Source organism: Eschrichtius robustus, chromosome 1, assembly GCF_028021215.1.
Source record: "Eschrichtius robustus isolate mEscRob2 chromosome 1, mEscRob2.pri, whole genome shotgun sequence".
NCBI classification, from domain to species: domain Eukaryota; kingdom Metazoa; phylum Chordata; class Mammalia; order Artiodactyla; family Eschrichtiidae; genus Eschrichtius; species Eschrichtius robustus.
The window spans coordinates 82,774,420-83,047,510 of record NC_090824.1 but is presented as its reverse complement, the minus strand read 5'-3'; the positions used below and the strand labels follow the sequence as shown (position 1 = coordinate 83,047,510).

Sequence of the window (273,091 nt, the reverse complement as noted above, 5' to 3'; positions counted from 1 at the left end):
ACTGTACTGAATTATAATCCAATACTGCTGTTGTCCTTGAACATTAAACATACAAACATTCATTGGAAATATTTCAGTTTTGTGGGTCATTCATCCAATAATTGTTGGTCACGTGCAAGATACTACTTTAGCTACTGCCTTGAAGTAGCTTACATTGATAAGGCAAATAAAATTAGTATGTGAATAATTATGATGCAAAAGAGAAGGAGTTAAATGACAGAATTGTTTAAGCAACATTGTCTATTCCCAAATTTCCAAGAAGATAAAGAGAACCACAGAAATACGAAAAGTTTGTCCAAGATAGTCTATTATTGAATTGCAGATCTGGGAATTTGCTTCCCAAGGAACTCAGTTCTCAGTAGTATTATACTTGCTCCTGAAGGTGGTGTACCATTTGCATAGCTAATTAAAGCAGGAAACATATTGAAATGTCTTAATAAAATGTTGCCCATCAGTAAGGAAAGGCAGCTACTGCCAATAAAGTGATTTTGTGAACAGGAAGTAATTCTCGCCACAGAGTCCTGACAGCATGGCTTCATTTACTGCTTGCAGTCACTCTTTCTATACTGGCTTTTCAAGTCAGAAACTGGTAGAAATTCAGTGTAAGGATTACCATCAAAGTGTAATTGCAGAGGAAAATGCAAGCAGCCAAACAATAATGAAGTGTATCCATTCCAAACCAAGGAAACCAGTATTAATTGTGATATACAGTATGAAAACAACAGCATCTGAGACAGTGTACAGTTTAGTATAGAAGTTGAAAGCACCAACTTGGGGATTGGACGGACAGGGTGTTAATTCTGCCTCTTCCATTTGTTAGCTGCATGGCCAAAGATTTCCCTTTCTCATCTGTATTAACATCACAATAAAAAACGGTAGTGGTTTCTGTTTTCCTTCATTTTCCCCCTTTATGACTCCTAAAACAGAGAACAACCATTTATTTAAAAACATGAGTACTTATCATACTTTGTCTTATATTATATAGGTTGCTGTAGGCTCATCTGTTGCCCTGCTTGCTTGTAAACTATTTGGGGGTAAGGATCTCTTGAATTCTCTTAGTGCCTAAACAGTACCATACACATAAGAGGCACTGAAAAATTTATGGAAGATGACAATGTAAGGCTATGTGAACAGTCCATAAATCCTTAATAACCATTCCAGTTTGACTGGTATCACTGTGGATTAAGAGTAGCATTCAACCCATAAGTAGTTTTCTAATCTCAAGAGTTTTCTACCAATAACAAAAATAACAATAATAGCTATCATTTATTGAGAGTCAATTATAAATTTGGTGTTTTCCCATACATTAGCTCACATAGTCTTCACAGTCACTTTCCATAGAAGATATTTTAATCCCCTTTTTAATATAATCAAAATAAGACTTAGAAGGACGTTAACTAGGTGGTCCAAGGTCACACAACTTGACAGTAGAAAAAAAAAAACAGATTTTTACTTAAGTCTAACCCTAAAGGCCAGTGTTTTTTCTTACATTTCTTTATATTGATATTTGCAACATTATGAGTCTTAGATTGAAGACTAATTTCCTAATTGTATTTTATTGAAAGTATGATATCCACTAGTGAAATTTACAGGTGAGTATAATTTTTATCCTGCTTACAAGTAGCATTTTATTCAAATGTCCCTAAGACTTTCTTAACCACTTAACTATTCATTTGAGAATTCTCAGGTCCAGTGCCCTCAACGGCTCACCAGATGATACAACTTGGGTGAAGCACTTATTATTTACCCATCAGTTTTGTCCACTGTGAACTTCAAATAGTGTTTATTAACAGAATATATTCAGTGTGTCATGGAAAGCAGTATGTAAGAATCCAGGTCTTGAAGATATTGAGTAACTAAATGACTTCCAGATCATATTATTTAATTAAAGCAGCTATTCCTATTACTGATTATTTATCTAAACTCATCAAATTGCACCAGCTTATAGGTAGTGATGGTCTACAGAAAGAACATCAAAATCCTGGGTAGATGACCATTATAATACATGTATAGGGGCTTCCCTGGTGGTGCAGTGGTTGAGAATCTGCCTGCCAATGCAGGGGACACGGGTTCGAGCCCTGGTCTGGGAGGATCCCACATGCCGCGGAGCAACTAGGCCCGTGACCCACAATTACTGAGTCTGCATGTCTGGAGCCTGTGCTCCGCAACAAGAGAGGCCGCGATAATGAGAGGCCTGTGCACCGCGATGAAGAGTGGCCCCCACTTGCCGCAACTAGAGAAAGCCCTTGCACAGAAACGAAGACCCAACACAGCCATAAATAAATAAATAAATAAATTAATTAATTAAAAGAAAATAATAATAATACATATATAATACATATAAATAGTAAATACCTCAATATCAACAACACAAAGTTTTCTAGCCTATGATTACAATAAGGCAAATTCCTTTAAGAGATTCCATGGCCCATCATTATTACTTTTTTAACTATCCAAAATTGCTCCTATTTGAAAAATTTCACCAAAATCCAACTTGAAATTTCTTACTTTTTGACCACTTACATTGACCTATAAGTCAACTTTATAAAATGAAATGATTAGTTTTCCATGAATAGTGTAATGCTGATTTAATATGTCAGATATGTGATGTCTCATATTTATACATATAATGAGACTAAGAATATAAAACCTAAACCAAAAAACCTTCACGGTTCTATATAAATAGTAGATTAGAAAGCACTTAGTTTTTAATCTAATCACACATTAAAATCAGCATATGTGGGTGTTATTTCAGTAAACTATTAGTCACAGGGGGTTTTCTGGTTATTTCTTTTTTCACTAAGAAAATATTCATAACACAAATTAAATTTTGAAGGCACAGTCAGTAATTTCTAAGTTGAATATCTTGCAACAGCAGTATATTTTCCTACAACTCAGACAGCAAATCCCCCACGGTGAGTACAGCACACTGTGGGAAAGAATCATGCTGTAAGCACTGACCTTGGTACATGAGAATTCAAGTATTTAAGAAATAATTCTTTATTTTAAAAAAGCTAAAATCTTATCAGTGTTTTACAAATTTGAAGTTTTAAAACATTGTATATTCTGGGACATACACACACTCAACATTGAATTTTGGATAAAAGTCTGTGGAACTGTCTTGCAGTCAGGCTCTCTCTGTTCTCTGGAACCAATTCAAATTAGGCAAAAGAAAAACTTCTCTTATCATGGTTCTAATATTCTTATTGCACCCTTTCTGCCAATGATTGACACTGGCACACACATTGAGGTGTCTTAGACCAGACCCTTAGATGAAAATTTGTATGCAAGTGATCTATGAGGGAAGCACAGACAGGAAACAGAAGGAAGGCTGGCATAGTGCAGCCTCAGGGGAACTCTGGAGTACACATTATGCCACAGAGTTGTCCCAACCGAGGCAAGGGAAGTAGACATCCCTACCCCTGGACTACACAGTCTCTGATACTTGTGGGCCAAGTGGCTCTAGCAACCCAAGAGGATGTGGCTATTACACCAAAGGGTGAGTGCACAGAAACAAAAACAGTAAAAGGGTTTCTGGGCAGAGCATTGACATTGCAACAGGTTGTACCCCAGATACCAGACATGGAAATAGAACCCAACTTAAGATCTATGTTTTCCTTGATGTCCATTAAGAGTATTTTGACTTCAGGATATAGAAATGAATAGATCTCACTCCAGATGTAGCTTGATCCTATATTCACACAATATCATCAGGTTCCATCTCTTAACTCTACTTTCTCTGGGTTTACTCCATCCTGATGGGATCTCCTAGCAGCTCCTATCTCTCTCCTCATTGCCGTTGCAGTTCCAAGCTTTATATCTCCATACACGAAGCACAGGTAGAAATGAGGGAATGCATATCTCTTTTTCACATCAAAAATACTGGATTACTTGCATTGATCCAGTGTAGATCACATGTTCAATTCTATTCCAATTGATAAGGCCATAGAAATGTAATGGATTCATGGGCTTAAGCCAATGTTACATGCCCATTCCTAAATTTAGCTTCAGTTCATTAGTTGAGTCAATATTATTCAAATGTCATAGTTTGGAGGTTCAGAATAATATTAGAAAGGAAGAAGAGGAAAGTACCTGCTAGGAAAGAAAGTAATAAATAGCCACTGGTCTCTTGTTTTTACTGTAAATTTGAATTCGCTGTGATCTGAGCCTAAGTAATTTCAAGCTATAGACATGACAGTGTTTCAGCCAAGTTGTGAACCCAGTTGGAATTAGCAGAATTGGGTTGAGTGGAAGGAGAGACAGAAAATTCCCAGAAGTTAGGCTATGGTATGTGAAGCATGGGATATACCACCTCTATGATCACTACCACCACCATCACCTCATCACCCTACCCCTGCAAACAAGAAAACAAGCCTTCCTACCATATTTACTCAGTTGGAATAGAGGTTTGCAATTAAATACAGCTTTTGAAATGGATATCCCTGGAATTTCCTATAGGCCCAGTCTGGGCCAAGACAGAAGAATGAGGCTTAGTCAATTAGACATATGACCATCTCTTAACTGTTCCATCATTTATTCACTCAATAAATATTAAACACCTATTATGCACGAAGTACTATTCTGGATACTAGAAGTATAGTGGTGAACAAAACATAGTAGGTACCTACTGTCAGCAGGGGGTTACAGACAATTACAAATAGGCAATAAGATATCTTTAGAGAGTGATAAATACTATGAAGAAAATAAAAGGGAATGAATTTGAGGTCAGGTAAGTGGAGCATTTATCTGAAAAGGTGATATTTGAGCTGAGACTTGATTGATAAGAAGAAGCCAACCATGCAAAGATCTCTAAGAGCATTAAAGGCAGTGGAAATAGCACAAAGGCAAGAAGTAGGAATAAATTTGGTGTTATTAGAAAACAGGGGAAAAAACAGTGCCTGGAACATGGTGAGTGATGTGGGGAGAGGTGGGTGCAGTTAGGGTGGACCTATGGCCAGACCCACGCATGAGTCCTCTGTGTCTGTCTCTAAGGGCAGTTGGTGTTCAGCTGGAGATGAACTTCAAATTCCAATGGTCTTCATTCTTCAACTCTGCTCCCAAGTCACTTGAGTATTCCACAAAACCCTAATGAAATCATAATTGTTCATTTTAGCCAATGTCTTTATCTTTTATTGATTTTGTACTAAAATATCTTTACTTTTTAAATTTTAGAACCTGTAGAAGCTTTTAAAATCCAGGAATTTAAACAAAAAATTTTTAACAACAAAAAGAACTTACCTTGTGCATACATACCATTTTATACCTTACACCACCCACACACTTAATGAGATACCATGGGCACTATCTCATATCTTTACATACACCACCCCTTTCATTCTTTTTCATGGTTGCATGATATTTCATTGATGAGTGTATGATAATTTATTTCACCAATTGTCTGTTGATGGACATCTAGGTTATTTACAGTTCTTTTCTATTGTAAACACTTCTGCAGTTGAACACTCTTGAACAAATGTCTGTACATTCTTGTACAACTATTTAAGTAGGATAAATTCCCCATAATGAAATTGCTGAGTGAAAGTACAAGAATCAAAGCAAATATTGCCAGACTGCCTATGAAGATGTTGTACCATACTCTTCCCACACTTGGCCAATACTGGAACCTATCAATACGTTTCGTATTTGCAAATCTGATAGAAGGAAAATGTTGCAGAAGTTCTTATTTTATTTATTTTTATTTTTTTATTGAAGTATAGTTGATTTACAACATTGCATTAGTTTCAGGTGTACAGCATAGTGATTCAGGTGTTTTTTTGCAGATTATATTCCACTATAGGTTATTATAAGATATTGGGTATAATTCCCTGTGCTATACAGTAAATCCTTGTTGCTTATCTATTTTATGTATAATAGTTTGTATCTGTTAATCCCATAATCCTAATTTGTTCCTCTCCTCTCCCCTCTTCCCTTTGGTAACCATAAGTTTGTTTCCTATGTCTGTGAGTCTGTTTCTGTTTTGTATATAGGTTCATTTGTATTATTTTTTAGATTCCACATATAAGTGGTATCATATAGTATTTGTCTTTCCCTAACTTATTTCACTAAGCGAAACATCCATTTTACTGCACATGGCAATATTTCATTCTTTATTATGGCTGGGCAATATTCCATTGTATATATTATATATATAAACCACATCTTCTTAGGTCAGTCATCTGTTGATGGGCACTTGGGTTGCTTCCATGTCTTGGCTATTGGAAATAGTGCTGCTATGAACATTGAGGTGCACGTATCTTTTCAAGTGAGAGTTTTCACTTTTTCCAGATATAGACACAGGAGTGGGATTGCTGGATCATATGGTAGCTCTATTTTTAGTTCTTTAAGGAACCTCCATACTGTTTTCCATAGTGGCTGCACCAATTTACATTCCTGCCAACAGGGTATGAGGGTTCCCTTTACTTCACACCCTCTTCAGCGTTTATTATTTATAGGCATTTGATGATAGCCATTCTGACCAGTGTGTGGTGATACCTCATTGTGGTTTTGATTTGCATTTCTCTAATAATTAGCGATGTTGAGCATCTTTTCATGTGCCTGTTGGCCATCTGTATGTCTTCTTTGGAAAGATGTCTATTTAGGTCTTCTGCCCATTTTTTGATTGGGTTGTTTGTTTTTTTGGTATTGAGTTGTATCTGCTGTTTGTATATTTTGGATATTAACCCCTTATTTGTTGCATCATTTACAAACATTTTCTCCCATTCAGTAGGTTCTCCTTTCATTTTGTTGATGTGCTCCTTTGCTGTGCAAAAACATTTAAGTTTGATTAGGTCCCATATGTTTATTTTTGCTTTTATTTCTTTTGCCTTGGGAGACTGGTCTGAGAAAATATTGCTATGATTTGGATCAAAGAATATTTCACCTATGTTCTCTTCTAGGAGTTTTATGGTGTCATGTCAAACATTTAGGCCTTTAAACCATTTTGAGTTTATTTTATGTGTGTATATGGTGTGTGTTTATTTTATGTGTATGTATATGGTGTGAGGGCATGTTCTAATTTCATTGATTTACATGTAACTCTCCAACTTTCCCAACACCACTTGTTGAAGAGACTGTCTTTTCTCCATTGTATGTTCCTGCCTCCTTTGTCATAGATTAATTGACCATTGGTGCATGGGTTTATTTCTGGGCTTTCTATTATGTTCCACTGATCTATACAGAAGTTCTTATTTTAGTCATCTACAGACCCTCAGATTATTTCCCCTCATTCCTTACATATTTTGACTCCAGTTTCTCTGTCAAGTCTTGGTGACTACAATATCCTTCCAAGGTAGACAAGATAGTCCTTCCAGTACCTACCTGCTCTTCTTCATTGACAGACACTAAATCTCATGGTTATGCACTGAGCCTTGTCATTTTACCAAAAACAGCAAACCCTCCATAGTCTCATTTCAAGCATCTAACACTCTGATTGCCCCCTCCTCTCTTTCCAGTTCACTACCTGTAGTATTCTAATCCACTACCTGTAGGATTCTAATCCACTGTAGGACTTATAATCATTAAGCCTACATCTCTTAATTCTTCTCAGTCCCTCCTTGTCCTTCCTTCATAGCTCCCTGCTGTCCTTCCTTTGTTTCCCTGGATAGATGTAATGGCCCATCTTTGTGATCACTCCGTGCACTTACCCCCATCTTCCTTGTGCTTTCCCCACCCCCATTACACTCACCTGACAAATCCCAGCCCTGGTGTAATCCAGTTCACTGCCCACTCTTTACCTGCCCCTGGGCATCTATAAACATAGCTAAAGAAAAACCACAGTCATGCTGACTGGTATACTTTAAATCTGTGAGCATTTACCATTACTGAGCACTTTCTGCTAACCCAGAAATCTTACTGTATTCTCTAATCCATTCACTCTCTGTCAACTCCTTGATGACTAGTTCACAATTTCTCCTCTCATCCCAGACCTCCAACAATTTCTTCATCCTCTTGACTCTTTGATGATGATCTTAATTCACAGAGATAATGGAAGCAATCAGAGGAAAATTCCCACACCCTCCTGCTCCACATTTAATATTCTATTTATATCTGACTTCCTCCTGTTACTGCAGATGAACTGTCTGTGCACATATCTAAGGCCAATTTTGAGACAAGGAAACTTGAAGTCATAAATAGGAATACTAACAATGGAGTAAATTAATCTTTGTATATGGAATAGTTAAGGTACAGAGTGCTAGATTTGTTGTTCAGCTCTTTCTGTACATTGACATCATAGTGAACATACTCTAATGATTCATGTCTCCATGGAAATGTACAAGACCCCATAAGTCAGTTGGCTACCCCTTCATTTTACAAGTTGAGACCTAAAGAAGTAAAATGACTTTCCCAAGGGTATAGCTTTTTTTAATGGACCACAAGAGGAAAAATGGCAAGCAACATAAGAGTAGTTTCACAAAATTTGTTTCTGTAGAACTTACCAAAAATTAACAAAAGAAGCAAAAACAAAAATTTGTATGACCAGCGCTATAACTAGGGAAGGATAAAAATGCATGATCCAAATACGGAACAATTTAAGTCAAATTAGAATAAGATCTTTCTACACAGAGTTCCTCTTCTAGAGAGTAGTGTAATGAGGAGATAATATGAGAATAAAATTGTTTTTAGAAAACTCACTGATACCCTTCCAATTTTATCCTAAATTTAGAGGGATAGAAATTAGGGGTAAAAATAGGGCAAATAAAAATATGTTGACTATTCCCTTTAGGAGTACCAGTCCCTTATTATTTCAATAAAATAAGCTGGAACCCTGACTTGAAGAGCCACTGAGTTTGGTCATTTCTGTTCTCGGTCTGAAGGAGAGAAGGAGTGAAATGGGGAATAATCTCTACGGAGCAGTTGGCTTGGTCAAGACCAGCAAACAGCAGCCAACAAAGTCAGGGAGGCAGTGGAAAAAAATGTGTTGTTCAACCATACAGACCACACAGGAAAATATCTAAATTACATAGGAAAACAAAGTGAAGCCCATAGTATTTACCCACCTCCAAACTCCACTAATGTATAAGGAGAAAGAAGGAAAGGCTATCAAAAACAGAATTCCCTCACTCTTCCTCCCATCCCCTCTGATATCTGAGACACAAAACAAATAATACTGAACATTGGTATGTGGCCACTGCATATATGCTAACAAAGAATTTACCGAGCACCTAGGCATTCAAAAAAGAAAAAGCTTGGGGAATACAACCACACTATTCTGGAATGAGAGAGGGTTGGATAAAATGGCCCACTCAGAAATGAGAGCTATCAAATAAATTTTACTCCCACCAAAAAGAAAAAAAAAGGAAGCAATGAATTACAACATATAAAATTCAGATAGAGATGATAGTTTGGAAGAAAATGCAGTTCAAAAATAGTATAAAAATCTTGCAACTGCTTTGCACACTCAAGAAAATTGAGAACTTGGACTTTATGAAGTAATAGATCAAATATGGGATAAGACAAGGAATAAGGTGAAAAAGAAGGTCATAGAACAAAAGAAAGAAATTGGGAGGAAAGTGACAACACAAGAAAAAAAAATTAATGTATTTAAAAAAGCAAAGAGACTCAGCAATGTAGAAAACCCAGACAGGATTGAGGACAGGACGGTGAAAAGTCACACAAAAATAAGAAGTCATAACGAGTCAAGCACTCAAAAATACCAAAGTATCAATAGATATGAAGAAAAGTGGAAAGCTAACATGTGGTTATTATATGCTGGGGGGACAGAATAAATGAAACCCTCAAAAATATAAAGAAAAGTCTCCATGAGTGAAAAAAAAAATACCTTGAAACTATAGATCAAAAAGGTTCAATTTGTTTTAGAAAATGCTTATAAAGAATGGCCAATATCAAGACATATTTTAAGTTATTAAACTGCAAGGATAAAAAATGCATTTAGAAGATCACTTAAAAGGGGGATGGAGACTTAGGGACTCAGATTTTTTCAAATTACAAATGTGAAGATGCTGGAACATTGTCTATAGAATTTTCAGGTTAAAACTATGACTGTCAGCCAAATGGATATATTTGAGGAAAAATTATATTCTCAAACGTGTAATGACTTAGTAAATGTGTCACCCATGTCTGATTTCTCACAATCGTACTTAAAACATAACCCAGACTTCCATTTCTGGCAATATGATGGATTAAATTCTAGAGCTGCCAGATATAGCAAAAAAAAAAAAAAAAAACAAAACAAAACAAAACAGAATGCCCAGTCAAATTTAAATTTCAGATAAACAAGGAATACTCTTAGTATAAGTATGGCTCATGTGCTATTTGGGATACACTTATACTAAACGAGTATTCCTTATTTATCTGAAATCCGCACTTTGTATATCCTGAGTTTCTTGCAACCCTAGGTAGTCTGAAAAATATCCCAAAACATACAACTAAAAATAGTGGATTTTTTTTTTAAAAAACAGACAAAAATATCCCTTAAATTCTGTGACTGATCTCATAAGAAAGTAAAATAAATCTCTAAGGGAACAAATGGAAAAGAAATTGGTAAGCTGAACCTGAAATGATGAGAATTATTTGCTAAGCATAGTGACCAAAATGCTTGTGTTTGAATGGCCATTTAGGACAGAAAATGGTGCTTTGGAGCTGCATAAAATGAAGAGTAGGATCTGAGGCCTCTCTGTAAACCAGCATCCTTGGAGGGCTGTAATTTCTGAAAGGATGATCTGAGAAAATATGCTCACCAGAAAAAGGAGACAACAGGAAACTTGTGTGTCTTGGCTTAGGCTCTAAGTAGAAAACAAAATACATTCCCCTGCGAATTCAAACACACAGGTGTTCCCTGAAACGAATTTGGACTTGAAATTGCATGATCAGTGAGGTCCTGGAGACCCCAAGCAGATAAATTAGTTTCAAGTAGTCCCAAGTTAGTAAACTGGTAATGTGGAGCAACTGGCAGAATCAGACAGAAATTCCTCTGAAGAAATGCACACTGAACCCAGGCTTTGCAGGCAATGCACAGATAAAGCCATGCCAAACATTAGTTCACCATCCAAAACAACAGAATGCATCAAAAAACAGACTACTACAGAGAAGAGTCATCAAGAGTCATCAGGACAAAAAATGAACAAACAAAAAATAAATACAAAAAAAAAAGATAACAACAGAATTAGAACCCTAGGAGCTTTTTTGGATACATTATTGTTGGATACATAATATGAAGTATTCGGAAAAAACAAGAGACTACTAAAAGTGGGCGAATGTTTGAAAGAAAAAAAAAACTGAACATTTAGAAATAAAAACTATAATCATTAAAATTTAAAATTCTGGGAATGAATTAAGCAGAAGATTAGACACAGCTGAAAGAGAGACAGAGTAAATTGAATATAGAGCTGAAGCAGTTATCCCATATGCAGCACAGCAAGACATAGTAATGGATAATATGAGGCAGGGGTTAAAAACATGAAAGATAGAAAGAGGGGTCTAACATGTCCAATTATGCTCTGGAAAAAGAGAATAGCGGAAATAAGGTAAAATCAGTACTCAAAGAGATCATGAGTGAGGAGGTTTCAGAATTGAGGAAAGACTTCTGATGCAGGACAAGTAAGAAATCCTCACTTAACCATATGGTGTTTTAAACTCAGAAACAAAGATAGCAAGAAGATTTTAAGAGAATATTCTCCTGATGAGAGTGTACATTTATCACCCTTTTCGAAGGACAGTTTAACAATATTTATCCATGATTAAAGTGTTCATATCTTTTTACCTTGTGATCCTCCTCCTAGAAGTTTATCCTAAGGTTATACTCTGACAACAAGGATGTTGATCTCCATATATTTTATAACAACAATACTTTGGGTACAATTTAAATATCCAGCAATAGGAAAGCTAATAAATGAATTATAGCATAATAGTTCCCTGGGATATTATACAGCATTAGAATGGCTGGTATATGTGTATATCTACATTTATTGATAAGGACAGATCTCCATCCTTATCAATAAATAAAGCAGCAGAAGAGCAAATATCATGTGGTCCCACTCACATAAGGTTACATATACATTTATGTTTATATTTAAGTTGTCTTGGTGTATTGCCCAATGTGGGTGTATATAAATAAAAAAGGTCTAAATGGACATTGGAATGGTCTAAAAGATTGAAAGTGGTTATCTCTGAGTAGTGGGATTTCAGGGAATTTGAGTTTTCCTTCATATATATTTCTTCAGTGTTTAATTTTTTTTCTTAGGAAGCATGGTTAAACATACATACATCTACACAGGGAATATTCCACATTTCTTAATTCCCAGTATAGTTTTCTTTCCTCAAAACACAAGACCATTTTGATGATATACCATTTGACTGGTATGGATAGGGCTATCCATACAACTATAATTATGCTACACTTTCCTGTATGTTTTTTAATGTATTGATATATAGGAATCATCCTCCATTACCACTCCCAAATGTCAGGTAACTAGTAAATGAATTCATTTTGGTTACCTTATGTAGGTAAAGACTAAGGAAATGTATTCAGAAGTTTAAGAAGAGAAGTACATGGGTCTTCCCTGGTGGTGCAGTGGTTAAGAATCCGCCTGCCAATGCAGAGGACATGGGTTCGAGCCCTGGTCTGGGAAGATCCAACATGCCGTCAACAGCTAAGCCCGTGCACCACAACTACTGAGCCTGCGCTCTAGAGCCCGCGAGCCACAACTACTGAAACCTGTGTGCCTAGAGCCAATGCTCCACAACAAGAGAAGCCACCGCAATGAGAAGCCCACGCACCGCAATGAAGAATAGCCCCCACTCACGACAACTACAGAAAGTCCACACGCAGCAATGAAGACCCAATGCAGCCAAAATTTAATTAATTATTTATTTTAAAAAAGAAGTACAGATAATTACACCAAAGGACCATAGTGTTTTTTTAGCTAAAAAAACAAAACAATGACTACAACACTACACTAATAAAACTGAATGGATATATGAGCATTTACAACTATTTCTGATGTTTCTGTCATTTTTTTAATAAATTATTTTTATAAAGGTCCAAATAGGGCTGAGTAAAATCACAAATAAAAATATTATTGAAGGTAGTATAGTTTTTTCTAAGACATTGGATAAAATGGAACAATTAATGGTAGTTTTTTTCTTCTCTCAAATGTTTAAGAAAAGTTGAATTTTCAAAGAGTACTTCTTCATGTCACATTCTTAGTGATTATCAAGTTTAAAAAAATCATTCTGGTAGCACTGCCATGGCAGTGAGCGCACTGGCATCTGGATCTTGCTTTCTAAATACCACTCCCAAATAAGAAGAACCAGGACTCCTTGAAGAAATGGCTGACTCTATAGCTGAAACAGGGAGGATACAAGATGAGCCTGGAGAGTCTTATAGTGTCAGAAAGTAAGGAAGTGCTCAAAAAAACAACAGGATGGAGACATATCAGGTAGATGGGGAGCCATCCCGAACAAGCCTCCAATGATCAAAGCTGGAAAAAAAATTTAGTAACAAAGTCCAAAGTATAAAAATAAATATACATGAGTCCATACTGATATAAATAATTCCCAACCCTCAAGTATGCACTGGTCTTAGTAACTCCCTTCCAAAGAACAGAGTATGAAAAGGGAGGAATAGTGACTTTACAGTGAAGAAATCTGGCAAACACTACCTTAATCAAAAGATCAAGGAATATCACCACTGATAAGTTATGTTCATTGCATGTACCCCGTTGTATGATGTAATGAGAAGGACAGTTCACCTGTGTGGTATTCTTCCTCAAAACTCATAACTTCAGTCTAATCCCAGGTAAACATCAGTTAAACCCAAATTGAGAGGAATTGCGCAAAATGACCCATACTCCTCAGAGCTGTCAAGGTTATAGAAAACTAAGAAAGACTGAGAAACTATCACAGACTAGAGGAGATTAAGGAGATATGATGAACTGAATGCAATCCTGTATGAATCTTGCAACAAAAGGGTGACACTGATGGAAAGACTGATAAAATCTGAATAAAGTCTGGAGTTTACTTGCTATCAGTGTATCAGTGTTGGTATCTTCATTTTGATGAGTGTACCTGGTAATTTAAGGTGTTAACATTGGGAAAGACTGGGTGAGGTATATACAGGAAGTCTCTGTATTATCTTTGCAACTTTTCTCTAAATATAAAATTATTCCAAGATAAAAATTTGCTTTAAAAATAAATTAAATCCACTTCACAACTATCAGAATAACTAAATCCAAAACACCAACACCAAATGCTCGTGCAGATGTGGAACAACAGGAATTCTCATTTATTATTAATGGGAATGCAAAATGGTACAGCCACTTCAGAAAATAGTTTGGCAGTTTCTTAAAAAATTAAATGTACTCTTACCATATAATCCAGCAATCATGCTCCTTAGCATTTACCCAAATGAGTTGAAAATTTACATCCACACAGAAACCTTCACATGGATGTTTATAGCCACGTCATTCGTCATTGCTAAAAATTAGAAGCCACCAAAATGTCCTTAGGTGAATATTTTTCAGCACTAAAAAGAAACGAGGGCTTCCCTGGTGGTGCAGTGGTTAAGAATCCGCCTGCCAATGCAGGGGACACGGGTTCGGGCGGGAAGATCCCACATGCCGCGGAGCAACTAAGCCCGTGCACCACAACTACTGAGCCTGCGCTCTGGAGCCCACGAGCCACAACTACTGAGCCCGCACGCCACAACTACTGAAGCCCGCCCACCTAGAGCCCATGCTCTGCAACAAGAGAAGCCACCTCAGTGAGAAGCCCACACACCGCAACGAAGAGTAGCCTCTGCTCGCCGCAACTAGAGAAAGCCCGCACGCAGCAATGAAGACCCAATTCAGCCAAACATAAATAAAATAAAAACTAAAAAAAAGAAATGAGCTATCAAGCCACGGAAAGACATTGATCAACTTTAAATGCGTATTACTAAGTGAAAAAAACCAATCTGAAAAGGCTACATACTGTGTGATTCCAACTATATGACAGTCTGGAAAAGGCAAAACCTCAAAGTAAAAAGATCAGTGGTTTCCAGGAGTTCCTAGGGAGGAAGAGATGAATAGGTGGAGCACAGGGGATTTTTAGGGCAGTGAAACTACTCTGTAAGATACTGTAATGGTGGGTACATGTCATTTTACATTTGTCAAAACCCATAGAATGTGCACCACCAAGAGTGAACACTAAACTATAGACATTGGTTAATAATAATATATCAATATTGGTTCATCAATTGTAACAAGTGTAACACACTAATCCAAAATGTTAATAGTGGAAACTAAGGAGGAGGGCTTGAGGGGGAGATGTGGGAACTGTGCACTTTCTGCACAATTCTTTTGTAAATCTACAACTGCCTCCCAGAAATAAAGTCTATTTTTAAAAAAATACAAGCAGTCAATCTAAAAGAAAAACAATTGGTGGTAGACGGAAAGATATGTGATACAGCAGGTGTAGTGAAATGCTAATAGTGGTGATGTATATGGATGTTCACTATATAACTCTTTCTACTTTGCGCTGTTTGGCATTTTTCATAATAAATATGGGGGAAAAGTCATTGTGGTTAATATTAGGAGAAAGCTTAGCATAGAAAGGTCAAAATAAGCCTGTGGGATTTAATTTAACTCCATCATGGATTTCTCATATGTTTCTGTACAGAATAGGTAACTTGATTTAATGACCTGAATTACTCATCTAAATTTTGAATCCCAGTCGGCCCTGTCTTCAAAGACCAGAGTCTAGATTAAACTGCCTTATTGTTTGAGAAATACAACTAGATATTAACTAGTTAATATTGTTTGAGGAGTACAGCTAGTTAATATTGTCTGCGAAATACAACTCGTTAATACATTTTGAGAAATACAACTAGATGTTAACTGTATGTCATCTCATCAGTAGAGAAAAATGAGCAGTGCTTTGTAGTTTTTGAAACAGTACTGATGACATGGTAGTGTAATCTGCACGACTACTGTGCTGGACTTTGTCAGTGTCCTTGTTATGATTTAGCACTATTTTATTTACTATCCCAAGACATACATTTTTATTACTCGCTACAATATGACAATAACAACAGTTTTGAATGGTACATATTTCTCACTATGAATCTAAATACACAGAATGTTTGCTCTATTCTGAGTCACTACACTGTGTAAAACTAGTGTATTAAAAATAGTATGACATATTTGCATATTTATCTGTATTAAAACCCCCATGAAACAGTTATTGCAGAAAAACAGCTGTTGCTTTTTAAGTATCTTTTAAAGGAACCATATTTCCTCTCCTATATAAATTATATGCATTTTCAAATATATCATCTGAGCCAAAGGAGTTTCAAAGCTTTAAACAGGAAAACATGCTCTCAGAGGAGAAGAATGTTAAAGGAGAGGAATTGTAAATTTTTAGTCATTGTGGCCAAATGATAGATTTTTAACCTACAATGATGAACTTGTCCCTTTGCCAAGTCAGATATTATACATTGTAAACAGATAGTAATTCTGGATGCTTCTACAAATTATGGCCATATTTCAGCACGGAGACTGTTTACCTAGTCTACAGAGCACATAAAGAGATGCTGCTTTATATCGATCAAATTACGGAAGAGGAGTCTCCACTTTGTGACTTAAAAGTGGCAAATTCTGTTGTAATGTAAAGAACTTTTTCTTTTAATAGCATTCCCATATCTTCATAAAAGCCAATAGTAGCATTTTTCTTTTTAATTAAAAAGGAAACTATGCCCCTGGAATGCTAGCTACTGCTACTATCATCATGTAGTTCCCAGAAAAAGAGTCCCAAACTGAAAAATGATTCTATCAAATTTCATTATTTTCTTTATAATTTTAATATGTACCAAAAGGTTTTAGGAAAACATGTATATTCTTTCAACTCTGACCATATTCAGTTGATTAATATATAATTCAGATACACATGAGAAGTTCTCATTTTAGTATCTGAATTACAGTTTGTTTTAAGGCTTTTAAACATAAATAGTTGAATCAAAGATGTCACATTTCATAGTTCAGTTTCACCGTGTTAGCTAAATAAGGGGGGTATTAAAGGAAAGGATTTTCATATATTAAATTAAAAGTTTGTCACTTTGCAGCTCTAAGCCTGTTGAAAAAAAAGATAATTTCTGTCCAATTTAATCAGCAAGAGGTCTTTATTGCCTTAAGTATTAATTGATCAGGTTCTCATTAAGGTCAAAAGTACACTTAGCTGCCCAGAGATGGCCAATTAGCACATTGTCAACCGCGCTTATTTATATTGACTGAACGTAATGGTAGTTATTTGACTGTCAAGTCAGAAGGTCACTGAATCTTTTGTACACTTTGCCCTCCAAAAGGGCAACAGTCATTTAGACACAAGAAAACATTCATAACAAAGATTTAGTTTATTACTTATTGACTTAAATCACTCTTAGAAACAGGTGTTCTATTCTCTTTGGACAAATGATATATCATTTCTTTGTGAAATGCTTGCGGTCCAGTTGAAATCCTGTGGTTGATTGTGTCTGAAGATTTTTGTTCAGCAAGCAGCTTGCACTTGAATCTCTAAATAGCTTTTTTAAAGACCAAACCAGTTCAATGATTATAATCCTTTGCGATATAGACTTCTCTCCTGCTAAGTGACTGCAGCAAGTTGAAACAAGTTGGACACAGGTGCTGAAATGCCTCTGGGGCACCAGTCTCAAAGTTGAAGGTTAGAACCACATTTGAGTCTCACCTTAATGAGGACATTGGTATGCTTTTTAAATGCACTGGTGCTGCCATAGATATTGGATATTTGCTACAGAACAAAAGAGAAATAAAAATTCAAGGTTATTCATGAACCAGTAATCTAAAATTTCTACCTATAGTCCCAGTGATTTTTATCGTCGTAAATCATTACACCTAATTTATATAGTGATGATATAACTAGTTGCATTTGCTAGCACTTTATTTTTTCTATTTATCCTCTTCCACTTAAATTTAACATCATTCTCCCTTACATTGTTCTATTATTGAATGAAATATCACTGATGATTCCATGAGTTAGATTTTAAGGAGAAAGTATTTTTGTTTAGCACATCACTTTTACAACTTATCAAATTAGAAACCCATGAGTCAGCCTAGATTCCCCCCTTTACACTCTGCCCTCTCCAAATATGTGTCTCATCAAGCATCACATTCCATCAGTTCTAGTTACTGAATAGCATCAATAGATATAAGTACTTCAACCCACTGCCACTGCCTCAACTTGTTGTCTCTTTATTAAATTGCTGTGATGCATTTTGATGGGTCTTCCCAGTGATTCAGTGACCCTCTAGTGGTCTTCTCACTAGACTGGGACTCCTTCAGAGTAGGGTGATATATTTTTATTGTATCCCCAACCAACAGTTAGTGCCTGGCACATACAGGCATTCAGTAAAAATATACTGAATAAATAAATGAATGACCACAATTAGCTTTATGCTACATATAAATGTAAACCTTGATAGAATTTGCTATGATTTAAGAACTCATTAAATCAAACTTTTTCACTAGTATTAAATTATTAATACTTTCTCAGACTATTATAGGAAGCAATAAATTCATCCATATGGGTAAACCAACAGCATTGACTATGAAGACAGAGTGAGAGCCCAAGTCAAAGGAAAAAGTTACTACCATAATTCTTGAGTAATTAAGCTACCAAGTATATATAGAAAACAAATCCATATACTATCAAAACATGTGCTTTGTCTGTGGTATCATATTAAATAACAGTTACTATTTATATATTGTGCACTTCTTATACATTAGCTATCGTCCTCTCAAGGACCATGTAATGTAGATATCATAATTGTCATTTTACAGATAAGAAAACTGGTTTCACAGGGTAACTTATCCAAAGGCACATAACCCAGGTCTTGCTTGCTCCAAAGCCCAAGTTCTATCTACCACACTAAAGTTTGCATCCTTCTTTAGAACTTTGGACAACCTATTTCACATTATTCAAAAACTTTACTAAATGTTGTATAGAAATGTTTCATATCCATTGTTGGGTTGGGTTGGGTTGGGTTGGGGAGTGTGGGGGAGATAATCAGAGTCAAAGATGAGAAAAATTACAGTGGAAATGAAAGGTAATATGACTTAGTAGTTAAGACTGCATGGGCTTTGACATCATACAGCGCTACACTTGAGTCCCAGGTCTGCCTTGTACTACCTGCATGACCTTGAGTGAGTGACTTGACCTCCAAGTTTCAGTGCACTAATCTCTAAAAGAGAGATAATAACAGTAACTGCCAATTAATTTGTGAAGATCAAATGAGCTTATGCAGATAAAATGCTTAGCACGGTTTTTACTTAAAACAGTTCTTACTGTGTTATTTCTTTTAGTTATATAAAAGACAGGCAAATAAAGCAGATATTTTATTGCTCTTTCCTCATTTAATGACAGGTTATTGGAGGCTCTATAGTTAAGCAGAAAAAGAAGAAACAAGGTGAATTCACCATACTGAAAGTATGTTGACTTGTGCGTTGTCTACTAATTAATAAGCATTTATGGAATACCTGCTGTGCTAGATGTTGGGGATAATATACCTGATTCTGCAGAACTCATTTTCAGTCAGATTTAAGTAGAAATGCAACACTGATTTATACTCTTACTTAAGAGAAAATTTCAAAATTTTTAAATACAATTCAGCCATTAATATCAGGTTAATCTCTTGTTAGGATATCTTTGGAATGACCACAGTTTGCATTTAATATTTGGTATGCAATCTTAAAGGAATGAAATTTTTAGATTTTACTATTTTTAGCATGCCTAGCTCAGTCCTTTACTGCATCCTATTAGATAGTTATTCTAAACTTTTTTCTCATCAACCATTTCTTATTCTATAATAACAACTATGGTTGCTTCCCTAGTTGTTACCTATTTTCTCTATGCTCATCTAAAATAAAGCATGACAGTATGGATTGCCTTTTTTCTTAATCTTTTGGTTTATTTTAAACTAAGGCATTGTATACATTGACTGGAAAAAGAAGGATATTCCTTATTCTTTTTTCGGTTTTTACAGTGTTTCCCATGACTTTCAGTATATGTTCTTGGCTAAACCCCTTCCTTATCATTCATTGTGTTGCTTCTGAAATGGATTCTTTCAGCAAATATTTATTGAACACTCAGTATGTGCTGGGTTCTATGCTGCTGCTCTCATGGAACTTGCATGCTAATAGAGGGGAGACAAAAAATAAACAAGATAAGGGAGATTGAGAATGGAGATAATGATGTAGAGGGAGAAGGAAGTTACAATTAAATAGGGTCATCACGGATGGGCTCATTGAGAAGTGTCTTTTGAGCAGAGACCTGAAGGAAGTGAAGGATTTAGCCAAGCACATTGCTGGAATATGGCAATCCAGGCAGAAGAAACAGCCAGTGGAAATGTGATAAAGCAGAAGTGCTCAAGGTTTGAGGCTTGTTTGAGAAATAGCCAGGAGACTAATGTGGCTAAAGCAAAGTGAAGTTACAAGAGAATGATAGGCAATGCCATAGAGGTAAGAGGAGAGGGTCGGATTTTGCTGGGCCTTACAAACGGGGAGGCGGGGTAGGGGGGAGATTTGGGTTTCACTCTGAGTACTGTGGGGAGCCAAGAGGGTTTCGAGCAGAAGACTGACCTGATGTGATTTACATGTTAAGAGTGTCACTGAGGCACTGGCTTGAGCATGGGTCCTACCAAGAGTAGAAGCCAGTGGACCAGTTAAGTTATTTCATTAATGCACATGAAAAATGATAGTGACTTGGATCAAGAAAGTAACATTGAACTTAGTGAGAAGTGGCTGGATTCTGGATATATTTTGAAGGTACAACTGACAGGATTTCTTGGCAGATAGAAAGTGAGGAGTAAAAAAATAAAAAGAAAGAAAGGATTCAAGGATGATTCCAAGGTTTGGGGCCTGAGCAACAGAAGAACATAAAAAGGGTGAAAATCCTACACACTCTGTGCTCCTAATGATTCTATATGTCAACTTTATTTTTTCTTTTTTTTTTTTTAATTAATTAATTTATTTATTGGCTGTGTTGGGTCATCGTTTCTGCGCGAGGGCTTTCTCTAGTTGCAGCAAGCGGGGGCCACTCTTCATCGCGGTGCGCGGGCCTCTCACTATCGCGGCCTCTCTTGTTGCAGAGCACAGGCTCCAGACGCGCAGGCTCAGTAGTTGTGCCTCACGGGCTTAGTTGCTCCGCGGCATGTGGGATCTTCCCAGACCAGGGCACGAACCCGTGTCCCCTGCATCGGCAGGCAGATTCTCAACCACTGCGCCACCAGGGAAGCCCCATGTCATCTTTATTTATAAAACAATTTTAGCTTCTATTTTACCCTCTGATATGTAGACAGTAGAAATCCAGCCAACTCAAAAGTTCTAACAGCACTTTGAATGCTCTTGGTAAATCTGAAGTACCTATACGTAAATCAGTACACTAGCTGTCACTTCTGAGGACACCACCACCTCTAGTATTTACTGGACAACATAACATCAACATGAGGATACTTGGAACACACAGAAGAATTAGATGACATGGCCCCTGTCTTCTTTAAGTTTATTGTCTATCTATCTCACCATCTAGGTAAACAGAACTCCAGCTCTCTGCCTGGGTTTGGATCTTAGGCACAGGGCCTGGATGTAGGGGTAGGTGCTTTCAGTTGGTCTCTGTGTGATGTAAAGGGTGGTCCAGGTGAGAAGTTCCAGGTGAGAAGTTCCAGGTGAGATGGCTTTAGGGAAGTGGGAACCCCTGTAAATATTAAGTCCCAAATCAAGGGGTCAGGCTAACCCTAAAAACCAATCAGCAAGAAAAGACCTGCCCCAGGACACTGTGTATATTTGTCCAGTTACCTCAGAAGGCATTCTATCTCTTTTTTTCTAAATATTTAGGAAAAGCCTTGCTGTAGCCTTCAAACACTAACAGCAAGTTTACTGGGAGGTGGGGGAAAGGTGAATACATAGAAAGAGAAATATGAATAGATGTCAATAAGCATAAAATGTGTGGTATCACAAAATTCTTATCTACAGTGAATTGTCTTTATTATGCTTCCTCCTTTTTTATTGTATGGACTTACTTTACTGTCACTTTAGGCAACAACTATTAACAGCATCTCTTTTGATAATTTCAAATTTGTTGATATCTTTTTTTCTAAATTTAGTTGAATGCAAAGAAAACCTTTGAAATGCAAATAATTAATCATTTCTCGGGTCTCTAAGAAGGTTTGGGACATGGCAAACCTTGAATCAGTCTTGGAAAGAACCATCTAATTCCAGTAAAGTTTAGGAATCCCAAGTCTAATCCTCAGACAGATAAGGGCTAGCTGGACATGAAATACAAACTGTGGCCAAGTTTAATTTTCCCAAATCAGATTTTCATGAAACATTTTCATTTCTTTGAGTGAGACAAATGAATTTTTCTAATATTTTATAATCCATTGTTAAAATTCAAGTAAAAACAAGTCTACAGTCAAATATAAATTACTTTGTTATGTTTAATTTTAGATAATCCTCTTCTCCTTTCTTTGGCATTAGAACAAATTGCAGTTACTGAAGCCCGAAGATTATAAAGCACTATTTAAGCATTCATGTTTGATATCAAGATTAAAGGAGAATACAAAGACTAGCATTAGAGGATAAAGTTTCTGAGACCAGATGGGGCAAGTTTAAAAAGGTTTTAGGGAGAAAATACAATAATCAATTTTAGAAGGAAAGGAGGGGAGATAACATATTTTAGCAGTAACTTAGGCTTTTAGTACAAAGGATATTATTTGGTCTTTGTAATTGAATATAATAAAACACTTTGCCCTTTAACATAAAATCATATTTCCCATATGTATATGAGTACACTTCTCTGAGACTAAGCAAACTGTTTGTAAAACAGGAATTGAATTGAAGAGGGATCATATTCTTTTAAATAACTTTCCTCAGCCCTTTCATCAGAGAGTATGAGTCAGCCTAGGGCACTCAGCACCAGGACAGACCCTACCTGCTTGTATTTCTTTTGCTGCAGAGCACAGGCCCATAATCCTGATTAAACATTTATACGTCTCATTCGTCCATCTACTCAAGTTGACCTCTAACAGAATTCTGGCTGTTTTTCTCTCCATTTCGGAAGAGAATTTTCATTTTAAACTCTTCCAATTTAACAGAGGGAAAAGGTTAAAAAGAAAGTCAACCTACACCCCCCATTCAAAAAAAAAAAAATCATCCACAGTTTCCCACTGAATTGGAGCCAAAACCTCTGCCAATTTTGCTCTCATATCTCCAAGTTGTACCCTGACCCTTCATATGACCAGTGGGGCTTGTTACAAAAGCTCTCTCTGGGCGCCTTTCTAAAAGTGCTATCTTCGTCCATATTTCAAAACACTCACAGATATTTTATCATTAATTAGTATTCATATTATGTCTCAAACAATCTGTTCACGAACAGGGGAAGTGAACTAGTTGAACAGCTCTTCTGTTTGTCTAGTGATTAACATGGATGATGTATGTAGTGCCGAAGACCTTTTAAGGCAGGAAGCAGTCAAATGTTGGGTAGGTAACTCTTGGAACATTTAGAAGCTTACCTGTTTTGGAGGCTGGACCTCTCCAGAGAAACCAGACTTGGCAAACAGGATGGGGAGACACAGGCCCCTTTAAAAATAGACCCATGCCTCTTTGATTCACAGCATCCTGGATTTGCTTTTCATCATGTTAACATGCCACTTGGGAGCTGGCTGGACTCCCTTGTTCAGTGACATATATTTCATAGTGTTTTTTTTTTTTTTTTTAAAACCCATTTGTTCTTTCAACCACAACATGCTTTGCATTTCTCTTTCAAATTTGAGGGTGTATATATAGATTGATCAAAACAATATTTTTAACATTCCAAACAATTTAGAAAGCTGGTGGATGGGTGTCAGTTAATCTATTATGTTCATCTTTTCCTCCTCCCCCTCTTCAGCTGCTAATCTTAGAACTTGTGTGCCAAATTGTGTAAGATATTCTTCCAATAGCTACATGTGTGACTCTTTTGTGAGCTCAACAGACAGTTATGAGGACAGATTTGGAGTTGCATATGGGACTGTCACATGGTTTGATTGCCTTGTCTTCCAGGCACTGAGATTTCTTTTCACTGAGCTTTAATATTGAGGAATTTTTAGTTATGATAAAAGTTCAGCAAAGTCTCTATTAAATTGTTTATACACCTCAAGAATGGAGAAGAAAAAAAAAGTTTTTACTCACCACCACTCTGTATTTGGCATCTATATATACTTAACAGTTCCTATGTTTACTTTTTACAGTAGTGAAAAAAATTCACAGAATTTTTATGAAAATCAGAGCGCTAAGAGCCTTTATTATCCTCCTTGCTCTTTTGGAGCAAGATCTAGTAGATGTCTCGACAGAAAAGAAAGCAGATGCTTTGTAAAATGGTCTCATATAATTCATGTCCAATTATAGAGGATGATTTGTAGGAAAATGTGATCTATCAATTGTTAGGAGCCAAAAATCCTATGTCTTTAGTCTCTGAAATGGTAAGGTGCAGATAACTTTATGCACACATATTGAAAACCCTCTTTCAGGACCCAAACACCACAGCCCTTCATCCCATTGAACCATAGTGCCACCCTCGAGGGACACACAGCCTTACAACAAGGTCTTTCTCCTAATCTTATTTCAAATACTTTTCAAGAATGAACAATGTCCTAGTGATAGCTGCATCCAATGAATGAAGACATATAATATTAGAAAAGCATTAATCACATATACTTGTATTAATTTCACCCTGTAAAACAAATACAATGGTTAATTATTCAGAGCTGCGCCTTTATTTGCTTCAGTCTTAATTCAGAAATATTAATGATGGCTACCATATATTGATTTGCCTCTGTGAGACTAAACTCTATAAAACAGATGTTTTACATACATTACTCCTAATCCTCAGAATAACACACCAAAGTAGGTGTTATTATTATCTCCTTCTTCCCAGTTAAGTTAGAACTCAGAAACAGCTTGAATGAGGATAGAAGTATATTTTCTTTTTTCACACTTTAATTTCCTTTTCCTGTTTTAGGTTGGAGAAGTCATGTACCCTGCTGGGCAAATTGCACTAGTACCTAGCACAATGAAACTTGTGAGTGGCAGAATACAAACAGAAGCTTCCATGTCCTTGAGCCACACCCTGAAAATTCTGGAAGCTCTGCATAGAGGCACTGGACTTCACCACATTCTCATGGCTCACTGTTAACATAACAGGCAGCAAGTTCATTGCGACTGCTCTGGATACCTGGCAGAAGAACTTACGGACACGTAAAGAGGTACCTAGAGTACCTATTTTATTTCTAGTCTACAGAAGAGCAATTTATGAAGAGGTTTCCTCCAGACAATATCAAGTCTTTCTCAGTGTATTTCATAAGGGTTTGAACTAAATCCATAATAAGGTTTGATTGAGCTGTTACGTTCTGCCTCGTAAGTGGCAGTGCACAACTGAGAAAGAAAATTGCTTAATAGAAAGTTATAGTCATCACTGACTTTATCTTAATTCTCCAAAGCAATAAGTTAAGAGTTCTATAAGAGCAGCTTAGAGCTCTTAGAAAATGTTGAAAAATACTCTGTTTAGAAACATTTCTGCTCATATGTCACACTGTACTTTCTGGGGATGGGCATTTATTTTTCTGATACTTTGCTCACTTAGGGTAAGTTTTATTGTGTGTCTCCAAGGACGTTTTAAAAGGGCCTTATCTATCCATTCTTCTAAAGTATTTAACAGAAATTCTATTTTTCAGCATGAGATCTGTACCCTGGTTTGGGGTTGTAACTCCTAGTTATCCCACAGACATCAAAAGCCATTTCTGAAATATACTGAATTTAGATCAAAGCATTATTTATACAGTTGTGTCATCAGAAAGTAATGGGCTGTTTAAATGAAAAATTGATTAAGCTGATGACTGGAATTTATTCTAGGAAGAACTTACAAGAATCTGTTCTTTCTTAACGTTAAAAGTTATACTGACAATGCAATCATTATTTGCAGGTGACATTGTCTACCTAGTAAATGCATGAGACATGAGAACCAGTAAAACTAGTAAGAGTTTTAGTAAGTTTAGAATTTAGTAAGATTGCTAGGTATGAGGAAAATTCTAAAAATCTTTTACTTTCTAAATATCAGCAATTACCAATTTAAAAAGATAATGGGAGAAAAAGACACAATGTACAGTAGCATCAAAACCTATAAGAAATTTCAGGACCTCAATAAAGAAAACCATAAATCTTTATGGCAAGATGAAGCTTTAAAAAATTGGAAAGGTATACCATATTTATGAATGGAAATGATTTAAAGATACCTGTTTTTTTATATTTTTATTTTAAAAGTAAATTTAATTTCATTAAAATCAAGTCTCATAGGGAATGTATTTAACATAATGATTCTGAAATAGATATGGAGAAATAAAGCAGGCAAAAATAGACTGGAAATTTTTACCAAAAGAAGAAACTGAAAGGGAAAGAGGAGTACAGAGGAAGAGGAAGAATAAGAAAACCTGACACTGCCAGATGTTAAAATATAATGTAAAGATCCAATTAAAATCATGTAGCATTGGTACAGTAACAGATAATAATCAGTGTCTCAAACTGGAAATTTCTCTTAAAATTATGTGCTTTCATATTTGTAGAGGTGGGAGTGTTTCTTTAGCTCCAGCAGGAACACAGAGGTCATGTTGCCTGTTGCTGATTTGGCAAAGCTTGGTTTGGCGATGCCTCGTTTTCCATGAATGAGCCTGCTCATTGCCGCCTCTACTAACACGGTGGAGTTTGCTAGCCGTCCCCACGAGCTGCCTCTTACTTTGGTTATGACTTGGAGTTTCTCCGAATCCAGTAGGGTCTAAGGCTTGCATATCTGAGAGCCTTTCCTCTCCCCATGACTCATGGGGTCTGTAGAATTCTTATGAAAGTTGCTTTCTTTGTGCTTTATTTAATTTTTGCTGTGGCTGACATATGTGAATTTGAGCTATTGCACAGATTCCCTCCCGCCTCCGCCCTCAGTGGCTTCATTTGGTATTCAATGCCAGTTAAAAATAAGACAATATAAACTTCTATATTATTTAAGCTAAACTTAAGTTTTGATATAGAGTGAACACATTTATTAATAACGTATTTCTTCTTACGTATCCACAGATGTGGGTTCCAATTTGGAAAGAGTTTCACTAAGGAAAGTTTGTAGAATATTTTCATTGTGGCTAAGGGGCAAAAAATACTGGTCATCTTTATAGATTTTGAAAACTAAAGTAATTCCTAGGCAAGCCAACCATACCCACCTTACAACTAAATGTAATGCAAATTACCATATCAAACAGAAAATTTGAGTGTTCCAGTTAGTGGTATTTAGTTTCCTGCTTATTAATGTCAATTTAGGTGCTGCTTAGAGTAATTTGCTACAGAATCATTGTATGTCATTATTTTGCTGTTGGAAGAGATTACATTTTTAGCTAAGAAGGAAATGAGTTTGGGAAAGATCATTTTGCCAAGTTGAAATTTATGGCCAGGACTGTAAGGTATGATGAATATATCTAGTTTTGCTTTAACAATGACTTGCTATCAGAAGTTAAGTGATCATTTTATAATTTTCTATAAAGTGAAAGAAAGGTGTTTTTAATTTAATTACCCATGCCTGAAAGGATATCTGAGTATATTCTTATTGGAGTAATTAGTAATTTGAACATACCATAATAAGCTATTATATTCTTTCCAGAAATTTTTTAGTTCTTTGGTTTTCTTTGAAGGTGCTAGGAGAGTATACAGACTGCCATAATATTATTCAACATACTGATACTTCTTAGGATCGTAATGTTGGTTGTTAAAACTTTACTAAATTGACTTGACAGTTTCAAATTAAGTATCATCTTGTGTTTTTCCTTTCTACATATCTTTTTAATGACAGTGTCGTATAATATGATGGTTTTATGAGTGGTTTTGGTATCTCATTCATCAGAGTAATCAATGGGGAAAGGAGCCATATGGGTTGTAGTTCATTTGTATTGGATAGGACAGATGGCATTATTGATAGATGGAAATATTCCAAATATTTATTGTATAATGATATCACAAGGACTCTGACTTCTGAATTTTACTGCTTTAATTTCTACAGTAACTGGCAAAGTGAGTAATTTATTCAGTTGCCACGTATCCATTTAATGATATCAATGTGTGAATTGTAGCATTAATTACCTTTCAGTTAATACTGCATTTTATATGATGGGTATTTCTTTTTCTAAGCCTTTTGTGTTTACTTATCTGATTTCTGACCAAGCTATCAGTTTGGTCTTGAGGATTTTAAAGTTGAAAGCAATATTTGGAGCAGACAGTATGTAAATATAGGATGCAGAAGTGAGCAAAGTGAAGATTCAGTAATGGTTCTCTCCCAGTATCACCTCTGTCCTGTGGGAGGCCAAAGGGAAAAGGTACCCTTAAAGAATCTTTACATTTGCCTCTTGCATAAGTTTTTACTCTCAATAGATTTCTTAAAATTATGTTCTAATATAACCATAGACAAAAGGGCATAAGGATATAATTCAGGATCTACTTATATTTTATTACCTCAGTTTGAAATTGAGTTATTCCAGGAAGGGTTACTGCTGGATGGTTAATACGCCATCCTCTCAAATGTTTGACACCATTCCAGAATCACATTTGCACTACTAGAAATAAATGAAATCCAGTGAAAAAGAGGTCTTCACTTTTTACTTTTGTATTTTATATTTTTGTATTCTTTAAATGCATACTGAATGCATATAGTCATGCCTTACTTTTGCAATTGCTAAGTTAAAAATGATAGTTTGAGTCATTCTAAAACTTCTGTTGCCATTGTTTTATTTTTAAAATACTATCAACCCCTAGTACTGAAGACCTACTATGTATTTAAACACTGCTGGGAGCTCTCTGATATTACCTCCAGGTTACTTACTATTTTACTTAGGAAGTAATATAAATTCCTTGAGTAGTGACCTTTTTTTTCCAAACTGAAAATTAGGACACATTGTCCAACAGTGTTTTGTTTTTTCAATTTGTGAATTTGTTACTGTGAAAAAAATTACAATGGTATTAAGAACTAAAGATTATTTACATTTAAGTTATAAATTTATCAAGTTACCTCCAATACTGACTGACACCACTAAATTCCCAGTATCCAGCTCACTGCCTTGCACATGTCAAATTCAATGTTTGTTGATTGCATAGTGATAAACAAGGTAGGATAGTTTACATCCATAAAGATGATTGGAAATAGAGTTTAATTATATGCTTTCAAAATGATAGTGTGATCCCACTAACGAAATAGAAGCTTTATACTAAATTTTGATAAGATCAATCTTTTTAAAAAGTTCTTATAGAAATAGACAGTGTAATTATATTGGAAGAGTAAGTTGACCAAGCTTTATTTAGTCAAAATATGTAATAGTGTGCAGTGGGTCAAGAGGACAAAACAACTTAGACCTATCCAGAGACATCCCATTCAAACAGACTGTCTATGTATGATTTAGGGCAAAAACTTCTTGCATTCTTACTGCCCTGGCAAGTACAAATGGACCAAATACATCCTGATGATCCCAGATTTCTCCAACACTCTAGGACAATTTCAGAAGCATTGATGAAAATGGCATAGATAATATTCTGATAGAAATCTCAGGACCAATAATAAACCAAGAAAAAGGCTGGCACTAACTGAAGTGATATGGAATTTTAAATATTCTACATATATTTACTGTTCCTTTAAAAAAAGTCAAAGTCTCAGTAAAATAAAATGCATGAATATTTTGTTGTCACTAAAGCCTTCTATTTCCTTTATTTATGGAATAAAATATATGAGTGCTTTCCAGTAAAATTTGGGAATAATTTTTAATCTGAACTTTGTATCATATTTGCAGCCTTGAACCTTTGCTGATCTTTTCTCACTTTTCTCATTATCAGTGTTTGTTTCTCTCCCTCTCTCCTTTCTCCCTTTATACTCTTTTAGGCATTGAGAGACAGAATTAAAAACTGACAGACAAATCAGCTATTACTTTGAATCTCCAAACAGGAAAACTTCCTCTCAGTCAACACTGCAAAGTATAGTCATATTGTTATGTGATTATTGTTATTTTAGGAAGATTTTATTTTTCTCTTCTTATTTTAAATTTTATATATTTGGAGAAATTTTGTTATATCTTTCCATTGATGGAAAGTCTAATTACATTTATAGTGAATGAATGACTCTCTTCACTGTATTTTGCTAGAGATTTTTCTCATAAAAGTTCTTATCCACTTTTGGGTATGACCCATCCTCCCCCACCCCCCCAAAAAAAGATTATACATTCCTAAAAGTAAGACATGCAGAGTAAACCTCAGAATTTAATTTGTGTTCCTGTAATTTCATATGACCCCAAGTTATTTAGAGACAAACAAAAGATACTACAATTATGTTTTAAATAAGCAAGGCCTGTGTGGAAGCAAATTTTTTTAATAATGTTTTAAGAGCACCAGAATATTTATCCAGCTAATCTTCTTTAAAGATGTAATGCTCTTACAGAGGAAATAAAATAAAGGTGCTCAATAATAAATTTCTAAATTTAGTCCTGAGCATTCGGCCTTTGATTTAATCAAATTTATCAGAAAAAAATAATTTTCCAGGCAACTCACTTAATTTCTGAAGACAGGATAATAGTAACTGATCATGCTAGTGAATAAAGAAATAAATGTGGGCATACTAAGGCAATATATAAGCTGAAGTTCTTGAACAAAAGCAGCCTGTCAACTACAGTACGCTTAAGTACAGGAACGATTGATGTTTGCCAAATGTCAAATCAGAGAGAAGAAAAATGTTTTCAAGCTTCGGAGATTGCCAACAATGAAAGGGAAAATAAATAAAAATTTAGATGTACAATATTGTTTTACCTTGTCAAGGAAATGTTAATTGAAATCAGGCCTCCTTTTTGAAAAACATAATGTAAAATTTCCACCAAAAGACTACTCAGGAGTCTGACAATTAATGCAAAAGTAGAATTTTAAAAGACACAAAGTGATGGCTGACATTGACAAAAACCGTGCTGTTAGATTATCAAAAAGCTATGCCCTAGATTTCATTGTCAATGATCTCCTACAGAATAATTAATATAATCGGTTATGTTTTAAAAGAAAACGAGGAGTTCTGAAAAATGTCGACATGAACCATGTGAGGCTTCATCATGAATTCAATAGTTAAAATACACAGGTTTCTGTTTATTTCTTCTGCGTTATCAGGTTTATGACATTTATTTGGTAGCTAGATATTGTTTTGAATGTGCAATGATTTATTAAAAGACAGCTCGCTTATGATCCATGTTAAGAACATGCAGTGCATTCAAATAACTAGGTAACGTTAGGCCTTTCACCTCCGAGCATATGTTTCATTTTCCTAAGGTTGGGATTAAATTGAGATTTTGTATTCATTTGAAGTATAATTGTAATGAGAACATTTAACATGGGTCAAATGGAGAATAGTGGCACCCTGGAAGTGCTCAGAAATCATTTGCCTTTTTTATACATTGTTCCACAGTAGGATTGAAAAAGATTACCACTCCTTGTTTAACGATGTTATATTGCTCTATCTGTGAATCTAATGAAATCTTTGGCAGAAAAGAGCACAAATTTCTCAAATGGATTTTAGAAAATAAGAAGGCATCTGAATCAAATAATTATACATTTGAAATACATGAGATACTGCTAACAATCTTTATCTACAGAAAGTCAGAGATATGTATGTATATATATATATATATATATATATATATATATATATATATATATATATATATATATATATATATATTTTTTTTTTTTTAACTCTTAATGTTTCCTTTTTATTCCCATAATGGAAAGTGGGGGGAAATTGTATTTTATTTGCCCACAGACATGGGAAAGAATTACCCAGCAAAGCTATGTACCCAAACAGATTTTTCCAGACTCCTTTTTTACCCTGAAGCAGTCTTTTTATTTGAGCACCATAAGTGATTTTCCATCTTTCTCACTGAAGTGCTCAGATATATTAGCACCACTCTCCCTCTCAGGACCTTGACTTTGTTAAAGCCAAGAGGAAATAAATTATTTTTTTGTGCTGCTTGTCTGTGAGTGCTAAACTGGATCAGCCTGTGAGCAAAAACTGGCCTGTCACTGAATGACCAGCTACTGAAAACCATGTAAAAATTATATTAGATTGGATAGTATCACAGATCTTAAAGAATGTTTCTTTATGAAACAATGCAAATGTCAATAAAATTCATTAAGCTCTACATGGTATTCAGCAACTGTTTTATTGCTAAAATATACCAGTGATTGCTTAGGGCTAGATTATGCTGTCTCAAAAGAAAATGATAAGTTAGGTCACTGTAACAAGCTAAAATAATACAGTATTTTCTTAGAGAGTTACAGCCTTTTCCCCTAAGTGGAAATGTATTTTTGTTGAGCACATTCTAGGATGGAAGCTTGTTTGAAGGTCCCAATAAATCCAGTCACTACTTCAGGACACAAAGAAGTATTGCTTACCCAAGAATTATTAAAGAAGGGAAAGTGTTCCATTCGGTAAACTCCCTAAGGTAACATGAAAGTTCTGCTGTATGACCACCATCCTTGGTCTTCCCAATACCACTGGAAATAAATATATTAATACAGTTACTATTCATTGTTTATGCTTGATGAAAGCCTTTCAAATGTGCCTAGAAAACAGCCACTATATTGTGCATAGTAGAGACAATCCTCATCAAAATCTGGAACAAGGCAAAGATGCCTAGCATAGCACTATAATTTAAAATTATTCTGGAAGTTCTAGACAATTCAGTAATGTAATGAAATGATACAAGATTTATTAGAAAAAAGGAGAGCAAATTTTCATTTTCATGAAATATATAATCACATACAATATAATTTACATCAAACATACCTAAAATTGCCCAGGGCTTATTCATCCTGTTTCAGAAGAATGTGATAAATTGGGATAATGGGAATGGGCTGACATAATATGCCTTTTCTAATACATTTTCAGACTCCTACCTTAAGTAAACATATATTTATGTTGCTCACATTATAACATGGAGAAACCCAAGTGAATCAACTGGAAAACTACTTGAACTAAAAAGAGAATTAATTAAGATGGCAAGATACAAAATAAATAATATACTTAAAAAATGCCTATCCATCAATAGTATCTTGATTTTGGGGTAAGGAAAAGGGAAAATAAACTCATGGTAACAATCACAATTATAAAATATCTGGTAATATCCTTAATACAAATTGCACAGAAGACCCCTATCTGGAAAGAATTACAAAACTTTCCTGAGCAACATATACAAAGACAAATAAATGTAAAGAATTATGCTTCTGAATGGGAATATTGTAAAGATAGCAATTAATGTATAGGTGTAACGTTAGCACATCAATCAAAATCCTAGTGGGATTATTTTAGGAGCATGAAGAAATTATTCTAAAATGGTTAGGATTCAGAATAGCAAAGGTGAAGTATATATTAAATATATTAATATCATATATTAAATATGAAAATATTTTCTAACACCATATTTTAAGTGGCATGATATGACAACAGGCAGAATCTACACTTATATTAGTAAAATGGAACAGATAAGCATGAAATTAACCCTAGCATTTCTGTGAATCAAATATGACAGAAGCTCCTAATAATGTAGGTAGGATAGGTTATTCAGTGAAGGATAGTAAGAGATTTGGCCAGAATTTGGGGAGGAAAAAAAAAAGAGTGATACAATGGAATTCAGACACTATATATAAGTTTTGAAGAATTTTAGTTACATAGAAATGTTCATAAAATAGAGAAAATATGAAAATATTTATACAATATGAGCTGTCTGGTAAAATACACACACATATATATATATATATATATATATATATATATATATATATATAGGAAAACGGGGGGGAGCTGTTGGTATGACTGCAGGTGATTTTAGTTTTCTTCTTTATACTTTTTTGTTATTTCCAACTTTTTCCTTCAATTATAATATATTACATAATCAGAAAGATAAAAATTTTTGCCTTTGTTATTTAAAGCAGCCTTCATGTTATCTAAGCACAGTTATCCCTTGGTATCCATGGGTTATTGGTTCCAGGACCTTTTGCAGATGACAAAATCCTAGGATGCTCAAGTCCCTTATATAAAATGTCAGAGAGTTCGCTCATAACCTATGTACATCTGCCTGTATACAGGTGATCCTTGAACAACATGGGTTTGAATTGCATGGGTCCACTTATATGTGAATTTTTTTTCAATAAATATAGAGTCAGCTCTCCGCATCGCAGATTCAACAAACTGCAGGTCAAAATTTCCATCCGTGGTTGGTTGAATCTGTGGATGTGAAACCCGCGGATATGGAGGGTTCACTGTACTCATTGTACTACACCATTTTATATAAGGGACTTGAGCGTCCGTGGTTTTTGTTACCTGCAGAAGGTCCTGGAATCAATCCCTGGTGGGGATTAATCATCTCTAGATTACTTAATACCTAATAGAATGTAAATGCTATGTAAATAGTTGTAAATAAAATGCAAATGCTATGTAAATAGTTGCTGTCCAGGCAAATTCAAGCTTTGCTTTTTGGAACTTTCTGGAATTTTAGGGGGAGATATTTTTGATTTGCAGTTGGTTGAATCCATGGATGCTGCACCCGCAAATATGGAGGGCCAATTGTACATAATAAATATTATATATTTTCTAGCATAAAATACAGACTTTCTTCAGGAAGATACTGTTTTGTTGTTGTTTTAGTCTCTAAAATCAGCAGACTTTTATTTTCTTTTCCTTTTGCAATGATGTACAGTTAGAATAAGATCTATAAGCAGGGAACATACAGCAACGCTTACCTTTATATTTCCAACACCTAGCATAATGGCTGACACATAGAGGGCATGCAATAAGTATTTGACTAAAGAAATAACTAATCAATACAAAACTCACCTATTTCCAGAAAGTATTAATGAATTAGCTCTTTCAGATAATCTTTTTTATGTTGTCATTTGTTAGGATACAGTCTAATCAAGAAATGCCAATCATTTGATTATCTAGTATCTAACTTGGACTAGTTAAAAATTTTTCCTGTTTTTATTTAATCTATTTAGATGTGGTTTAGTACACAAGGCAAGAACTGAGATGACCAAAGAAACATCTTACCACCTTACATTTTGACATGCTAACCCTAGAATTTGGTAATCTTCCTGGGGATCTAACATTTCTTTTGGATAGGCCAAGACCTCTCTTGTGGGAAAAGAGAAACCACTCAACTGCACCTCTTCTTTAAAGAGCTCAATTTTTAATTCTTAGAGAACCATTTTGCATTAAAACAACTCCCTGGAATATACATTATAATGACATCACAATACTGGACCCTTACCTTTCTCCCAGTCCTGGTGCCCTCATCTTGAGAGACATTTTTTTTCTCTTTCTTCTATTATATACCCACTCTCCTTTTGCCTTCCACTGAGCATTGTCTTGTTCTGCTCCGAGAGGCTCTTCTTCCTCCAGAGTCATTTATATTCAGCTATTTTGCTGAATTATATTAAGCCATTGTGTTGTAATTGAATTACTGCATCCTTTTTTATGACACAAGGACTCTCCAAATAAAAGCTTGATAATGTCATCCTTGATTTACATTAAAAAAAATAATGACATGAAAAAGAATTGGTTTAGAAGTCAAGAAATTTGGAGTCTAGTCTTTATTGTTTTTCTCTGAGTCACAAGTTAAATAAATGGCAGTTAAATCAACTGTGGCTTCAACTTTCTTAAAAAAAAAATCTTAACATTGCCTTCTATCGCTAACAGTCTTTGACCATTTCATTGATTTATTTTTTCAACCAATGCCATTTATTGAATTCTTGCTAATTCCTCAGCACTGTGCCAGGTATTTATTTGCGACACAGAAATGATTAAGAGATAATTCTCACCTCCATGATACAGTTACATTGCTTCCTTTATGAAACTGTGAGGGAGATGATTATTCTATAATTGAGATGTTGAATCTTGATTTCTGATTGAGCTTCCTAGGCAAGGACTTTTGAAATGAGAGCATTAAATTTTGTGATACCATTCTATCAAGAGGACAATACATTATTTTTAAAATAATTTCTGTATTTAAAAGTATTTGGAATGTTATTTTATAAGAATGCATTTATATCTTTATAATCACTTCTCGGTTGTACTTAGAGTAGTGTACTACCAATATTCAACTTCTAAAAATTATTGAGCTGGCAACTTTCTTGCATGATGACTTTTCAGATAAATACTTCTGATCCTGTTATGCTTGCTATTACTATCCCTCAAGAAAAACTTAACACATTTCATTTTTGTTCACCTGAGGAAATTGCTTTTAAAAGAAAATGCCCAGATAGCTTTTCAAGACGAATAGTGCTTCCTGATTTTCACTTGACTCAAAGGGTAGAATAAATGAATAATTCTGTATGCAAGTTTCTTGGTTTGCTTACAACTTTCTGCTAAGACTCCAGAGACCTTTAAGCAAAGGATTCCACCAATTACATTTGTTGTATGTGTATGTGTGTGTACATTTTTTTCAGAAAGCATATGTTAGTAGGGCTATTAAGCAATTAGCTTCATGCATATAGATAGTTCGTTTTGCACCAAACCATATGATGTGATTGGAATTTATAGAAAACCATCTTTCTTGCCAGGAATTGAGGCGAGTTAATTCTCTAGTTTGGAGAAGTGTGGTCTTATGGCTGCAATCTGTACCCTTAAAAATTAGGAACCTAGAATTCTATATTCAATAGCTTAGAAAGGCACATAAAATGTAAAAGTTTTGTCTTTAATAAATACAGAAATTGGAAAGAGAAGACCCAAGTAGAGTACCTGAGTCATGTTGCATGCTCACTACATGTTTGTTAACTTACAATGAAATGAAACCAGCAAGGGTTGAGATTAGGGTTTTTTAAATATAAAATGTGTGCCATGAGGTCTTATGTCCTTGCCAGATTTGGCTCTGAGCTTTCTAGCAGTCTATGCAAAAAGGGAAATGCCATCAGCGAAGGAATCTGTAATGTCAATGAGATAAAAACAAACTGGCTGCTCAGGAGAAGCCCAGCTATTTCAGATATTTAATAACTATTTCCAGAATGAATGAATGATGCTGACAGCTGAGAAAAATTTCTCCCATTTGCATTTTTAGGAGGTCACTTGGCTCTTCACCATTTTTCCAGCAAATAGCCGAGAACTTCACGTGGCTATTTTTCAGATCAGTGCCTAAGAGTTGTTCAGGAAAACTGCTATTATGGACGTGAAACAGAGTCACAGCCTGATAATATGCCTTAATTCAAACAATATTCTGAAATACCTAGAAATCCGGAAGCAGAGGTAGATCGATTGCATATACTTCAGGCACGTATATATTTTCCATGTGTTAAGTAAGATTCATGGCCACCTTTTGAAGCTCTAGTTGCACTTTACAAAAGGAGTGTGTTACCATCTTGTCTCATTGTTATAGCATTCATAGCCCTGGCCACAGCGTTAATCATTTTTTTTTTCTTTTGGGGGTGGTGGAGATTATACTAAAACTCCATGGAATGTCTACTACAAGATGTAAAATTCTACATGATTGGCCTTTTGTAAATATTAAGCAAAACCAGTAAATCAAAATGATCAGATTAACATATTTTAGCAGAAGCATCCATATGAAAGGAAATGTTGACATTCTTTATGAAAGCTGTTTTTTCCCTTTACTGCTGCCATTTTTTATTGTGGATTTCCCTGTTCAGCACTTAGTTCCAATTTTTTAAATGATCCATTTCAACACTAGACAGCAATATTCTTCCAGTCATATGAGTTTTTGGTTGCGTTTTATTACGTTAAAGATTGCAGAGCTCTACTGTGAATTACAGTATTGACATTCCCTATATTTTAGAGGACTGGGCTCACAAGCATTATGACTGGGTCCAGGAATTCTTTGTTTGGGCCTTTGAAGAGAAAAGTCCAATGCAATTTAATCTTTAGTAGTAACTAGGTTATGGATTTATTGTATTTACAATTACAAAAAATTTGAAAGTACCAAAAACAATGGATAATTCATTCAAGAATCCCAAAGAAATGTTTGATTTAAAGGAGGTACCCAGTTGAAAATGGTAAAATATTCAAGTAATAAACAATTCACCTAAATATAGATTCTCAGGACTTTGCTTATAACTTAACTGGTTTAGCTCAAAATGCAGTTTTCTTAGAAACAATGCTAAAAATTCAGGTCCATCCTAAATGGATACTTCATTGCCAGTGCTATCTCTACCCTTAAGAACTTGCTTGCTGGTGGTGTGGAAAAAATAAGGCAAGGACACAAATAACTCAGCAAACCTCTTTTCAACACATTGTCAAGTGCCTTATAAAGCAAGCTCAAACATGGCAGAAAGCCACCACTGAATTTCAGAGTAGAAGAATGCATAAACTGTTACAAGCGTATTCTATAGATCAACTACCCAGAATTTGGGAGGTTTGTGCTAGTACCTTACTCTCAACCCCCCTTGTCATTTCTTCTTCTCCCAGCATAAGTAACTCACTGCCCACCTACTCCCCCAAAACGAAGGGACAGGTATAAACCTGTTCCAGCTAATATTCCAGCTGATATGATCATTGGACCTTTACTGGATTTCAGAACTTTACTCTTTTTATTAACCTTGGAATCTCTACCAAGGACTCTGCTATTGCTTAAGTAAATGATTAATATTGATCCAAAAAATGACAAATTGACAAAGCTTTAGAGATTTTTATCTCTTCACTACAAGTGGCAGAGTTTCTGAACCATAATCGATTTTCACTTGTGATAATTTTATGATCTATACACTTGTTAATATTTTGAGAATTGTTTATACTGTTTTACCTTAAATTTTTTTTTTAATTGAAGTATAGTTGATGTATATATTATATGTTACAGGTGTACAATATAGTGATTCACAATTTTTAAAGGTTATACTCCATTTATAGTTATGTGTACCCATGTTGTACAATATATTCTTATAGCTTATATTATTTTATATCTAATAGTTTGTACCTCTTAATCCCTTAATCCCTTACCCCTATCTTACCCTTCCCACTCCTCTCTCCCCACTGGTAACCACTAGTTTGTTCTCTATATCTGTGAGTCCGCTTCTTTTCTGTTATATTCACTAGCTTGTTGTATTTTTTAGATTCCGCACATAAGTGATATACAGTATTTGTCTTCTCGGTCTGACTTATTTCACTTAGCATAATGCCCTCCAAGTCCATTCATGCTGCTGCAAATGGCAAAATTTCATTCTTTTTTATGTCTGAGTAGTATTCTATTGTGTGTATATATATACAACATCTTCTTTATCCATTCATCCGTTGATGGACACTTAGGTTGCTCCCATTCCTGGAAATTGTAAATAATGCTGCTATGAACATTGGGTTGCATGTATCTTTTCCAATCAGTGTTTTTGTTTTTGGTTTTTTGGGTATATACCCAGCAGTGGTACCTTAAATTTCGTGTTTGCATTTGGAGACCAGTTTTTCTTTTTCCTGTAGATCCCATTTAAATGTGATTGAGAACCCTATTCTATTAAATGGAGAATACCTCATTTTATCGATACTTGCATTTTTCTCCTGGTCTCCCAATCAGAGATGATATCTTAAGTATTTACATCTACAATAGTACCCACCCCAACCCACCAGCCAGCCCAGACTTCCAGATTCTTCTGCCTCTCCCTGGCTTCCTCAAATTCCTATGGAGACTGAAGTTGCTACAGCTACAAGGACAGGACAAGGGCCAGCCAGCCTGTGGGGATCCCCGTGGGAGCCACTGTCAGTAACCAGGAGGCAAGGCTTTGAGAGACTGGCTCAGCATCGATTAGTCAGAGTAGGTTTCTGGAACCTGGTTAACTGGGCATATTAACTCATTAGTTGTTATATCAAGAGTATCCTGGATGAGAAGCCAGTGTGGCCAGGGCACTTTTACCAACCTGTAGGGGATGTTTAAAATATTTTAATAATCTGTATAATCAGTGGAGATTTACCTATAAATATTGGCTGAGTATCAGACCTACTCAGAACCCATCATAAGAAATTGAATCTCCAAACTTAAGGCAGTGAGGATAAACAGGCATTTTAGCCGCCTATCTAAATGTTTCCTTGTCTTCCATACTTGAATCACACCTTCTGCTTTGAATGTGGGTTTAATGCCTGCAAGACTCTTGATACCTGTTTACCCAAACTTTTGACTTTTTCCTTCTAAGCCTCAGTTTCCTTTTCTGTAAAACAGTTAAATTAATAACATTTCAACGTACTGTTACTGTGAGGTTTAAATGAAACAATGCAAGGGAAATTCTTAGTACAATACCTGGAATACAGTTAGTGTTAGCTATTATCTACTTTTCACAGGATCTTCAATTAATGAATTTTATAATCCTATATGCAGGTTCACAGCAAATCGGTATATTTGGTTACATGAACACATGCTGTGGATTGTGTTAGAACAAAAATATGACCAGAAAAATAGGTTATTATTGGGTATGAGAGGTTTTCATGCTTTCAGACACTATAGGGCTATTATTGTATACTCTGATGACTTGAAGAAGCCAAGGGTTGCAGGGACTGATGTCAGTTTGTGGCTTCTGGGCTTTTATTCCTAATGAGGAAGAGCTCTTCTCTCTCTAGAAAGAGGGGGATCCTTTGTCAAGCTTCGGGTCTCCCTGTACTCATATATTATCTTTTCCTTTGACTTTTGCTCAAAACTGGGGAACAGAGCATATCTTAAAAGCACCAGTGTCAGGAAACCCCAGGCTCTTTTGTTTCTGGGCAACATGAATAAGAAGACTGTCATAAAAGATATGGAACCTTAGGAGGAAATAAATAAAAATGAATCCTAGAGGGCAGCATAAAGAAGTGTATAGAAAAACTCTGTTAACAAGTAAATGAGTCTTTTTAACAAGGTTTTCTTGTCATCCTCTTAGACTGGCATTGAGTCTTCATTTGAACCATGTCACATTAGGTGCTCTGAGCAAAAGTCAATTATATTCTAGAGACCTGATGAAGACTAAACATCAAAATAAGAGTTGGAAGGAAGCACTGTGGCATGCCATTTGCTGAGAGCTTCTTTGAACCATGTCTGTTTGCTTCCTCTTCCCCCCTTGGTCATATTCACAATATGGGGTTTTTGCTTTCGGACTTCCCTTCTCGAAAGTCTCGTTCACAAGTGTGTGTCATTGTCCCAATCACATATTGGTTTAGCATTGACTAATTAACTTTTCTTGATGTTTTCTTCATCATCCACGAGGTGGAAAAATTCCTCAGATGCCTTTCAAAAACTCCCAGCTAATTCTCTAGTGATTTCTAAACCAAAACTGTTTGCATTATTCTAACTCTAAAATTTCTTAGTCTGAAAAATATGTATATGATGATGGTCCTTCTTTGAAGCAGTCTTATTTAAACCACTTTCCTCCTGTTCTTTCCATGCAGCTATCTTCATTACTGCCAAGGAACAACTGCCATGACCATCTAGATTAATAAGTGAAAGCCAAAAATAAAAGAAAGAAAAAAGTAAAGCTGGACTTATATATGAGAAATTATTAAACCATAATTGCAGATGTTAAAGAGTATCCAAATATTATTGATTCATCTTAGGTTTGCATGTCTGTTGATATGATTTTCTTTAACTGAAAAATCCCTGTCTTTTTTGTAAAGTTGGGATCATTTAGCAAATTCAGATTTAGTGAATGTCCCAATTTCTCTGTCTTTGCATTGTTGTTAGAAAGAGGAGAGATGTGAAACCCCCCTTTTTGTTTTAATCGTACAAGTTTATTTCTTTTTAACATCTTTATTGGAGTATAATTGCTTTACAATGTTGTGTTAGTTCCTGCTGTATAACAAAGTGAATCAGCTATATGTATACATACACCCCCATATACCCTCCCTCTTGTGTCTCCCTCCCATCCTCCCTATCCCACCCCTCTAGGTGGTCACAAAGCACCGAGCTGATCTCCCTGTGCTATGCAGCTGCTTCCCACTATCTGTTTTACATTTGGTAGTGTATATATGTCAGTGCCACCCTCTCACTCCGTCCCAGCTTACCCTTCCCCGTCCCCGTGTCCTCAAGTCCATTCTCTACGTCTGTGTCTTTATTCCTGTCCTGCCCCTAGGTTCTTCAGAACCATTTTTTTAAAAATTCCATATATATGTGTTAGCATACGGTATTTGTTTTTCTCTTTCTGACTTACTTCACTCTGTATGACAGCCCGTAGGTCCATCCACCTCACTACAAATAACTCAATTTCATTTCTTTGTATGGCTGAGTAATATTCCATTGTATATACGTGTCACATCTTCTTTATCCATTCATCTGTCGATGGACACTTAGGTTGCTTCCATGTCCTGGCTATTGTAAATAGTGCTGCAATGAACATTGTGGTACTTATCTCTTTTTAAATTATGGTTTTCTCAGGGTATATGCCCAGTAGTGGGATTGCTGGGTCGTATGGTAATTCTATTTTTAGCTTTTTAAGGAACCTCCATACTGTTGTCCATAGTGACTGTATCAATTTACATTCCCACCAACAGTGCAAGAGGGTTCCCTTTTCTCCACACCCTCTCCAGCATTTGTTGTTTGTAGATTTTTTTGATGATGGCCATTCTGACCAATGTGAGGTGATACCCTCATTATGGTATTGATTTGTATTTCTCTAATGATTAGTGATGCTGAGCACCTTTTCATGTGTTTGAGGGAAATCTGTATGTCTACTTTGGAGAAATGTCTATTTAGGTCTTCTGCCCATTTTTGGATTGGGTTGTTTGTTTTTTTTATATTGAGCTGCATGAGCTGCTTGTAAATTTTGGAGATTAATCCTTTGTCAGTTGCTTCGTTTGCAAATATTTTCTCCCATTCTGAGGGTTGTCTTTTCACCTTGTTTATAGTTTCCTTTGCTGTACAAAAGCTTTTAAGTTTCATTAGGTCCCATTTGTTTATTTTTGTTTTTATTTCCATTACTCTCGGAGGTGGGTCAAAAGGATCTTGCTGTGATTTATGTCATAGAGTGTTCTGGCTATGTTTTCCTCTAAGAGTTTTATAGTGTCTGGCCTTACATTTAGGTCTTTAATCCATTTTTACTTTATTTTTGTGTATGGTGTTAGGGAGTGTTCTAATTTCATTCTTTTACATGTAGCTGTCCAGTTTTCCCAGCACCACTTATTGAAGAGGCTGTCTTTTCTCCACTGTATATGCTTGCCTCCTTTATCAAAGATAAGGTGACCATATGTGCGTGGGTTTATCTCTGGGCTTTCTATCCTGTTCCATTGATCTATATTTCTGTTTGTGGGCCAGTACCATACTGTCTTGATTACCGTACCTTTGTAGTATAGTCTGAAGTCAGGGAGCCTGATTCCTCCAGCTCCATTTTTCTTTCTCAACATTGTTTTGGCTAATCGGGGTTTTTTGTGTTTCCATACAAATTGTAAAATTTTAATTTTTTTGTTCTAGTTCTGTGAAACATGCCATTGGTAGTTTGAAAGGGATTGCATTGAATCTGTAGATTGCTTTGGGTAGTATAGTCGTTTTCACAGTGTTGATTCTTCCAGTCCAAGAACATGGTATATCTCTCCATCTGTTTGTATTGTCTTTAATTTCCTTCATCAGTGTCTTACACGTTTCTGCGTACAGGTCCTTTGTCTCCTTAGGTAGGTTTATTCTTAGGTATTTTATTCTTTTTGTTGCGATGGTAAAAGGGAATGTTTCCTTAATTTCTCTTTCAGATTTTTCATTGTTAGTGTATAGGAATACAACACATTTCTGTGCATTAATTTTGTATCCTGCTACTTTACCAAATTCACTGATGAGCTCTAGTAGTTTTCTGGTAGCATCTTTAGGATTCTCTATGTATCATGTCATCTGCAAACAGTGACACTTTTACTTCTTCTTTTCCAACTTGGATTCCTTTTATTTCTTTTTCTTCCCTGATTGCAGTGGCTAAAACTTCCAAAATTATGTTGAATGATAGTGGTGAGAGTGGGCAACCTTGGCTTGTTCCTGATCTTAGAGGAAATGGTTTCAGTTTTTCACCATTGAGAATGATGTTGGCTGAGGGTTTGTCATATATGGCCTTCATTATGTTGAGGTAGGTTCCCTCTATGCCTACTTTCTGGAGAGTTATTATCATAAATGGGTGCTGAATTTTGTTGAAAGCTTTTTCTGCTTCTATTGAGATTATCATATGGTTTTTATCCTTCAGTTTGTTAATATGGTGTGTCACAGTGGTTGATTTGCATATTTTGAAGAATCCTTGCATTCCTGGGATAAACCCCACTTGTTCATGGTGTATGATCTTTTTTATGTGCTGTTGGATTCTGTTTGCTAGTATTTTGTTGAGGATTTTTGCATCTATGTTCATCAGTGGTATTGGCCTGTAGTTTTCTTTTTTTGTGACGTATTTGTCTGGTTTTGGTATCAGGGAGATGGTGGCCTCATAGAATGAGTTTGGGAGTGCTCCTCCCTCTGCTATATTTTGGAAGAGTTTGAGAAGGATGGGTGTTAGCTCTTCTCTAAATGTTTGATAGAATTCATCTGTGAAGCCATCTGTTCCTGGGCTTTTGTTCGTTGGAAGATTTTTAATCGCAGTTTAAATTTCAGTGCTTGTGATTGGTCTCTTCATATTTTCTGTTTCTTCCTGGTTCAGTCTTAGAAGGTTGTGCTTTCCTAAGGATTTGTCGATTTCTTCCAGGTTGTCCATTTTATTGGCGGATAGTTGCTTGTAGTAATCTCTCATGATCCTTTGTATTTCTGCAGTGTCAGTTGTTACTTCTCCTTTTTCGTTTCTAATTCTGTTGATTTGAGTCTTCTCCCTTTTTTTCTTGATGAGTCTGGCTAATGCTTTATCTATTTTGTTTATCTTCTCAAAGAACCAGCTTTTAGTTTTATTGATCTTTGCTATTGTTGCCTTCATTTCTTTTTCATTTATTTCTGATCTGATCTTTATGATTTCTTTCCTTCTGCTAGCTTTGGGGTTCTTTTTGTTCTTCTTCCTCTAATTGCTTTAGGTGTAAGGTTAGGTTGTTTATTTGAGATGTTTCTTGTTTCTTGAGGTAGGATTGTATTGCTATAAACTTCCCTGTTAGAACTGCTTTTGCTGCATCCCATAGATTTTGGGTCATCGTGTTTTCAATGTCATTTGTTTCTAGGTATTTTTTTATTTCCTCTTTGATTTCTTCAGTGATCTCTTGGTTATTTTGTAGCGTATTGTTTAGCCTCCGTGTGTTTGTAATTTTTACAGTTGTGTTTTTCCTGTAATTGACATCTAGTCTCATAGCATTGTGGTCAGAAAAGATACTTGATATGATTTCAATTTTCTTAGATTTACCGAGGCTTGATTTGTGACCCAAGATGTGATCTATCCTGCAGAATGTTCCATGAGCACTTGAGAACAAAGTGTATTCTGTTGTTTTTGGCCGGAATGTCCTATAAATATCAATTAAGTCCATCTTGTGTAATGTGTCATTTAAAGCTTGTGTTTCCTTATTTATTGTCATTTTGGATGATCTCTCCATTGGTGAAAGTGGGTTGTTAAAGTCCCCTACTATTATTGTGTTACTGTCAATTTCCCCTTTTATGGCTGTTAGCATTTGCCTTATGTATTGAGGTGCTCCTATATTGGGTGCATACATATTTACAATTGTTATATTTCTTCTTGGATTGATCCCTTGATCGTTACATAGTGTCCTTCTTTGTCTCTTGGAATAGTCTTTATTTTAAAGTCTATTTTGTCTGATATGAGTACTGCTACTCCAGCTTTCTTTTCATTTCCATTTGCATGGAATATCTTTTTCCGTCCCCTCACTTTCAGTCTGTATGTATCCGTAGGTCTGAAATGGGTCTCTTGTAGACAGCATATATATGGGTCTTGTTTTTGTATCCATTCAGCCAGTCTGTGTCTTTTGGTTGAAGCATTTATTCAACTTGTATTTAAGGTAATTATCGATATGTATATTCCTATTACCATTTCCTTAATTGTTTTGGGTTTGTTTTTGTAGGTCTTTTCCTTCTCTTATGTTTCCTGCCTAGAGAAGTTCCTTTAGCAATTGTTGTAAAGCTGGTTTGGTGGTGCTGAATTTTCTTAGCTTTTGCTTCTCTATAAAGGTTTTCAATTTCTCTGTCAACTCTGAATGAGATCCTGGCTGGGTAGTTACCTTGGTCATAGGTTTTCCCCTTTCTTCACTTTAAATATGTCCTGCCACTCCATTCTGGCTTACAGAGTTTCTGCTGAAAGATCAGCTGTTAACCTAATGGGGATTCCCTTGTATGTTATTTGTTGCTTTTCCCTTGCTGCTTTTAATATTTTTTTCTTTGTATTTAATTTTTGATCATTTGATTAATATGTGTCCTGGTGTGTTTCTCCTTGGGTTTATCCTGTATGGGACTCTCTGTGCTTCCTGGACTTGATTGACTATTTCCTTTCCCATGTTAGGGAAGTTTTCAACTATAATCTCTTCAAATATTTTCTCAGACCCTTTCTTTTTCTCTTCTTCTTCTGGGACCCCTATTATTTGAATGTTGGTGCATTTAATGTTGTCCCAGAGGTCTCTGAGACTGTCCTCAGTTCTTTTCATTCTTTTTTCTTTATTCTGCTCTGTGGTAGTTATTTCCACTATTTTATCTTCCAGGTCACTTATCTGCTCTTCTGCCCCAGTTATTCTGCTATTGAGTCCTTCTAGAGAATTTTTAATTTCATTTATTGTGTTGTTCATCATTGTTTGTTTGCTCTTTAGTTTTCTAGGTCCTTGTTAAACGTTTCTTGTATTTTCTCCATTCTGTTTCCAAGATTTTGGATCATCTTTCCTGCCATTACTCTGAATTCTTTTCCAGGTAGACTGTCTATTTCCTCTTCATTTGTTTGGTCTGGTGGGTTTTTACCTTGCTCCTTCATCTGCTGCATATTTTTCAGTCCTCTCATTCTGTTTTTATCTTACTGTGTTTGGGGTCTCCTTTTCACAGGCTGCAGGTTCATAGTTCCTGTTGTTTTTGGTGTCTGCCCCCAGTGGCTGAGGTTGGTTCAGTGGCTTGTGTAGGGTTTCTGGTGGAGGGGACTGGTGCCTATGTTCTGGTGGGTGGGGCTGGGTCTTGTCCTTCTGGTGGGTAGGTCCGCGTCCGGTGGTGTGTTTTGGGGTGTCTGTGATCTTAGTATGATTTTAGGTAGACTCTCTGCTAATGGGTGGGGTTGTGTTCCTGTCTTGCTGGTTGTTTGGCATGGGGCATCCAGCACTGGACCTTGCTGGCTGTTGGGTGGAGCTGAGTCTTAATGTTGAGAGGGAGATCTCTGGGAGAGCTCTTGCCAATTGGTATTACATGGGGCTGGGAGGTCCCTGGTAGTCCAATGTCCTGGACTCGGCTCTCCCACCTCAGAGGCTCAGGCCTGACACCCAGCCGGTGCACCAAGACCCTGCCAACCACATGGCTCGGAAGAAAAGGAAGAAAAAAAAACAAAAAACAAACAGATAGAAAACCTCATACCAAATGGGAAGAGCAAAACTAAACAGACAAAATCACACAAAGAAACATACACACACACACTCACATAAAGAAAACAAACAAACAAAAACAAAACCAAAAAAACCAAACAGAACTCTAGGACAAATGGTATAAGCAAACATAAACAGGCAAAATCACACAAATAAACATACACATACACACTCACAAAACAAAAAGAGAAAAAAGGAAAAAAAATTTTTTAATTAAAAATAATAATAAAAAAATAATTTTTTAAAAAAGAGAGCAACCAGACCAATAAACAAATCCACCAATGATAACAAGCACGAAAATCTAAACTAAGATAAACATAAAAACCAGAGACAAATCAGATGCAGAAAGCAAACCCCAAGTCTACAGTTGCTCCCAAAATCCACCGCCTCAATTTTGGGAACATTCGTTTTCTATTCAGGTATTCCACAGGGGCAGGGTTCATCAAGTTGATCGTGGAGATTTAATCCACTGCTCCTGAGGCTGCATGGAGAAATTTCCCTTTCTCCTCTTTGTTTGCACAGTTCCTGGGTTTCAGCTTTGGTTTTGGCCCCGCCTCTGCGGGTAGGCCACCCTCAGGCATCTGGTCCCTGCCCAAACAGGAAGGGGTTAAAGCAGCAGCTGATTAGGGCTCTCTTGCTCACTCAGGCCCAGGGAGAGGGAGGGGTACGGTAGTCACAATTGGAATGTGGGGCAAGCCTGTGGCAGCAGAGGCCAACATGACATTGCAACAGCCTGAGGGTGTGCCATGTGTTCTCCTGGGGAAGTTTTTCCTGGATCTTGGGACCCTGGCAGTGGCGGGCTGCACAGGCTCCTGGGGGGGTGTGGATAGTGACCTGTGTTTGCACACAGGATTCTTGGTGGCAGCGGCAGCAGCATTAGCGTTTCATGCCCATCTCTGGGTTCCGAGCTGACAGCTGCAGCTCACGCCCAACTCTGGTGCTTGTTTAGGCGGTGCTCTGCCTTCTGTGGGCACATGGAGCAGGAATCCCCTCTCCTTGCGCACCCCGAAACAATGGTCTCTTGCCTCTTAGGCAGTTCCAGACTTTTTCCCGACTCCCTCCAGCTAGCTGTGGTGCAGTAGCCCCCTTCAGGCTGTGTTCACGCAGCCAACCCCAGTCCTCTCCCTGGGGTCTGACCCCCGAAGCCCGAGCCTCAGCTCCCAGCGCCCACCTGCCCCGGCGGGTGAGCAGACAAGCATATCAGGTTGGTGAGTGCTGGTCGGCACTGATGCTCTGTGTGAGAATCTCTCCGCTGCACCCCTCTTGCTGCGCTCTCCTCTGTGGCTCCGAAGTTTCCCCCCCTCCCACCCCTGCTCGTCCCCACCAGTGAAGGGGCTCCTAGTGTGTGGCAACTTTTCCTCCTTCACAGCTCCCTCCCAGAGGTGCAGGTCCCATCCCTATTCTTTTGTCTCTGTTTTTCCTTTTTTCTTCTGCCCTACTCAGGTACATGGGAATTTTCTTGCCTTTTGGGAAGTCTGAGGTCTTCTGCCAGCGTTCAGTAGGTGTTCTGTAGGAGTTGTTCCACACGCAGATGTATTTTTGATATATTTCTGGGGAGGAAGGTGATCTCCACGTCTTACTGCTCTGCCATCTTGAAGGTCTCCCCCAGTAATACAAATCTATGTAAATATTTTACTATTTGGAAATTAATCATAGATATTATGTTTACTTTCTTAACACTTACATTATATTTGCTACTGGTATTTGTTACTGGTGTTGAGATGGAAGGTAAGCATTTAGTGCTACAAACGTGTGAAACACTCTTTTATCTATTAGAACTGTTCATATAATTCAATATAGCACATCATTTTGAGTTACAGTATTAACTTATATCTCTGTTTCATCACCCTCCCCTTCAAGGTTGGTGGTTTCTGGATAGAAATACCTTGCCGGCCTTATGTTCATTCCTTATCATCATACAGGTTCTTGTCATGGTGCCTGGCAAATAGTCGGTGCTCGATAAATGCTGTCATTAAATAAATGAATGATGTTGGTGTTATAGAGGCATAAAAATTGTGTAGAGTTGCTATAAATGTTCAAATTCAATAGTCTTATAAAAACTGTCAATTAATTATCCGTATCTTAGTGTACATCAAGAAGCAGCAAAGAACCCTGTAAAGACCAATACTCAAACTTAATCCGAAGCAGGTTATATGGCTCTATCCTATGTAGCGAGAAAGATGTGGTCACTAAAGACCTTCCCTAAAGTTTGGAGTGAGACTTCCAGCTGTTGACACTTGTCGGGAAATAATGATTAAACTTAAAGTAATTGTTGATAGGGAAAAATAGAGCTAGTCTGCTTTCAAATTGGACCACCCCTTAGAGGGAGGCAAGTCATGGTCAAAGGACAGGGTAGAATGAAGAGAGAACTAGTATGTATGATCTACTTTGTACCAGCAACTAAGCCAGGAGCTTTACATGTTACTTCCTATAGTTCTCACAACAGCAATAGGAGTTAGATAGTATTACTCCCTTTTATTAATGAGGAAACAGATTCCTCACAGCTACCAAGTAGGAGTCCTGGAATCTAAACTGTAAAATCTAGAACTCTTTTTTTTTTTTCACCATAGCAGAGTACATGATTGTGTTTCACTCCTGTCTTAAATCCTTTCTAGAATAAGGCAGGGCACAAATCAATTATACAAATTATTCCGACCAGCTTTATTAGAAGTTACATCCATCTTAGCAGTGGGAAGAGTGAGTGTCAAGGAGGGTCTTCACAGTGGAAGAGCACAGACTTTGACTTGAAATGGACTTTGATCTGTATCCCTGTTCTGCCTCTTTCTTGAGCAAGTTAGTTAACCACACTAATCTTTGATTATATCATTTATGAAATGAAGATGTTCATAGAATTTCCAAATGGACAAGTACAATGCCTGAAGCAGAGAAGGCCTTCAAAACTGGTGGTTGTTTCAATCACTATTTAAGCAAAATAGTAATTCATTCTTCTTTCTGGGGATGCTACTTAAAGAAGGACTTTCCATTAGAGCAGCACAGAAAAAGAAAACGGCTATCTCTAGGGAGGGCTTAGCTGGTTTTATGACAAAGGGATATACCTCAAGGTATGGGTCAGCTTGATGTAAAATGCCTTTGACACACAGTGAAATATGGCTTATTATATGGAATTTATATTTTTCCTTGTCATTTGCTTCATTAAAAAGTGATTGATAGGACTTCCCTGGTGGCACAGTCGTTAAAAATCCACCTGCCAATGCAGGAGACACGGGTTCAAGCCCTGGTCCGGGAAGATCCCACATGCTGTGGAACAGCTAAGCCCACGAGCCACAACTACTGAGCCTGCACTGTACAGCCCGTGAGTCACAACTACTGAGCCCGCACACCACAACTACTGAAGCCCGCGCACCTAGAGCCCGTGCTCCGCAACAAGAGAAGCCACTGCAATGAGAAGCCTGTGCTTGCCACAACTAGAGAAAGCCTGCGCGCAACAACAAAGACCCAACACAGCCAAATATAAATAAATAAATAATTTTTTTAAAAAAAGTGATTGATAATACATCTTAAAATTCATCAAAATTTTGAACAAACTATTTTTGAGAAAAATATTACACAGGTACCTCAAGGAATTTGCAAATATAATATACTGTAAATTATAATCAGTGCCATAATAAATGCAATGGAGAAGTCAAAACAGGGAAAGATAATTCCAAGTTTAGAAGATAATTCTAGATTTGGGGTTTTCTGGGTCTTAAATCGTTGGAGTGGACTCTCAGAAGCTAAAGGAATATGAGAAAAATAGAGAAAGGGACACCAAGGCAGTTACCTTCCTATGTGGTACAAACATAAGAATAGTGACAGAAAAACTAAAGTGTAGTATAAACTAAAGCTGGTGACAATGCTAAAATTTAATCATGACAAGTCATTTAAATGCAACTTTTAGAGTGAGAATTAAAACAAAGAAGTGATCATCTCACTGGTTGGGAAGCATACCGTAAAGTTAAAAGTTGAAAGAAAACGTCATCATCATTCACTTCCTATTCTGTTTCTGTCATCTCCAACCCATGATGATCTTCAAATTGGAAAAGCAGAGCAATAACAACACTAATAACAATAGTACTTTGTTATTGACACCATGCTTTTAATGCTTCTTCAAATCCCAGAGCAATTTTTCTGAAATCATAGTGGACGGAAATCATGAATTCTAATTCTAACTGGTGAAAAGTAGAACTGTGCCCTTGACACTCCCTTAAATTAAATGACTTTGTATGACTACTTTTTAAATCGTAAAATATAATAAATCAATAATAATAAAAAAGTAGACCCAAGAAGCAGTAGGACATAAGTAATTATAGACCACCTCCCCAAAAAACAGCTAGACACAAACACGTAACACTAATGAAATTTAAACCATTGCATCTGTCAGCTGTTCCCCAACTTATAAATGGACCACTAGGCAATTCTGTCCAGTTCGTCTTCAGCAGTTAATATCAATGCTTTCAGCTATTGACAGTGCATTTACAACTTAACGTGGCTAAATCATTCAGACTGGAATCCCACTCAAAATTACACCGTGATGAAAACAGTGTCTTGTAGTGGAAAGGCTCAGGCTTTAAAGACAGATGTGGGCTTGTATGCAGGCTTTCCAAATTATTAGCTGTGTAATTATAAAATAAGGATAATAGTACCTCCTTGTCAGTTATCATGGAAAATCAATGCAATAATATTTTTAAGGAAACTGATATTTACTGAGCACCTCCCATGAGTCAGGTAGCCTACTATTTAATCTTCTAGGCAACTTAATGAGGCAGATATTAGAGTCAGGCTTTGAACACAAATCTCAGTTCAAATTTCATGTGCCTTCCACACCTTGTAATAAGATGCCTGTCGTGTACAATGTTGTACACACCAGATGTCTAGGATTTTTTCATTTTGCATGACTAACACTTTATACCCGTTGAACAACAACTCCTCCAGCCTCTGGCAACCACCATTCTACTTTCTGCTTCCATTAGTTTGACTACTTTAGATACCTCATATAAGTGAAATCATGCAGTATTTGTCCTTCTGTGAATGGCTTATTTCACTTCTCATGATGTCCCCAAGGTTCATCCATATTGTAGCATATGACAGAATTTTCTTCTTTTCTATAAGTGAATAATATTCCATTGTATGTATATACCATGTTTTCTTTATCCATTAATCCCTTGATGGACACTTAGGTTGTTCTTACCTCTTGGCTATTGTGAAAATGATGCAATGAAAACGAAAATGCAGTATCTCTTTGAGATTCTGATTTCAGTTCTTTTGGATAAATACCCAAAAGTGGGATTTCTGGATCATATGGTATTTCTCTTTAACTTTTTGAGGAACCTTCGTACGGTTCTCCATAGCAGCTGCACCATTTTACATTCCCACCAACAGTGAAAAGGAGTTCCAGTTTCACTATATCCTCACCAACACTTACAACGTTATTAATAACAGCCCACTTTTGTAAAGGCTATCCAAAATATTTAACTTAATTTTTATAGAAACAACTCTGCTTTGTTTTACATTCATATTCCAGAGGGATATGTAATACTTAAGAGAAAGTACAAAATGCCAATAACAATTGCAAGTAGCATATTCAAATTCGGAATAAAGACAACTGATCATTTGTAAATGAGCAACTCAGCCGGTAGGGACAGAGTGGTGGGAATCTAGAGAAGAGCCAGAAGCCTAAATAATTCATCCTTCCATGAGTATCAATGAAGTGTTTATAAAGAGAGTGGAAAGGATTACTCTTGTGAAGGTGAGTTAAGAGAGAGCCTACTCCTTGAAATGAAAGGGTTGGACAAGATGACCTCCGAGGGTCCTTCAAGGTCAAAATAAGCCTTTGTGGTAGACTAAAAATGATAGAACTGGATTAGAATTTCAAAGCTATCATTAGGGTCATATATTTAATAAGCCCTTGAAGGTTTTAATTGAGTATACAGATGTCATACCTTGCAAACTGACCCCTCCCCAGATTTTCTTTGAAGATAAAAAGGAATTGTACAGGCATTCTTCTAGTTTAAGAGGTTACACCTCTATTTGAAAGCTGATGTGTCTAAAATGCACTCTGAGTAGGGTTTATGGCTAGATCAAGCATACAGAGATGTGGCTTCAAGTGCTAACTCTGCTTCTGACTGGTGAGCAAGGCAGGTTTTTCTGCAGTTCTGTTTCCCTTACAAAATGAGAAGGTTTAAGAGATGATGACTATGGCTTTGTCCAATCCTACAGTTTAGTAATTCTATGATTTTTAATACTTTCTGCACTCAGAAATTTTGATGTGAAAATTGTCACGTATTTGGTAGCAGCTACCACCTGAAAGGTTTATCACTTTTTGTAACTCTGTCTTCTAGGCAATAATCAGCCTGAAGTTGTTTTTTTTTTTTTTTTTTTTACTGAAGATCAACAACTCCATTCCTTGTAGCTACATACCAGGCTGCTCTGTCACCAGTGTCATAGTCATCTACAGTGAAAACCAGATTGCTCTAGTTTCTGCTTCAATAGTTATTTAGAGCATTTCTCTGCCCTCTCTGTTTGGCAATGTCACACTTTAGAACGCTATACTCCAGTTCCTTGAGTATCCTGCTGTTGTCTCCTCCTCATACAAGGCCAATCAGCAGAACTGTGTTTCAATGAGCATCCCTTTAGTCCTGGTGGTCAGGCAGCTTTCAAGGACTTTGTAGTTATTACTCTTTTCTTGTCATTTGATTTTCAGGTGGGATGAAATTATTTCAAAAGGTAGATATAATGTCAGCAGTTGTTCATGTTTACATACCTGTTGAATATCAGACAGCACTGGTTGTTTTTGTATGTGATTTGCTGTGGATTGGGTTTCTCTGCCACATTACAGCTGTATTTTCTGTCAATTTTTCTACATATGTATCTCTTTCAATTCAATTCCATTACCCTTAGTCAATATCTAATGAAACCTTAAGGCAGAAATCCCTGGAAGTTTTCAATTTCATACCTCCAGTGGAGAACCTTAAACTGCCCACACGATCTATGCTGGGGATGGCTAAAGGAGCTGAGTTGTGTTTAGAGCTACTGAAACTGCACACCAAAATGCTAATACCACAAAGTGACCTATTGTCTGAGTACCCTTTAAGGACACACAAGTCCTAGGTGACTGTTACCACAACTTCAAATGTTACCTACAACCTATTGAGTTTGAAGAATAACCCACATTCCCAAAGGCGTGATCTAACTGATATAAACTCAGAGGACCCAGTTGTATCTGAAGATACACAAAAATGTTTGTATTAAAGAAGAAGTGTCAGGAAACCCAATTTCTCTCCTTTTCCAATGGAAAATGGGTCAAGCAATTCAGAGCAGTCAATCAAACTTAGTACATAGGTGACTTTTTTTTTTAGGTCAACTTTTCATACTACAGTGATCCTCATGACCTTGCCATTTTAATTTCCGTGAAATGGGGCAAGTTTAATTAACCTTGCTTGTAGGCTTAGATCTGCTCCAGGCTTTGATGCCAGTCCTGTTACTTTGCAGAAGAAGGATTATGAATTTATTTTCGTAGCCTAGAAGATTCAGAATATGGGTTCCACTCTCCCAGGCATTGCACTTCTTAGTTTCTTTTTCTTTCTTTGAAAGATTTAGAGTAGCTTTCCTAGAACACTGTTAATGTCATTCTTCTAAAAGCATCTTGTCTATCAGATGTGGCTGAATGAATCCATTGCAAAAACTAAACCTACACAAAAACAGCAAACAAACATAGAGCATCAGCTTTGAGAGTAATTTACAGAATTGTAAGAATATACAGATAAATTTATCAATTGTTAAATTTATATCTGTCGCAGTTTGATTTGTTGGAAATTACATCAGTTGGATTCTACAGCATGTGTTTATTTTGCTGAACAAATTGTGTCCCAACAGTCTATCCTGGATATCCAGAACCTAGCAGGTGAATTTATGCTGATGGTTTGTCTCTCCAACAGTGTTTTGGCACATCTAAGTACTACTTTTAGCCCCAGGAAAGGATTCTAATCTCTAGAAAAGATTTTTAAATAAAGCCTTGCTAATATTCACCTCTGTAGGCACCTCAATTTGGCTGATATTTCTGTTTCCTAAAAGATGGTTCTATTTTAATGTTGCACATGAAGGAAGAAATCCTAGTTTAATAATTTGAGATTATGTTTTATCTGACAGAATTCATTTGCTTTTAGTTTATATCATAATCAGTGTATTTATTGCTTCGGTCCTTACACAGTTATCTTTTACCAGTTGTGTAAAACATTATACTGAATGTTAGATATTGCATGATATTTCAAGGAAATTTAACTTGAGCAATTATGGATTTCATCCAGAGTCTGGTGCCTCTTTTTGTCAAGAAGTTAATGTTTTTTTAAAGATAAAATGACTTTATAATCTATAATTATTTTCTTATCAATTACAATTTTATAATCTCCTGATTAGCTGGCACTTGGTACTTAACTTTACATTTTAGCTCTGCAGGGTCCTTTTAGACGTTATTATTGCAAAGAAAAATCAAAAATCAGAGTGAATTCTTAGTATTATACTTGAAGCAATAAGGTGCAATTGCTGAAACAGCAGCCAAGCATTGTGCTATAGAACTAACTCACAGCTTGGTGCCCAGTCCCTGCTGAGAAGGAAATGTAGGGGAACTGGCAGAGTTTTACTACACCTGCTCCCTGCTGCTAATGAGCTTTAACCTGTTTCATTGTTGTTATGCTTACTGTTTAGATATTTTGCTTGCAAAATTAATTCTTTAGCTGAGAGAACACATGAAAGAGAATATGATTTATAAAGTAGGACTGTTTAAAAATTAAAAGGTATCAGCAAGGGAGACTGGAGGCCATAATGAGTGATATGGTTACTTAATATCAATTCAAGGGCAGAAGCTCAGGTGGTAACACTGGAATTGTTTCTCAGTTTCTGTAATGTGGGCTCCAGCTTCAGGAGGTGTAGTCTTCGTTTTGCATTGTGCATCTATACCAATATGCTTTACATTTATCAAAGAGATTTAACAGTATTTTTTTGCTTTGAAAGCTTCCTTGGTCCTCTAAAAAGTGCCAGAGTTTTAGTGATGTGTAGCCTCTGCAAACAATCAGGTTTCAGCAATAGTATTTTATTATAGTCAAGAACTAATGAACTACCTATGCCCAACTCTTGTAACCTATGCCTGATCACCCAAACAAAAGCAACAAGAACTCAGAGAGTAAACGGGCCCTGAGATTATTGTTAATGAAATAATAATGTCATTTTTATAGCTACAGACTCTTGCTATTTTAACTTTCGCACATTCCTTTGCTCCTCACCTTAACTTTCTAAAGCAATCATATAGGTATTGTTCATTTTATAGATGTAGAACTGGAAACTTGAAAACGCATCTTATTTATCGTAAGTGGATGAAAATTCTCAATGGGTCTGTATAAATCAGCACACATCCTATCGATGGGGAGTAGGATGGTCATCTTTAGATTTGCAGAATCATCCTCACCACTCTCATTATTGTCTTTGTCAATAATCATCCACAAAGCTATCCTACTTCTTGAATAGAAGCCAAATGTATTAGCTTTTCAGCCAAAACTGCACGTTATTTTTGGCAGTAACACGGTTTGAAACATTCTGCAAAGAGAAGCAGGTTACTCTACTACAGCATTTCTCAAACTTTTTACTCTTGAAAGTAATAAAAAATTCTTGCAGATGTCCAGTTGTGGCCTGTATTCTTTTTATTATAGTGTTACTTGTACATGTAACACTATAAAACTAGCTATGAACTCCTTTACCTGTAGCTTTTTATCAGCTATACAATGAAAAAAGCATAAAGGGTAAATAAAAATAAACCTACAAAACCAGTACAACTATAATTAAGGCATCGCTTTATTGTGACACATGCTGTAGTTAATTTTAAAATTATATAATTTACACAAATGTACACATCTTTATTTAGAACAATTATTTTAATAATCCTAACTGATTAAGAAAGAAATATCATTAAACAGATATCCTATTATATATTTATTTCTACACACTGCTAATGAACTACTGCGAATTAATACTTAAAAAGTAGGACTCGTAATATATCTCCTAACCAAATAAGTGCTGACTCCTATGGTTTGACTTCTTTTCTGGCTGGTTTAGCTATACTGCAATGTGACAGGTAAGGACTCATCTCTCATTTCACTATTTCCATGTGAACCACTATAAAACCTTCTTTTGAGCAGAATGTCATGATATCATTTGGCCTCTACTTGGCACTAGGGCATCGTTTATGTGTTAAGTCCACCTAAGTTCTCTTCCTGTTAGCGTAAGACCCAGTAGTACATTACTGTACTGCAATATTAATATCTTGATGTCAAGTCATAATCTCAACTCACTAAATTTTAGGAAGCTTAAGGTTTATTCTATTAAAACATTTTTAATGGTGAAATTTTACTACAAAGCAGAGTTTTGTCCTTATAATTGACCAAAGACTCTGAGAGCAATGATAGTGAACAAGAATGACTACAATAGTCAGTGCCCATGTGTGTATATGTTAGTGGCAAATGAGCACTTTAACCGTTGGTACCTTTTTGTTTTTTTTTTTTTTTTTAAATTTACTGAGTGCAAACATTCGTTGGGTGCTCAAGCCTCTGTTTGCTGTCAGGGATATGAAAGGAGAGAAGACACAAACATCTCTTTCAAAGGGTGGAGTCTAGTAGGGTAGATAGACATGTAACCAGACAATGGTAGGGCAATGCCAGCAAGCTATAATAGAGATAGGAAGGAAGTGATGCCCAGAATCCCAGAGCAATGGACACTGTCTGGGGGGAATACCGACTGGAGCAGGGGTTCTGAAAGCAGCATGTAACTGTTGGTACTTTAACTGTTCACTGGCGTCAACACAAATGTCAACATGGTCATAAATATATGCGGCAGTATCCAAATATAAGGTGATCACGTAGACGAATCTAAAAATGCTTCTATTAGTCTCATAATGATGCTGAGATGGGAATTGGTGTTATCCCCATTTTACAGGTGAGGAAATTGAGAAGGTAAGTAACTGTCCTAAGATCACACAGCCAGTAAGCGGTGGAGCCAGGATTCAAGCCCCAGTTGTCTGGTGAGTATCGATGTCCGTAGGCATTGGAGCTGACAGCTGGAAGAACAGTAATGTCAGCACAACGGCACTCGTTCGTTTGTTAACTGCACGTGCTTATTTTGCTATGTTCCCTTTTTTAATGGAAAATACATAGAAATAGGATTTTTAAAATTACCTTCGACCGTGGGCACAAGTAATATATTATTATTTTTTTACTAAAGTAAGACCCAACTTTTGCTGTTTTCAAGAAAATAAAGTAAGCAAACTTATTATTTGACTAATCAGGCTTTGTAGAACTCGTTGGGCAAAAATACACGTGTGTGTGTATAGTCTAAAATCAAGTGTCTTATTTCAAAAGGCAACCCAAAACTGAAAAGAGGCTCTGGGGTTTCTTATATTGATTGTAAATAGAGCAATTTCCATTTGAGAGTATACTTCAGAGTCTTTCTCAGAACCACCACTTTTTTTAATAAATTTATTTATTAGTAAATTTATTTATTTATGTATTTATCTATCTTTGGCTGCGTTGGGTCTTCATTGCTGCGCGTGGGCTTTCTCTAGTTGCAGCGAGCGGGGGCTACTCTTCTTCGTTGTGGTGCGCGGGCTTCTCGTTGTGGTGTCTTCTCTCGTTGCGGAGCACGGGCTCTAGGCACAGGGACTTCAGTAGTTATGGTACGCAGGCGTAGTAATTGTGGCTCGCTGGCTTAGTTGCCCCGAGGCATGTGGGATCTTCCCAGACCAGAGCTCAAACCCGTGTCCCCTGCATTGGCAGGCGGATTCTTAACCACTGCGCCACCAGGGAAGTCCACAACTACCACGTTTTAAAGTCATTCATTCATTGACTTGTTTACTTATTCATTCGACATTTAAAAAAAAAAAAAAAACATTTTTTCTGATTATAATAGAAATGCACATTCATTACAGAAATTTGGAAAATCCATTAAAGTACAAAGAAGGAAATGAAAATCCCCTTCTTATTTCTATACCCGCAGCTAATGACTGTCTCATATTTTGGTGCCTTTTCCTTCATAAAGATATCCCCAATGTGGGCGGGCCCCCCAGGCAGCCTTGCTTCTTGCCCCTCAGCAGGACTCAGCACCTGGTCACCACCCCTCAAAGAAAATCTACCTTTACAAAGTATAAGAGAAAAATAAAGTTTTGCTGAAGTTTTCAGGAGGAGGCAGAGGAGAAGGACACAATATGTACTGCACAGAAAAACTCAATAGAGAATCTGCATCAGGCCTCTGGGTTCTTTGCCATGCCCCTAATTCCTATTAACTGCCGACTGCCATAGATCCCTGCCCATATTTAGTCCTGCTGCACAGAGCCGGGCTTGTCCTCAGCTCCAGCCTCTCTTCTCTCTGCATCCTCACACAGATCTCTCCACTCAGTAAATAAGGACTCATCCCAACACCTTCTATCTTTATAAGCCAGCAGGGCTTTGCAAGAAACATGCATTTGTTGGCTTGGTCTTTTTTCCTTATAACAGATAATTTTTTTCTGTCTCATTCAGATATGTATGCATGTATATATGCACACACATATTGTGTATGCATTTTTAAAAATTGTACCTGCTATTCTTTGAACTGCTTTTTCTCCCGCACAATATATTTCATTTTCCCTTATAATTAAATTTTCTTTGCAAACATGGTTTTTAATAGGTTATCCATAAAAAGATTTCACTATCTGATATACTATCATCTATTTGACCAGTACTCCACTGTTGGATATTTTGGTTGTTAACCATTTTTGCTATTATACATAACATTGCAGTAAACATCCTATATATCTCTATTTCCTTTGTGCACATCTCTATTTTATTAAATTTCTAAACTTGGAATTTGAGTCAAATTGAATGAGCATTGGGAAATTCGATATAAATTGCCTCCCAGAAAAGTGTTAGCGTGAAACATTCGTTGAGGACTTACTGAGTACCAGGCACCATGCTACCTGCTGAGGATTCATACATATGTAAGAGGTATTCTCTGTTAATGAAGAGCTTGTAGTTGACTATTTGTTTTAATTAGATGTTAGGCCTCTGCTACTTTCTCTAAAAAGTCTATCCGAATTTCCACTCAGCGAAATGGTTGAGAAGCTGCTGGCCCTGGTCCTAAATTTATTGCTTAAATCTATATATCAAAAAAACCCCACTCTAATTCTTGAAGCCAAATAAACTTTCATATGCAATGTTTGCCAGCATCTAAAACTGTGGGCATATAAAATAGCTCTCACCTTATCCCCCAAATTATGTTTTTTTAAAAAAATGTATTACTGCTTATTTATGGATTGAAAATTATTTTAATTTGATCTTAAAAGGAAACCATTGTTTTGTTCATGTAAATATTATATATGAAAACTACCATTTTAAAACTTGGTTACAAATGAATGGGCATCTGTTAAACCCATGGACTTTGAAGTTTCAGCAGAAATGTACTTAATACTTGTTTTCTCAAGTCTGGACACAGTAAACCTTTACAGGCCACTTTGGGGATTACCAGAATGCAAGGGATATAAGGAGGGGTGGACAGAAATGCATTAACCTTCTGGGAAAGGCTGAATAACAGTGATTTCCGAGATTAGTAAATAGTAATGTAAATTGGCAAATATAATTACATTTAACCCTATGAATAGAACTTTAAGCCAAACAGTCCTTATTGCCAACATTTTCAGGCAGAATCGTGTTATATGTTGTCTCTAATTGTCTCTTACAAATGCAGAGGGACAGTAGTCACATTTACATTTCACATGTCATCTGAAAAACATGATGGTCTGAATTTGGTAGTTAAAATAGACTATTCTGTGCAATTAAGGTTGCTAAATAATCTAAATCACAATAGACTCCTTTAAAGACCTTAAAATGATTGAATGATGGTGTGCTGAAGAAATTCGAAAGGCTAGGAAAGAAGATAAACAATGGCAAAGGTAGGCCTAGCAATAGCCATTCTTTTAGATGCCCCTCTCCTTCCTTTTTTTCCATTTTAGATGACTAAATGGTCCTTATTTTTCTAAGTGTGACAGCACTCTTCTTAGGCCTGAATTGGAGATAGTTATTTTAAGAGGACCTAAAAAATATAGTAGTAAGAGTAAGGATAAAGGCAGTTTTAATTTAAACAGCTCTACCACAATGATATACACAATACCTTACCTTTTAAAAGGGCTTACCATACTCAAAAGGAGAAAAAAAGAAAAGAAAAGAAGTATGTGGGTGTTGTGTGTACAGTGGCTTAGACAGAATGATTATCATTTGCTCTCTGGAAATGAACTCCATCTTGGCCTTAAATTCTTATATTTCTTCCCAGAGTTGAAATGCCAGTTGAAGGCGTTCAGAAATTTAAAGTGACTGATTTAACAACCTTGGACAAAGAGAACATGTCTGAAAGTTTGTCTCAATGTTTGGCTTGACCTAGGAGAGTTTCTCTGAGACTTATTTTCTGAACAGTACCCTAGCACCTTGGGCCAGCAAAATGGCCTTTAAGCTTGAATGAACACGGTATTTCTTTTCCTGTAGTGCAAAGCCTCACTATTTCATCTTTTCAAACTCTTTTACTGCACTCAGTGTGGAATTATATTGACAAGGGTAGAATTTATCTCCTAGAGGAGAATGCTGTGCTTCTGTTAAGTGCTAATATAACATTTATGTGTTGGTACCTTAATAACAGCCCCAGCTTACCTAATGAAAGTTGAAAGCAAACAGTACTCTCTGAGATTTTATTATGACTGAAGTGACTGCAGTTTGAGGCAAATTATCCCTATTTTTGTTCCCATATCAAAAAACAGAGATGCTAAAGCAATTGCTACATGTTTGGTGTGGAATTAGGTACCACTCTCATTAATCTACAAGGAAGAGCATTTTTCATGTAAACAGCTCACGAGGGTCAGAGAGAAGAACTGTTTCTGTGAAAAATGCTCGTCAATTACTTTGCGAGTGAATTTTGAAATAAAGTGCCTGTAACCTGTCATTATTCCTTCCTCTCAAAGTCGAGAGTGAGTGGCTGAAAATTGAGCCTGTGAATTGAAAGCAGGGTGAGTGTTATGGCCTTATCGACTTCAGGTAAAATGACTGTTTTAACTTGTTATTATTTTTCCATTCAGAGGTCAGGCAATGTACAGTATTACCAGCATAGACTGCAGTGTAAGCAAATTGGTATACAAAAAGGCTAGTTCCCACACTCACAAAGCAGAGGAAAGTGTAAGTCACTAACATCAAGTGGACTCGTGATCTCTACAAAAACGAAATAACCAACAGTGCTTTGAAAAAGAATGGCGAAGGTATGTAAGTGTGAAGCATCTTGGAGGCAGGAAATATAAACCTGTTTAAACAAAAAGGCATATGTTTAGAAGGCAGTGACCATTTTTTAAAATCACATATTAATCTTACTTGTTTTGCTAAGGAATTACGGGACCTGAATACTGAGTGTTAAGCACCCCAAGTCTGTGTCACCTTAAAATTTTTTCCTGCCTCAGATCATCTTAAAAGTAATTAGCTGCTGAATTTTTCAAGTCCATCTGATATATTCTTATCAAAAGCAAAATATTGCTGTGGTTTTCCTTTTCACCTAGGAAAAACAGATCTCAATGAGGCTTCAAAACACCAAAAACCCTTTCCTTGTCTTCTAGATTTTTATTTCTAATTCTGAAGAACAGCTTAAGAATTTAGCATGGCTATTGTAGGTTTGCAAGAAAAACATCTTTTCTCCAAGTAATCTCAGGCCCATGGAAAGTGTACATTTAATACTATTGTTCAAAGGGTTTAATTTTTCTATTTCAGAAGACCGTCTAGTGTTTTTGTCTTTGATACTGATTTTTCCATTATAGACTCTGTTGGTCAGAAAATGAGCAGATTGACCTAGAAATTAAAAGAGGTTATAGAAGGACTCAATGACTGAAACCAAGTTTAGGGGGAAAAAGTATTACATTTAATTGTGGAGACATGTTCATATGCCTATTCGGCAGATTTCCCCAAATAATGTCAAAGGTTTGGGTTCTTTTACTTCTAAACAAGTTTTCCCTGGCTTCAAAATCATTTTAATGACCTAAGATAAAAGAAATATATTGCTTTGCATTTTCCCAGTTTATTCATTTCTTTAAACAAATGTTTAGTAGTTGGACATTGTGCCAATCATGGTAATACAGTAACCTCAGGAGAGTCCTTGCCTTCATCTAGTGAGGAAGAGAGTCAGGGAAACAGTGAGATAAGTTGCCATGAAGTTACTAGAAGAATGCAAGCTCCATGGAGGCAATGGTCTTTGTCTGTTTCTGTTCAGCAACATATCCTAACCACCTAAACCAGTACCTGGCACACAGCAGACACCGGACAGATACTTGCTGAGCGCTGAATGGATGTGACTGGAGCATGCACAGTGTGCTTAAGAGGCTATGAGAGGGTCAGGGAAGACATTCCCAGGGAAACATAGGTCGAACATCCAGGAATACTGACATGATTAAACTAGACAAAGTTGGAGCAGGGCCTTCTGTATCAAGGGAGCAAAGAATTCCAAAACTGAAGTTAGCAGAGAGTGGACGAACTGCTGTTAATTCTACATGGCTCCAGCAATGCGTGAGGGGTGGGACAGACAGAGCTGGTTGAAGTACATGGGGGCCAGACCTGAAAGGCCTTGGAAACCATGCTAAGGAGTTTGAAGTTAGGTCAAAAGTCATTGAATGATGGTAAGCATGCAGGGCCTTTTTTTAGAAAAGGCAGATATATCTTAGAAAAAGATTATTCTGGCTGAAGTGTAGCAAATGGACTGAAGAAGATTGGAATTGAGGAGACCAGTTAGGAGGCTTCACAGAAATCCAAGCAACATATAAATGACAGTGACCTATATTAAAATAAAAGTAAGGGGACAGAAATGAATAGGCATATTTTAAGTGATTTAAGGAGTTAAAAATGACAAGATTTGCGGCTACTTCGAATGAAGTAGGGAGAAGTTACTAAGGAAGACAGAAGAGACAAGGACAAGACTCTGCTCTCCAGCCTTGGACAATGGAGTGGATAGATGACATTTCCCAAGGCGAAGAAAATGTATTTGGTAGAGAAGGTGGCAAGTTTATTCTTAGATATGCTGAGATATTTAAAGCATCAAGTTGTTGCATCCCAGGTTTCTATACCGGTTCTCTTTTTTCCTACACTCCCAATCTAGAGTTGCAAAAATCCATTGCAAATGGATGAAATAAACCTAAGGACCTATCATAGTAGTTACGAGCATACTTTTCTTACATACAACACAAATTGCATTTCTCAATATAAAAATATTCTTCTTTCCTCATAAGTCTTTTTCAAATGCAAAGGAATACAAAGAGTAAACTATTTCTAACAGTTAATTATTCTAGCTATCCTCAATTGTGACTAGTCAATGAAAAACATGACAGCAGAAACTAAGGCACCACAAATGAGGTACTGTTCCCTTAAGGAGTTAATTTTGAGTGTATCTGTATAGGTAAAAATACTTCAATATTTTTGCATTTATAGTTGTATGACATGCAGGGACTAAAGTTATAAATTGAGTTGAATGTCTATGCCCACATATATATTTGAATATAATATGATTTTTAAGCTTTTCTCTCTCTTGGTTCTCTCAAAGACATGAAAAGAAAGATTCAAAATGCAAACATATATAATAGGACTCCTAGTTCATATTGGTAATTATGGGCAATAATTATTAATTAATTAATTAAGAGCTAGTAAACCAAAATACTTTATACAGCTCCTGTATTTAAGCTGTTTCCATTTATTACATAATTATTTAATTGACTAAATTCTTACTCAAGTGTGTATATGTAAACCTAATAGGGTTTCTGAATTATAGCAGATCCATTCTGACATCAACGTCCTGATTATTTCCTTTTATTTCCAGGAGGAACACGAGTGTCATGGCAATGCCAAGGACACGGGTGGCATCCTGGTGGTAGTGGTACTTCCCCATCTCCCCAGAGATGCTGCTATTGGGTGGCACGTCACTGCAGTGGCAGATAAGCCACCTAGAAGGAAGCATTTTGCTTTGTAGAAAATATCTGAGGCTTTTCAAGTTGAATGTGAAGCTGTGACTTCCAGTTCCGTGTCCAGTGCATCTGTCTATCTCCATTTCTTTAAGATGGACGTCGCCATCTATGTCCTCACCTGATTTAAACGGGACTCTAGAAGACCTGATGACTGTGTCTGGGCAAGCAAGGAGAAGACTCTCCAAAGACAACCAAGGTGCACCACTGTGTTTAGAATATTCTACGAAAAAGACAGCATTAGTGCCCAGGTACTGCAAGCAGGTACGAGAACTATCAGAGAGGTGAAAGTACAGACTGTGGCATCACATCATATATGCTTGTCACAGAGAGAGTTTGAGAGAGAGAGGGAAAGAATAACATAAGTAGTGTGGGAGACATTTGTTCCCAGTCCAGTTAGAGAGAGTGAGTGTGAGGCAGGAGATGTGAATCCACTGCCTCCTTTGTTGATCTCCACTCTCTTGTGCCTTTTGTGTGAACCTCTCACTGCCCTATGAATGATTCTAGTGTTTAAAGATATTTTTCCTGCTATATAACCCTCTTTATTATATTCCAAACCGTATCGTACACATTAAACATTTGTACATACATATCAGAGAAGAGGTTTGTGGACACAGTACCTTGAATATACTATCCTTTAGAGATGACTCATGGGATTTAGACCAACCCCGTGTAAATCTGACTCCATGACACACGCACAAAGCGAGCCAGAGTGTCATCCCCAAAATCAGGTCTGACTCAAAGCAGAGCCCCGCTATTCATGTTCCAAAGGCGTTTTACTAATACGGCTTTGAGTCATCCTTCTAAGAGACAGAAACAACCAACGTGCACTTGGCATATTTCACCATGTGGCTGGCTATTAAAACAAGAGGTCTGAACCAAAAGACACACTTCATTCTCATTAAGTGAGTCACGGTCAAGAGTCAGAACTCATAACCTACCAACTGGTGAATTTCCAACTTGAATAGCAGTGGGAAGTTCTCACTCTTCCCAGGCCCGTGGAAGTTTTGGTTTTCATTGGACCGGTGTAATGTAAACAAGACTTAACTGAACAATCAATCCAAATTTGATATACTATTCCTTTATCGTATTAGCCTAAATTGTGTGCAAAGTCCCTCAGTGGGTTTTCAAATGCAGTTGTACCTCAGGCCTTGCTACAGGTGAATTTGAATTCAATATTTGCAAATTGAATTGTGTTTTGAACATTGTATGGAAGTTAGCTTTTAAAATGCATTATTTCTTATATTAGATATTTCGTAAGTAAGGTGAATAACTCCCTGCTCATTTTGTTTAAATACAGATTTTAATGTGTAGAAGCTGTCTAAAGCAAGAACCTTTCTGTAGCTTCTCTTTAGTCTTTTGGTGACTGTTTCTTTGCAGACTAAACAGAATAATAACAGTTGCGTCACACCAATCCTGTGGTATTATTATCTTTATAATATGGGGGACGAGAGTAAGTCCCAGGTGGTTCTGATCACCACCCCAAGATTGGTCACCTGGCTCCTTAGAGGATGGTAAGGTACAGAATCCTCGTTATCTGTGTTCTGAGTCCATGTCCTTTTCACTACTCCAGGGTCTGCTACAAGAAAAAAAGGGGAAATAGGCGTATGGAAATTAAAGAAGTAGCTGCTTCCACGTGTCATTAGAAAGCCTATCAGTGGCTTTGAAATTGGCTCATAAAGGGAAAAACAGAGACTATACTAATAACCTCAGTGCCTGAATCTAAATCATTTTGCAGCCTTGGGATTTTCGTAGTTTAATCCTTTGTGGAATAAAATACACCATAATGGCCATCACAAACCACCTTGGGACAACTTTAGTTTTGGAGAAATACTTACTACATATATCTTCATAAAAAATAATCCTGGACATATCTCTTTGTACCTGTAAGCTAGCATTTAAGGGCAGGGTCTATACGTTCACATTTTAATGAATATGAATATGATATGGAATATTAATCTGTGTTAATTTAATCATGTAAAAGGTGGTGCTCCAAAGCCCCAGTATCCTATTTTTCCCTATGTAACCTGAAGCAATATTAGAAGGAAATTCAACTTGACATTCTTTAATATATTTAAAAAGGTAAAGCAATGAAAATGTAGCAAAGAAAAATCTCCTCTCGTTCAGGAAGGAAGGAGTAAACATAGAGCCTGACGGAATCGGAATCTGGTGGTTGTTCTATGAGGACTAGTTTTAGGGGGAAAAAAAAAAAAAAAAAAATCAACCAGGTTAAATGTATTTCCTTTCTGCAGCATGCCTACTTACTTGCTGACAATCCACAATCTCATTTCTGAACAAATTATACTCATTTTGTTTGAAAAAGAAATTTAACACATACTTAAATAGAGCAGTTTTGTGGGGGAGAAGAAGTGTGCTGAGCTATGCGTTATACTAATGGCATAGGGTGCAGAATGAGTCATCGTGGTTTTTATTTATTCATTCATCCTTAGCTCCTTTAAAAAGTCTCCAAGGCCCTAATGACCATCATCATTATCATCAGTAAAATCTGCTTTCTGGTGAAAAGGCAATAGGCATTAAATTTAGAGGCAGCATTAAATTGTCAGTAAAGAGGACTTGAAATAGTACTACACGCATATTCCAGGACACAATATACTGAAAGTTTATACAGCACCAGTCAGGCGCTCTTCTTTATAAAGTCTGAGACTAAGATGTTCTCTTCTCCTTTACAAGGCAATGCCATTTAGCGCAGGAGAAAATTAAGTATAGGCCGGTTTCCTATGCTCCAGAGTCAAACATTGGAAGTTAAAGGTATGTCATAAGAATGTTCTTAATTATAAATAAAATTTTAAGAATTATCAGTATCAAAACTTTATTTCGAGCATTTCCCCTACCCACTATAGTTCTCTGCATGTATTAAGTAAACACTATCCAGTGAGTGAAAAAATCAGTGAGAAGTGTTTTGAACTAAACCTTGGTAAGTCCTTTCTGTCTCAGAGGTATTTTAGATATTCCATTGTCATTCGGCAAACATAATAGAGGCTTTACTACTTCTCTGTGTGATCTCCAGCAAAAGAATGAGAACTAGATTCAAAGGGTCAAATTCCACTCATTTGGGTATGAACTTAGTGTGTCATCTGAAAACAGGGAAAGTTAATACCTTGTGATCAATCCAGAGGGTCTTGATGCTTGTCAGTCCCCACCTCCTTCCCTTACCCACAGTTCCATCACAATGTGGGCAGTTGATGCAGTTCAGAAAGTTACCATGAAAAGAGCAGACCAGAGAAGATGACTTCATTGCTTTGTGGAAACCTTGTAGGTGAGTGCAAAGTGTTCCGAATTTGGAGCAAGACTGTTAGAGATCATTCTCTGCTGTATATGATCCAGTCCCTTTAACTCCCTAAACTTAGGGGTTGCCAGATTTCTGATTTGGAAGCAGATGGTCAGGGATTTGAACTTTCTGCTTTGTAAAAACAAAACCAAGACATAAAGCCCCATTATGAAACAAAAGAAGTACCTTATAATGTAAAATGTAACTTTTAGTACCAGCTACTGTTGATAAATTTTCCATCTCTATGAATGTGGTTCTTTTTTAATTTGATCAAACATTTTTTTAATCAAGAGTGACAGGTATCTTTTTGAAAGCAACTGGCAATTTCTTCAAAGCCTCAATGTCCTTTTCCATAAAATGGAAATGCTAACTTAACCTTGTGCACACTCAGGGTGCTAACAGTGATCAATTGAGGCAATGGGCGTAAAAGTGTTCTTGTTCATTGTTGTACCAGTGTAAATTGTTGCTTGTTGTGTTTGTGGCTACTCTTCTGAGATTCCTAGTGGCTTTAAAAAGAGTATAATTGGGGTTTCACTCTGTATCACATTCTTTAATAAATAGGCTTTCGTTTGCCTCCATATTTAAAAGCATAGTTTAAAGATACATTTAGTTTTATTGTTGATCTTTATAAATTTTCCTAATCCAGGCATATACGGAAATAGAGGTTCTCAAAGGGAATTCACTTCCATTCATGCTCCTAATTCTTCTGGCTCCTTAGTACTTCTAAAAAATGGAAAATATTTCCTTCCTTGATCAGGACCTTTCTATAGAAGTCCTCTTAATGGTGTTTTGACAGTAATTGGATTATTTTTGTTACTATAAGACCCAGAGTTGTTTGAGATGAGATGTATGATAGTTAGACTTTGTAGACATATAGAATTTTACTGAACTCTGGGAGTTTCTGAACAATTCAAAACCTTCTAAATCTTATATACTCTACAGACCTCTGAAGTGAAGTTGCAGTTCTGCAATTTAGGTTGTTCAGAATTCTAGACTAAATTACCTGGCTAGGTAGACTTGGGACTTCGAATTACTGATCACAGTGACTTAACTAAACAGGGTTAAGCTAATTAAAGGTTTTAAAGCTATGTTTGCAGTTAAAATAACTTCTGAGCTCAGCATTTGTTTTATTTTTACCATACTAGGGGCATGGTAAAATAATCCTCAAAATAGGTTAAGTTGATGCTGGCAAATTCAATTTAATACAGAATCTACAAGTATATTTATATAGAACTGAAATTAATTTGTAGAACAATTTGAGTTTCAATACCTGTAGTTATAAAACTTGAAACTGTAAAAAGCAGAGAGCATTTATTGTTCTCGATATACTTGAAGGCTTCCGCATTGATCCTACCCTCTTCGGCAAATTCTTAGATGGTTTTAAAAAAAAATTCTTCTCTTCAAAATTAATTTTAGTTTCCTAGAGATAAATCAAAGGGTGTTTCCTGCCAGAGTGAACCATATAAGATGAGGTATTGTTTCAACCGCACAGAGCTCAAAATTCAACTTGAGAAACATTTACTGGGGTACAGAGATTAATAGCCCCTGCCCACTTGCAATTTGAGTCTTAGAATAAAGCAGGGATATGCGATGAAGGTGTTAGGCTGAGGGCTCAGTCTATGTGGCTACTGTATGCGGGTAAGCCTAGTAGTCCTAAATACCAGTCTGGAAGATGGCCTAGAAGGCATTTCTTTACCACCCACTCTTTTACTCATGATGAAATAAAATTCCTATCGCAAGGCGGAAGAAGAAAAGTTTAAACACAAAGTCTTTCTCTTTCCCCGTTTGAGGCTCCTTCCTCCCCTCAAGCGTGCATTGTTGTAGAGTCAAGCCACTCAAGTTGGCTGTTCCCTTGCTCCCTGTGCATCCCCTGCTCAGCCAGGCCCTGCTTCACTCACATGATTATCCAATCCTCTTAATCGTAGGGCTTAATTAGTAACTGCCTATGTGCTTGCCCCCCCCCCCCCCCCCCCCCCCCGGCTGCTGGTTTCCCTGGTAACTAATGAGCCAACCTGAAGACAATTCCCCCCTTTAAAAGGTAGCCGCCTCCTCCTCCTCCCCAGGGTGGTGGGGGTTGTCGCCGTGTCCTGTCTGCTTTCCGCCGCACCCAGTGGGATGGCGCTCCAGGACCTTTGCCTCTGGCGTGTAAGACTCCTGTCCAATAAGCCCGTGATGTCTCCGTTGCTGTCTCCGGACTCTTTCTTCAGTCGTGAGGCTGAGCAGCTACAGGGCTGGCAGGCCTGCGGGGTGCAGCCCGAAAATTAGCAAGCCAGCTATGAGGCCAAGGAGACTCCCCCCGTGAGTGCCAAGATGTCAGGAAATGAGGATGGGAGACAGAAAGTTGGGGGCTAATCCCGAGGTGGCTGACCGCTAGCATGCGGGGGGCCAGTGGCAGCTGACTACCATGAGAGATGTCTTTCTCTTCCCTTATAATGATGATATCCTGTTAGTCTCAGAATCTCTTTCCAGTTTAAAAGTAGCAGCCCCACGCTCGTGGCTCATCTGACTGCTCGGGGATGACTGGTGAACACAGACAAAACACAAGGACCTGGATTATCTGTCAAATAACTTGAGTGTTATCTGGCTGAGTGAGACTCGTATACTCCTGGCCCACCACCCCTGAACAATTACAGACACAGGCTTTAGGGATATGAACTCAGGGACAGGCTTGTGAATTGGGCGTGGCCAGTTACTCGCAAGGTGTTGCCTGGGGCCTGTGATAACAGCAAAATAGTAAGAGTATCCTTGCGTTTCTGGCCCCAGCTATGGAAGGGGGTGGAGCAACGATACAGTGTGATGGAACAACAGCCGTATGCTTCGACAATGCGTTACAACAGGTGGGAGACCTTACAAAAGACCCACCTGAGTCATGGAGCAACGTAAAAAACACGTGCGACGTACGGGACCCCCACCCCGCCCATGGACATCAGTAGCAACAAAGGAACCCACTTTACTGGCTGTGAAGTTCAGGAATGGGCCGATACAAATAACAAACACTGACCTTTCCACCTGCCTTGCAAACCCCACTGCTGCTGGGCTAATGGAAAGGATGAATGGACTACTTAGCAACAACTGAGATGGAAACCCGTTCCCTCCTCTGTGGACCAGAGGCTAACTCAAGCCATCTGAACTATAACTGAACATCCCAGGAGCAACTGTCCTAGTGCCTACGTCATGTTCACCAGAGGCAACTGATCAACACCATCCAAGTTCAACTGCTGACCGCCGAAGAACTGTTGCCACCCATCCGTCAGGACAATAACTCCCTTCTGGCCCTGCCTCCGGATCTACACCCAGGGGAACACACTATAAAATGGCCCTGTGACTGGCAGGTAAGTCCCTGGTGGTTTGGGTTTGCCACCCCACGAGGAGGAATAGGATTAGAAAATGACTTAGAGACCTCACCTGTCTTCTACCAGGCCCCACCTAAGACTACTAAGGTAATTAATCAGGGCCCCTACTGGAGAAAGGCGCCATTATGTTAACCCTGTGGTCTGTTGTTACCCCACCTCTCCAGTATTTGGCCCCGGCTGAGGAGACTGAGGGTGGACAGGCGGTATGGTACCTGAATGGTCATGATCTTCCTATATCGTGCCTGTTAAACGTCTTACATATTGTCCGTTGTCTGAGCCAAGGGAATCTGTTCACGGAGTGGGCGACAATGGTGGCCTCACTGAGAAATCAGTCTGACTGCTGGGTCTACGGTGAGATGCCATGGTCATACTCCTCTGGACTTCCATGAAAAATTGACCCGATAAGCGCCTGGCTTACTCTTTTTTTTTAATTTTTATTGGAGTATAGTTGCTTTACAATGTTGTGTTAGTTTCTGCTGTACCGCAAAGTGAATCAGCTATACGTATACATATATCCCCTCTTTTTTGGATTTCCTTCCCATATAGGTCACCACAGAGCACTGAGTGCCCTGTGCTATACAGTAAGTAGTTCTCACTAGTTATCTATTTTATACATAGTAGTGTATATATGTCAACCCCAATCATCCAGTTCATCCCACCCACCCACCCCGCTTCCCCCCTTGGTGTCCATACATTTGTCCTCTCTGTTTGCGTCTCGATTTCTGCTTTGCAAATAGGTTTTTACTCTTGTTACTCTCTAGCTGCTGGTGTCTGTAGTGCATGTGCGGTATCGGGTTGCAATGCACCTCTACATGCCTGACCCCAGGGGTATCACAGAAAGGGGCAGACCAAGATTGTAAGGGCTGTGCAGGGTAAGTAGGGAGGCCTTCAACGTGGCTGTTCTCTTGGTCTCTACGTCTCCTGCTCGACCAGGCTCTGCTTCACTCACATGACTACGCAATCCTCTTAATCATAGGGCTTAATTAGTAACTGCCTACGTGCTTGCCCCCTGCCCCCGCTGCTGGTTTCCCTGGTAACTAACGAGCCAACCTGAGGTCATTTACCCCTGTAAATGGTAGCCTTCTTCTCCCCCAAGTAGCGAAGATTGCTGCCACATCCTGCCTGCTCTGTGCAGTACACCATGGGGTGTCTCTCCAAGACCTTTGCCTCTGACGTGGATAGGAAATCTTACAATAAACCACTGACGTCTCCGTTGCTGTCTCCACTGATGTCTCTATTGCTGTCTCTGGGCTCTTTCTTGGTTTTGAGGCTGGGCAACTACAAGGCTTGCAGGCCTGCAGGGTGCAGCCCAACAGTTGTGCAGCATTAACCAGACCTCACCAATGGCAGAAACACCTGCTCAACCATAAAGATCAGTTTCTTTTTCTGGCACTAGCCACTTACCTCCATAGAAGATAACATTCTTTTCCCAGTCCTGTAAGGGGTCACAGTGACATACCACTCACCTTTTTACATGCAGAACTTTATGTACAACACCAATGCATCATCTGCTGTAAAGATAGTCATTGGTGTGGAACAGACCAGGTCAGATAACCTGGAGAAATATTGGGCTGCACCTAATGGAAGTTCTTAGCTTAAATACTCACTTATGACCTTACTAATATTACTAGCTGATTACTGTATCCTGCCTATTTTACAAGATTATTGTTTCTTGCATTACCAAATGTATGGCCTCTGATAAAAATAATGATGACTAGCAACTTGAAACGATTGACCAAATAACACAGTTCTATAAGATCAATGATTGTAAGAGTGTAAATCTAGATATGGGAAGAAGCAACAAGAGGGAACCATTTCCTGGACCATAACAGACTAGTAAGACAGGCGGTCCAGAGGCTACTGTTAACAGGGCCTAGTCCAGTAATAGAACATTGAGTGGCCCGTCAACGAAATCCTCCCCTGATCTGGGAATGAGCATTCCTAGTGCTGTGAGACCAATTGGTCATGAAATGCCTCCCAAATCTTGGTCAAAATTATGTCCAAAAGGGGAGGGGATTGTAAAGTTAAGAATGTTGCCCACCATCCTGTTCTATACGAATCAAGTCATTGGCCAGTGCAGTTGCTGACCTCCAATACACCCTGAAAGGAATTCAGGGTGAAGATGGGTATGAGGCTTCTGTGCTCTGGGAAAACTGGCAGAACTGGCCCGTAGTAGTTAGATATTTTCAGGAGAAAATTTTATGAACCCAGTTTCTTGTATCTTCCCATACATAGTGAAGCACTAAAAACCATTAACTAAGATACCTGTCCCTCGTGAATAGCAGTAACCTCCTACCAAGATGTGTGCTTAATTGCACGTACCCCTTCACCAAAATCTCATATATACTGCCCTCCCCACTTACCTCTTCAGAATAGTCCTCGGAGCTTTCTAAAAGACTCTCCTGGATTATAATCCTCAGGTTGGCTTCATCAACCCTCACAATTGGGATAGGCCTCACTTAAGAGAAAATGTTACATATGTAAACTTAGCAAACAGGTAATTTTGGAGGGGGAGAAGAGGTAGACTTATTCCTTTATAAAGTAGGGGGGGGTCAAGCTCTTTTCTAAAAAAATGTATTGTTAAGGTCATTTAAGTAGCAAACGTCTGTGGTGACAATAGCACAGAAACAATTTTGCAAAAATTCAACTTAATTCAATTTTCCAAAGGTGACAGCCCATAAGACCAAAGCCTAGGATGGTGATGGTTATAGAGTGAACATTTTGTATTAAGAGGACATCTTTCAAAAGTTGACATATTTGGTTGGTATTATTAACTCTTAAACTGACAATATACCTGATCACCTCAGCTAAAGCCAAAGGATAGCTATAAGGCACGGGGTGAAAATATGGCATGTGACCCTTCTACAGTTTGCCTTTTCTCCCCACCCACAAAAAAATACTATGTTATGATTGAAAACAATATGGGCAATGAACCTTTTTTTTTTTTTTTTTTATACCAAACTGTTAATTTAAGATGAATGCATTTAAAATAAAAAACTGGAAAACTGTTGCTGATTGCATAGAGGAGGAAATTTCACAGCTGATTCTTAGTTTTTTAAGAAAGCAATGATTTTGCCAAGTTTCATAGTTCCGGCATCAGAACTCTGCTGCTGTTCCAAAAAATAAAAATAAATAATAACTAGTTAAACTAGTGTTTGGGGAAATGGATTAGAGTGTAATGTATGCAAGCAATTAAGCAACATAGACTTGATTCACTGTGATGTCTAAAATGGCATTTAAAAAAATGAAAGTAGCTAAATTTGGCCCTGATAAAATATATAGCAGCAATGGGTTAGGCATTTTGCAGTTTTGCCCAAAGAGTCCAATCAAACAACCCATATATTAGGTAGCTGTTAACATGCAGCTGAATTCAGCTGGCAGCTGAATTTTTTACATCAGTTTCCAAGGTTGCACAGTAATTACATCTACTGTGAGTCATTTTTGCAGCATATTTTATAAAACTTTTACAGGTTTGCTGGGAAGGAGTTATTCAAAGTCACCTTTTATAGATTCTGCCATGAATATTAGTTCTTTGAAAATGTTAGTGTTTACCACTTTTATTGCTTCTGGGTTAAGCCTCGTTGGCATTTGAGGGTTTAGTATGGTATATGAGTGGAGCTTCCTTTTCTGCGTAGACCTGCTGTTCCCTAGCACTGCTAGTTTATGTTCCCACTGAGCTGCCACCAGAATAAAATAAATCCAGTTGCCTTTTGCTGCTCAAGGCCAACCTAGCAACCATGGAAAGAATTAGTTGCTCTGAGCACTTGTCCTAGGATGTCATTGGAAGGTGGTGATGTGCAGTTTCGTGGTCAATACAGTCCACAAAGGGTTTGCTCATTTGAACGGCTGACTAATTTAGATTTAATATTTTGGTACTTGTTCTTTATTCTTATTCACAGTTATATCCAGTCAGTGCCCAGAGATGTACTGAAGACTGTGATTGGATAAATTACTTAGCATAACATTTAGATCCACTGCTTATTAAGTCAAATGTGCTTTAGTTTATTCTATTTGCATTAGTACATTTTCACATCTCAGTGAAAAGTCCTGGTTGTTTCTTCAAGTCAGTATTTTAAACTTACTGTTTTATTTCGTGGATGGCATTGTATTCACTTTAGAATATAAAAGCCTGGTAAGAAATATGAAGTTACATTTTGGAGATGGTGCGTGATCTTACTGGGAGGTGATGATCAGTATTGGAATTTAGGATGGAGGAAGATAAATGGCAGGAAAGCTGGGGCTCTATGGAAAGCTAAAAGGCAAGCGGGAAGGAAGCAAACTGGTCTTCTCTGCTGGAGTCATTAGCAGCCTCAACAGAATCTTCAGTAAAGCTCAAACGAGGTGTAACAACTCTAGTTCAAAAGATGTGGGGGTGAGAAATTGCGGTTGCACAGTAGAACCAACCTCTTTCACTCTGCTGCTCACTCAAGGATCCAAAAAGCACATGTGATGTTGTTTTCTATACTTACTTTCTCACGTTTTCTGTGAGCATGGTTGTAAAGCTCTGCTGATACCTCTACCTTTGCCACTCTGAATCTTCTTGTCTCACAAAGAACTAGTCCTGGCTACTGTGCCATTTGTGTTTTCTTTCTTCTCATTCAAAGAACACATTTTTGAAAACAGGTTTCAAACCTTAAAATTCTTAATTAGCAATGTCAGTATCTTTGGAAACACATTTGAGAACTTCATTCATTCATTCAACACATCTGTTGAATGTCTGCTATGTACTGGGTGCTCTTCTAGGCATTGGGGATTCAGTGATAAACGAGACAAAGATCTTGCCCTCATGGAGCCTGACCTTGGTGAAGAGAAAGTTGATAAAGATATTATTATAAGTGCAATGGAGATAAGTAGAGCAGAGAAAGGGAGAGAGAGAGACAGGGGAGTGTCTATTTTAGATTCAACGCTCAAGAGAAACTTTTGTGAAAGGTGCCATTTGAACAGAGACCTAAAAGAAGTGAGGGCATGAGCGCTGCAAAGCTCTGGGAGGAGAGCGAGTCAGAAGGAATGAAGAGCTCCCGCAAGGGTCCCAAGGCAGGAACAAGACTGGCATATTTAGAAGCAGCAAATGTAGCAAGAGCTAAGCAAATAAACAAAAAATTAGAGGGAAATAAGGATGGAGAGACAAACAGTCGTCAGATTATGGAGGACCTTCGAGGTCACACTTAGGTATGATTTTAAAATCCAACAGGTAGGTTGGATTTCATTCTGAACATCCTAAGATACCACAGAAGTTTTCAGGCAGAAGTAACACTTTCTGATTCTTCCTTTCTAAAAAATACCTCTGCCTGCTGTGTGGAGAATATTGGGTTGGTTTGGGGGATGGAGATATGAAAGAGTGGAAGCAGAAGAGCTGCTAGGAGACTTTGCAATAGTTTATGGTAAAGATGTAAGCATCTTGGGCTAGGCTGGTAGCAGTTGAGGTGGTAAGAAATGGTCAAGATTCAGGATATGTTTTGAAGGAAGACCTGATAGGATTTGTTGGTGAATTTGGATGAGGAATGTGTGGTGGCGGGCAAAGAGTCAAGGATGCCTCCTGGCTCTCTGGCCTAAGCAAGTGGATACATACTGGTGCTGCTTATCAAAATGGGATAGCCTGGGGAGGAGCAGGTTGGAAGGCAAAGGGAAATGTGTTTATCAGCACAGACTTCCATAACAGGATACTATATACTGAGCTTAAACAACAGAAAACTATTTCTCATGCTTCTAGAGGCTGGAAAGTCTGAGATCAAGGTGCTGGCCACTTTGGTTTCTGGGAAGAGCTCTCTTCCTGGCTGATAGATGGCCACTTTCTCATTGTGTTCTCACATGGTAGAGAGAGAAAGTGCAAGCTGTCTCATGTCTCTTCTTATAAGGGCACTAATCCCATCATGACGAGCCTCATGACTTCATTTAACCTTAATTACCTCCAAAAAGCCCATCTCCAAACACCATCATCTTGGGGTTTAGGGCTTTGACATACTAATTTGGGTGAAAATTCAGTCCTTAACTGGGAGATATCGTTTTGGCCATTTTCCTGCTTTGCTTTACTTCAGATGCTGACATACCTATCAACCATTTAAGTAAAAATGAGTAGGCAGGTACATGAGTATGAAACTTAGGGAGACTATGAGGCTGGAAATATAAATAAGGAAGGCATCAGCATTTAGATTTTAAACCACAAAAGGGATGAAACATCTAGGGAGTTGAAAGCAAAGGAAAAATGTTAAGAACTAGGGCTCCTTTTGGAGGTGAAGGAGTTGTAGGATTCAGCAAAGGAGACTAAAAAGGAGAGGTCTCTCTGAGGTAACAGGAATGCCAGCAATGCGTGGTATCTCAGAAACCAAAGAAGGAAGAATGTGTTTCAAGAGAGACAGCTTAACTGTGTCAAATTCTGTTGATAAGTCCAGTAAGATGAGAACTAAGAACTGACCATTGAATTTAGCTAGAAGGAGAATGCTGGGGACCCTGATAAGAATGGTTTCTGTGAAGCAGCGGAGGGAAAAAGGCTGAATGGAGTGGGTTGAGGAGAAAAGGAAGTGGAGCGATGGATGTGGAGAGTACAGGCACAGAAGCCTTTCGAAGATTTTACTGCAAGGGAAAGCGAAGAAATGGGACAATATTTAGAGGCGATGTGAGGCCTAAAGAGAAGTACTTTTTCTTAGCGGGAGCTATTACCGCCTGTACTTATGCTGATCAGGAATAATCCAGTAGAAAAGCAGAAATTTAGGATACAAGAGAAAGGTAGGATAATTGTAGGAGTGAGGTCCTAGAATGGTCCAGAGGGAATGTGATCCTTGTACAAATGGAGGGGTCGGCCTTACATAGGAACATGGTTCCCCGGTGTAAAGGAAGAAAAGGCGGGGTATATGGAGGCAGATTTGATAGTGAGAAGATGAAGTAATTCTCTTATTTCTCAATTTTGAATTGAAATAACTGGTAAGATCACTAGCTGAGAGTGAGGAGGAGAGACAAGTGTGAGAGGCTGGAGGAAAAAGGAAAGAGTGTGGGTGTGAAACTTAGTTTAGAAAATAGAAGAATAAATTGACCAGGTAAATGTAATAGGATTGTTGAAGGCCCATTTAAAACCAGTGAATGTAAATCTAAGATGAGACCAATGAGAATTTCTCTATTTAAAATAAGGTTACCTGTGTTTTTTCCTAACCACCTTTGCTGTTTGGTGCAGGCAGGAGTAGGTGGTAGAACGTTGGGTTTTAAGAGAATTAAGGTTTTGCCAGGCGGGTAAGATAGAAGAGAGAATGGATTTTTAAAAATCATTTCTAGTTGTCTTTTGCTAAAACCAATTTCCCTAACTAAAACCCACTGTGTATGCTGGTATGTAGGCGTTCAATTTTTTTTCTTAGTCATGCCATTACTAAAAAACTGAAAAACAGCTTTCCCAACATAAGCACTATAGTTTTTTCTATCTCTCGCTTATTTAATTCAAGTTGAGGACTCTATTTTTTAAATTCTTTTTACCAGTTTTTCTTACATAATACATAACAGCGTAAGCTGTAGAGAAATAATTATGGATGTTATTAACATTGGTACTTTTGAGTTTCAAAACAACTTGTTATAAGAATGTTCAGAAAAATATGCTATTCATACAAGGAGGTTTATTTAACATTATTCAGATTACACTAAGTGAATGCATGTAACTCCATAATTCCATGAAAACCATAAGTGAATTTAGTTTCATTGAGCACCACGATGAAGGTAGCATTTCACAACTGATCAGGCAACTTCTGGGGGTGGCAGGGGAGATGGCTATGTAGCCTAACCAAGATATAAAAGCAGAGATCTTTGTTCATTTGAAATGTAGCCTTTTGGTCTCACCTCTTTTTTTTTTTTTTTTTTTTTTTCCATTTCTGCCCTTCCATCCCCTCTAGAGAGGGGCCAGGAATGCACACTGGGCACATGTAAACAAATTGGACACTAAAGAAATACAAAAGACAGGAAGTTGTCACAATTGGAGCCCAGGCAATGGCGGATATTTCCTCCCCTTCCTGCCTGGTTGGAATATGGTGGTATTTTAGTATTATCTAGAGATCCTAAGAAAGTGAAGTTTTTTTTAATAGGAAAAGCCAAAGAGATTATAAATCTAGCATACTTGATAAAGAGTTTTTTGTTGGATAGATTTTCGGTCCTGTTAGTAAGTGCCTTTGACTTCCGATTGCTATAGCTTCATGTCCAGGCCTAAAATTCAGGAAACCGGCTTGCTCTAGGCTCTTAGCTTAAGAAGGAGAGAGTGAAGAAGAAAACTTCAATTCCTTTCTTCGTTGTCCAACTAATTTATCAAAAGCAGGAATGACAGTTACAATTCAGGTGGATACCTTATTCAGAATTAAAAAGTGGGCATCCGATAGAAGCAGCCATTCTATATGTCTCTCATTATTAACTTGATTATGCCTGCATAGGAGCATAAGACCAAGAATGAACCTCAACACTAGGCATAGTGGAGACGATTGAAAGAAGAGCCAGGAAATAAGGGAAAGGAGTATTTAAACAGTCTCTAAGAACTTCTGTTTTAATAGTCTCAGGTAAACTCGTCTGCTTATTTATTATCAGTGGTTCTTAACTTCTGGGGGGTAGGAGTGGTGGTGGATTCCTTTGAGAATCTAATAAAGGCTATAGTCCAAACACATATGCAACCCCAAAATTGTATACATATACATAAAGCTTAGAAAACAATGTCAAAGGTTCATGAACCCAAGAGTAGGGATACCTGCATTACACGATCTTAAAAATGCAAGCAGCAAGTAAGTTACTTATGATGTGATGTTCTGAACTTGATGTGTGGGTGTAATGATATCTTGGGTACATGTTTTTTGTGAATCACTTTTATTTTCTTCGTTAATTTGAAAGATGATATGCTGAAACAGAAAAGTCAGCACAACCACTAACTGAAACATTTATAGAATGTAAAAGAAATACCATCAGAAACATTCCCGGATATTCTTCAGGCCTAACAATCTGTATTCACCCTTCTCAGCCTCAGTTCCATCTCATGCTATAGAAACTGCTTTTCTGAAATAGATTGGATCTTGATTACCAGAATTATTATACAATCGACAAACTCAAAATTATAGCAGTGTTGTCAAGTGCTTCAGAAGGTAATGTTTTTTAAATCTCCAAAATATAGTTAAAAGAAGCATTTTCTCCAGTGGGATGTACCTATTCAGGTTCTGTAAACTGGCTATAATTTCTAAGCTGTGGTGCTCAGAAAGTTCTCTGTGATGGACATCTCCCTCATAAATGTGTAGGTTAACACCTACTTTCAACATAGAGTACCTGCAAACTGTATTTCTCTATTCATGGCCCAATGGGGCTTTCCTGTGCATCAGACTTCAAATAGCAATAGGATTGCTGGGGCAAAGGGAGAAGTGAATAATCAGACGAAGGCAGGTAATCCATGTCTCCAAATCAAAACAAAAGTAAAAACAGCTTTTCTCAAATAGCTTGAGTGAATTTGCATTCCCTGGTCTTTCTGGCCACATTTTGGTCCCCATTCCCTCCTGTACCCCTTCCTCCAGAGCCTCACACACATGCGTGTAGAAAGTTCAGTAATGCTGTTTTAAAAGTTAAACTAAAAAGAAGGTATTATTACCATGCTTTTCTCACATATCATACTACTTCAAATAAGAGGATTTAAATGTTAACATTCCAGATGTTTAAAAAAGGAAATTTAGTTTATGAATTCCAAATCAATTTGGGTTTTTAATTGTCAAAAAATCTTGATATAGGCCATGTATTTCATATTTAATATGAGAAAAAAACGTAATGATTTCCTTAAATCTGGGCTGGGTTTCTGTAAGAGAATCCAAGAGTCATTAAGTATTCAGGATTCCCTTAACTTCTCAAATGTGAATCTCAATAGAGATGAAGGAAGATAAAGTCATTTAAGTGTTATCTGTGGAGGGGACCTTGGTCAGACACCAAGTTTGCTCCAGATCTTTAGAAAAGATAGTTGATTCTGTAATATAATAATTTTCAAGGTCAGCTTTATTTAAAATACTTCAAACTATGCCCAGAAAATATAAACATTTAAAAATTGGTACACGTTTATTTTCAGTGAAACAAATATATGATTCAAAGTAACAATAGTAGCATCTCATAAAATAGTGCCCTAATCATGGAAGAACACATGATTCAAACAAGATTAAACTTCATCTGTGGTTACCTTTTTCATAAACGTGACCCAGTCTCCCTCAAGCTGAGTGTCACTTTTACATGCACATTCAAACGTGTTAAATGTCATCTTGGCATGTGTTTCACATAAGGATGGCCAAGCCCTTGGCTAACACAATGCAGGCCTGGAGATGTGTAGTCTCCCTTTGCCCTTTGCCCTGGGGATTCATGGACCAAGACAGGGAAATGTGGTAGGAAGATCAGTGGACACGGAGTTGAAAGACCCCATCCCATCTCGGCACTTTCTAACCATGGGAAAGTAGATGAAACCCTTAATTTCTCAGTTTCAATGTGCTTCTCTATAAAATGGAGGGCAGTTACGCCTGCCTGCCTCATAGAGTTGTTACGAGAATCAAATGAGATAATGTAAGTGAACATACTTCAAAAACCACACGACACACAACAAGGTAAAGGAAAATCTGGATTCAAACTTTTATAGTTCTCTGGCTCTTATTTGAGTTATGAGGAGTTTCGTAAGTCCAGTCTTTTTTATGGTTAGCTCTAACATTTTATAGTGATGCAAAAAAGGGTTGAGAATGTGTGCTACAGTCAGGCAGGAGAAGAGCTGGTACTTCTTTTCCATCTCAATTAACCTCTGCTGAAGGTCACAGACAGACCAGAGCTAAAGGTCCATTTTCCTTTTTGATCTTGTCATGCCTTCAAATGTAAAGGGAAGAAGTAGCTGTTGTAGGATATTCAGTTTTCTGAAATACTCTGAGGAGAAAGGAACATTTTCCTTACGTGGCTCCTTTATTCACATTTTTCTTAAATGAATAGATTTTTTTCTGCTATCTTCTTTGCCTCTTTGTCTCAATCAAACTTGTGAGTGCCTGATTATAGTCATCAATGGTCTGTGATATTTCTGAGTAATATCTTACAGCAGTGGAGGGCCAATGTGTCTCCAGGGCCTCATAGGTTTGATAATATTAAGGCTACTGTAAGAAAAAGGAACTTACCATTATAATAATCCTAATTTCATAACAGTTCAGGCAATTTGTCTTACTGGTATTCCTTTAAGTCATAATCAAAATGTAAAAGCGCAGCACTTTTTAAAAGGTATACATTATTTCACAGTGCGTTAACATTTGTCATGGAGAGAGAACTTTTCTATTTATATGCAACAGATACTGTTTGAACACCTACTATGTGCTCGACAGTATGCTGAGAACAATGAAATAAGAGTAATGGTAACAATATTAAGCATTAGTTGAGACCCTGCTATGTGCCAGATATAGGGCTACAAGCTTTATATGAATGATCTCATTTAAGCCTCACAAGTTAAGTATTCTTGGCCCCATTTACCAGTTGAAGAAACGAGACTTATCAAACTTAAGAAACTTGTGCAAGCTCACCATTCAACAGACATTGACTGATTGTGCAAGCCAGATATCAGCTGTGCTTTCCTTCCTCTGGAGATATAGGTGAGACTGTCTTGAACCACTCAATTATGCAGCTTTTGAATCCCAGTGTCTTCCCAAACTTCCTGCTAATTCCCCTGTCTCCCTTTGTCTCTTGGGTTCTAGCTATGCCTCACCCCCATTAGGAAACTCCATCCTTCGCAGCTTTTCACAACAAATCCCCTGCCAAGCATTCGTGTCATTTGCTGACTTTTGGTAGGTTTTGAGGACCCTTCTCAAGGGCTCACGTTACTCATAATCTTCCATTCATTCATTCATTCATTCATTCATTCTCTCTCTTCCGTCTTTTCCTCCAGGACTGCCCAAATTCTTCTTACTTTCTGTCTTTCTTTCAGAGAGCTCTTTCAGTCTCCACAATTCCTGGGTCAAACTTACATTCTAAACCCACTATAATGCTCTGCAGAACCAGAGGTCTTCCATTTCACAAGCTCTATACTTCTTCAGAAAGATGTAATAACACAAACAATGTGGATTCCTGACATAAATTCCTATTGGGTATTAGCCATGAGAAATAGTTACATACGAATACCTGTTATACATTTATTTTTTTAGTTCAACAACATTACTAAATAAGACAGGGCCCAATTCTACTGATTCTCAGATAATAAACTTTTTAAATTTAAAAATTGGGAGGAAGGGGCAGAATAATATATCAAAAGGCCATGTACCCTCTACCCTTTCCTCGTTTTAAATGTATGTCCTTCAGGCCCATTATGGCAGTAGTTGGCCCATTATTTTCCTGTAAAGGGACAAATAGTAAACATTTTTTTACTTTCAGGCCATAGTCTCAGTTGCAACGACTTACCCTTCTTTCCTACAAAGGCAGCAGCCATAGACAACACATTAACAGATGGACAGGCTTGTGTGTGGATAAAACTTTACTTATGAACACTGAAATTTGAATGTCACGTAATCTTCGCATGCCATTAAATATCCTTCTTTTGGTTTTCTCCAACCATGTGAAACATCAATTTTTTTAATATAAAATTTACTTATATTTATATTTAAATGTAAAATTTAAATAAAAAGCCATTTTAGCTTCATACCAAAAAATGACCATGAGGACTATAGCTTGCCAACCCCTATCTCATATCTTTTATAGTTGTGAAAAGAGCATACTAACCTTAATTAGTAAGAGCTTAATTAGTATGCTCTCAATTTAGTAAGAGCATACTAAATTGTTACATTTTTTTCTGCCCTGCCCTAGCTACATCTCAGAAGAGTTAATATACATTCTAGAAAAAAATGATACTCTTCCCACTAAGTACAATAAGCCCATCATTTCTTACCCCTTCCTCTCATCTCAAAAATGCAATGTAATAATTTTTCTCAAGAAATAGATTTTGGAGGAATGAGTTAAGATGGGTGTACTCTTCTTTGGGCTAGTATTTCCTAAAGTGTATATCATAGAACTCAAACTCCCCTAGATTTTAATGTGTTAGAAAAAAAAGAGTGGATAGGGAGATGCTATGGTATTTACCATTTAAGTTAAGTAAATGCTCACAGGAGTAAAGCTAAACATGTTTTCTTTTTACAGACCCTTAAGTTTTTCAGAGCTTTTAATATTAATATTAATTGTAACTAATGTCAATTATGACTCATCAAGAGGATGATATAGTCAGTGATTCCTGTCTACTAGCCATAGAACTCTTCTTTCTTGAAGCATTTCAAGGAACTAATAGTCTCAGATCTAGAGGTCTGCTACTCAAAATGTAGTCCATGAACCAGCAGCACCAGGTGTACCTGGGAACTTGTGTTAAAAATACTCTCAGGCCACACCCCAGATCAGACTCTTCTGAATCAGAATCTTCATTTTAATGTAACACACAGGTGTTTTGAATGTACATTAAATTTTTTAAACAATGCTATAGACCATAGTTTTGTAAACAATACTTTAAGCTAAAATAATAGCATAGATCCAGAAGCTAAAATAAATTACAACAAGAATTACTAGAAATTTTGGCTACTTGATTTTGAACATAAAATACACTTCCATGGGTTAAAGTTCAGTACCTCGGACTTGTTGCTTACATTTTTTACTTCTTCCTTTCTCATCATATTCTGATGTTTGCTTTTATTTCCCTTTTGTTTTTGTGGGGTTGGGAGAGCAGGAGAGAGACAAGGCAATTGAAAAATACAACTTAACAAAAGATACAATAATTGACTCCATGTTCTGAATGTCTTCAAAGCCTTAAGCAAAAATCATCATCGTGGAGCTAGAAATGTAAAATAGAAATAAGCCTCTATTTTTGTTTCTGATTCTTAATAGAAACACTAATCATCATCATCTTTCAATAGATCCACAGTTCTCTCCAGGAGCATCTGAATCTTTATTATTTCTATTACTTTGAGTGAATACAATGATTTTCCAGGTAAAAGTCCTAACACATGTTCTTCACCACGAGCCTGCGTATGTAGGTAGGAGTAACAACTAAATCTGACTGATGTTTACTGCAAGTAGATTTCTAATGGCCTTGTATAAAATTTACAGCGCAAACTCTGCCTTCCAGACATATATCTGTTTAAAACCCCCGTGATCCATGGGCAAATAGTTTTCTTATATTTGTTAAGTGCTTGTTATGAATAAGAGCTGTGAAGTTGTTCTGTACTTCACTATTGGCAGATACTGTTTGGAAATCAAATGAGGCTCTTAAATGGGTTCATATAAATTTTCATTGTGTACCACTAGTTCAGATAGCTAAGGAACTTCTCTATTGCTATTCTCAAGCCCCCCTTTTGTTGTTACTGTTATTAAATTGTACCATATGATAAGAAATGTGTTCCTGATTTTATTCTCCAGTTACAGCTCTGGATCTGTCATTCTCTCTCTCTCTCTCTCTCTCTCTCTCTCTCTCTCTCTCTGACACCTCAGAAAGAGTAATCTGATTTTAAAAGGTGGAAATGAGGCACAATTGAAAATAACATTCACATTGTCTCTATTTGCAAAAATCTTTCCAGTTTCCAATTTGTTGGTCCCTTTTGTAAAATGATTCAGCATATAAGATTAAAAAGTCGTAAGACTCCCAGAGGACTGGATCCTCACTGTCCTCAGAGAAAGCCATTGAGAGTATTCTGCATTAAAGAGATTCGTGGGCCATGTAGCAGAACAAGCATCTGGATCACATATGTAGCTAACAAGGATGGATATATGTAATAAAAATATTTCTGCACTCACCGTGCAGTAGTGGCACCGAAAAGACCCTAACTCCAGCAATAATTCTTCAACACAACTCTAATGCAATGATAGCCTGTGAACAGTTGACCCTAGCTGTGCTCTCCTGCAGGATACTAAAGCGAGGCTTGTTCTTGTGTACATTCCTTGATGTTTAAGGCTTTCAGTTGTTATAAAACTCATGTGCTCAAATGTATCAGCCTAAGATTCCTGTAAAACTGAAGCCTTTGGATCATATTTGATGATTGCAAAATAGTCAATAACTAGTTATTCAAGTATTAGGTAACAAACTTGAATTAGACCGCAAGTTCTTAAAGGGCTAACATGTGACCCATGTTGACTTTTTAATTCAGTTTATTTAAACTAAAACAAGAACAGTTCACCCAGTTCGCCCACCCTCCATCCCCCACCTCTGGCAACCGCCAGTCTGTTCTCTGTATCTATGACCTTGATCTGTATAAATACATATTTTAGATTCCACGTGTAAGGGAGATCATATAGCATTTGTCTTTTTCTGCCTGACTTATTTCACTTAGCATAATGCTCTAAAGGTCCATACATGTTGTCACAAATGCAAGATTTTATTCTTTTTATGGCTGAGTAATATTCCATTGTGTGTATATACCACAATTTCTTTATTCACTTATCCATCTTTGGACACTGAAGTTCCTTCCATATATTGGCTATTGTAAATTATGCTGCAGTGAACATAGGAGTGCATATATCTTTTCAAGTTAGTGCTTTTGTTTTCTTCAAATAAGTACTGAGACGTGGAAATACTGGATCATATGGTAGTTTTATTCTTTATTTTTTGAGTAACCTCCATACTGTTTTGGATAGAACCTCCACCAATTTACATTCCCACCAACACCGCACAAGTGTTCGCCTTTCTCCATATCCTCACCAACACTTGTAATGGCTAGTATTTTTGATAATAGCCATTCTAACGGGTGTGAGATGATATCTCATTGCAGTTTTGATTTGCATTTCCCTGATGATTAATGATGTAGAGCATCTTTTCATGTACCTCTTGGCCATCTGTACATCTTCTTTGGAAAAATGTCTATTCAGATCTTCTGCCCATTTTTTAATGGGATTGTTTTTTTTGCTTTTGAGTTGTATTAATTCTTTACATATTTTGGATATTAGCCCCTTATCAGCTATATGATTTGAAAATATTTTCTCCCATTCAGTAGGTTGCCTTTTCATTTTATTGATGGTTTCCTCTGCTGTGTAGAAGCTTTTTAGTTTGATGTAGTCCCACTCATCTAATTTGATATTGTTGCTTTTGCTTTTGGTGTCAGATTAAAATAAATCATTGCCAAAACCTATGTCAAGGAGCTTACCACCTGTGTTTTCTTCTCAGAGTTTTGTGACTTCAGGTCTTAATCAATTTGAAGTTAATTTTTGTGTATGGTGTAAGACAGTGGTCCAGTTTGATTTTTGCATGTGGCTGTCCAATTTTCCCAGCATCATTTATTGAAGAGACTGTCCTTGCCCTTGTATATTCTTGCCTCCTTTGTCATAAAGCGACCATTTTTGTGTGGGTTTATTTCTGGGCTCTCTATTCTGTTCCATTGATCTATGTGTCTGTTTTTATGCCAATACCATACTGTTTTCATTACTGTAGCTTTGAAATATAGTTTGAAATCAGGGCATGTGATGCCTTCACCTTTGCTCTTCTTTCTCAAGATTGCTTTGGTTATTTGGGGTGTTTTATGGTTCCATACAAATTTTAGGATTTTGTTCTATTTATGTGAAAAATACCATTGGAATTTTGATAGGAATTGCATTGACTCTAGATTATTTGCGGTAGTATGGCCATTTTAACAATATGGATTATTCCAATCCATGAGCAGTGAATACCTTTCCGTTTATTTGTGTCTTCTTCAATACCTTTCATTAATCTTATAGTTTTCAATATACAGGTATCTTACCTTCTTGGTTAAATTTATCCTTAGGTATTTTATTCTTTTTTGTTACAATTGTAAATGGGATTTTTCCTGAATTTCTCTTTCTGATAGTTCATTATAAGTGTATAGAAACACAACAGATTTTTGTGTATTGATTTTTTGTATCCTGCACCTTTAGTGAATTCATTTATTCTAACAGTTTTTTGATGGAGTCTTTAGGGTTTTCTGTATATAATATCATGTCATATGTAAGTAGTGGCAGTTTTGTTTTTTTTTTTTTTTCTCTTTCCAATTTGGATGCCTTTTATTACTTTTCTTGCCTGGTTGCTCTAGCTAGGACTTCCAGTACTATGTTGAAGAAGAGTGGTGAGAATATTCACCCCTTTCTTGTTCCTGATCTTAGTGGAAAAGCCTTCAGCTTTTCACCATTGAGTATGATGTTAACTGTGGCTTTGTCATATATGACCTTTATTATGTTGAAGTACATTCCCTCTATACTTTCTTTGTTGGGATTTTAAATCATAAATGGATGTCGAATTTTGTCAAGTGCTTTTTATACATGTGTTGAGGTGACTGTGTAATTTTTATCTTTCATTTTGTCAATGTGGTGTATCACATTGACTGATTTGTGTATGATGAACCATTCTTGCATCTCTGGAGTAAATCCCACTTGATCGTGGTTTATGATCCTTTTTTAATGCTTATTATTGAATTCAGTTTGCTTAATACTTTGTTGAGGTTTTTTGTATCTATGTTCATCAGGGATATTGGCTTGTAATTTTCTTTCCTTGTGGCATCCTTGTCTGGTTTTGGTAATCAGGGTAATTTTGGCTTTGTAAAAAAAGTGTGGAAGACTTCTCTCATTTTCTGTTTCTTTGTAAGAGTTTGAGAAGATTGGTATTATTCTTTCTTGAATGTTTGGTAGAATTCACCAGTGAAGCCGTCTGGTTCTAGACTTTTGTTTGTGAGAGATTTTTGATTACTAATTCAATTTCCTTGCTAACAATTGGTCTGTTCAGATTTTCTGTTGCATCATGATTCAGTCTTGGTAAGTTGCATGTTTCTAGCAATGTATCCATTTCTTCTAGGTTGTCCAATTTGTTAGCATATAGGTGTTCATAGTAGTCTCTTATGACCCTTTGTATTTCAGTAGTATCAGTTGTAATGTCTCCTTTTTCATTTCTGATTTCATTTACTTGAGTCCTCTCTCTTCTTTTCTTGGTGATTCTAGCTACAGGTTGTAAATTTGTTTATCTTTTCAAAGAACCAGCTCTTAGTTTCATTGATCTTTTCTATTGTCTTTTTAGTCTCTATTTCACTTATTTCTGCTCTAATCTTTGTTGTTTCACTTCCTTCTAACTTTGGGCTTTGATTTTCTTCTTTTTCTAGTTCCTTGAGGTGTAAAGTTAGGTTGTTTATTTGAGACTTTTCTTGTTTCTTGAGGTAGGCATGTATCGCTATGAACTTCCCTCTTAAGAACTAGTTTTGCTGCATCTCATATATTTTGGTATGTTGCATTTCCATTTTTATTTGTCTCAAGTTTTTTTAATTTCTTTTTGATTTCATCTTTGACACACTGGTGTTCAGATACATGTTATTTAATCTCCACATATTTGTAAATTTTCCAGTTTTTTTCATGTAATTAATTTCTATTTTCATACTATTGTGGTCAGAAAAGGTGCTCAATATGATTTCAGTGCTCTTAAATTTATGAAGATCTGTTTTGTGGCCTAACATATGATCTACCTTGGAAAATGTTTCATGTGCACTTCAGAAGAAAGTGTATTCTGTTGCTTTTGGATGGAATGTTCAGTAAATATCTGTTAAGTCCCTCTGGTCTAATGTGTAGCTTCAGGCCCACGTTCCCTTATTGATTTTCTTTCTGGATGATCTATCCATTGATGTAAGTGGGTTATTAGAGTCCCTTCCTATTATTGTATTGCTATTTCTCCCTTTAGGCCTGTTAAAATTTGCTCTATATATTTAGATGCATCTATGTTGGGTACATAAATATTTACAAATAAAACTTCTTGCTGAACTGACCCCTTTATCATTATGTAATGCCCTTATTTGTCTTTTATGACGGCCCTTGTTTTAAAGTCTATTTTGTCTGATATAAGTATCAGCTTTTTTTGGTTTCCATTTGCATGGAATATCTTTTTCCATCTCTTCACTTTCCGTCTGTGCGTGTCCTTACATCTAAAGTGAGTCTGTATATGTATGCTGTAGGAGCATAAAGATAGGTCTTGTTTTTTATCCATTCAGCCTATCTGCCTTTTGACTGAAGAATTTAGTCCATTTACATTTAAAGTAATTATTGATAGGTATGTGCTTATTGCCATATTATAAATTGTTTTCTGGCTGTTTTTATAGTTCCTCTCTGTTTCTTCTTCACTTGCTCTTTGTGGTTTGACTTTCTCTAGTGGTATACTTATATTACTTTCCGTTTATTTTTCGTGTATCTGCTGTAGGTTTTTGCTTTGTGGTTACCATGAGGCTTACATATAACAACTTTTATCTATAACAGCCTATTTTAAATTGATGACAACTGAAGTTTGATCCCGTTGTAAAGCTCAACATCATTACTCTCCCCCACAACATTTATGTTTTTGATGTCACATTTTACATCTTTTTATATTGTGTATCCCTTAACTAATTGTCATCATAGTTATTTTTTACTACTTTTGTCTCTTAACCTTTATAATAGCCTTATAAGTGATTAATCCACTACCTTTACTATATATTTACCTTTCCAATGAGATTTGTTATTGTGTTCTTGTTACTAATTAGTGCCCTTTCTTTTCAGTTTAAAGAAGTCCCTTTATAACACTTCTTGTAATGCTAGTTTATCGGTGATGAACTCAGTTAGCTTTTGCTTGTCTAGAAAACTTTATCTCTCTTTTACTTCTAATGATAACTTTGCCAGGTAGGATATTCTTGGTTGGAAGATTTTTTTTTCTTTAAGCATTTTGAATATATCATGCTACTCCCTTCTGGCCTGCAAAGTTTCCTCTGAAAAATCTGCTGATAGACTCTGTGGGGGTTCCCTTGTGTGTAATAAGTTGTTTTTCTCTTGCTGCTTTTAAGATTCTCACATCATCTTTAAATTTTGACATTTTAATTATAATGTACCATGGCTTGGGTCTCTTTTGGTTCCTCTTATTTGCACCCTCTGGACTTCCTGGATCTGTATATCAGTTTCCTTTCCCAGGTTAGGGAAGTTTTCAGCCACTATTTCTTCAAATAAGATTTATGCCCCTTTCTCTCTGTCTTCTCTTTCTGGGAGCCCTATTATGCGAATGTGAAACCATTTGATGTTATCCCATAAGTCCCTCAAGCTATCTTCATTTGTTTTTTCATTCTTTTTTCTTTTTACTGCTCTGATTGGGTGAGTTCCACCGCCTTGTCTTCAAGTTGACTGATCGTTCCTCTGCTTCATCTCGTCTGCTCTTGCACACATGTAGTGTATTTTTTAGTTCAGTGTTTGTATTCTTCAGCTCTGTGACTTCTATTCGATACTTTCTTATATTTTCCATCTCTTTGTTGAAGTTCTCACTGTGTCCATCCATTCTTGTCCCCAGTTCATTGAGCGTCTTTATGACCATTTCTTTAAATTCTTCATCAGGTAAATTATCTCCATTTCATTAAGGTTTTTTCTTAGCTTGTTCTTTTATTTGGAACATATTCCTCTGTTGCTTCATTTCGCTTGACGCTCTGTGTTGATTTCTATATAGTAGATGAAACAACCACCTCTCCCAGTCTTAAAGGAATGGCCTTGTGTAGGAGTTGAAGCTTGACATTGAGTCCTGCCTCAGGTCTTGGTTGTCTCTCAAACATTTGTCTTTGTCCAAGCAGCCTACTTACTACATGTTCAATAACTCCCAGTAGTTGAGGATGTGCCAGTACCTGTTGGTGCCCCAAAGGGGAGGACCTCAGCACCTAGATTCAGGCTGACTAAAAGCCAGACCCTTAGACATCATATTTTATTTATTTATTTATTTTAATATCTTTATTGGAGTATAATTGCTTTACAATGTTGTGTTAGTTTCTGCTGTACAACAAAGTGAATCAGCTATATGTATACATATATCCCCTCCCTCTTGAGCCTCCCTCCCGCTCTCCCTATCCCACCCCTCTGGGTCATCAGAAAGCATTGAGCTGACCTCCCTGTGCTATGCAACAGCTTCCCACTAGCCATCCATTTTACATTTCGTAGTATATATGTGTCAATGCTACTTTCTCACTTTGTCCCAGCTTCACCTTCCCCCTCCCCTGTGACCTCAAGTCCGTTCTCTACATCTGCCTCTTTATTCCTGCCCTGCCACTAGGTTCATCAGTACCACTTTTTTAGATTCCATACATGTGCATTAGCATATGGTATTTGTTTTTCTCTTTCTGACTTACTTCACTCTGTATGACAGACTCTAGGTCCATCCACCTCACTACAAATAACTCAATTTCATTCCTTTTTATGGCTGAATAATATTCCATTGTATATATGTGTCACATCTTCTTTATCCATTCATCTGTCGATGGACACTTAGGTTGCTTCCATGTCCTGGCTGTTGTAAATAGTGCTGCAATGAATACCGTGGTGCATGTCTCTTTTGGAATTATGGTTTTCTCAGGGTATATGCCCAGTACTGGGAATTGCTGGGTCATATGGTAGTTCTATTTTTAGTTTTTTAAGGAACCTCCATACGGTTCTCCATAGTGGTTGTATCAATTTACATTCCCGCCATCAGTGGAGGAGGGTTCCCTTTTCTCCACACCTCTCCAGAATTTATTGTTTCTAGATTTTTCTGAGGATGGCCATTCTGACAGGTGTGAGGTGATACCTCATTGTGGTTTTGATTTCCGTTTCTCTAATGATTAGTGATGTTGAGCATCCTTTCACGTGTTTGTTGGCAATCTGTACGTTTACTTCAAGAAATGTCTATTTAGGTCTTTCACCCATTTTTGGATTGGGTTTTTTTTTTTTTTTTTGATATTGAGCTGCATGAGCTGCTTGTAAATTTTGGAGATTAATCCTTTGTCAGTTGCTTCGTTCGCAAATGTTTTCTCCCATTCTGAGGGTTGTCTTTTCGTCTTGTTTATGGTTTCCTTTTCTGTGCAAAAGCTTTTAAGTTTCATTAGGTCCCATTTGTTTATTTTTGTTTTTATTTCCATTACTCTCGGAGGTGGGTCAAAAAGGATCTTGCTGTGATTTATGTCATAGAGTGTTCTGCCTACGTTTTCCTCTAAGAGTTTTATAGTATCTGGCCTTACATTTAGGTCTTTAATCCATTTTGAGTTTATTTTTGTGTGTGGTGTTAGGAAGTGTTCTAATTTCATTCTTTTACATGTAGCTGCCTAGTTTTCCCAGCACCACTTATTGAAGAGACTGTCTTTTCTCCATTGTATATTCTTGCCTCCTTTGTCAAAGATAAGGTGACCATATGTGAGTGGGTTTATCTCTGGGCTTTCTATCCTGTTCCATTGATCTATATTTCTGTTTGTGTGCCAGCACCATACTGTCTTGATTACTGTACCTTTGTAGTATAGTGTGAAGTCAGGGAGCCTGATTCTTCCAGCTCCATTTTTCTTACTCAAGATTGCTTTGGCTATTCGGGGTCTTTTGTGTTTCTTTTGTGAAATTTTTTGTTCTAGTTCTGTGAAACATGCCATTGGTAGTTTGATAGGGATTGCATTGAATCTGTAGATTGCTTTGGGTAGTAGAGTCATTTTCACAATGTTGATTCTTCCAATCCAAGAACATGGTATATCTTTCCATCTGTTTGTATTGTCTTTGATTTCTTTCATCAGTGTCTTATGGTTTTCTGCGTACAGGTCTTTTGCCTCCTTAGGTACATTTATTCTTAGGTATGTTATTCTTTTGTTGCAATGGTAAATGGGAGTGTTTCCTTAATTTCTTTCTGGTTTTCGTTGTTAGAGTATAGGAATGCAAGAGATTTCTGTGCATTAATTTTGTATCCTGCTATTTTACCAGAGTCATTGATTGGCTCTAGTAGTTTTCTGGTGGCATCTTTAGGATTTTCTATGTATAGTGTCATGTCATCTGCAAGCAATGACACTTCTACCTCTTCTGTTCCAATTTATATTCCTTTTATTACTTTTTCTTCTCTGATTGCCATGGCTAAAACTTCCACAACAATGTTGAATAATAGTGGTGAGAGTGGGCACCCTTGTCTTGTTCCTGATCTTAGAGGAAATGTTTTCAGTTTTTCACCATTAAGAATGATGTTGGCTGTGGGTGTCATAAATGGCTTTTATTATGTTGAGGTAGGTTCCCTCTGTGCCCACTTTCTGGAGAGTTTTTATCATAAATCGGTGTTGAATTTTGTCAAAAGCTTTTTCTGCATCTTTTGAGATTATCACATGGTTCTTATCCTTCAGTTTGTTAAATGGTGTATCACACTGATTGATTTGCGTATATTGAAGGATCCTTGCATCCCTGGGATAAAACCCACTTGATCATGGTGTATGATCCTTTCAATGTACTGTTGGATTCTGTTTGCTAGTATTTTGTTGAGGATTTTTGCGTCTATGTTCATCAGTGATATTGGCCTGTAATTTCCTTTATTTTGTGACATCTTTGTCTGGTTTTGGTATCAGGGTGATGGTAGCTTTATAGAATGAGTTTGGGAGTGCTCCTCCCTCTGCTATATTTTGGAAGAGTTTGAGAAGGATAGGTGTTAGCTCTTCTCTAAATGTTTGATAGAATTCACCTGTGAAGCCATCTGGTCCTGGACTTTTGTTTGTTGGAAGATTTTTAATCACAGTTTCAATTTCAGTGCTTGTGATTGGTCTGTTCATGTTTTCTATTTCTTCCTGGTTCAGTCTTGGAAGCTTGTACTTTTCTAAGAATCTGTCCATTTCTTCCAGGTTGTCCATTTTATTGGCATATAGTTGCTTGTAGTAATCTCTCATGATCCTCTGTATTTCTGCAGTGTCAGTTGTTACTTTTCCTTTTTCATTTCTAATTCTGTTGATTTGAGTCTTCTCCCTTTTTTTCCTGATGAATATGGCTAATGGTTTATTAGTTTTGTTTAGTTTATCTTCTCAAAGAACCAGCTTTTAGTTTTATTGATATTTGCTATTGTTTCCTTCATTTATTTTTCATTTATTTCTGATGTGATCTTTATGATTTCTTTCCTTCTGCTAACTTTGGGGTTTTTATTTGTTCTTTCTCTAATTGCTTTAGGTGTAAGGTTAAGTTGTTTATTTGAGATGTTTCTTGTTTCTTGAGGTAGAATTGTATTGCTATAAACTTCCCTGTTAGAACTGCTTTTGCTGCATGCCATAGGTTTTGGGTCGTTGTGTTTTCATTGTCATTTGTTTCTAGGTATTTTTTGATTTCCTCAGTGATCTCTTGGTTGTTTAGCAGCATATTGTTTAGCCTCCATGTGTTTGTATTTTTTACACAGTTTTTTTTTCTTGTAATTGATATCTAGTCTCATAGTGTTGTGGTCGGAAAAGATACTTGATACGATTTCAATTTTCTTAAATTTACCGAGGCTTGATTTGTGACCCAAGATGTGATCTATCCTGGAGAATGTTCTGTGTGCACTTGAGAAGGAAGTGTATTCTGTTGTTTTGTATGGAATGTCCTATAAATATCAGTTAAGTCCATCTGGTCTAATGTGTCATTTAAAGCTTGTTTCCTCATTTATTTTCATTTTGGGTGATCTGTCCATTGGTGTAGGTGGCATGTTAAAGTCGCCTACTATTATTGTGTTACTGTCGATTTTCCCTTTTATGCCTATAGCATTTGCCTTATGTATTGAGGTGCTCCTATGTTGGGTGCATAGATATTTACAATTGTTATATATCCTTCTTGGATTGATCCCTTGATCATTATGTAGTTTCCTTCCTTGTTTTTGTAGGTCTCTTCCTTCTCTTGTGTTTCCTGCCTAGAGAAGTTCCTTTAGCATTTATTGTAAAGCTGGTTTGGTGGTACTGAATTCTCTTAACTTATGCTTGTTTGTAAAGCTTTTGATTTCTCCGTCGAATCTGAATGAGATCCTTGCTGGGTAGAGTAATCTTGGTTGTAGGTTTTTCCCTTTCATCACTTTAAATATATCTTGCCACTCCCTTCTGGCCTGTAGAGTTTCTGCTGAAAGATCAGCTGTTAACCTCATGGGGATTCCCTTGTATGTTATTTGTTGCTTTTCCCTTGCTGCTTTTAATATTTTTTCTTTGTGTTAAATCTTTGTTAGTTTGATTAATATGTGTCTTGGCATGTTTCTCCTTGGATTTATCCTGTATGGGACTCTCTGCACTTCCTGGACTTGGTTGACTATTTCCTTTCCTGTGTTGGGGAAGTTTTCGACTATAATCTCTTCAAATATTTTCTCAGACCCTTTCTTATTTCTTCTTCTTCTGGGACGCCTGTAATTCGAATGCTGATGTGCTTCTTGTTGTCCCAGAAGTCTCTGAGACTGTCCTCCATTCTTTTCCTTCTTTTTTCTTTATTCTGCTCTGTGACAGTTATTTCCACCATTCTATCTTCCAGCTCACTTATCTGTTCTTCTGCCTCAGTTATTCTGCTTTTGATTCCTTCTAGAGTATTTTTAATTTCAGTTATTGTGTTGTTCATTACTGTTTGTTTGCTGTTTAGTTCTTCTAGGTCCTTGTTAAACGTTTCTTGTATTTTCTCTATTTCCAAGATTTTGGATCATCTTTACTACCATTACTCTGAATTCTTTTTCAGGTAGTTTGCCTATTTCCTCTTCATTTATTTGGTCTTGTGGGTTTTTATCTTGCTCCTTTGCCTGTAAGATATTTCTCTGTCTTCTCATTTTGTCTAATTTACCGTATTTGAGGTTTCCTTTCCCCAGGCTGCAGCATCATAGTTCCTCTTGCTTCTGTTCTCTGCCCCCAGCGGTGAGATTGGTCCAGTGCCTTGCATAGCTTTCCTGATGGGAGGGACTGTTGCCTGCATTCTGGTGCGTGGAGCTCTTTTCCCTCTGATGAGCAGGGCCTTGTTAGGTGGTGTGTTTTGGTGTGTCTTTGAGCTTAGTATGACTTTAGGTAGTGTGTGTGCTGATGGGTTGGTTTGTGTTCCTGTCTTGTTTGTTGTTTGGTGTGAGGCGTCCAGCACTGGGAGCTGCTGGCAGTTGGGTGGAGCCAGGACTTGGATTCAGATAGAGGCCCCCATGAAACTTCTCAGCAATTGATCTTCCCTGGGGCCAGGAATTCTCTAGTGGTCCAGCATCCTGGAGTCGGTGCTCCCACCCCAGAGCCTCAGGCCGGACTTCTGGTCGAGGGACCAAGACTCCACAAGTCGCTCATCCTGGCAATGAAGGGGATTAAAAAAAAAAAAGACTAATAAAACCCCAGACAAATGGTAAAAAGTAAAATCAAACAGACAGAAACAGAAACAAGGAAACACGCACACACACAAAAGAAACAAAAACAGAACCAAATAAATCAAAAAGCAAGAGAACAACCAGATAAACAAAAGAACTCAAGAACGAAATCAAACAATTAAAAAGAAAGCTGACAAAAACCCAAAACCCAAAAACAAAACCAAGGCAGAGTGCCAACTGAAGAATGAAGCAAAGAAACAAAACAAACCGACAAAAATGATTTAAAAAAAAAGAGAATCAGAGAAAGGGGATAGAAGACAGAATAACAGAAAAACAACATAGAAATAGAAAAAGAAAATGAAAACAAATAGAAAATATATTAAAAAAAAGACAAACAAAACCCCAGAGAAATGGTAAAAAACAAAATCAAATAAAAACAGAAACAAGGAAATGCAAACACATGTAAAAGAAACAAAAATAGAGCCAAATAAAAGAAAAAGTAAGAGATCAACCAGACAAATAGAAGAAGTCAAAAACGAAATCAGACAATTAGGATTAAGACTAACAAAAACACATAACCTAAAAACAAAACCAATACAGTGTGCCAACTGAAGAATAAAGCAAGGAAACAGAACAAACTGGTAAAAATGATTTAAAAAATAATAAAATAAAATGGGACAAACACAGGACAACAGAAACACAAAGTAGAAATGGAAATATTTTTTTAAAAAAAATATATATTAAAGAAAAAAGAAGAAAAAAAGGGAAAGAACATAGAACAGAAAAGCAAAAATAGAAATGTATAAAAAAATTAAAATAAAAAATATGTTATAAAACATGGAGATCCCAAAAGACTAAATTAAAAAAAATTAAAACAAACAAGAAAGAAAAAGAAACCAAAAAAAAAAAAAAAAAAAAAAAACCAGCCAGAACCAACAACAGAATGAATCAAAACATAATAAAAATAATAGTACTAATGGTGTTTTCCTGGCATCTCAGCTGTCAGTGTCCTTGCACATGCTGTGAGCCACAGCTCACCTCCTCCTTCCCAACAGGCTCTCCTCTGCCTCTGGGCTGGTCTCTGGACCTGCTGTGAGCCCTTTGGGGACCGCTCAGACTCTGATTGGGCCCAATTCCTGTGTGTGCTTGCCCTCAACGTCGACAGCTGCCAGAGCTAGACCGTTTTCATTTGTGGGAACACTCATTATCTACTCAGATATTCTATAGACACAGGGTCTGCCCAGGTGATCGTGGGGGTTTAATCTGCAGCTTGTACAGCTGATGGAAAGATTTTCCATCTTCTTCCTTAGTCACCCCATCCCTGGGGTTCAGCTTTGGTTTTATCCCCACCTCTGCATGTGGTCCACCCATAGGAGTCTGGTCCTGAGGCTGCCTTGGAGCTCTTGGGTCTGCCCCTGTGAGGGCCAGGCGCAGAGGTGGTCTGACTGCTTGGATCTCGGGAGCCCCAGTGGTGCCAAATGCACAGGGAAACCAGTGGCCATGGGCGCAAGAGATATGGCCCTAGTGAGGGCCTTTTCTGGCGCCTGGCAGCAGGCGCACGAGGGCCAGCCCTGAGGGGGCTTTTTTAATTGTCATTGGCAGGCACCAGCGTGCAGGGAAGGAGAAGCTACAATAGTGGCTCCTCCCCCTGTGTGTGACTCAGCAGTAGCGCCCTGCTTCCATGGCAGTTCAGTCTTCCTCCATAGGCATTCCCTGCTGTGGATTTCTTCCCTCCCATCCCCTCAGTCCATCTCCCCACAGCCAACAGCAGTTCTTGCTCTCGGCCTGTTCTACCATCTCCATGCACCAGCTCCCAGCCCCCTTGCACACCTGTGAACACACATCCCAGTCCAGGGCACCTAGGGCCGAGGTATGGACCATCTGTGTATTTCTCACTCTGTCCCATCTGCCACAGATTGGCCGCTTCACCCTCTTCTGACACCTTCAAATGCTTCCCTTCTGTCCCAATCGATTTCCCTGTCAGAGAGGGGGTGTCCCCAAATTCGGGAATCTCTCCTCTGCTTCAGCTCCCCCACCCCGGGGTGCAGGTCCCATCCCGCTTCCTCGCCTCCTCCTTCTCCCTTCTTCTTTCCATCCTACCCAGTTATGCAGGGATCTTTATAGTCCTTTCTGGTGTCCAAGGTCTTCTCCTAGTTTTCAGCCGGTGTTCTGTGAGAATTGTTGCATCTGTAGATGTATTCCTGATGCGTCCGTGGAGAGAGGTGAACTCCACATCCACCTGCTCCTCTGCCATCTTGAATCTCGACATCAGATTTTAATAGTATGCAAATATATACAGACCTGTAGGACTGCAGGTTTTGTAAGTCCTACTGGCCACCAGAGCCAGGCAATCTGGAGGTGTCCATTGGGCAGTAGTCATAGTAATAAGGTCTTCAAACAAATGTAGAAGCTCTTTCCTGGGTGATACCATGAGCTGCAGAAATGTAAAGGGAGAGCCAAGATGGTACTGCTCTTGGGAGCACCAACATGATGTCCATAGCCCTCACTCCTTGAGAGCAGCTCTGTAGGCCACTACATATGTGCCAGATCTGAAGCCTGCCCCTCAAGATGAATCTCCAAGATAAGCAAAGAGGCCGTCTTCACAGACGAGGACTATACCTTAGTCTGCTGTCTGTGCAGTGCCCTGGTGGTGATAGCCAGCCAATAATTGTCTGTCTCTCTGACTGCCATAGTCCAATGGGACCCAGGAATGTAAGCCTCTTCAGCCACCAGAGCCAGGCCATCAAAGGGTGTCCCTTGGGCAGCAGCGCAAAAACTAGGGCACCAGGCATAAAAGCCAAGGCACCAGACACATGAAAAGCTCCCTTCCAAGAGACACTGGTGCTCAAGAGCATGGCAGAGGATGAACACGAAGATAGAACTGCCTTCTGAGGTCTCTGGAGAGTATTACAGTGGGCCTCAAGATGCAAGTTTAATTAGAAGCCCGCCCCTCAGGCCACAATCATGATTAGCTAATAGGCCTCCTTCACAGAAAAACTAAGCTCTCAGGTGTGTTGCCTCTTGCTATGTCCTGGGGGGTGTTAGCTGTTTAAGAACTCTTTCTCCTTTGGTTACAGTCCTGTGGGTCCCACAGTTGAAAGCCCCACTGGCCACCAGAGCCAGGTGAATTAGAAGTGTCCCCTGGAAGCAGTCACAAAATTAGGGTATCAGACAGGGGTATGACTTCCTGTCTGGGTGACTCTGATTATTACAGTCTCATGGGACGAGTATAACCAGCTCCCCTGGCCTCCAGAGCCAAGCAATCAAGAAGTGTCCCCTAGGTGGCAGCCACAAAAATTGGGGCACCAGACAAGTGTAAAATTTCTCTTCCAGGAAATACTGGTGCTCTGGAGAACAGCAAAGGGAGAGTACCAAGATGGTACCCACCAGTCTCTGTCCCTGGAGAGCGTTCCAGCAGGCTCCTAGATGTGTGTGTTAAATGAGATGTCTGCCCCTCAGGCTGATGCTTCAATATAAGCGGGAGAGTGTCTACTTTAAGTCTGGGTGCTATTGGCTGCTTCTGAGCTGAGCCCTGGGGAAGGTGAGCCTGAGTCTGTGAGCCCTTTAAGAGACATTTCTCAGATCACTACAGTCTTGTGGGTCTTGGGATGCAAGCCCTGTTGGTTTTCAGAGTTAGATGTTTTGGGGGCTCATCTTTCAAGTGTATGTCTTAGAAGTTGAGATGCCTGATGAGGGGTTTGAATGCTTTGCTCCTCAACGAGAAGCTCTTGAGTTTTGAGATCCCTCCCAGTCGTGGGGCACCGCACTAGGTGTGGGGTTTATGGCAAGATTGTGTCCCAGCCTCTTCTACCTACTTCGATGTGCTTTTCTTCTCTTTTGCTTGATGTGTAGTCATCACTCAGCCAGCCTTCAGTTGTTTTTTTTTTTTAAGAGGAAATTGTTCTGTACGTAACTGTAGACTCAGTGTGTCCGGGGAGGAGGTGAGTTCGGGATCTTCCTATGCCTCCATGTTGAACCAGCAGTTATTCCTGGGATACCCCATGTTGACTGAATTAGGATTTATACCATATTTTCACCCTTTTACTGATCACCTTACATCTTTCTGGACCTACCTCAGATTCTGCTGTTTCCATTAGATCATTAGTTATTTCCCCAGTCTGATAGCTCTTCCTCTTTTGAATCTCTAAAGTATGTTGTATCTCTCTCAGGGAACATATAATGCTGTTCTGCCTTGTCCTATGTTTATGTTCACATGGAAGTAATGAGTACCTACTTCAAATGGTTGTTGTAAGATTAAATGAGTAAATATATGTAAAAGTCTCAGAACAGTGTCTTGCACATTGTACATGCTATGGAAGTATTAGCTTCTAACATTATTGATTGTAATATTTAGAAAGTCCTTTACACTTCAGATTTATAAAGGAATTTGCTTGTGTTTTTTCCTAGAATGTTTGATTTTTTTACATTTAAATACTTGATCCATTTGGTCTTTTATTCTGATGAACAGGGTAAAGTATACAACTTTGTTTCTCCACATTGCTACTATATAATCTCACTATCACTTATTGTCTTCCATTTCTCCCCCACCGATTTGAGAAGCCACTTTTATCATAGACTAAATTCCCATAGGTAACTTGAGTCTCCTTCATATGCCAGAATGATACAACTCTTAAAGTTTATAGCTTGTTTCAGTATCTGATAGCTATAGTCTCCGCATCACTGATCTTCCTCTGGTGACCTTTGCAATAAATTCCCAAATGACTAGAATTAGCTTGTTTAGTTTGGGGGGAGGGGTAAGAACAACAAAACCTGGTGGTATTTTTTTTAGGGGGTGAGGATATTGTTAGATTTACGAACTAACATATATGTGTTGTTGAGCTTCCCTAAGTACATGACTTATCTTCACATTTGTTTCAAGTGTACTTTTGTGTATATCAGGACTGTTTCCTCATATGGCTCTCTTACATTTTTTGTAGTGTTTATTCCTAAGTATTTTACCTTTCTGTTACATTTTTTTGTACTGTTTATTCCTAAATATTTTACCTTTTTGTTACTATTTTAGTAAGTTTTTTCTTCAGTTTTATCTTCTAAATGGATATTTGTATCATGAAGCCTTTTTTTCAGTATATTAATTTAACATCAAGCATCTTCCTAAACTATCTTGTTGTATTTAGTGATTTTTCAGCCAAGTTTCTTGGGTATTCCAGGTATATAATCAAATCATCTGCAAACAGTACAGCTCTGCATCCTCCTTTACAATTTTTACACCTGTCTCTTATATAATTTTATATCTTTCTCTTATACAATTCAATAATATGAGTATATTATTATAATCTTGCATAATCACTTTCTCTTATACAATTGTCTTGCCTAATACACCAGGTCATTGTTGAACAGTAGTATGATGGTAGTATCCTTGTCTTGGATCTGACTTTAGGAAATATCTCCAGCATTTTCCCATTAAGTTAGATGTTGGGTTTGGGCTGAGATATATGTATTTTATTCAGTTAATGAAGTATCCTGATTGCTTTTGTATTGAGTGCTTTTTTAAAAAAAATAGCTATTTAATTTTGTCAAATGCCTTTTGAGTGTCTTATGGAGATGATCATGATTTTCTCCTTAAAGTTATAATATGATGAATAATATTAACCTACTTCCTAATATAGAACCATTCTTGCATGTCTGGCATAAATCCCTTAAAAAACAAACATGATTCTGTAATTAATAGTTGGATTCTATTTGTTAATATTTTATTTTTTTGCAGTAATATTTATAAGTGAGCCTGTTCTGTAGATTCTTTGTACAATATTTGCCTATATCCATTATTTCATAAAGGGTGAGCAAAACAGTATTATAATTCTATCATTTATTAATCATTAATTCTATTGATTATTAGATGGAATACATCTATAAGGAGAAATTTTCCTTCATCAACCACTTGGTTACGCAGAGGTCTAGCTTATACTGAAAAGGCAGGTTAAATGCCCCATTTACCATTTTTTAGAATAATGAGTTTGTTTCCGGTATTCTCCAAAGATAACCAATGAGGTTTTGTGGATTTCCTTCAGTATTTCTATGAATTATGAAGTTTTAATGTGTCTGATATGTTTTAACCATTGCCATTATTCTTCTTATTGATACTCAAATTGTCCCATTTTTGGCAAGTGGAAGTCTCTTCAGCTTGGCTTCAGAGTCTTTGATCGTTTCCCTGCTATCTTGTGTGCCAGTGTTTCCAGATGCACCTTGTACAACTTCCCTCTTAGGCCAGAGCATCCAGATCTTCACACTCCCCCTCGGCTCAGCCATTGGATCTGGTCCTACAAAAAAGGCATGACCTTGGGCAAGGCAGTTCAGCTCAGGCTGACCCTGTAGAGCTGGCATTTGGAGGCTGTGTGTTGACTGCACTCACCTCAGGTGGGTCTTCAGTCCTTCCTGAAAGGAGACTGGGGTAGAGCATCCTTCTGTTCACTATACATGTAAATGTTTAGTCATGTGAATAAGGTCACCAGGAAGAGTGTATAATGTTTAGCCAACAGTTATTATGTGTTATAGCAACATTGGGGTAAACAGAAGAGAAGCCCACAGAGGGAATGGTAAAAAAAGACGAACGAAGTAGACAGAAAAACCAGGAAAACACAGTGTTACTGAAATCTATTTATTTTCCCCCCACAATTGTATCTCCTTTGCACTTAGAATAATGCCTGGCCTATAGAAAGAATTGAATCACTGTTAAATAAATGAATGGTCCACTGTGTCAAGTCCTATAAAAGGCAAGCTAAGTCATGGAGAAGTATTCATCTGCTTTGTCAAAACAAAGGTGATGGTAATCATTATGATGGTAGGGCGGAAGCTACTGTGGGTTGAGGAGTGCACGGTGCTCAGGCAGTGAAGAGAGCCCATGCAATGGTCTGCTCTGGAAGTAGCTCGACTAAAGATGAGAAACTTAAGGATGATTAGAAAGGGGGGGGGGAGGGAAGGACATTTTCTCAGTTTAGGGTTTTTGTTGGTTTTGTTTTGCTCTATTTCTTAAGTTGGAAGACACCTAAGGACATTTATAGGTTGAAGGGGAAGAGCAAATGGGGTGGGGGGATGTTACATACTGGAAAGAGGGGGGTATTATTTCTGAAGCAAGACTCCTGAGGAGGCAAAGCAGTTAAGGTCCATAGTGTACAGGTAGAGAGATTAACCTGAGCCGAAGGAAGGCCAAGGTTTCTTCTGAGACAGGAAGAAAAAGAGGGAAGCATGGTGAATAGTCAGTAAGAAGTTCTTCAGTAAAGCATAAGAGTAATAAGTTCAGAGCTTGGTGTCATAGGTAATACATATATATTTTTTATCATGAATTGGTGTTGTGATATTTAAATTTATTTATTTATTTATTTTTGGCTGTGCTGGGTCTTCGTTTCTGTGCGAGGGCTTTCTCTAGTTGTGGCGAGCGGGGGCCACTCTTCATCGCGGTGCGCGGGCCTCTCACCATCGCGGCCTCTCTTGTTGCGGAGCACAGGCTCCAGACGCGCAGGCTCAGTAGTTGTGGCTCACGGGCCCAGTTGCTCCGCGGCATGTGGGATCTTCCCAGACCAGGGCTCGAAGCCGTGTCCCCTGCATTGGCAGGCTGATTCTCAACCACTGCGCCACCAGGGAAGCCCCATAGGTAATATTAATAGTCTTTCATATACACTAATACTAGCTGGTACTTCTGTGCCTTTTTTCTAATGTTTGCAAGGAGCTTGTGTTTATAATATTTTATTACATAGTTACATATTGACACAGATTAGAATTAAAACAAAGTTCCTTTCTCTAAAAGCATCATAGCAGATCAGAGAGAGGCTGAACCAGGAATCGGAAGACCCAGGTTCTGGACTCAGCAGGACCATATAAGCCTCTGGGTCCATAGAAATAATTAGCCTCTATGAATTGTATACACTATAAGATATTTAAGAGATATAATCAAGGACACGTGTCGATTAAATATGAAGTGTGAAGGGAGAGGAAAGAATCAAGAATGACTTCCAGTTTCTAACTCTGAATAACTGGATGGATGGTAGAAATACTGGAGAGAAAATAATAATACCAGATTATGAGGATCAAATGAGATATATTTAATCTATATGTAAGTTAAACAAATTCTACAAAAGACAATATATATTTAACCTATATGTAAATTAAACAAATTCTACGAAAGATATTAATGTTAAGAAACTGCTACATAATGTTCACTGAAAATATGAAATGTGTAGAATAAATTATAATTAGCTAAAATGGGGAGGCAAACTATAGTACAATCTTATAGCATGTGAGGTAAAAGGAACAAAAATAAAATAATCTTACTGTTAACTTAAAAGAGATGGTAGGAATAGGTATAGAGAATTTCTAACAATTTAAAATTTCCTATATTCTTATTTATCCTGAGGTGCCATTGGTCTTGTTATTTAACTACCTATTATTTCGCCTGAAACAACTGCATCACAGTAAGAATAGATAAATATAACCCTGGAGTACTATAGATCACTGAAATGTTGGTTGCTTTAAACAAAAAGAAGTATAAAATCAAGTCAGTTTCTAGATTGCTGTTGTCCTGGGCAGTGGTTCATTTTTCAGGGCTGTTAAAGGGTCTTGCCACTCCCAAGCTTCTGTGACACACTGGCTAACTGTTTGCAGCCCAAGGCGTTGCATGTCCCACTTTTAAAGACATCAAGACAAGCATCTTCTGAATTACCTGATCACTTTAATTCTATATTAATGACACAGTAATGGTGTTTTAAGTTCCTTTGTTTTATGTTAGAAATTCTCACTTACCTGCTGGGGTTTAATCAAGTACTCACTCTACCCACAGATGATTCAAATTATTTCAGACCGTCTGTCTTAGTGAGTTTCAGAGACATTTTTAAGCTATTCATACTTTGGATAACTTTATAGAGCATAAAAAGTATCTTGATCTTTGGTCCAAACCTCTCAGAAGTCCAGATATATGAAGTCTTTCCAAATTTCCCCTGCCTTTGGGTGACCTGGCCATCTTCAAAATCCTAGAGAACTCATCTGAATGATTCCTTTATCGCAGCTTCTATTGCCTGGTATTGTTTACAGTTTTATATTGTTTACCCTGTCTTTCTCACTAGGTTGAAAAACTCTAAGGACAGAAACAGCTAATGCCTTTTTTATACATTCCTTGTGCATAGCATAGTACTCTGTATATTTTTAAAAATATGATCAAATATTTACTGATAATATAACAAGGTAGGATAGCATTGGGATTAAGAGAAGAGGCTCTGGAAGTAAACTGCCTGGTGTGACATGCCATCTCTTCTCTGTAAGAGCTCCATGACTTTGGATAAGTTTTCTAACATTCCTACTCCTCGGTTTCCTCATCTATTAAACAGGGATTCTATTGTACCCATTCATAGAATTACTAGAGGAAGAAACAGGTTAATATATGTCAAACATTTAGATCAAATTCTTGCCATATACAAAGTACCATATAAATGTTTGCTTGACAGTGATAATAATCCCTATTCAACCCTATTTAATTTTAGAGCTTAATTTATTCAATAATGTGGCACAACTATATGTAATATACATTAAGCAGTGTTTCCTTCAGGAAAAAAAATAATCAGGAGCATCATTCCCACTTTAATTTGTCTAGAGTTAGCAACAACTGCCCCCAAGACATCTATGAACAGACTAACATTAAGCTAGATCAGCAGGATAGTCTGATTAGCTGCTTGGTGACATTTTGGATGATAAAGTAATGGTGTACATTCACTAAATGAATACCATTTTAAACAAAGGAACCTAGCCAATTTAGAGGCTCAATATACCACTAAATGTGCAGACCAAAGCAATGCCAAAACACTGTGATGACAGACATTGTAAAGTCTTTCAAGTTCACCTTCAGTAGCACCATTACTTGCTACTTCTGGGATATGGCAAATCAACGTGATTATTCTAGGAAAGAGAAGAAAAGAGGGGGGAAGGAAAGGGAAGGAAGATATAGAAGGGCAAAGAATGGTAAAAAGATGCACACACACAAAACGATAAGCCATTACATTCATCTAACCTTTATATACATCTTAGTGTTTTCCTTTAAGGGTTTTGGGGTTTTTGGGTTTTTTTGTTTTTTTAAGATTTTTTGATGTGGACCATTTTTTCGAAGTCTTTATTGAATTTGTTACAATATTGCTTCTGTTTCATGTTTTGTTTTTTTGGTCGCGAGGCACATGGGATCTTAGCTCCCTGACCGGGGATCAAACCCTCACTCCCTGCACTGGAAGGCAAAGTCTTAACCACTGGAAGTCCCTCTGTTTGTTTTTATTTGGGTACGCATCTACGAAACATTACACAGATACTATTACAAAGAGGATTTAAATAAATATTTCATTATGCTATTTGTTTTTAAAGCATTCCTTATTTTTTAAAATGAAGCTATTTAGGAGAAGTGTTCTGGGCCTCAAAAAAGTACATAGATAGATAGATGGATATATAGATAGAAATATCTCCAGCTATCCTTTTCACAGGGCATAAATAAAATTGTTCTTTGATTGCTGGTTAAGGTTACTTTAGAACTTGAAGCTCTTTTCACCTCTGTGTGTTCCAGTGAAGAGACAGTGATTGTTAAGTGTTTGGGACGATATTGCAGCAAAGAGAGAAATGGCAGAAGAATTTTGACAAACTGAAGGGATCTGTCACAAGCAGACAGGAAGAGGGAACCCATGTTTCTAAGAAAGCATGTTCTGAGCCTTCTAGAGGGGGCTGCCACCGTAGAGAACACAGCAAGAGCTGGCTCCCCAGAACACTCGCGTTGTCTTTATCAGCTAACCAGCTCCCAAGCAGCATGTCCACCTCCTAACTCCTCTAATAGAGAGTAATGTCAATTGTTAGTCTTCCTGAACACAGGCCAGTGTATTTTACAAACAGAGGAAGTTTAGTTAAGGGACACTAGGAAAGCAAAAGACAAAACTCACTGTGAGCGTAAAACATGTAAAACATAGAACTTCCATGCTATGAAGTCTACGGTGAGTCACATGGTAATGCAGGTATGCACACAAGAAGCTGAAAGGAAATTCACCAAACGTTAAGAGGTTATCCCCATATAAAGGCAGGATTAAGATGATTTTGGTTTTATTCTTTATATGTGTATTATGTTGCAGAAAAAAACATATAGTAAAAAAAATCAGAATACTAATTATTTTAATGATAACCTAGAGAAGAAAGATTAAGATGTAATTAACCATAAAGTCAGGGTTATTTCCCTATACTTAGATCTCAGTGAAAATCTTTGCCTCAGAATCCTTAAAATTCAAAGTTCTTACCAAGAAAAGAAAAAGGACAAACCCAAATTCACTAAAAACAATATACCTTTATTATAGAAAAAGCTCTCTTCAGTGCTTTTGTTTTATTTATGTTAACAATTCTAGTCAGGCTCTAACTAGACCAACAACTCAATTGCTAAAGCCCTTGGTTTCTTAGTATGACCCACTAGCCCAGATTAACAATTATGAAAAATTCCTATCTATTGCCGCTGGTTTTAAATAAATGAGTTGGATTTTTGAGAGGAAAGGAGACAGGAAAAGTCTAATTTTCAGGGTAGATGAAAAAAGATATCTAACAAAAGATAGCTTTCCCATAAAATACTATGCACTTACTGGAGGTGATAGAAAGTAAGGCTTTGGGGTAATGGCCCCCAAAATAAGAAAATAATTAATATTTTAAATTAAAATTAAAAAAAAAAAAAAAAAAAAATTAAAGATCCCTAAGGCAACTTCGAACATGAAAAGTCATTAGGAGGTTAACAACTTCATAAAGTTATCATTAATAAAATAGATTCCAGTCTTTCCTAATAGTTTACACTTTTAAAAAGAATCCTGTAGACTATAAGTAATTTCCAACTACATTAAGTCTCTTAGAGTTATCAGTGTTTGGGGGCTTTTCGTTTTTATGTTGTCTTGTTGCTGCTGTCGTTTTTTTATGAGTTTTCTGGTCCAGTTTGTATTAAATTTAAGTTAAATTAGTTCTTCAATGGTTCTCAAAATGAGCCTTCTTCAAGGAAGAATGAGAGTAAGACTTAATCACATTCTCCTTGTATTGCTGTGATAAGATTTCTATTTAGGCCAGGTATATATTAAGTCTAAGTTTATTTAAAGTTGAATGTAGGGACTTCCCTGGTGGTCCAGTGGTTAAGACTCCACGCTCCCAATGAAGGGTGCTCAGGTTCGATCCCTGGTCAGGGAACTAGATCCCGCATGCCGCAAGAAAGACCCAGTACAGCCAAATAAGTAAATTAATAAATATTTTTAAAAAATAAATAAAGTTGAATGTAGACAAGTTTAGCAGGCCATGAATCAACCTTGGGTGCCTTCATTTTGAATGTTCTTTTATACCCTTCATTTTGCCTGTGAAATAGCATAGTAAGAAAAAAGACCAGGGCTCATACTAACAAAGGGAAGATGGTTACCTTAGAAGATCAAATATGGAAGTCTTAGACCGGGGCGGGGGTGTGTGGGGTGCCCAGGTTAGGTTCCCAAAGGCAATAAAGGAAATGGTAAGAGGATCAAGAGAGTCAGAGTCTAGCAGTAGGAGAGAAGAGTCTGTCCAGTGTCTGCCCCACCTTTACTCTCAGAAATCAGAATTTCCTCCTTTCTTTTGAGGGATTTTTAGAATATAAATTACAACCTAGATTAAACTATTGTTCTGCTAACCCTCACAAGGATCACATTTTGAAACCAGGGAAAACTGAATGACTATGAAGTTGCTATGAAACGCTGACTAGGAACGTCTATCCTGAGGTCTCTGAAGCATTTGCCTTGTGAATTTACCCCAACGTTGCTTTCATGCGTCCTTAGTCCTCTTTGCATTTATGCTGTGAGTCCAATTTCCACTTCGCTTAGAGATTACCAAACCTGAGGGTCTCATGATAGAGACAAGTTGTGTATACACATTCCCCATACCCTGAGGAAGGACCCTTCAGTCCCAGCCACGCCTGAAGGAGGGATATCCAGCTGGAAAGTGGACACATCACCAAGCACTACACTACCTCATCTGACCTGGTTTCCCTCCTTGTTTCAAACAAATTTCAGGCACCTCTGTCTGGGTCCCAGTCTCTTTTAACTCACACTAGCACTTCAGCTAGTTGTATCTTTACAACTCTATCTTCAGTTGTATCTTTATAGCACTTTTAAAATGCAGAGTTTTCAAGGTTTTTTTTTCTTTTCTTCCTAGAGTAGTGCGTATATTGGAATAACGATATAGCTTTACCCGGTAATAAATAACTCTTTGGAGAAAAAGAAATGCTTAAGATGAATATTCTGCAAAACTCAAGAATTATTGTGAAATCACATTTTTATCTACCATTTTTAGAGCCCATTTGATTTATCCCAGCTTGGCATATTAGAGCAGATATGGGGATACAAACAGCCTGATAGTTAAAATTTTGTCTGTCTGCATATGAATCTCCTCTGGCTTCCTTCTCTGCCAGGAAAATTTTTGCTGTTGTCGGTCAGCTGATCCTAATATCTTCCTGGAACAGAGCAAACATTTTAAAGTGCAAAGCAAAATTCCTCCCCCAGCCCGGGAGAGAGAACTTTTTTTTTCCTTGAGCTGTTGATGTCTTTAAGAGAAATGACTTTAGTTGGTTCAGTCAGATGACAGAGGATACAGTTAACTCCATGTAAAGGAAAAATGTTTGAATACCAGTACCACTGATTTCAAGGAAGGTTTATTTGGGTAACATTGTTTAAGAAGCTAATCTGAGTCATAAATTGCACAGGGGCTAAATCCCTCTTAAGCAACAGCAGAAGACTAATTTTGTTGTAGTTTTGAATTTTGTATCTCTACCTTGAAAAAGTCCCATATTAATATGCATTTTGAAATATTTTATCAGCTTAGAAAGGAACTCAGTCCTCCTGACGTGGACTGCATTGCTTTAATTAACTGATCATTTGCAGTTCTTGTTAGAGTTCTGGTCAGAATTAGTTACTCTGAATCTAAAGAAGAAAATGAAGACACAGCTTTATCTTAAACACCAGTGAAGGGTCTTATTTTAAGGTAGACAAAGCAAGTCTTCTTAAGACGGCCTTATGGTAATTGATCCAGAGTCTTTGAGCTTATTTCAACTATTATCCAAGCACACATTATTTTAACTGTTGGCTAAACATAAATTTATAGAAAACAGTCACCAGGGAGAACACTTAAAAACCAGAACATAGTAGTGATTGATAGTCACAGAAAAGAGACTTAAACCAAAAAATTTGAAAACTATGTTAGGGTGTCTATAAAGTTCTTCAATGATCTTGTATTTTAGAAAAATGAAATATGTGTTAGGGATGATTCATGGACTGGATAGGAAAGTAGTGAGGAGTTGGGTGGAGGTGGAGAAAGAAACTCAGGGACAGGAATAGTGGGTAGAAAGAAGTTCTTTTGAGCTTTTAAAGTTTTTGTTATCAATTTGAGCTAAAAGGAATAAAATATTTTGGATCAATTTAAATAAAGCAAGTGAAAAGTGCCCAAAATGAGAATACAGAATTACTTTTTTTCAGAAGTAATCAAGGTTAATGTCTTATTTGCAAGGTGTTTGGGCAATAATAGCTATTTAGGCAGGGTTTGTCTGAGAGGAACAGAACCAACAGGAGATGGATCTATCTATCTGTCTGTCTTATCTACCTACCTACCTACCTACCTACCTACCTATCTGTCTATAGAGAGACAGAGAAACAGAGATTTTAAGGAACTGACTTATACAATTTAGGGGCCTAGAAAGTCTAAAATCCATAGGGCAGACCAGCAGGCAAGAAACTCAAAGAAGAGTCGATGTTGCGGCCTCGAGCCCAAAATCTGCAATGCAGGCCAGCAGGTGGCAAACTTGGGCAGTGTTTCTATGCTGCAGTCTTGAGGAAGAATTGCTTTTTCCTCGAGAATCCTCCATCTTTGCTCTTAAGACCTTCAACTAGTTAGATGAGGCCCACCCAGATTATGGAGGATAATCTGCTTTACTCAAAGTCTACTGATTGTAAATGTTAATCACATCTAAAAACTATTTTCATAACAACCAAATAACTGGGCACCACAGCCTAACCAGGTTTACACATCACAATAGCTTTAGAGACTACCCTTAATTTTGTACATTTCAGTTTCTCATAGTGTCTAGGAAGAATAAGATGATGTATTAAGTATTAAGTGGAATGTTAAATAGCGTATGTATTTCTGAGATTTTGGAGTCTGATGTGCATGTGTGTGTCTGTGTGTCAAAGTTTGTGCCATATGCTCAAAATTATTAGTGTGTATTTCTAATTTATACTTTCAAAACAAGTATATGCTACCACAGAATTTCTCCTGCAACTTTCCAAAGGAATATAATCTATACATCTCAAACATACCGTTGAATGTATCTCCAATAACAACATTTAGTAAAACCTCACTGCAGATTGTGAATCATATGGCTAATATCTTTGAGGGGGAAAGTGTCCAAACATAAAAGAAATAAACGGTCCATTAGGATACATGACTTCAGTAAATCTAGACATTGATCTTTTGTCCTTTAACATTAGCAAGATAAAAAAAATAGATATATGAGAGAGTTCATTCACGCCATTTGCATCACTTTTTCAAAAGTGCTTATAAACTTAAATGCTTTGTTTTGTTTATTTTTTTGTTTTTACTTATATTTATGTTTGCAGAGTTAGTTGAGTGATTGGTTGGTTGGTTTTTGGATTCAAATTAAATACTTTATCAGGCTTAGAAAAAAAGAACCTATGAATATAAATAGGAATTTAGAGAATTATTTTGAAGAAAATGATCATAGATTTTTTAAGTTGGTTTTATTGAAAGTACCATATCTTAATAAGTATAAACAATTTCACTAGCTTCTATAAAATAATGAATTTTTATCTCTCCAATATCTGCCTTTTTGCTGAAATTGGATAAACAGTATATAAAGGAAAACCATCAAGAGTACCATAACACATATATTTAAGTAAGCCAGAGTATCTAATTTGCAATTTATGTAATGGAAATAAGTAGTTTAACAAAAATGGCACCAAAAGATGAGAGTAATGGGCTTAAATCATTCAAATGATTAATAAAACTAATCATATTAGCAATTTAAATATCTATTTAAACTTTGGTATATATATTCAAATCTCTTTTATAGATATTCAGATTTACATCCATTCCTTTTGTAGTCAAAGCCAACAAATAAAAGCAGCCTTTCTCTGCTAGGCTTGTAAAATACATTCACAGAAGTTTTTAGCATTAACCTTAAGGATTATTTTATTCCCTTCACATTTTGACAGCCTTTCTCTCTCTCTCCCTTTTTTTAAGAAATCTGTTTTCTATAGCTGCTATGAAAAATTACCGCAAACTCAGTGGCCTAAAACAACACAAATTTATTATCTTATGGTTCTGTAGGTAAGAAATCTGAGTTAGGTCTCACTAGGCTAAAATCAAGGTGTCGACAGGCCTCCAATCCTTCAGGCTGCTCTAGGGGAGAATCTGTTTCCTTGCGTTTTTCAGCTTTTATAGGCTAGCCACATTCCTTGGCTCAAGGCCCCATTCCTCCATCTCTCTTCAACAGCATCAGCCAATACCTTCTCACATGGCCATCTATCTGGGTCTCTCTCCAGTGCCTCCTTCTTGCACTTACAAAGATGCATGTGATTAGATTGTTCCCACCTGGAGAATCAGGATAATCTCCCCCATCTCAGCGTCAACTGATGAGCAACCTTAATTCCATGTGTAACCATAATTCTTGCTTATCACACGACGTCACATATCAACAAGTTCCAGGCTTTAGGACATGGACATCTTGCAGGGGCCATTATTCTGCCCTGTAAGTTAGTAATTCTTGCAGCTAGGTGATGGGCACACAGGATACTAATTTATCAACTTTTATAAGTTTTAACTTTTCCAAAATACAAAGGTAAAACAAATAAACTTAGGATCCTGTATCACCCAAGGAATTGTGTCCAGAAGAGAATTCTAAATTCAGTTACAACCTCATCAGTATTCAGCCTCTTAGGAAATTTCCATATTTATTTCCAGTGAGCTATCTGAAAAAAGATAAAATAATGCAACAATTTTAAAACTTAGAAGTATAAAAACATAGGCGTACATTTTGCCTCTAGCAAACAGCTCTTCCTCAGATTTCATGCTAAAACAACAACAACAACAACAAATCTTAAATAATTTTTTAAAATACTCATTAAAGATTCTTAGAACTTTCAGGTTCGGAGAGCTCTTTCATACCGTCTGGTCCAAGAAATATCTGACACATGACTTGCATGTCAAATGATCACCCACACTTTTACTGAACATCTCCAGAGGTAGAGGTGGGTCACAACCTCCAAAGTAGTCTACTGGACAACTATGATTACTAAGATTTTGTCCCACCCATATGACTTTGGAGAAAAAGTATACTACTACTTCTATATAACATTCTACAAATATTTGAAAGTAGCTCATATATCACCCTGAGGCTAAATACCTTTAGTTCCTCTAGACATTAGTGGCAACCTGAAATTGGTAAAGAATGAAGACTATGTCCCTATGGAACTTTATACTGGAGGAAAATTTGTCAATTTAAATGAAAGTCCTCCAACAGCTCATTTTATCTGATAAATTGAATCACAATACATTGGGAAAATCTAGAGAATATTTTACTCATAGCTATACTCCAAAAGCCAGTCCCACAGACTTCCTGGGATTTTTAACCTTCCATAGAAAGGACATTTCAACTGCGTGGTTAAGTAACCATTTTTGTCCTCAGTGAGTCCTGGACATAGCTGTCCTGCACACCTGTGAGCCGTGAGCACAGATGAGGGAACCACGGAGGCCAGAGGAGCTCAAAGTGTGGTATGATTGATCTGAAGGGCTTTCAACCTTCACTGAAGATCTTTCATTAATAAGGACCAGTTGGATTTCTGCTTCTGTAACTTGAGAGAGAAGTTGATCTCTTTTCACCAATTAGCAGATTTGAAAACCAATTTTACCTGAAAAGTAAAATTCAACAGAAAATGCACATTCTACGTTTCACTTTTCTAGTACCTAACTTGACAAGATTTGCTGGGAAGCTTATAATGACAAAAACCAAACAAGAGGCCATGGCCTCGTAAAATTTAAAGCTTTTAAAGCTTATTTAACACAATTTTCTTACCTCAGGAAAACCTTAGTTCTAATAAAACCTGTAACAGGACCAGAGCCATGCCATTAGATTTCATTAGACAATATGGATAAATTCTAGACAGGGTTACAGGTATGAAATGAGTGGGGAAACAATTTACAGAGGCTCAACTGATAGGCAGGAGGCTCCGTTCTCACCACCTTAGAAGACAGTTAACTGCCTCAACTCTTGTCAATCAGGGCCTCATCCTGTACAGCCAATTGAAAACATGAACCAATAAAAGCCCTGGTTAAGACATTTTGCCCTGAAAGCTATTCAGTGATTTTTCAGAACTGAGATCTTTTCCTCTTCAATAGCTTGTTTTACATGTTTATTGACGCTGGGCATAGTGTTGATAGCTCCTGGTGCGACTCTATCGTCCTTTCTATTTTCAGAAAGGATCCCCTCTGTTCCCCCAAATCATACACCTATTAGACTGCTGGACTGTTCACCCAAATTATGCACAACCCATGTGCCTGACCAATTATTGGTCGTAGTTACGCAGGCCTTTAAACTTAGCTATTGTGCTACAAACAGCCACCACACTATCCTGCCATTTACCACTTCATGCGATATCTACCAGAAGCACTTTCAGATTACGTGCAGCTTTTATTAACTTTTGCCTCTGTGGACAGGCATTAGTTATGGGTCAAGAAATAATGAGCTCAACATATACCCCTCTCCTCACCCTATCCCCATATTTACACAGAAATAGATTACTGACCCAAGAGTTAGTGTTACGTGGGATGATCTTTTAACACAGCACTTTATTTTTTCATAGTTTGTGTTACCCTCTTCTTTTGAACTTGTTTCTAAACAATCTTAGAAGCATGTCTGGATATACTCAATTAAAACTACCTTATAACAGAAACTATTTGGCTAATGCAATTTAAGTCTTGCAAACTCAGAATAGCCTGAACAGGCAACCGCCCCTGATAGCTAATCACTGCCAAAAGGAAAGGTTACGTGTCAAACATTCTAAAACCAAAGTTAGTGTATCTGTTAGGTGGTGTTTAAAAATAACAAGCCAACCAGTAAGTTATTTATTTGGATTGGTATAAATGTCACAAATAAGTCATCTTGGCAAATATTCAGGCAGTAGAATTATTAAAGACAGGCATTACATGAGTACTTTATTAAGATTGTGTTTTGGTGAAGGTGGCATCTGGTTATAACTCCTTTAAAAAAAAAAAAACAAAAAACAAAAAACTCTTTTTGAACGAAAATCATACCCACTATGCTACAAGAAATAGGACATTATGGCCTCTATCACCCATCTGTCCATCTGATTAAATGACTCCAAAAATCATTCTTTTGAAATATCCTGGCCTTTCCAGTGGGTACAATTTCAGCTCACTCACTCAGGGGGTAGCTTGGCTTTCTCTCCTAAACTGGTTTTTTAACTTCCACACAGAGATGTAAAATAGCTCTAGTGTCTGCCAAGGTTCACCGATGTCTGCTCAGCTAGCCTTATTCCTAACTCCATTATATCCTCTCCCTCATCTTTTCTCTTCTTTCACTCTCATTTTTACTCACTCAATGTATGATTTCTGTGTGCTGCTTAAAATCCTCCATGTATATATATTTAATAAACGAGTAGATGCACAGACAGAGGAATAGATGGACAAATTTGTTCTGCTTGATCGAATGAACCTGAGCCCTTTTCTGTAATACAGCTTAGTGTTTATTACACACACGCCAGGAGATCTTTCGAACCCCACCTCTTGACATTTTCCACCACATCCTTCACACACCAACACACTGAAGAGTTGCAACTCTGTAAACATACCAGTTCTTCTTTGGGACAGATTTCGTAACCATCTGGGATCTGATATCCTCATCAGAAAAATGGAATAATACTTACCCTTTAGGGCGGTTGTAAAGATGAAAAGCATTCCTTTATGAAAAGCTTATAACACGGTGCCTGGCACATAGTAAGTGCATCGCACATATTAGTTGTTTTTGTGACTGTTGTTGTGATAGCAATGATCGTATTTTTCCCAAAATCCATGGCTTTATACGTATTTTTCTTGTCCCTAAAATACTGCCTTGTCCACCTGGCAAATTCGTATTTATTTTTCTCAGTGAGGCCCTCCTAACCCCTACAGGACAAGTTAAGGTCTTCCTTCTCTGTACTTTAAAACATTTTTATAGACATTTATTTTTGTATTTAATACATTATACTCTAACGACGTCTGATGTCTTCTTTTCCCCACTAGATTGTTAAAGGTGGGGGACATGTCTCCTTAGGGATATCCCTGACACTTAGCACAGAACAGATCATCAATACATGGGAAGAATGGGAGGAAGGAAAGAGAGGAAGGAAGGAGCAAGCAAACAAATGGATCCAGTCTTCTGACAGCTATCCTGTCCTCCATCATTCCTGGATGATCCCCAGCAGTGATGCATGGACCTCATTTGCAAATTCTTTCAGTGTGCTGATAGACAGTTCCCAGGTTTATCACTCAGAGCGTAAATAGCTCCAGCTCTGCAAGGTATTAGTTCATTTGCGGTGACTAATTTGCCTCCTATTTGATGACAATGCCAACTATTGACTAAGGCAAAGTCCCTCAGCTTGTCAACCAAAAAAAAAAATCGCTTACTCAGGAAATGGCTCATACAGGAAAGAAGCAGCTGCTTTCGAAATTGACACAAGTGAGCCAAAATTTGTTTCTTTAGGGAAAAATCTTATCCTGGTGATTAAGTTAGCTCCAATGGTGAGGTTCTGGTGAAGACAAGTGGAAACTGAAGGTTAAGGGCGCACAGAGTAAGTAAGCATATCGATTTTCGTCATCATTTGCTTTCTCTCTGATAATTTTCCCTGTCTAGATTTTCTAAGTTATAGATGCAGGGTTCTTATTGGTCCAGCCTGTTGTATCAGAGAGAGAAAATTCGGTCAGAAAAATGGAATTAATTGTAAACTGGAAACATTTCTCATAAAGAGCAGCCGTTTTTCTCCCTCGATGTGACAAGGATCCTCCTTGCGGACATCCGTTCTGCGCACACCGTTCACCGGCAATGGAACTCGTGAAAGGGAGTAAGCTTTTCCCATTTTATGAAACAATGTATTTCAAGCTCTGAAGATGCTGCAAACGTAGACGTTTTATCCGATAGCCTGGTTAGATGATCCTAACAGTGATAAGGGTTGCCAATATGTTTTTCCTACGGTGAAAGGATGTGTGGTAACTAAAATATAGGTGAGGTTGCTTTTCGCACACAAACGCACACGTGTTCTCTTGCCACCAGTGGAGGGGATGACCAAATGGAGATCACAAGGTCAGCTCTCTTCTTTCACGCCAGGCTCTTCTCCAAGCCAATTTGTTTGTGGGACCCAAGCACAGCCCTGTGGAGTAGGCTCAGTCCTTCTCCCAGGAGCTCCTTGTACCTTCTGCTTTCTGCCCTCTGCAGCCTCTTCTCAAAGCTACCCACCAAGGAGCCGTCTAAGGTGACTCCTACTCTACTCGTGCTCTCTCCATCTTCAGCTAAACACTTGTAGTTTCCATCTGTAGCGTGCCTGATCTCGTTTCCTAACCCTCTTTGGCTCTTTCATAATTATTCTCGCGTCTTTGGACTCTCTCTTATATCTCTCCCCAAATCCTAACCGCAGGCGTGTGATCTCTACCCCTTCCAGCCCATCCTACACACCAGTGCCATAGCACGTTTGCTAAGTCACAATTCAGAGAGAGTGTAAACTTCTGAGCTCTTACCGTAAGCCGTTTGCAGTCTGGCCACGGCAGCCTATTTTTCAGCTACGTCACCCACCGTTTGGACTTTTGATCATCACCCTCCTCACCCAGAACCTGCTCCCTCGACAGTCTTCTCTGCATCAGTAATTGACGTGAACAGCCAGCCAGTTACTCAAGTGAAGAAAATCCAGGAAGTTTCTTCGAGCCCTGCCTTGCACCACCACGTCTAATACATCCCCAGGCTCCTTGACGCTACTTCCAGAGCATATGCCCACTCTGTCCATTTCTGTCCATCTGCGCTGCTGCGCCTCCAAACACCGTCATCAGCTGAGCCCTGGACTACCACCGTAGTTCCTATTTGGTCTCTCTTGCCTCTCTACAATCCAGTGCCCACACAACACCAGAGAGCTTTGTGGAAACGCAAATCAAATCACACCATGGCCCCTACTTCTGCCCTATGTCATCTGGCTCATGTGAACCTCTTTGACCCCAGCCTTTACCACTTTATCTTCTCCTACTGTGCACCAGCCAAACTGGCCTTCCTTATAATCTTCTAACCCACATTTTCACCTGAAAGCCTTAGCACTAGCTGTTCCTTCTGCCTGTGATGTTCTTCTCCCTAAACTTTGCATGGCCACTTATCTTTGCCATGCAGCTCTCAGCCGAAATGTCACTATATTCTTTACCCAATATATATATTCTTTACCCAATATAAAGTAGTTGCTAGGTCACTGTCATCATACCCTGCATGGAATTTATCTGATATTTCTTTGTTTTCTGCTTGTGTGCTTATCTCCACTTGTTCACTGCTGAATTCTCTCACATCTACAACAGTACTTGGCTCTCAGTATGTGCTGAATGAATGAATGAAGCTTCCTTTCCCATCTCTATGCCCTGTCCACAACACTGCACAATATTCCTGATGGAGACTAACAGGACCGACAACCAGAAGTGGACTGAGTTGCTATGGAGACAGTAAGGCTGAGGAAGAGGAAGAGGAAAAACCTGACTAGAGGGGAGCATCTTTCTTGAATGATAGTTATGAGATGTGATCAACTAGGATCAACATCAGATTGAGGAAGTTGGGATCAAACATGATGTTACAGAGGATCCTTCCTAAATGTGGGGAAACAAAAACTGAATTCCATGAGGTCAGTGATGTTTGTTTTGGTCAATATTATAAACACAATACCTCAAACGGTACCTAACACACACTGGGGGCTCAACAAATAGTTGAAGGTGTTAAGTAGGTAAACAAACATGATACAATCTTTAGGGTTCTTATTTAGAAATGGTTTATAAGACCCAAAAGAGATAAGAAGACTGTAGAATAAAATTTCTCAAAATCTGGGCAATGGATTATATTTAAGTGATTTGTTAAAATCCAGTTTCCTGTGCCTTTCCTGAGACTTGCTGAGTGTCATCTAAGACTGGGATCAAGAATCTGAATGTCATGAGTTTCCTGTGTGTTTTTTAATATGCACACTGAAGTTTGAGAATGACTGCCCTGGGAGAGGTAAGATGATGAAAGACCCGAAGTAGGATCTATATTTGAGGAAATTAGTGAAAGACAAGCTGCCAGAGTTTTGCGAAGTAGGGGAAAGAGTCAAAATAACTGTTTGCAACCTGGCAGACAGAGAGAATTACACTGTCGTTGGTAAAATACAGGAGACTTGTGCATCATTTTAAAAACATGTAAGGTAACAGATTTTCACCTTTTGGAAGGCAATATACAGGCATATATGTAAAGGTGAAATGTGAGCCTAAATTAAGAATATTACGGGTTCCCAAAACCATGGGAGGAATTGTACTACAGTAAGTAGCAAAGGTATTGCCACTGCATTCCATAGTGTGAGAGCGCTAAAGACAAGCAAGTCTCATTTCTTACTGTCAAAACCTTTGTGAAAGTCATGTAACTCCTGTTTATTTCATAGCGAAAGCACTGCATATGTCTCAGTAAATAGTTCTTTGTGCAACAGATCCTTGAAATTGGCTTCCTGCCAGCCGTAACACTGGAGAACTGCTGGAACACAAGAAAGGATCTAATTAGAGGAAAGATCTGAGTGCAAATGTCTCTGGTAGACAGTAACATTATAGAAAGTTGTTCTGTTTTCCATAGTTCAGATTTTATTCATAATTCGTAGGCTCCAGAATCTAGAATCCATACTTAGTATCAGATTTTTTTGATATAAAGATGGGCTGAGGCCAGTGAAAGTGACTCATGAGATAAATCTTAAAACTTGGAACTACTTTTGTCACGTTAGCCTCTGTAGTTTTTTTTTTTTTAATAAATTTATTTATTTATTTTATTTTTGGCTGCACTGGGCCTTCATTGATGCATGCAGGCTTTGTCTAGTTGCAGCAAGTGGGGGCTACTCTTCGTTGCGGTGCGCGGGCTTCTCATTGCAGTGGCTTCTCTTGTTGCGGAGCACGGGCTCTAGGCGTGCGGGCTTCAGTAGTTGTGGTGCGTGGGCTTAGTTGCTCCGCAGCATGTGGGATCTTCCCGGACCAGGGATCGAACCCGTGTCCCCTGCATTGGCAGGGAGCTTCTTAACCACTGCGCCCCAGGGAAGCCGCAGCCTCTGTACTTTTGTGTTAAGAGTAACCTGACGTTTAGAATACCCAGTGAGTTGAATACCCAAAAGTAAGTTAGTCTTTCCCACCATCATGGACAGATGCTTAATATATACTTGCAGAATGATCATCATAAAACCACAACTTCCTCTTGTCAGGTTCTAGTCAATTACTATCATATGAAAGAAGTAAAAGAAGGGAGGTCAGCTGATAGAAGCAGTATTATACTGCTTCTATACTCAGGAGACTGCTTGCTTCACTGCAGCCATTGTAGAGACTGATTTTTTGAGTCTGTTGCAAAAGTAGAGGCAATATATTAAGAGATTCTATGTGAATTGTTCTGCAGATAAGACCTTTCTGTTTTTTTTTTTTTTTTTCTCTAACTTGAATAAGAAGTAATGTTGACCCCAATTTTTTAAACAACAGCAGAGGAAAAAAATGAAACTACCGCTTGAAAATTTATGCCACAAAATTTGGGTCACACATTAGCGAGGTGTGGGATACTATAACTAATCACTTCATTGTTCCTGTTAAGGGAGCTCTGAGTGTGTCTTGGCAAAAAAAAAAAAAAAAATGCCAAAAGCTAAGTAAGGCAGCATACCTGAGAGTAACAATTCCCGCCACCCCCCTAGAAATGTCTGGTGAAGAGAACATATTTAAACATAAAAGAGGAGCAGAATTTCCTCCATGGGGAGTTCTATGCTTCATAGATGACCATTCCTAGGGCAACTTTCATACAGGAATTCTAGATCAAGAAACTAACCTGATGAGGGAAATAGTTTAAACTCTTTAAAGTGTGCTAAAAATTACTACTGATCAATACCAATTCAAATATTGAAAGAAGGATCTTGGGGTTATTTATGCATTCTGTCAATAAATATTTGTGTACAACTTTATCTCTGCATGATATAATTATGTTTCAATATCAACTATCAGTCTTACTCAGCTTGATCCTGCAATAAGAAGAAAGGAAAATGATTCCTTGAAGATCCTTAGATCTAAACTACTAATTGTCTCAGACCTAAACAACCAGTTAGCATACAGTCCGTGGCCTCTTTTGTTTGGTCCCCTCAGTACCCAAGCTACCTAGAGGATGTCCAGTGCAGAAGCAGAGGAGGAGGAAAGAAGCGATCCTTATCCAGAGGCTTAGAGCATTGGACATAAAGTCAAATAGCTTTTCTGTGTCTTTGGCTTGTTGTGAAATGGCTCACTTTAAAAATATGAAGGGACTTCCCTGGTGGCATAGTAGTTAAGAATCTGCCTGCCAATGCAGGGGACACAGGTTCGAGCCCTGGTCCGGGAAGATCCCACATGCCGTGGAGCAGCTAAGCCCGTGCACCACAACTACTGAGCCTGTGCTCTAGAGCCCATGAGCCACAACTACTGAGCCCGTGTGCCACAACTACTGAAGCCTGTGTGCCTAGAGCCCATGCTCCACCACAAGAGAAGCCACCACAATGAGAAGCCCGTGCACCGCAATGAAGATCCAATGCAGCCAAAAATAAATAAATAAATAAAATAAGTTTATTTAAAAAAAAAAACAACAATATGAAGATCCTCTCCCTTCATCTTAATACTGCAATACTTCTATTATTTTTATCACCTTCTCCCACATGGATAAAGACCAGTCATACACTAGAAGGAAGAAGTGGTTTTTTTTTTTTTTTCTGAAGAGAGAGATGTTTTCTATGTGTCAAGGACAACTGAACTCAGAAGGCATAAATTAGATTTATTTAGAGGCTGAATTTATATAAGACTAAATTGTGATATTTTATTTCCCTCAAGTTTGGCCTTAAAACCATGCCACTTTGTTCTGAAGGTATATTTTTATTTTTGTAGATATTAGATGTATAGGCCTTTTGTGAATGACAGATAGCATTGTTACATTTAGGTATATTTTAATCATTTAGCAACGTGCTAATAACCAACTGCATTTAGTGAACGAATATTTTTTGAAAACTTCGAAACGCAACTCTTTAAATCTACTGTTGATATTTACATTTTTTCATCAGAGTGATTGTGCTATAATTACCTAGAAATAAATAGCCCCTAACTAATTTTGCCCACGTCTAGTCCTCCTTTCAACAATAGCTAATCAATCAAATATGTTTAGAAAGCAAAAATTAAAAGAAAATTTCATTCATTATGCTCAACAACTATAAAACGCTTTTTAAATTTTTTTGTCAGAAGATTATAATTTTTTTTTGTAGGGCATTAAAAAGGCATAGAACCAGAGACATAAATATAAGAGAAATAAGTCACTTTCAACAATTTAGTCTAAAAACAATTAACTCTGGGTCATTTCTCAAAGTCAGTCTTCTAGGTCAGGAAAATGGAAAGTAATTTAGAGAAGCATAATACCTTTTACTAAATATTTCAAATCCAGGACGTCCATCTATGTTGTAAGTAGATAGAGAAAGAATTATTTAACAGCAGTTCACACACTTCCCAGCTATGAACAACCAACTTGCAAACATCAACTCATGAGTAAAGGGATGTACACTTTCCTCTCCTCACTGCAACAAAGCTAAATTGGTGCTGGTTAAGGGAACTTCCTAGTTTGCATCTCTTCTCTATCCCTTCCATTCTTTATCACCAAGAAGATTGTGCACAAACCACACACAGCAAGTTAGCAGGCTTCTCCGAGATGGAGAGGGACTCAGAACCCTTCCATTTATTGAGACTCCCGGTATGTTAAAATTTTTAAATGTGTTAAAACGAGGTTACAAAATTTGTAGCCAAATTTGTATTTTAAATGTTCAATCCTGAAAATGAGTCTCAATGACAGTGTGGATAACCTCATTAGGAGACAATATCAAGTATCTGAATTTGAGGCCCTCAGGAGGATGAGAACAGACCAAACGGCTCTCCAAACTCTATTATTAGCCCTGCTATTTACTACCAGCTTCATTCTCTTGCAGTTTTCTATCAGGTTTCCCTGCCACCAGGATTTCATACCTCTATCCAATCTATCCTCCATAATGCTGCCAGAGTGATCTTTCTAAAATGTCCATTTGAGGACTTCCCTGGTGCCACAGTGGTTAACAATCCACCTGCCAATTCAGGGGACATGGGTCCGGGAAGATCTCACATGCCATGGAGCAACTAAGCCCATGAGCCACAACTACTGAGCCCACGTGCTGCAACTACTGAAGCCCACGCGACCTAGGGCCCATGCTCTGCAACAAGAGGAGCCACCGCAATGCACCATGCACCACAACGAAGGACAGCCCCCACTCGCCACAACTAGAGAAAGCCCGCGTGCAGCAACGAAGACCCAGCACAGCCAAAAAAATAATAATAAATTTAAAAAAAATTTTTTAATTAAAAAAAAATATATAAAATGCCCATTTGATGATGTTATTCCCCTGTTTAAATCCCTCCTCAGATTTCCAGCCATCTGTAGGATAAGGCAGGCTGCTTCACATGGGGACCACAGTCCCACCTGGCTCACCCCTCCATTTCTGTCTCCTGGCACATTCCTTCTCTCCTCTCAGCCTCTGTACTCAGCGCACTTTCATTTGCTCACAGTGTTCCCACCTTCTTTTTTTTTTTTTTTTGGCTCCACATAGCCTAGTTACTTTTCTCACAGTGTTTATCACAACTGTTGCACTTAGTTGCTTATGAGTTTGACTCACCTTACTACGCCTGAAGTTTCTTGAGGGCAGGGACTGTGTTTCATGCATTTTTTTTTTATCCTCAGTACCTGAGCACAGAGGGTACTACATTAATTCATATTACCGTATTTTCATCTCTGTTGTTGCTGTTCCATTTACTTGATTTTTCTTCACGTTTCTTTTCCTCTTTTCACCATTCTATTTTTGAATTTTAAAAGGCACTTTCATCTTAACTGGTAAGAGTTAAAATAGTGTTATTCAAAGACTTTTATCATGGATAAGCAGAATTATGTTTTGAAGGGGAATTCTACATAGTTTTTAAAAAGCCGTCAGCTTCTAAATTCCTCGAGAATACAAGCCTCTCCATGACAGTTTCCATACATCTCTTCTTCTCGTACTTAAATCTGCTTCTCTTCAAGCACTGAGGGACAAGAAAATTTTAAGGTCTTATTCAATGTTATTATTTCTATCTTGGTTTTATTGCTGCAGTTTTTTTTTTTTTTTCCTGCTACTTGTTCATTTCATATGTATAATGTTTCTGCTACATTGTAGATTAAGTGACTTTCATGGCAGGAGCTGGCCTGCCAACCCCTGTACCATCCATAATAGCTTTTTCTGTGGAGAAATATATTTTAAGTTGCAAACAATATGCCTCAAAATTCTTTTGGAATTCAGCATATTTGTAGGTTGTGGATTCTCCACTAAGATTCTCCAGTGAGATCAGAAGACTTGATACGTATTAATTTGTTATTCATTCAGCAAGTATTCATTGATTGACAGCATTTGTCAGGATGAACTTCAGGCCCTGAGGATAGGGACTGAGATGAATTAGGTCTCTGCTTTCAAGGGGTTTGCAATCCACACATATATTTTCCTAAAAGTCAGCCTGCCTCTCCAGTATTTATTGCCCCTCACGCAAACACATAAATTCTATTTATGATCATAATGACATAGAAAATAACTATTATGAAAATTATAACAACTTTCATCCTTCTGAGAAACACTTCATCGATGTAAGAAATATCTCGTCATGTTTGTTTCCTTAAATAACTCATTTGAGACCATAATCATCCAAGAATGGGTTTTTTGTTTTATTTTTGTATGTTTGTTTTTCTGGCTGTGCTGCGCAGCATGTGGGATCTTAGTTTCCCCGACCAGGGACTGAGCCGTGTCCTCTTCAGTGGAAGCACGGAGTCTTAACCACTGGACCTCCAGGGAAGTCCCAAATGTTTTCCTTTTTAATGAGCTTCCCTCCATCTCAAAGAGACTTGTGGTATTTTGTTATTTCATAATATCTACATTGATCCTTGAGTGGAAGGATTCCTCAAACTGTATACTTATTTTTGTAGCCCTCTTTTTCTTTGGTCTAGATGGATGGATCCATCCACTATTTAAGGCTCTCATGTATTGTCTTCTACCAGGAGAAAAAAAGATAATGGGTCTGGAGATGTAAGGTCTTTAACAATGTACAATCCTAAGCATTTAGTATGTGAATTAGTGGTTTTACATGGTTATCCTTTAATCAGATCAGAATTATTCTTGGCAACTAATGGATGTTATCTGTAAAATGAAATTTGTTCATTAATGATAGAAAGGTTCCTAAGGATCTTTTAACACGAGATAAATAAAGCAGCAGATCAACAGACGACAGGTACATTTCATAATAATCACTCTGAAAGAGCTATTTCAAGTAATAATTACCTACTCAGGAATGATGGGGAATTTCTAATGGCTGTAAGTATAAGAATCACTTACCATGTGGCAAGAAAAACCTGATATTTCTCCAAGCTTAAAATGGAAACATTCTTTAATGGGAAAATAATGTCTTAATTCACTCCCAAAATTTTTAAAGTAAATTAATAAAATACAATGTTTTCATCTCTACAGTTGTACTCATTATTTTCCTAAGGATAATATATTTTTTTAATTTATCCTCCCAAGAATTAAAAGCTGGCAAGACAGTATATTCATTTTCTGTTTCCATGGAAGGCTTTCTTCTACAAGACATAGCTTACCTTTCCTGATAAAGTATTTAACCTTTTCAGCTCTCGGTGGTCTTTTTCCCTAAATCTCCAGTTTAAATCAGTTTATATTTTGTGGCTTGTCTAATTGTGGAGACCTCCTTCTCTGAAAAGGTCATACTACCCAGAAAAAAAACAAAGAATACAGTTTTTTTGGTGCCAGTCTGAGAGGAACAAAGAGGTCAGCTCCTACTATTTAGAGTTGAGTAAAGATTAGGAAATTGGCACCATCTTTCTGGCCAGTCTATTCATTTGTTGCCTACTCTTTCAACTAGTATTTACCGAATATCTATTCTAGACAGGTACTACTAGCACAGGGAACTGAAGGGAAGCCAGGAATGTCAACACACAACAAAAATCACTGTACAATACAGGACAAAACACCAGAAGTTCATGTGTGGCACTCCGGCTTAGGAAAAGAGCACTAAACCTTCACAACACTGTTACAATTATAATTAAACAGTTTTTGTCCACTTAGTAGATTCTACTCTTCCTAAGATTTCATGGCTTATCTTTCTTACCAGGGAACTTCTTAATTATAAGAACCTGTCAAAAGACAGAACTGATTTCGGAAACTCCTTGGAAAGCTTCTAAAAATAACCCCTCATATGGTTTTTAGAGCATCTATAGACCAACTTTCCACTGTTACCCTATCATCATTTTTACTGAAAAAAATGCATAGATCCTCAGCAATCATAGACTGAATGTTAATGATTTTTACTGTTCTCAGACAACCTCTGCTATAAGAAATCCACTGCATTTCAAGCATGTACATATGCTTTAAGGCATCTACTGAATGAATCTAGCAACACCCCCTAGAATCTTATACAACTAACTCAACCAGACTTGTTTGAGACCAGGTTTCTCAGTATGGGTGCCATGGAACCTGAAAGATACTAATCATAAGAAGAGTTAATCTGCCTCATGGGTCGATCAGAAACCTGACCTCGGAGTCTTGCCCTTTGTGTTGTACTTCCTCCTTCTGTACTACCTCTAGCCCTTGAATTTCTGGTCAGGAAGACCTTCTAACCTGCTCTTAGTGATGCGTCTCCTCCTTGCCTGTCCTGCAATAGACTGAGCTTTGGTATTTTTCAGCTCTGATTATCTTTATATGTTGATTTTGACATGTCAAAGACCTATAATGTGTATTTTTCTAATTTAAAAATTATATAATGTTTACTACACAGGAGACATTGTTCTTAGGACTTTGCAAATATGAACCCATTTTAGTAATGATTTGTAGTTTTTTTGAAGCAAGGACTGGAATCACAGATACTTTTTTTTTTTTTTTTTAATAAATTTATTTATTTTATTTATTTATTTTTGGCTGTGTTGGGTCTTCGTTGCTGGGCGCGGGCTTTCTCTAGTTGTGGCGAGCGGGGGCTACTCTCCATTGCGGTGCACGGGCTTCTCATTGCAGTGGCTTCTCTTGTTGCAGAGCACAGGCTCTAGGCACATGGGCTTCAGTAGTTGTGGCACGCGGGCTCAGCAGTTGTGGCTCGCGGGCTCTAGAGCGCAGGCTCAGTAGTTGTGGTGCACAGGCTTAGTTGCTCTGCGGCATGTGGGATCTTCCCGGACCAGGGCTCGAACCCATGTCTCCCGCATTGGCAGGCAGATTCTTAACCACTGCGCCACCAAGGAAGCCCCACAGATACTTTTAAGATGCATCACTTAACCAGTGAGTGGACCTACCTGATTGTCCAGTATTCATCTCACCATCTAGCACCTCATTACTGTTCAGCTTTGTTTTTTACTTGTTTTCAGCAGTAACTGTCATGAAGGTTTATGAAGAAAATGACTCAAAAAAGAAGACCAACTGCTGAGGCTGTTGACAGAAATAAAAAGGAAGCAAAGTAATTTGGGGAAATAATGTTTCTGGATCAGATGTGTTAACATGAAAGAATTCACAAAACCTTCTACAAAGAACAAAAGAAAACTATTTTAGGGAGAAACCATTTCATCTCCCAACCAATGCAACAGTTGCACACCATAGGGAAGAAAGGTCAATGAAAGTTGAATTTGTTTCCTCGGTGTTAGGTGGCTATGTACCAGAAAGAACTATCAATGCAAAAGTAACTAGGGAGAAAGCCAGAAGTCAGAATAAAGTCAGAACAAACATTCCCATAATATATAAAATTGGGGATTCACAAAGGTCCCCAAATATCTTTGTAAATGTCAGGGGTCTACCACACTGTATAAGATGCTTGAATATGACATAATTTTTGTTATTCAGTGTGACTTTTTTAATTTTTATTTTATATTGGAGTATAGTTGACCAACAATGTTGTGTTAGTTTCAGGTGTACGGCAAAGTGATTCAGTTATACATGTACGTGTATTCTTTTTCAAATTCTTTTCCCATTTAGGTTATTACAGAATATTGAGCAGAGTTCCCTGTGCTATATAGTAGGTCCTTGTTAGTTATCTATTTTAAATATAGCAGTGGGTATAGTCCCAATTTATCCCTCCCCCACACCCTTCCCCTTTGGCAACCATAAGTTTGTTTTCCAAGTCTGTGAGTCCGTTTCTGTTTTGTAAATAAGTTCATTTGTATCATTATTTTTATATTCTGCATATTAGTGATATCGTATGATATTTGTCTTTCTCTGTCTTACTTCACTTAGTATGATAATCTCCAGGTCCATCCATGTTGCTGCAAATGGCATTATTTCATTCTTGTTAATGGCTGAGTAATATTCCATTGAAGATATACCACATCTTCTTCATCCATTCATCTGCTGATGGACATTTAGGTTGCTTCCATGTCTTGGCTATTGGAAACAGTGCTGCAGTGAACATTGGGGTGCATGTATCCTTCGAACTATGGTTTTCTCCAGATGTATGCCCAGGAGTGGGATTGCTGGATCATGTGGTAGCTCTATTTTTAGTTTTTTAAGGAACCTGCATACTGTTTTCCATAGTGGCTGCACCAATTTACATTCCCACCAACAGTGTAGGAGGGTTCCCTTTTCTCCACATCCTCTCCAGCATTTATTGTTTTTTTTTTTTTTTTAACCATCTTTATTGAAGTATAATTGCTTTACAGTGGTGTGTTAGTTTCTGCTTTATAGCAAAGTGAATCAGTTATACATATACATATGTTCCCATATCTCTTCCCTCTTGCATCTCCCTCCCTCCCACCCTCCCCATCCCACCCCTCTAGGTGGTCACAAAGCACAGAGCTGATCTCCCTGTGCTATGCGGCTGCTTCCCACTAGCTATCTATTTTACATTTGGTAGTGTATATATGTCCATGACACTCTCTCACCCTGTCACATCTCACCCCTCCCCCTCCCCATATCCTCAAGTCCATTCTCTAGTAGGTCTGTGTCTTTATTCCCGTCTTGCCACTAGGTTCTTCGTGGCCTTTTTTTTTTTTTTTTTTTCCTTAGATTCCATATATATGTGTTAGCATACTGTATTTGTCTTTCTCTTTCTGACTTACTTCACTCTGTATGACAGACTCTAACTCCATCCACCTCATTACAAATACCTCCATTTCATTTCTTTTTATGGCTGAGTAATATTCCATTGTATATATGTGCCACATCTTCTTTATCCATTCATCCGATGATGGACACTTAGGTTGCTTCCATGTCCTGGCTATTGTAAATAGAGCTGCAATGAACATTGTGGTACATGACTCTTTTTGAACTATGGTTTTCTCAGGGTATATGCCCAGTAGTGGGATTGCTGGGTCGTATGGTAGTTCTATTTGTAGTTTTTTAAGGAACCTCCATACTGTTCTCCATAGTGGCTGTAGCAATTTACATTCCCACCAACAGTGCAAGAGTGTTCCCTTTCCTCCACACCCTCTCCAGCATTTATTGTTTCTAGATTTTTTGATGATGGCCATTCTGACCGGTGTGAGATGATATCTCATTGTACTTTTGACTTGCATTTCTCTAATGATTAATGATGTTGAGCATTCTTTCATGTGTCTGTTGGCCATCTGTATATCTTCTGTGGAGAAATGTCTATTTAGGTCTTCTGCCCATTTTTGGATTGGGTTGTTCGTTTTTTTGTTATTGAGCTTCATGAGCTGCTTGTAAATCTTGGGAGATTAATCCTTTGTCAGTTGCTTCATGTGCAAATATTTTCTCCCATTCTGAGGGTTGTCTTTTGGTCTTGTTTATGGTTTCCTTTGCTGTGCAAAAGCTTTGAAGTTTCATTAGGTCCCATTTGTTTATTTGTGTTCTTATTTCCATTTCTCTAGGAGCTGGGTCAAAAAGAATCTTGCTGTGATGTATGTCATAGAGTGTCCTGCCTATGTTTTCCTCTAAGAGTTTGATAGTGTCTGCCCTTACACTTAGGTCTTTAATCCATTTTGAGTTTATTTTTGTGCATGGTGTCAGGGAGTGTTCTAATTTCATACTTTTACATGTACCTGTCCAGTTTTCCCAGCACCACTTACTGAAGAGGCTGTCTTTTCTCCACTGTATATGCTTGCCTCCTTTATCAAAGATAAGGTGACCATATGTGCGTGGGTTTATCTCTGGGCTTTCTATCCTGTTCCATCGATCTATATTTCTGTTTTTGTGCCAGTACCAAACAGTCTTGATTACTGTAGCTTTGTAATATAGTCTGGAGTCAGGGAGCCTGATTCCCCCAGCTCCATTTTTCGTTCTCAAGATTGCTTTGGCTATTCGGGGTCTTTTGTGTTTCCATACAAATTGTGAAAATTTTTGTTCTAGTTCTGTGAAAAATGCCAGTGGTAGTTTGATAGGGATTGCATTGAATCTGTAGATTGCTTTGGGTAGTAGAGTCATTTTCACAATGTTGATTCTTCCAATCCAGGAACATGGTATATCTCTCCATCTATTTGTATCATCTTTAATTTCTTTCATCAGTGTCCTATAATTTTCTGCATACAGGTCTTTTGTCTCCTTAGGTAGGTTTATTCCTAGATATTTTATTCTTTTTGTTGCAGTGGTAAACGGGAGTGTTTTCTTAGTTTCACTTTCAGATTTTTCGTCATTAGTGTATAGAAATGCAAGAGATTTCTGTGCATTAATTTTGTATCCTGCTACTTTACCAAATTCATTGATTAGCTCTAGTAGTTTTCTGGTGGCATCTTTAGGATTCTCTATGTATAGTATCATGTCATCTGCAAAGAGTGACAGCTTTACTTCTTCTTTTCCGGTTTGGATTCCTTTTATTTCTTTTTCTTCTCCGATTGCTGTGGCTAACACTTCCAAAACTAGGTTGAATAATAGTGGTGAGAGTGGGCAACCTTGTCTTGTTCCTGATCTTAGTGGAAATGGTTTCAGTTTTTCACCATTGAGGACAATGTTGGCTGTGGGTTTGTCATAGATGGCCTTTATTATGTTGAGGAAAGTTCCCTCTGTGCCTACTTTCTGCAGGGCTTTTATCATAAATGGGTGTTGAATTTTGTCGAAAGCTTTCTCTGCATCTATTGAGATGATCATATGGTTTTTCTCCTTCAAATTGTTAATATGGTGTATCACGTTGATTGATTTGCGTATGTTGGAGAATCCTTGCATTCCTGGGATAAACCCCACTTGATCATGGTGTGTGTACGATCCTTTTAATGTGCTGTTGGATTCTGTTTGCTAGTATTTTGTTGAGGATGTTTGCATCTATGTTCATCAGTGATATTGGCCTGTAGTTTTCTTTCTTTGTGACATCTTTGTCTGGTTTTGGTATCAGGGTGATGGTGGCCTCGTAGAATGAGTTTGGGAGTGTTCCTCCCTCTGCAATATTTTGGAAGAGTTTGAGAAGGATAGGTGTTAGCTCTTCTCTAAATGTTTGATAGAATTCACCTGTGACGCCATCTGGTCCTGGGCTTCTGTTTGTTGGAAGGTTTTTAATCACAGTTTCAATTTCAGTGCTTGTGACTGGTCTGTTCATATTTTCTATTTCTTCCTGGTTCAGTCTCAGCAGGTTGTGCATTTCTAAGAATCTGTCCATTTCTTCCAGGTTGTCCATTTTATTGGCATAGAGTTGCTTGTAGTAATCTCTCATGATCTTTTGTATTTCTGCAGTGTCAGTGGTTACTTCTCCTTTTTCATTTCTAATTCTGTTGATTTGAGTCTTCTCCCTTTTTCTCTTGATGAGTCTGGCTAATGGTTTATCAATTTTGTTTATCTTCTCAAAGAACCAGCTCTTAGTTTCATTGATTTTTGCTATTGTTTCCTTCATTTCCTTTTCATTTGTTTCTGATCTGATCTTTATGATTTCTTTCCTTCTGCTAGCTTTGGGGTTTTTTTGTTCTTCTTTCTCTAATTGCTTCAGGTGCAAGGTTAGGTTGTTTATTCGAGATGTTTCCTGTTTCTTGAGGTAGGCTTGTATTGCTATAAACTTCCCTCTTAGCACTGCTTTTGCTGCGTCCCATAGGTTTTGGGTCGTCGTGTCTCCATTGTCATTTGTTTCGAGGTATTTTTTGATTTCCCCTTTGATTTCTTCAGTGATCACTTCGTTATTAAGTAGTGTATTGTGCAGCCTCCATGTGTTTGTATTTTTTACAGATCTTTTCCTGTAATTGATATCTAGTCTCATAGCGTTGTGGTCGGAAAAGATACTTGATACGATTTCAATTTTCTTAAATTTACCAAGGCTTGATTTGTGACCCAAGATATGATCTATCCTGGAGAATGTTCCATGAGCACCTGAGAAAAATGTGTATTCTGTTGTTTTTGGGTGGAATGTCCTATAAATATCAATTAAGTCCGTCTTGTTTGATGTATCATTTAAAGCTTGTGTTTCCTTATTTATTTTCATTTTGGATGATCTGTCCATTGGTGAAAGTGGGGTGTTAAAGTCCCCTACTATGATTGTGTTGCTGTCGATTTCCCCTTTTATGGCTGTTAGTATTTGCCTTATGTATTGAGGTGCTCCTATGTTGGGTGCATAAATATTTACAATTGTTATACCTTCCTCTTGGATCGATCCCTTGATCATTATATAGTGTCCTTCTCTGTCTCTTGTAATAGTCTTTATTTTAAAGTCTATTTTGTCTGATATGAGAATTGCTACTCCAGCTTTCTTTTGATTCCCATTTGCATGGAATATCTTTTTCCATCCCCTCACTTTCAGTCTGTATGTGTCTCTAGGTCTGAAGTGGGTCTCTTGTAGACAGCATATATACGGGTCTTGTTTTTGTATCCATTCAGCCAGCCTGTGTCTTTTGGTGGGAGCATTTAATCCATTTACATTCAAGGTAATTATCGATATGTATGTTCCTACTCCCATTTTCTTAAATGTTTTGGGTTTGTTATTGTAGGTGTTTTCCTTCTCTTGTGTTTCTTGCCTAGAGAGGTTCCTTTAGCATTTGTTGTAAAGCTGGTGTGGTGGTGCTGAACTCTCTCAGCTTTTGCTTGTCTGTAAAGGTTTTAATTTCTCCATCAAATCTGAATGAGATCCTTGCTGGGTAGAGTAATCGTGGTTGTAGGTTTTTCTCCTTCATCACTTTAAGTATATCCTGCCACTCCCTTCTGGCTTGCAGAGTTTCTGCTGAAAGATCAGCTGTTAACCTTGTGGGGATTCCCTTGTGTGTTATTTGTTGTTTTTCCCTTGCTGCTTTTAATATGTTTTCTTTATATTTAATTTTTGACAGTTTGATTAATATGTGTCTTGGCGTGTTTCTCCTTGGATTTACCCTGTATGGAACTCTCTGTGCTTCCAGGACTTGATTAACTCTTTCCTTTCCCATATTAGGGAAGTTTTCAACTATAATCTCTTCAAATATTTTCTCAGTCCCTTTCTTTTTCTCTTCTTCTTCTGGGACCCCTGTAATTCGAATGTTGGTGCGTTTAATGTTGTCCCAGAGGTCTCTGAGACTGTCCTCAGTTCTTTTCATTCTTTTTTCTTTATCCTGCTCTGCAGTAGTTATTTCCACCATTTTATCTTCCAGGTCACTTATCCGTTCTTCTGCCTCAGTTATTCTGCTATTGATCCCATCTAGAGTATTTTTAATTTCATTTATTGTGTTTTTCATCGTTGCTTGGTTCCTCTTTAGTTCTTCTACGTCCTTGTTAAATGTTTCTTGCATTTTGTCTATTCTATTTCCAAGATTTTGGATCATCCTTACTATCATTATTCTGAATTCTTTTTCAGGTAGGCTACCTATTTCCTCTTCATTTGTTAGGTCTGGTGTGTTTTGACCCTGCTCCTTCACCTGCTGTGTGTTTTTCTGTCGTCTCATTTTGCTTATCTTACTGTGTTTGGGGTCTCCTTTTCACTGGCTGCAGGTTCGTAGTTCCCGTTGTTTTTGGTATCTGTCCCCAGTGGCTAAGGTTGGTTCAGTGGGTTGTGTAGGCTTCCTGGTGGAGGGAACTAGTGCCTGAGTTCTGGTGGATGAGGCTGGATCTTGTCTTTCTGGTGGGCACGTCCACGTCTGGTGGTGTATTTTGGGGTGTCTGTGGCCTTATTATGATTTTAGGCAGCCTCTCTGCTAATGGATGGGGCTGTGTTCCTGTCTTGCTAGTTGTTTGGCATAGGGTGTCCAGCACTGTAGCTTGCTGGTCGTTGAGTGAAGCTGGGTCTTGATGTTGAGATGGAGATCTCTGAGAGATTTTTGCCGTTTGGTATTACGTGGAGCTGGGAGGTCTCTTGTGGACCAGTGTCCTGAAGTTGGCTCTCCCACCTCAGAGGCACGGCCCTGATGCCTGGCTGGAGCACCGAGAGCCTTTCATCCACGTGGCTCAGAGTGAAAGGGAGAAAGAAAGAAAGAAAGAAAGAAAGAAAGAAAGAAAGAAAGAAAGAAAGAAAGAAAGAAAGAAAGAAAGAAAGAAAGAAAGAAAGAGAGAGAGAGAGAGAGAGAGAGAGAGAGAGAGAGAGAGAGAGAGAGAGAGAGAGAGAGAGAAAGAAAGAAAGAAAAAGAAAGAGAAAGAAAGAAAGAAAGAAAGAAAGAAAGAGGATATAATATAGTGAAGTAAAATAAAGCTATTATAAAGCAAAGCTATACAGACAAAATCTCACCCAGAAGCATATACATGTACACTCACAAAAAAAGGAAAAGGGGAAAAATTAATATATCCTGCTCCCAAAGTCCACCTCCTGAATTTGGGATGATTCATTGTCTATTCAGGTATTCAACAGATGCAGGCACATCAAGTTGTTTGTGGAGTTTTAAGCCGCTGCTTCTGAGGCTGCTGGGAGAGATTTCCCTTTCTCTTCTTTGATCGCATGGCTCCCGGGGTTCAGCTTTGGATTTGGACCCGCCTCTGCGTGTAGGTCGCCTGAGGGCGTCTGTTCCCCGCCCAGACAGAACGGGGTTAAAGGAGCAGCTGCTTCGGGCGCTCTGGCTCACTCAGGCCGGGGGGAGGGAGGGGTACAGAGGAGGCGGGGCGAGCCTGCAGCGGCAGAGGCCTGCGTGATGTTGCACCAGCTCGAGGCGCGCCGTGCGTTCTCCCGGGAAAGTTGTCCCCGGACCACGGGACCCTGGCAGTGGTGGGCTGCACCCGCTCCCGGGAGGGGCGGTGTGGAGAGTGACCTGTGCTCGCACACAGGCTTTTTGGTGGTGGCAGCAGCAGCCTTAGCGTCTCACGCCCGTCTCTGGGGCCCGCGTTGATTGCCGCGGCTCGCGCCTGTCTCTGGAGCTCGTTTAGGCGGCGCTCTGAATCCCCTTCTCCTTGCGCGCTGCGAAACAAAGGGGCAAGAAAAAGTCTCTTGCCTCTTCGGCAGCTGCCGACTTTTTCCCGGCTAGCTGTGGTGCACTAACCCCTTCAGGCTGTGTTCATGCCGCCAACCCCAGTCCTCTCTCTGCGATCCGACCGAAGCTGGAGCCTCAGCTCCCAGCCCCGCCCGCCCCGGCGGGTGAGCAGACAAGCCTCTCGGGCTGGTGAGTGCTGCTCGGCGCCGATCCTCTGTGCGGGAATCTCTCCGCTGTGCCCTCCGCACCCCTGTGGCTATGCTCTCCTCCGTGGCTCCGAAGCTTACCCCCTCTGCTACCCGCAGTCTCCGCCCGCGAAGGGGCTTCCTAGTGCGTGGAAACCTTTCCTCCTTCACGGCTCCCTCCCACTGGTGCAGGTCCCATCCCTATTCTTTTGTCTCTGCTATTTCTTTTTTCTTTTGCCCTACCCAAGTATGTGGGGAGTTTCTTGCCTTTTGGGAGGTCTGACGTTTTCTGCCAGCGTTCAGTGGGTGTTCTGTAGGAGTAGTTCCACGTGTAGATGTATTTCTACTGTATCTGTGGGAAGAAAGGTGATCTCCGCGTCTTACTCTTCCGCCATCTTCTCCTAGAGCCCTCGCAGTTATTGTTTGTAGACTTTTTCATGATGGCCATTCTGACTGGTGTGAGGTGATATCTCATTGTAGTTTTGATTTGCATTTCCCTAATAATTAGCAATGCTGAGCATCTTTTCACGTGCCTCTTGGAAGATCTAAATAGACATTTCATACAGAAGATCTGTATGTCTTCTTTGCAGAAATGTCTATTTAGATCTTCTGCCCATTTTTTGGTTGGGTGCTTGTTTCTTTTATGTTGAGCTGCGTGAACTATTTAAATTTTGGAGATTAACCCCTGTTGCTCGCATCATTTGCAAACATTTTCTCCCATTCTGTGGGTTGTCTTTTCATTTTGTTTATGGTTTCCTTTGCTATGCAAAACTTTTAAGTTTAATTAGGTCCCATTTGTTTATTTGCGTTTTTATTTCTATTACTCTAGGAGATGGATCAAAAGAAGATATTGTTGAGATTTATGTCAGAGTGTTCTGCCTATGATTTCCTCTAAGAGTTTATAGTATCCAGTCTTACATTTAGGTCTTTAACCCATTTTGAGTTTATTTTTGTGTGTGGTGTTAGAGAACGTTCTAGTTTCATTCTTTTTCATGTAGCTGTCCAGTTTTCCCAGCACCACTTATTGAAGAGACTGTCTTTCCTCCATTGTATATTCTTGCCTCCACTGTCGTAAGTTAATTGACCATAGGTGCATGGGTTTATTTGTGGACTTTCTATCCTGTTCCATTGATCTATAAATCTGTCTCTGTGCCAGTACCATACTGTTTTGATGACTGTAGCTTTATAGTATAGTCTGAAGTCAGGGAGCCCAATTCCTCCAGCTCCATTTTTCTTTCTCAGGATTGCTTTAGCTATTTGGGGTCTTTTGTGTTTCCATACCAATTTGAAATTTTTTTGTTCTAGTTCTGTGAAAAATGCCATTGGTAATTTGACAGGGGTTGCACTGAATCTGTAGATTGCCTTGGGTTGTATAGTCACTTTGACAGTATTGATTCTTCCAATCCAAGAACATGGTACATCTTTCCATCTGTTTGTGTCATCTTCGATTTCTTTCATCAGCATCTTATAGTTTTCAGAGTACAGGTCTTTTGCCTCCTTAGGTAGGTTTATTCCTAAGTATTTTATTCTTTTTGATGTGATGGCAAATGGGATTGTTTCTTTAATTTCTCTTTCTGATCTTTTGTTGTTAGTGAATATTTTTTCTTATTTTTTATTTTGGTAAAATAAAGTTTACCATTTTACCATTTTAAAATGTACAGTTCAATGGCATTAAGTGCATTCCTGTTGCTGGGCAATCATCACCACTATCCATCTTCAAAGCTTTTTCATCAACCCAAACTGAAATTCTGATTTCATTAAACAATAATTCCCCATTCCTCCCTCCCTCCAGCTCCCTGGTAACCACGACTCTACCTTCTGTCTCTCTGAATTTAACCATTCTAGGTACCTCTTATAAGTGAAATTATACAATTTCTCTCCTTTTGTGTGTGGCTTATTTCACTTAGCATAATGTCTTCAAGTTTCATCCATACTGTAGCATGTATCAGAATTTCTTTCCTTTTAAAGGCTAAATAGTATTTCATTGTATGTATATACCACATTCTATTTATTCATTCATCCGCTGATGAATATTTGAGTTGTCTTCACCTTTGGTTATTATGCATAATGCTGCAATGAACATTGGTGTACAAATAGCTGTTTGAGTCTCTGCTGTCCATTCTTTAGTGTGTATATCCAGAAGTGGAATTGCTGGATCAATGGTAATTGTATAATTTTTTGAGGAACCTCCATGCTTCAACAGAAATATTTTAACAGAACTAATGAAGTTATTAGTATAATGGTAGCAAAGCTTAAATTTAAATAATAATTATCCCCACTACTAATTTTTGTAAACTAATTAAAACAAAAATCACATCCGCCCTTTAATAGCCCTTATTTGCTGGTGCAAACATCTTGCACACATTCCATTGTTTCTAGACCAGATGTCTATAGCCGTATGTGTTCTTCTCTCTCTCTCTGGAAGCTGTCCATTGATTTTCCTTGGTGATTCATGGCCTCTGATTCTAATTATTAACTCTATTTTGATGGCAGAAACCCAAAAGCTGGAGAATTATCTACTGTGAAACTTGCTCATCAGAATTTAGGTTCACATTTTCTTTTGCATGTAGTTTTTACTTATTTCCTCATACAAGTCAGAAATAAATGACAGTTATGATCATGATCTGTTAACTTTTGATAGTTTATTTTGCAATGTTTTCTGTCCACGTTTTTAAGGAAATAAATTACTTAAATGGTTGGGGATCTTTTCTCCTTTGATTATAGCACTGTCAATTGTATTTGGGTTGGCCAAAAAGTTTGTTCGGGTTTTTCCATAAGATGTTATGGAAAAACCCGAACAAATTTTTTGGCCAACCCAATGTTTTCAGTTGGTTTCCTGAGTGTTTTAATGTAACAATACACATATTACCCATCATAAAGGCTTTTCAGAATCCTTTCAGATCAAAAGCCTAGCTCAAGTATTCAATATCCACTAAAGTTAATACATTTGCGAAAAATAGTTTTTGACCTCAAAGTTTGTATAGGAATCAAATGTCAGACAAGCTGTTTTGTGTCTCTCATTAACAGCAATACTGTGGTTTGTTTTAATACAATAATGTCCGTGATGAAATATGCAGGAAAAGCAGGGAATTAAAATAAATTTTAGTGAAACTTTTTCCCTAACCTATTTTAGTTATGCATTACACTGCAGCCCAGTAATGAACCAGATTTCTGGAATAATATTTACTTCACCCTGAAAATATGTGTAGCATTACATGTTGTGATAGTATAATCAAATTAGATGTAATGTTCTTATTCTGGGTCTGTGATAGTATATTGCTCCAAATTTGAAATCTGCTTAATTTTCTTTGCTTTAGAGCCTTAAATCAACTCTGATATATAAGTGTGTAGCTCCATTTATTCTGAACAAAATATAATTTCCTTTTTAGGGAGGGAGTGTCTTTAAAAGGCTCATTAATAAAATCCTAATGAGGTATCTCGGACTTAGGAGAATACTCATGTCATTTTTATGAGTTAAGTACAAAAAGTTATCAATATACAGACAAGATTTCCTATCAAATACTCAATAGCAAAATGTTCCTGACAAAGTCAGAACATTCTAAAATAGTTGAAAACTTTTCTAATGCCTTTGAAAACACCAAAGCAATTACGCTGACACTTTATGAACCAAAAGAAGTCTTATTTTCTCATTGTGACTTGAGTTCAGCTGACACACCTTTAGAAAGAGAAAGTGGCACTCCTCATTGGATTTGTAGTTCAGGTGGCCTTACGACTGTAAGGATATAAATGCTCTATTTCTAGAACCATGTAAATACAGAAATAAGATACATGCCAATTTACAAAATGAAAGGACTAGCTGAAGAAACGTAAATATAAGAACATTAATAGGGATCCAAGGCTGAAACTAAAAAATATATATACATATCATATATCATATATATATGATATATATATATATATATATCAGACTATGGATAAATAATCATTGTAATAAGAGCAGAACTTGAACCCAACAGCAATAAAATTTTACCTAAGGCTATTTGTTGGCATAAAATTGAGGATCACTGATAACAGGAAGCATAAGAAAGGCATAGAAATTTTGGAGGCTGTTAAAATCGTCAAAGGTCAAAATGCTTTTTTTAAATTTAGCAACAAATCCATTCTCCAACTAGGCTCACACATGGCCTTATGCCTGTTGCAGTTTCAGACTGGCAGCTTACAGTTTATTACTGGCATCTGAATTACTGATAGAAATAATCACAGAATCATTGATCTGCAAAGAACCTCAAGAAATTCTGTTCTGCCCCCCAAACAGGAAGACACCTAAACCATTTAAGACAAAATAGCAACTCTGTAGTTTTAGAGGTCTTCAGGAGAGTTGCTGCTGCAGTTCTTTCTGTTCAAAGGTGATTTAACACATTTTTACCTGTTTTGCTTTGTGTCCCCTGAGTTCACAACATAAACTACAATTATGTTTAATTAAACCAGCTTAGAAAGTTTTGCTTTCTGCATTTTCTCTTTATTTGATCCTCAAAACTGCTGAGCTGATTTTAATATTGAAAAAAAAAAAAAAAAAAAAAAAAAAAAAGCTTTACTCCTAGGCTGTAACCCTGCATGACGAATTCCAGCCCAGAGCAACATTTTATGATCCAGTGTCAAGTTCTCGAAAAATGAAAAATGAGAGGAAAGAGAGGCTTAACTGTAACATGGATACATTTTGGACTGGATGTTAGCCATTTGAATAAGGTGTGTGTGTTTAATCATAAAAACTGACTGTATTTTCCTTTTCTGGTTTGAGCATGCAAAACCTGTTATTTTCATAATCAGGGCCAAATGTATTTTGTACTCTGAAATTGAACCAGAACTCAAAAGGGGGATGAAAGAACATTACCCATGCAAGCAATAGATTTGAGGCAAGTTTTAATTGAAAAGAAAAATCCCACCACCTATTCATTTTTAAAGCATGAGCTGCATTCAACACACAAATCCTTCATTATTCATACATGGAAGTACGTGTTTAACGATTAAGTCTCTAAGGATTTATCTGACAGAATAATCTAAATTTCTTTTTTTAAAAAGAGGCAAATGAAATGTGGTTTTTAATTCTTTAAAGGACAAGTTACAAAGCATGTAAGAATATAACACAGGCTATTAGTTTTTAAAACTATATCTGCAATTTGCCTATCCATTGGTTTGTTCATCTGGATATCAGTAACATACAGACTTGATCTAATAATGGCTAATTATGCAGTTGTTTATCAGCTCATTTGAAACAGTTTGAGATTCAGTCTAGCTCAGCAAATTACTGTGCTTAAGGCAGTTCCTATATTCTAGAAAATTACAATATCCCCAGAAGGCAAAGAATTAATAAAAATCCTCTTTTGTAAAAGATTATCATTGCAGAGCAAATGGAGCACATCTTCTCTACCCTACTGCATTTAATATTCTCATTTTTTCCCTGAAACTTTGATGGGGAGGCAATGAGAATATCTCTGTTTTATTAACTTATTAAGAGGCACATAGAACTCATGCACTATATTGATTCCTAAAGTTGTGGCACTGCTAAGAGCCAATAATCACAGAAGAGTAGGATGATTCAATTTGTTATCCCAGAATGTTTCTGAAATTCGGTAGAGCCCAAATTTTCACCCAATTCAGAAAGCCTGGGTATTTAACTTCTGTAAGCTTCAATTTATTCAACTGTAAAATAGAGGTAATAACAAAAGACAACCTCTGAATGTTGTGAGGAATAAATGAGACAGACAGTGAATGCAATGCACATAATACAATGCCTACATATAGTAAATAATGTTAGTTTTGGTTATTATTATGGTTAGTATTATCATTATCTCTTGTGGCTCAGGAATCAAATACCTATGCATTTAATTAGCCATTTGCCTAATATTTATTATACTTTGCAATATAAATATTTTCATATCAGCTACAAGTTTAACATGAACTTTCTGCTCCAGCACTTTTTAACCCAGAACTGCTTCAACAAGCTAACATCAAACCAGCCAGAATAGGTGGGCTACTACTATACAAGATAAATCACCTAGGCTGTACTTTGGAATCATTCCAACTTCATAGCCGCTGGGCTTGACAACATAGTATTTTAAAAAGCACTTGATGCTGCCTCTGTTGAACTGTGCCAAAGAGTTCTGAACTTTTTCTTCACGATTCAGATTTTGTTGTAGATTTTGCCACCTTCATTTCCTCCACATTGGATCATTACATCATATTTTAAGAAGAAAAAAAAACCTTTAAAAACTATCCAGATGCCTTAGTTGGAACACATGAGACTATTTGCTTTATAACATTATTTGCACAGAATACCTGTACCACTTCATTTACTTTGTCAACCAGGACTACTTTTGGACTTCCTGGTAAAATTCAGTGTGCTACCTTTAGTTTATAAATATGGCTGAAGCCTGCATAGATATATACATATATATAATTTTTAAAAACAAACTACATCTTCATTTGTATATTTGAAGAACTAAGTTAATAAGTGTTCCCTAAAAACCAAAAGTCAACCCTAAAGGTAAACTTTGGAACTGATGGTGACTCAATTTCCCAATTCCTGGCTTCTAGATATCTCTGCTTCTCTTGGTTCAAGAAAACAACTCGTAATGCAGAGCATTTCAACCTGGTGGAAATGGACACACTATTGAGCTTTTTCTGCCCTAGTATGTGAAAAGCAGACTATCCAAACATCAGGGACAAACTACAGAAGTTAGCTGCTCTTTACTTCATTCTATGTCCAGTGTTAGACTTCTTAAATTTTAAAACATGCAAAGACTCTTTAAATTTTAAAACATGCAAGCAATTTTTCTTAAATCTTAAACCACCCAGGAATAGCCTCTTCTTTATTATTCCTCAAAATTTCCTAGGGAAAATGGAATCCATTACAGGGGCTACATATGAAGAAGAGAAAAATGAGACCACAAAAATTAAAAATCCAGGTAGGGTGCACCCAATGTTCATTGCAGCACTATTTACAATAGCCAGGACATGGAAGCAACCTAAATGTCCATCGACAGAGGAATGGGTAAAGATGTGGTACATATATACAATGGAACATTACTCAGCCATAAAAAAGAACAAAATAATGCCATTTGCAGCAACATGGATGGACCTAGAGATTGTCATACTGAGTGAAGTCAGTCAGACAGAGAAAGACAAATATCATATGGTATCACTTATATGTGGAATCTTAAAAAATGGTACAAATGAACTTATTCATAAAACAGAAAGAGTCACAGATGTAGAAAACAAACTTATGGTTACCTGGGGGGAAAGGGGGTGGGAGGGATAAATCTGGAGATTGGGATTGACATATACACACTACTATATATAAAATAGATAACTAATAAGGACCTACTGTATAGCACAGGGAACTCTACTCAAAACTCTGTAATGACCTATATGGGAAAAGAATCTAAAAAAGAGTGGATATATGTATATGTATAACAGATTCACTTTGCTGTACACCTGAAACTAATACAGCATTGTAAATAAACTATACCCCAATAAAAATTTATTATATTAAAAAACCTCAAAAAAAAAAGAGAATACAACACTGTAAATCAATTATATGCCAATATAAAATAAAAATTAAATTAAAAAAAATTTTAAGTGGATATATATGTATAACTGATTCACTTTGCTGTACATCTGAAACTTACACAAAATTGTAAATCAACTATACTCCAAAAAAAAATTTTTTTTTAAGAAAAAAGAAAATCCATGTAGGGTACAGAAGCTAACAGCTGTAAAAGGTGAAAACTTGCTAGAAAGCAGTGACTCTGGAATGCATGTTTACGCTGTAGGCTAATGAGACTTCAGCATTCTGGAGGAGACTGTTTTGAGCCCTTTCCATTACTAAAAACTGTTAAAATGGGTTATTGTCACTCTGCTTATTATACAGGTGGTTTAGGAAAGAGCTAGCCTGGAGAGGGTAAGGTGTCTTTCACCAAAGGTTTCCAGAATCCCAATCAAACCCATTGGCATGGGGCCATGAAAGCACCATCTTTTCATCACTACCAACACAGCTGTGATTGCGCTGTTGTTATTGTTTGATCTCTCCATGTTCAGCCTGCTATAATCACCATAATTCACCCTAATGTTACACGATTAGCAGCCTCAGTTGTGGTGAAAATTAAACACCACTCACATAGCGTCTGTGACCTTTCACCCCTCATGGAATGGGTCAGGGTTGCATTCACTGAGAGACAAAATGCAGAAACTCACACGGTGCTGCCTGCACTCTCTCAGGCTGGGGAATCAATGGAAATTTCACTTTTCAACTGTATGTGTTGATCCCTCAGCGGCCATACTATGAAAGTTCAGTTCTTCCACTTAATTTATTCTCATCCTGTGATTTCAAAAGAATTTTGTAAAGTATTGCTATAGTGCCTTAATGCAGAGGCAAGGTATCATTTTTAACAGGCAAAAGTTCATCAATTTCATTCACACCATAGTCTGTAAATTAACTGAATGTTGGACATATTAAGAGGTTTGGAGAATTTGATGTTTCTTGGTCTTACACTGAAGAGAGTACAGACGTTAAAAGTCCACTGAATGACAACTGGCAAGAACGTACAAATAACTAACCATCATCTTTTTCTAAAAGGAATACATTTCCTTCCATGCTAGAGTCCTAAGTTTTGTGGAACATTGGTAGTAAATACTATAGAAAGCTGTTATTAATTTACAGACCTTTTAGATCACAGCAGCAATTAGAACTAGAAAATTATTTCCTGACAACTAATATGGCAGGGTGAAAGTGGTAAATTTTTAAATATATGAAAGATTAGGCATTTATAGAATGTTGCTATTTATCACACCCATACTTTTAACCAGATTGACAATATGTGGCATGATGAGTTTAATTTTCTATAGCACAGTACAGACTCTCTGCATTTTTTCTAATTACCACTTCCTACATGTCAGCTCAAATAGGAACAGACTCACTTGGTTCAGCTCAATTTCCACAGCCTGACAGGCACTGATATCAAAATTAATTCAAAAATGAAACTTCATAAAAGAAAATCCTGTTTTGACAAAAGAACTACTGGGCTTGAATCACAGTTGCACTTGCATCGTGAAGTCCCATTTTTATTTTTATTGTATATAAAATAATGCCAAAGGAGAGACTGAACACCCAGAGAGAGTTCATTTGGGGCATCCTGATAGTACCTGCCATATGCAAGTAAAGCAGAAGCCATTTTTATGACATCTTGAGAACTTGAAGATTGAATTACAGTTTTAGTAATCATCAGTTCCCCTTCTCCAGTGTCACTTTTTGGTAATATATTGCATAGAAAAGATTTACGGTTCCAGTTTTATAAGCTTGCAATAAAAATATAACAACTGTTGTATTAAATTATTTAAGTTGTAAACCATTGTGAAAAAGGAGAAAAAGTTTTATTGACATAGAGGCTGAAAAACTGATTATAATGGAGAGCAAAATGTATTGTGCTGATTATTCCCAAGTTTTTCCCTAGTTTAGCATATTGTACATCTTCAAGATATCTTTCAAATCAAGGTCTGGGTATATAGGGGTTTTTTTCATTTGTTGCTTATTTAGAACTGGCCATGGTGAAAGACAAACAACACCTATATAGTTCCAGGTACCAATTTATTTTAGCAGAGTTGTGAGTGCAAATAAAGTAAGAAAAAAAAAAAAAAGATAATATAAGAGAGACTTAAGGTTAAGTAAAAGATGCTAACTGAAAGAAATCTAAATATGAAATGACTACATTTCTGCAGAGCAATATAGACTCAAGAGACTGTCATGTCTTTCCAGAATTTTTTTTTTTATTTTATATTGATTTTACAGTCACTCAGTACCACTACTTTCTAGCATACTATACTATTCTGCTGCTGTGTACAAAAGGTACTAGGCTAAGGTGTTTTCTCTTCTCCAGTGTTCCTCCATTCCTCTAATAGGTCTTCCCTTCTACTGCCAGACTTCTTCCAGAACTTTCTGTCCATAAGGTGCCTCCTTTCCCTTGAATTTCTAGGCCCCACCTAGGAATCTTGGAGCATTCTCTGGCTTGGTCAGAATGTTGGCATTCCATACTTCTGCACTCCCACACTCCATTCTCTCTCTGCCTCCACGATTGCTGGATATTGAAACAGCTCAAATCAGCCACCCACACCCATACCTACCCTCCCTCTCACACACACAGACACAAACAGATACCTCTTGGCCACCTGGAAGAAAAAAGGGATCCCCTTGACTAAATAATCATATTTATTTCTCTAAAGGAAATTAGAATAAGGAAGTCCCGTATTTCCACCTGGTAAATCAAACCATACAGAGGATGCACAATAACGATGGGTTAATAGATCCTTTAGTCTTGTCCACAACAATAACTCTGGCCCTCTTACCTGCTACTACAGATGTTTTCTCTCTCATCTACACCCAACAATAACAAACTGGCCATAGTCTCACTTTGATGGTGATGGTAATCATAGTGTAATTTCTATGTGCCAGACCCTATACATTAACTTATTTAATCTGCACAACATCCCTATGAAATAAGTATTATTCTGATTCTACAGACATTTAAGTAAGTCTTGCTCAAAATCACATAGCTAAAAAGTGTCAGAATTGTAATTCAAATTAAGCACATGGCATCCACATGCTTACCAACTATACTACATTAATGTGGAATGATTCAATGTCTAAGGCATCATCACCAAAAGGAAAGAGTAGGGTTAAAAAGAAGTGTGGGGCTTCCCCGGTGGCGCAGTGGTTAAGAATCCGCCTGCCAATGCAGGGGACAAATGTTTGAGCCCTGGTCCGGGAAGATCCCACATGCCGAGGAGCAACTAAGCCCGTGAGCCACAGCCGCTGAAGCCCGCACACCTAGAGCCCATGCTCGGCCACAAGACCGCAATGAGAAGCCCACACACCACAACAAACAGGAGCCCCCGCTCGCCACAACTAAAGAAAGCCCGCGCGCAGCAACGAAAACCCAACACAGCCAAAAAATTAATTAATTAATTAATTAATTAATTAATTAATTAATTAAAAAGAAGAAGAAGTGTGGAAGCCCCAGTGTTCCTCTCTGGTTTCTCCTATTCACTCACTTGTCATACATTTGTTGAGTACAGGTAATGTGCCAGTCTATCCCTGATCTGAGGCTGTAAAGATGAATAACATACAGTTACTGTCCTCATTATCCATTGAGAAGGAAAACCAGGTAAACGGCTGTAGTTCAGTTTGATGTTGTAATTGAAATGTATGTAAGTTATTATGGGAGGACTGGGAAGAAAATAAAGCCCAAGGAATTCAATGCTTTTACTAAACTTATTGACAGCCTATCTCCAGGAGAATAGTAGATCCTCTAAGGGAGAATCCAGAATAGCTCCATCCTCAATTGAGAAGTTTTACGAAAGTTACTGTCTGCTTCCCCTTCCCTAGACTAGGAAGGAAAAACACTTAGCTAGGTCAACTCCATTCATTTCCTTGAAATCAGAGGATCTTCCTTCTTCCTTCCACACCTACAGCTCTATGAGCCAGGAGGACTCAGATCCATTTGGAGCAATTTTTGTCAGCAATCTGGAATTGGCTACCTCCCTGACATCTAGAATCCCTGAAAGTACACTGCTTGGTTTAATTAGAACCTCCTACGTCTTCACTTCCAATTCCACAGCAATGAGACTTGAAGTTAAGTAGCCATAGACACATGGATAACTGGTAATTCCCTTGACCCCCTCCAACACATGATCTCTATTATTGAGACATTCTACCAAGCTGGCTTCATTGTATATACATGGCCCAGGAGTAGAGAACCACGCTGTTTCCTCCGCAACATCCAAAGGTTACCATGAGCTCCCTCTGAGAATACTTCAGAAAGCACTAGATACTTCCTATTCTTTATATTATTAAAAACCATGAACTTGAATTCACAGTACAGCAGTCAGTATAGGTACCAGTCACTATTTTAGCTTCCTAGATGTATAGTGTCATAGGAAAGCCAGAAATTGAAAATACCTTAGTAAGGAAAAGCAACAAAACTTCATAAATAATCCAGGATAGCTAAAATCTCTTTTCTTTTGTCCTGAGTAACCAGGGTTCTTTATTTCTCTTCTAAATAAGAATGGCTAATATCTTTGTAATAAAACTCTATTAGTTTTTCAACCAAGCCAGGAAAGAAACAGGGTGTTTGGCCCCTGGCAACAAAATCTATGGTACTACAGCTAGAAAGATCTAGAAAACAAGGTTACCTAACTCACCTTGAATAAAGAAGGCTATTAGGAGCTTCAACCACACTGAGGTCTGAAGGAAAGAGCACCTTCAGATCTTTGGCCTAGTGTGATGAGCTCAAGTAGCCAAAGATCAGGGCCTATGCACTACCCAGCAGATCACTATGGATGCCCAGGTTGAGATTAAAAGCCTCCTAACGACTGAGCAAGTGAAGGATAATCATCTAAACCAAGAACTGCTAGGAACAATATTTCTTCAGAGAAGCCATCTGTCTGGAGGACCTGGACCTGGAGTTTTTATTTAATGAGAAAAGATAAGAACATTATAACCTGCACTTTATTTATTTTAAGAAATTTACTTTTATTTGTTTTTTTTAAATGTTTGGCCGTGTTGGGTCTTTGTTGCAGTGCGCGGGCTTCTCATTGCGGTGGCTTCTCTTGTGGCGGATCACGGGCTCTAGGTGCGTGGGCTTCAATAGTTGTGGCATACAGACTCAGTAGCTGTGGCTCACAGGCTCTAGAGCTCAGACTCAGTAGTTGTGGCGCACGGGCTTAGTTGCTCCGTGGCATGTGGGATCTTCCCAGACCAGGGCTCAAACCCGTGTCCCCTGCATTGGCAGGCAGATTCTTAACCACTGCACCACCAGGGAAGCCCCTAACCTGCACTTTAGAAAAGACCTGAAAAGCGAACAAAGGAAGGAAATACACACATACAATCTTTAGAAAAGAAACATTTCTACAAAGGAAAGAATATATAATAGTTTGAGGCAACCAATCAGGGATCAGCTGGTTTCATTTGCAGGAAAATGTCATACAGAGATAAATATTCAATAACTGGACACAGCAGGCCTTGAAGATAGCAACCATTATTGATTACCATAGGAGACTATAAGTATAAACATACCTATGAATAATAACTAGCACTGCTGATAATGCAATAATTTTTCACCTTACATATACCCTCAGACAAGCATGATAGTGTCTTTGAATGTAAGAGACAATGAGTCTATGTGAAGGACTCAGTTCAAAGCACTGGTTTGTTTTACACCAACTGTCAAATAGGCCTCTCAAAACTCCTCTAAGTATTGGAAACAGTGACCTGGGGGTGAAAGGCTTGTAGCCCAGGAACTGATCCCTTGAGCCACCCAGATCTCAATCCCTGACGATTTTGATTAATCCATGCTGACTAGCCAGATTTGAATCAATAGAAATTATCTGTAACAAGAAACTAATGGTGCATTTAGTAAGTTCAGTGAAGTTTTTGGTGGCTTTAAATTTATATGGAAAAGACCCTACTGACTTTTGAAATCAAAATTCATACCACCTTAAGGCAATATTGCCTTGGGTTATAATAACTTACGGTGTTCTACTTTCTCTCTTGAGTAATGTATGGTCTGAAGGCATCTAATCTGTTTACTCGTAAACTATGAAAATTCTTTCATTGTTGTTTATGGAGACTTTAGATGTATTCACATAATGTAAAAAAGCACAGAACATGTACCTCTATACTACTTTCATACACCATCCCTGTTTAAATGAAGCAGCAAATCACAGCCAATTTCAAGCAACGTTACAATCTCAGCTCAAATTATGCAGTGGCTTAGAATAGTAAAAAGATGTCCCTAAAGTTGCATCATCTTTAGGAGACAGGAGACCTCAGGTGTTAGAGAGCTGCTGAGAGGCAAAGTGGATGAACCAATGAACCAGTGCTGAATTTATATTGTACTTTTCACACAGGAAGATTATCTAGGCCTCCAGTACACCTACACGTGAATGCACGTGTGACATCTAACTCTTTTCCCTTAATGTCCTGATGGACCATTTTTCTGGAAAAGAAGATGGAAAATTTCAGCCAGCCACAAATGGACTGAGACCCACCAATCTCATTTCACATTGAGCAGGTGTCCCAGACAGGGTTTGAAACCAAGCTACAAAGGTGGAAAAAAAAAAAAAAAAAAAAGAAAATACTATTAGAGCTAAACAGATGGCCCGCCCTTCATAGGAGCTATGGCACCAACTTAAACTGGGTTTGTCTTAGTATCTAGAGTAAAGCCTTGCCTCATAGTTCTTTGCAATTCAATATTATTAAAATCCTCTTTTTAGCACAAACTGCTAACATATCTAATAGAAGGACCTTACTAATCATTTCTCTCTCAAGGAGGAAAAAAGTCTAAAGGCCAGAGCTTGAGGTCACAGGTCTATGAGGGAAGGCAGCAAGGTCTGTACTTTATCAAATGCGGGAACCACAAGAAGCCTTCACCTCTTAACCAGGGTGCTCTTTTTGTGGCCCAAAACAGAACTGTTCAAACCGTTCTTTGCCTTAAGTGGATAAAAACCCCTTTGAATATTCACCAGAACCCTCTAGCATGCCTGCATTAGTTATATTAAGGATTTTAAGCAGACTATTGGTATTTGTTCTGAATAGTTGCACCACTGTACCAAGCACATGTAGGGCAATAGGTGAAAGGGTAAAGAGCCCCTGTTTAATAGAATTTACATGCTGTGTGAGTCTAAACTGTTTAGCTGCCTGATAGAATTTTTATAAAGCCTAAAATAAATATCCATAAACTTAGCAGATATGCAGGAGAACTAAAAAACTGCTTGTTTTATTTCTTCAAAGGTCACACTTTTTCCCCATGACATAACAGTAAATAGCATGATAAAATGCCTTCAATATATCATAAATTATGGAAAATAACCATTGACTTTTCTAGATAGTTTGGGATATAAATACTTGGGACATTAATGTTATAGATGCTTTTCAAATATGAGCAAGAAGTATTGCCAAACTCATACGGTTCAAATAAATCATGAATGTGATAAAAATTTAAAATTAGAATGATATTGGCCACACTTAGAAAAAATGGTTCTAGAATAGTCCAATTTACTCATAAAATACATTGGGTTGAAATTTCACAAATTTGAAAACCATTGACAGTGGACCCAGGACCACTATTAATATATCTGAAAATCTGTTTGATTTTGTCCTCTGATGTCTCCAGATCATAAATTCCCTGGTTCAGTGGTACCACCTAAAGACTCAAGTAATGCCTCAGCCCACTAATGTGTTTACCAACTATCCTAACTAATATCATTTCAAAGAAATAACAAAGTAAAAGCAACCTTAAGAAGATACAACAGTAGTATCCTAGGCTCTCTTCAAAAATATTTATCTATTCTCTAATCCATATCTCCAGCCCTGACTTGTCACAAAGCCCCATTCCTGTGTGTCATCTACATATAGCATATTTCCGGTTGAATTTTCCTCAGTATCTCAAACATCATAAACCAGGGGAAAGCAACCTATGACCTACGGCCAACTTTGGCCAGCAGCCTGTTTTTGTAAATAAAGTTTTATTGAAACTCAGCTACCCATATTCATTTACATATTGTCTATGGCTTCTTTTGCCCTACAGTGACACAGTTGAGTAACAGAGATCATACAGCCCACAAAGTCCTTTACAGAAAAAATTTGTCAACCTGTTATAAACACAAAGGAAAACTTAGGATCTTTTCCCAAAAACATGTGCCTCTCTTCAGTTCCTACTACTATAACTCTAAGTTGGGGGCTTATCATGACACGTTCATTTTATGGCATAGCCTCCATTCTAGTTATATATTGCCACATAACAGAATACTCCAAAACTTAGTGACTTAAAACAACAACCATCGCTGTTTTATATTTCTTGATTCTGTGAATCAGAAATTTGGGCAAGATTCTGCTGAGCAATTGTTCTGCTCCATGTGGCATTAACAAGAGTTACTCATTGGAATTTATCTGATAGCTGGCTTGTCTGGAGGGCTCAAGGCAGCTTCATTCACATGTCTGGTGCCTTCAATGAGGACAGCTGGACAACCGGATTCAGCTAGGCGCTTTTGCCTGCCCTATAGTCTCCAGTTTTTGCTTATCATCTGACACCATCATTCCTTGGTGACTTTCAGTGTGTACATCTTCCCAGTTTTTGAGTTTGTTGAGGATGCCTGTGCTTGTTTCCTGTTCCCCAGAGTTCCCAGCACAGTGTCACTCAATAAGTGTTGTCCTACTTAACAGGCTTTAACTTATGACCTATTTGCGTCAATATAATATCTTCTAGGTCTGACTAATTTCTCTTAGGCATCAGGGCTAGGATAATCTGCACTCCTGAACATCATCCTAAGTGAATTTAGGAGTGCTTTTCTGTTTAGTGCTACTATTAACCTTTCGCCAGCCTGGATGAACATGTTATAACAGACAGAGAGAGACAAAGTCATTTGAGGTGGGGGTGGGGGAAGGAGGATGCAGGGTATAATTCAGTGGCATATATGAAGTAGATACCAAATAAATATTAAATGAAGACAATAAGCCCACATCATGACAGATAGATTTGCGTGGAGAAGCCAGTGAATGAAAATTTTAAACATGCCACAGTCCTTTGGACACTTTTATAAAGTATAATTAATTCTGGTATTGAAGAACAAATATCATTTATATCTCTTTAAATAAAATCATAATAAAGGGGAGAGAAAGTACTACAGAAAAGAAGTAGGTGTAATTAGCTAATTTAAGATTCAATCTTTTAACTATGTTCCACATTTCTTACGCCCTGGATCCATATTTTGTTTACTGTTTCCCCAGAACCTTAACAGTGCTGGAAACATGAAGGTTATTCAAGAAATATCTTAGTTGTTTGAAGCTATACTTGCCATGCTAGTATTCTATATGCTGTAAAACCAAATTAAATAGATGGTGTTCCTACCATCTAGTTGCAAAACTATCTGAAGAAAGGGACTATTTTAGGCAAAATTGTTCCATTTGGGGGTTATATTTTGCAAAGTAACGACAAATAAGAAAGTTTGCTGTTATATTTACTGCTTTAGAACCAAAAAAAAGGATATCTATTTTGGACCAGAATATGGCTCAGTTTGAGTTTTTAAGATCTGGTATACCTGACTTGGTTTCTGGTGTTCTAAGATAACATCAGAAGGAGCCTTGCCTTCTCTTACAGAAAAGCCTAATGGCTAGCTAATTTTTTTTTTTTTTTTTTTTAAACGGCTCTGATGTCCTGCTAGCCATCTTTTTTTTTTTTAATTTATTTTATTTATGGCTGTGTTGGGTCTTCGTTTCTGTGCGAGGGCTTTCTCCAGTTGCGGCAAGCGGGGGCCACTCCTCATCGCGGTGCGCGGGCCTCTCGCTATCGCGGCCTCTCTTGTGGCGGAGCACAGGCTCCAGACGCGCAGGCTCAGCAGTTGTGGCGCACGGGCCCAGCCGCTCCGCGGCATGTGGGATCTTCCCAGACCAGGGCTCGAACCCGTGTCCCCTGCATTGGCAGGCGGACTCTCAACCACTGCGCCACCAGGGAAGCCCTGGCTAGCTAATTTTGAAAACGAATTTCTTCCCTGCTGCTGTTCTTAACCACAGAGACAGTCATTTGAATGCTTTACAAAAAAGGCCTCAAGCCTCCTCGTCTTTCACCTTTTCGTTGCTCTGCCGATCATTTAGAGGGCAGACTTGTTCCAGACAGCTTTAATTAAACTGTACCAAGGACGCAGATAGATGTCAATGGAAATGATCCATAACATGAGGCTAAGCATGTATTTAACAGTGTTCCATCCAGTTCAGTCACCTTCTAGCATTTCAGTGGCTTTGTATTCACGTAGCAAAGAATGAATGTGTATGTGTGGTTTTTTTAATCCATCCCATTAGTGGCCATATGCTTGGGCTTCACTGGATACACGAACTGTCTGCAATCTGCCAGGGATTTAGGGACATCAATAATTTGTGAATAGTCATGTTGGTACTGGTCGAAGGGTTAAGTGCTCTGCACACCAGGGGCACCTCTCAGGGGATTTGGACTCTTAGTTGACTGTTAGTGAACCTTATCCCCTGTGAGGTTTCCTACTACATGCTGCTTGTCAGATGCATCCAGCTGTAGCTGGGAAGCATTATTAGCTCTGGGATTTAAAGATCTGTGTTAAGTACTGATAGAATGGTGTCTTTGAGTGAAAAAGCAGGGAGAGTACATTGTGGCAAACTCAAGGAGGTTTTCATGTTCCATGTTTAGGATATCTTCTTTCCTTTTGCCTATTCTTTCATACATGCCTTATGGCTAGATAACACAGCATCCTTTTGAGAAAGAGCTTGTGTTTAACACTTGTTCCTACAACTTTCTGGTAGATTCGACTGTATCAGCCAAAGTAGAAAGATAAATGTCTCTTTAAAATAAGAGAAATTTTGCCATGAAAAGCTGTTCTTCCCATTTCCCTACCAGAGGGTGAAGAATAGGCAACATGAATGAATTTTGAAGTTTGGTCTTCAAAAATTTTTGAAGTACTGGTCTTGCATGAACATTTCTCAAATACAGTTTACTTTAATACTGAAAGCAACGGAGATTTTATAAAACCTTTTGCCTTATGTGCTAGCCTGTAACTTCATGTATACCTAAGCCTTGTCTGTCTTACTCACTGTTGTAGCCCCAGCACTTGGCCCAGTGCCTGGCAGATAGTACTTAATAAATGCTTGCTGGGTGAAAGGATGGAGGGAGGGAGGGAGGGATGGATGGGAGAAAGAGAGGGAGGGAAGGAAACACTTGGGAAAATACTTTTGTACGTCTGACCTGCATGCAAGTAGTTGCTCTCTAGTATTTTCTAGGAGCTGTTTTGGATGTGGCAGTGGATGTTTAGCCATAAAACACGTTTCAGTAGTTTTAATGAATGTGGATTTCAGAGTAAACTTACACTGTTATGACCTCTTAGTAATACTAGCACTTGGTTTTCTTGTTGGGTAAATTATAGGAATAATTATGTTGTGATGACAGGTTTCCAGATTATTTTTTCTACCACATACCTAGATGTGATTTTGTTTTAATATGACTGAATACTACCAGGGTAAAGCATATTGCAGTTTCTTAAAGGAGGGTAATAATGATTAAGCACAGGGATCTTTAGTCTTTCCCTCCTTAAATATCTAACTGATCTTAAAGACAGAGATAGTTTGTCTAGCTGACAGCTGATATTCTATGTGTGTTTGTTTCCAGTAATTCCAGCCTTCTTACCCTGGAGTAGTTTTATCCATCCCTTAATTTTCCCTAGCTAATGTATAGAAGGTCTTTTTAAACTTCTTAACTGCACAATGAGGCCTCAGTGGACACCTAGATTGTGTCTGCTGGGGAAGATGCCAAGCACTAATGAGTATTTTGTTTAATGTAATGGAAACTGAAAGTGCATGGCGTCTTCCTTGACAGATCAATGCCCACTTCTGTTGTTTGAATGTATCTATACATTCTGAATTCTAGAAGAAAGGTCACAAGGGGGCAGACCACTTAGTGTCTGCCTAGGAAGGACATGAAGATTCAGAAATTGTGTTTATATGGAGCTCAGTATAAGTAGAAAGTACTTGAGTTAGTACTTCAGCCCCCTCCTCCTCTATTCAGATATGCCACCCTTTCTTTCAAACCCAAATTCAATAGTCTTAAACTTTTTCATGTTAATTTTAAAATGTTCATGTTAATTTATTCCCTAATTATTATTTTTAAAAATTATGTTGTTAAATTCTAGGCCAAGCAATATATATTTCTAAGTAATTATCTATTTCATCATTATTTTATTATTATAAAATAATTGATATATATTATATTTACTTTATTGTTTGTTTTCAAGTTTAAGTCACAATGCGTCCAATACAAATTTTAAAGTAAATAATGAAAACACTATTCCTTAGTTATATAAAAAGTCAGATTTGCTGGAAAACCAACCTTAAGCAACTCAGTAAGCAACATGATCAAGTATGTTTGAGTAAAAGCTAATGATTTCCATGTGCTACTAATGCTCTACACACAACTAAGTGGAAAGTGTAGAGGGCGTTTCTGAGATTTCATTGAACTATATGTTGTTGAACAGATACACAGCTTGAACTATATGTTGTTGAACAGATACACAGCTCCCTCTGGTTGTATTTATAATTTATAGCCTGCTTGAATGTGCTAGATAATTTTCAAAAGTAAAGATTTCAAGCTACTTAAAAACTCAAAGGAGATTTACCTCTCATCTAAAGCTTCCTGGGTTTAAAGATTTCATAAAAAGTCTGTGGTAAGAAAAGATGGGTTTTGAATCTGGAGACTGGAAATATTAATGCTTCCTCAACTTTGAATATAATGACTCACTTTCTCTTTGTTTATTTCCAAACTATCATCCTGCTTCAATCATACTATCACATGTCATACTATCACATGCCTTTGGAGACTCTGGAACTATGCCTCCCCAAGCCTCCCTTGAAATAGAGTTTATAATAGAAACCTTGCCTGACCCTTAATAATTGTTACTTTATGGAAATACTGCAATACCTAAACTAAGTTGCTTATTACAGCAAACATGAAGTCCTTTGACCCTTAAGGTTCAATATTGATCAGCCCTACTTCTGTCAATACTCACCGCTAGTGTCAACAATTTTCAATGTGGAATAAATTCAGGAATGGATAGTCTTCTTAATCCACAGAAATTCAAAATATTTCATTCCTATGCATTACAATTTTTATCCAGTTAAATAATTTTCTTATTTCTTCCATACTCTGCATGATTGGAGATTGGGCATCATTGTGAGTATATCATTAAATGTGATTCCAATAAGAAGTTAGCTATAAATGATCCTTACATTGGGTACAGGATTCATGTAAAAAATTTCACTGATAAAATGCTTCTCTAAAGAAGACTTAAAGCAAATGTACTGCAAATTCAACAAAAGTGGCTGAGCTATTTTTTAATCCTGAGATCATGATGGAGGAAATGCTTTTAAAAAGAATATTCAAGTGCTTGCTTTGCCCTTGGATAATGCAATAGCAGATTCATTTTTTTTTAAGCTGCTATATTTTTCAGATTGTCAAGTGCATATCAAAGAGCTATTCTCTTGGCAAATTTTATGAATTTCAGTTCCATTTTCCTGACAATTTAAAATTCAATTATTCCGATTATAACTAAAGGTCATTAGTCTAATGTGGCAACTTCATGACAGTTTTAGTTACAAGAGAATTTCTCAGTTTAGAGAGGAAATTCTGCCATATGAGAAATTTTTATTTACCAAGAAGTTGGATGATATTAGAAAAGATTTTTGTTTTCTTCTTTTGCTTTTATTATTTATTAATAAAAATGTATACTTAGGGGATTGGAACCAAGATGGCGGAGTAGAAGGACGTGCTCTCACTCCCTCTTGCGAGAGCACCAGAATCACAACTAGCTGCTGGACAATCATCGACAGGAAGACACTGGAACTCACCAAAAAAGATACCCCACATCCAAAGACAAGGGAGAAGCCACAATGAGACAGTAGAAGGGGCGCAATCACAGCAAAATCGAATCCCATAACTGCTGCGTGGGTGACTCACAGACTGGAGAACACTTATACCACAGAAGTCCACCCACTGGAGTGAAGGTTCTGAGCCCCACGTCAGGCTTCCCAACCTAGGGGTCCGGCAACAGAAGGAGGAATTCCTAGACAATCAGACTTTGAAGGCTAGTGGGATTTGATTGCAGGACTTCGACAGGACTAGGGGAAACAGAGACTCCACTCTTGGAGGGCACACACAAAGTAGTGTGCACATCGGGACCCAGGGGAAGGAGCAGTGAACCCAGGGGAGACTGAAACAGACCTACCTGCTAGTGTTGGGAGGGTCTCCTGCAGAGGTGGGGGGTGGCTGTGGCTCACCGTGGGGATAAGGACACTGGCAGCAGAAGTTCTGGGAAGTACTCCTTGGCGTGAGCCCTCCCAGAGTCTGTCATTAGCCCCACCAAAGAGCCCAGGTAGGCTCCAGTGTTGGGTTGCCTCAGGCCAAACAACCAACAGGGAGGGAACCCAGCCCCACCCATCAGCAGTCAAGCGGATTAAAGTTCTACTGAGCTCTGCCCACCAGAGCAACAGCCAGCTCTACCCACCACCAGTCCCTCCCATCAGGAAACTTGAACAAGCCTCTTAGATAGCCTATCTACCAGAGGGCAGACAGCAGAAGCAAGAAGAACTACAATCCTGCAGCCTGTGGAACAAAAACCACATTCACAGAAAGATAGACAAAATGAAAAGGCAGAGGGCTATGTACCAGATGAAGGAACAAGATACAGCTCCAGAAAAACAACTAAATGAAGTAGAGACAGGCAACCTTCCAGAAAACGAATTCAGAATAATGATAGTGAAGATGATCCAGGACCTCAGAAGCAGAATGGAGGCAAAGATCGAGAAGATGCAAGAAATGTTTAACAAAGACCTAGAAGAATTGAAGAACAAACAAACAGAGATGAACAATACAATAACTGAAATGAAAACTACACTAGAAGGAATCAATAGCAGAATAACACAGGCAGAAGAACAGATAAGTGACTTGGAAGACAGAATGGTGGAATTCACTGCTGCAGAACAGAATAAAGAAAAAAGAATGAAAAGAAATGCAGACAGCCTAAGAGACCTCTGGGACAACATTAAACCCAACAACATTCGCATTATAGGGGTCCCAGAAGGAGAAGAGAGAGAGAAAGGACCAGAGAAAATATTTGAAGAGATCAGAGTCGAAAACTTCCCTAACATGGGAAAGGGAATAGCCACCCAAGTTCAGGAAGCACAGCGAGCCCCATACAGGATAAACCCAAGGAGAAACACGCCAAGACACATAGTAATCAAAGTGGCAAAAATTAAAGACAAAGAAAAATTAATTATTGAAAGCAGCAAGGGAAAAATGACAAATAATATACAAGGGAACTCCCATAAGGTTAACAGCTGATTTCTCAGCAGAAACTCTACAAGCCACAAGGGAGTGGCATGACATACTTAAAGTGATGAAAGGGAAGAACCTACAACCAAGATTACTCTACCCGGCAAGGATCTCATTCAGATTCAATGGAGAAATCAAAAGCTTTACAGACAAGCAAAAGCTAAGAGAATTCAGCACTACCAAACCAGCTCTACAACAAATGCTAAAGGAACTTCTCTAAGTGGGAAACACAAGAGAAGAAAAGGACCTACAAAAACAAACTCAAAACAATTAAGAAAATGGTCATAGGAACATACATATCGATACTTACCTTAAATGTGAATGGATTAAATGCTCCAACCAAAAGACACAGGCTTGCTGAATGGATACAAAAACAAGACCCATATATATGCTCTCTACAAGAGACCCACTTCAACCTAGGGACACATACAGACTGAAAGTGAGGGGATGGAAAAAGATATTCCATGCAAATGGAAATCAAAAGAAAGCTGGAGTAGCAATACTCATATCAGATAAAATAGAGGTTAAAATAAAGAATGTTACAAGAGACAAGGAAGGACACTACATAATGATCAAGGGATCAATCCAAGAAGAAGATATAACAATTATAAATATATATGCACCCAACATAGGAGCACCTCAATATATAAGGCCACTGCTAACAGCTGTAAAAGAGGAAATTGACAGTAACACAGTAATAGTGGGGGACTTTAACACCTCACTTACACCAATGGACAGATCATCCAAAATGAAAATAAATAAGGAAACAGAAGCTTTAAATGACACAATAGACCAGATAGATTTAATTGATATTTATAGCACATTCCACCCAAACACAGCAGATTACACTTTCTTCTCAAGTGCACACAGAACATTCTCCAGGATAGATCACATCATGGGTCACAAATCAAGCCTCAGTAAATTTAAGAAAATTGAAATCATATCAAGCATCTTTTCTGACCACAACGCTATGAGATTAGAAATGAATTACAGGGGAAAAAACGTAAAAAAGACAAACACGTGTAGGCTAAACACTACGTTACTAAATAACCAAGAGATCACTGAAGAAATCAAAGAGGAAATCAAAAAATACCTAGAGACAAATGACAATGAAAACACGACGATCCAAAACCTATGGGATGCAGCAAAAGCAGTTCTAAGAGGGAAGTTTATAGCTATACAAGCCTACCTCAAGAAACAAGAAAAATCTCAAATAAACAATCTAACCTTACACCTAAGGGAACTAGAGAAAGAAGAACAAACAAAACCCAAAGTTAGCAGAAGGAAAGAAATCATGAAGATCAGAGCAGAAATAAATGAAATAGAGACAAAGAAGACAACAGCAAAGATCAATAAAACTAAAAGCTGGTTCTTTGAGAAGATAAACAAAATGGATAAGCCATTAGCCAGACTCATCAAGAAAAAGAGGGAGAGGACTCAAATCAATAAAATTAGAAATGAAAAAGGAGAAGTTACAACAGAGACTGCAGAAATACAAAGCATCCTAAGAGACTACTACAAGCAATTCTATGCCAATAACACGGACAACCTGGAAGAAATGGACAAATTCTTAGAAAGGTATAACCTTCCAAGACTGAACCAGGAAGAAACAGAAAACATGAGCAGACCAATCACAAGTAAAGAAATTGAAACTGTGATTAAAAATCTTCCAACAAACAAAAGTCCAGGACCAGATGGCTTCACAGGTGAATTCTATCAAACATTTAGAGAAGAGCTAACACCCATCCTTCTCAAACTCTTCCAAAAAATTGCAGAGGAAGGAACACTCCCAAACTCATTCTATGAGGCCACCATCACCCTGATACCAAAACCAGACAAAGACACTACAAAAAAAGAAAATTACAGACCAATATCACTGATGAACATAGATGCAAAAATCCTCAACAAAATACTAGCAAACAGAATCCAACAACACATTAAAAGGATCATACACCACGATCAAGTGGGATTTATCCCAGGGATGCAAGGATTCTTCAATATGCGCAAATCAATCAATGTGATACACCATATTAACAAATTGAAGAATAAAAACCTTATGATCATCTCAATAGATGCAGAAAAAGCTTTTGACAAAATTCAACACCCATTTATGATAAAAAAACTCTCCAGAAAGTGGGCACAGAGGGAACCTACCTCAACATAATAAAGGCCATATACGACAAACCCACAGCAAACATCATTCTCAATGGTGAAAAACTGAAAGCATTTCCTCTAAGATCAGGAACGAGACAAGGATGTCCACTCTCACCACTATTATTCAGCATAGTTTTGGAAGTCCTAGCCTCGGCAATCAGAGAAGAAAAAGAAATAAAAGGAATACAAATTGGAAAAGAAGAAGTAAAACTGTCACTGTTTGCGGATGACATGATACTATACATAGAGGATCCTAAAGATGCCACCAGAAAACTGCTAGAGCTAATCAATGAATTTGGTAAAGTTGCAAGATACAAAATTAATGCACAGAAATCTCTTGCATTCCTATACACTAATGATGAAAAACCTGAAAGAGAAATTAAGGAAACACTCCCATTTACCATTGCAACAAAAAGAATAAAATACCTAGGAATAAACCTATCTAGGGAGACAAAACACCTGTATGCAGAAAACTATGACACTGATGAAAGAAATTAAAGATGACACCAACAGATGGAGAGATATACCATGTTCTTGGATTGGAAGAATCAATATTGTGAAAATGACTATACTACCCAAAGCAATCTATAGATTCAATGCAATCCCTATCAAATTACCAATGGCATTTTTTACGGAGCTAGAACAAAAAATCTTAAAATTCGTATGGAGACACAAAAGACCCCGAATAGCCAAAGCAGTCTTGAGGGAAAAAAACAGAGCTGGACGAATCAGACTCCCTGACTTCAGACTATACTACAAAGCTACAGTAATCACGACAATATGGTACTGGCACATAAACAGAAACATAGATCAATGGAACAAGATAGAAAGCCCAGAGGTAAACCCACGCACCTATGGTCAACTAATCTATGACAAAGGATGCGATGATATACAATGGAGAAAAGACAGTCTCTTCAGTAAGTGGTGCTAGGAAAACTGGACAGCTACCTGTAAAAGAATGAAATTAGAACACTCCCTAAGACCATACACAAACATAAGCTCAAAATGGATTAGAGACCTAAATGTAAGACCGGACACTATAAAACTCTTAGAGGAAAACATAGGAAGAACACTCTTTGATATAAATCACAGCAAGATCTTTTTTGATCCACCTCCTAGAGTAATGGAAATAAAAACAAAAATAAACAAATGGGACCTAATGAAACTTCAAAGCTTTTGCACAGCAAAGGAAACCATAAATAAGATGAAAAGACAACCCTCAGAATGGGAGAAAATATTTGCAAACGAATCAACGGACAAAGGATTAATCTCCAAAATATATAAACAGCTCATGCAGCTCAATATTAAAAGAACAAACAACCCAATCCCAAAATGGGCAGAAGACCTAAACAGACATTTCTCCAAAGAAGACATACAGATGGCCAAGAAGCACATGAAAAGCTGCTCAACATCACTAATTATTAGAGAAATGCAAATCAAAACTACAATGAGGTATCACCTCACACCAGTTAGAATGGGCTTCATCAAAAAATCTACAAACAACAAATGGCTGAAGAAGGTGTGGAGAAAAGGGAAACTTCTTGCACTGTTGGTGGGAATGTAAATTGATACAGCCACTACGGAGAACAGTATGATGAAAGTTCCTTATAAAACTAAAAACAGAATTACCATATGATCCAGCAATCCCACTACTGGGCATATACCCAGAGAAAACCACAATTCAAAAAGACACATGCACCCCAATGTTCATTGCAGCACTATTTACAATAGCCAGGTCATGGAAACAACCTAAATGCCCATCAACAGACGAATGGATAAAGAAGATGTGGTATATATATACAATGGACTATTACTCAGCCATAAAAAGGAACGAAATTGGGTCATTTGTTGAGACGTGGATGGATCTAGAGACTGTCATACAGAGTGAAGTAAGTCAGAAAGAGAAAAACAAATATCGTATATTAATGCATGTATGTGGAACCTAGAAAAATGGTACAGATGAGCCAGTTTGCAGGGCAGAAGTTGAGACACAGATGTAGAGAATGGACATATGGACACCAAGGGGGGAAAACTGCGGTGGGGTGGGGATGCTGGTGTGCTGAATTGGGCGATTGGGATTGACATGTATACACTGATGTGTATAAAACTGATGACAAATAAGAACCTGCTGTATAAAAAAAAAAAATGTATACTTAATATTTCTTCCAATCCCATATTTATAATGTATAATATCTCATGTTTCACTCCCATGATTAACATCATGTAATTAATAGCAAATGCCTTCTAATATTGCTGGTTTTATCATCGTTATATTTTGTCTTAAATGTTTCTTTTGGGTTGTATTCCTTTTCTAATTTTAAATAACCTTAACCTGAACATAGTTTTCAGATCTAGGAAAAGACATTTTCATTTCAATCATGTTACAGGTATTATTTCTGATAAGATGAAGAAGCAGAAAAGTTGGAGACCTGCAAAATATTTTAACATTGGTTCCACTTGGTATGATAATGGAGAACTCCTCAGGCAAGACACACCACAGAACCAGACACAGTGGGTGCTGGGTGTCAGGCCAGTACACGACACAAGAGTCTTTATCCCTGTCCTAACCCCAAAGAAATTGACTTTGCAGTGGTAGATAAATGTATTCAACAACTATTGACTGTGCACCTGGTCTGTGCAAGGTCAACGGTGAAAACGCATCATTTTTCTGTTCTTGCATTTGAGTTCCAGACACTGTGGGAGGCAGAGATGGACAAGATTGCACCTACACTGGTTCTGGTACCCGTGACCCATTTACACAGAGGAGAACTCATCCATGTGGCATGCTGGCTTAGCACTCAGACCACCAAACAAGAACTCCACCACTCTGCTTGAGGAGCAAGCTCTTCACACTAACTGCTCTCAGCACCATTCTGAAATGTCTTTGTCTCACTGAGGCACAGCTGTCCTAAGGATTTTAATACTGCAATCCACAGGGCTTTTGTTAAGCATTAAGACCCAAAATGACCTTTTCTACCTAGGTATCAAGATTTCAAAACTATTCCCTATCAGCACAAACTCTCTGAACTTTTAGCTTCCTGCTAGACCTGTGTAAAGTCAGCTTCTTCTGAACCACTAGTTGAAACTTGTGAAGGGACTGATTTTTCTGGTATTATGGTTTACCAATTGCATCATCATTATCATTTCTTGTCCACTGACCAGACAGTTTGTACTTGTAGATGACAGTTGTATTTGCATTCTGTATGGCTTCCCTATCAATGCACTTTTGAGGCCCAGTATTTAGCAGAGAATGTTCTTTTCTATATAGCAGATTATTACCTTCATCCACTACTGTGCTAATTAAGCATACATTTTAGCTGCATTATTTCATTTAATCCTCACAGTGATCCTCTATGGTGCAAAGAGATAAAAATGACGAGGACGTGGTCACCACAAACTGAAGAACCAGGACTTGAACCAGGGTGATCTGACACCAGAGCTCTCGTCCTTAACCACTTCGTTTATACTGCTTCTGCAAGAATGGCCTTTCTATAATTAAAATTATATAATGGATTTAAAAAATCTGTTAGAAGAGTAAATTCTAAGAACATGAAAACTAACTCTTGGTCAAAATGAAAGTTTTTTATTAGTGTGCTGAAAATAGAGCTAGAGAGGCATGTACATTTACTTCTAATTTACAAGTTGGTACACAGGAGCAGAAAATGTAGTGATAAAAGACTGTTTCTGTCTTTTTAGACATTTAGCAAATTCTTCTACCACCTAATTGTGTGGGTACATATTCTGCAGTGTCCTTCAGTATCCCTACCACAGTCAAAAGGGTCTGTGTATCTATTTGCATATATGTGATAAAGTTTATTTTGAATAAAGAGTGAATGTGATTTCATTTTTCCCTGTGATATATAAACATGAATCAATAAAGATTCCTCCTGAAACTTCTCCAAGGAATGGCATGAATTTCCAACTAATCTCATAACTTGTCTTTAACTGTTTGGCCATATTCCATAATTGATAGATGTTATTTTAATTCAGATACAAAGAGAAAGAGAGAGAGAGAGAGGATATGCCCAGGCCAGAGAATGGGGTATACATCAAGTTTTAGACACATTTTGCTCACCTAGTCAATCAATGTTTTCTGAGACCCCAAAATACTTTGGCTGATCCCTGTGAGTGACTGTTTTGTCAGTTATTAACAAATTGCAAAAATGACATGCCCTAAAAAAATCCATCAAATTGGTGACAAAACTTGCACAGGGTCTAGGACATCAAGGCTATCACTTTTCAGCCACAAGTGTGGCTATCACCACACTTTTCAAGGGTGGGGGTCAATGGAGAATCACTGAAGCCTCTATAAAAGATGGCTTTTAAGGAGCAGTTCGGCTGATGGAACCTGGTGGATTGGGAGAGAGAAGGCACTTGAAGTCTGAGTAAAGATGTGCAATGGAAGTGAAAAAAACATAAGGGCAGAAACTAAAGAAATACTGAGATAATAAAAACAATATATTTTCCTTCATTATTGCCTACATGATAGCACCCAAGTCCCTTCACACAGCATTCAAGGCCCTCTACAAGTTGATGCTAACCTAGTTTTCAGGTCTTAGTTCCCAGAACTCTCCCATGTGTTTTCTGTCCTGCTATCACACTGTGGGCTTTTTCCCAGTGACATGGCGTACCTTCATGTATGAGTGCCCCTGACGCCTTTCCTCCTCTGTCCCCATGTCATCTGCCTCACAAAATACCACTCTCTTTTTATGAAAATTCTGAAAACTCTCCTCTCCCCAACCTCCACTCACCACACCCAACAAGCAGAAGTAATTGCCTTCTCCCTGAGAGTCTCTAGTTCTTTCAGTAACTTCTTTATCATGTTGACATGTGCTAGGGGTCAAAACACATCTCTTATTCACCTTGGTACACCTCACACATAGTCAGCATTCAATACACTTTTATTGATATGTGTTGCTTCTGTGTGTCCAGGCTGGTTTCCACTCCCTGGCTCCTCCATGATACCCCTTCTCCCTCCCTTTTAGTCTTAGAATGTTCTCCATAATAATGATGATGATAACGGCATGTGTATAATACTCTATCAATTACAAGCACGCTCAAATCTGTATTAGTCTTCTAGGGCTGCCATAACAGAATACCACAGACTGGGTGCCTTAAGCAGCAGAAATCCAAGGAGGCTAGAAGCCCAAGATCAAGGTGTCGGCAGGTTGGTTTCTTCTGAGGCCTCTGGTCCACGGCTTGCAGATAGCCACCTTCTCACCTCCTCACATAATCACCCCTCAGTCTGTGTTGCTTGCGTCATAATCACCTCTTATTATACATTCACCAGTCATACTGGATGAGGGCTCACCCATATAACTTCCTTTTACCTTAAGTACCTCTTTAGAGGTCCTGTCGCCAAATCCAGTCACATTATAAGGTACTGGAGGTTAGGGCTTCAACATATGAAGTTTGGGGGAACACAATTCAGCCCATAACAATATCCACTACCTGATTTATCCTCATAAGCAATAGCTGTAGCCTCTCTGTACCTCTGCACTATTTTCATGGTGAGCGTCTTCAAAATACAGCACTTCTATGCCTAACTCTACTCCTTCCAGCTTCCACAGTCTAGATCTCAAGTCTATTTATTTTGGAAAGGGGTTTTGTTCCTCAATGAGTGAGTAAAGACAACGGTTCCAAATTCTAGGGTTTCGTACAGAGTTTAAATTGTCAAAAGCCAAGCTCTCACGTCAGTATAAGGAGAAAAAGAAAAGCTGCCCATTTTTTAGCACTGAGAAAATAGGAAACAAGTATCATATTTGGGGGAGCTTTCTGCAGTCATTAAAAGCTTGAGAAAGGGATCTAGAAGTACATATATTAGCCATTTCAACTGGACAAATGCTGGCCTAGTTAAGAAGGATGACCTGTACTTTACTACTGAGTACATTAGCCTACACTCTGACCCAGGGACCTGTGAAACACCCATTGACATGAATGGCTCCTTTCATGTGAAGAAACGTGCTAACTTTTCAAAAGGGTCTTGATTCCAGGCCAAAGTGAGGAGCATCGTGTGTACTACAGTATATTGACTAAAGCCTCCTTAGAATTGTTGCCACATTAGTCAGGGATAAGCAGGGCACTCGTAAGCAGTATGAAGACACTAGGTTTTGCAGGTCTCACCCATTTCTGTCTCCTCCCTCATAAACCACTCTCACACTGTGACCAGAAAAAGCAATCACCTGCAATCCAATGCATTTCAGCACTGCATTTGAGCTCCAGGTGGAAGACACAGTGGATGAAACATTAACCGTGACCTAGATTTGGAGCTGGCCCAATGTTGGGCCTGCCTTACTTCAGAAGGAGAGTCACTATCCCCTGTCCTCTTTTCACTCAAGTGTTGAAAAGTGGGGAAACAATGCAAAGGTTCAAGACATGATCATGTGATAACTCCTCTCCAATCAAGAATCATTTCCCTTCCTTTTATGAGGTGGGAAAAACTGAAATCATCCCTGTGAGAAGGATAGTTTTTGAAATGTTTTTGGGGGTGAGGGGCTGCTGATTCTACCCTTACCAAACCACTATATTCTTGTCTCCCCCTTTATTCTCCCTTTCACTTCCTCAGGATTTTAACAGAAACAGTTTATATCAGTATGGTGATGCAACTTATGTGTGTAAATAAATGCAAATAGCTATTAAATGTTCAGGAAGTAGCATAACCATCTTTTAACACAATTTATACTGGTATTTTTTCATAATTTTCCAGATCTGCTGCCAAAGAGCATTTCCCAGAGATCTTTGTAGCAATGTATGCATCCAGACTATGGTTGCAAGAAATCCAGGATGCTGCATAGACGGGATCACTTTCAGGGTTTGAAATTTAAGAAATTTTTGCCATTAGGGGATAGACCTTCACATCAATATTTAACTGGCAAGGTTTTGATCTTGGGGTACACAAATATATATTTGACTTTTGGTTCTGGAATCTTCTAAAAATATATATTTGGGCCAATTTTATTGTTTCCTTGATTTTATTAACCATGCCCTCTTTTCAGAATAATTTAGATTTTAGTGATTGTATCAAAATTAGTCTATGCTCATTCAGATGGCCAACAGGCACATGAAAAGATACTCAGTATCACTAATTACTAAAGAAATGCAAACCAAAACTATAATAAGGTATCACCTCACACGAGTCAGAATAGCTATCATCAAAAAGTCTACAAATAATAAATGCTGGAGAGGGTATGGAAAAAAGGGAACCCTCCTACACTATTGGTGGGAAAGTAAATTGGTGCATCCACTATGGAGAACGGTATAGAGCTTCCTTAAAAAACTAAAAACTGAGTTACCATATGACCAGCAATCCAACTCCTGGGCATATATCCAGATAAAACTCTAATTAGAAAAGAGTCATGTACCCCAATGTTCATAGCAGCACGATTTACAGTAGCCAAGACATGGAAGCTAAATGTCCATCAACAGATGAATGGATAAAGAAGATGTGGCAGATGTATACAATGGAATATCACTCCACCATAAAAAAATAATGAAATAATGCCATTTGCAGGAACATGGATGCACCCAGAGATTATCACACTAAGTAAGTCAGAAAAGGCAAATATATGCGGAATCTAAAAAATGATGCAAATGAACTGATTTACAAAACAGAAATAGACTGATACACATAAAAAACAAACTTACAGTTACCAAAGAGGAAAGGCAAGGAGGGAGGGAGGGATAAATTAGGAGTCTGGGATTAACAGATACACACTACTATATATAAAACAGATAAACAACAAGGACCTACTGTATAGCACAGGGAACTATCATCAATATCTTGCAATAATCTACAATGGAAAAGAATCTGAAAAAGAATATATATGTATATATGTATAACTGAATCACTTTGCTGTATACCTGAAACTAACATAACATTGTAAATCAACTATATTTCAATTTAAAAAAATTAGTCTATGCTGATGACTATTACAGCATCCAAAATACAAAGTTGTGTTAGAAGACTCTATCAGTGCACAAAGTTATAGGCAGTTATGGGAAAGTATTTTTTTAATGAGCCTTTATTTCTTGCTTATGTATATCAGGCTGTGAAACTATCTATTAGTATTTTTTTCCAGATCTCTGTTGTGTATGTGCATGTCTGCCTAGTATGTCTCAAGCTCTCTCTTATCACTCCTTAAGAGTTCTGCCTGCTCTTTCTCTAATTGCTGGGCAGTAAGAGAGATGGACGGATCAGGCTAAGCAAGTAGAGCTTGCAGAGAGCAGAAGCAGATTTACTAACTTTGATGATGGCTTCTAGTGAGTCCTTACCATACACATGGCTGGGGTGCCATAAAGCCAGCTGAGCCGATCACCCTAAATAGATTAAAAGATGACACAGACAGATTTTAAGCAGAAATGATTTCATTCTCTCCTCTCACCAGCTACATGGTTAGCTGTTTCATGCACGGATTCGTTACAGCACACAGGGCTGGCTCACAGTCCCTGCCCTCTGAGATCTTGATGGCACTGGAAACGGACTGTCTCCTGGGAATGTGCAAGAAAGAAGGTCGGAGCTCCTCTCCTCCAAGGACACTCTTTTCAATCCATTATCTCCTACTCATGTGCAATAGTCTAGTCTATCAAAATACAGTGATTGAATAAAACTTTTATTTCAGATAATGAATGCATTGATTTAATAAAGGGTTTGGACTACATGGTATTATAGTTCCCTAAATGAACACTGAAATGCTAAAATGGAAAAATCTACCATTGGTCCAAGTTAAATCATAGCCACTTCTTTTAAACTGCATACCCTAATAAGACACCAACCCATTTGATACTTATATAACACATTTTTTAAAAAGTGCTTAACATTTTCCAGCTGTTTTAAAGCCAACTGTTTTTCCTGTCATAAGTACATCTGGCATCAGGCAAACAGATTATAGCCATGGACAACTGACTAATTTATGATGTTTTTATATTTTCATATTTTTGGCAGACTAATCCTGGTTGATATATTAGCCTAGCTTTCAGAGGTGAATCTTAAAATCTTGTACTCTTAACAACCCTTTTACCTTTTTCTCTCCCAAACCCTAGAATATTTTTGGCATGTCCTAAAATTTAATTAAAAAACAGAGACAGGGAGAATGAATTGAACCCTTATGCTCTGTCCTCTAATGTCCCTTCTGTAGCTGACTTCCTAGAAGGAATTACAAATCTGTGTACCCGTGCTAACTTTGAAAGATCTTTGTACTTTTGACCATTCTCCTTCCTAAATTCATTAGGTCACTGCACTTGTGTTTGCATCCTACTGTGAGAATTGCGTTTGTCCAAATGTAAGGGGAGTTTGGTAAGTCAAACCAAGCAGGAGAAGAACCAGTTCCCTGCCTTTGCAAAAAAGATACGAAGTTTTAAGCCATAGGGAATGGAGGCAAGACTATTTTCTGTGGTGGTTCTGTTTCTGCATCTTGAGTTAGAGAGGCCAAGTCCACTCACCTTCTCAGAACATCTTTTTAATCTGACATCCCCTAGTGGGCCATCCCTTAGCTATTTATGTGGAATCATAACTGCTGGATTGAATATGCCATATTCTTCCTTTAAATATCCACTCAAGGCCTCAAAGTAATGGACGTGTTTTTAATAAATCTAATATATAAATCATTCATCAGATACACTTCAAAACAGAGCAGCTATCAGAACACCCTGAAAGATTCATTAGAACATTTTTTTTTTGCAGACATGTCACCAAGTTAAATAAATGTGGGTCAACTCAAAACTGAGATGAGAAATGGCAGAGTGCTTTATGGGTTGAGTCAAGAATAGAGAAATTCTAGTCTTGTCTCTATTGCTAACTTGTTTAATGACTGTAGTAATGTTTATGACTTACTCCTAACTACTCTTCCTTCTGGCCAAAAAACAGAAGATGTCTACATAGGATTTTGAGCTCCTAAGAGGAGGGCCCTAAGTAAGTTTAGTTGGCAGTAATAAAGGCTTGCTTTTATAAGCATGGAGTCAGCTTGCCTGGATTCAAGTCCCAGCCCCATCACAGCCTGGTACTCCACCTTGGGTTAATCCCCCACTGAAGTGCACTGGGTGGTCTTTTGCTATTATACGTAAAACCACGATGAATATCTTTTAACATATAGACACGTTTATGCATTTATATGATTATATCTATAGGGAGAATGCCTAAAGGTGAACTTCTTCACTCTAAGGTTAGGGAAATTTTAAATGTTCATGTATATTGCTAAATAGCCCTCCAAAGAGGCTAGACCAAATTGGTACTCCTGACAGGACACGTGGATTCCTATTTCTCTACACCTTTGTCCACACTGCTCACTGGCAATTTTAATTTTTTTATCTTTATCAGTCTCAGAAGTGAAAGATGGAATTTGACTTTAATTTGCACTTACTTAATTTTGATCTAAGATACTCATCTTTTCATATTTCACTAGCCATTCATTATTTTGTGCATACCCCAATCCCCCTTTTCTATTGGATACCTGGTGGGTTTCTTTTTTTTTAAATTGATTTATAAAGTACTTGGTAGAGTAAGATTAAGATCTTTGTAAAAAATGATTTGGAGAGCAATTCTGATTAATTTCCGTCATGAGGGATATTATAAATTAGAGAATTTTATGGCAATTGGCATTACTAACTGAAAAAGGACAAAACCTCCCAAGCATGAACAGTGAAAGGATATCACCTGAATTATTACAATAATCACTGAAATAATCCAGATTATATGTAAAGCACAACGCAAAGAAGTCCAAGGTGTGATCTCTGCTGTTAAAGCATTCATAGTAAAGAACAGAAGATGCACTCACATGAAATGATAAAAATCTGAGACAGTAAAAGGAACGAGTGATATAGACCATAAATACTCTAGGAATTGAGGAAGGAAAGCTCATCTTCATCGGACTGGTTAAAGGACATTGCTTAAAAGAAAACACATGCTTGAATAGACAGAGAGAAAGATTCAGAAGTATAAAAGTGAAAAGCAAGGAAAGGAAAGAGTAAAGAGACAAAGGTGAATGGAATAGAGGCTTGGATGGGGGAATAGGGGAAAGTTTATATATGGAAAGGTGGGTTGGGGTCAAATTATTGAAGGTCTTGGCTGTCTGCTTTAGCTTGGATTCTATGCTGTCAGAGCAAATGAATGTTTTGGGGAAGAGCATTGATATAATAAAAATAATTTTAGGATGATAATATTGACCAGAGAATAATGAATGAGTGAAGAAATGAGTGAATGGAAAATATTGAGTTGGGAAAGGGGATGACTATTGTATTAACACTTTCTGTGGGAGAGAATCAACTAATTAAAAAAAAAGTGGTTTATATTTTCTTCAATTTATAAAACTTAAAGCTGTTAATGGAACTAAGGCTACATAATGTTACCTAAGAAAATAAGACTGATCAAAAACCAGAATTCTTTGTGTATATGTTGAACATTCCAATGCAGTGCCTTTTTCTAAATCTGTGATTCAGCTTTCATACTCCTTCACTCACTCATTCTAATGACAGTAAGCCTTTCTTTGTTGGGTCTGGAATTCATACGGGTTTTTTTCACAGACCTAGAAATTCCAAACATGCTTCTGTCATTACACCTCATCTGTCATCCTAAGGAATGGCTTTATTTATTCTTGTGATTTGGAGCAATAAGGTGATTGCAGAAGGGGTTTAGAATAATGGGAGGAAGGTGTTGGCTACATAGAACCAGCAATTCCTTTCTTACTTTATTTCCCTTACATGTTAGTGAGGGTTAGGTAATGGCTCTGAGAGACCCCTGTACTGCAAATGCAGCATCTATTCAACAAGTATTTACTGAGCACCTAAAATGTGTCAGAGACTGTGCAAAGCACCGGGAACATATAGCACTGACTGGAGGAGAGTTTAAAAAATAGAGCCAGTCTTTGCTCTTATGAAGCTTACAGTCTGGTGGGACCAATATAAACAAGTCCACATCCCATTGCTGCTCCTTACAGGTGACAGCGGGCTGGGCTCCTCTCTCAAAATCTTCCTACATGTAACAACCCTATTCTGTTGTTAGGGCTCTGAACACCCCACCTCTAGTTTACTTCATGTATTCCTATGTGTACTGAGGTATTTAATTCACTTCTGATGGGCATTAAGAGGATAAAAGGAATTCAAATAATAAATATCTGGCAAACGTTGTGAAGTAGCAGATGTGCTAGTCCTATGGAGATCACCAAGGAGTAAAACATGGACCCAAACCATAGAATTGGAGAGATCCAGTAAACGCATATGCAAAAGTGAACTTTCTAGTGTGGATAGTAAGTACTAAATTGATGGCACAGATAGTAGGTGCTATGGGAACTCAGAAAAGGAGGCGTCACTTGCAGAAGGCACTGTGCCTCAAAGGATGGGCTGGGTTTGAATCAGGTAGAGGACAGAGGAGGTGTCTGTGGGAGTCAGGGAAGCCCAGTACAAACTGCCTTATGCAGGAGTGGCCCCGGGGCTCCCAGCATGGCTGCGATCATGGGGTCCCACAGTTTCAACTGGTTTCTCTTTCCCTCTTCATCTCTTGGTTCTGCCTTCCTCTGTACTAGCTTCAGTCTCAGACTGACTGACTCTACGTGGTAGTTGCCAGGCTTACATCTTGCTCCCTTAACCACCCAAAACAAAAGGCAGCATCTCTTTCCCAATAGTCCTAAACAAACTCCTGTGATTTACCCTGACTGGCCAACTTATATCATTTTCCCATCCCTGAGTCAACCTCTGTAGCTAGGGGGCTGGAATTCACAGATTGGCCAGGTCTGGGTTATGTCTCCACCCCTGGAATGGAAGCAGGTGGGGTCAGCCCCATCTAAACCATATCAGAACAAGATCAGGGAAGGGGTTAGTGGTTCCCCAGAGAAAAAAACTGTACTGCTGTAATTAGAAAAATAACAACAATCATCATCACCATCATCATCATCATCATCATCATTGGAAAAACTCTATAGTAAAGAATTTACTATGTACTGGGTACTATTCTAACCAACTTTTGTATGTTACTTATTTACTCCTCCTATCCCTGTGAGGTAGGTAATCTTATCTCATTTTCAGATGGGGAAACTGAGGCAAAGAGATGTTAAGTAATTATCACATGGCTAGTAAATGGCAGACCTGGGAGTTGAACCCAGGCCACCAGAATGCCAAGTCCATGGTTTTACCTGCTATAGTATATTAAAATTGACTTCTATATACACAGAGAACTAGTTAACACTGAGGCTCAGAAATGAGCAAAGTATATGAAGAGCAATGAGAAGACCAGAAATTCAGCAAGATGGTAATTTTGGTCTGTTCTCAAAGCTATGGAAACAATATCCAAAAAGCTGATAGGTTGTGCCATCCTCATGAAGAGGTCAAGTTCTGACAAGATCCAGGCAACCACTAACTGAACTTCCAAGGGAAAGTGAAATGGTCACCAGAGAAAACTGAATAATTCCCCAAAGGCTACTCCAGCCCAATCCTCTCAACAGCTTGTGATTCACACTTTTATACAATTTACCAAGGACTGATTTCCTATCCATATCTGATTCTCAGTCTCTTTCTCTCCTGCTTTGAAACATCATTCATGCAACATATATAAATCTTAGTTAAAACTAACAATGCAGAGGGGGATTAACCAAGATGGCAGAGTAGAAGGACATGCTCTCACTCCCTCTTGCGAGAGCACCAGAATCACAACTGGCTGCTGGACAATCATTGACAGGAAGACCCTGGACTTCACCAAGGAGGATACCCCACGTCCAAGGACAGAGGAGAAGCCACAGTGAGACGGTAGGAGGGGCGCAATCAGAGTAAAATCAAATCCCATAACTGCTGGGTGGGTGACTCACAGACTGGCGAACACTTATACCACAGAAGTCTACCCACTGGAGTGAAGGTTCTGAGCCCCACGTCAGGCTTCCCAACCTGGGGGTCTGGCAACGGGAGGAGGAATTCCTAGAGAATCAGACTTTGAAGCCTAGCGGGAATTGATTGCAGGACTTTGACAGGACTGGGGGAAACAGAGACCCCACTCTTGGAGGGCACACACAAAGTAATGTGTGCATTGGGACCCAGGGGAAGGAGCAGTGACCCTGGGGGAGACTGAACCAGACCTACCTGCTGGTGTTGGGGGGTCTCCTGCAGAGGCGGGTGGTGGCTCTGTTTCACCGTGGGGATAAGCACACTGGCAGCAGAGGTTCTGGGAAGTTCTCCTTGGCGTGAGCCCTCCCAGAGTCTGCCATTAACCCCACCAAAGAGCACGGGTAGGCTCCAGTGTTGGGTTGCCTCAGGCAAAACAACCAACAGGGAGGGAACCCAGCCCCACCCATCAACAGTCAAGTGGATTAAGGTTTTACTGAGCTCTGACCGCCACAGCAACAGGGAGGGAACCCAGCCCCACCCATCAACAGTCAAGTGGATTAAGGTTTTACTGAGCTCTGACCGCCACAGCAACAGTCAGCTCTACCCACCACCAGAGCCTCCCATCAAGCCTCTTAGATAGCCTCAACCACCAGAGGGCAGACAGCAGAAGCAAGAAAAACTACAATCCTGCAGCCTGTGGACCAAAAACCACAGTTACAGAAAGATAGACAAGACGAAAAGGCAGAGGGCTATGTACCAGATGAAGGAACAAGAAAAAACCCCAGAAAAACAACTAAATGAAGTGGAGATAGGCAACCTTCCAGAAAAAGAATTCAGAATAATGATAGTGAAGATGATCCAGGACCTCGGAATAAGAATGGAGGCAAAGATTGAGAAGATGCAAGAAATGGTTAACAAAGACCTAGAAGAATTAAAGAACAAACAAACAGAGATGACCAATACAATAACTGAAATGAAAACTACACTAGAAGGAATCGATAGCAGAATAACTGAGGCAGAAGAACGGATAAGTGACCTGGAAGACAGAATGGTGGAATTCACTGCTGCGGAACAGACTAAAGAAAAAAGAATGAAAAGAAATGAAGACAGCCTAAGAGACCTCTGGGACAACATTAAAAGCAACAACATTCGCATTATAGGGGTCCCAGAAGGAGAAGAGAGAGAGAAAGGACCAGAGAAAATATTTGAAGAGATTATAGTCGAAAACTTCCCTAACATGGGAAAGGAAATAGCCACCCAAGTCCAGGAAGCGCAGAGAGTCCCATACAGAATAAACCCAAGGAGAAACACGCCGAGACACATAGTAATCAAAATGGCAAAAATTAAAGACAAAGAAAAATTATTGAAAGCAGCAAGGGAAAAACGACAAATAACATACAAGGGAACTCCCATAAGGTTAACAGCTGATTTCTCAGCAGAAACTCTACAAGCCACAAGGGAGTGGCATGACATACTTAAAGTGATGAAAGGGAAGAACCTACAACCAAGATTACTCTACCCGGCAAGGATCTCATTTAGATTTGATGGAGAAATCAAAAGCTTTACAGACAAGCAAAAGCTAAGAGAATTCAGCACCACCAAACCAGCTCTACAACAAATGCTAAAGGAACTTCTCTAAGTGGGAATCACAAGAGAAGAAAAGGACCTACAAAAACAAACCCAAAACAATTAAGAAAATGGTCATAGGAACATACATATCGATAATTACCTTAAACGTGAATGGATTAAATGCCCCAACCAAAAGACATAGACTGGCTGAATGGATACAAAAACAAGACCCATATATATGCTGTCTACAAGAGACCCACTTTAGACCTAGGGACACATACAGACTGAAAGTGAGGGGATGGAAAAAGATATTCCATGCAAATGGAAATCAAAAGAAAGCTGGAGTAGCTATACTCATATCAGATAAAATAGACTTTAAAATAAAGAATGTTACAAGAGACAAGGAAGGACACTACATAATGATCCAGGGATCAATCCAAGAAGAAGATATAACAATTATAAATATATATGCACCCAACATAGGAGCACCTCAATACATAAGGCAACTGCTAACAGCTATAAAACAGGAAATCGACAGTAACACAGTAATAGTGGGGGACTTTAACACCTCACTTACACCAATGGACAGATCATCCAAAATGAAAATAAATAAGGAAACAGAAGCTTTAAATGACACAATAGACCAGATAGATTTAATTGATATATATAGGACATTCCATCCAAAAACAGCAGATTACACGTTCTTCTCAAGTGCGCACGGAACGTTCTCCAGGATAGATCACATCTTGGGTCACAAATCAAGCCTCAGTAAATTTAAGAAAATTGAAATCATATCAAGCATCTTTTCTGACCACAACGCTATGAGATTAGAAATGAATTACAGGGAAAAAAACGTAAAAAAGACAAACACATGGAGGCTAAACAATACGTTACTAAATAACCAAGAGATCACTGAAGAAATCAAAGAGGAAACAAAAAAATACCTAGAGACAAATGACAATGAAAACACGACGACCCAAAACCTATGGGATGCAGCAAAAGCAGTTCTAAGAGGGAAGTTTATAGCTATACAAGCCTACCTCAAGAAACAAGAAAAATCTCAAGTAAACAATCTAACCTTACACCTAAAGAAACTAGAGAAAGAAGAACAAACAAAACCCAAAGTTAGCAGAAGGAAAGAAATCTTAAAGATCAGAGCAGAAATAAACGAAATAGAAACAAAGACAACAATAGCAAAGATCAATAAAACTAAAAGTTGGTTCTTTGAGAAGATAAACAAAATGGATAAGCCATTAGCCAGACTCATCAAGAAAAAGAGGGAGAGGACTCAAATCAATAAAATCAGAAATGAAAAAGGAGAAGTTACAACAGACACCGCAGAAATACAAAGCATCCTAAGAGACTACTACAAGCAACTTTATGCCAATAAAATGGACAACCTGGAAGAAATGGACAAATTCTTAGAAAGGTATAACCTTCCAAGACTGAACCAGGAAGAAACAGAAAATAGGAACAGACCAATCACAAGTCATGAAATTGAAACTGTGATTAAAAATCTTCCAACAAACAAAAGTCCAGGACCAGATGGCTTCACAGGTGAATTCTATCAAACATTTAGAGAAGAGCTAACACCCATCCTTCTCAAACTCTTCCAAAAAATTGCAGAGGAAGGAACACTCCCAAACTCATTCTGTGAGGCCACCATCACCCTGATACCAAAACCAGACAAAGACACTACAAAAAAAGAAAATTACAGACCAATATCACTGATGAATGTAGATGCAAAAATCCTCAACAAAATACTAGCAAACAGAATCCAACCACACATTAAAAGGATCATACACCACGATCAAGTGGGATTTATCCCAGGGATGCAAGGATTCTTCAACATACGCAAATCAATCAATGTGCTACACCATATTACCAAATTGAAGAATAAAAACCATATGATCATCTCAATAGATGCAGAAAAAGCTTTTGACAAAATTCAACACCCATTTCTGATAAAAACTCTCCAGAAAGTGGGCATAGAGGGAACCTACCTCAACATAATAAAGGCCATATACGACAAACCCACAGCAAACATCATTCTCAATGGTGAAAAACTGAAAGCATTTCCTCTAAGATCAGGAACGAGACAAGGATGTCCACTCTCACCACTATTATTCAACATAGTTCTGGAAGTCCTAGCCACGGCAATCAGAGAAGAAAAAGAAATAAAAGGAATACAAATTGGAAAAGAAGAAGTAAAACTGTCACTGGTTGCGGATGACATGATACTATACATAGAGAATCCTAAAACTGCCACCAGAAAACTGCTAGAGCTAATCAATGAATATGGTAAAGTTGCAGGATACAAAATTAATGCACAGAAATCTCTTGCATTCCTATACACTAATGATGAAAAATCTGAAAGAGAAATTATGGAAACACTCCCATTTACCATTGCAACAAAAAGAATAAAATACCTAGGAATAAACCGACCTAGGGAGACAAAAGACCTGTATGCAGAAAACTATAAGACACTGATGAAAGAAATTAAAGATGATACCAACAGATGGAGAGATATACCATGTTCTTGGATTGGAAGAATCAACATTGTGAAAATGAGTATACTACCCAAAGCAATCTACAGATTCAATGCAATCCCTATCAAATTACCAATGGCATTGTTTGCGGAGCTAGAACAAATCCTCTTAAAATTTGTATGGAGACACAAAAGACCCCGAATAGCCAAAGCAGTCTTGAGGGAAAAACATGGAGCTGGAGGAATCAGACTCCCTGACTTCAGACTATACTACAAAGCTACAGTAATCAAGACAATATGGTACTGGCACAAAAACAGAAACATAGATCAATGGAACAAGATAGAAAGCCCAGAGGTTAACCCACGCACCTATGGTCAACTAATCTACGACAAAGGAGGCAAAGACAGTCTCTTCAATAAGTGGTGCTGGGAAAACTGGACAGCTACATGTAAAAGAATGAAATTAGAATACTCCCTAACACCATACACAAAAATAAACTCAAAATGGATTAGAGACCTAAATATAAGAGTGGACACTATAAAACTCTTAGAGGAAAACATAGGAAGAACACTCTTTGACATAAATCACAGCAAGATCTTTTTTGATCCACCTCCTAGAGTAATGGAAATAAAAACAAAAATAAACAAGTGGGACCTAACGAAACTGCAAAGCTTTTGCACAGCAAAGGAAACCATAAACAAGACGAAAAGACAACCCTCAGAATGGGAGAAAATATTTGCAAATGAATCAACGGACAAAGGATTAATCTCCAAAATATATAAACAGCTCATTCAGCTCAATATTAAAGAAACAAACACCCCAATCCAAAAATGGGCAGAAGACCTAAATAGACATTTCTCCAAAGAAGACATACAGACGGCCACGAAGCACATGAAAAGCTGCTCAACATCACTAATTATTAGGGAAATGCAAATCAAAACTACAATGAGGTATCACCTCACTCCTGTTAGAATGGGCATCATCAGAAAATCTACAAACAACAAATGCTGGAGAGGGTGTGGAGAAAAGGGAACCCTCTTGCACTGTTGGTGGGAATGTAAATTGATACAGCTACTATGGAGAACAATATGGAGGTTCCTTAAAAAGCTAAAAATAGAATTACCATATGACCCAGCAATCCCACTACTGGGCATATACCCAGAGAAAACCGTAATTCAAAAAGACACATGCACCCGAATGTTCATTGCAGCACTATTTACAATAGGCAGGTCATGGAAGCAACCTAAATGCCCATCAACAGACGAATGGATAAAGAAGTTGTGGTACATATATACAATGGAATATTACTCAGCCATAAAAAGGAACGAAATTGAGTCATTTGTTGAGACGTGGATGGATCTAGAGACTGTCATACAGAGTGAAGTAAGTCAGAAAGAGAAAAACAAATATCGTATATTAATGCATGTATGTGGAACCTAGAAAAATGGTACAGATGAGCCAGTTTGCAGGGCAGAAGTTGAGACACAGATGTAGAGAATGGACATATGGACACCAAGGGGGGAAAACTGCGGTGGGGTGGGGATGGTGGTGTGCTGAATTGGGCGATTGGGATTGACATGTATACACTGATGTGTATAAAATTGATGCCTAATAAGAACCTGCAGTATAAACAAACAAACAAAACAACTAATACTAAACTTTCATTGGGTTATTTGTATGGAAATATGTTAATATAAATGTTTCAGACATTACATGAAATTTCTAAAAATCTTATATTTGTATTTGTATGGAAATATGTTAATATAAATGTTTCAGACATTACATGAAATTTCTAAAAATCTTATATGTTCTGGTATAATGTTATAAGTAATAATCCTAGTTATTACTTTAAAATGTATATCTCAGAAATAACTAATTTTCTTGTCAACTGCATTATTATGAACTTTCATCAAATCTTTAACCATGAAAAAAAAAAAAAAAAAAAACTAACAATGCATTCAAAAACACAAACAAAATCAAACGATTGCCATTTGGCATTGAGAAACAGCAGACCCAGGCTTGAGTCTGTTTACTGTGCATTTCCTGCTGCAAAGAAAAAGCAAGCACAGTCTAGAAAACACCACAAAGCATGATACGGCGACAGCTCATGCACTTCAGAAGAGAAGTGGATACATTAGGAAAAGTTTTTCTCCCTTTGATGTAGAATATGTTATCTTTTTTTGTATTAAAATGGGAGTTAACTTTAAATAAATGAAATTCAGCCTGTAGCCTTCAGAAAACTAATGCTCTCTTTTGATAGTGTCATTTCTCTGATCCCTGAAAGCATTATGGGAGTTAACTTGGGCCTTCATCATGATTTCCCTTTATGGTGTGGACAGCACATTACTTTTTCATCTGTGTTTTATTGATTTCCCCTCACTTCCGCCCACATTTTCTCTTCGCCAGCTGTTACCTCTGCCCCTTCTGCTCCCCCAAGTGCTATGAGGGCAGGTAGAGAGAGTTTCTCCTGTGTCTTTGGCTGCGGGCAGTCCAGGCACTGCTGCCTTAGTGCTCCATTCTAAGGTGAAAACCTCTTAGCTGCATGGTTTTTGAAAAAAAGATAAGCCAAGGGCCCTAGACCTGCCTTCAAGAAGAGATCAGAATGAGCTTCACATTCCTATAATGAAACAGTGGAAGAATGTGCAATTTGTAGTTAGCATGTCTTTAATTGGACTTGAGGATGTACCCCCTCCATTCAGGATACAGAGTGCATGAGCCTGGTAGATGATGAACTTGTTTTCTTTTATGATTTTCCCAAAACAAGATGAACTTGTTTTCTTTTATGATTTTCCCAAAAGAGCCCTGAACAGTCAAATATCAGGTAATCTGAGCCCTCTAGAATTTGGTAATAGAATGAAGCCTTTTTTCTTTTAAACAAAATTACTTTTAGGTAAATGAATATGCAAAAATCTCAAAGGTGTGCTATGCAGCATGAAAAAACCACTGATAACAAGTGTTTTTACCCTTGGAATTGTCCATTTTGGCCCTTCTTAGTGTTCTAGTAATTGCTTCTAAAAATGAGTGGATTTGAAAGATACATGCAAGACTACAGTTGGAGAAAGAAAACTCTTTAATATAAAAAAGTTGCTATGATTAGAGTTTTTCAGAATTTCTTGGTTGTTAATAAGATTTGAAAGCTTATATCTTCTACAGTTTAACTTTTGAAACAAGAGGTATACTTGTGTGTAAAGAAGGTGGGGATTCATGAAATTTTATGCAAAACTATGCATGCATATGCATATGTCGTGTTCTGGAGAAAGACTTCATAGCTTTCATCAATTCTCAAGAGGGTTTGTGACAGGAAGAATTCTCAATTTGCCTGTCTCACTTTCCTTCCCCACACCAACCCTCCCTTTCTTCTTTGTAGTCAATAGCGCTCTCTCTGTCTTGCCAGCTTCCTACTTATCCCTTCCCAGATGAATTGTTCTTTTTGTTTTCTGACCAGGTGAGGCTGAGCCAGAGGAGCTCAGGAGCTGGTTCCCTGATGATGATGGTGGCAGACAGATGGCAAGACTACTGGGAGTGTTGCAGTGAGCGGCCTCTGGGTGAGCTGTTAGGAAGATGGACGGTGCCACCATGACCCATCCTGAACAGCATCTTCTAGGAGGGAAGTGGGGCATCCAAGATGCCACCCGTGTAGGCAAACTTCCATTACACTGAGGATACTGTCAAGGGGAAAAACTGAATTGGGCAGTAGTTTTCCCTGAATACTTCACTGGTATCTATTTTTTAAATTCAATTTTATGTTTTATTTGATATTGGGGGGATTTTTTTTTTTTTTTTTTTTTTTTTTTTTGCCATTTTCCTTAGCTTCTGTATCCATTACAACATCCTAACACTCTAATTGGCTTTCTATGGGACAAACAGGGAGCACTGCTTCTGGCAAGATAGAATTTTCTGTCCTGTTGATTGATGGGTTAATTTTTATTGAGCACAGTGTGCTAGCAGAACCAAAAATCCAAGACAGAATTCCAACTCTAGGAATTTACGTTCTAATGGAAAGTATGACAGACAACAATGCAATCCTCCCAGTTTCTTTCTTTTATGAGTATGCCCTTCTATTTCTCTCTTTTAAGACAAGTCTATATAAGCAAAAAGTGTGTACTGAGGCAACTAGACACATAACTTGAGCCCAGAAACAGGCTATTTAAAAAAAAAAAAAAAGGGCTTCCCTGGTGGCGCAGTGGTTGAGAGTCTGCCTGCCGATGCAGGGGACACGGGTTCGAGCCCCGGTCTGGGAAGATCCCACATGCCGCGGAGCAGCTGGGCCCGTGAGCCACAACTACTGAGCCTGCGCGTCTGGAGCCTGTGCTCCGCCACAAGAGAGGCCGCGATGGTGAGAGGCCCGCGCGCCGCAATGAAGAGTGGCCCCCGCTCGCCGCAACTAGAGGAAGCCCTCGCGCAGAAACGAAGACCCAACGCAGCCAAAAATATAAATAAATGAATAAATGGATCATCACGTTTAAAAAAAAAAGAGCCAATTGGATCAGGTAGCCTGGTGGGGGGATTAGTTTCCTCAAAAGAGTTTCACTAATCATATTCGCTGAGTGGCGACTCAATGGCGAAATTTAAAAGAATCCAACATTTCTCCAGATTCTTTTGGTTCTATTCTATGTCAACTTACATTAAATCATGTAAGGTTAAATTTCTAAAAGTTACATTTTTGGACTATGTAGTAGCTTAACCCCACACAGAAATCCTTCACTGAAATGCAACTCCATAAATACTGTATGGCTTAATTTCATGAGGGGCTGATGATTTTTTTAAATAATCATTTAAAGAATGTTCATTGTCCCTCTGTGTCCATGATATAAGGATCCATATGATCATTTCTTCAGTAAATGGCCCCCAAAAGGAGATTCCCTTTCCAAACTATTCTCTTTCCTTTTATCAAGCACTCAAAGCTAAGTAACCTAGAGTGTTTTCCAATTTGCTCAGAGCAAATTTCAGTGCTCAAATGAACTGTTTCACCTCTGAATCAGCCACAGTATTTCTAAGCCACCATTTCCTCATCTATAAAATAAAGTGTATTGGAGATAATGATCTTTAAAATTCCTTCCAGCTATGAACCACCAACACACACACAGACAGACATACATACATACACACACACACACACTCTCTCTTATATGATTTCTGACTTCATTCATATCTTTATTTAATTACAATAGAAGCTTCATAAAAGCCCGGCCCGTGTCTGTCTTATTCACCTGTATACCCCTGGTTCCTGGCACATAAATGGACTACACTAAATATAACTTGAATTAATATAATTACCCAATGTTCATAGCAATGTGTTCTGTTGCATGATGCCTTGAATCCTTCTCTGGAAGGAAGCAAAGCCCATATTATAAATTCACACAATTTATTTGCATATAATTCTTACACCATATTTTAAAATCTTACATTTAATCTGCCTGTTTAGATGCAGCTAAAATTTTGTCATTTCTCTTCCACTTTTCTCTTACTGAACTCACTGTCTTGCACACTTTTTCATAAAAGGCCCAATTTAAAAATAAAGCTAAAACATAGAACATGGAACTTGCATGCAGGTGACTGGAGCTTGGACTGCTGGGAAAGAAGTGAGCATGGTCCCCACGCCCATGGAAGCCAGGTTTGCTGCCACCAAACTTACCAGCTGACAGCCTATCCAACAACACACAGAGGAAATAAAGCTCCTTGCTCCCTAACTTAACAATGTTAAACTCCTGTGCCCCCCCGACAATGAGTCTGATCCTGAAGAACTGGGCAGAATGAGCGAACCACAGCCCCCAGAGACCCCCAAGATTCCCATTACCCACTGAAAGGGTCCACGGTGAGACACAGGGTCAAAACACCTCCAACAAGGTTAAACGTGCTGACTTAATTTTTTCCTAACAAGTCCGAGGTTCTTCTCTAAAAAGAAAGCCTAACCAGAACACTGAGACTGTGTCCTAGGATAGGTGGACGGCAGGGAGCTAAAGGGTGGATTATGGGGAAGACAGAGGAGGAACAGGAAACAGAGATGGCAGAGATGTATTACCTGTGGGATTGATTTTCTTGCGCGAAACCTCCAGTACATTTGATAGGCAATGCTGCTCTCTAGTGGCCAAGTGGGATGAGCACAGGTTCCAATTAAATGCCCACACAATTTAGGGGCATTTTTTGTTGTTTGTATCTAGTTTTAAGATTATTCTGTTTTTAAATCTTAAAGTGAAAAAACATACATTTTACCAAAACACATAACTTCTTATAAAAGAACTCATGTGACTTTTCTCCTCTTCTTTTCTTCATTTATTTTTCCACAATGCCCCTTTATACCTGGGCAGTGTTAGGCTTTCCCAGCAAACCACTTGGCCTTGGTCCCTGAAATGGCCTAGGGAAGCTTGGCATCTCTCATACACCTCAGATGCTTCCTTCTTGAGGACCACAGGGGAAGGCATAGGGTGGACATTTGCCCTCACTACTCCCTTTGATTGGAAGGCTCTGTCCTTACTTCCTCATATGGCTGTTTCCTTCTCATCACTTAGCTCAGCTCAGAGGCCACCTGGCTACAGCAGCCCCAATCCACCCCCACCTTCCCAGGGTGTCAATCCCTAGCACATCATCATTCTTCTGGCTTCATACAGTTCATCACTTTTCCAAATTATGTTGTTTACTTGTTTCCTTATTCTCTCTCTCTCTCCCCCATCACAATATAAGCTTTATTAACAGCAGGGACCTTATCTATTTTTTTCACTGATATATGTCCAAATACTAGAAATTGTTGCAGGTGCTTGGCACACAGCAGGCTCTGAATAAATATTTTTGAATGAATGAATGAATGAGTGAATGAATGAATAATAGAGAATATTTACCTCCTAAGCCTTCTCTTCCAATAGCAATATTTTTGTCTAACATCTTGCCACCTCTCATGTTGGAAAAGTGGGACATGGAAATGCAGAATTTCACTTGGGAACAGTAAGGTATAAAATCTCTGACCATGCATCGGCAGAGGTAGCAGATTAGGACTCAAAATTACTAGTACTAGGTTTAATTTAATTTCTTAAGTCTGATTATATATGTTTCTCCCTGTCTACACAGCAAAAAGTCCTATTATACTCAAGTACAGTTTTCTAAAACAACAGAAATACACAGAAAAGATACGGAAAAGAACAAAATGATAAAATTCTCAGTCTTGTTAATAACCTTGTTATTAAATGTCAGTTGGTAGTATAAGTCAGTTTAATTGATTTAAGAAGTGATATAAACTTAAGAAGATATACAACCCCATCATCCCAGGACAGTTTTTAAGAGCACTGTACCCTTTCTTGGTAATAACAGTATATACTATGTTGTAGTAACCACAATACCTGCCTCCATTATATCTTTTAAAGCAAACACTTCAGTTTCTTTACTTAATTGTAGAACCATCTTTGTAAGACTTGTTTTGATAGTCTCCTTATATCAGGGCTATTTTTTCTTTTTGTTTCATGTTTCCTTCCTTTTTTATCCCATATAGAATATAATAATATAATATGCCACCCCAGTGCATTAAACAAAAGAATTCTAGCTGCTCTGGTGAAAGCCATGTTAGGGTCCCAGAGTCCCGCCCAGTGAGCCTCTTCCGCTCTTCTGTAGCATATTTCTACATATCTTGTGCTCTCCCTCTCCAACCCTCCTCTCACTGTGAAAGCCACTGAGTTCCCTCTGTGGGGCTACAGGGCTCCTGAATTCAGACAGAAGCCAACAGGTGTAGATCATACCCATAGTGATCCCAATACTTTAAAAAATATTCTAATATCCTACTATGAATTATGGCTAAAAAGAGTGGCACCTATTAAACAAGCTAATGGGTGATTTCTATACATTTGTTCATTCAGTAAGTACTTTGTGGATTATGTTCTCACCATGAGTCAGGCTCTGCTAAGTGCAGGGAATACCTGCGAGGCAGACAGGGCCTCTGCTTTTACAGAGGTTAGCATAGTGGGAGACAGTAGTAAATAAGCAGACAATTATAATACAAGGTAGCAAGTGTGATGACTGGGCAGATACAGAGGGGAGCATACAGGGAGTATAGCCAGCAGGAGCTTCGCAGATCAGGAAAGGTTTTCTGGAGGTGGAGATATAGATATAGATGGGGGAAGAGTTTGGAGAGAATTTCCAGCTAAGAGGATAACAAGCACACACACAGGCCTGGGGTGAGAAAGAGCATGGCTCAATCTGAGGAACCAGAACAAGCTCTGTTTCAATGGAGCCTCAAGTGTGTGGGGGACAGAACAGGGAGAGGAGGGAAAGACAAGGCTGGAGAGGCGAGCAGAGTCACATCACAAAGCGTCTTATAAGTCACTGTAAGAAGTCTGGACTTTAGCTGGAAGGCAAGGTAAACCTCTTGAAAGATTATAATAAGGGAAATGATGTGACTAATTCAGCTTCAGTGTGAAGCATGGCAGCAAGACTGATCGAGGTGATAAATAAGGAGAATGTTGTAGCAATGGAGATGAGAGACGATGGTGGCCTGAATTGGAAAATGGCCATTGAGATGGAGAAGACAGATGGATTCAAGAGATACTTAAGATGAGACCTGCTTAGTTGAATGTGGGAGGTGAAGGTAAACAAAAAGAAAAGGATGATGCCCAAGTTTCTTGCTTGAGCCACTGAGTGGATGGAGATTGCATCACCAAACTAGGGTAACTAATATGGGCAGAAAGATAATCAGCTTTATTGGGACGTGTTGTGGGACATATCTGGGGGACAAGCAAGTGGAAGTAATCAGGATGTAGTTGTGTATGTGGATTTGAAACTCAGAAAAACTGTGAGCTAAAGATAAAGATTCAGGTGTCATCAGCATATATGCTAGGTGGTCCTTGAAGACATGAAAATACTTAAAACACCTGGAAGATTTTGTAGAGAAAGCAAAATAGGATCTAGAATAGAACTTTGTGGGACAACAATACCTGTAAGGGGCAAACAGAAGAGGAGGAGCCCCACAGGAAACAGAAAAGGAAGAGACAAGGAGATAGAAGGCACATTTTTGGAAGCCAAAGGAAGAGAGTATTCCAAGAAGGAGAGAGTGGTTGACTATGTTGGATTTTGCTGAGAGATAACTGAGATATGTTCTTTAGATTTAGCCAGAAGGCATCATTAGTGACCTGAGTGAAAACAGTATTGGTGGAAGTCATAAGAATAGAAGTCACATTCTTATAGGGTCAAAGGAAGATGAGAAAGTAGAGACAATAGTGAGACAATTCTTAGGAAGCTTTACTATATAAAAGTAAGAGATATGGTGATAAAACAGAAATGTGAGCTCAAAGGAGGTTTTTTGTCGGGTATACGTAGAAATACTGATGGAAAGGAAAGTAGTATCATTTCTATTATATAGAAAATCAAAGCGGTTAAGCAATTTGCCCAAAGTTATATAATCAGCAGAGCTAGGATTCAAACCTAGGTCTGTCTGGCTCCAAAGTCCTTGTTCTTAACTATAAAGAGTACACAACTCAATTCTAGGTACTGGCTTCCCAACAGAATTTACCATATTAGAATCATATTCTAATTAGTAGTAGGGGAAAAAAGCACGTATCATGTACCCCAGCCCTATTTAATAGACCAGGAAACTGAAGCCAACAGTGCCTGGCTTAAGCTTCCACAGCTCACTGGCGGCACATCTCAGCTCTAAAGTTCAGTGCTCTTTGCCTTCTTTTACTCTAACTCTCATAACATTTCCACTTGGTTTAGAAGCAGATTTGGAGTTGGAAAGTAAAGCGTAACCGATTGGGTTATGCTATTTAGATTTGCTGTATGAATATCTATCTATGTCACTCTTTGCAAGGCTAAAGTGACCTCTAAAAACTCTGCTTAGCATGCTAAGATATAAATAAGCAGAATTCTGAAGATATATACTGAGCCTCCCATATATTATATGTCTAGTAAAAATTATCAAAATTAGCACTTTCAACTCAGTCTCAGTTGGTGTTATTCACCCAGCAAAACAAGTACGTCATTATTGCCAAAGTTATCCTCAGGGAAAGGAGTGTATCATTTTTGCATTCCTGGTTTGGTTTACCTAAAAGGTATGTTAAGTACAGATTGGATAATTAAGGGAAGTTTTAAAAACGGGAGGATATAAAATTGTAGTGAAATAGAAAATAACTATATATAAAGTTCTGCAGTAGAGATGGTCAACCTTTTTGTAACACGAAACTCTAAAGTCTATGTGCATCAGATTCAGTTCAGTGACACAGTGGTTTCAAACATGGAAATTAATAAGTGGTTTCAAACATGGAAATTAATAAGTAGGTAAGTGGTGCCATCCAAACAGGGTAAGCCCTTGGAACCTGCCCAAGTACCTCCTAAATAAACCTACCTGCACCCAAGTTCTTGTCTCAGATTCAGCTTTCAGTGATCTAAACTAAAACACTACTTGCGCAGAGCATGTGCTCTGGAATCAGACTGCCTAGTTCAAATGCTAATCACACATGTACTAATTTTGTGAGCTGCGGCAGGTTACCTACCCTCCCTAAGTCTCAGTTGACTCAGTAGATTCTGAGCGTATTCACAGTATCTATCTTTGAGACATTGTTCTCCGTGAGTTTCTCATATTTCTACATATCTTGTGAGACACTGACTGCTCTTTGTTCCAGACTACTTTCTCAAGAATTTTGTAAACCAAGCAGCTGTGGAAGATAGAAATAGCATCCCCCTCGGAGCAAAGGGCAGGCATACTTACTGCTCATTATAAAAGATTTAGGTTTCCTAAGCTTACCGGCTCCCCTCCTATAACACCATACACTATATGCTGGCATCCACACAGAACTTCAGGGCCAGAGGAACTATGCACATATGCTGATGCTAATGCTGTAGGCTCAGTTGTGAGTAATAAAGTCCTTTTTTCTCTGACCCAGGAGTCTCCTGTCTTCTGCCAGCATCCAAAAACTTGCAAATAGAGCACAATTTCAGATCCTTTGCAGTTCTTGACACCTTATAGAATTTAAAGATGAAATGAGTTTGTTCATTGAAAATGTTTAGCATACCTCTTGGTACTTGGTAAGCACTCACTAAACGCTAACTCTATATTATAACCATCAAAATATGAGTATGCCCATGGGATTGCCACATAAATAAAAATGTGTGTGTGTTTGAAATCCCACTAGCAGAAATTCAGTCCTGTGTGTTAAGGCTTTGTGTATTTCCAGATGTATACTTTTATACATTCCAGGTACAGATGCCCACAGGGAGGTGACTTATGTAACTCTTCTTTGCCATCAATACCTCAGTGACTACCAGTATTCATTTCTCATAGCAGAGCCTGGCAGGGGAAGTCTTAGGACAGGTTCATTATATGTGATTGGGAGAGAGATTTTGAACATGAGGTATTGCCCAAATAAACAGACCTGAGTAGGAGCCAAAGGTCTCATCATGAGGATGGTATCCATCAGTATCTATCTTGCTTAGTACTGTATTTCCAATGTATAGCACAAGGCCTGACACAGAGCAGAGGTTCAGCAAATCTTTTTGGATGAATGACTGCTATCCCAGAGAGAAGTTGAGGGAACCTTTCTTTGCCATCCAAAAGTAGACTTCTGAATCATTCAAGTGTTCCTGTCCTCAAATTATCCCCACCAAAATCGCAACCATTTTACCCACTAAAAGGAACTCCATCAAAAGGCTAAGATAAAAAGAAACAATAAAATAACAAAACAAACTTTTGACCTACTTTGTTATGCATTGAAAGGCACACTTTAGCAGACAAAAAGGCTCAGTGCTATGTAATTGTCATCAGTGTTTCACTTAATATTTTAATGAGCTGAGCAACTGACATCCTGGTTGAATACATGCCTTTTGTGGGTCTTGTTACTAAGCAAAAAAAGCATATAAAAACTTGTCCTTTAAAAAAACCCATAATTCCTTAAAATGTAAATACACCCCAAATGCCACTTGGATTTACACAAAGATGATTCCTGTCATCCTTCCTCCTTCCTTCCAAGCCAGCTCTTCTCATATTTTCCTTCTCCTGCCTCAGAGTTGCTGACTTGGGTTCCAGACTCCTTTGCTGGTTCCTGGAGTCAGAGCAGATCTTTCTGAGCCAGGACATGTTTGCCAGGACAGGCAGTGCCATTTTTAGCTATTTCTCTTCTCTATTCTCCCAAATCCTTCCCAGAAAAACATTGATACATTTATTTTAATATTCCTTCTTTCCCTTCAGCTGGCAAAGGTTTCTCTATATCTGATGTTTGCCTCTATTTGCTCCATGCTCTTCTTCTCTTCTCTCTTTTTTTTCCCCCTTTCATTATCCTCTCTCTGGGGAGGGGTGATTGACTGGAAACCCCAGGGCCATCAGGAGGCAATTTCAGAGAAGCAGGGGAGACTGGTAACATGGTTCTAAACTGGGAGGGAACAATAGCAAACTGAATATTCTTTAAGCAGTGTGGAATTTACATTCCTTCTTTACCAGCCTTGGAAAATAAGCATTAAAATTCTTCCCATCACACAGATGGGAAAACAAAGGACTGAGAGGTTAAACCACCACGCCAAGCCTAACAGAGGGTAAATGGCAGCACCAAGATTGGGGCCCAGACAGTGTGACTCCAGGGCCCATTCTTACCCCTGTGCTTCTCCCTTGAACTCAGATTTGAGGGATGAACATGAGTTACCTGAACAAATAAATAAAGGAGAGGGCAAGTTCTTCCAGGCAGAGGGCAGAGCATTATACAGAGGCCTAGAGACGTGAACCAGCTTAACAAGTTTGGGGAACCACAATGACCACAGGGAAGTAACCAGGAAACGAAAATACCTAGCAAACTTCAGATACTCATTCATGACATAGCTGGAGAGTGGTAAAACATGTAGAGTTCATATTCATGAGACTTGGGTTGGAATGACAGCTCCATTTCTGGTTAGTGTGTTATTTAAACTCTTTAAGCATCTATTTCCTCATCTCTAAAACTGGAATGACACACATTTCACAGTTTAATAGCAAAGATTTTTAAAAGTTAACATATGAAAAGGCTTGTAAACTGTGGCGTTCTATGCAAATATCTTTCTCCCTCTGTAATGGAAACTGAGTTCAGCACAGGGACTCAGGAAGCAACTGTAGGATAAAGGACATTCCAGGGGCCTGGGAAAATCTTGCAGGCAGCCTTCAGTCTAGAAGTTATTTTTTTCTAGCCTGAAGTCTGAGAGGTTTATAAGACCCATCCTAACCCAGCAGTACAGAGAAAACAGTTTTGCCAAAGGCATTAGTCAAGCATTTTTCCACCAGAGGAAAGTTGCACCTCTGACCTTCAGCATTTTATGGATTTTATGAAATACGATAAGAACAGAAATGACTAAAACAAAGAAATACCAGACTCTATGTCTTAAAACTGAACTTTGCAAAAATAACAAAGAATCTCCAGAATCTGTATATCTGCTCTAATCCAGTGAGCTGGTGTACGATGCAGGGTCAACCTGGGACACAGATTGGGGTGAGAGCAAGGCTGATTAGTAGGTGAAGAAGCGGCCTGTGATGGAAGAAGATGCCATAGCCAACACAAGAGTTGCTTCCCCCAGCCACCACTGGGTTTTAGTACATGTAATGATTTGGAGATATTTGCAAGTTGTGTAATACCAGCTGAAAGAAAGTTCAATCTGTCATGTTTTGAGGGCTCTTCTCTGTCCCTAAGCTCCACTCGAGGCACCTCAGCAATAAACAGGAAATATTACTGCTCTCTTGGAGCTTATGTTCTAGGGCCCAGTTGGGTGGGGATAGGGAGTACAAATGAACTGGAACCAGGCTGCACAGCAGAAGGTGAGCAGCAGGCAAGCAAACGAAGCCTCATCTGTATTTACAGCCGCTCCCATCACTCACATTACCGCCCGAGCTCCACCTCCTGTCAGATCAGCGGCGGCATGAGATTCTCATAGGAGTGCGAACCCTACTGTGAACTGCACATGCGAGGGATCTAGGTTGCGTGCTCTTTATGAGAATCTAATGCCTGATGATCTGAGGTGGAGCTGAGGCAGTGATGTTAGCACTGGGGAGCGGCTGCAAATACAGATGATCATTAGCAGAGAGGACTGACTGCACAGAGACCATAATAAATCAGTTGCTTGCAGACTCATATCAAAACCCTATCAGTGAGTGGCAAGTGACAATTAAGCTGCATCTTACGGAGTCGACTGCACATAAGCAACACACTTCGGGTGTCACTGTCTCCCATCACCCCTAGATGGGACCATCTAGTTGCAGGAAAACGAGCTCAGGGCTACCACTGATTCTGCACTATCGTGAGTTGTACAACTATTTCATTATATATTACAATGTAATAGTAATAGAAATAAAGTGCACAAAAATGTAAAGCACTTGAATCATCCCCAAACCTTCCCCCCACCCTCCGGTCCATGGAAAAATTGTCTTCCATGAAACTGGTCCCTGGTGCCAAAAAGGTTGGGGATCACTGAACTAGACAATTTCAGATAAAGTGCTAAGTGGCACATAGGAAGTGCTCAGTAGTATCTGTCACCTGGATAGATAGATTGATGAGGCCTAGGATTCTCTCAAAAGACCACCTTTGAGCAGCAAGGCAGTAAAAACACCTGCCTTCACTGGCAAAGCCACTTAAGGCAGTGATTCAAATTCATTAAGTCATTCAGCCAACAGTTCTTAAGTATCTAGTCCATGCCAAGCACTATGCTAGGGACACTAGGGATACAGAGACAAAACATATCCCAGACACTCAACAACCCTTTTATTGAGAAATCAGCTTCTGTTTGTTCTATCTTTTACTAAATTTGCCCACTTTCAGATTCACCTGCATGTATCTCTTTCCAGGAGGGACATAAAAGGCCTGATGCCTAAAGGCTTTCAGAGCCTGGAAGGTCCAGGCTTCCCAAGTAGGAAAAGTAGAAGGTGACATTTTCACAAGGTAGGTGGTTCCTTGCTGGAGTTTCCCATCACACTCAGAATCTCATGTTGAACTAGTAGTGAGGATGAAAGTTAAAGATCAATCAAGGCAGTGACCAATTCTCTCCCAAGCATGAGACCACATGTCATTTAATTTGTAGATGGGTGAACCAACCACAGAATGCTCTGGAAGCTTAAGATGTCTAGAAACCTAGAATGTTCAAGAAGTATAGAAGTTTGCTTTCTAGAAAGAGGAGTGGAAAATCATTACAGAGGAAGAGTATTACTGGCTGCTATTTCCACAGAGCAGAGAAGAGTCCTGTGACTGCAGTAAAGGTCCCCTTACCACTGGCTCTCTGAGCTCACAAACATGCATAGAGACACATATAATTAGGATGGCTCTGGCCATCTTATTATTAACATTTAAGATATGTGAGGAAACAAATCCAGCCAGTTTCTTCTCTAAATCCCATGGTATCTTTGGGGAAAGCCTAATCTGTCTTCCCAATATATAGAGCTTCTTCCAGGTGCCTGTTAATCCTCCTTTTTATTTTATTGTTTTTAAGTGAATAGAGTTTATTGAGCTGACAAAACCATTTAACTAGTGATTTCAAAATTGTGAGCAGAGAACACTGAATTTATGAGTTGTTTAAAGGTCTGGAAGATGGAAAACAGCCCAGACAAGCAGCCAGGAAGGCTGAGGAGGAAACACAGGTGCTGAGAATGGAAAATAATCTACCCCCAGAGGCAAATGAAAAACACAATACAGAACAAGAAAAGAGCACATGGGTCGACCTGAAACTTGTTGTCAATCTCTTTTCTCCAAAAAAAAAAGATGATTTAATATGTAAGAACAAATGTATGTGTCAATCGGGGTTGCCTTCTGGAAGAAAGTCAATCCATAAATCCAAGACATAAATAAACAAGCCACCATCTTAGACAATGTTCTTAAAAAACTGACAAGGGAAATCTGCTTTAAGTTGATAGGCTGAGGTTGGAAAAGTGGCCCAGGATTCTGTTTGCTTTCCCCTGATTTGATAAAGGTCTATAATTGCTGTTCTCCTTAACCTCCAGCCCTCCATTTCCTCCATCCATATATAGGCACCCTTCCCAGAGATTAATGTGACTACCTTTGTAGCATGTTGAGATATCATGTTGAGGTATCACACTGGCCTCCCTGGAGCCTAAGAGTCAGCAGATCGGTTTTTCTAGATAGGCTTTGGTTTGATTTCTTCAGTGGTGGGAAAAAGTTTTTTATTTGAAATTTACATGTATCATCATAGGCCATGAGTGAGAATAGTAACATGACTAATGTAAATTTTATATTCCATAATATTATTAGCATGGACTTTGGTAACTCTATGGGTTCATTTTTATTTTGTTTTGTTTCAGCTATGGAGGAAACCTAATTATGACTTAAGCTTTTCTTCAAGGTGGAAAATTCTATCATGAACCCTAGATTCAGTACTCTGAATGGGAATCTCAGCCCTTTTTTTGGATACTTGGCAAGGTTGATGTATTCCTGGACAGACATGGGGAGAGGGGGTGGTCCCTGAATACAATCATTCCTCCTCTAGATCAGGAGCTTTGTTTCAGGCCTTAAGTAACAGAACAAACTCAGTTGTAGAAGGCTTGTTCTGAAAAATGCAACTGAATATTGTTCTAAAGAATGAATCCTGGAGGGGATAAAACAGACCACGCAGATGAGGGCTACGTTATCTTCAGTACTTTGTGCCTGGTATGGAGGAAATGTTCTATAAATAATATTTTGAATAACGGATAGTACCCTCATCCTCACTGGTATATTCATCAAGCATCTGACAAAACACCAAAAACTGAAATCACCACTTTATTCAAACTTCTCAACCTCCCTCACTAACGGATATTTTGCCAGCATTCCCAACGGATGGCAGAATGAACGGACTGGACTCTCCTGTGCCCAACCTCTCTCTCACCTTTAAAAGCCAAAGGATCCCTCACCTGTAAGACCCATACCAGCCTTAGCTTGACTGGCCCTTTTCTGTTCCATAGCCCATCACCGTATCTTTCCTTTCTGCAGAAGAGCAGTGACATGTCTAAAAGCCAGAAAAACAAAGGTCTGGAAAATTTACAAACAACCTAGTCATCCCCTGAATAATAAAATGTCCAAGGCAACGTATGATTTTCTGTTGGTTTGTGCTCCATTGTGTGTATGTGGGTTTTATATATATATATATATATATATATATAGAATGCCCTGTTTGGAAAGTGGGTGCTATACTTTTATCCTACCAAGAAAAGAAGCTTTTGTACTTGAAAATATTTTTTTACTTGATAGAAGCAATAAAAAGGACAAAACCACTAATAGCTTATATTCATTTATGGCCTTCCTAACCCTCTACTCAATTTGTTTCTTTGCAGCAGTTAAGTATATTTTGCCTGAGTGTCACCAAGATGGTGAGCACACACTCTGCCCCTCCATACCCATCTTCAGGCCAGACTTGATACTCCATTGAATTAAAAAAGAAAAAGAAGAAAGAAAAGAAGGAGGAAGGAAGGGAGGGGATAAATTCACATTTCTAAAGCATTAATGATTAGTGTAGACTCTCTGAAGAATGTTCCAAGAAGACAGAGATGCTCTATGGCACAGGAAAATTTCATCAAAAACCACCAACCATCAGTTCTTCCTTTCTATATACCAGTTGTTCTCAAAAATATACAGGTAGGGCCCACCCAGACTAATTGAATTTGTATCACTGGGACTAAAATTCAGGTTTCCTAGTTTTAAAAACTCCCCAGGTTATTGCAATGTGACATCAAGGTTGAAGACCGCTCTACCCTCCCCCACATCTCTTTTCTCATGCAAACAATTTAACTCTCTTCTCCCTCAAAAATTATATCCTCAGGGGCTTCCTTGGTGGCGCAGTGGTTGAGAGTCTGCCTGCTAATGCACGGGACACGGGTTCGAGCCCTGCTCTGGGAAGATCCCACATGCCACGGAGCAACTAGGCCCGTGAGCCACAACTACTGAGCCTGCGCGTCTAGAGCCTGTGCTCCGCAACAAGAGAGGCCGCGATAGTGAGAGGCCCGCGCACCGCGATGAAGAGTGGCCCCCACTTGCCACAACTAGAGAAAGCCCTTGCACAGAAATGAAGACCCAACACAGCCAAAAAATAAAAATAAATAAATTAATTAATTAAAAAAAAATTATATCCTCATCCCCTTTACCCTACTCCACAAACCAAGATTCTTCACTAAGATCCATCCTCCTTAGAAGGCTATAGGTAAGTGGAAAAGTATGTAGTTTTCCCCATGACAATTTCCTTCTGGTCATATGTAGAATCAGCATCTTTTAGAATGAGCAAGGCATGTCCCCTCTTATTGAACCCAGGAGGCAGAACTTGTACAATACAGCAAGGAACTTTAGTATTTTACAAACAAAATCCTTGGACTAGACTTGAAAGATGCACTCACTTATTCTCAGGCATAAGGATTTGCACTCAAGCCCTGCTAGTAGGTTGCTGTATATCCTCTTTGCAAATAATCCAGGAGAGGAGATTTTACATTCCTTCAGCAAACTCTAATCATGATGAACAAAAACATCTGCAAAAGTGTCAACTTAGCTGGTCTGGGAAGAAAGAAGCCAACAGATCAGATTCCTTTTTTGCATTCCCCTTCTCTTTGCTACCTTTCTTCTGAATTAACTGCCATGTTTCTATCCTTAGGAAAGGCAATGAGCTATGGTAGAAAGGACAGGGGGCCAGTCAGAGTCAGGGATTGTAAGACTGCAAGAAACAGAATCCTATTCAAGCTAGTTAAGGATCACCTGGAAGACTCTAAAAAAATTCCTGGTGGTTTTCATTCAGTGGGTATGGGAGGGGGATCCCTGCATTCGTAGTTCTAAATGCTGCACCATGCACCCGTCCCTCAGCAGCCTCTGGTCTCTCCTTCTCTCTGCATCTGCTTCATTCCTGCCTTACAGAGCCAATTCCTTTGCTGATTCCTACACTATGATACCAGAGGGCTTGTGGCTTTGGTTTGCCAGGGCACCAATTCTGGCCCCCACTCTGCAGAACCTTTCAGAACTGTCTCTCAGTTCAAATTACAGAGCAAATACACCTGCTCGCTGCACAACAAGTACATTGGTTCTTCTTTGATCTTTGTTCAAATGTTAATCCCACCACCTCTAGATGTGTGACTTTGACCATGATACTTAGAACAGAGAAACAAATTTCCACTTCATTGGACTGCTGTGCGGATTAAGTGCAAATGTATAGGGACTTCCCCAGTGGTGCAGTGGTTAAGAATCCGCCTGCCAATGCAGGGGACACAGGTTCGATCCCTGGTCTGGGAAGATCCCACATGCCACGGAACAACTAAGCCTGCAAGCCACAACTACTGAGCCTGCGCTCTAGAGCCCAAGAGGCACAACTACTGAAGCCCGCGCGCCTAGAGCCCGTGCTCCACAACAAGAGAAGCCACCGCGATGAGAAGCCCGCGCACTGCAACAAAGAGTAGCCCCTGCTCGCGGCAACTAGAGAAAGCCCGCGCGCAGCAACAAGGACCCAATGCAGCCAAAACATAAATAAGTAAATAAATAATTTTTTAAAATGCAAATGTATATCTTACAACTATCACATTGCCTGGCACCTACCAGATTAGTCTCCATATCCTTCCAAACACAGCGGTAAGGCTAGGAGTCCGACTTGCTGTTTCTCTCTCACACTGACACCTGAGTTACCCCCGCCTATAGTCTTTCCACAGATGCCCACAATGTGGTCTGATGAATCTTGTTGCTTCTCCCCTTCCTCACTTTGTCAATAGCCATTTACATAACTCATTAGTACAGAGATAGAAAAGAAAGTTTCTGAAACTCAGAGTAGTTTGATTTACTTTTGTTAGACTCTCTGGTTGAGAAGAAAATTAAAACTAAAAATCAAAATGAAATTTTTGTTTTGGGCGTCTGTGGATTTAATTCACCTATGCTGTCTTAGTTCAGGTAATAACAAATTACCACCTGGGTGGCTTAAACAACAAATATTTACTTCTTACAGTTTTGGAGGCTGAAAGTTGAAGATCAAGGTGCTGGCTGATCCAGTATCAGGTGAGAATCCGCTACCTGGTTCGCAGATGGCTGTTGTCTTGCCATGCCCTCCCACAGCAGAGATCAGAGAGCACAAGCTTTCATGTCTCTTCTTGTAAAGGCACTAATGCCTTTACAAGGCACTAATGCCTGGCTCCACCTTCATGACCTCATTATCTCCCAAAGGCCCTACCTCTTAATAAAATCACATTGATGGGTTAAGATTTCAGCATATGAATTTTGGGGGGACAAACATTCAGTCCATAACAATGCCATCTGTCACTCCTGTGGCCTTGAAAAATGGAGACTCTGCATGTATTCAATATTTTCATTTTTACTTGTTTTAAGTTTTGTAAGTCTTCTGAATGTAGACAAGATTAAAAATGGGTAATAAGTCAAACTATTTTTCCTCTTTTCTGCCTCTATCTCCTGACATGTTTCTTGTTTCTTTGTAGGGTAAAATTAGCATCTCCCGTTAGTTTTTAATAGCTCCATAAACTCTCAGTTCTACCCAGCCCTACTTTGAGTTAGTCTGTCTTGTTGCTTTTTGCTTTTGGTCAGTGGAGAGACTCTTCAGCTTGTCAGGATATGCCTCTGTAGGATGGGAACTAGAGAAAATTCTGACAAGTAGAGTTTTTATTTGATAAGCTCTCTCATGTGAAGTCAAGTCCTCTACTTGCCTTACCAGGACAGGTGGTAGAGAAGCTTTTTAGATCTTTTTTCTTCTAGGAAACGTTGCACATCTGGAGAAAAAGTCTCCTTTCTTATCTTTTGCCATATTGTTCAAAGCTTTTAGGAAAAAAAAAAAAAAAACAGCAAAGAGAAAATCGGTTTTCATCCAGAGATGGCTCCTTTTGGAAGCCCTGGACTGCACAGAGATATTTAGGAGGCAGGAGGTCACTTTCTTTTGAAGTCAGACAGCTGTCTCTTTATCATACTGACAATTTCTGGCTGGGAAGAACATCTGAAAAACATATTTCCCAACATGAAAGTTGAGGCAGCTCTTTACCCTGCCATTTCCCGCTCTGGTCTCTACAGGAGTTCCTCCAAACAAACCTCATGTTATAAGAGTGGCAGGCCCACTCCTTCTACCCCATTCTGCTTTGCAGCCTTTTGAAGGTCCCCTCTTATCCTCCTCTCTCTCAACCCCACTTCTATAGGTGCTCTGAATTTTATACTTTAGAGATGAGAGGAAAGTCTAATGTCTCAATGACAACATGCAAATGGCATTTTGGCCCCTGTAGAAATGAATAAAGCATCACATCCACTTTGAAACTGGGAACTGAGGGGGACTGTAGACCATATGAACTTTGGGGACCTCATTCAGAACTCTCAGTAAGGTTCCGAGTGATGCTTTAGGAAGGCATTTTATGTAGACATGCCATGATCCTGCCTGTGGCTTTGAAAGGACATAGGGACACCATTTCAACTAGTCAGAAGGCCCAGGGATGGGCCTCTCTGAGACAAAGGAAAATAATTTATGGAATAAGTATTTAAATAATAACAACCAATTTTATTGAACATTTACTCTGTACTAGGTACTATAAAGTGCTTTTATAAGCATTATCTCATTTAATCCTGCCACCAATCCTATAATTTCTTCACTTGCAGACGAGAAAACAGAAATAAGTGCGGCAAACCAGAAGTGGATATGTATATGCATTGTTTGTAGTAGCCATAAACTGGAAACAACCTGACTGTCCATTAATACAGAAATACTTAAATATGCTTTTTAGTAAAAAGGTAATTTATCATATAATATTGGTTTTAAAAACAACCCTTTTTTAGCCAGATAGAAAGAAGAGAGAGAGGATCAAAGAAAATTTGGTGAAGTGAATACATAGTAGGAGCTAGGAAGCCCAATGCCTCTCAAAGAAAACTTTTGCCCAATTCTAGACCAGTTCCTTGGTCCTTAAGAAGTTTTCTGTATAGTATGTTTTACTGGACTGTCAAGCATAGCACCCTTGGGATGCTGATGAAAGGTATAGTAAGGTGAATAGGTAAGGTGACAATAGAATTTATCATCCAAATCAGGACCCTTTTAAGAGTAAAAGGGGTGTTACCGTAACTGCCTTGGGCAACAGGCATAACCCAGGAGTATCCTAAGCATACCAGAATGCATGGTCTTGTGCACGCACAGGGGACCCTCCAGAGAACAAGCTTCAGACAATCCCACAAACGGCTGTGACTCTGATTCCAGGTTCTGCCCTCCCCTGGCTCCAGGGCTCCATCCTTATCTAACAATCTGCTACTACATCTATGTTTTCAAGTGTTATGTCTCTTTTCTTCTCATCCCCAACTTACCTCAGGTACCTCTGCCCCAACAAACTCCCTGGGGTTAACAGCTTCTACTCATGTCTGCAAGGGGATGAGACCATCCTCCACCAAAGACAATAGAGCCACAGAGCCAATAGACCCTGTCTCACTCTCTCATCCTCTGTGAATCAATACGTGACCACTGCCATCTGCACAGACTCACAGCAAGGCAAACAAAGCAGATGCCTGAACTCCATGAGGAGAAGGAGGCCAGTCACAATCTCCTCAGCTTTGCTCAAGAAGACCAGACGGTCCTAAGCTCCAGGGGACTCAAGGGAAACCAAAAAAAAAAAAAAAGGCTGAGGAAATCCAGAAAGTAAAACAAACTCTATTCCACTCAAATTGTCTCAATCATTCGCCAGGAAGAAAGCCCTGACCCTAAAATAAAAAATGCTCACTCTAGCCTCTTCAAAATGAAACAGAATGCAGACGAGAGATTCATCCTCTCCTTTCCTTGCTCACCCACCGTCCCATATCCCATTAGTCACAAGAAGCCTTTTATGCCACATAAAATAGAGCCCAGGAGAGGTCAGGCCCATTGATTCATGAACTATATTTGTATCCATTTTATGGGGTTCTAAGGAATCCTATTTTCATGGAGTAAAAAATGTCACTTAAAATATTGTGTAGATGATTTATTAAATCCTCCCTTTTCTTTCTTTTATTTTTTTTTTTAGGTGGTGACCGCATAACATTGTAAATTTATTAAATGACACTGAATTTTACACTTTAAAATAGTTAATTTTATGTTAGGTGAATTTCACCTCGATTGAAAAAATGCCTTAGACCCATATAGAGAAACAGAATTATTTTAAAACCTTGGAATGGACCAAATTATGATTCTGAATTAAGGAAAAGGCTTCTCGCTTAGGAGTGCTTTCAGGTGTATTTCTCCAGCTTCTCCCTTATCTTTTCAATGGTCGTTTCTTCTGCTTTGAGTTGCTTGGGTCAGTTGAAACAAATGCTAAATATTTTGTCCCAAACAGCGAGACATGGCAGAAGCCCTCTCTTACTCAGCTTGTTACCCAGGTCAAATCACGCAAGTCAAATCACATGCCATGGAAAAGAAGAGCTTCCTGTGAAAAATGCCCCACCTGGCAGCTTTAAGCAGGTGTTTGCCCTGAGTTCTCATCCTAGTTGAGGTGGGTGGTGGGATGGGGAGACATCAAAAGGACCCCCAAGAACTTGGCTGTTCCACCCAGAGTCCCTTGCCTCTGTAGTTACAACCCCACTGCAAGGTCGAGAGTGGATGCGGTGCAAAGGGTCAAGTTTAAGGAAAGTCACCCTCTGGTGGGGGGCAGAGGAAGTAAGTGGACGGGCAAAGCAACCAGTGCTTTCCCTTCTCACACACCAACCCCTGTGCTTTACGAATAATCGTTAACACAAATGACTGAGCTACCTTCAGTACCCTTAGCTTTAACTCGGTACAGAGGAAGATTCACAGAGACATCTACAGGTCATAGTTGGAACTGGATTAAAATAAAGAATGGTGTATACTAACTTGTTGATACTCCAATTTGGATGATTCCATCAAACACTAGGGTCAATTTACTGGGAGTTAATTGGACTAAATTAACTAGGAAACAATTTGTCATTTGTTTATCAGTGTGAAAATTATTCGGTGTGGCGAGGAAAGAAATTGATATTTGTTGAGCATTTACCACGTGACAAGCCTTGCACTGATTAACTCTATATTCAGATGCCATTTGATTTCAGAACAGGCCTCAGGCGTAAGCAGTATTAAATCCACTTCATAGACAACCATGGCTCACACATGTCAAGCAACTTGCCCAAGTTCCCACAGGGTGGGAGCCCAGTGGAAGAGGCAGGTTCAAACCTAGATCTACGTGGAGTTAGGGCCCACCCTCTCTCCACTCTCCCACTACAGCCAGAAGCTTTTAAACGTATGAACTAACTAAACACAAGGCTACCGACAATCATCTACATGTTATGAGGTTGTAATTTACTCACTCCTCTTATTAGATGGGTAAAAAAGAAAACTGGTAGTTTTAGATAAATAGATGAACATCTTTGTGAATTCCCAGCTGCTGAGTAACTAGGAGAAAAATAATTAAGGTCCAATCTGCTATAAACCTTGGTCCAAAGAAACCATTTAGAGTCCCCTTGTTTAATGCTCCACCTTTCTAGTTAAAGGTACTTGGTGATTTCTCTGTCTTCCATCCCCCTTCCTGGCTCCTCTGCAAGATGGCACCTGAATACATGAGTACACATGGGATTGGGTTGTTGTTCCTAAACTTTGCAAGCTCATGGTAGGTGGGGTGAGGCGTCAAGTATGTCAAGTATGACATCCTCTAGCTCCCTGGTCTGCAGGTCCTGGTCATCTGTCTATCCACTTGCTGTTGTCTAGCTAACGTCTGCTGCTCCAATTGCTTGCAACTTGTCCCCTGGTTTCTCCTTAAGCTTGGCCAGACCCAGTAGTGCCTCCTAGCTACCTAAAAGCCTCAACTTCTTGCTGGGGGTCTTGCCTTGCTGGGGACCCTGATGTCTTCCTACAGACCTCATTTGAGCTCCAGACCAGTGCTGCCCTGAGCCTCCCCAGACATACACACTGACATACGTAGATAACACACGTGCCAGGTGCCCCACTTAGCCCTCTGGCAAGCTTGCCGGCCAATGCCCTTAGCACTGTCAGTGTTTCTTCTGGATACACAGCCACCCCTGGATACCTTCAGGGTATGCTGGAATCTGGGTGAGACCCCTGGGGGAACTCAGGCCCTCCCTTTATGCCCACTTGAGCGTGCCGCCACTTCTACTTTGATGTGGCCGCCCCCTCCTCCAACATCAGCGTGTAGAATATTCAGTCAACTCTTCAGACTTCTGCACCCACTCTTAGGTTTATTCAGCAGCACAGCCAGCCCTGGCAAATGTGAGCCTTAATTTTTTTTTTTTAATTTTTTAATTTATTATTGATTTATTATGTTTATTTTTGGCTGTGTTGGGTCTTCGTTTCTGTGTGAGGGCTTTCTCCAGTTGCGACGAGTGGGGGCCACTCTTCATCGCGGTGCGCGGGCCTCTCACTATCGCGGCCTCTCTTGTTGCGGAGCACAGGTTCCAGACGCTCAGGCTCAGTAGTTGTGGCTCACGGGCCCAGTTGCTCCGCGGCATGTGGGATCTTCCTAGACCAGGGCTCGAACCCGTGTCCCCTGCATTGGCAGGCAGATTCTCAACCACTGCGCCACCAGGGAAGCCCCTAATTTTTTTTTTTCTTTTTCCTCTTAATATTTTTATGTAAGACAAAAATGAACATCAAGAGAGGCCTTAAAAGGTGAGTGTGTGGGAGGAGTAGGAGTGGGTTGTGACCTCAAAGACGGGGCCGATCTCTGGGCTGAAAGATGACTGGAAGGGGAGACGGAAAGAGGGCCCACCGGACGACAGATTAACAAAAGTGGCTGGAGGGAGGGCAGGGTTACTTATGTATGAGAGTGGCCTTTCTTTCTCAATTAAATTTTTATCTTCTTCTTAGTGCCAACAAGATAACTTCCTCCTAGGAGCCCTGCGATATCTGGTCACTGCAGGCCAACTGGGCCAACACAGAGACGAGCCTCGTTCTAGGGCTGGCAGCACCTCGACCACAGTCTCCTCCACTTTCCTGGCCAGTATCTCCACTCCCGCCCTGTCTCCTCTCAGGGCCCCCAGAGAATTAGTCAATGTACAGGGCCTGCCCCTACCTTGCCCAGTCCTACCCTCACCCACCCCACAGGTTCAACATTGCAGGCTGTGTTTTGTGCCTGGCAGATCTCAAATAGAGCTTTGACTGTCTTCTATTTTAGGCTGTTTAAGAGGCCAGATGTCTAATTTCAAATATTTAAACCTCTTTTTTTGACAAATAAATTGCAAAAATACCAGAAGTATATATGTCCAGTATTAGAAAGTATGTCTTTTCTCAAAATGTAACTTTAAATTTTATTAAAGTAACCAAGTGTTCCTAAGTACTTCCAAATCTATAACTGCCTTTGTTTAAAGATCCAAATAAGACAGTTCAGGCTATCATGGGAAGGTCAGAAAGGCCCTTCCCAGGGGCTCAAGTTCCAGTGTTACCTCTCACTTGAAATGTCTGTTCCCACTAAATCTTGGTGTTACGAGCTCAGCATCTCATTGTTTGAAACCAGCACCCTGTCTCATCTGCACTCAGCCACTTTGCTTCATTCCCCCAAAGCACTACTCACATAAGAATGTTGTAAATGCTAGATTTTATTAGTTTGGGGAATTCATTCATTCATTTAACAAATATGTATTAGGCATCTACTACAGACTAGGCCCTGTTTGGGCTCTTGAGATTCAGCAGCAAACAAAAAAGACAGAAATCTCTGCCCTCATGGAGCTGACATTCCAGGGTAAACATTCAGATAATACATACAATAAATAAGACATTATAGAGTATGTCTGGTAACAGTAAATGCACAGAGATAAAAAAAGCAAATAAAGGAGAAGCAGAGTGCTGGGAAGAAAGTTGATTTTTAAATAGAGGACTCAAGAAGGCTTCACTGTGAGGCCTTTACACTGAGCAAAGTCTTGAAGGAGGTGCTGGAGGGAGCCATGTCCCTACCCGGGGGAGGGACATCCCAGGCAGAGGGAGAAGCAAGTGCAGAGCCCCTGATGGAGGAACAGCAGGAGGCTAGTAGGGCTGTGGCTGCAGTGGGAATGAATGCAGAGAAAGCCAAAGTGTGATCAGAGGACTTGGAAGCTGATTGTGCAGGCCAGTAGGTCAGTATAACATTAGCTTTTACACAGAGTCAATTGGGAAGCTGTCGCAGGCTTTGGCGTAGAGGAGTGATTCTGACTTACGTTTTAGATGGACCATCTGGCTCCTGGGTTGGGAAGAGACTAAAAGAGGCAAAGGTGAAAGCTGGATGACGAATTTGGAAGCTATTAGAATCACCCAGGTTAGCGCTGGTGGCTGGAACCACTGTCCCAGCAGGGTGATGGTGAGTTTATGGATATACACTGAAGGTCTGCCAGCAGGGTTTACTGATGAACCAAATGTAGATGTAAGAGAATGAGAGGTTTTGGACCTGTGTGAATTCAAGGATGGGGTTGTCATTTACTGATATTGGAGAGGAGAGTAGTAATAACAATACAGTTCAGGAAAGGATGTCAAGCTGAATGTTAGGCAGGTGAATTTTTCCCTGGTTATGTTCCTCCGGAGTCCCAGCTTCTGGCCTTGTTGCGGGGCTCCTCTCTTTCCAGATTCTTTTTTCTCTGCCCTCTCACCTAGGGTTCCAACTGCCAACGTTGAGCACTAGACTAGAAACTCCAAGGTTCCTATTTTTTATTATGTGCCAATGAACAATCTAGTTCTTTCCACATGATGAAAAACCTGAAGAAAGCAAGTTCTCAAATTGATTACAAGAAATGTCAGAGTTTTATTCCAAGCTTGCTGCAAGCCAAACCAAAGAATTCTCTCTTGGGAGAAACATTTATGGAAAAGAAGAAAAAGAAAAGGAAAAAGAGGAGGAGGAGGATGCAAAGGAGGAAGAAGAAGGAAGAAGAAGTTACAAGAAAGAAGACAAATAGGAAGATGAATCAATACAAGTCTGGTTGAAGCCTGTCAGCTTGACACTGTCTGTCGGTAGGTGGGCGGCTAGCCAACCTTCCAGACGAGGTCCTTATTCAGTAATGTTAGTCCAGCATTTGATTGGGAGGCTAATTACCTCCCATAAGAGGCCTAGTACCTTTTAAACTAAGTAAGAACAGTTCTGTCCACGGCAGGATTTGGCACCATGTTCTTTCTCACTTGTTTCCCTTCTCTCTATCCACAACCAATAAACTCCAAGTTTTTTATGAGTGATGAGTGCTACCCTTTCACTACAATGCACAGAATGACAACCACTTCTTTGTGTCTAGCCATAATTTCTTTCTTCTCTTATGTTATGCTCTAAAGGAAAGGTTTTGGCTGACACCATATTACTGTATCACTTCTACACACGTTACTGTAACTGGCATCACTGCTCTCCAACCTGCTTTTTTATGCACAGAGCTCCACTGGCTGTGGGCTCTAGAAAAGGAGTTTGGTCAAAGAGGTAATGAAAATACCAACAGCTCAGAGAACCGATCTCGCTGGCATCGTTTTATTTACACTTTCTATTAAAGAGAATTCTAACATGTACAAAAAGTAGGCAGACTTGTACGAGAACTTCCACATATTCATCACCAAGCTTCAATAATTATCAACTCAGGCTGATCATATTCATCTATATCCACCCACTTCTCTTCCTCTTGTATTATTTTGAAGAAAATCCTAGACATCGTATCATTTAATCTGCAAATTTTTCACTATGTATTTCTAAGGTTAATTTTTTTTACAGATAAACTCAATACCATTGATAAAATTTAAGAACTAACAATTCCTTAATATCATTAAATTTCCAGTAAGAATTCAAATTTTCAACTGCCTCATGAATATCATAATTTTATTTTATAGAGAGTTTGTTTGAATTGGGATCCAAATAAGGTCTACATGGTGTGATTGATTGGTAAGTCTTTTAAGTGTTTTTTATAGGTTCCCCTTTCTCTTTCTCTCTCTCCCTCTCTCTCTCATTCTCACCTTGCAATTTCTTTGTTGGAGAAATCATTTGTGGTCCTGTAGAATTTCCCATGGTCTGGATATTACCACCCCTCCATGGTATAGTTTACCATGTACTGCCTATTAATTAGTGGATAGATCTAGACACTATCGGCTTGTTTTAAAATCACATGTGCAGTCTACTCTAGTACTATTTCCATTATGAAATGTTACTGTTTCTCACAGGTGTTGCATTTCACTTTCACATTTTTCATATCTTGCAACATTCTTTTAAGGTAAGAAATATTTGATAGTTTTATTCCAAAAGGACTAACCACTTAAATCAAATATTAAGAAAAAAATTATTATTTTAGAACAAAAAACTGATGAGAACTTTTGGCACAAAAGTTACATTCACACTGAGAATAAAAATTGTCCCAAACCTGGTCTAAGGCAGAACTTTTTACATGATATAATTCACAGCCTCCTCTGGGATGTAACAGGCATTGCTCTTAAAATGCTTCAGCAATTTTCTGATAAACCTAAATAAGATTAAGGACTTCTGGGAAGCCAGGGTTACCCATCCAGCTGACTGGCTAGCCTAATAATCTTTAGCCAGACATTATTTTGTCTTGTATTTGGTTTAACAATAATTAACCATTCACTTTTCTTATAAAATCCCTAAAGGGAATCTTGAATCAGCACACTTAAAGGTCTCATTCCTTGCGGCTAGCTTGAAATAAAGTTTTGGCCCAGTCTTTTAATCCATTTGTCCAAGAAGCTGTTTTAACATCATTTAGGAAGAAACATTGTATTTTTTTTTTTACTACTTTGTGTGGCAAAAAATTTTCATTGAAAGGTGTTAAATGTATATATAAGAGTCTTTAAATTTATGGAAAATTGGTTTCTTTGAAACTTCTGAGCTCTTTGATTTGACTAATGGAGAGAAATGTCTACTTTAGATAAGGTAATTCAAACTTAGCTGTTATCATGGAGAAAAAGATCTTCCTTCAGATTCTTTCTATAAGCAAATTGGTGCCTTGGATGTGGGTTCCAAGGACCTTGAAAAAACATCTCTTGATAAGGGGAAGCTGGTTTGACATCATGATTTAATTGTTGTATCAAATGTATCATGGATAATCTATGGACATTAATGAATTTAACAGGTGAAGGCTAAATTGGTAAGAAGTGCACTTTACATCTGCATTTAAAAAAAATATATTAACTCAATGGAAAGTAATGATGAATGTTTAGATAAAATTTTAAACTTGATCATAAGTAAATATTGAGTGAAAACATAATAAAAGGACAGGTTGTGTATACAAATATGTATTTTAGAAAATTATTTTTTTATCATGTCTGTACAATAATTTTATTGACATTATCTGGAAACTTTTTTAGTAGCCAAGGAAAAATATACAAGTTTCCAAATGTATATATTACAACAGAGTTGAACCCATACTCCTATACATTTCAGAATGCTGGATAGTGTCAAATGGCTCAAGATGGCTTAAATTAGACCAGCAGTCCTCAAGGTCTGAGCAGGGCCACCAAGGGTAGGTTGGGCCTCACCTGATCCTCAAGGGTTGACCAGCTAGAAGTCTGCATACAGGATTTATGCTGGTATGCAAAACAGCTTCCCCATTCTGGGAGCCAGCCCAGGTAATTTATACTGGCTCACCTGCTTTCATCAGCCCTGAGTCTACACCAAAAGAGAACAGGATTCCTGTATTAAGGAAATGACTTTAACGGCAATGGGGAATAATAACAACTATTTCACAGAATTTTTACAAGGATTAAAAGCAATAATGTATATAAAGTACTTAGCGCAATGTTCAGTGGACACAGGAGGTACTTACTGTTTATTATTGTTAATACATTAAATTACTAATAAATGTATTAAATATTAATGAACATACTAAATTAATAATATTTATTAGATCCTTTTCTTTCCCAGAGTTGAGAGATCCACATGCGCTCAGGGTCAGGGATTATCAATGAAGAAAGCATGACGTAACCAAAATAAGTGTGTCTGCACAGTGCTTTCTAATCTACAAAAAGCTTTACCACATTATTGCACTTGAACCTCAGCTCACCCGCAACCACCCAGAGTGCTCTGTGAGACAGGAATAAGTACATTCAGTTCACGCTCCCTGGGAACCTGGAGAAGAAGGCCGTGATGTCGCAGCCACACTCCTAGTGGAGATCTGACTCTGCAGGTTCTGACTCTCAGCTATGTCACACCCACAGTCCAGGCCTCCCTCCACATTGCACAGTCGCAAGATTCCAATCCCCGTACTGAGTACAGGGATTCCCAGGACACCAGACTTCCAGTGCTAAAAACAGCAAAGTCCCAGGCAAACCAAGACGAGTTAGTCACCCTAATTCCAAGAGAAATGAACACCAAAGTCTATAGACCAAGAGTGCAAAAAAACATTCGCCATCAGAGCCATAGGAAACATGCTGCTCAGCATACGTTGTAGAACTCCAAGGTTACATGGCATGAGAACTGTACGTGTTGCTTGGTCTGGGAAGACAGCTTCTCAGATCTCTCAGCTCTCCAAGGGAGGCCGGGAGCAGGCTACAAAACATTTCTCACCAGGGCTCCTGTCAAGGGGTCAGCACTGGTGTTAGCCCCACTCCACGGTTTAATTGCACTCTTTCTGAGGCTTGGCAGGTGTGTCTCAGCATGAACTGGGTGATCACCCAGCTCGGGCTTCCCCTCACAGAAGCAGATGTCTACAGGAGGGCCAAGCAGACCTGCTACAGCTCCCTTAGAACAGCTGTAATGAGAAATTGTGTCACAATGTAAAGGAGGGGGAACCATTCCCAAACCTCTCCTTTTAGAGAAATCTAAAAACTCTCACTTGTCATAGAATTTTAAAACTTTATGCATTAAGAAACAGTGACATCCTTTCCTTTCAATGCTGTCCCTGACCCCTGTTTTAGAGCCTGTATCTGGAACTCATAGTACATTCTTCTGCCCCTTTTGGATCTGGAATATATGAGTTCACTGAACTATCTCCAGAAGAAATGCTGACTCATAAAGCTGCACAAGCTCAAAAGAGGCTATATCTAAGTGGGTCTCCTGCCACTCAACTCAGCAACATCTCAGTTCCTGTCTGGAGAATCTGCTTCTCTCTCCCAAGATCAAAAGACCCTGTTTTCAAATTCTCCATAAGCTGGCGGGGGGGGGGGGGGCGGGGGTGTGGGGCAAGAGGAGGGAGAAATCCCTCTAAGGCTTCCTATAATTACTAGACATGTCTCATAAAGAAGGTTGATCTCTAGTGTAAGACAGTGGAGGACAGGAGTTTGGTTTGTGGTTTGATATCCATTGCTGAAAGGAATACAACTAAAAAGGGCATCAAAGAAAAACCAGTTTTTTCGTCAATGCAGCTACGAGGGGAGCAACTTCCACAAGATGTGGAAGGCTAAAGGGCTACGAGACAAATGTGCAAGCCAAAGACCCAGGGAGACCCTAAGGCCATAGGGAACCTTCTACTTACTATATTATTTGACTACTTTAGAAAAATAGCTATTCACAGAGGGAAAATGACTATATAAGCTTCTAAGAGAGTTCAGTGACATATTCTACTCACCACAGTGAAACCCTCTTATGGTCTAAAGAGGCAACCTCAGCTGAGGATCAATTACCCAGTGTGCCAGATATCTTCAGCCCCAGCCCTCCAGATGCACCTTCCACCCTCCCCAACCTTCTCTGCCCCCTGAGAGGCTGACGTCCGCTCTTTGCATCCTCCCAGCTCCTTTCCCCTCTGCCTTCTGGTTGGATTCAGATAATAGGAGGTGTTTGCAAGAGATGGGCTGGAGATGTGAGGATGGGAGAAGAAGGAGGCAGAGTAAGGTCAGAGGTCCTTCCTTGCGTGACCGAGGGTGGGCAGTGGCTTCTTCCCTCAGGAAAAGTCCATAGCCCCCACCATGCTACAGATACAGATCTCTCTCAATGTTCTGGTAGCTTTTCCTTCCTCTGCCCCTAAAAGCCTATCGCTGGTGAAGATTCCTAGCTGTTGCTAGCCCTGGGGATATCTCACCATCCTTTTTTGGTTTCCCTTAAACCCGCCTACACCCTTATAAATAGCCTCTTTGTTAAACTCCCCTAATAAGCCCCTTTGAATGTGCCTCTGTTTCTTGGAACTTTGACTGACACCCTCAGCATATCGAGGATGGTGCTAGTCTGCATGGGGCAATGCAGCAAAATACAAAAGCCAACAGCAAGTGAGAGACAACACAGAGGTAAGCTAGGACTACCTTCCTCCTCTTTCCTACTTTCACCTATCAGCCAAGGAATTCATACACTGAAAGGGGAGTTTGGTAATAAACAAGGGCTGTAAGGAATTATTCTGAGATTTTGTCCCAGGATCCTAAGTTCCTGGCCTGAATGACCAGAATGAAATGATCCAGAGGAGCTTTTCCAAGTAAGTTAAAAGGATCTTGCATAAATCATTTTGCTGATCCTGAAAAAGTTGGTTAACCCTCTCTTTTTCCAATAGAGCAGCACATCTGGGTTTCTCTTACTGTCTTAAACAAAACTGAGTGAGTGGGACAGTCAGACAAACTGAGAAGCCTGAAACCATCTGGGAAAAATGGAGACTTTCAGGGTCTGGGAAGAGTCAGAGATCCACACAGGAGGTCATCATGGCCAGAGGATGATTGTTTTAAGAAATGAGATGTGAGTCTAGGAAGTGGGGCTAAAACAAAATATCAGCCCAAAGGAGAAAGGACAAGGAAGACACAGTGTAGACTCTTGAGGACTAGAGAACAGGTGTCTATCCAAGCAGGCACAGAGCAGGCAGTTAGCAAAGATCTTCACTAGAGGCAGTTGGTGGGGTCAGTGAAGGCACACAGACAGCAGCTGATATCATTTCCCCGTACGGCACCCAGCCGTGGAAAACAAGAGGAAAATAGCTAAAGCTCATCCTAGTAGAGCCAACAGAGGACCAACTCAGAGATGGCATGGGGCTCCTCACTACCCCATATTAAAGCCCACACTAGATCTCCATTCCTTAACAAGGAAAGCCCATAGGTGTGGGTTAGGAGCCCACTGTTAGAGCCAGAGGAATAGAAACAAAGCGAACATTGCAACAAAATTGATGTACCATAAATAAAGTTGGTGCTGAAATGTATTCTTCTATCCTGCCTAGATAAAAGGCCACAGGACAAATGATTTCTTTCAGCAGAGTCTTCACAAAAAAGGAAAGTATTCTTTTTTTTTAAAGTAATTTTTGATTTTATTTATTTATTTATTTATTGGCTGCGTTGGGTCTTCGTTGCTGCGCACAGGCTTTCTCTAGTTGTGGCGAGCAGGGGCTACTCTTGTTGCGGTGCACAGGCTCCTCACTGCGGTGGCTTCTCTTGTTGCGGAGCACAGGCTCTAGGCACGCGGGCTTCAGTAGTTGCAGCACACGGGCTTAGTAGCTGTGGCTTGCGGGCTCTAGAGTGCTAGCTCAGTAGTTGTGGTGCACGGGCTTAGCTGCTCCGTGGCATGTGGGATCTTTCTGGACCAGGGCTCGAACCTGTGTCCCCTGCATTGGCAGGCAGGTTCTTAACCACTGCGCCACCAGGGACGTCCCAGGAAAGTATTCTTATCTTACTTTCGGCATTTGTTTAAGTAAAACTACATAAGGCCCAATATTTTTCCAAATATGACATATCAAAGAGCAAGGTTAAGGAATGAATCCCTGCTAGAAATCTGACCGGGTATTTTCTATGCAACTTACAGGCATGAAATCAAGATTCTGAGTTCATATTTTCCTCCTCATGTCAATTGGCTCTCCTTTACCCCCCAAAATTGGCAATCAAATATAGTTAGGATGGTGGTCAGTAGGCAGCTGAAGTTGAGGCAGCGAGCAGTTGAAGAAAATACACACAAAACAGGTATGTGGCACATAATTAACAAGTCAGAAATATTTACTAACTGAAGATAGAAGATAATATAGGCTCCTAAATGAGACATGGATTTTAGTCATATTGGGAAGGAAGAACAAGAGCAAGAGACTTGAAGGATCTCACTCCTTAAAATGAAAGGAAATTTGGGAATTTGATCTTTCTCAGGAGTCTGACCTTGACCATCAGAGCTATATCATCTTAAGGAGTTGAAACCTAACATAGCTACCTATTATGTATTGGCTTTGTATTAACACAAAGACAGTACTTCCGTTGACCCAAAAACAATTATTTTCTCATATCACATGAAGGATTCTCTTTCCTGGAATTCTGAATTCAAACATATATATGCTAAATGTATTTTATATATAATACATAAACATATATCATATAAATAAATGTATATCTATATACCTATACATACATTTATAGTATATAAAATGAATGCCTATATATCTATACTCATTTATATTCTATGTATCTATATATCTGTACTCATTTTATATATCTATACCCATTCATTGAAGAGTAATTGGCTATCATGTTCAAAGCCCTATGTTTGATGCTGGGAAGGCAGAAATGAATAAGATGTCTTCTCTATCACAATTTAATTGGAGAAGCTGACTGATACAATATATCAAATTAAAATCTAATGTGATAAGTGCTATCAGAGAAAATAATTAATAATTAGGTACCTAGCGTCCACATAGTACCATATACATACATTTATTAAAGCTCATAACACATTATTCAAGACATGTGTCCTCACAGTCTCTCCCCCAGCCTCTCAAAGAAGAAGCTGGACTACAATACTTATCACAGCGCCCAACAAGTGTCTGGTGTTTTAATAAGAATTAAATAGATAATGCTACGAAAGTTCTCTGAAAAATATAAAATATGACACAAATACGGACAACTGTCATTGTTTATTCAATAGAGTTGAAAATAGAGAAATTGGGATTGACATATATACATTATTGATACTATATATAAAACAGATAACTAATGAGAACCTACTGTATAGCACAGGGAACTCTACTCAATGCTCTTTGGTGATCTAAATGGGAAGGAAATCCGAAAAAGAGGGGATATATTTATATGCACAGCTGATTCACTTTGCTGTACAGTAGACACTAACACACATTATAAAGCAACTAGACTCCAATAAAAATTTAAAAAATAAATAAACCCATTAAAAGATAAAAGAGAGCCAACTCTTTTTTTCTTAAATAATGTCTCTGAGAAGAAGGTAAGTAGTATATTAACATGTCCAGGCAAAATGAATCAAAATGGAACAACGTCTGCTGGAGACCTGATGGTCAGATTTTAAATGATCACTCCATTTGAAATCCAACCTCATACTCAGGAAAATTGTGAAATTTTCATTATCCTAATAATTGTGTTATGACTTAAAAAATTAAAGAAACCACCACATTCCAGCTTGCTTAATATTTCCACAGTGGAAATAAATGGTAATACAGGTTTTACTGAGAACTTCCATTTGTTGAACACAGCAGGAAAGTCGGTGGCAGCTGAGCTCTGCCAATGAGAAACCAGTTTGGGTTAGACTGATGTGAAAATGAAACTACTAACTACTGTAGTGTATCAGAATGTGGTAAAGTGCTTTTAAATCCTAGCCTTAGTGATTTATTGAAAAGCAAGAAGTGACTTATTAGAAAGAAAGAAGTAAAGAAGAAGAGTAGCAAGAGGAGTTAATGATGATGAAAGATGGAAGAAACGATCATGAAACCAGCCAATTCCTTCCTTCAGTTTTTGCACCTGTGTTTTATTGCACTAAAAGGGAGAGCACAAAAGCTGAATTTATTTTGTCTTATTTCTTCCTCTTTTTTAAGCATAGGAGAAAGAGTGATGGTAAGATAGAAATAAGAAGGGAGAGTTGTGAGTAAAAATAAATGAATTGGTAAAGAGGAGCAAATAAAAGACAGAAATCTGAGAACTTAAAAAATGGAGGGATAAAAGTAAGAAAATTGGCCAGGAAACAGACAGAATTCGTTCCTTTGTGTAACATATTTTAGCCCCTCAAAATGGTGAAACAAGTACCTTGGTAAAGGTTTAATATTTTCTTTTTTCTTTTTCTAATGTGTTAACACTCATCATCCTGCTTCTTGTTCTAGAATGTTAAACACTAACCACCATTATCCCCTCCTTCCTACTCTATCCTTTCATATTTTAACTGCTTTTTTAGGCAAGAATTTCAAGATCATATAGCCTAAAGTTTGGAGCAACTGGGTTGGGATTACTCATTTCCAGAACAATAACACCAATTCTATGTGGTGAGACAAATCATCAAAAATTGACAGTGGCCCAAACTGTTGGAGTCCAAGCCATCCAAAGATTTTAGAAATGGTCGATTTGTAGGCATCATCCCTAAAGCTGGGATAAATATATCTGTAGGTTACAGAACCTCTGTAAGAATGAAATGAGTTAACATTTATAAAGGCACTAGCAGAGGTCAGGCAATAGCAAGGGCTCCATAGTTGGATTTTGATTCAGTTTAAAATAAGGATTTGTGCTTGAATTGTTTCAATAACTGTAGCATCAAAGACTTAAATTTTCTTTAACTGGAGGAAGTGCTTGTTTTTGATACCTTCTTATTCTTTAACACCTTTGAGATGTAAAATCTACAAAATAAAAACTACTCCGGGCTTCCCTGGTGGCGCAGTGGTTAAGAATCTGCCTGCCAATGAAGGGGACACGGGTTCGAGCCCTGGTCTGGGAAGATCCCACGTGCCGCGGAGCAGCTGGGCCCGTGAGCCACAACTACTGAGCCTGCGCGTCTGGAGCCTGTGCTCCGCAACAAGAGAGGCCGCGATAGTGAGAGGCCCGCGCACCGCAATGAAGAGTGGCCCCCGCTTGCCACAACTAGAGGAAGCCCTCGCACAGAAACGAAGACCCAACACAGCCATACATACATACATACATACATAAAAAGAATGTAAGCAGACAAGAATATCATTAAAAAAATAAAAAATAAAAAAATAAAAATTAAAAAAAAAAACAAAAAAAAACTACTCCTATAGAGGTGCTCAAAGAAGGAGTGATGGGAACTTTCCCCTAATGAAAACCTGGTCCAAGATTTCCTCCTTTTTCAAAGGAAAATCTGTCCTTACACTCATTTTCTGACATCATGACTTCATAATCTTTCCTGTCCAGAAATGATCTCCAACCTTACATTTTGTAACTTTCTTTTAAACAGCACAGGCATGATGGCACCTCTCCAACTTTCTCCCAGTTTTCCTCTAAGCGGATAGATAGCATAGGCAGATGTTTACACATCTAGCTGTCTTGCTAGAGGAGTACTATAAAAATAAATTCACGATGGCAATTTCCTCAAAGGAAAGGGTAAAAAATGTGCCAAGTAATTTAATTTTAAAAGTGACTTTAGGACAGGAAATCAGGAGCTGGTTTGTGGGAAACTCAGGGAAGGCTGAGGATTGTGGTGAAGGCACAGATCCTGTACCACCCCGAACTGAGTGGGGTTGACCCCTGCAAGGAGAAGCTTGCAAGCCCTTTGTAGAACAATATCTTATTTTCAGGCCTCTGACTGCCAGTCCTCCACTCTGGTTAATATCATCAAGGGAATCCTTGCCTGACAGAATGCAATTTAGGATCTATTAAATATGATTACTTGGCCTTGAAAATGATGGATATTGGACAGAATTATAGAATCACTTTACACAAGAAAGGTCTCTTTTACATCCTTTCTTGTGGAGCCTAAAATGAAGCCTGGGGAAATCCCTCAGTGGGGTTGTGGCATTTATAGGTTAGGTTTATGAAAAAGGGAATTGATATTCATATTAAAAACTGTAAAAATTGAGCAAGGTGAAGATAGTGAGTATGCAGACAGCTGTGACGTGTGTCTGAAGGGTGAGTGGCATGTTGCCCAACTGATTTACTTGCTTTAATTATATTAGTAATGTGAAAGTTGACATGATTTGAAACAAGCTCTTTGGGTTTTTCATTCAAATACTAGTCCCCAGTGACTACTTTTTACCATCCTCCCAACTTCCAATTACTTAAATGTTCATAGCTAAAATACTTTAGAGTTCATTGCTGGGTTTGCTTTGGAGGTGGCCTATGCTTGAGTTTTTATTTAATTACATTTTGTTCTTGGTTATAAAAGTAATATATGGTCACTGAAAAAATTACAAAACATAAAAAATTGCAAAAAAGAAATTAAAATCACTAATAATTCTGCCACCAAGAGATTACCATTAACATTTTGCTGTATATCTACTAGACTTTTCTTTTATATATGTATATATATGTATTATTTTTATTACTTAATTGATATGTCATATATACTATTTTCTAAAATTGTAAGCAATATTATAACATGATCATACTCCCATATTTTTAAGTATTATTCTATTATGATATATTTGATGGTATATGAGATATTTGGTGGTTATAAACTATTCATTGTATGTATGTACCATCAATTTTCAAACTGATGTGCAATTGAGGAGAATTCAGAATATCTATTTATATTTCTTAACCATAATCAGATAACTCTTTGCACACATCCCTAGTTACTTCCTTAGGATACAGTTCCAGAAAAATCACTACATCCGAAAGTTTTCAAAATATTCAGCCTTTTACCAGTAGCTGAATTGCAAATTTCTCCTATCATTCAAAGTCTACATTACAGTATTTTTTTACGACTTCTTCTTACTGTTTATCTTACAAGGACCAAAACAATGGAAGTAGCAGATAGAATTGAAATTACCACCATTGCACTTCTGGTTGGCAGTGAATTTTGTGTTAGGGATAAGGCGGGAGCAGTATTAGAATTCTAAATTATCTCAAAAAATGAGGAAGCAGGAAGGGGGAATGGGGAGTTGTAGTTTAATGGGTACAGAGTTTCAGTTTTGCAAGATGAAAAGAGTTCTGGAGATGGATGGTGGTGATGGTTGTGCAATAATATGAATGTACTTAATACAACTGAACTGTATACTCCAAAATGGTTAAAAGAGTAAATTTTACGTTAAATGTATTATACCACAAAAAAAAAAGGGGGGGGGGAATGAGGAAGCAAATGGGAAAAAAGTCTCTACTACTTGTGTTGCAGAGGAGCACGTTTGGGAAAAAGAAATAAGTTCCCTGTATTCCATGATGTTATGGTAGAAGAAGCCACAATCATAACAAATATTTATACGGTGCTTTACAGTTTACAAGTGCTTTTGTACATGTAATTTCATTGCCACAACAGCCTTGTGAAATACTTGATTATCCTCATTTTGTATATGAGAACTCTGAGACTAATGTAAAATAACTGCCCAAGATGGCATGGCTGGCAAAGAGTGGAAGAAATACCTCATTCCAGGGCCCCAATTCCTTGCCCAATCTCTCTCCTATGAAACATACTACCAAGATGGCAGTGAAGCTCTTGAGCCAGCAAAACCACCAAGTGTTTTCACTTGACAAGTCAAATGTTTCATATATAAACTGAAAAGAGCAAATATTTAAATTGCACTTAAAGAAAAACTTTAGCTTAGGAAAACAACTTATTTTTGTAACAGCTTTAGAAAGTTTAATGAACTATTAATTTTATTAATATCAATAACAAATAATACTCCACTGATTCCTTATTTTGCATTTTTTGCACTTTCAAATATTGATTTACTTTTTAAAATTTTCCCTCTATAATAAATGTATCATTCTAAAGGGGGAAACATGCAAGGTGACCAGTTATTAGTGTAGCCAGGCAAAGTTGTAGAGAGGAAAATTGAGGAATTGACAACAATTTAGCCCTTTTCACTACCTCTTATCCTATTAAAATACAAACAGAAAAGTTACATATTTCCAAATTAAATATTAGCATAAATGTAGATTTTTTAATGTAGATTTTTCCCTTGTTCCTCAAGTTTTCTTTGTCTATTTTTGGATGCAGGACCTGATCAAAGATTAAAAACTGTTATTGGCTCTTATTTCTATTCAATACCATCTTGATTTGTAATAGATGATTTCTCCGACTTTTCAATATCTCTTAGAGTTTTGTGTTTAGATGATTTCCAGATAATTTAATCTGACAAGCAGATGTTTTTGGTAAACAGAAATCTGTTCTATGAGATTTATTTTGTCTGTCAGCCCATTTATCTTTGGAATTACAAGCATCATAGGTATCATGAACATTTCTTGTTCTCATATACTGACTAACCACACGCATTCAATACCCATTATTATGGACCTGCTATGTGCCCAGTACTGCAAAAATAAAGACACAGTCCCATGAACTCGCACCATGTTAACAGAGAAACTAACACATACACAAATTATTAGAATGAAATGGAATAAGTGTAATACTAGAACTATGTGCACATACTCTGGGGGTCATAAAAGTATTATTTTTGCCTCTGTGAGTAAGAAAAAGCTTCACAGAAGAAGAATCATCTGAGTTGGAACTAGAAGGATGAAAAGGTTTTCATAAGGAAAGGGATGGGAAGGTTTATACATATATATATTTGTCCCTTGCCTAATGATTAGATGTTTTTCTTCAATGAATAGTCTGGAGCCACACACTATCTGACACTCGGACTGTAACATTAAAAACATCTTTAGGTTTCATAGCCAGTTCAGCACTTTTTGTACAGTCTGCATTCTCTTTAGATTACTAAACTGTCTATCATTTTCCACTGTGCCTGCCATTGAGTGGGTTGATAACAATTTATTGTTGCTCAATAAATATTAAGCTTCACCATTAACTTCTGGATTCATTTACCACTGCACTGGTAGGGTCAGGATGCCCAGCTCCAGGGGATGCCATTCACATGAACACCATCTATGGGGGTTGGGCAGTCTTCACATCTGTTTGATCTAAGGCATTTATCTCCATTTTCCTTGTGCACAATTCTACTTTAACTACTGCATTTTCCTTTCCAGTTGAACTTCACTTACAGTAGAATTTTAAGAAAACAAAAATTGCTGCCGATTATTTATGCTGGTCACTTCTCCAGCTAATTTGATTAAACAGAATTTCTAGAACAGTAATGACTTTCTAAGATACTGTATCATCACTTGTCCTAATCTCTTATTGGTATTGACGTAACATGGATCACTGGACAATGTAATCTCCATTGTGTAGTTGATATTGATGGTTTCTGGTCAACTGATATATACCAGATTTATTCAGAAATCATACCAGCTTTGAGATTCCTGCTCAACTATGCTGAGTATTCTCTTTTAACCACTAATTGAATTTTGAAAAGGAATTTGATGTACCTCTAACTTCTTTTTGATGGTCAGTCAGGTCATAAATGGTCTATTGTCTAGAATCCTGAATGGCATCTACCTTACTTGTTCTTTGCTAATAAATATTTCAGGTTATTTTAACCTATAGCTGGGTTTTTTTGCATATTTGAAACAAATGGATAATAGACCAATACTTAGACGGTTCCTCTGTACAACCTAACTTCATTTTACAAAGTTTTATTTTAAATCTTCTTTATACCATTAGATTCCTTTAACTTTGATATGTCTGCAGGGCAAGGGCTTTAAACAATAGCATTTTCCCTGCTTCAGATTTTTACCCATCAGAGGCCATGGACTTTTTCTAAGAAAAAGAAATTCATGTGAATAGAGTGGTTTGAACATTCAATATTCGCTTATAAGAATGAGTTCTGTAGGTCTTTCCAGCTCTAGGATTCTGTTTGTAAAATGGCAGAGTGGAAACAACAGATCGTAGTTGTACGAATGTTACCTGTATTACATCAAGGAGAAAAACATCAAATTCATCCTCAGTCAGATCAAATAGAACAGTTCAAAGAATTTTGACAGAGGTGAAAACTTAGTCAATTACTTGAATTGGGAATTATAATTTTCAGTGTTTAGACATCACTGAAATATTTTGCTATGTGGCACATTAGCGCTGAGGTGTCTGTGCAAAGCCACATGTAATCACCCCACTGTAATACCTCTGTGTGGGGTCTCTCACACAGTGACCTGTCCCCTGCAGAAACAGGAGGTCAAGAAACCAGTGATTCTTCCATGAGTACAGACAGAGGAAAACAGATTTTTCTGTCAATGGGTCAGCCTCTTTCCAATTTTTGGAGGAGAATCTCTCTGCAGGTTATTTAGGAACAAATCAAGCACTTGGTCAATGCAAAATCAAATCTATCAGTTAATTATTTGTTTTAAGTCAGTAAAGGAGTGGCTTTTTTCCTGCACCCAGGAAAATATGTCTGTTTTCTTGTAATTTGCATGCAGTTGCATGGAGTTGCCTAGAGCGTTTCATTTGCAACACATACAGTTATGTTTTAACACTACACGGCCAATAACCCACCTAATACAATCTTGTTCTCTTTCTAAGCAAATCTGGGAATGAACAATAAAAATAATAATTTCTAAAAAAAAAACTATCGACATCAGGGTGATGATTAGCTCATAGCCATAGCCTCTTCCATACCTCTCAGTTAAATGCCAAATCTCACCTCAGTAGCCTTTTCTTTTCAAATGTTTCTCTAATGTTGTATCGACTTATACTAAATCTCTTACCTAATAATAACAAAAGCTAACTCTTTTTGAGCAATCAATATATATTGTCCCAGACACATGAGTATATTATCTCATTTAATCCTCACTACAACTCTATGAGGCAGGTCCATTTTAAACATGAGTAGATTTACATTGAGGCACCAAGTAGCTGAGTGACAGCTTGAGGTTGCATAACCAATAAGTACAGACAGTGTATTAAAAGTCAGGTTGTCTGAGAGATGACTGAGACTCAGCAAGGGAAAAAAATGCTAGTCTTATAAAACAGTGAGAAACTTAAACAGTTTTCCTTCTGCCATGTGAGGATCATAATGGAATTTTTCCTAAAAGATTATTTTAGAAAGCAGGAGATGCACCATAAAATTATACATGCTAAATTTGGGAGAAAAAATTCTCCCAGGCAGTGACCTTTATTACTAAGATTGGATTTGGAAGCCAATTTTTATAGCTCAGTTAAAAACTGCTAAACCCAGGCAACTTATATAATAGAAATGCTGATGTGACCTTAATTCCAGAGGTGCAAAGGGTATAATTGAATTTAAGAACAATGTGTCTCCTCCATTAAGTCATTAAATAGATCGTAATAATCTGACACATTTGGTAAGTACTACATGAAAGTGGTTAACAACGGTATGCAAATAAAATGAGCTTGCACTATTAGCTACTGTATTTTGCTTGTGTTTGCCAAATATTACATTAAATTGCAATACAGTCATTTAGAAAATATTATGGCAATATATTTTAAATGTTCCTGAACATGATGCCAACACAGCGAGAGGAAATGTTAGAATATACAGGATATTGCCAAGTGCCTATGTGTAATTTAGATAAGTTATATTTACTGTTCGTAGAATTAAACTTAATCAGAAATACATTGTTTTGACCCAAACTTCCAGAGTTGCCCCAGTGGTGTAGTGCACCTGGTTCAAGAGCATATATATAACAATGGCAACTAAATGCCAAAATCAGAACATTCCTCCACACAGATGTATATTTGGCATTGTTGAGGAAAAAATCCAGATGTTTGGCATCATGCAACTAAATGCATAAATACAAGTGAAATCATGAGTTAAACACACATTCAGGGAATTTAATCAATATAGACAACCAGCTGGGCTCATTCTAGATCAAACAAAACAAAGCCAAAACCCCTCTCTTCTTTCTTAAAGGCAGGGCTAGAGGCCTAGGTTTTCAATTTATATTGTCGAAAATCTTCATTTAATCTGTTTCTAGGACCAATAATGAAGTGTACTAATAACTTCAGTGCAACAGAGAATCCAGTAGTGCAAAACATAATTCCAACAATTATTTTAACCAGATCTTCTGTTTGTTTTATTTCCTTACATAAATCTAAATAACAAATAAGAGTTAATAAATAAGAATATATCTAATAGGTTTTCTAGGTAACGATTGCTCACAATAACTGCAAATATTTTCAAATGTTTTATTTTAGGTTTATATACAGACAGCAAGTCAGGGATATGAATATGTATGTTTATGTAAGAGATATATAATAGTGATGTAAAAATTGAAAATGTCAGAAATCACTGCCATAGTGAAATAGATTAAAAAAAAAAATCAAGGGTTTAAATTGCATATAATTGACTCAGTGTGATAGATGATTGCAAAAATGGCTCCAATTTTCCCCACTTCTTACAAGGTGTTTATACAGCTCCTCCCATCACAATGTGACATTTATTTGTCCCACACTCCTACGCCTTGAATTAAGCTGTCTTGCAACTTGTTTTGGCCTCTAGAATGTGGTGAATGTGATGAGGTGCCATATTTAGCTGAGCTCTTAAGGGGTGTTATGCACACTCACCCCCTGTCTTGCTCTTCTTCCTCTTCCCCCACAACTCTGGCCTGGCCTGCTGAATAATGAGAGACTATGTGAAAGAGAGCCAAGTTGTCCCAGGTGGGGCCCTCCTAGACCAGCCAGCCAGCCTCCAGATGACCCACCAGCTGATCACAGATGCACAAGCAAGCCCAAGAACAGCTGAACCTGGCACAGACCAGCAGAACCCACCCAGATGATTTATAGGCTTATGAGAAACAATAAATGGTTGTTTTAAGCCAATAAGTTTTGAGGTAGTTTCTTATGCAGCAATAGATAACTGATACAATCAGCATCAGACAGTATTTTTGTAGCAAAATATTGCAAATACCATGGCTATCTCCAAATATTAATGATCCTTGAACTTATATACATTTAACATTTTTTAATGCACTGTCACAGACTTGACTTGTGTGATTGGAAAGACAAATATGATTATCCTCATTTTAAAGATGAGAAAATTGAGACAAAGAAAAATTAAATCATGCAGCCAGCTATTGAGGAAAGGAGTGAGGGTAAGATAAAGAGTAGAAGACAGTCGTTTTCTCTCTAAATCCATATCAATTTCCAATAACCCTTATGATCTTAACTGGCTTCATTATGATTTTGACTTAAGGATTAAAAATATCAGCAGTCTGTACCCCAGCTAATGTGGCAAGTTCTATCTTCACCATTAGGAAGACTAGGGTATCACAGACTCCAATAAATCCACTAAAATAAAAAATGAGAAACAAAAAACAAAAGCCTACACATAATTTAATGTTGACTGTTGTTGTTTTTGTTTTTGAATATTTTAGAATTCCATGGTGTTTACCCTTCCTTCAGAAGAAAAAGGAGCAGGAGGAAAATTCACCTCTCTTACTTTGGTGTCAATCTTGGGACTATTTAATAAACCAATTAAATTAAAGATTCAGAATGTACCAGTCTTTATACTGAGATAACCACTGAGCAATCAATGATAATTAAAAAAATCAATTGGTCTTCTGTAGTAATTAAATTTGTCCACTTAGATATAATTGATATTGTTCACAACTAATTATCCAAGTACAGGCTCTGAGGGACTTTTAGAGACTAAAGGATTGAGCCAAAGATTCTTCCTAATTTGAAATTGGACTGAACGCCATGTTTTCTCAAAAACTGATTAAGTCTTCCCTAGAAACACAGTACTGAACAGACTCAAATACAGCCAGGAAATCAGCATTTCATTAGGAGCAGTTTAGCATACTCTCCAGTACTCTCTGTGTAACCATGGGCTAATCACTTAACCCCTGTGTTTTAGTGCCCTCATCCATAAAACCCAGATAATAACAGTATCTACCTCATGGAGTTGTTGTAAGCATTAAACTATGAGTAGTAAAGTGTTTAGAACAGTAAGCACTGTGTTAACATCATTATTAAGTTCTCTTGGAACTTTTTTTAAGAAAGAATCGTAAGATAGTCACCAAGCACAAGTTTATTCCATTGCTTTATTCTCACTTGCACCTAATTCCTGTAGGCATTTTACATTCAAGGATTACTACTGCCCTTTCCCATATTACAAGATTCAGTTGTTCTTCTTGGGATAAAAGATAGCTAAAATAGGGAAATGGGAAGTTCACATTTGCTGTGTGCCATATCTGATCACAAGTTATTAAGCCAATCTTCCCTTGCCTCTCATCAGCAATTTATTTCCCAGCACCAGCCGGAAGGAATAACAATAAAACACAGGATGATCTTATCACTGATGCTTAGCATTTGTATATTCACTTAAAAAGGTGGCAGAGCAATTTACTGCAGCTGTCAGGTGGCCTAAATGACATGTTAGCAAGTTATATAGATTTGCTATTACCTATTTATTCTGATATTCAAAGCAAAAATGTCAGGGAGATCCCTACTTAAGTACACTAAATTACTGACTCCTGGGGCTGGGAAGTACACTGAGAAGCTATTAGTTATTGAACCCATCCCCCAGATAAGAATCTATGGCCCGTATAGATGCAAACCTTTCCAAATTCTAGAGAAAGCTATTAAACTATCTTCTACATTATGATCCCCACTCTTCCAGGAAATTCTTTTCAAGATATTCTGACTTCAGCTTAGGTACACGTGCATTTGTTTTATCATTTGGTGGAATGAAAACAGCTGGTGAGCCGTCTGACCCCCGCAGTATTTCCTTGAATTCTCTCCTTCATCCCAGCCCTGTATTTCCCAGTACCAGCAAGACAGTTTTATCTGAATGTCCTCCACTTATCCTATAAACTGTATTCTCACGTGAGATTAAGTTTAAAGTATCCTGTGCACTCTGATTCTGAAAATGCAGGAATCATGACTTGAGCTCTGCAGTCCAGATATGCCTTCTCCAATCTTCTGAAATACCCATCAGTCATATAAGGGTTAAGGAAAAAGAACAGCCCCAAGGTCAGACCCTTCTCTATTGTTACTGCCAATAGTGGGTTAAACTATCTGGCCAAGGATCAGAACTTGAGCCAGAAGTCCAGCAACAACAGATCATAATAGCACAGTTCATGGCACACTGTAGCTCCTAAGTAAATGTAGAATTGAAAACAAGTAGCTGTATGAGTGAAATATAATAAAAAATCTCTTGGATTTCTAAATATATTTCTTAATTAAGAAATTAAGAAATTCTAGCATTAAACAACCTGACGTTTCATGTAAGGAAAAACCAGATTTTGGTTTTTGATGATATTAAGAAGGCTTTATAAAGCATCAGTTTCAAAATGGCAGACTGAGCACATGTATCTACCTCCATTTCTTTCTAATGTCATTAAAATTCCCATTTATTAATACACATTGTGCTAGAAAACAAGAAAAAGATCCAGTATCAGACTACAAAGTTTCAAGAAATATTACAGGAAAAATTATATATATATATATTTTTGTGTGTGTGTGTAATTATACACACACAATTATATATCTGGTGAAATCTGAGTAAGCTCTATAGATTGTACTGATGTCAATTTTTTGGTTTCGATATTGAAGGGGATCAGAATATGCCATCTCAAAATATGTCATTTTGGCAAATTGATTATTTTGAAGTGAAGTCACTTGAGAAAAAAGAGATGAATGAAGGGCACTCTGACTTCCCACTTTCTGCCTAAAAGCAAGTTATAAATTTTCCCATGAGAAAGGTGCCCTCCCTATACAAGAAAGAGAAGAACATTCTATCACCAGAGATGAGGAACTGACCTGCACAAACAAACCTACTAAGATAACACTTATCTTCCACTGGTTTCCCCATATATTTCCTAGTCACTTTCCCATAATTTACCACCCCAAGAAGCTTAATCCCCTTTTCTTTTGTCTTGTCACTTTTTCACAAGTTTATCATTATTTGTTAAAATGATATATAAAATTCTCAGGTACATCCCTTTGAGTTTTCATTTTTTTCTTTTCATTGAATCTATTAAACAAGAACAGCCTGCTGTGAAAAAAAGAGTAATAAGAGAATAATAACATAGAGTGCTAGGAAATCAGAAACGTGATTTTTGAAATTTAAAAATTCAACAAGTTCTAAAAATAGCATAAAATAAAAATGAATTAGACATTAATGAAAAGACACTATGAAGAATAAACTGGGGCTCCCCTGGTGGCGCAGTGGTTGAGAATCTGCCTGCTAATGCAGGGGACATGGGTTCGAGCCCTGGTCTGGGAAGATCCCACATGCCGCAGAGCAACTGGGCACGTGAGCCACAATTACTGAGCCTGCGCGTCTGGAGCCTGTGCTCCGCAACAAGAGAGGCCGCGATAGTGAGAGGCCCACGCACCGTGATGAAGAGTGGCCCCCACTTGCCGCAACTAGAAAAAGCCCTCGCACAGAAACGAAGACCCAACACAGCCATAAATAAATAAATAAATACATTAATTAATTAAAAAAAAGAATAAACTGGACAGTATTAAAGATCAAACGATAAGGAAGGTAAATGCAAGGAAATTTTCTATGATGTAAAATTGAAAACCAAAGAAACAGAAAATGTGAAACAAAATTGAGAGACAGTCGATATATGCAGAAAGGATCCAGGAATTTCAACATCTTTTGGCCCAGAGACAATGGGGGTGGGGCACAGTGGGGGACAGAGAAGGAAAAAAAAGAGGAGAAAATTTTTCTGAGCTCAAGAAAAATATGAGTCTTCAGGATAAAGATACCTACTGAGATAACTGGACACACATGAGGAAAAAATAAAATGGACCCACTTCTCACACAAAGGCAAAATCCAAATAGATCATTGTGACCACCTGGAGGGGTGGGATAGGGAGGGTGGGAGGGAGGGAGATGCAAGAGGGAAGAGATATGGGAACATATGTATATGTATAACTGATTCACTTTGTTATAAAGCAGAAACTAACACACCATTGTAAAGCAATTATACTCCAATAAAGATGCAAAAAAAAAAAAATCCAAATAGATCAGAGATTTAAGTGTAAAAAGTGAAACCATACAAGTACTAGATGAAACTATGGATAAATTCCTCTATAACCTAGGAGTGAGGGAAATTTTTCTTAACTATGACCCCAAATCTAAAAGCATTAAAAGAAAAGATTGATTACATACAAATTTTAAATAATGTGGGTTTGTTTGTTTGCGGGGCAGGGGGGTTGCTTTGTTTTGTTTTGTTTTGTTATGGCCAAAAAATGTACCACAAAGTAAAGGTCAGAGGATGTATTGAAAAAAAAAATCTGCAACTTATATCACAGACAAATGGTAAAAATTCCACAACTTATATTACACAGGGTTAAAATTTCTAGTATATAAAGAGCTTCTAAAATTACTTTTTGAGAAGATATAGACTAATGATCATGTTAAAAGAAAAAAGGACTAGAGACAAGAGCATACATTTTACAGGAAATAAAATGCAAATTGCAAATTGCTTTTAAACATATGAAAGGATGGTCAAAAACTTACTATAAAACAAATGCAAATTAAAACTACAGTGAGATACCATTTCTCACCTTTGCTTTTGGTAAAAATCCAAATGAAAATTCAAGTGTTTGACAATGCATTTTGGAGAAGTTATGGGAAAACAAGTACTCATATATACTCTTCGCAGGAATACAAAATGGTACTACCATCTACAGGGAGAGATATGACAATATCTAGCAAAAATATATATTCATTTACCCTTTGACCCAGCAATATCATTTCTATGAATTTATCCCAAATATGCACTCTCAGATATACAAAAAAAAAAAAGTAATGTATGCACAAGGCTATTCATTGCACCATTATTTGTAATAGCAAAAGACTGGAAACAACTCAAATGTCCACCAATGAATGTACTGATTAAATAAAGCAAACATCTATACAACAGAGTACTATGCAGCTGCAAAAAGGAGTGAAGACTATCTCTGGACTTCCCTGGTGGTGCAGTGGTTAAGAATCTGCCTGCCAATGCAGGGGACATTGGTTCGATCCCTGGTCCAGGAAGATCCCACATGCCGCGGAGCAACTAAGCCTATGCGCCACAACTACTGAGCCCGTGTGCCACAACTACTGAAGGCCACCACCAAGAGCCTGTACTCCACAACAAGAGAAGCCAGTGCAATGAGAAGCCCGCGCACTGCAATGAAAAGTAGCCCCCGCTCGCCGCAACTAGAGAAAGCCCACGCACAGCAACGAAGACCCAACGCAGCCAAAAAAATTTTTTTAATTAAAAAAAAAAAAAAAAGAAGACTGGGACTTCCCTGGTGGCGTAGTGGTTAAGAATCCGCCTGCCAATGCAGAGGACACGGGTTCGATCCCTGGTCCAGGAAGATCTCACATGCCGTGGAGCAACTAAGCCCGTGCGCCACAACTACTGAGCCCACGTGCCACAACTACTGAAGCCCTCATGCCTAGAGCCCATGCTCTGCAATGAGAAGCCCGTGCACCACAACAAAGAATAGTCCCCACTCACCACAACTAGAGAAAGCCCGCGTGCGGCGACGAAGACCCAACGCTGCCAAAAATAAATACATAAATAATTTTTTTAAAAAAGACTATCTATGTATTGTTATAGAAAGATCTCCAGACTATAATATTAGGTGAAAGAAAGCAAAGTAAAAAAACAAAAACAAACAAACAAAAAAACTCTTTAATAAAGAAGGGGGATACAAATATATTTTTGTATTTGCTTAACTAAAAACAAAAAAAGGAAGTATAAACCATAAAGAAATGCTTATTTTTGGGGGGAAGCAGGAAAAAAAATGATAAAGGAACAGGCATAGAAGCTAAACTTCTCTGAATATACCTTATTCAATAGATTTGACTTTGGAACCATGGAAAAGTTTTGCATAGTAATAACAAAGTCATATCAAAAATATTAAAGGCATTTCTAACACTCAAAAGCAAAATGATACAAATGAACCTAACTGTATATCAAATTGGTGACTTAACAATGCAGAGAAAATATATTTAAAATGACTTTAAAACACAATCATTTGACTGTGTATCCCTGGTGAGATCTGACTTATGGTGAAGGGAAAAACCTTCAAAAGTCCTAAACTTTTCTCACTAATCACATTGTTAGTATAATTCAGGAACCATTATCCAGAGAGAAGGACAAAGTAAATAAGCATATTAAAGTCTGAAGAACAAGGATTTCTGAGGAAGAGAAAAGAGATACTAACATAAAATCAAAGAAGTTTCATACACCCCTGAATCAGAAACCAGACCAAATTAAGTCCCTTTGTTGTAATTTGTTGATAGGTTTCTCCTTCCTTTTTTTCCCCCTTGTAAGCTATTTATTGAAGATACTTGGTTGTCCAGTTGAATCTCCTACATTCTGGGTTTTTTGTTGTATCCCCATAGTATCATTTAACATGACCCTCTGTCTCTGTATTTCCTGTAAACTGATAGTTAGATCTAGAGATTGTCTAATTTAGGTTAAATTTTTTTGCAAGAATACCTCTTAGATGGTAGTGTGTACTTCTTTCAGGAGGCACATAATACCCAGTTGTCTTTCTTTTTGTGATATCACCTCATCAGCTACTTTGTTACCCTGAATTGTATTTCTTATGGGAAAGTATCCTAGGTCAGTTTCCTGGGAAACAGACTCTGAGATGAAGATTGCATGTCAGAGGCTTAAAAAGCAGAGCACTAGGGCTTCCCTGGTGGCGCAGTGATTGAGAATCTGCCTGCCAATGCAGGGAACACGGGTTCGAGCCCTGGTCTGGGAAGATCCCACATGCCACGGAGCGACTAGGCCCGTGAGCCACAATTGCTGAGCCTGCGCATCTGGAGCCTGTGCTCCACAACAAGAGAGGCCGCGATGGTGAGAGGCCCGCACACCGTGATGAAAAGTGGCCCCCACTTGCCGCAACTAGAAAAAGCCCTAGCACAGAAACTAAGACCCAACACAGCCATAAAAAAATAAATAAAATATTTTTAAAAAAATAAAGCAAATAATTAAAAAAACAAAACAAAAAAAAAAAAGCAGAGCACTAGGGAACAACCCCATTAAGGGAAGCAGGGACTGGGTGAGGGAGGAGTTGAACTGTGATGGAGTTGAAAAGGAGGATTCACTCCGTCAATCCCACAAGGAGCTTTGAAGCTGGGGTAGCCCTTCGAAGTGGAGGCCGTGCCTTTGTACCCCCTCCCACTCTTGCATCGACTAATCGTTTTTTGTGGGCTGCCCCTAGGTTGAGGATGTAACCTTCAGTAAGATAGCTCCCTTTACCCAAAGACAATTCCTGCGGATGCTCCTGGCAGTTGAATGAGTGTCTCAGTCCTGAAGAGGGGGATCTGGGTGGTGCACTGGAGTATCCAACACAAAAAGGCAGGTTAAATGCTTGGTTCTTTCTGTTTATTTACCAGATTTTACATTTATGAGCTGGCTCCTTAGCATTCTCCAAAAGTTACCAGTGAGATTTTTTTTAATGTTATAAACTCATGGATTTTAACATATTTGATGTGTTTGCAATCCACTGCAGTAATTATTTCTGTTGATTTCCATCTTTAGCCAGGGGAAACTTCCTCAAGTTAGCTCATGAACCCTTTGACATGACGCCCAATCAGTTTGTAGGAAATACAGAGACAGAGAGTCATGTTAAATGATACTATGGGGATACAACAAAAAACCCAGAATGTAGGAGATTCAATTGGACAACCAAGTTTCTTCAATAAATAGCTTACAAGGGGGAAAAAAGGAAGGAGACACCTATCAACAAATTACAACAAAGGGAATTAATTTGGTCTGGTTTCTGATTCAAAAAAAAAACTATAACAAATTATGAAACTATATAATCAGGCAACTTTGAACTCCCATTAGATATTCGATAATATTAAAGAAATGCTGGTGGTTTTAGGTGTGATTATGATATTGTGGTATTGTGAATATTTTTTAAAAGATCTTTATCTTTTTAGAGATATATACTGAAATATAGTAACATTCCTTCTACTTTTATATACATTTGAAATTTTCAATACAAAATAAAATAATACAGAAAAACAATCCCACTGAGTGCTGAACAGAATGAACGAAATGCAGTGCCCAACATTTTCCACTGTGTAAAGTGGTGATTTCTTTTACTTGCCTTCAAATAATACATAGTAATACATGGTATTGAACTATAATAAAAGTAGCATAATGATAAAAATCCTTATTGATTTAAGGTTGAAACACAGATCTCAAGAAATACACGAAATAATTAAAAAGGTAAATTAACCCTAATCTCCTATATAAAAAGATGAGTGAAAAACAATGGCTATTTTGAAGGGAAACATAATTTTAAAGACACTAAATGAGCTACAGAACAAATATTTCTATTGAACATTTTATTTTTTCACTATGGAATAATCAGAACAGAACTAAGGAAAAAGGAGAGGCCTTCCATTAAAGGATGCCTGATAAGATACAGGTTACCCAATTAAATTTGGACTTCAGATAAACAATTAATAATTTTTTAGTGTAAGTATGTCTTAAATATTTTTCTTTGCAAAATCTGGCAACTCTACTTCTAATTCCTTACCCTGTTTTTTTCTTTTCTAGCCTTATTGAGATATAATTGACATATAATATTGTGTAAGTTTCAGGTGTACAACATGAGGATTTGGTATATATATATATATATATATATATATATATATATATATATATATATATATATAGTGAAATGCTTTCACTTATTTCTATAGTTGATTTTTTTCTTTCTTACCACCATTTGACTGCCTGTCCTAAAATGTTATCCATATGGTACTTCATTAAAGCAACTATTATTTAAAACCTCTCATATTGAGAAGTCAAGAGCGATTTCTAGCACTATCACCTTGAAGATGGCAGTTCTGGTACAGGTATTTAAGTTTGAAATATCAGCAGAAAAATTATCCCCTAGAGAATGAGGGATCTGGAAAGTGTTTTTGACAGGTCCACCCCATTCTTACGCCGGCAAATGCTGCCACTTACTTGGTTCTCTCTCCTCCTCCCCTTTCCTTTGTAATAACACACAAACTGTATTAGTCAACCAGATAATGGTGGTGGTGAGTGGGGGTTGATGAGGGCTGCACTGTACTGACTGTGCTGACTCAACCAGACGTGGTTTGAGGTGGGAAAAATGGGAACCAGAGCGAAGTCCCTTAGTCCCAAGCACCTTAGTCTTTTAAAGATGATCCCATCTCTTCAATGTCTCTACTACTATTAACTCATATTATTTTCAAAGAACTTCCCTACACTTTCCTTCGTTACTCAGAAAAGGTCTGAAAGATAAAGAGGTTAAGCAACTGGCCAAAAGTCACACACCTGGGTGAACCTTGTAGTCCTGATTTTCATTCTGGGATTCTTCGTAGCATAATTTGGAGTATGGCTGGGTTTTGGTAAGGTTAGGGATTCTCTCCAGTGGAATTCCGGTGACTTGATCGCAGTTCCAGACCCGGCCTTGGATCCTTCTAAGTGAGGGGCTTACTCTGCACATAGCCTCAGTCTCTCAGTTCATTCAGTCCTCAACACATACTTAATGAACATTGGACTAGCTATGAGGAAACAGTGGTGGACAATACAAAAAAGGTTCCTGCCTTCATTGAACTCAGTCTAGGAGCCAATAGGCAATTAGATATGAAATAACAATGAAATGTGGTGACTATGACAGAGAGTTGTCAGAACTATACTAAGAGTCTCTAACCTCTATGTTGGGGAAGCCTCCCTGAGAAAGGGATGCTTAAGCTGAGACCCACAAGACTAATAAGAATAATATAAGTGAAGGGAAAGAGGATGAGAGAGAACAGAAGAGTATCCCAAACAAGAGTATTCCAAAGACCTGGAGGAGAGAGGAGGTAACATGGGGGTGGAGTGAGAAACAGGGCAGGACTAAAACATGGGGATGCATGAGCCAGGTCAATGATTTTGTGCTTTTTCAAGCCAATACATTTAATATACTTGCTAAATACTTACTTAAGGGAGAAGTTGATTAGCCTGGAGAAAAAGTAGTGAGGAGAACACAGGTGGCACCTCAGCCACTCCACTCTGGTCCTAAACATGGACACACTTTGGCCCCAAACCTGCAAAGCCTCTCAGCCAAATACAAGCTCTGCACCTAGCAGGACCTGCCCTCCTTAGAAGCTGTTTAATGACCATCTATTGTTGCTGAAACAAACTGCTTGGGGGGCCGGTCCCCTCTTCCCACTCACTACCCCAAGAGGTTTCTTCTTTTCTTGTTTTCTTTTTTTGTTTTTGGTTTTTTCTTGTCAATTTTAACAGTTCAGGTCTCAGTGAAGAGTTCTATTAAAAATAATTTCCTCTATCTTGGTACACTTACACGTTTTGGTTTAGCACTCTTCCCAGTTGGCTGGCTTTCCCCGATTTTGACTTTGTGAGAGAGACAGATGAAACTGAAGAAGTGACAGGGGCCAGGAGTGGAGGATTTTGTGCAGGGTGTGCAGTTCACATGTAATATTTCCTCCAGCATCGCTCACTCATTGCGTGGAGTCTTCAGGTCCATGCACAAGAACACATCCTGTCTCATGGCTGATATGGGAGCAGCTATGTGGAATGGAGCAGTGGTCCTCGAACCTCCCTGACCAGCAAACCAACGAGGCTTTTTAAAGTACAGATTCCTTGGTCCCATTCCCGACCTACTAAATCATGAGAATTTCTAGGGATAGGGCTTAGGAATCTGTATTTTCAAAATTCTCCTTGAGTGAATCTGGTGTTAAACAATTCTGGGACTCGCTGAACTTTACTGTAAAAAGCACAAATTTCAGAGCCAGTAAAACCTGATGTCAAACTCCAGGTCTAGCATTTATTAGCTGTGTGATCTTAGACAAGATTTTTTGCCTCTCTGAGCTTCAGTTCTCCAGTTTAAAAAAAAAAAAAAAAGGAGGAGGAGAAGAAAAAAGAAATAACATGACTTAGCTCATATTTTTAGAGGATTGAATGAGACCATGACTAGCAAGTACTTGACACAGCAATCCATAAGTGGTAGTAGTCACCTACCTTATCTTACCTTACCAAGATGCCAAGCTAATTCTGGTCCTAGCCCCACTTGCACCCCTACTTGCTGCCTTCTTGTATTTCCCAAGAACCTATTTTAACCCTCTTCCAACTTACCAGCAGCTTCCATGGGGAATGACATGAGATAATGGTTGCTGCCTGCTGAGAAGAGGGGCTGAAATTGAAGCCACAGGAAAAGAAAAGAGTCTGTCTACACTTCCCACCTTGGGCACAAAGACTTTCCCAAAGAGCTAGCTATCCCTCCTGATGACTGGATAAAGTTGCTATATAACGGCCAAGGTCTATTTGACTTTTTCTTGGGCACAAGGGTCTGCAAACAAAACTAGCTCTAAAGTGGTAGTGGCTATATACTGTGCCCCTCTAATGACTGAGATAATTACTTCCAGGCACCTCCATTCATTATTAAGAAAAAAAGCTATACATGGAGACATACGTCAAAATTTTCCTTTAACATAAATACTTGGATTGTTTAGCACATGTCTGTCAGAATTCAATTTTTAACTCCTATTATTTCATTTTCCTCACAACATCCTTATGAATTAGGCTAAAGCACATTCTTTCTATTAAAAACAACATCTTTTCCTAATGGTAAAATTAGTATATGTTCATAAGACACAATTTGGAAAGTAGTGAAAATACTACATAAAGAAGAAAATTAAAACACATCTCTAATTACCACCTAGATACAATAAAATTAACATTTTGATGTATTTGTTTCAAGTATTTTATAATCATCTATTTTTTTTTAATTGGCATAACAATATATACAGTTTCTGAATCATGCTTTTTTACTCAACATTATATTATGAATTTCTAGTATATTGCTAAAAATTTTCAAAACTGACATTTTTAATGCTGACAATATTGTAGCATTTAAAAATTCCATAATTTATTTCCCTGTTGTTGACATTTCGGTCCTCCCCTCCTTTTTTTTTTTTTTTTTTTGCTGTCATAAATATTAAGAGCTAACTTTCTTATTTGCTGTTTACCTTTGGGAAAACCAACTTACAGAGGTTAAACGGCTTGCTGCAAGGTTAGGTCTGGAATACAAATTCTGTACTCCAGTCTAATTCTTTTTTTCATAGGCCACAAATATTAATTTATTTTAACACTATCAATCAATGCTTAGACCATACTTGCCACTTCAATACATTTTATTTCCTGGCCTTCATTTTTGTTTTTTTTTGCCTTAATGACATATTCCTTTAATGAACGTTACAGAAGGAAAGACCCATGCAAGAAAGACAATTTCCACCTCCTGTCTGTCTCCCTGAAAGCAGGAAATAAATCTCTCCTGTGAAAGGTACACCACCTGGGGGCCAAGGCCTAAGGGTGGAAGGCTGCAGGCATGCTGACTCCTGCAAATCAATTCATTCTGGGAACCTTCCGTTGGGACTACTGAGGTGTCAGTTAGCTTTGTCACAACCAAAGCCAACTCCACTCTCTGCCAATTTCAGAGAATGGTCCATATATATAAATCTTCTTTATCCAACTGATGGACACTTTGGTGGCTTCCATATCTTGGCTATTGTCAATAAAGCTGCCGTGAACTTAGGGGTGCATGTATCTTTTTGAATTCGTGTTTTCGCTTCCTTCAGAAAGATACTCCAAAGTGTAATTACAGCATCATATGGTGGTTCTATTTTTAATTTCTCGAGGAGCCTCTGAACTGTTTTCCATAGTCATAGTGGCTGTACCAAGGAACATTTCCAACAAAATGTATGAGGGTTCCCTTTTCTCCACATCCTCACCAATACTTGTTATTTGGTGTCTTTTGGATGACAGCCATTCTTTCAGGTGTGAGGTGATCATCTCATTGTGGTTTGGATGTGCATCTCCCTAATAATAAGTGATGCTGACCAGCTTTTTATGTGTCTGTTGGCCAACTGTGTATATTCCTTGGGGAAATGTTTGGTCTTCTGCCAAGTTTTTACTTGGGTTTTTGTCTTTTGGAGGTTGAGTTGCATGAGTTCTTGGTTCATTACGGATATGAACCCCTTTTCAGATATATTGTTTGCAAATATCTTCTCTCGTTCAGTAGGCTGCCTTTTTGTTTTGTGGATGGTTTCCTTTGCCGTTGAAAAGCCTTTCAGTTGAAGGAGTCTCACTGGCTTATTTTGCTTTCGTTTCCCTTGCTTGAAGAGATAGATCCAAAAAAATATTGCTAAGACTGATGTCAAAGAGCACACTGCTGATGTTTTCTTCTAGGGTTTTGTGGCTTCAGGCCATATGTTGAAGTATTTGATTCGTTTTGAGGTTATCTTTGCAGAGAAAAGGATCCCAGTTTGATTCTTGTGCATGTAGCTATCCAGTTTTCCCAACACCATTTATTGAAGAGGCTATCTTTTCCCCACTGTATATTCTCACCTCCACAGAGGAATTGACCATATAAGTGTGGCTTTATTTCTGGGCTCTCAGTTCTGTTCCATGGATCTGTGCATATTTCTCTTGTGCCAGTACCATGTTGTTTTGATGATTCTAGGTTTGTAGTATAGTTTGAAATCAGGGAGCGTGATATATCCAGGTTTGTGCTTCTTTCTTAAGATTGCATTGACTCTTCAGGTTCTTTTGTGTTTCCCCACACATTTTAGAATTCTTTGTTCTAGTTCTCCAAATAACCCCATAGGTATTTTGATAGGAATGGCATCAAAACTCTAGATTGCCCTGGGGTGTGGAATAATTTTAACAATACGAATCGTTCAACTCCATGAGCATGGCATATGTTTCCATTTGTTTCTGTCATCTTCAATTTCTTTCATCAGCGTCTTATAGTTTTTGGAGTACAGGTCTTTTGCCTCCTTAGGTAGGTTTATTCCTAGATATTTTATTCTTTTTGATGCGATGGTAAATGGGATTGTTTCTTTCATTTCTCTTTCTGATCTTTCGTTGGTAGTGTATAGAAATGCAACAGATTTCTGTGTATTAATTTTGTATCCTGCAAATTTACCGAATTCATTGATGAGCTCTAGTAGTTTTGTGGTAGCATCTGTAGAATTTTCTATGTATAGTATCATGTCATCTGCAAACAGCGACAGTTTTACTTCTTTTCCAGTTTGGATTCTTTTTATTTCTTTTTCTTCTCTGCTTGCCATGTCTAGGACTTCCAAAACCATGTTGAATAAAAGTGGTGAGAGTGGACATCCTTGTCTTGTTCCTGATCTCAGAGGAAATGCTTTCAGCTTTTCACCGCTGAGCATGATGCAGAGAGTTACTCAGAAATGTGCACAGTTTTTCCTAGGCCCCTACTAGCAGTGGAAAAACAGCCAGATCATGTAGTTCCTCACAGACCAAGAGGAGGATTTTCATGGCTCTCACCGTGAATGTGAGGGATAATCACTGGAGCTGAGAAGCAGCCACTTCCTCCTCACCTTCCTCCTGCTCTGGGTTGTTGTTGTTTTTAATAAATTTATTTTATTTATTTATTTATCTTTTGGGCTGCATTGGGTCTTTGTTGTTGCACACGGGCTTTCTCTAGCTGCAGAGAGCGGGGGATACTCTTCGTTGTGCTGTGCGGGCTTCTCATTGTGGTGGCTCCTCTTTGTTGTGGAGCATGGGCTCTAGGAGCATGGGCTTCAGTAGTTATGGCTCGCGGGCTCTAGAGCGCAGACCCAGTAGTTGTGGCGCACGGGCTTAGTTGCTCTGCAGCATGTGGGATCTTCCCAAACCAGGGCTCGAACCTGCATCCCCTGCATTGGCAGGCGGATTCTTAACCACTGTGCCACCAGGGAAGTCCCTGTGGGTTGTTTTCTCATCAATATTATGTGGAGGAATTACATCAGCATCTTGAGACTATACCTTCAAAGGTTCCAGGACATCTCCCTCTTCCTGACCTTCATTTTTAAAACAAACATTACTGACAGTGTAGGAGGGTATGAATGAAGTTGAAATAGAGTCCCAAAGTAGTGGCAAACAGGAGTGAGGGACTAATTCAGACACCCTATAGCTCCCTTCCTCATTTCTACCTTTTCTCATTGTACCAAGTTCCCCAGTTGAACTGTCTAATGATGATATCACTTCCTGGTTTTGACTCATAAAAAGAGATAGAGCTTCTCTGATGCTCAACTTCCCCACCAAGACATTGGCCCCTGTATTTTAGTGCTCCCCCTCTCTTTCTTTACCTGATTTTCTATCTCTCTCTCTCTCTCTTCCTCTCTCTCTCTCTCTCTCTCTCACACACACACACACACACACACACACACAGAGGCTGACTGATCTTTGGTTTTCAGTAGAAACCATTGGTATTTGCCATTCTGCTCTGTCACACTGTTGAAAAGACTTACTTACAGTATAAGAGCTACCCTGTGGCCATCTTTCTTCCATCTTGGCTTACAGTTTTACATCAAAGGGATTCAGCACAGGGTTGTGGAAAAAACCCAGTCCTGAGAACCTGGCAGCCCAAGTTCCCAGTTTTTGGCTGAGCTCTATTACTAATTTGCAGTCTGACCCTGAGCAAGTTGTCTGTCTTTGTAGTCTCATTCCATCTTTATTAGCTGATCTTGAATATTCCTTTCAGTCCTGACATGACAAACTTTTGAACAGTCTTGTTCTTTTAGATGCTTTTTTCAATCTCTTGAACCTCCCGTTTTAAAAATGACTCCTTTCTGGCCATCAGACATCTTTGATTCCATACTCTGTACAGGTCCAACCCAAGACAATGTCTATAGGAGGGCTCCATCCCAGAGTTTTTTGTTGGCAGTACTGCTCTTGATCCAATTAACCAGAACTTCTTTCCTGGATCCCATGCTTTAGAAGGCCCTCTTCTGGCCCTCCTCCTCCCCCCAACACGAACAGTGGTGGGTCTGTGAGTCCAAGGGTGTTTGACCACCTGTAACCTTCTTATCCTCTTCTAGACCAAGCTCTCCCTAACCGGGATGTCCAGAATTCCCTGCTCATGAAGCTCTGAGCCTACTTCCAGGGCCTGCTTGGGCTTTTGCTCCGCTCTGTACAATTAGGGGCAGACCATATTGCCCAAAGTGTAGTTAAGGGGTAGTTGTTGTATAGTTTGTGTTTGGAGTTATGGACAGAACTTGAATATGTAGGGTATAGTCTGCACACTTATACACAAGTTTCTTTGAGGTCAGTATGAACAGAAGGGTAGGTGGCCCACTTAGGGGGGATTTGTGAAAATAACCATTTGTGCATTCACCTCAGGCTCACAAATATTAGAGATGGTCCTGTTTGTGGGATACACTATCCTGCAAAGAGAGGCATACAGAGGTCAAGAAGAGTGGCTCTTCAAAGATTCTGTGAGTTATTTGTGGCTACATAGACAGACTCACTAACCGGTATGAGTGGGCAGCAGAAAGAGAATGGGGAAGCTATAGACTTTTCACCTTTGGCTCTTGCTAGATGCAAGTTATGGACACAAAGGTAATTTATAATTTCTTACTGGTCTTCATTTTGCCAAACTAGAGTTATGATCTTGTAGGCACAAAGTGTGATATTATATTAATAGTAATGACAGTAGATTATTGAACCTAATCTGATTCCTATGTTGACATTATTTCTCTCTATTTGCCTTGGTTCATTTTCCCTCAACTCCCTCCCTCACCAAAATAAAGGTCATTAGGTAAAGCAAAGCAATCTCTTTAGGCTGACCTAGCCAACCCTCAATTAACTTGTACATCTGAGACCAGCATTGTAAGAAATGGTCTATTAAAAACCATGTTAATTTCAAACCTCTTTAACAATTTCTCACATCACAGTGTTTCTCAGAATTAGGAGTCAAGATTTTGTAAATTTGATTACTGTACATTATATCCATATGATATTTCAAAAGGACCAAGATGGAAAAGTATGTGGCCTTTAAAATGGTTTTAGTTGTAATTCTAGTCAAGCCAAAAAAATTAGCTTGGGAAAATTCTACCCGGTTTACAAATTAGCTGGATGTCATTGAACAAGATATTTACCCTCTTGGGGACTCAATTTCTTTAACTATAAAATGAGGGGGTTGGATTAAATGGTCTCTAAGTTTCCTTAAAGAAAATCTAAGGTTTTACGGTTGCCTATGATTTTATAAGCAATTATGCCTAGAGCTATTTAGCAGAGAAAATTGCAGAATGTGAAAACCTTTAGGACTTAGCTAAGAAATATAAAGACCATTCATCAGGAAACGGGGTCAAGTTAGAAAGTAAAGGGTATAGTTGCCTGAGCAACTCTAATTTTAAAAGAAATTATTACAGAGTTAAACACAGGCCTATGCAGGCCAAGGAGAAGAAAAGAAACAAGAGCTCCATCTTTTCCTGTTGTTGTCCTGGAAGAGGAATCATATGATAACTGCTTAACTTTCTGGAACAAGGCGAAGTATAAAAGAAACAAACACACACAATACCCAATTACAAGGTGGCTATAGTTATATCTGCTACAGCTTCTTTCCTAGAGGTTTTTTTTCCTTCCTAGTGTTTTAATCAAGTCTGAAAGTTTGAATGCCAACTCTCCATGGGTACTTCAGTGGCTACCCACAGCAAGGCAATTTTCCCTCCCTCTTTCAGTATCAGAAATCCTCTCCAAAGTCCTACAAGCACGATTCTTTGCTGAAGTTGGTATTAAAAGTTGGCGTCAAGCCTCCAAATCCTGTTAGTGATAATACGAGGAAGTAAGACATTCAACTCTGTTGTGAAACTAAATCATAATACATCAGACAAGAATATAAAACTACTTGGTCAGAGTGCTCAGCCCAAGGCTACAGTCAACTACTCCAGAGAATACAGAGGCCCCCAGAAGGAGGGGCCCTTTCATTCTGTACCTTCCTGCTAAAGAGGAAGTAAAACACTACACAGTTTGCCTTGGAAGTCTAAGCATATTAAGAGAAACAAATCTCATACCTGACTTCGCATGCTTTGAAATTGATCAAAATGCAGGATATTGCAGGGGCAGGATGAAAAGAAAAGAGTAACAAAAGACTTGTAAAATCTCAGATCTGGCTAACCAGCTCTTGATTAAATAAAAATTGTCTGTATTTCTAATAGTTATAATAATAAAATCTGAAAATGTGGGTTATAGGAAATCCCTGGAGGTCCAGTGGTTGGGACTCGGTGCTTTCACTGCTGGGGTCCGGGTTCAATCCCTAGTGGGGGAACAAAGATCCTGAAAGCTGCGTGGTGCAGCCAAAAACAAAAACAAAAACAAAAAAACAAAGAATGTGAAAATGTGGGTTATAAATATATACTGTCAATGAATTTCCTATCATTTTCTTATGTTCAGAAGGTTATGTTTCCTGACAATCCAATTTGTTTCTGTACTTATGTTTCTGAAGTCTGACTCGATTTCTTCTATGATATGTTTTTGCAAATCTCCTCTTCTTGTTAGACAATTTTGTTGAACAAAAAGAATGTGCTAACAACTGTGAGGAAATAGACACCCAGTATCTGTCCATTTTATAACCTGCTTTTTTTTAACCTAAAGAAAATATCATTTCTTATTAGAAGTTAGAAATCCAGAAAAAAACACTGAAATATAGGGCTTCTGTGAGTACTGAATAGAGAAAGCTCTATAGTGAAGGTCTGATAAGGAGGAGAAGGGAGATTTTTCGCATGATATTTTGAGCAACTTCAGCTATATTTGAACTTTGGAAAAGTTTCATGAATAGTTGCTCCTTCAGGAGACTTCACAGTGCCTATAACATTGTGTATTTTATCTAACAAATACCTATATAGTGCTTTTTATATGCCAGGCCCTGTAAGTGCTTTATAAATATTAATCTCCGATTTTTCACAACAACCCTACAGAGTAGGCAATATCATCATCATCATCATCACCATCCCTGTTTTAACAGATGAAGAAACTGCAGCACAGAGAAGTTAAGTCATTTGCTCCAGGCCCACAGCTAATGAGTGCGTAAGTCTACGCTCCTAGCCACCACACACTGCTCCTCTCAGAGGAGCTCATTATTTGAGGCAAAGGTGGAAGCAGAGAGTTAGAAAATGTCCTGGGTGCCACAGCCCTTTAGCATGTCACTTCCTTAGTGTGGAAACACCGCTTTAACTTCTAGCAACTTCCACCTCTTTAACCTGGAGATTCTTTCTCAGGTTTGTGCCTCTTAGATGTTCTTAAGATAAAAGATATGATGAAGTAAACACCAAAGAAGAATTTTTTAAGAGTAATCTCCAGAATGACCTTGCTTAAGAAACTGAGATTAGTGAGCTAAAGGAGAAAATAGCAAGATATTAATGGTGTCTACCAGATCTAAACCCTTTTAGTCACTTTTATCATTTGCCTAAAATTCAATAAAATGGTTTTTTGTTGCTGTGTTTATAGGTTAATATGAATGACTTCCAAGAGAAGGTTTAAGAAAAAAGAAGTTACCAGTTCCTACAAAATATATACTTTGGCCAAAGACCTTAGAGAGCAAGGTCTTTCAAGTATTTACAAATAAGAAGTAGTACAAGGACGTTAATCTGAAGGATTATTTGTCATAATAAAAACTTTAAAAGAGCCTATTTACCATCAGTTACAGAATGGTTAAAGAAAATCCTTGCAATAGAACACAAAGCAATCATTAATATCTACATGAAGATACATGTAACGTATCAAGTGAGAAAAGCAAGTTGCAGAACACTCTCATGGTATTATGCCATTTTTGTGGGAAAACAACACAAGAAACAACATTTGGTTTTGTATGTCTGTAACATATAGGAAGGTTTGGATACAAACCTGAAAAAATAGAACACACCTCTTAAGAGTGGTTACCCCTAGAGAAAGTGTTGAAGGGGGAGGGGGAGGGGTGAAAAGGAGATAAATTTTTATTTTATAGACTTTCACTTGCTTGTGGTAGGTGGGATTCACTAAATGCACATGAATTAAAACACAAGCAAGCATACGGAAACCATTAAACAATTTGAGAAAGATTAAGAAATAATCAATTATAAATAAACTGTGAAATAAGTTTGACAAAGTGAGCCATGATATATCATATCATCACTTTGTGCACCAGTTTTTCCATAATTATGCATAAACTACTGTGCTAGCTTTACTAGACTTTTATTTTGCTTAATGCTATAGATTTTGAGGTTTTATTTTCATTAAAACTTGAAGAGGAAAAAATTATACCTTCCAAAGACTGATAAGTCAATAGTTAATGCACTAGTCTTTTACTTCTATATTTTCTTTTTAGCAACTCAAGTACACATTTATGTGGACCATCACCATATTGCAGACTGACTGGATGGCAGTGTGGTGTGATAAAAACAACACGGCCCAGAGTTAGAAGACCAGTCCAGATTCTATCACAGACTCACTGGGTAATTACTGCCACTTAACGCCTGTGGGTCCCTATTCATTCCTCTTAAGAAGAATATATGATTCAAAAAAGCAAGGGAACAGTATCTCTCTTGGCTGACGAGCAATGAAATATATCTGCAATGCTGGCAAAAGCCTTGTTAAGCAGCTTACTAAGCGGTGCTGAACATGACATCTGAAATTGTTATAGTGTCCTCTTCTGGTCCCCAGCAGGCGTTTCTCTGATTCTTCCACGTTCTGTTCAAGCGTCATCCGTGCAGTTGTGAGTCACTAGAGCCAGCCTTTCACCCCTCCCTGCCTCCCTCCCCCGCTCCTTCTCTACTCTGAGATACGAGAAATGCCAAACCCAGGCCATCATATGCTCTGCTGCCCAGGAGAATACAACGCAATCTGTGCATTATAGCCAGAGTGATCTTTGTAAAACACATGCATAACCTTGTCATCCCCTTTAAAAGTCTTTATTATCGATCCCCACCATTTACAACCAAGTCCACACTCTTGGCCTGACATAAAAGCCTCTTTCTGTCATGGCTCCAGTCCACTTTTCCAGCCTCCTCTCCTGCCTTCTAACTCCCCACGTACAAAATCTTCTAGCCATATGGAAATGTCTCCAGTTTACTGTTTGTAGGTATGCTCTTAACAGAAACCCCAGAGACCACAAGCGTTTCAGAATTCATAACTTTTTAGATTTTCAACAGGTAATCCCATGTATAGATAGATAGATAGATAGATAGATAGATAGATAGATAGATGTCTATGTATATATGTTACATAACACCCCAGATGATCTAAGGCATCAACTCGTATCAAACACATAAATGTTTCTGCAGCAAACCTAGAATATTCACATTAAGTGTAATAAGGTCACAAATGGCCTCAGTCAGTTGGGGTCTGGTTTTGCCACTGAGCCACTTCCCTTGGCTCCTCCAGATCTATAATCCGCCCTTTTGCACCTGCTCTGTGCCTGGGAAACTGACCTATCTGCGCTTCAGCCCCACACTCCACTGTCCCCAGGTTTCTAATGGGATACAGCCAATGGGGAGCCCAGCAGGCTATCCAGGAGCCTGGGGTGTTTCCCTCTCCTGACAGACAGTCATCTGGAGGCAGTTGCTCTTTAGGCAGTCTTCTTCCCATGACTCCTTCCTTCTGGCCTCCAAGAGCCACTCTCTCCTCTCGTCTCCTAGGGACGTGTGTCTTGGGATCACAGCTCTCCTGTCCCACTATCACATTCCTATCCCTGTGCCAGCACTCCCCCCACACCTTTGAAGGAGTCTCTTGATTAAATCCTCTTTCAACGATCCCAATTTGAGAATACCATCTGTTTCCTGATGGGTCCCTGACAAATGCAGCACACCAATGAGTTCAGATTGAGTCAGGTTTTCCTGCCTAATGGATCAAGGAAAAGCTTTCAGCTTTTAGAACTTCTTGGATTTCAAAATTACATGTAAGATACTGTGAACCATACAATCTACTATTTCTTTCTTCTGTTTAATATATACTGCTCCTTCTACCTGGAATGCCATTCTCTCCTTGTCCAATTGGCTAACTTCAATTTAGTCTTTAAACACCAAGTGAACTTCCAGTGAACTTCAACAGTGAACTATCCACTGACCAGTCCCCTGTAGACAGCACCTCATCCAATAGCCCTGGACACTTGTAAAGTCCCTGGAACAGCCTTGGAAAACTTATGTGAGTCTGGGACTTGAAGGGAAAACCCCACCCAAGGAAGTGATGGACTCACAAGTACTGTTACTGTTACATAGATTAAATATACGATGAATGGAAGGCTTAACATTTCTTAATATTGCTGTATGATTCAAGAAACATTGGGGAGTGCAGTCATAATAACTAAAATTTGGTGGTTTTAAATTTCATTTATTCACCCTTTTGTACCAAAGACTCACAGACAAAGCACAAACAGAAATTTCTGAAAAATACTCATCCTTAGTATGTGCAATGCACTCTGGCATTTTCTAGCCTATTGTAGTCAATATCACTTTTTAAAAATATCAATCACACCCTAGAAATGTGTCATGCAATACACAGTGTGAAAGACACCAAACTAAACAGTATTCACGGACAAATGTTTCCACACTTTGTCAAACAAAGAACCAAAATATTGTAACCATGCTTTAGTTTTTTGCCATTTATACTTTCAGGTTGTTTCCCCCCATTTTCAGTTATTTGCTCTCCTCAGCAGGGGGAGGAATTCCTGTCCTAAACCTGGATGACATCTGGCTAGAACCACAAGACGTGTGCTGAGACAGAAACCAGAACAGCGGGCAATCTGGGAGTTGAGGCTGTCTTAGCCAATTTTGAATATTTGGTCACCTTATCTGAGATTACATGTAAACTCAATTTTTCCAGTCTCTCAGAAGGCAGCTTTTACTGTGTAATTTTAACAGAATTGTTTTCTGTGTTGTTTAATGATTTGCGTTAATTTTAAACAAGGGTTTATGAACTGTGAGCTAGTGCCAGGAAAATGTGGATCAATTGTTGCTTCCCTAGAGAAAGTAGCAGTGCTTTTAATAATAGATCCTAGTAAAGTATCTATAATTCTTCTATGACTTAAAAGGCAAAGCAAAATATGGATTGGGTAAAAGGATTTTTTTCTCTTTTTTTTTTTGTTTTTTGGTGTGTATGTAGAAAATATACACAAGGTCTGACTAAGAAAAAAAAAAATTGTTCTAATTAGACTCTTGTTTGCATCAAGCCAGCATTCATTTAGGTGCCCTTGAAAGAAAAGGAGTTAATTATATGGACACTGTATCATTTAGGATTAACACTGGCTACATGTGACAGGAATTGAAAATAGTGGTGGATAGTAATCTTATCTTAAATAAGATCGTTTTAGCTCTCTTGTAACAGACAAGAAGTAGGAAGTCCAGAACTGGCATGGTTTCAGGATGTCAAAGGACCAGGGTTCTTTTCTGCTACCTACTACTGAGATTCCTGTCAATGCATATAAATTCCAGACAGTTGGAAGGAAGAAGCGAGGAGGAATTACACACACAATGTCCCCTACAGCCCATTAAACAGAATATCATCACAAGGCTATACTTAGCTGCATGGAAGGTAAGGAAATGTAGCCTTTTTAACAGGAGCCCAGCTAACAAAGGAGGAAGATGGCAAAGACAGATATTGGGGAAAACGAGGAGTTTTTCCCACAATTATACACGACCTGAAACTGAGAAAACTTTAGGCTTGATTTCTGCAGCCTTTGCCTCTCCTTCTCAAATAATCAGTCTTCTCCTTCTTCTTTGGTCTACGGTTAAAGGGAATTAAAAAGAGCACCAGTAGTTTATATAGCTTAGTTGATTACTTTGCCCCTATATGGCAGAGACTGCCATGCCAGGACAGCGTGTGGATGGCTGGAACTAGAGCCAGTCAAACCCTAACCACAAGGTTGCGAAACAAGGTCTAGCTAGGAATCAGGAAGAGGGAAATAAATGCTGGGGAAGCAGTCAACAAATATCTTACCACAATGTCTAAGAGGCAGCTCTACGTTAACATGTTCAAATCAAAATTCTTGAGCTCTCTGTCAATTTCCACCTCCAATGCACTACCGTCCACCTAGTCATTTAATCCAAAAACCCAAGTGTAATCCTTAAGCCTTTTATCCCCCTCACTCCTCACATCCACCAGGACCAGCTACACAATATGTGGGGCCCAGGGGAAAATGAAAAGGCAGGGCCTCTTGTTGAAAAATTATCAAGAATTTCAAGACAGCAACAGCAAAGCATTAAACCAACTGTGGAGTCCTTCTAAGTATGGGGCCTGGTACAACTGCACATGAAGCCAGACCTGCATCCAATATAGATCCATACATTTTGTAAGTTCTACCTCTGTGATAGTTAAGTTTATGTGTCTATTTCACTGGGCCACAGGGTACTCAGACTTTGGTTAAACATCATCCGGGTATGTCTGTGAGGGTGCTTCTGTATGAGATTAACATTTGAATCAGCAGACTGAGTAAAACAGATTGCCCTCCCTAATGCTGGTGGGCCTCGTCCAATCAGCTGAGGGCCTGAATAGAACTAAAAAGAGTAAGAGGGAACTCCTTCTGTCTGACTATTTGAGGTGATACATCAGTGTTTTCTTGCCTTTAGACTCAAACTGAAACATTGGCTCTTCTCGGGTCTTGAGTCCGCCAGCTTTCATACTGGAATTTACACTATCAGCTCTCCTGGTTTTCAGGCCTTCAGGCTCAAACTAGAACTGCACCATCAGCTCTCCTGGGTCTCCAGCTTGCCGACTGCAGATCTTGGGACTTCTCAGCCTCCATAATTACATGAGCCAATTCCTTATAATAAATTTCTTTCTTTTCTCTCTCTCTATATACATCCAATCAGTTCTGTTTTTCTAAAGAACCCTAATACAACATCCAAAACAATTCTTAAATTGGTACACCTCTCTCCATCTCCATAACAATATCTCTGTATCTCTGGTTCTGGACTAAATGGTATTGGCCACTTAACAAGTGCACCTGCTTTCACTTTTGCCCCTGCTTCAGTGGTGTTCAATCAGAGAAGCAGAACCACAAGGATGGATGCACATATACACACACACACACACACACACACACATGCATATATAAAACAAATATATAATATATAAAAAATATTTTTATATGTAATAAATATTTAAATAAAATAAAACATATTTCAAATACAGTATATTTAAATATATAATATATATCATATTTTATAACTAAATATATTTACATAAATATACTATAATCTTTTTATATAAGTTTTATATAAATTTATATAAATATATAAAATACACACATATATATATATATATATATATACACACACACACACACACACACATACATATGCATATGAATTTGTTATAGGGCTTTGACCTTACAACTGTGGAAGCTGATTAAACAGTGCACGTGCCAGTCCCAGGCTCTGGCACTTAAAGGGATGATGAATATAAAGAGGGAGATGTGAGGATCAACTGGAACCTGTGAGAACAGACTTGAACCTACAAAGATAGACTCGGAATTACTGTCATTCTCTCACAACCTCTGAGCCTCCAACTTTGATGAGAGTATGTGTCTTGCTGGAGAAGCTGATGCCCTTAGTCATGGAGCTAAATATGATCCTGGCCCAGGGCGGAGCGAGGCTGAAGGAGAAAATCTGGCAGGACTTGTGGGCCAGATGTTGTCCCAGGCCAGTAAGGTGAGCCAGCAGATTACAGCAATGTGGGTGCATTGCAGTGGGGTCTTGTGCCCTGCTCTGACCTTCCAAGTGTAAAAGCAATAGACTACTGCTTCCTTTCTGCCTTCCAAATAGCGTACAAAATGCTCCTCGTGAGGCTCACTACCCCTGAGCCATGCAGGGAAGGGAATTCTGGGAAACATAACTCAGGTTTAGCTAAATTGACGCCATACAAATCCTCCCCAACCCTTCACTTAACTACAACATAGCAGCCATAGATATCACTTAAAAATTCAAATCAGACCAGTTTTTCTTCTTAAAGCCTTGCAAATGCTCTCCCCTACATCTAGAATAAAATCCAAACTCTTTACCATAGTTTACAAGGCTGCACAGGATCTGACCCCTACCATTCTCTGAGCTCATTCATTTTGTACCACTTCCTCCTTGAGCACCATTCCTGAGCCTTCTACTTGTTCCTTAGACACATGGAGGTCTTTACCGTCTCCATCTTCACACGGCCTTCTACTGTGTGTCTATGTGTCTCTCTGTGTCCTTTTCTTAAAAGGCTAATCATCACTGGATTTAGGGTTTACCTTAAACCCGGGATGATTTCATATCAAAACAATTCATTATATCTGGAGAGACCCTATTTCCAAATAAAGTCCCATTCACAGTTCCTGGGGTTAGGACTTGAACATGTCTTCTTAGGGGACACAATGCAACTCATTACAGGTCTAAGGAAAGATTCCTACTATGCCTGCTTCTTCTACTGGGACAGGATCCTTCAGAGATCTGAACTTGGGACTGACTATCAGGACCCCTAGTAAATGCTACATGCCACAAGAAATTTAGACATTTTCAGGTAATGCAGAAAGGAGGATTTTTACATTCCCTGAACAATTAGAGAAATGACAGTTGGGATGTGGACAATAATTAAAGTTTGCAGGATCCAGAATTAGGAATTTATGTGATCACAAAGCTTCCAATGTATCCCTTGGGGTATGGGTAGCTGACTGCTTAACAATACTTGAACATGTGGTAAACTGCCTGGATTTGTAAGTCAGATTTTTGACAATGTAACAGCTGGAAGGAGAAATGACCTTTGCGCTTGTGTTAAAACTTAAGCAGCTTTTGCCACAAAGCATTCCACGTTGCTATTAGAAAGCAGCTTGGAAAACTCAGGCTTGTTGAAGAAAGTTGTTGTAGGAGGATTTTAAAGCAAAACATCACAGGAGAAGCTCAGAACTTCCTGTGAAAATGTGAGTTATCCTTCTCACTCCTTGCTCTTAAAGAAGTTATTCAAGGGGAGGAAGAGAGGGAACTGTTCAGGGTTAGAAATAAGGGTACAAATCCAGCCGAGCAGAGGGTGGAGCTCAGTCACTCAAGTTCAGATTTCTAACACCAAAGACCCCTCACTACGGGGTAAGTGACTTCCTTACTTTGGATCAGAGAACATGCTAGAAAAATCCCTGGGCCTTAAACATGAACCATGACTACTGAATTTTTACCTAGCTGGGAAGCCAGTCCTAAACAAGAGATCAGTAATATCTTACATATTTGCCCCTGGAATCTAGCAGCTGCTGGCGACAGTTTTAACATCCACAGCACCACTTAGGGGTGGAGGCTACGAAGAGAAATACCTCCATATGTTCCCACTCTTGTGAAGATGGGTGTTTTTTGGTGGAATGTGCTTGTGACAAGAACAGTCCTCCAGAAATTAAGATCCAGAAACAGGAGAAAGGTCATAGCATCAAGCTCTCCTGACATCATAAACAAAAAATCTTGGTAGATACCATAGCTCTGCCCTCCCTCCTTGGTTAGCCTAGACCCTGGTATTATAATAGTTGCAGGGGTCTCCATAGTCAATGACAGTCCAGTGGTCAGCCCTGACTTAAGGGTGAACAAATGTGGTCAAAGTCCTATATTGGGAATCCTGCCTGCTTTTAGGGTAACTCTAGAACCCCAGTGCTACTGAATTTGAACCAACACATAGAGAGTGGGGTAGGATGGTGCTACCTAACTAGACCCAGAGATCCAATAGGCATTATCACCAATGGAGCTTTTGAGAAAATTTCTAGCAACACTTTAGGAGATTGATACTAGCCTGTGAGTTGGAGGTGGTCCAACTACTTTAAGTAAAATACAGCTGTACTACATTTTACCTTCTGATCCCAAATGACCACTCCCCAACCCCAGCCACTGTCACCCTTCCATCAGAAGCCATGTAGCAAAATATACAGAGACGGCAAATATTTTTCTCAAGGAAATACATGATGAGGAGGAGAAGATTTTATTCACCAAAAATCCTCTTAGAAATATATGATGAGAAAGAGATTTTATTCACCAAAAGTCCCCTTAGAAAGGGAGAGCGGTCTTTGTTAGAAAAATCCTTTGAAAAACACGAATTCAAAAAGATGTATGCACCCAATGTTCATAGCAGCATTATTTACTACAGTCAAGATACGGAAGCAACCCAAGTGTCCACCAATAGATGAATGGATAAAGAAGATGTGGTATATGTATACAATGGAATATTACCCAGCCATAAAAGAAAGAAATTTTGCCATCTGTGACAACATGGATGGACCCAGAGTGTACAAATACTGTATGTTTTCATTTATACGTGGAATCTAAAAAATAAAACAAACAAACAATTATAACAAAACAGAAACAGACTCACAGATACAGAGAACAAACCAGTCATTACCAGAGGTGGCAGTGGTGGGAAGAGGGGCAAAACAGATGAAGGGGATAAGAGGTACAAACTACTAGGTGTAAAATAAGTAAGTTGTAAGGATGTAATATACAGCATAGGGAATATAGTCAATATTTTATAATAACTGTGTATGGAGTATAATCTATAAAAATATCAAATTATTATGCTATATACCTGAAACTAATAAAATATTGTAAGTCAACTGTACTTCAATAATAAAAAAAATTCTTTGATAATTGGGAGTAGAAACTGACACCTGAGGGATACAGATTTTGGTGGATTAGTTGCAGGTGACCAGATGGTTTTATTGGTTGCTCCACAGAAGGAGGAGGAAGAGGAGAGAGGAAAGATAAGAGGTGGAATGAAAACAGCAGGTGTAAGCTCTCTGCTAGGCCAATCACTGGGGGGCAGGAACAGGCTTTAACAAGCATTAAAGCTCAATGTGGGGCCTTCCCTGGTGGCGCAGTGGTTAAGAATCTGCCTGCCAATGCAGGTTCGAGCCCTGGTCCGGGAAGACCCCATATGCCACGGGGTGACTAAGCCCATGCGCCACAACTACTGAGCCCACGTGCCACAACTACTGAAGCCCGTGTGCCTAGAGCTCGTGCTCCGCAACAAGAGAAGCCACCACAATGAGAAGCCTGTGCACCGCAACGAAGAGTAGCCCCCGCTCGCTGCAACTAGAGAAAGCCCGCACACAGCAAGGAAGACCCAACGCAGCCAAAAATAAAGTAAATAAATTAAAAAAAAACTCAATGGGAAAAATATTTGCAAATAATATGACTGACAAGGGGTTAATATCCTAAATATATAAACAGCTCATACTACTCAATATCAAAAAAACAAACAACCCAGTCAACAAATGGGCAGAAGATCTGAATAGACATTTTTCTGAAGAAGACATACAGATGGCTAATAATGACATGTAAAGATGCTCAACATCACTGATTATTAGAAAAATGCAAATCAAAGCAACAATGAGATATCACTTCACACCTGTCAGAATGGCTATCATCAAAAAGTCTACAAATAATAAATGTTGGAGAGGATGTGGAGAAAAGGGAACCCTCCTACACTGTTGGTGGGAATGTAAATTGGTGCAACCATTATGGAAAACAGTATGGAGGCTCCTCAAAAGACTAAAATAAGAGAATTAGCATATGATTCAGCAATTCCACTCCTGGGTATATATCTGGAGAAAACCATAATTCAAAAAGATACATGCACCCCAATGTTCATTGCAGCACTATTTACAATAGCCAAGACATGGAAACAACCTAAATGTCCATCAACAGAGGAGTGGATAAAGAAGATGTGGTATATATATACAATGGAATATTACTCAGCCATAAAAAAGAATGAAATAACGCCCTTTGCAGCAACATGGATGGACCGAGAGATTGTCATACTGAGTGAAGTAAGTCAGACAGAGAAAGACAAACATCATATGCTATTTATATACGGAATCTTAAAAAATGGTACAAATGAATTTATTTACAAAAAAGAAATAGAGTTACAGATGTAGAAAACAAACCTATGGTTACCAGGGGGGAAGGGGGGGAATAAATTGGGAAATTGGGACTGACATATACACCCTACTATATTTAAAATAGAAAAAAAGCTTAGAGAGAGATTCTTGGGGGATACAGAATTTCAGTTTTTAAAAGAAATAAAGAAGGTACTTGGTATTTTTATTTTTTTATATAAAAGCAAAAGAAGAAGAATTGTGTATAATCAAATATCTTCTTCAAAAATGCAATTTCTGGCTTTTTCTTAGAGAACACAAATTTAAAGTGAAATAATTTTTAAAGTCCAATACAAAATTAAGAAAACCCACCAAAGTTTTGTGTAAATATTCAGGCATGCATTCATTCATTAACAAATATCTGCTGTGCATCTGTTACATGCCTGGTACTGCTTTGGACTCTGAGGATGCAGAGGTGACCAAGACAGATCATGTCCTTGACCACATAAATTTTGTAGAGCTTAATGATTTAAAATTTCTGAGAAGAACTATAAAGACAAATAAAACCAACACCTGAACTAACTGCAACGCAAATTCAAAAATAAAGAAAAGCTTTGAGAATTGACTAGACTTACCCTTAAAAGTCCAAGATAGTGACTGAGATACAAGCTTGGTCATGGCATACACATCAAAGTCAAGGAGACAGGCACAAGAATCAAATTTATGACAGGAGGACAATTGGGTTGCAAAAATGTCTTCAAACAAATATTCACCATGCTATCCAGTTAAGGTTCTGAAAACCCTGGGTAACACATTCTACCTACAGGAAAAACAAGGTTCAAATTCAAGGTTTTCTAATAGTTAATTAAAGGAGGCAAGAGAGTAACCACAAGAGAACAGAGAGAGAGGGAGGGATTGAAATTAAGATTGAGATTCTGTCTGTCATTGGATAAAAACAAGCAGCCATCACCAAAAAGTGTACAAACAGTAAATGCTGGAGAAGGTGTGGAGAAAAGGGAACCCTCTTACACTGTTGGTGGGAATGTAAATTGGTATAGCCACTATGGAGAACAGTATGGAGGTTCCCTAAAAAACTAAAAATAGAACTACCATATGATCCAGCAATCCCACTCCTGGGCATATATCCAGAGAAAACCATACTTCGAAAAGATACATACACCCCAATGATCATAGCAGCACTATTTACAATAGCCAAGACATGGAAGCAACCCAAGTGCCATGAAAAGATAAATGAATAAAGAAGATGTGGCATATATATACATAAAATATATACACACACACACATATATATATACACACACACATATGTACACACAATGGAATACTAATCAGCCATAAAAAAGAATGAAATTCCACCATTTGCAGCAACATGGATGGACCTAGAGAATATTATGCTTACTGAAATAAGTCAGACGGAGAAAGACAAATACTGTATGAAGTCACTTATATGTGGAATCTAGGAAATAATACAAATGAACATATATGCAAAACAGAAATAGACTCACAGATATAGAAAACAAACTAGTGGTTACAAAAAGGGAGAAGAAGAAGGGAGGGGCAAACTAAGGGTATAGGATTAAGAGATACAAACTACTATGTATAAAATAGATAAGCAACAAGAATATATGTATAGCACAGGGAATTCTAGCCATTATCTTGTAATAACTTTTAATGGAGTATAATCTGTAAAAATACTGAATCACCACGCTATACACCTGAAACTAATATCATATTGTAAATCAATTCTACTTAAATAAAAAAAAAAAACCTCAGTTTCAAAATTTCTGTCTTTAAAATATTCCAAAAGGCATGACAGATGCTGAAAGTGTGAACTTTCAAATGCAATTATGTTGAATGCACTTGGTACTGGTTGACTTGCTCCCAAGGTCCCACATACTTTCAGTTGAAGCCCCATCCCATAGTGACTCCTAAATCTTCAGTAAAGTATTTAGACACACACACACACACACACACACACACACAACTATGAGTGAGTGTTCTTCTAGAACTTGATGAATAAGTTCTATATTCAATGGTTTGCTAAAAAGGAGATAGCCCTAAAGGTTAAGGACTACAGAGGACAGACACACACTAGGAGCAAGCTGTGAGAACTCACAGGTATCATGAAGACTGTCACATGCCACAGAATTAGATTTTCACCCAAGTTAACCAGGTATTCAAGGAGGAGGAAGCCCCCAGATGACAGCATGGCTATTCTAATTTTGTCTCCTCCATTTCATTATCCATATAACTTCTGAGTGAGTTTTCTAAGACACAAATCTAAGCATGCCCTACCTATGATCAAGATTCTTCGATAATTTCCCGTTGCCTACTGGATTAAAAAAAAAAGAAGAGGGGCTTCCCTGGTGGCGTAGTGGTTGAGAGTCCGCCTGCCAATGCAGGGGACACGGGTTTGATCCCTGGTCCGGGAAGATCCCACATGCCGCAGAGCAAGTAAGCCCGTGAGCCACAACTACTGAGCCCACACGCCGCAACTACTGAAGCCCGCGCGCCTAGAGCCCGTGCTCCGCAATGAGAAGCCACCGTAATGAGAAGCTCACACACTGCAACGAAGAGTAGCCCCAACTCGCCGCAACTAGAGAAAGCCCACGCACAGCAGCAAAGACCCAACACAGCCAAAAATAAATAAATAAAATAAATAAATTTATAACAACAACAAAAAAAAGAAGAAGATAAAAACCTTTGCAAAGCATTTAAGGCCTTTCCCAGCTTCTTGCAAAGTGCCTGGTGAGCAGTGGGTTCTCTAAACATGGAGCATGACCATGGTTTCCTCTTTCTATCAGGCCTCAACTCAAAAACCACAGAACTTCTCTGAAAGGTCACCCCTGGCCATCTACTAGAATGCCAACAAGCCCTCTCCCCCAAATTTTCATAGTCCTCTTCTATACTTATCTTCTCTCCTCAGTTCTTTCAATATCTAACATATTATATACTTTACTTATTTAACTTATTGTCTGTCACCCTCAGTAGGCATATATAAAACATCAACTATAAACATAATCTCTAGGCAGACAGGGATTTTTCACTTTTTAATTTGTCCACTACTATCTCCATTACCTAGAACCGGGCTTGGCACACAGCAAGTGCTTCATAAAATATATGTAGGATGGATGGGTGCGTGGATCATTAAAACCTCGACCCCAAAACCAGTTCCACCTGAAGCCTCCAGGAAGATTTAGATATTCCTGCTTCTCTCTCCTTCCCCGTACATAACTTCTCTTATCATATTGTACTTCTTTGTATGTTGAGCTGAAAACTTCATTGAAATCAAGGGCCTCACTTTCATTTGTATGTACTTAGAAGTGACTCCTTTGTGCTTGGTACATGATATGTCATTGAATAAATGAATGATTGATTATATCCTTATTTTAAAGATGAGGAAAATAAGGTTTAAAAAGGTTAAATAACTTTTAAGGACACACACTAGTAAGTTGCAGAGGTAAGATACTAACCCAAATGTATGCCAAGCCATTCCTTTATTTTTCCTTGTCACTACTACCATATCTCCCTACAATGTTCTATCCTGTCCCACATTTTCTATTATTCATATTGTACCTATTACTAAGTCCCTGTGCAAATCAAATCCCACCTATTCAATGAAATCTTCCAGATGACTCTTATTCCCAGTAATTTCTCCTTTTTTTTAACCAGGAAGTTCCTGAGATAGCTCTCAGGGTAAATGGGGGAGGTTATAAGGTAAGGTTTGTGGCCCTGGAGAACAGCTTATCCACTTGTGTTCCTCACTCCATATTCAGGCTCTTGGTGCAAAGGCCTACCTGTTTTGCAGGTAATGCACCCTCCATTGGTCCCCAACCTCAGGTAACAGTCTCTCATGATCTGCATATCTCTCCTAAGGACTTATGTGGCTGGTGATGGATGCAATTGTTTCCTTGGTTTGACTGAGCTGAGCTTCCAAGAGAAGCTGCAGAATGAAGCAACTCTGAATAATCCGCATCCCCACCCTGGGATTAGCACTCAGGATACATAAAGCTTTTCCCCTCCTCTCTCCGTCTCTGTTTCTGTTGAAAGAAAGGGTTTCAACCTTTCCCAAATGTGACTCTTCCAAGGTTGTTTCATGAGAAGCAAAAGCTTATTTCCTATTAGCCATTTCCTCATGTTACCACATGGAAAATAGACTTTTCATTGGCCCAACTTCTCCCTTTTTAAATAGAGGCGCATATACCAACATCAGAAATAACAATTTTTGTTGTCAAGGTCCTTGAAAAGTAATGTAAAGAGATACTTACAGTTGAAAAAATATGCTTGTTACTTGTTCTCATTTTCTCATCTCAAGCTGAGACATATACACTCAGAACCTGCAAAAACCACAATAAATTCTTCTCTAATGTCTTCCGTACTTAAAATCTTCAGTACATACCCAACCATCTTATTCAGTAATAATGTGCCACCCTAGTTTGTAACTGCACTACAACATTTAACCCTTAATTGTGTCTACATAAAATGTTGAGATATCCACAATCTGAGAAGCCGTAGTGAATTAAAACAGCAGGACTACCTGTGTTCAGTTCCCACCTCCATCATTTATCAGCTGTGCGAAGTTAAGTTCCTTAAAGTCTCAGTCTCATTTTCCTCATTTTAAAATGGTATCCTATCACTTCATAAAGTTGTTATATTTAATTTGCAAAAAGTAATTAATAAATGATAGCTATATGGGAGTTTATTATGCACCGGGCACTATGTTGATCTAACTGTCAGAGAAATCTGAAGAAACTCAGAAGCTGAGCACAGGGCTTGGTACATTGTAGACAACTAAAATATACTGAAGGAATGAAGCTCAGAGAAGCTAAGAAGGTCCGGGGCTATCAGGATATTGGTAGAGCTGTGAGTGGAGCCCAGGTATGCCTGACCGCAAAGCCCATGTCCCTGACCCCTGCGCTATATTCTGACAACGTCCAGAGTGCCCAGGACAGGGCTGGCACAGAAAGGCCCTGATACATGGCGTTTTGTTTACCATGGGCCCTCTGACATTAGAGAGGACTAGAAGCGTGGTCTTTGAACGCGGGCTCACCAGTTTCCAGCAGGGCCTTGAGCCCACTGGTCAGGGCTACGTGGTTTTCCTAGCCGAGGACCGAGGTGAGATGGAAAATGCACCCTTCTTCACTCCTCTATTCTCTTCCCCCCACAACTGCAGTGCCGGGTGAGCGGCCCGGGGGACGCACTTCTGGAACCCCTTTTTCCTCTGAGACTCGCAGGCTAGCCGAAGCGACTGCGGCCCTGGGTTGGAGGGAGCCTGTTTCCAGTCGGACCGCGTCCGGCGACGCACCCGAGCTCCGCGCCTGCGCACTCAGCCCGTCGCCGCGCCGGCCCTGAGGACGTGTGCACGCTGCCTTCGCGGCTCCTGGGCCTTGAGATGCGCGGCTCGCGGGCCCGTGCCAGCTCCAGGTGCGTGAGGAGGATTTCAAGAACCCAGGTGTGAGGTGGAGCGATCCCCCGGGAAAGGTCGGGCCTGCCTCGGTCCCTCCAAGGTGCCCGGGGACCCAGCACGGGGGCGCCACGACCTCAGCTCCTTTGCTTTCCCCACTTCCCCGCCTCCTGACTGCGACTCATGGGGAGCGGGAATCTCTGAGAGGAATTGCAAAAAACGATACTTTCCCCTGCAGTGGGTCGTATCACATGTGGCATTTTCCCCCCTCTCTGTGGCCAAAGCAGTTTTCACCCTTGCCTTTCCTTTCCCGATGTGGGATTTTGCAGTCTCTGGACTCTGGCTCAACTCCTAGGTGCTTACTGGTTGTGGGCAATTAGGGCGAGGGCCAGTTGTCAGGGTCTGTGTCCTGTGCACTCCTTCTGAGAGGAAGAGGTGAGGGTTCAAGGTCAAGAGAGGGGGCCGAGGGAAGTGGGGCAGAAGAAGCTACGGAGAGGGAAAGGCTGTGATAAATGTCGCCCGAGGTTATTCCCTAACTGAAAGTTCTCTAACTTTCTCTCAGTTCTTGTGTTTCTTGTTCATTTACTTTTGTGATATCCTCACCTCGTTTTAATGGTGTTCATTAAGACTGGAAAACCAACAGGCTTTCGGCCTTGAAGTATCGTTGGAATTTTTTGAGATCGGTTTTCACAGTTTTACAACGGAGTGTATCTTGCTGTTGTCAGGATAATCTTGGGGTTGACCCATTGAGATTTACCATCTTTTATTTTCACTTTAACATAGGAAAAATTACACGCTGTTGGATTTTTTTTTGAAATATTACCGACAAAAAAAGTCATTTGAGAACACAGAGAAATCAGTAGAAGTGGGATTTGGAGTTCTATCAAATTACTGTGCATATGCTTAAGTACGCGTGGGACTGCATTTGGAGCTTGGGGATCCCTTAGCTGTCACTTATAAATAGCAGATGAGATCACTGCTTGCCACCAGTGATTCTAACAATATAGGGCTTCCAGTAAGTGCTTTCCCACATGGTGTGGACACAACTGACAATAGTATCCGGTCTTAGTGCTAGTGTTAGTTGATAAGCCATAGTCTCTTTTTGGCCCGGTAACTATAGGTCATCAATTCCTGTTATAATCAGAAATGGTTGTCATGTGTGTGGTTCTAGTGTGGGATTTTTTTCAAGTGTTCCAAAGAAACTATTAAAGGAAAGAAGAAATACACAATAGGAGCTGAGGAGCCTGGCTGCAGGCCAGAATCCTATGTGTGATCTTTCAGGCCCAACCATAGACAATTGTGTGGCTTTGTCTGGCTGGCCTCTTTGGGGAAAGCTGCTCTTGCCACACCAGACTTGTGCATGGCCAGTGCACTGCAGTTTTCTGGAGGGAGTTGCAGTCAAGGACTCACCCCTTCCCTCCCACTAGCCATGCTCATACTGTATTGCATTCCTGGCTCAGGTACTTCCATTCTGAGGGCCTTGGCCGAGGTACTTCCCAGGTGCCTCCACCAATACCTCCTTATTGCAAAGGGAGAGAAGGTGGAGGGGGCAGCCTTGACTGAGGTACTTTTCTCCATTTTGACTCAGGACCATTCCACTTGTAGCTCTTCCTTCCTCCTCCCCTGGCCCACAGGTCCATAAAGAGGCAGAAACCTTTTGTTCCAGCCTCCTTTGCAGAGAGGTGATTGTGTGCATTGCATCCACCTAACCCTCACCTAGTGTTGTTCCATTTAATCGACCACTGGGGAGCCAGTACTTTTTTAGCCTCTTGCTTGCACTGTCGCAGTAAGTGAATAGACTCGATTATTACTTGCAGTTTGGCTCATTGTCCTAATTGACACCTCAACACCTGATTTTGCCTGACGGGAATTAAATAAATTGCCAAGTTCTTGGCAATTCACTTAATTTTAATTCTCATAACTGCTGCTGTGTTAGCATTTTAAGGGTTTGGAGGCCATTCACCTGTAATTTCTCTAACTCAGTGTTGTGAAAGTGGATAGTAATAGCATCAACAGCTGATTGTTGTTAACGTGGATATCTGGGTTATATGGTGTATTTTATAAATTAATATAGTGGCTTGCAGTCAGATTATTTTAGTTATTTGTGGCATATTACCTTTGGCCTCTAATTAGATTTTTCTGATAAATATTTTGGGGTTATATGGGTCAGTTGAAGAAAATTAATAATCCTTAGTAATCCTGTCTCATCCTATGGGCCCCAATCTTACTTAATAGATTACTTGGCCACTTTGAATAAAGTGATTGATTTGTTGTAGGTTCCTCTGTCTAGTGTGTAAAGAGATATGCCAGGAACAGGTTTCACAGTTTTTTACCTCTTCCTATAGAAGTTTCACAAAACAGTATTTATGGTTACCATATGTTATGCAACCTGATATTTTCTACTCTATTAAACAAAAATGCTGATCATGACACACTAAAGTGATTGCACAATCCACTAATGGGTAGTGACATGCAGCTTGAAAAACACTATAATAAAACAACTAGAAGATAATTTGCTCAATAAATGAATTTTTTTTCTGTTTTTATATCAGATTCCTGAAGAGATCCACAGTGGGAGTGTTTGTGATTTTGTGTTTAAGGTGTCTTCTAGGAAAAAATAGATAATAGCACACAGCATATATGTTGGATATCCACTAAATCATCTGACAAAAGAACACTGAGTTTCTGGTAGATTTATCAACTCTCTGATCTCAACTAGAAGATACAACATTAGAATGAGAGAGCTGGAACAGCTTTTTTTAATCTCTGGCTTCCTTATTTAAGGAAAATGCAGTAGAAGAAGAAGGATGAGAAGAAAATTGGCTTTTCAGTTAGGAGAAGATAGGGTATAAAATGGTTTTGAAAGTTCCTGGTTAGCTTTTGCATGTGTCCTACAGAGGTATATTAGGGAAAGTATCTTTATATTAACTGAGACCAAAATGACCTTTTTATTCTACTGCCTGAAAAGTAAACTACACTCAGACTTTCAATTACTTAGCCATAGATAACTATGTAAGTAGCCAATGTGTCAACCTCATTGCCTCTGTACTTGTCTTTTAGGACTTCTACAACAAAGTGGAAAGGAGAAATAAAAAGAACTGTACGTTTAGTGTGTTTATCTCTTAGTTAGAAACCCTAAAAATGATATTAAGTAGATAAGGATAAAGTTTTTAAATTTGATTAGTGTTGAGCTAAATAATACCTTACATTTATACATTGCTTCAGTTTTCCAACACATTCAGGTGCATTATCTCCATTGATTCTCACAACTCAATGTGGTAGGCAGGCCAGGAGGCATTTTCCCTGACTCAGAGATGAGGAATCTATATTTCCTTCTTCTTGCCACCAAGTTCATATGATGGCAGATCCAGGACTAGAATCCAGGTTTTCTGGGACATTTTCTCCCAGTTGTTTATGTTATCTTTGTTGATCCAAAGAAGTAACTGAGAGTAAATATTGCTAATGATGTGGCTAAGAATTCTGATAACTAAAACATTCCATTCTCAGATCATGTCCAAGGTATGCTATAATTGAATGCAGATATGTCTTATTTTTAGTATTATATTTTATTTCTTACACTCTGTATCTTTCTAGCCCAATTTTTGAAAAATGACAAATCTACTTAATAGTGGACTAGGAAAATTAGAATTAAAAGATTTATTTAATGTTAAGAAATTCAACTCAGTCCCCTTTTAACGTATCATCTCAATTAATTAGAAATATAGCTTAAAATTATATACATTTTTAAGTATTTCTTTTAAAGACTCCTCATTTCTCTGTATGAGTAAAATTAGTTTAATGATTCTAAAGTATCTAAAATGGTTATTAACTTACTTTTAAACACAGGAAAAGTTGAGGTTCCCTATTGCCTTTAATACCTTTAGCCAAGGAACAGCTTAAATTATTTCTTTTCATATGAATAAGTAATTTTTAATTAATACATTTTTATTTTTAATTTTTAGACATCTGTGGAGTGTAAGAACACCATGGAGCTCATCAGAGTATATCACTGAAGAATATGATGGCTGAAAACAATTTGAAAATGCTAAAGATTCAACAGTGTGTAGTAGCCAACAAACTACCTAGAAACAGGCCATATATTTGCAATATTTGCTTCAAGCATTTTGAAACACCCTCAAAATTAGCTAGGCATTATCTCATTCATACTGGTCAAAAGCCATTTGAATGTGATGTGTGTCATAAAACCTTTAGACAACTAGTTCATCTGGAAAGACATCAACTAACTCATAATCTGCCTTTTAAATGTAGTATTTGTCCACGCCACTTTAAGAATCTGAAGACATTCGTGAAGCACCAACAGCTTCACAATGAAACTTACCAGAATGATGTTAAACAGGTCAGAAGACTGCTGGAGGCCAAGCAAGAAAAGCCAGTGTATGGAATGTATCATGCTCTTACCACAGAGGAGAGATGGGCATTACACCCGTGCTCCAAGTCTGATCCTACACACAGCCCTACAAAGAAAAAAAAGAATATTCACGCGTGTACAATCTGTGGCAAGCTGTTCCCATCACAGTCAAAACTTGACAGGCATGCACTTATTCATACTGGTCAGAGGCCTTTTAAATGTGTCCTGTGCAGTAAATCTTTTCGACAGTCAACTCACTTGAAAATCCACCAACTCACACATTCAGAGGAAAGACCTTTTCAATGTTGTTTTTGTCAAAAAGGATTTAAGATTCAAAGCAAACTTCTGAAGCATAAACAAATCCATGCCAGGAATAAGACTCTTCAGAATCTTTCATTAAAGGTGAAGAGTCCAGAATCAGGCCCCCTGCCTAATAAATTAAATGCAAAGCAGGATAGTTTTGGAAACGGTGATATATGTGAATCTGAGGAGAATAATCAACTTGATGTCCACTCTATTTATATTGTCCCTTTTCAATGTCCAGAGTGTGAAGAATGTTTTGAATCAGAGCAGATTCTCAATGGACATAAGTGTTTTCCTGCCAGAAGTGGCAAAATTCCAAGCAGGCTCAAAAGAAGCTACAACTATAAAACCATTGTTAAAAAAATCTTGGCTAAGCTTAAACGTGCTGGGGGTAAAAAATTAGATAATTTTCGATCTGAGAAAAAAGTATTTAAAAACAGTTTCTTGAAAAATTGTGATCTTATTTCTGGTGAGCAGAGCCCTGAACAAACCCAGAGAACATTTACGGGTTCTCTTGGCAAGCATGGAACATATAAGACAGTTGGCAATAAAAAGAAGAAAACGTTGACTTTGCCATTTTCTTGGCAAAAGCACTTCCAGAGCCAAAATATGGGAAAAAACGTAAAAGGTATTCTTACACCAGAGAACATGTTAACTATGGATAATTCTGTGAATAATAAAGATGTATCTATCTATGGTTCATCAGGTGAGGAATTCTTTGAAAACTGCGAAGTGCTTCAGTGTGGTTTTTCAATTACAAATGAAAACATCTATACTGGACATAAGATGTGTCCTTGTGACAAATGTGAGAAAGTGTTTCCTTCCGTATCTAAACTACAAAGACACTATTTAATTCATACTGGACAGAGGCCTTTTGGCTGTAATGTTTGTGGGAAATCTTTTAGACAGTCAGCTCACTTGAAAAGACATAAATTAACTCATATTGATAAGATTCCATATAGAAAATCTCTTTGCCAAGTAGAATTGGAAAATTTGAACAAACTTTTCATTCATCAAGGTGATAATGTTAACTATAGTGCTTCCCAACAATGTCAGACTCTTGGTTTTCAAAAATACGAGGTCTCAGAGTCAGATCAAACATCAGAAATAAAAGTTAAGGCAGAATCAGAGGATTTCATTCTTGGTACCCCCTATAGGAACAGGCAGCCCTGTCTCTCTAGTGCACTTCTGGAATCAGAGCAGAGCCATCATAGTCATTGTTGTAGTTATTCAGGGCGTACTGAGAGGAACGATGGCCTTCTTTACCAATGCAGTGTTTGTTCTAAAAGTTTTAGATCCCCATCGAAGCTGGAAAGACACTATCTAATTCATGCAGGGCAGAAGCCATTCGAATGCTCAGTTTGTGGCAAAACATTCAGACAGGCTCCACACTGGAAGAGACATCAACTTACTCACTTTAAGGAATGACCACAAGAGAAAATGATTGTCTTAAAGTCAGTTATGTAATTGACAGACCCACTAACACATGTGTGGTCTTTCTGGTGACCTTGCTCTTTAGCCTGTATCATTTATAATGTATTTGTATCAAAAGGCCTGCATTAGATTGAATGATTCTGTAGGCACTTGCTTGTCTGCATAGTCAGAGGTAAGATACATAGAAATGTAATACGTTTTAGGAACAGCCAAATTAATTTTTAGGGGGAAGAACATGATTTGATGCCATAAAGCAGGTATTTGTTTTATTTTAACATATACTTTGGCTGTATTGAAAATGTTGTAAATCCATGATGTGGTACAAATAATTCAGCCTCATTTTTAAAGGAATTATTCCTTAAGACACGCCATCTCCTTTTATATATGCTCAAAAGACTGAGAGGCAAAAGTTGGTTTTTGGCCCCTACAGATAGCCCCACTATATTATTTCATGTATTTTATACCTATGGTTCAAATTCCATTGCAAAATTTTTTCTTATAAGCGAAAAAATATAAAGGTGATAAAAGTGAAAGTGGATGAGAAAATAATAGCGTTATTTTCATTGTTCTTTTACAAGCTGTTTATTCTTAGGACTCCGGTAGCTTCCCCCCCTATTCTATAGGTGATTTGAATTGTTTTTTTGCCCAGCCTGCTGTTATCTTTACCCCCAAAATGTAAAAGTAGGAGAGAGGCTAGGATGCACCTCTATACATTTACCATGTTTACTTATCAGGAATAATGTTCAAGTGCCATAATCTTTTTGATGATATGTATGCAGTGTCATCTTTTCAGAGGAATGAATGCAATACATATACATGCTTATTAATGATTGATAGCAGTAGTTGTAGACTTAAGACTCACCTGTAGATCTGCATCTCCATAAGACTTTTACATTTACCTTAGTAAAACTTTCTTTTAATACCTCTTTGAGTGGTCCTATGACTAAACTAAATATTCTATTAAGTTTGATCAAACGGCAGTGACTAGGTGTAGTTCTAGTTTTTATTCCTGTTTTTTGCAAGATTCTAATGCTAAAGAATGTTATTTTGATCATTAGTAAATTGTTATTTTAATTAGTAAGGTAATCCCATGTAGGAATAAGATGCTTATGGAATTGAGAGTATCATTCTAAACAGTACTGTCATGATTTGGGGAATATTTAATCAAACTGTACAAGGCTTGTAATCACACATTGTCCTTCACATTTGCCATTTTTAATAAAATCTTTAAGAATGACATTTCCTAGCAATAAGAGAAAATAACCATTATCTTTCTAAGGTGAAAAGAACAGGTGGGTATTTATCCTAGCACTCTCAGATATATGTAGTGACAAGCCCTCTACTGAGAATGGATAAAGGAACAATTTTACATTGTACTGTAAGAATTGTCTTTGTGGGGGGGGGAGGGGGGAGGAGAAGTCAGTCTGCTTCTTTTACAAGTGAATTTTGAGAAACTTGGGTTTAATTCATAGAGATTAAACTTAACAGTACAGATAAAAGCCCAACGATGTACAAATGTGCAGGAGAATCGTGTTTTAAAGAATAATTTCTCATGTTTCCTTGAGATGTGTTCCTCCAGTGCTAGCAAGGTGATGTTTTATATAACTTGCTTTACACAAAACTTTTTAAGAACACATCTATTGCATAAAAGCAAGGGATAACTAGTTCATGTTTTCCAAGAATAAAGGTTCAAGGGGTTTTTTCTTTAATATGTCTGAAATTATATATTTGGGAATTTTCCTAAGCTATTTATGTAATTTTATTTGAAGTAAATGTCTCATATACTCCTTTCCCAACCCTAACAGGAGAATCCTAACAGTGTTGTGCTTGTATGATTATTAGACTTTATTTGCCTAAGTGATACTACTATACATTTTTTTTTTTTTGGCCCATGCCTTTTTAAGCTGTTTCATATTGAAAGTTGGAATATTGTAAAAATTTTGTCGAAGAGGTACTGTAGTGCTATTTGAAGTACCTGTAATGAAATACTTATTTACTTTTATTATCACTACAAGCTGTGGAAACTTTATAGGAATGAAAATAAACTGTATACATCCATGATAAGAAGTTTAAACATTAGATGTTAAATGATGACTTGCTGCATGCTAGAAGTGTTATTATTGTTGAATCAGTTGCTTTGGTTTTCTGAAAAAAATAAACTTTTAAATATCTGTAAAGAAAATTAGAAGAATTTTTGTTTGGGCAATTCCAGGCTGTAGCATGATTATTTACTGAAGTAGTTTGATTGACTTAGTTAGTGAAATTATTGTTTCTTGTTTTGTACTACAATAGGGCCTATTAGGACAAAATGTGTGTTGAAGGAAAATAGATGGTGATTCTTGAATAATTCAAATTTTAGAATATTTTAAAAATAAAGTTTCTAATTACACAGTTTGAACTTTTTTAAAAGGGAAAACCACATAATACAGGAACAAGGTACTGATCGCCAAACACTTTCCTGGGCCCACTCCAGTCTACTTTCTACCTTCTGAGCTTTCTACATGGATAGTTAATCGTTTACTTCCTTCTTCATGTTAAGTTTCTTTGATAGCTCCTTATCACCTACAAATGGATATGTTAACTCCATTGCATATCACATGATTTATCTGCTTATCCATTTATCATCCTCTTTGGCCTCCCTCTCCAGATTTGTACTAAAGAAACAAAATTAGTTCCTCCAATACATATTCTTGTTATTCCCGCTTCCATCTTATCTATGTAGTATTAATTTAAATTAGATACAAACTCTCATACTGTATTCAAAGAAGAGATTTAGTTGAGTTGGTTTTATTTGTTTTTAGTCTGTGATTATGGAAGAAAAAGAAAGTTTAATTTGCAGAAAACAGATTTCAATTTACGTTATGTGAGATAACCAATGAGAATTATAGAGATTTTTAAGGGATAGCACCAGTGTTTGAAGTCTGCATATCTTATAAGAATCCTTTGTTAGAAGTGAATTGGCAAGGGCTGTTTCATGCAGAATATCTGCTCTTTAGAAGCAGTGAAAGGCAACATTTAATTCCTTTCTTGTTGAGATTTCTCCTATTGCCAGTTAGAAGGGCTTAGAATTTCAGGGCTAACTGCTAGAATTCTATTAGCACTATTCTATTAGAGAACAAAATTCTATTAGAGGAAAAAAGATAACTGAAAAAGAAAAGTGGTACAATGGTATTATTAAACAATACGGAACATGTAATACTTTGCATCTGTATCGGCTAACTTCTATTCATTCTTTGAACTTTGAGCTTAAACACTGCTTCCTCTGGAAGCCTTTTTGATTTACCCTAGCACTCTATTCCCTGTGCTCCCACTGCTTTTTGTTCATAACTCTATTAATCGTCACTGTTGGCTAGTGGTTTTCAAACTTTAGTGTGCACTAGAATCATCTAGAGGGCTTGTTAAAAGCCTAGATTGCTGAGCTACACCCTCAAGAGTTTCTGATTCAATATTTGGAGTTGGGCCTGAAAATTTGCATTTATACAGGTTAGCTGTTATTGCTGTATTGAAACTACACTTTGAGAACCATTGAGCTAAACTACATGTTTCTGGAAAGCAAGAGAATGCATGATTTTATGTTTTATACATAAAGTATAAAGCAGTATCTGTAATGTTTTTACATCCTCAAATATATACTGGATGTATAAAGGAAGAAATGAATGGAGTCATTATTACAAACTCTTACCTTCTCTGTAAATCTATAATTTCGTTTCGAGCCTTTCATTCATTCTTGGAATAGTTTGCCTTCTAAGATGTTGAGATCAAAGCCAATCCAAAACTTTCTAAACTTCCCTCCTCTTCACTCAAAAATGTCTATCTTTACTCCTTACTTTTCTCATGTATCTCAGAATAATAATGTTCTTCCACTTTTCTGAAGCTAGCTTTTCCCTGCTCTCTTTCTCCTTCTGGGAGCTTCATCATTAGTCCCTTCTTTTTTCTGGTGTTTTTAGTTTTTCCCTCTCATTGGTTTCCTTAAAGAAAATTTCATGTGCTCGTTATTCAGTTATGATGGTTTTGGCTGCAAATAGCAGAATGCCTGACTCAAACTGCTTCTTGCAATGGGGACCTTATTGGCTTATACAACTTGAAGTCCAGCAACTAGATAAACCCTAGGGTTGTTAAATCATATAGTTGACTCTGGTTCCTTCCATCTGCTCTGCCTTTCACAATGACAAGGTTATTTACCTTATGGTTTTAGGATGCTTTGTTTGCAATTAGGGCTGCATGCTTCCTTCATGGGGGGAGGGTGGGACAGTGAGTGAATGAGAGACCCAGAAACTCCCCCAAGAGCAAAGATAACTTTCCTAGACGTCTACAGTGAACATTACCTCTCTCACCTGCCAGAATTGCTTCACAGCCACATTCCTGAACCAGCCACTGACAAAGGAGATAGAATTACGTGGAGCTGGACCAGGGCCTCAGCCTACTTCCTTCAAGCACAAGGTTGCCTGAAGATAATACAAATACTGGTCAAATTTGAAGTTGCATTTGGAAAGAAGGGAGGAATGGATAGGCAATCAAAATTTCCACTGCACCAAGCTTAAAAAGATAGCAGTTGGGCCAAATAACTTTAGTTTTACCCATTATTTTGGTTACTGTTATATTTTACTCTTTGCCTTTTAGGGTCAGAGATATTGAAAATTCATTACACCTACTTCCTCCATTGCCTTTTCATTCATTAGCTTCTTAGCCCTTTATTACCTAGTGTTTTCCTCACCACCTCTTGGGAGCTGTTCTATTAATGATCATTGTAGTAGGCATTGTTAGTTGCAACCACACCTTCTTTCTTTCACTGTGTATCAGCCAGGTATTCTGGGTAGGACTGATCTTAACTGCAGCTCCAGCAATGGTCATGATCAGTCTAACTCTGTCAGAATATTCATCATGACTTAAAGGGATGGGTAACCCAAGTCTAAGCCAGTCTATGCACAGTGCTACCTTAGCCAGAGTAATTGGCCTGGAAGAACTGACCTAAGTTGATCTGATCAGAGTGAAACCTTGTACTTATTTCAGTGATTGAGGAAGGAGAAGTGAGTGTGGAGAAGCTTTCTCCGTTTAGGTACCATGAAGAATGCTAGTCTGGGGATGATGTCAAAACACAAAGCAGAGTAGGGTGGGAGGAGTAGGGGGAGCAGTGCCAAAAGAATGGAGCTGGAAGCCTGATCAACTGCCTGAAGCCTAATTTATCTCTAGACTTTATTTATACCTATAGATTTCCTTTACTTTAAAATCAATTTGAATTAAATTTTCTTTTTCTTACTACAACAAACTGATAATGGTCACCAATGGTCTCCTAATTTCCAAACCCATGGACTTTTTGAAGTTCTTGTCCTTTTAGATTTATTTGAAGCATTTGATACTATTGACAATATTGTGTTTTGAAACTTCTTTCTTGATTACCTGGTTTCTTTGCTTTCTCCCTTCCTTACTTACAAAACTCATTACAGAAAGCTTGTAAAATAAAAGAAAAGTTATAAAATGAACATATTATAATTTGAGGATGTCCAAACCATCATTCAAAAACTTGGCTAAGAGAAGTGATATGAAAAGAAGAGAGAGAGGGAGAGTTTGAGAGAGAAGGAGAAAGATTATGATACTGCATTTTTTCATAAATCTACTAGGTATTATAAATTAGAACCTTTCACATAGTTAGATCCACATATGATCTGGAGCTTATTGGCTTAATATCCTCTTGGCCACAAAATCATAAGATAAATTACAA

The 273,091-nt window shown here is 38.3% G+C and overlaps 1 protein-coding gene and 1 long non-coding RNA gene across 5 annotated transcripts; one reads left to right on the top strand and one right to left on the bottom strand.

Annotated features, from left to right (window-relative positions):
• Positions 1-92,960: 92,960 nt before the first annotated feature.
• LOC137767635 (uncharacterized) lies at positions 92,961-261,105 on the bottom strand. Of its 3 annotated transcripts, XR_011074553.1 has the most exons (4): positions 260,913-261,105; positions 260,131-260,199; positions 129,823-129,955; positions 114,230-115,123 (listed from the first exon to the last, which is right to left on the bottom strand). It is a non-coding gene; the product is annotated as an uncharacterized lncRNA (long non-coding RNA). The 3 variants fall into 3 exon arrangements; XR_011074552.1 differs by lacking the exons at positions 114,230-115,123; positions 129,823-129,955 and adding an exon at positions 92,961-98,113; XR_011074551.1 differs by lacking the exon at positions 114,230-115,123 and having other exon boundaries at positions 129,491-129,955.
• A 95-nt stretch (positions 261,106-261,200) lies between these two features.
• ZNF770 (zinc finger protein 770) lies at positions 261,201-269,608 on the top strand. Of its 2 annotated transcripts, none has more exons than XM_068548874.1 (2): positions 261,201-261,286; positions 265,229-269,608. In XM_068548874.1, exon 2 carries the CDS (start codon positions 265,285-265,287, stop codon positions 267,364-267,366), a length of 2,082 nt encoding a protein of 693 aa, XP_068404975.1. In that variant the 5' UTR covers positions 261,201-261,286; positions 265,229-265,284; the 3' UTR covers positions 267,367-269,608. The 2 variants fall into 2 exon arrangements, with proteins under 2 accessions (XP_068404975.1, XP_068404979.1); XM_068548878.1 differs by having other exon boundaries at positions 261,209-261,314.
• The last annotated feature ends 3,483 nt before the right edge of the window (positions 269,609-273,091 follow it).

Coding starts and splice junctions, on each gene's coding strand:
- ZNF770 (XM_068548874.1), top strand. CDS start 265,285: ATGATGGCTGAAAACAATTTGAAAATGCTAAAGATTCAACAGTGTGTA.